At 41.3% G+C, this 222,341-nt stretch overlaps 3 protein-coding genes across 7 annotated transcripts; 1 reads left to right on the forward strand and 2 right to left on the reverse strand.

Moving 5' to 3' along the window:
* The first annotated feature begins 5,854 nt into the window (after positions 1-5,854).
* ZBTB2 (zinc finger and BTB domain containing 2) lies at positions 5,855-16,187 on the forward strand. Of its 4 annotated transcripts, none has more exons than XM_036379552.2 (3): positions 5,855-5,989; positions 9,743-9,926; positions 11,917-16,187. In XM_036379552.2, exons 2-3 carry the CDS (start codon positions 9,754-9,756, stop codon positions 13,277-13,279), a joined length of 1,536 nt encoding a protein of 511 aa, XP_036235445.1. In that variant the 5' UTR covers positions 5,855-5,989; positions 9,743-9,753; the 3' UTR covers positions 13,280-16,187. The 4 variants fall into 4 exon arrangements, with proteins under 4 accessions (XP_036235445.1, XP_036235447.1, XP_036235446.1 ...); XM_036379554.1 differs by lacking the exon at positions 5,855-5,989 and adding an exon at positions 6,913-7,082; XM_036379553.1 differs by lacking the exon at positions 5,855-5,989 and adding an exon at positions 7,282-7,461.
* Positions 16,188-29,872: 13,685 nt separating this feature from the next.
* AKAP12 (A-kinase anchoring protein 12) lies at positions 29,873-60,220 on the reverse strand. 2 transcript variants are annotated; one of them, XM_036379555.1, is made up of 5 exons: positions 60,083-60,220; positions 50,612-50,798; positions 35,663-39,369; positions 33,022-34,898; positions 29,873-32,494 (listed from the first exon to the last, which is right to left on the reverse strand). In XM_036379555.1, exons 1-4 carry the CDS (start codon positions 60,218-60,220, stop codon positions 33,024-33,026), a joined length of 5,907 nt encoding a protein of 1,968 aa, XP_036235448.1. In that variant the 3' UTR covers positions 29,873-32,494; positions 33,022-33,023. The 2 variants fall into 2 exon arrangements, with proteins under 2 accessions (XP_036235448.1, XP_036235449.1); XM_036379556.1 differs by lacking the exons at positions 50,612-50,798; positions 60,083-60,220 and adding an exon at positions 47,599-47,683.
* A 35,912-nt stretch (positions 60,221-96,132) lies between these two features.
* On the reverse strand, positions 96,133-221,909 carry MTHFD1L (methylenetetrahydrofolate dehydrogenase (NADP+ dependent) 1 like). The gene is made up of 20 exons (XM_036380096.1): positions 221,833-221,909; positions 221,031-221,128; positions 217,020-217,193; positions 209,146-209,282; positions 207,862-207,908; positions 206,894-207,001; positions 205,908-205,982; positions 204,463-204,565; positions 201,189-201,265; positions 196,850-196,990; positions 190,179-190,247; positions 182,788-182,899; positions 162,512-162,651; positions 160,780-160,821; positions 159,632-159,732; positions 159,059-159,236; positions 146,102-146,209; positions 144,529-144,681; positions 102,756-102,864; positions 96,133-98,400 (listed from the first exon to the last, which is right to left on the reverse strand). Exons 1-19 carry the CDS (start codon positions 221,842-221,844, stop codon positions 102,775-102,777), a joined length of 1,965 nt encoding a protein of 654 aa, XP_036235989.1. The 5' UTR covers positions 221,845-221,909; the 3' UTR covers positions 96,133-98,400; positions 102,756-102,774.
* Positions 221,910-222,341: the final 432 nt, after the last annotated feature.

Consider the following 222,341-nt stretch of genomic DNA (forward strand, 5'->3'; position numbering starts at 1 on the left):
ACTTAAAGTGGTTTTAACAAAGTCATTGGAGGACTCCTGAATGCTCTTTAACAGCATAAAGTGTCTAGGCTTGATTATCTGAAGTATTGTCTCAGAACTGTAAGAATTACCAACAACTCAAAACAAAAGAAGCGCAGTTACTTTTGAAACTGTAAATCAGTTTATCTTGGCACATAAAATCACAGGCATAAAGTCATACTGTGCTTCTTGCCAAGCCCTCAACCCTGCTTACTCCATTGAGTGGCTAGTCACAGTTTTTAAAAAAATGCAAAAGCTTCAGTTAAGCCTGAACAGACCTTTAAAAGTTTGTATCTGTTTTTTCATGGGGTACACACAGGCAGCTGCATCCAAGCATGAGGGGCTTTTGTATTAGCAGTTAACTCTTACAGAGAATCCTCTTGCTATATTACACATAGAGAACCAAGCTGGGAATTGAATTCACCAAGAATGTAACTTGAGCTTTCACTGCACGGTATACCAGGGAGTAGAGCCCTGTGCGACCACACAACACGTGGGAAACTCTCCCTGCCTACACTCCCTGCTTCTGCTTCAAGCCAGAGATCCCCTGGGGAGCCTGTGCACATGTACACATGGCCTGACCAGGGGGAAGTTTTATGGCACAGGCAGGATGAGACTCAAGCTCCAGAAGCAACACAAAACTGCCTTATTTGTGAGAACACACCCATTTTTGCCTGCCTCACCCACCCCATGCTCTCCTGGTGTAACTGAAAACAACCAACATGACTACAGTTTGCACAGTTTGAGTCTTCATCAAAATGGGTCTACTCTATAACCAATAAGGGTCACTTGAGGGGAAAAAAAAAAGATGCAATAGCAATAAATACAGAATATGCAAGGAAAACCAGAGAGGAATCCTAAAATACCCAGGACTCTGAAATTTTAACCTTTTTAAAAAAATTAAGACTGAGCAGTAAAAATCTGTTCATATGGAGCCTTGTTAGGCCATTCTTTGTAAGGATCCCAACTGTGCAAACTGCTTCTATATGTGCTTTTTCTGTCACATAAGGTAAAGGATAACTTACACATGATTTTCTTTGGCACATCTGCTGGGAAGTTGTCACAAAAGTAGCTATTTGTAAAACAGCAAGGAATGCTGAGAGCTATGACTCAGTTCCAGACCTGTTTTTCTGGGGTGACAGCACTCATGGTTACAGAGTCAATCTCTGCTCTCTGCTGTGCTGTTCACATGAGCTCTGCTTGCTGGATGCATACACACACCTCCCTGGAGCTCTGTCATTGAGAGCTGCTTCCTCTGGAACACTTTACCTGCATGGGCATTAAAAATGCACTTGGAAACCACTGCAGTTTGAATCTTTTTTTTTCTAAGGAAAACATCATATGCAAGTGCATATATTGCTGTAACTTTATAGGCAAGCTCCACTAAAAATGTTGCTCCAGCCAAGAGGACATGGTTAAGTTTGATTTTACCTGTTAAAAGTGGGCAGGGCCCATGTAAAAGGCTCATTTCAGACTAAGCCAAAGGCAGAAATAGATGGCTAATCTGCACTGCAAGAACTGTGTTAGTTGGGTTACACTAAAAATTTCTGACAGAAAGGAGTCTCTTAACAAGAAAAACTATACACACAGTTAAACTATTTCCTTAAATGACATATATTGTACTGACAAAAGGATGGTTATAATTATTTACCCTGGTCTAAATTGCAGCTACTCACACTAGGTGTAGAAACAATTCCTAATATCCCAATACCAGAAAACCATCTTAGCCTACAGAACAACAAAGATCCATTTCTTCATCTTTTCACCTCATACCGCCTACACAAAAGGTGGCTCCCACACCGTGAATCTCCTTCACCTGTCAGACCACCAAACCTACTGGCAACAAAAATGTGAAAGCTCAGATTTCCTTGGGGATGACCACTCACCTATTAGAAATGTATCCCAAGAGCAAGGCAAGGAAGAGTACAGAAGCCAAGGCAAAAAAAGCAGAGCCATTCCACTACTACTGCTGGGCCTGTACATCAGTTTTCCCAGGGATCACTTTAACATTCCTACAATGGTGTCCGAAAGATATGTGAGACTTGGACAAACTATGTGCACAATTCTAACAGGGGAAGGACAGAGTCCTGGATGAAAAGACTGGAGACTCTCAGAGGTACAATGTTCTAGGAAGAAGCTATTGCAGCTGTCACACTTGCCACCAAGCCTTCTCACCAGCATAAATCCAAAGTGGAAGTGTTAGAAATGGCAGCTGTGCTGATAAAACAGATTTGCAGCATTGACATAAACTCTTGGTTTACTACAGTTGTACCCACGTGAAATAGGGTCCCACACCTTCAGGGAACAATTCCCACGCATTGCCTAGGACATGCAGCTCCCAGATCCCTGCGGCTTCTATTCCTCTGGGAGTGTGTCAGCAGTGCTGCAGGGAGCAGTGAGCAAAGAGCTCTTCAGAACACTGACTCTGCTCTGTTATTTTTCAGAAATGCTGAGAAATTTGAAAACTCACAAAAAATCTTAGCACTTTGAGCCTAATTAACATCACTGGATCTGATGAGGTTTTGACTATAGCAACAAAAAAAATCTGCTATTCCACTCCAGATTTCAACTGAACTCATCCAAGAAGACACACTTGCAGGACTTGAGACTGGATCAAGTTCCTCCCACTGCTCAAGTGACTTTACTCAGATTAGCAGACACTTCCGTCATCCTATTAACACTTATATCATCAACAGCATGCTCATTTACAATGTAAAATATGATCTTATCAGACAAAATGCTGCCTCTAATCCAAGTACGTGCAGACTGAAGTAAAACCCAAAACCTAGGGACCGATCCTGTCATCAACAGCATCACACCTAACTTAAGAATGTGCTCAGATGTGTGTAGCACTATCTCAAACATTCTGAACAGTCCTTTCAAAAAGTCATAAAAGTGGGAAAGAAATCCTAATCGAGTACCTCTAGAAACTCAGGAGGAAAAGCCAGCACATAAAACTAAAAGCAAGTAATGCCACTTAATGAGACATGGACACATTTTTATTAGAATATCAGGTGCATGGATTGTAACCTAAGAAACAAACCCAAAAATCTGAAGAAGAGATAGAGTAATATTTTAGATTCACATGATAAGTTAAGTGTCCCAAATTCATCAGGTGAATGCTTATCACTCCTTGCGACACAGGTGACACATCTCAGGTGACAGTCAGTACTGAGGGTCTGAAGTTTGGCAACATTACACTCAACACAGCCATCTTTCTACAGATTCCAACAGGCCTTGAATCCAACAGGCTTAGAAATTGCATTATTGCTAGATTCAAGTACTTCAGTCCAAATAAAGGTGATTTACAGCTGAATTATGAGCTGTTAATAATACAAATTAACCATAGCTAATTTTTCTCCAGTTTCAGAGACAGCACAGAGGAGAATCCCACACAAATGCCAACACACAAGTAAGCAAGTGCAGCATAAAAGAGAAAAAGAGGCCAAAAAGCCTGCCAGATATCTGCCAGAAACACACTGGTTTTCCTAAGTAGCTCACTCAGTTATATTAAAAATTATATCACTTTTTCAATAGCTTCTAGGAGAATGAGACAGATCATCAAACCACTAAGTGACTTGAATTCAAATGCCCATCTACTCTCTTTACTTTGTATTTAGCTTGCAAAACTGAACTGCAAGGGAAACCATTCAGGGGAAAAAATTGCCAAGTAGACTGGTTAAATACACTCTATAAACTTTCTGACACATGCTCACATAGCAGAACTCAGAGAGTTGTGCTGAACTACAATGGACATGTTTTTAAGATCTCTGCTATTTCAGATGGGTCTTAAAGACTAGGTTCTGTTCAGATGCTTATTCTAAGTACTGGAGCAGCAGCAGACAGCTTTCAGCTCCATTAAAATTTAAAGTTGTTGGGTTTTGGGGTTGGTTTGTTGGGCTTTTTTAAGACTTTGCTAGTCTTAAAAACCTGCACTTTTCATATGCAGTTTAAGCTGGGTAAATAAATTAATATTCATGAGCTATTTGATGCAAAGACTCAAGATGTGCCTATCAAGACATCCATTAATTTCAGTGAGAGATGGCTTAGTCAGATGGACTCACATAAAACTGGTCTAGTCCTTTATCAATTTAGATCCCATAGAAGTTACAACAGTCTGGGATGGCTGCAATCATCTGTGGATACACAAACCAGACAAGATACAAGAGTCCTCCACCCCATCAGCACACCTGCTGTCAAGATGCAAAGTTCAAAGTTTGGGCCTTTTTTTCCATAGTATATCTTATTTAATTACCACAGAAACAACATCCCAGGCACAGCTAGGCCCCTAAATGCTGGCTTAAATAAGTACCCTGAAAAAGGTAATAATCATCTGGACCTACTACAGACAGTTGGCATTGCAGCGTATGCTGTTCCCCCTGAACAACGAAAAGCACACTGGAGGACAGCAGGAGCAGGGCTCCAGGGCAGGGGGTGCAAAGGAACCCCTTTTACCTATTGCTGGCCAAACATCTTCCCACAAGGTAAGATGAACAACAAATTGAACAACAAAGTTTCTCTGAAAATGGTTCTGTCCATGCCACTGCTCTGCTTAGCAGATGTATCCAGGCTGTCCCTGGACTGATTCCCTGCCTGGAGAAATCACATCCAAGGGCCTCCCAGCCTCTTGTAGAAGACAGCATCCCTGCTCCATACTAACAGCTCTGACTTAGTAACTTCTGCAAGACCAACAATTTTTTTCCAGGTACGCCTGCTGGTGTATTTCTTTATGCAGTTTTATAAGCATTCATGTATTATTCTACAGCATGCCTTGGATTTGGGTAAAATGAGGCCTTGCTACAGCTACCGTCCCTCTGCACTCCACCACAACCAGATCTGCCACTGTGGGAAGTTGCAGATGTGATTTTTACATACGGCAGCTGTATCATCCCTTAAAAAGGCAAGTTAAGAATACTCGCTTCAAAAAACCTGTGTCCAGCTGAACAGACCGCCAGCAGACCCAACCTTTCCACGTTCGTACTCTCAATCACTCTTTTTGACAACTGAACTTGCAACCTCCCATCTGACAGCTAAGCCACGGCGTGCCCAGGGCAGTTTCACAGAGACCGGTCCCACGCCGCCCCTTCCCGACGCACCGGAGCGAGACTTGCTATAAATGACACCTGGACAGCAGCCAGGGTGACGCGGAGGAGGGCACCGGCTCTCAGAGTTCGTGCCCGATAGGCCCGGGACACCGCGTCCCGCCGCTGCCGGCCGTCCCCGTCTCCCACAGCCCCGGCGACTCCGCGGGAAGCGCCGGGACGCACCTGCGCCCGTCACTCCTTCCCGCCGGCATCCATCCCTCCGTCCCACACCCGCCACCAAGCACCGCCCGGCCGGAGCCGCTCGGGGCCCCCCGGCGGCGGCACCGAGCAGCCTCTGCCGCCACGGCGAGGCCGGTCGGGCGCCGGGAAGGCGGCGGCGGGCGCGGCACAGCACAGCACAGCACCGCACCGCCCCATCCCATCCCATCCCATCCCATCCCATCCCATCCCATCCCATCCCATCCCATCCCATCCCATCCCATCCCCGCACGCCGCCACGATCCCCGTTATCCCGCAGCGCTGGAGGCGGAGGGGGTGCAGGGGGGCTACACCGGCCTCCGCCGCCCGGGAGTTTTAAAGGGGCAGCGCGCCTCGCTAGGACGGGAGCAGCGGCTCTGGCCCGGGGGTGCCCGGAAGGCGGGAGGGCCGCTCCCGTTCCCGGTGCCGGCGGTGGGGCGGGCGCAGAGGGAGGGGCGGGGGCTGGGTGTCTCCCGCTGCCGCTACAGCGCTCGCCGCCTCCCCTCCCCCACGGCGGGGGCTCCTCGCCGCAGCCTCTGTGCTCCGCTCCCGGTCATGTGACCCGAACGTAACCGGACAGGAAAAGCCGCCGCCGCCGCCGCCGCGCTGACTCCGTTGTTGCTGCTGCCGGGCGCGGAGACGGCGGCGGCCCCCGCGCGGCGCCACCCGGCGGCCCCCACGCCCCCCAGGTGAGCGAGCACCGGCCGCGCCGCGCCCGCCCCGCGGGGCAGCCCGGCCCCGCCGCCCGCACGTGCGCCCGGCCCCGTCGCGCCGGCCGCGGCCCGGGCTGAGGCGGCGCCGGCGGGGGCGCGGCGGGGCCTGCTCGGCCCTACCTCCGCATTGTGTGTGAGGGGCTCCCCGGGCACCGCCGGGTCCCGCCGGGTCCGAGCGGGCCGAGGGGCTTGCGGGGCGGGAGGTGGAACTGCCCGGTGAATCCCCGCCGGACCGGGCCGGACCGGGCCGGGCCAGGCGGCTCCATCCGGGACACGGTATGGGGTGGGGGGGATGGGTGCGCACCGAGGGTAGGGCCGGGCCGAGCCGGAGGGGAGTGGGTGGGTCGCGGAGAGAGGAAGAGAGGGAGGAGGCCGGGGGGGTCGGTGCCGCCCGGCGCGGGGCTCGGCTCGGCCGGTTGAGGCCCGCGCTGCCTCCCTCCCGCCCCCTCCGGCGGCGGCGGTGGCGGCGGCAGCAGCAGCAGCAGCAGCGGGATCCGGCGCGCGCGGGGCGGGGCGGCCCCGCCTGTCCCCCGCCCCCCCCCTGGCGGGTTGGGATGGGCCGGCCCTGGCGGCGGCGGCGGCGGCGGCGGCTCTTCCCGTCTCGCGCGCCCTGGCGGCTCCGCTCGCGCTGCGTCTCGCGCGCCGTCTCGGTCCCGTCCGTGCGCGCGTGGCGTGCGCGGGGGGGTGGGCGGGGCCAGCAGGAGGAGGGAGGGGCGGGGCGCAGCCAGTGAGAGCGGTGCGCGGCCGCCCGGCCTTCCGCCCCGGCGACCAATGGGAGCGCGCCGTCCGCTCCCGCACTGGGGCCGAGCGTGCTCCGGGCATGGAGCGGGCGCGCGGCCGGACACGCCCCCGGCTCGGACAAGGCGGGAGCGCCCCGGTACGGGGGGGGGGGCTGGGAGGCACGGAAGGCCCATCCCGGCTCCCCGCCCGCCGCCCGGGCTGAGGGCGAAGGCCGAGCGGGCGCCTGCTGCCGCTGCGGGAGGTGCGGCGCTTCCGTGAGCGGCCGGGGCCGCGCCGGTGCCCTCTGCCGTCGGAGCGGGAGCAGCGCCGCGGGCTCGTTGCTGTCCAGGTTCGCTGCCCGGGGTGCGAGGGCAGAGCGGGAAGCGCCGTGCCCGAGCTGCTCCCTGGCAGCCCGGCTGGCTGCCCGTGCCCGGCCCAGTCCCTCGGTGCGGTACCGGCGCTCCCCCGGTGTTAATCTGGGCTGGTGCCGCCCCCGTGTCCCGGCGGGGCCTCCCGAGCGAGCGCCCGGCCCGAACGGGCTCGGCCCCGCGTGGCGGCTCCGGCATCGCCGAACGGATCCGGTAACTTGCACAGGCAGAGCGGGGCCGGCCAGGGAGGCACTGTCCCCACGGGTCTCAGGGCACAAGAAGTGTTTCACACACTTGTTGAATCGGTCAGAACTGAAATACGGCCTTGCCAATGTTAATCACCGCTTCATTTAGCTACGGGTAAAATTCCTGAGCACACGCATGCCTGTAATGTGCAAAGTGCTTTTCCTCGCTCTTTTCATCTGCCCTGTCATTTCCTTAGAGTGTAATTACTGCAATGCTTTTAGCTAGAGCGCTTAGATATCATCCAGATACATGCAAAACACAATGTTGTGCACGTGTATCTTTTTTTTAAAAGTTCAACTCAGGTCTTTAAGGAAGGGCTTGCTGTTCGGGGTAAGAGTGAAGCTCCAAACTAAACACACTTAGGACGATAATAACTAGAAAGAATGCTTGTCTGGCTCTGAGTGCCTTCACATCGGTAGTTTGCTCTGCTTGGCAAGTTTTGTTCTCCAAGCGCAAACCAGACTGATTTTTAAAAATGTAGAACACATTAATAATCAAAATTAAAGGTTAAAAAAAACCAAATCAGTGTGTTTTCTGTAACATCACCCACATTGGGCATCTTGCAGGATTAAATAACACCAAACATGACTTTTGTTCCTGCTGACAGCAAGTATTCCCTCTTGTGGAGAGAGAGAGAATCTTAGCATATTGTATCTACAAACTTCGTTATCCAAACATTCATTGAGGGAGGAGAATATGTACCTAAAGAGAGCTGAAACCTAACTTCTTTTTCTCTTATTAACTGTAAGAAGATAATCAGCTGTATCTTACACTGTATTTCTTTCTTTGTCTTTACACCCCTGTCTCCAATGAGTTCTGATCTCATGTGAATGCAAGGGAATGCACTTGGTCAGCCTGGTTATTCCTTTAAATACAAGGGAGTTCTTCCCTGTCTGGCAAGCAGAAATACTTGCTTCTCCAGTGACTAAACATACTGGCGTATGTGAAATACATTTCTGTTCTCTTTCCCAAAAAGCCATGCTCTCGCTGTATAAAAGAAACTAGCTGCTTAAACCTGACTTAAATTCCGATAACTTGCTGTTCAGTTTAGAGGGGAAAACACCGAAGACTTTTTATAATTTTTTTGATCCACTTCTAGTTTCACCTTCTCTTTCTGTTCTGGGCATTACATGGCCAGGAATTTTGTTGGCTTTTCTTGCTGTTTTATACAGATGTTGGCTTTTCTTGCTGTTTATGTACAGATTTACATTGCTTCATACTTTCACTTTTGCCCAAAGCTCTATTTGCTTTGATTAAGTTTGTTTCCACTTGCTGATGTTAATAGCCCCATATTCATCCATCCATCCATCCATCCAACCATGGGTAACTGTCCTGATGTGTTTTCCTGTCTATTTTTTCCCCCCAAAGTTACCAATTTTTGCTTCCAAGACTGCCCTTGAATCCTTGAGAAAAAGATAAAGCTCTTAGGTAGTTCTTTGTGGGCAGCCTCCAGCATCTGGTACCAGGAGGTGCCCAGGAGAGCGAGGGGCAGTGGAAGCCCTGGCCTAGAGGGGCTTGGGTCAGTGCCACATTGCACCCATGGTTATCCTACCTGGTGTGTGGCCAGTGGCCAGCCATGGACAGAACTGCGCCTCCCACCCTTTGAGTTTCTTGATTTTCTAGGCAGGCATGAAGACTTTTTAAAAATGCTGTTGTGGCTGGTCTCAATAAATAGATCAATAGTTATTAGGTGAAAAGGTTGACCCCTCCTGTATTGATAGTCCAGAGGGCTTGCCAATACCTAGAATGAATTCACTGTTTGAGCCTGGGAAAATTCAGGTATGTATCTGGTAGTTCCCAGGAGAGGGCATAACCATAACAAATGTTCAGTTATTTAATGCTGGGCTTGGATTCAGCTGGATGGACTCATAACTTATAGGTAAAAGATACACAGAGACACTGAAATTCCAGGTTAAAAGTATCTAACTTGTCTTTTATTGGGTTGTGTCACTCCCACTTTGTGTGGGTGAGTGACTGACATCAGAAAGGAAAATCAGTTTTCCTATTTGAGCAGACAAGTGGCAACCAAAACACTTCCTTTTTCCTACTCTGTATAGGTGTTTTTACTACTTGTTAATATATCTTACTCTTTCTTAGCTATTTATATTTCTATATCCAAGTACCCACACCCTGCCTTTCCAGAACACTTTGGTCCTGGTTCTCCTTTGCTCTTTAAGCCTTGGCAGATCACTCACACCTTTGTGAATCACATTTCCCATCATGAAAGAGAAATCCTTGCCTATGTGTAAGGTATCTTTTATACAGTAACTTAGGATTAAGATGTGTAACTAAAGTATGACATCTGGATATTGGAGAAAATACCTGTTATGACACAGCTACTGTTGCATCTGTGCATCTACTGTAAAGTTTTACATGCAAGTCATTTGCTTTTCAGAGTGTAAAAAAATGGATTTGGCCAACCATGGACTTATTCTGCTGCAGCAGCTAAATGCTCAGAGAGAGTTCGGTTTCCTGTGTGACTGCACAGTTGCCATTGGGGATGTCTACTTCAAGGCACACAAATCTGTCCTCGCTTCTTTCTCCAACTACTTCAAGATGTTGTTTGTTCATCAAACCAGGTAACTCTAAAAAGGTTCACCATTTAAATGTTGTTCAGTTAACTAATCTAAGGGAGTCTAGCAACAAAATGTTCTTTTTGCTTCTTGTTATGACATAAAGAGCGTCTTAACTGCAAACAGTCGTAACTGCAAAACTAGAACGTCACTTTCAAACATATTAAAGTTGAACTGTGATTCATTAACACTAATTTTATAATTTAGCACAAGTTCTTTATCCTTAAAAAAGCGTAGAAAATTGAATTTCTACTATTGAATACTTCAAGAATCCTGTCTTCTCTCCTGCACTTTCCTTCCCCCACTCACTGTCTTCTACTCTGTCTTGACACTGCTCTTGACATTTGTGCAATGTTACATACAATCCAATAAGTACTTGCTAGGAAATTTTGAGAAATAAACTTAGAAAAGAGGTAATGTGTTTCATTTCTTTGCAGTTTATTGTCAATTAAATAATAGAATACTATGTAATGGTGGAAAATAAGGGGGTTTGTGCTACTTTTCTTTCAGTGTTGTTTTTTTTTTTTTTAATTATTTCTGTACCACAGGCTTACATTGAGGAGATGATTGAAAAGATCACAAGAGTGTGAGACCACCTTAAAAATTTTTTGGTCTTTTTCCAAAATACTTGACCTAACTCAAAAAGTTAAAGTGATTCACACTTAACTCTTTGGCTAAGAGTTCTTAGCCAGAAGTGAACTGCTAGGAGAGAAGTGCATTTGCACTTCTGAAACAGGACTGCAGGCAGATGTTATCAGCCTTGGTGCACCCTCAAGAGCACACAGTCATCTTTGAAAGACAGCATTGCAAGTTTACTTTTGAGTCATATATCTGAATTCAGAAGCAGTCACAGAGAGAGCTCAAGAAGGGTGCACCTCAAGAAACAGAAGAATTGGCTGTAATTCTCTCCTCAGCTTGGTAGCCTACTGTAGTTAGAGCATTCAGACCACAGCACGTAATCATGTCCATTTCTGAATTTCTGTGGTTTATTTATGTTTGTTTTTAATAGAGGAGCTACAAATACTTATGAAAAATAATTAGAATGCCAGTTCCTCTCCTGTTAACTAACTGATCTCACAAAGATGTTCCCTGTTTCCTTTCTTCTTCTGTGAACCTTGCCTTACTTCTTGCACAGAGATACAGCCTCAGCTAGAGCAGTGGTAGCTGTCTCAGTCCAGAGCATCGTAAAGGTTGATGCATAGGGCACTCTCTGAGCTGGAGGGTGATGTTGGTTTCAGTCCTCTTGGGCTGAAGAGGGGATCATAGCCAAAGCATCTCCCTTGGAGTGCTCTAATCAAGGGACTGCTAGGCTGATCAGGCAGTCCACTGGTGCTGCTGTTTTTCCCTCCGTATTCAAGGAAAAAATCTGCTGTTCTGCTGTGTAAGAAACCAGGATTCCAGGGGTTACACCTGTTGCATGAGATCCCTGGGTGAATTCGCACTCTGTACTGCATGGTTGCTGGATCATAATGCACTTGGGACAAAGCAATACCTCACATTTGCAGAACTGTAGCTGTAAACCCTAGTAGGACATAGAATCCCAGCAGGCAAGTGCCAGATGAATTAGGTGTTTTCAGGACTAAATACTGAGAAAAGTTTATTGGACTGTGAATTTAGAGTCCCGTGCTAGCAGGTTGTAATTTAGCTACAGATGTGTTTGAATCCAGCCAACAAAAGAGGGAAAATGTCTTTGCAGTTTACAAAATATATTGATATGTGACAACACATTTACAACATAACAGCAATTTAAAATGGTATAGGTCACAATGGGACAGCTTTCTTTCAAGCCAGTTACTTCACTGAGGAAAGAAGTAATCTTTCAAGTAGCTCCTAAGATTAGCTCTTTCACAGTAAAGCATTTCCCTTAATATTTATTGCAGATTCTGTCTTTTGAATTTAAGTAGAAACCTCCTATTTTTATCAAGGCTTGAAAAACCTAGAACTGGGAAAAAATCTTTTCCTTATGTCTTATTTATAATTTTGTTTCACCTTTCAGTGAATGTGTCCGTTTGAAAGCGACCGACATACAGCCAGATATCTTCAGTTATCTCTTGCATTTGATGTACACTGGGAAGATGGCACCACAACTCATTGACCCAGTTCGACTAGAACAGGGAATAAAGTTTCTGCATGCATATCCACTAATTCAAGAGGCCAGCCTTGCAAGCCAGGGAACTTTTTCTCACCCGGATCAAGTCTTTCCATTAGCATCTTCATTATATGGCATTCAGATTGCAGATCACCAGATAAGGCATCCCACTAAGGTTACATCAGCGACTGACAAACTTGGGCGAGAACCACGGCCTCAGACATCCCGAATGAGCCAAGAGCAGGCTTCTGATGGCTCACAGCTCTCGCAGTTGGGTGCAAATCTGCCACAAGTGACCCGGACAAATATGTCTGCTTCTGACCCATTGCCATCTTCTCTCTCTCCGGAATTGGTATCTGCTGCTGGTAATAATTCACCTTCGGGAGAGGAGGCCAATATGGAAGCATCTTCTTCAGATGAACAGCCTGCCTCTCTCACAATAGCACATGTCAAGCCAAGCATTATGAAAAGGAATGGAAGCTTCCCAAAATACTATGCCTGTCACCTCTGTGGTCGCCGGTTCAACCTGCGCAGCAGCTTGCGGGAGCACCTGCAGATCCACACAGGAGTTCCCTTCACATCTAGCCAGCAGGGAGAAAGTAATATTTCTTTGTCTCTCTGTAACAACACAGCTGATAAAGATGCCATGGAAGTGCCTGAAGCGGGGATGATTAGTGACAGCGAGCTGCAGCAGATCTCAGACTCCCCAATAATTGATGGGCAGCAGCAGTCAGAGACGCCTCCCCCCTCCGATATCGCAGATATCGACAACCTGGAGCAGGCAGATCAAGAGAGGGAGGTAAAGAGACGGAAATATGAATGTTCCATCTGTGGTCGCAAATTTATTCAGAAAAGCCACTGGAGGGAGCACATGTACATACACACGGGCAAGCCCTTCAAGTGCAGCACTTGTGACAAAAGCTTTTGTAGGGCTAACCAGGCTGCCAGACACGTGTGCCTAAACCAGAGCATGGACACATACACGATGGTGGATAAACAGACTCTGGAGCTCTGTACTTTTGAGGAAGGCAGTCAAATGGACAACATGCTAGTACAGACCAACAAGCCCTACAAATGTAACTTGTGTGACAAAACTTTTTCAACTCCCAATGAAGTAGTCAAACATTCGTGCCAAAATCAAAACTCTGTCTTTACGCTAGAAGAAGATCGCTCCATTCTGTTAGGTGGTGGGGACACAGAAGCCACAGAGACTGATAACGCAGTGTTAGCCTCCATCAAAAAGGAGCAGGAAGCAGTGTTGTTAGACTGAATGTGAAACCTATATCAATTTTTTAAAGTTTCTTTACTCATTTTTTATTAAATCAATTTTTTCCTCCCCCTACCTCTTACCTCACTTACCCCTACCATCTTTTCCAGCAACCTCCTTCCCACCCTTTGTCTTCAGCAACCAGAACTGTACTGGCACATTAAGGAAATTGGACTTTGCCTCTCCCACCAAAACAAACAAAAAGCTCTTGCATCAAACCACAACAAAATTGATTTTAATACAAAGGAACATGTGGAAAAACAATCCAGCTAACTATGTTGATAGTATTAGTTATTCCAAATTTAATAGATTTTAAACAAAATTTAGATTGCTTAAAAGTGTATTTAGATACAATGATGAGTGTAATGAGAAACAGAGTATCAGTTTGGTAAGCAAAGGATATATGTATTTTAGTTTCCCTGGTAGAAGGCATTTTGAGATCTGGCAGATTAAACACCGTGCTCTTTACAAGTCCGCATGCAAGTTGATTAAGGTTATAACCTAAGCCCTCAGAGCTTTTCCTCAAAGAATGCAGGAATCTCTGTTCATTGAGTTAAAAGGAGCTGAGGGTGTTGGTTTTCTTTTAGCCATATGTTTTCCTTCAAGTATGCCTTTGGGTATCTGTTTCAGAGTCAAGCCAAGTCGTTACTTAGTCAAATTCTGACTTAAGTAGCTGTAATAGTAATGTGATGGCAATCTTTATATATATATATATATAAATACTGTATATGTATAAAGATTTATATATATATAAAGTGTCTGTATGTATATTTGGTACAGGTAAATAAATGCACACATCCTTTTTAAGTAACTGGCCGTCTGCTCTCAGATTCAGCCTGGAATGTCTTTTAGTTGTTTGACAAAGCTAGTCATTGCACAGGTTGCTTTTAGCCAAATTTGAAATGTCCTGAGCTGTGTGCATTTTTATTGACCTGTTGAAGCCAGTAGGTAAGTGTTGTCACCCAAGCTACCAAGGAAACTAGAGAAGTGGCATACTGGTGAGCTCTGCACCATCGTTAGTGCAGCACATGTGTTGTTAGCTATACAGAGCTTTGAGTCATTCTGCATGAAAGGAGAGAGAAAAAGCTTTATTCCCTTACTCAGGCAAGGAATGTCCATGATTTCATTTGGTCTAATGGCATGAGTTAAGAGGAAGGAAGAGCGGTGTTATAGCAACAGGTGATCATGGTTGTTTTAAAATGAATCTGTAGTGCTGGCTGGGAAATTCTGCTCTATGAGAGTCCTGTTATTTTGAAAGCCAAGACAAAGCCTGCAAAAACTGAAAGGGTGAATTCTGTAGTTTTAGTTACTGCTGATGGTAGTACTGCATCTTTGTGTTAAAAATCAAGTTGTTGATTTTTATTATTTTATATAGATGCCCAGATTTTTTGCTGGTAGCCTAAAAACCTAAACTGACAGCAGCAGTGAAGCCCACTGAGCAATTACTGGGCCAACAGAAGGTCTAAGTGGACAGAAAAAGTGCCCCATCATAAATGGAGACAGTGTGTGTTTGGGGGGAGGGGTGGGAGAGGGCAAGTCACAAACCACAGCTCTTCTCTGTGTATACGTTTAAACTGAATATCATCTTTTTGTGTATAGTTAAGTTCTCAGATTTGTAAGTTTTTATACATCATTTCATTGAATAAAAACTGAATTAAATGGGATATGATTTATTGAGTTGAAGGTGAAAGGTTGTTGGTGTTCGGTCTTCCTGGATGAGCTCTTGCTGAATCAGTTTAAAAGCCAAGCAGTGTATTCTGTTTATCAGACTAAAACCTCCATCACACAGGTGAACAATGAGCTTACTAAAACTTGAGGTGGATTTAGCACAAAAGGTCTCTACATACTAGATTTTTTCCCAGCTTATTATAATGTGACCATTATTGTAAAGTTTATTGTAAGTGCTATTGATTTTATTATCTCTCTTTTATTAGAGTAATAGGTTTAAAATCAATTGACTTCAAAGTATAGAAGTCTTTTGAGGTAAAAAAAATAACATCTTAGAGAATTATTTTAGTGCTGCCCATTTTAAAACTTTAGGATCTTCATCTACCAGTATAATTTCCTTAAATGTGGGTTTTATTTCATCTTTCTTTGTCCAAAATGCTCTGAGAATAGAAAAACAAAAGAATAAACCTTTCCTAGTTCAGGGTAATGTCAGCTTTTGAGGTGTCTGTGGTTTAGGGGATAGTCACAAGTTCATTTCCAAAATGACTGAAGCTGCTAAAGGTGCTACCACGTCAGCTGTTAGTTACTGCTTAGATGCTTTTATTTTTTTTTTTTTTAATCCAGTGCTCCAGTTCTGCTGTGGGGCAAAGTACAGCAGTTCAGCTCAACTCCCCAGATGGCTGGTTGTGTAAGGGTGCACGTGGCCACAGCATTTATTGTGAGACATTATTCCTGCTCTCACTTCTCCTTCTCCACTGTTTGGACATCGTGATATTTTCTAGGTTACATGTTGAACGGAGCTCAAGCAAAAAACAACCAGTCTTAAAAGAAGCTATTTTTCTGTCGAACCTGTTCCTTATTTTAGCTCTGCAGAAGGTTTTGAGCAACTCACAGATTGTGCAGAGACAGAGATGAGCTGGGAAGAGCCTTACTGAAGCCAGCGTTGCTGCTGGCAACATCTGGGATGTAGAAGATTGGAAGTGGTGACTCCCACTGAGGCAGGTAGCTCCTCTGGAGGGCAGAGTGGCCTTGCAGGCTGGTGTGCTGCCCAGCAAGAGTGAGCAGGGTGGGGCAGGGAAACAAGCAGCCATGGAAGGAGTTGGTTATGATGGTCCTGTTGCTACAAGGAATGTGAAATTGCAGGCTCAGCAGAGATACTTTCACCTGTTAATATTTATTCTTATGAAATAACACTGTCAGGTAAAGAGAAAAAAAAAGCCACAATAAAGAGACTGTTTTAATATGTGTTGAGCTATGATAATGCTTTCTTTAAAATACCCTTTTATTGTCTGATGCTCCATTGGGATATTTAAGTCATTGCCTTTCAACTTCGTGAGCAGTTTTGTTCCTTTGCAACATATTAGAAACAGTATAATTCTGGTTAACAGCTGCACAAGAATGTGGGAAATTGCAGCACAAATGCAGTTTTGCTCAAGCTTCTTTTTCTAAACCCTCTGCATTATTATTACAGTTAGAGATAACTCTGGGGTCTAATTTTCAGTTTGACTTGGAGATTTGTGACTGAGTTGCTCATTGCTCATTCAGTCTGCTCACCTGCTGAAGTTGTGAATTTTCTACCAAATAAAAGCAGACACCTTAGCAAGAACTGCTGAGAAGTTGGTGAAAATCTGCCATCATTCAAGGCCATGGGCTGGAACTTCAGCTCCATGTTTTTCCAAAGGAGTATCTTCAAAGGTAATTTCCTAGGCATGTCACTTGGCATCTCTGCCTTGACTTCAAAAGTACCAAACACCTACAAATCTCTCTGCTCCAACAGAGGATTATCACTTCTGAAAGTGAAGTTTGCAGTCCATTGCAGTCAATATTTTTCCATCAAGTATCTTCTCCATCACTGTTCTGATAATCATTCTGCTTCAGCAGAGGGAGAATTTATCAGAAGACACTTGTGTTACAAACATTGGATACTTAAAATTGCTCCTGTTTGCACTGCAGAGCCTACAGTTGCTGTCTTGATGTTTAAAAAATCTGGCTGGCTCTTCAGCTCCAAATCCCATAAAATAACAGCCTCAGTCACAAAAACTTGTCAGTTGCAAGAGGAAAAAAAAAAAGAAACCTATTTCATTCTGTTTACTTTAAATAATTCCTTTGGCATTGCAACATCTTTTGCATCTTTTTTTAAAGGAGACCTGGTTAGACTCGAGCAGGTGCTATGGTACCTGGTACCTGCTGGCATCACAGTCTCTCAATGATTTTTTCCCAATCTGCTTAACTGGAGGATTACCTTGATTGGATATTTTGCCTTTTGGAGAGTAATTCAATTCTTTAGATATTCTTGTACCAAACGCTTAAAGATCAATCAGATTCATTCTTGACCAAATTCAAGAAATTGTCCTTGATTGTATTTCCACACCTTTTAATCTTGAAAAGTAAACACATATAAGGGAAGTTAATTTTGGAGTTCTGTCATTGATTCTCCTCTTTATTGCTTCCCAAATGTCAACAAGTGTTTTAAGATACTTCATAGTTATGAATGACTAGGAGTAATCTGGTTACTTTAAAAAAAAAATTAAAACCAATTAGATTCCTACTTCAACACTGTAAATGTTACACTGTTAATTATAGCAGCATACTTTGGTTAATGAAATCTAGGTGACAGACTACCAGTGATGATGGAGGCTGGCTGTTCAGGTAGTCCAGCTGTTACTCTGAGACAGAATGTTTCCACTTCTACAGCTCTTGTTTTTTTCACTTGTTTTTATTTGTAAAAATGCCCATTCTCACTGGATAATGAAATCCCACTCATACAAAAAGTAGAACAAAATAGAAAAGCAAGAAATCTTTTGCAACACCATTAATGGGCATTTGCCAAATTATCTGTGATCATCTCTAGAAATAAGAGGAATTCACTGTCCTTAAATATGGGCTCCTCTCAAGTCTGCCATTAAGAAGGACCTATTTAGATGGAATTTGGCCAAAACCACATAACACATTTCCTGTGCAGTACAGCCCTGGTGCTGTGATGTTGGTGCATCCATGCTTTTGAACAGATCATGTGTGCCAAGATGCAAGAGCTCAGCATGGCCTTGAAGCAGCTGTCAGTGTCTGTTGTCATTCCTTGAGGAATGAGTGCCAGTGTTTCAGTGCCAAAGGAGCTACCAGCAGGACTTCCTCATATTCAGCCCATGCCTATTGCCTTGGCCAATGCTGAAGCCTTCCTGAAACCTTAGGAAATCTGCTCAGGGAAGAGAGAAGCAGAGCCACAAAATGAAAGTTAACACAAATGTTCACTTACTGTACTGCTCTGTGGAGTGTGGAGGAGGCACCCACCACTCCACCATGCCTCAGCACAGATCCACAGCCTGTATCCAATCTGCTCACTGTGTCAGGACTCATTTTGAAGCAGCTCATACACTTTGTAAGGGAGCTTCCTGATCAATCCATTGTCTCCTTCTATCCTTAATCTCTCAACCATATGGTTAAAGCACTTTCTATTTTGTTACTACCATATTGTGCAATTCCAGTTTCAGCAGTGAATTATTTCATATATTGCCATTGTTTATTTGGGTCTCTCAAATTCACAAAGCAATGTACTCTGTCAATCAAGATTTATTTCATGAGCTTATTAGGTAAAAGTCAAACCAGGCTTCAATCCACTTTTGAGAAATTAGTCGGATCTTTCATTGTGTTGCTTCAGCAATTCACACATCCATTAACTCAGGAACTGACTGAAGCACATGCTTATGAGCAAGAGAGTTGCCAGAGTGAGGGTCAGGGTGCTCATCCTTCCTTTGCCTCATGCTGCAGGTGTCCCCTCCATCACCCTGGGAAGCAGGAGAGCCTCAGAAGCCTGGCTTCTGCTGGATCTGCTGCCAAAGCTGGTGTATTTTGGGGTAAGCTGGTGTATTCCTGTATTCCCAGCTTCAAAGCCCGGTCTGTACCTTTCCTGTGGCTTGTTGCAGCTCACTCCAAAGACTTCCAGGCTCATCAGACCTGCCAAGCAGTCACTTGTGCCCCTGTTCCTGCAGCCACAGGCACTTCTGCCAGCAGGGCTGGGCCTCGTCAGGGGCTGTACATGGGGGAGCACCGAGCAGGAGCCAAGCCAGAGCCGCTGTGCATCCGGGCCCCTTCTCTGCTGCTGCCCTCTCATCTCCTGACTTGAGCCAGTCTGGCACCAAATACAGCAGCGATCTGGAACTCTGCTGCAAGCACAGCTCTAGCTAATGAAAAGTTAACACAATTAACAAAAGTTAACACAATTTACAAAAGCACAGGCTTTAGGGCAGCCCTGAATATGGACACTGGCCACAGCCTCTCTGTTGGTCTCTGCCAGCATGAAGGTCCCAACCCAGCAGGAGCAGGCCTTTCCTGAGTGTCCTATAAAAGGGTAAAGTCTGGAAAATGTGGAAGGTCAGGTCCTTCCACCCCAACAGTAGTGCTCGAAGGATGGGAAGTGAAATAGTCTCTCAAAGCATGTGATTGGCAGCTGCTGAGGAAAGGAAGGGATGTCCCATCACCAAACCAGCACTGCTCCGGCTGCTGGCACACAGACAGACATATAGACAGAATATGGAGTAATAATTGTTCAATAATAATAATAATAATAATAATAATCTCGTTATTTGATATAATTGCATTCTGACACCAAATTAAATTTTTTTAATCTCATTTTGAGGCACCTTTGCAATACTGATAACAGAATGGGGACCCAGAACAAGTCCTGATTTGTAGAAACTTTATCCTTGTTCGCTGAGTTTATTAATGTTCAAAATTTTCACGCCCTTTTTAATAAAACTGTAGTATGATATTAATTTTTTTAAAACCCTACTACATGCATGACTTGAAGGATGTAAGTGTTGCTGTGCATCACTCTCCTGTCATATAGGAAATGTCTCAGAGCAAAGGGCCACAATATCACCAGTTTTTTCTGAGTTTATCTGCTGCAAGTGAAGCAAAAGCAAAAATCAGCAGAAGGAATCAGCTGAAATATGGATCAGCCGTCATCTGTGTGCAGAGCTGTGCCACATAGAGTGGAAAGCCAACGTGGTGAAACAGCAGCTCAAACTAAATGGGGAGAGTCTGAAAGAGCTGAGCAGTTATTCAGGAAGCAGCCACCTAAGCTGTGAAACTGTGATCATGCCTGAAAAGACACCACCTTTCCTGTTTTGGGGTGGGGTTTGGGCTTTTTGTTTTGCTTTGGGATTTTTTTGTTTTGCTTTGGGATTTTTTACATTATATTAACTATTTCCTCTAAGAAGAGTGGTACACTTGTCCCAGGGAATGGGAGCACTACCTTCAGTTCTTGTTAGCTCAAGAGTCAGAAATCTCTTAGCTTGGGATTTGCATTTGTGTCTTAAAAGAGCATATTAGGAATTTGGAAATGATGGCTGTATTAATGTTTTTTCCACCCTCCCCCCCACCATAGATAGCTCCCCTTTCTCCTAAAGGAGATGTTTTGTGCTTCTAAAAAGAAGTTGACCTACAGAAATTAAAAGTCATCAATTTCTGTATCAATGGTGGACCCACGAGAAAGTCATCTAGTGTTGCAATGCCAAAGAAAACATCTCCCTGCTTCTGATACTACTGCAAGGGAGCGTGAGCTGATGGTTTACTCTGCATCTGGCCATGCTGGTGGGCTCCCTCAGAGTGCTTACAGGAGCTGAGGTTTTGCATGGTGAGAGGAAAAAAGTGCAGCTGCTGCTGCCAAGAGGATTTATTTGCTCTGTCATGCAGCTGCCAGTAGCGGTACTCCCTTGCAGAGCCACACCTCCGTGGTGACTCTCACATGAGGAAATGAGCACATCTAGTTCCTATTGCTGTCAAGGAATGTGATTAAACATGGCTCTGAGAGCTGGGAAATAGAGATCCAATGACAGTGGCACTTAGCACTGATGTCTCTGCCACTGAGCACAACCAGGGTTTCCAAAGCAGTGACACTCCAGGCTTCCAGAGGTCTCCTGGACACAGCTGAACTGCTCTGCCTGAAGTGAAACAGGAGGTTTTGCAGAAGGGCCAGCTTGCAAAGTGCTACAGACAAGGGCAGTTCCTCAATCTGTGTTTGAAACCTACCAGCTGGGTGGCAAAATTCTTTTTCAGTGTCTAATGGGACCAAGAAGACGCATTCATTTCTTGGTACCATCCTGCAGTGGGAAATGTGTTAAGATTTCACGGATGAGTTGCTCCAGCTCTCAAGAACCCAAAGGAGATCCCAGGGAATTCAGGCACCTGCAGAAGCGATGGTTAGGGTCCAGGAATGGCACTGCCTCTGACAGGGACTGTGGTGGAAAGTCGCTCTGCAGCAGCCATGCTGGGCCTGTCAAGAGGGCCAGCACCCCAGGACTCTCAGGCAGTTCCTGTCCTGGCCATGCTCCCCCTCAGCTCCTCGTGCTCCTCCTCACTGCAGAGCGAGGGGAGCTGGAATGTCCTTGACTTGGGGCAAGCACTACTCAGCAGCAACTTCATCACCCCTGTGTCATCAACATTATTCTCACACTGAGTGCAACAAACACATGGCACTGCACCAGCTGCTAGGCAGGCAATTAACTCTATCCTAGCCAGAACCAGGACAAGGATGAGGGTTAGGGTTGGGAGAGAAACAGAGTGGTAACCTCCCACCAGAATGGGGTTACAAAAGAGCTGCTGAAGGAAGAGAGAGGCTATAGAAAGTCAGTGTAACCACAGGTGGAGAGTGCAGGCTCAGGACACTGCCTGTTCAGGTGGAATGACACCAAACAAGTATTTTAACCACTGCAGCCACTAAACAGAATGTGATTTTCTGCCCTTCTCACTCAGTCTTCTCTAATTTCAGCTTCAGTTTTCCCTTTCACTTGAGAGCATGTGTAGGACATGCCCTTGTTTCTCTCCCTGTCTCATGACAGGAAAAGGGAGAAGGAGGCAGAGGAATCCTTGATGTCCTCCATGAGGGGAGTGGGTTGAAATATCTTCCATGATCTTGGCTCTGTTGTGCAGACCATGGCATGGAGCACACATCTAGCTACACTAAGCATTAAAGGCACTGCTTTTTATGACCATGACAAAAAGGTAAGGTCTTCAAAGAGTAACTGTCAGCACTCCTGAATGAAGCCTCTGTGGATAAAGCTCCTGACTCTGCCACAACCTTGGCAGTTGTTCTCCAAGACTGGCATCTCTCCAAATGGCACATGAATGCCCAGTGTATCTGACAGAAAGAAGAGAATTATTAAAGTTTTATTAATGACAACTTACTCTCTCAAGATTATCTTATTTTCCCAAGCAGTTCTTAGAGATGAAGATAAAAAGGTCTCAGTTAAGCAAATGCAGAAAATGGTCTAGGGAGCAGCTACACCTACCACCTTTTCTGATGCAGATTTCACTGAAGTGTAAAAAGCTTTGTGAGTGAGGCAACCCATGCTTACCACAGAAATAAACACTCATGCTCTTTGCTTTTCAAAAGGCTTTATTAGAGGGTAAGTGCACTTGCCTTCATGATGACCCCACTGCCCAGCTTCATGACCTTCCTCTAAAACCATAATCTCTGGCTTCCTATTCAAAATAATTTTTCTTTTCATAGTTATTTTATAACAATCTCATTGTTACATATGATTGCATTCTTACATTCTATTTGGAACCCAAAGTGGCTTGATGTTGCATGTGTCCAGGCAGTCACTCTTGCTCCAGTCCCCAGCCATATCCCTGGATGTACAGTGAGGGGGGGCCACATAGGGCAGATAAGTCCCAGTGGCTGAAACACACTGATGGTTTTCTTCAACAGCACTAGGGCCTTCTTATGTTGTGGGCTCCATTCCCAGATTGTGTTTTTCCTTAGTAAATTATGGAGTAGTCAGATTATTATACTGCATCCTGGAATATGCCTCCTCCTAATAGTCTCTGGCACAGCACATAACTAATTTCTTATTCTGGGACAGGGATAACCTTTGGATTTATTGTAGCACCTGTTTGTCTCCCACCTGTCCATCTGACTCCCCAAAAAAAGAATTTGTGACTGGGCCCTTTGTTCCTGTGCTGCTGGTATCTCTACCCCAGCTGACTGTAGCTGTCTTGTCAGAAGCATCCATAGTCTTTACAGGTTTTGTGAAGCAGCCTCGTCCTCCATCACTGATGCACTGCCTCACAGTGACCTCTTGTGGAAATTTTAACATTTCCAGCTCTTTGGGCAATGTAGCATGAGCTACACATATGCTAGGACTACAGTTTAAGCTTTGGAATAGACAAGTAAATGTACAGTGAATTCTCTGGCAGATGAAAGCAAACCTCATCTGATCTGCCCCCAGTGCTGGGGTCATGAAAAACATTTCTTTCACGTTGATAGTTGCCATCCATCATTAAGAGGAGTGACTGTATCAGCTATACTGGGAACAGATGCAGTGAGTGCTTTGGCAGGAACTGCTGGGCCTCCATGATCTGCTGTTAGTTGCTACTTGCCATGCAGGTGCCCAAGAGACCACATCCCTAAACCCCTCTGCCTTGGCCATTACTTTTTTTGAAGTTGTACTTTGAAGTTGTACTTTGTCACCACAATCCCTGGGTAGGGATACCAGGGGACTATTATGAAGAAGGAAATTTAGCTAATTGATATAAAACTGGTGTTGTCTGTACATTTAACTGACTTAGAGTTTACTCTTCATCTAGGTACATTTTCCACAACCACTTGTATTCAGTAGTGCTTCTCTATTTCCCCAGTTTGCTTTCTCTTTTTCACATAGAGATAGGCTGGCTCTTTTCCTTTTCCATTACCTTTCTTTTCATTGAGGTTCTCCTCTGGTTTTTACCATTTATGGTACATACTGGGTGTATCTGCAAACAGGCTGAATGTCTTGAAAGATGTTGCCACTTATCCTTGGCTAATGACTCCAGTGCTCACTCACCTTCCCTTGCATCACACTGCAGGTGTCCCCTCCATCACCCAGGAAGCAGGAGAGCCTCAGCAGCCCAGTTTCTGCTGGATCTGCTGTCAAAGGCTCTTGGAGTAAGCTGGTATATCCCTGCCTCCCAGCTCAGAAGCCCAGTCTGTAGCTTTCCTGTGGCTTGCAGCTCACTCTGAAGACTTTCAGGCTCCAAAACCAGCAGCCATCTAGAAATGAGCTTGCATTTTCCCTTCAGAGCCCACTAAAGCAGCTCATCATTTCTCACGTGTGTTTTGTGCACATACATCACTAATACAAACTAATACTCTGCCCTGCTTTTTACTCTTCAACAGCTGCCAGAGCAGGGTGGAATTTCAGCTAGCTGGGAAGAAAACAGCTAGAAGTTTCTTCCTTTGCCACATCCATTTCTCCCCCTTTTGGGATTTTATGAAGCAGGAGATAATGCTTCTATGCACACGGAAGGTGCAGCCTGGGTCGGTTTTTCCTTTTGGTTTGTTTTTGAGAGAAGCCCCAGCTGAGCCTCCTCCCAGCCGAGCATGCAGCGGTGGTGTGCAGAGACAGCACTAGATGGTGCCGTCACACCAGTGCAGCCACCCGGCCCTCCGCGGGGCAGCATCCCGGGCACCATCCCCGTACAGCATCCCCCGGGCAGCATCCCCCTGGCAGCATCCCGGGCAGCATCCCGGGCAGCATCCCCTGGCAGCATCTCCACACAGCATCCCCGTACAGCATCCCCGTACAGCATCCCCCTGGCAGCATCCCCGGGCAGCATCCCCGCACAGCATCCCCGCACAGCATCCCCTGTCAGCATCTCCACACAGCATCCCCGTACAGCATCCCCCTGGCAGCATCCCCACACAGCATCCCCGCACAGCATCCCCGCACAGCATCCCCGTACAGCATCCCCCTGGCAGCATCCCCACACAGCATCCCCGCACAGCATCCCCGCACAGCATCCCCGTACAGCATCCCCACACAGCATCCCCGGGCAGCATCCCCTGGCAGCATCCCCGGGCAGCATCCTCCTGGCAGCATCCCCGCACAGCATCCCCGCACAGCATCCCCCTGGCAGCATCTGCCTGGCAGCATCCCCGGGCAGCATCCCCGGGCAGCATCCCTGGGCAGCATCCCCCGGCAGAATCCTCCTGGCAGCATCCTCCTGGCAGCATCCCCGGGCAGCATCCCCGGGCAGCATCCCCGCACCCAGCGGCTGCACTGGAAAGCCAAGGAGAGGGGCAGGAGGGACTCCGGCAGCCCTGTCCCGCAGCGGGCTCGTCCCGGAGAGCAGAGCCTTTTCCACGGCGGGCTCCAGAGGCGGTTCCGCGGCTCCACTGAGAGGCGCCAAGTCCCGAGGCTGGCAGGGGCAGGTACACCAGGGAAAACACGCCTCGAGAGGATATTTTGTGTCCCCCACAGAGTGGCAGCGCTGCCAGGAGAGACCCGAGAGCTGATAAGCAGGTGGCAGAGAAATTTCAGTTCAGTGGAAACACCGGCATGTCCCTGCACACCACGTTCCAGCTGCGCCAGGGAAGTGCAAGGCCAAGGGGAAGCAATTGTTTGAGCTTCAGTGCAGCTGCTGAAGTTCCCTGTCCCCAGGTCCAGAGAGGGGACAGAGCCTGAGCACGTCCTCGCCAGAGGGAGGGTGCATGTATGCACACGTGTGTGTGTGCACACGAAGTACACAAATGTCCATCTGCTCCTCCAGCCCAGAGCGCTGGCTTAGGAAGGGATGAAAAATATTAACTCCCCAAGCATCACCAGTAATACTCCCTCTGTTTAGTCTGCCTCCTCTCTGCTTAAAAGCCAGAGTATCTTCTCACTTTATGGACACTCTGTGCTCATCGTTTGGTTACATTTTGAGATCACAACAGAATCAGAAAGAGCCACAGATTCTTCCCTGGAATATTAAAACAGTCTAACCTCAGCACTGCTCACTTGATAGTCTATTTAAGGCTCTTCTAAGCTGAGGAATCATTAATATTTCAGTCTTAGCCCATTTAAAATTCAAACATAACCTTCTAAACTTTGGTTTGTGTGCTATATTTAGAGTAGGAGCCAGGTAGAGGGTTTTGGTTTCTCCCTTAAGAAAATCGGTAACAAGCAGGAAAATTGAGCTTTACACTTCAAAGATCATTATTAGTTAACCATGGACTTTCATGTTTATTTCTAGCAAATTTTTAAAAGCCCTCTTACCAGTCTTTCCTCTTGCAGAAAGGAAAGCACTACCTTCACACTCTTTGGTTCATTGGTGTTATGTTAAAGCTATCAGCTTATCTTTAAAGTGAAGATACTCTTACTTCAAATGTTCATATGTAGGTATGAACATGTTCTTTAAAGAACACTTCATCCTTGAGAAGCCACAGTGGCCCTATTATCTGCATTCCTGCAAACAGGTCACAAATTCATGTTCAATAAAAGCACTCTTTTTTTTCTACTCAATTAAATCTTTTCCTGGATTTGCAGATTGTGGAACCTCTCTGATTTTTTTCCTAATTCCAAGTTTGTCACAATAAACATTCTGTTTCCAGTAGCAGCAATCTTACATCACTTGATGCATGTTGGTCTCTGCTCCTGCAGTCCTCCCCTCCAGGGAAGCTCTTCTGCTTCCCTGCTTGTTGTCAGTGCCACCCACTACCACTTTCCTGCTAATTTTACTTTGTCTCAATGGGAAAAAATAATCATTACCCTGCCTAGTTTACAATTCAAAATTCAAGTATTATTTTTTCAGTGATATGTCAAGTTTCCTGATTTCTGTGGTATAATATAGAAGTATAGCAGGTTGCTTTGTTATAGCACATCATCCCTGTGTTCCCTGTACATTAGTTAAAACTAAAATAGGATTTTGAGAAGTTTTAAGCAAAACCATCTCACCCACTTAGATTGCAAGGTTTAATGCTACCCAAGCGATCCAAGCTCTTAACTGGAAAGAGAAAACAAAATGTGATGCCTCTTCTATTGGAAAAATAAATAACTAGTAACAGGAATGTCCAGAGCCTTGAGACGCTTCAAGGGATATTTACAGAAAGAAGTATTGTCTGTTCTCTTCATGAGCAACTAAAGTCTATGAGTGAAAGAAAACTAAACAGTAATTTCAACATAGTCAATATACTGCCACGATTAATATGAGCCCAGAATGAATATGAGCCTGCTTCTACCAACTGGTGCCAATAATGGCTCAAGGGATTTGTCTGTTTGTGTGGAATTTTTAAATTAAACATGCTTTTGTATGACAAACTGTAAGCAATATGCCCAGTCTTTGCCACATCATTCGTACCAATGCAGGTTCCCCCCTTGCATCTGCAAGGCATTAACTGGCTTTGCTGTGGGGAGGAGAGAGGATGTATGAGCTGGAATCCAATTGCAGGATCAAGACAGATTATGCAAAAATCCAATAAAAGCATTTTCCCAGCAGGGAGATGTATGCCAAAGAAAATAATGTTATTTTCAAGATTATTCAGCAAATACTCTAGTTTAGAAGAGTTCATGTCAGTTCCAGAATAATGGACAGCTCATATTTGTCCTTCAAATTCTTAATCATGCTCACTGAAATGATAATGAAAACATTATCTGGGAGATTAAAAAATAAATGTAATTGGGCTAAGAAAACTTCCTCTGAATAAATAATGTTTCCCCCTTGCCCCATCTTCACCTAGCGGACTTTCCTTGGAGCTGTAACCTCCCAGCCTCCTCTACTATAAGTGAACCAGTCTTGAAAACTTTACTCCTTTTTGGCCCTGGGCATACACTACCCTCAAACACTGGCTGAGCATCACCTCTGTCTGTCTTTTTGTTACCCTCATGGCTACCCTGGAATAGTGAAAGGAAGACATGCTAGTCCAGGTGGTTGTGTGTCAGGATTTCTATTTCATACAGCTGCTTTTATGGGAAATTACAGGTACCGCTGACTGTAACGCTGCCTCTGGGACTGTCCCATGAAAATCTCCCAGAAATTCATTTAAAGGTTCACCAGGAACCTGCTTACAGAGCAGAGACAGCTAGCTCGGGTAGGGGAGAGAAGGCCATAGTACTGCAGCCTGAGGGGACACAGAAGAGCCTCCCAGAGGAACACTTTTGGTGGGGAGAAGGCAGGGATTGCTCCCAGGCTGCTTCCTGAAGGCTTCCTAGGATGTCTGCCTTCCAGGGCAGCAACTGGCTTGCAAATGCCTTGCAGTTTTCCACAATCCCCTCTTGTCTAGCTGCTCAGAGAAAAGGCATCACGTTGGTTATCCTTCCTGTCCTTGTAGGAGGGACAGATGTAGAACAGATGAAGAGGACAGGGTGAAGCTGGCACAGAGACCATCCCTAAGGCACAGCTCCTGTGGCATATCAGACCTATGCTCCCCTCATTTCATCAAATCATCACTCCTTGCCCAGCCCATTGCAGAGGGGGTTGGAACCAGATGGTCTTCAAGGTCCCACCTGTCCCAAATCATTCTATGATTATTCAAAGCCGTTTCAAGCTCTGGAAGTGGATGTCATTTTCAAGGGGGAATAGGACATGCTTCCTAAAACCTTTCTTCCTGTTCTAACGAGTTGATAGTATTTTTTCAGGATGTTGAAGCAAAACAGACACATGCTAACTTTACAGACGGCAGAACAGACACCAGACCCCTGACTTTATTCTTACTTTTATAAAGACTACATGTCCTGCCCAACTAGAGATGACAGCAGCCCTGTACCAGGTGTTGGCATTGTGGTGGCTGTTCCCTCCTTGTTAGGAGTATCTCAAAATGTTCACAGAGCAAAGTCACCCCTCCTTTTTCACATCATTCTTCCCCCTGCCAAATTAGAACTCCAAACCCCATGTTGCCAATTCCACTGGCCTTCTGCTCCACATTGCTCCTCATTCCAAGCCACATCCTTCCTTGTGAGCCTCCTCAGGCCTGCTCCCTTCCCATGTGGCAGCTGCGAATGACAAACATCCAGTGTTCAGCATCCAGACATGAACATCTCAGGAATCCTCTCTGCTTTTGGCAAACCTCCTGCCCATCCCCAAGCACTTGCTGTATCCAAGCTGTGCAGGTTCCTCAGTGAGCACAGCTGCCTCCCATATGCTCTGGATTGCATGGGAAAGCCAGATCCACTTCCATAGCCTGAGCTAACAGGCAGGATACTTGAGCTGTTGCCAATAAAACAACCCTGAGGAAACAGCATACAAACTTCCTCGGGGTGCAAGAGGCTTGAACTCCAATCCCTGGTTAGATGCCTGTTCTGAGATTTCACTAACCAGTATAAACGCACAAATCTTGCAAACGGGGCAGCAGAGGCTGTGTACACCTTGAGCACAATGTCTGGCAGGAGATGCTGGTTCAATTTGTACCTCCAGATGCCAAAAGGGGACAGTGAGATCAGTCCCCTGCAGTGTGAGCCCTCGACATCATGCCAAAGCAAGAAGAGAGACAGGCTGCATGCAGCACTCCAATATCCCTGCAATTGCTGCAATCAGTACAACTAGGTATTTGCAGATACAGGATTCAGCATTTTAGCTGAGGACAGGAAGGCACCAATTATTAAAAAACTAGTTCAGGTGTGAATCTGTCTTGAGATACAAACACTGCTAATCAGCTTCAGCCACAGAACATGAACAGCTGGAAAAACTTTATGTCTGAAGTCCAAGGTTTGCTAAGATAAATAACAGGCACACCCAGATTTCTGGTGCCATGAGTATACCCTTGCTAAGCAGAGGTGAGGGAGCCTAAAAGATACCAGTTATGAGCCTAAGACCCTCAATCTGCTAATCTATAACAAAGGTTTTGTGGACATTTATGTTGTTGCTTTGTTGGAGTTTTCTATACTTAAGTCCCACCAGCAAGGCATACGATTTACTAATTTTTCATTCTGGCTCACAGAATGCTGTTTTCTATCTTGAAATTAATTGAAGTATTTCAGTCTTCAGGAGTACCCTATTCTTGTTCCTTCTGAAATATGCACATTTTATTGAAACTTAGAGCCAAATCATAGTTTAATTCTGTAATTAGCTTCTGTAATTCAAGTCAAAACCTGAATGTGAATCCTCAGGAGCAAATCTAACTCCCTGAAGATGAAGCAACCAGCAGAAAATAATTTACACTAAGCAAGGTGAAAAAAAACTCACCACATACACAAGTTAGAACAAATTTGTAGTTGCATTTTATTTAATCAATGAAATCTACCTTAAAAACACAAAATCAAATTTAGTAACCCAATACATTGGATTAGAGGAAGCTTCAAGCTTTTAAGCACAAGCCAGAAGTCACAGTCTCAAGGAGAGTTTCAGAGGCCAAAGCAATACACTGGAACAAAGTAGTGTCTTTTTGTGGAGACATGCTCCCTGCACCATTAGCGTGGTTTTGGGTGCAGCAGGTATTTTTAGCTGTCAGTTATAAAAAGATTTTTTATTTGTTTTATAGTTAGGTTTGTTGCATTGCTTACCTAGGCCCTGGATTAATGAAGAGAACAGGCAAGTTAAAAGCCCTTGCCTGCTCAATTACTACCAACAGACAATTTACATTGTGGTAAAGCTAGCTTTATTTAAATGAGGATCAGACAAGAAGTAACTTTACATATTATTAACAGCTTTGGAGCTACAAACGTAAGAATCAGGATTACACAGGTCATGCTTTTGTTATTTTGTTTTACCTGCTGCAGTTATTGCAATATGGCTTAAGGTACATAGGTATACAATTTGTACAAATTCAGCCAAGTTTGCACTTGTGAGGTGTTATTAAGAGCATCATTACCTTGCAAGCCAATCTAAACGCGTGGAAACCAACTGAGGTTTTTAGAATCGCCCAAAGCTAAGGGGGAAAGCTGCCACTAACAATGGACAGAGATAGACTGGATTGTTTGAAACCACATTGTTTGGCTTTAAATATTTATATAATTCGCTCTGAGGTAAGGAAAAATCTTTTGATGCTTCCACGCAGGGCAGCACCAGATGGTGCAATCACACCAGTGCAATCAGTCACATCGCTTGCTGGATGTGCAGCCTCGAGGAGAGGCCAGCACCTGCCGTAACAAGAGCATTTGTACACTAAAATTGATTTTAAAATAAATTACTATACAGGTATGAGAGTGAGTTATTGTTCAACTTGATGGGCATTGGTTTCACAATGTGTGATCTGTAACCTTCACTTTGGAAATCAGAGCTGAAAGTACTGACTTGTACCCCTTGTTCGATTTTAACGTAAACAACAAAGGAGAGGACCAATTCCTGTTGGGGACAGACATCCCAGGACTCTCAGTCCTGGGGCTTCTAAGCATCTTTATATCACCCTACCCATTCTGGTCTCACCTGCTGTCAATCCAATCCACCTTTCATGAAGCTTTTTAAGACCTCAGGACCCCAAAAATCTCATCAGCTTTTTGAAATTCAAGGCAGAACTCATTACCAAGTCCCTTTTTTCCTCTTTTCTACTCCTGCCTCAGAAGAGACAGAGAATTATCAGGAGTGCGGAGAATTTCAAAAAATGGTGAGGTGGGAAAACAGTTCAGGCAGGGATTGGGAAAGAAGGAAGTGTGTGTGCAGGGAAGATGTTAAGACATTATAGGGCAGGGAAAAGCTTTGCTTTGGATGGGGCAGTCACCAGAAATTAGCAGAGCTTGGAATCAGAGGGATGAGATACAAAGTGGCACAAGAACAAGTGGTGGTGTCTGGAGGGTTCTCAGAAACCAGGGAGGGCTGCAAGTAGAAGTGAGCAGTGGGTCAGGTCAGGGCTCTCCTTTTGTCATTAGAAATATCATAGTTCTACATTAAAATCAGAACTGGGTTTAGGGTATACATATAAATATTCAAAGCAAGACAGCCAAATTTTTTGAGAGATTTTACAGGGGGAAAAACCTGGAACAATAAATAGGAAACTACATGTTATCAATTTCTGCTCCAATAAGTATCAATTTCCTCTCCAGGCTACTCTACAATATTCATTTAAGGGAATGCCTAAACAGTACAGAAGTATCACTGCTCTACATTAAAATCAGAACTGGGTTTAAGACATACATATAAATATTCAATACATTACAGTCCAGTCCTGAGACCTGAAGTCTGGAACAACAGAGGAAGGGTATTTTCCATCTCCTTTCAAAGCTACACTGTAGATATAATTTCTGACTGAATCAGGCCTGCACAAATACAACTGAAAGATGGACAGAGATACCTGAATGGGACTGAAAGGCAGCAAACTTGAGCACCTTGCTCAAACAATTTGTGCGTGATCCAGTTCCTGCTGTTTGACAGACGTATCCAGAAGTCTCATGTGTTCTCATCAGTCAGCCCTCCTCTTCCCCCTCACATACAAGCTGAGTAGCACCTACAGCCATTCACAGGTCAGATCAAGGCAGCTAGAAAAGATGTGATGGGAAAGGGAGACTGCTAAAGAAGGGAGGGAGACTCAGGGACAAGTGAAGGGATTCAAGGAGATTGGACAGTCAGGACACACATTAAATGAGGGGACAGTAATAACCATGGCAAAAATTCTAGTGATCTGCCCAGTCACTGAGTGGTGCAGCTCCAGTCCTAATGGATTATTTTGGGCAGAGACAAATAACCTTCATGGAACACAGGTATGGATACAGCCAATATTAAAGGCATTGTTTTTTAACAAAAATGGCAAGGCGAGGTCTTCAAAAGAACAGACGTTAACATCCAAGAATAAAGGGTAGTGAATAAAGCTCCTGGTTCTGTGGCAGGATTGTCAGTTGTTCTCTAGGACTGGCATCTCTCCACATGCCACATGGATGCTTAGCACATCTGAAAGAAAGATGACAGTAAAAAAGCTTTAGTAATGACTGCTTACTTTCTCAAGAATACATTATTTTCCCAAGCAGTTCTCAGAGATAAAGGTCTTATGACTTAGTGAAGCAAGTGCAGTATATATCCTAGGGAGAGACTGTACTTGTAATTTTTGACTCAAATTCCTCTGAAGTGCAAAGAGCTTTGCACGTGAGGCACTCCAAGTTTACCATGGAAGGCAATACTCACATCCTTTAGGATTTTAAAAAGAGCTTTGTTAGAGAGTGGGTTTGCACATTAAATTGAATACATTAAATGTGTCATGTGAGTTCCTACCTAGGAAAACTGAAAAATACATTTACTACCTCCCAGAAATACCACACCAAAATGTAGGCCAAGTCCAAGGCCACTGAAGTGAGGGCAGCCCTTCAGCAAAATAATTAAAAACAAAACAAACAACCACAACACATTAGAGAGGACAGTTTAGGGATCCTCACAACTATCTTAGAAAAAGAAATAAATTACTGGCTAAAAATGCTACTTACATTCAAGGCGTCAGAGCCACTGAGTTCTGACTTTGTCTATCACAAGATGTTCCTTCTTGACAACTGTCATCCTCCCACATTTGTGTTTTCCCATCTTCCATTGGAGGATGATATAGCTGTTCCTCACTTTCTCTGCATGTTTGCTGTCCTGTATGTTGGTCTGAGATTTCCATAATGTACCCAACCTCTTTTTCCCTTAATTTTGGTGTGTCTATGTCTAGGGTGTCTTTGGTTGAATCTTCTGAAGTACTTTGTTCTAGGGTTGATTCCTGAAGTCTCACACTTCCCCTTGAAATTTCTTCAGGGCTTGTCACAACTGTTAAAGAATTCTGACTTTGCCCATCTTTCAGCATCTCAGAAATTAAAGGCATGTCCTTTTTTTCCACAGTTGCATGGATTTCTGCAGACTCAGTTAAGGTAGCAGTTTTCACTATTCCTGTTTGCTTGAGCTCTTGTTCCTTACTTTGTATCTCTTCCTCTTTTACTGGAAGCTGTTGATCTACCTGTGTACTTCCCAGAAGTTCAGGTACAATTTTATCTGATGGGCTTTTCCCTATGGACTTAATGCTCTCCTCTGACTCAAGGGCAGCTGACTCTTCTGTTTCTGCAAGTTTGTGAACAGCTGACTGGATGGCATTCAATACAATTTTTGTGCTCTGGGACTCTATGATCACAGACTGAGTAACATGCTTCTGAAATTCAGGGTGGCTGGGAGACAGACTGTGACTGGAAGGAATGCCATTGTGTTCAGCTTGCCCTGTGCTCTGGGGCCACTCTTGCTCCTCTGATACTCCATTCATGGAAGCACAAGTTACTCCAGGCTTGGGTGTCTCCACACTACCAAGCTCTGCAGTCCCACAGCCTGAACAGTCAGTATTAATAACTGGGACCTCTTCAGAAGCCATTTGCTCTGGTGTAGTAGCCAAGTGTACAGTTTTGGCTGTCACGTCTGTGCATGTTGCAGTTTCTGCCATGACATGCTCTCCACCTGCTGCAGCTGCTAGAGCCACAGGTGTTTTCAGAGCCCCCAAGCCTTCAGCCTGTGGAAAGGCTGAGTCAGAGCCTTCCTCTTGCTGGACAGCAGTTGAACATTCATCATGTCTCACAGCTTCCTGTTTTCCATATTCAAATACTTCTTTGGCTCCATCCAGCAATTGCTCATTTTTCTTATCTTCTTTCTGGAAACCTTGACAGTTCAAGGTTTCTACAAGTTCTTGTCCTTTTCCCACAGTCTCTTCTCCAGCCAAGCTGCTGGGTGTTTCACATTTCTTAGGACTTTTATCAGTGATAACAGCACTTCCATTTTCAACAATCTCTGGGCATGCTGATGATAAATTAGATGCCCCATCTGCTTTAATCTGCACGGGAGCCTCAGCAACGATGGAAGTGCTCTCCAACAGTGTTTCAGATTTGAGCACAGCACCTTCCACTTCATCACTCTTGGAGGGGGTTTCAGTTGTTTTGTCTCTACATTGTGGCTCTGTGACAGGCACAGAATCTTTTGCTGCAATGTCCCTGTCACACCCATTGCTCATGCTCTGCTCAGCATCTGCAGCTGCTTCTGAGCCAACTGTTTTTGAAGGAAGGGCAGAGGCTTTTCCCTGGCTCTGCAGGAGAACCTCAGGAACAGTGACTTCTGTGCTTTTTACTCCACTGTGCACAGCATCATCTTCCTCTCTCTGGGCAGGTGTCCTGCTAGGAACTCCTTTAGTACAAACTTGCTCTTCTGAGTCAGGAGCTCCAACTTGTTTCTCAGTTTCAACAGTGACAACTGCTTCTGTGCACTCTGATCCCACAGTGAGCGTTCTGCCCTCTCCTTCAAGTTTTTCAGCTGTAAGCCCCAAGGATGAAGTTTCGTCCTCTGTCTTGTCCTGAACCTGTGAAGAATTGCAACAGATCTGTGAAAAAAGGTACAAGCAGGGAGTGACCAGCAATGTTCTAGGTGAAAAACCACAACACCCAAAAGGACAAGTGTTATGGGAAGAGCACACGGTGAAGACACAGGGATTAGTACCTCATCAAGATCCCATCTTGTGTCATTTCTGAGAACATGTAGCTCATTAAACAAAGGGCAACCTAAAATTAACTAAAGGAAAGGACAGCTGGCAGCACTTGAAACAAAGACTAAGCCAGAAGATAAGGAGATAGGGAAGAAGGTGGGAATGTGCCAGCCACAGCAACTACAGCATTTAAAGCTGGAGATAGTGGTGTTGTTTCCATGTCCTCCCTTTGCAGAGGTACCTCAGCCTCACCTGTATTTCTGCCCACAACTGAAGATACCATCCAATGTGTATGGTGTCATATGGATCACATCTGTATCTCAGGTGTTCATATAGTAACTTCAGTCACTTTGTGCAGTGCAGGAGCCCTAATGACAATCATTTCAGTACCTCTGCATCTATGCACACTATCTCCCACTCCATTACTGCATCCACCTCACTCTGCACACAAGCTGCAGTGCCTGCTGCTTCTAGACATCTGTGTATCTCTCACTGGAAATGAACTTCAGTTGCCTCAGGCTACACAAGGAAGGTCCTTGACAGTAATATACCCATAACCTGGTTCTAAACAAGGTACAGTGCCTAACACTTGCTGACTTTTACTTTGACAAATGAACCTTTGTGTTATATGCAATACTTACTGCAGGCTTTCCTTCTGGAGCACATTCATCTCTTGTCTCATCCTGTGTCAACTCTGTAATGGGCAGTTTCTCTTGCTCTGAAGGCTCCTGGTTTGCAAGCAGCTCTTCCTCGGGAGTGGAGGCTTTGATGCTGTGAAACTCTTTGTCATGTGATAAAGTTTCCTCTGTTGTCATCTGCACTTCATTTACTTCTTTATGGTCTTCTACATATCCTTGACATCCATCTGTGCTTTCTTCCATCACAGAAGGTATTTCACTTTTCTCTGAACCTTCAGGTAATACACTCTCTTCAACTCTGTTTTGGCCCTGAATGCTCCCTGCACTTTGCAGGGGCTGGGGGCCATCCTCTTTGTGTTCTTTTTCCAAGGACTGTTCAAGCAGAACGGTTTCCTGGCCGACAGCATTCCCATCTTTAGTAGCACCTTTCGCTTCTGACTCAGGTCCCTGTACTGTTGTAATTATAGTTTCTGTCACAGCTCCTTCAGTAACAGGCTGTGCTACATCTGATTTTACTCTTTCAGCAACTTCATGAAGAACTTTTTGTGTCTGTTTGTCCAATTCTTTCAAATTTTGTTCAGTGGCCTCTACTTCTTGAACCGGTGTAGCTTCCTCTGTAGTATCTGGGGTTTCTAACAACTGTGAAACAGCAGAAACCATCTCAGTTGTCTCCTCAGCAAGGGACACTTCCATAGTTTCTTCAGCACAGGAAGCTTCTGCTGTCTCCAGAGCAGTCACAGCTTCAGAGGTTAGCTCCAGCTCACTTGCTGTGGTGTCATCACTTACATCCTTTCTAGTCTCTGGCACTGTCTCAGCAGCTACCACTGCATCCTCCACAGTAACACCTGGTTCAGCTGTTTTCTGAGTTTCTTTCTCTTCCTCTTCTCTCACCTGCTCAATGCACTCTGTTAGAGCAGCAGATATCCATGATGGTGACCTCTCCTCAATGCTGCTCACTGCCCTTTCTTCTTCCACAGTGGTAACAGCAACTGCATGTATCAGCCCTTCAGATCCTTGCCCCGTCTTCAGGGTCTCCTTTTCTGCTCTCTCTTCCTCTGAGGTTTGTTCTCTTGTCGCTTCAGCATCTTTCGCTCGTTGAGCTTCCATTTTCTCCTGTTCTGCTGCTTCATATTCAGATAAAGGAACAACAGCTGGAACATCAGAATCTTCCTCAGCTGTTTCTGCCATGTCTTCTCTTGCTTGTTTAAGATGAGCTGGTTCTGGCTTTCCATCTGACTTTTTCTTCCTGCGCCCAGGCATCAGTTTTCTAAATGGAACCCATGATTCATCTTTTCCAGGCTCACCATCCGATGTTGAATGCTCCAGGCTAGAACCCACAACAGAGTCTTCACTTCTCTCCTCCATTCTGGTTTTGGATCTCCTTCTTGGAGTAACTAACCTTTTAAACGATTCCCATGTTGAAATGCCTTCACTTTCAGATGGACTTCCAGCCTGCTCTGGGGAAGAATTCCCTTGTCCTTGGTCACTCTCCTGAGAGCTAGTAAGAACTGCATCTGTTGCTGTTTCTTTGCTCTGTCCGGACTCTTCTACTTTTTGGCTTTCTTCATCAGATGATGATGACTTCCTGGCTCTTTTCTTTGAAGAACCTACACATATAAAAGTTTCCCAGGAGACAGAGGTATCAACTTTTCTTCTGGGCTCTTCTGTAATTTTCTCTGGTTTCTGGTCAATCCCATTTTCTTGTATTTCTCCCTGATTTTCATCAGCAACATTTTCAGTTGCAGATACTGCAACATTCTTTGTCTTATCAATTTCTTCTTCTTTATCACTTTCAGAGGGCCTTCTGACACGTTTCTTGGGAGTCACCATCTTTTTAAATGATGCCCAAGGTGTAACAATTTCTCTTTTTCGCTCCACATCTGTAATTGTGGCATCTTCACTTTCAGTGACCTGCATTCCATCTGCGGATTTTTCTAAAGAGGGAATTTCATTCATCTCCTCAGGAGAAGAAGCAGAACTCTCCCCCTTTTGTTCCTCTGGGCTATCTGGGGAATCTGATAAGTGCTGAATTGGCTCACCCTGTTCCCCTAACTTAGATTCTTCTCTTTTACCTTTTTGCTTCTTTCCAGACAGTTTTTTCAATCCAGTACCTGTAAAGAGTTTCTTTAAAGGGCTACCTTGTAATTTAGTCTTTTCTTGTGAAGACAGGAGTTCTGCTTCATTTGTGATACCTTCTGGAGGTCTCTTTCCAGCTGCCTCTTCAGAAGTTACTTCCATGGTTGTTTCATCTTGTTTGACAGTATCAGTTGTATCTGTGCCAGGTTTTCCCTGTAGTCCTTCATCAGCAGGTTTGACTGACTGTTGATTATCCTCTGTGTCAACGGGTTCTTCAGAAGTAGAAGAGAGTAGAGTTGACTTTGTTTCATGTTCTTTGCTTTCTTTCTTCTCTGTGGTTCTATCCAGAGCTTCTCCCTGTGCAACATCTTCTGCTGTGGGTGACATTTTTAATTCTGCTTCCTCTGTTTTTTCATCTAATGTCTCTTTCCCAAGTAGAGCATGTTTACTTCCTTCTTTTCCTTCAGATTTTCTACGCTGATCACTAGAAATTTCCATTGCCACAGATCCAGTTTCACATGTCTCTTCAGAGGCTATTTCAGTTCTGTCATCTCTTTCACACTTTTCCATTGAGTCCAGTTTTTCTCCCACAGGTAGGCCTTCTGAGGACGTTATCAAGTCTCCGTTCACACTGTCAGTGACAAGAGGTACCACTGACTTTGTTTTTAGTGGTTTCTCTGTCACCTCACCTTCTTTCTCTCCTTCTTCAGTTTTTTCTTCCTCTTTACCAAGATTTTCTGGGACTTCCACCAGTTTCCTTTCTTGATCATCTTTTTTTACCTCTGCACTTTCTTTTACAGCTGCTGGGTCCTCTTTTTGTCCCTCCTCATCATGCTTGACTACCTCTTTCTTTTCACTTCCTTCTACTCCTGTGGCTGCCAGAGTCTTTTCTGACTCCTGCATTTCACCTTCAGTTTGCTCCTTTTCATGCGCTTCAACAGTTACTGCTGTCACATTTCTCTCTTCATCTTGCTTCTCAGACTCTGATTTCTCCTCCTTTTCACTGATTTCAGTTGTTAATGTTGTCTCCTCTTTTTCTATCTCCTCTTCTTTCACAGGAGACTGTTGTTCATCTTCTTTAGGCTTCCTAAAACTTTTCTTTTTTCTAAATCCAGTCCACCCTTGAGTAAAAAGTTTTCTTAATGGTGATGCAGTTTCAGTGGCTAAGGCAACTGGCTGAGAACAAATCTCAGTTGCTTCTGATATTTTAGGAGATTCATCTTCTGTTTTTTCGTTTTTCAGTGTATCTTTGGTATTGTCTTCTGCAGAGAGTACATCCTCAGGCACTGCTGTTTCTTCTGAGGCAACTTCTTTTTCATCATCAGCTCCTTCAGGGACCTTTGTTTCCTTTTTCACAGTAAGCAGCTGAACTGGTTCTGATTTTCCTGTCTTTTCCTTCTTCACTGTGAATCTGAACCCAACAAATTTAAAAACCTTTTTAAAACCCAGATCATAAGACTGTGGCTCTGCCACCTGGTCTTCTGCAACTTCTTCCAAAGCTGGCAACTGCTTAATTGAATGAGCATCCTCCTTCTCAGCATCTACACTGTCTGTGGTGCCCGAGTCAGATGGATTTGTCTCCATAGTTTCAGTGTCTTCCTTCACAGTTACACTGGAATGTTCTGTTTGTCCAACTGTTTAAACAACAACAAAACCCCAGTTAATTTCCTTCTAAATTTAATGGTATAATATACCTTTATATATTTTTTCATTATTACTAATTTGCATAAGCATACACCTTCTATTATTATCGGCGTATCTTTTCTATATGCTACTAGTACATTTTTAAGAATTTGTTTCTGTTCTATCCCTATTACAATTATTTTCCTTCTTCATATCATTCTACTCTTTCCACAGTTTATTTGCAAATACACCTTTCAAGCTTATATTCTCTTATTCTATACCCTGATTTTGCAGTTCTTGTTGTGTGGCTTGTGGTGTTTTTTACTTTAAGGCAAACTTAAGTAAAAAAAAAAATTATCACAGACTATACCGAATAATATATACAATTATTCCTGAAGCAAAGCTCAATAAATACTTCCATGCAGACAGACACATCTGAGGAAACCCAACGAACAAAAAAAAACCTGCAAACAAACAAAGCAAAACAAAACTCAAAAAAGCCTGTTGACCTAAAACGATGACAAAAAAAAAGAAAGCTTATTTTACAGCTCTGTCCCAAAAGAATAGTAAGATGTGAAAACGCCCATGGGAAATCACCTGTTTTTCTGAAAACTCATAATCCCTACAAAACAGGTAACAATATATTGCTTTGAAGATCATGAATCTTTGGAATTCTTCTATACAATATATGTATGTATTCAAAACATACGTAGCGTCACCATCTACAGCAATTCCATGTTGTTTGGAATGAATAAGGTTGTCACTATGCAAGAAGGTAAAATCCCCCACTGCTCACATGTCTGTTTGCATTATCTTTTCTTTGAGGACAGTTTGCATTTTTCGTTCAGGTCACTGGCAACCCCCTCTCTCTCAGTCTTGCCAGGATAATTTAAGTATTATTTCTCCTCTGGCCAACTCAAGTTCAGAGACTGGCATTGTAAATTACATCTACGGCATATTCAAGACACCAAAAGATTCTTGGGCTTGGATGCTGCCAGGATTTCAGTTTAATATTCTCCTTGACCCTAGATTTTGTGCAACAGGCAAAAGTGCAAGCATGAAGGAACATACTCTTCTCTCTGACCAAACCTGTTAATAGTGCCAATACAAAAAATAAAATTATTTAAAATGTTAAATGTTGAACAGCAACACCCTAAAAGAAGACATGGTCCCTTTCTTTTAAGCTGTACATGTGCTACTTCAATGTTCAGAAGCAGGAGGAGACAGCTTTACAAAGCACGGAATCATCAACTTCCCCGAAGTGATTTGGTTTTTATTTGAACCACCTTGAAGCTGTCTCTGACTCTGCAGCTGGCCTTACTTTGCTGGTACACCGGATCTCCAGAAGTCCCTCAACGCCTCTTGCTTGTCCGGTTCTCCCTTTTTCAAGGGCTGCTTCTTCAGAAGCACACAGACAATGCAGTCCAGGTAAGGGTGCAACTAACTACACAATAAGCAAAACAAAATATACAAGGATAATGGCTTCTAACTGCTATGTAGAGGGCAAATTATGTTTCGCTATCAGCAGCCTACTGGTTGTTGTTTCCAAGTCAACATAAGCAAAGCTTTTTGTTTTTCCTTTATCTAACAGTGCAATATTATTTACCTCAATTGTTAACTCCTAATTCAATTAAAAGCCTGACCTCTGCTAACATGCTAACTCCCCAAACGTTTCAGACCAGAGAAGTTTGAACTGAGCCATTTGTGAGGGCAAAGGGCAAGACAAAACAGACATTTTGAAGAAGCTGCCAGAATTTTTAGTCTATTGGTAATATACCTCTTGCAAACACCAGTACAATCCACAAGCAAAATAACTCTTATCAATCAAACACTTTTGTTTATTTCAAACACATTTTGTTTATTTAGTTTTGAGACTATAAAATGATAAAGTCAAGGAACCACTCTTGTATTTGTGTTCATTTATTCTTAGGTCTGGAAATAAAGTCCTTGTCATTTCCATAAAATAATGTAATTTAGCAGAAAACCGTCAAAGGCTTAATGGGAATTCATGAAGTTAGAGGCACTTCTTCAGAGACTATCTTCAAAACATCACATATTTTATAATTATTTGGTAACAGGTACTTTAATATATTCTTAAGCTTGTTTACACTAAAAATTATACTTTTGGCTTAGCCAGCTATGAAGCTGAATGCTGATCATTAAACATTGAATAAAACTTTGCTCAGGAGCAAGGCCTCTTAGCATCTCTGCTGGAAACAAGGTCCATAGAATCTTTCTGTTTGTCCCAGCCCTGCATTAATGCAACATGTTTATTCTTAGACACATGAAAATCTCCATCTGACACGAGTTAGATAAAGGATAGACTGAAATACAGGGCTGAGAGCAAGGGGAATTCTGGGTCTAAGTGGGAAGGCCAGAAGTGCAGGAAGGCAGAAGGGAATGGAGAAGTCAGAAGGGCACCTGGGACTGCTGAGCAGCCAGAGACATGGACTTCTATGGGCTCACCTTTCCTCTTGCAAACACTCCCTGGGAATGCATGCCCTTCAAACATTGAAAACCCTGAGGTTTCAAAAATTGTAAAAAGGTGACATTTCTTTTTTTATTTATTCATAATTTTTTCCTAATTCCCTTAAGAAAACATCCCTTTGGAAGTTTCCTTCCAAATTTCCTTCCAAAAGGAAGGTTTCTGTCCAAAACCAGAATAGGTGTTTACTGTAAATTCAGTGTTTAAAATGAGTTTCAGGTATTACAGATAAATGGAATTACTCTAAGAGTGGAATGATAAAGAATATGAATAAATGAGGCATTCCATTTCAAAGAAAGATAAGATGTAAAACCAGCATAATAAAGGCATCTCTTCATATTTAAGATAAGTATTCAAAGGGTTTTTGCTTATTTTGTTTATAAAATGAGGAGTTCATAACACCCAAAGATAAAGACCATGTCTCTGTAAAATGTTTTGCAGGTGAAAAGAGCAGTGACTGTTACAAAATCTGCAGGTATGGGTATGCATTACAATAACAAATGCAATCATAAAAATAGAGAACACCTAGTTTAGAAGCAGTGATAAGCTTTCAGAACTGTTAAGTCAAGCTGACAATAATTAGGTCTTCCTTGTGAGCCCATCCACCAGACATGCTACCTTGCAATACTTCACTAAACACAGTGCAAAAGGAAAAACTAACAGAAATATTGACTGACTGAACACACTAATACCAGTCTGAAAATCACAGCTATGCTACAACACACCACACCTGAAGTTAAAAAACCCTCCATCATGGTGCACAGATGATATACTTAAGAGCCCTTGCCCGAGCACTACTCCTTCAATTCCACCAAACGATTTAACCTGTCCAGAAGGTGTTTCATCCCCCAGATAACATTCCAGTGTCAGCTGTTAAGTGACATGCTGCTGCTGCACCCAGCCTCTACTTTGTCTCCTTCTCTAACATTTTAAAACCCTGGAAGATTCTTTAAAACTGAATTTCTGATGCCCTTCCTCAGCGTTTGAGGAAAGAGGTGCCATTCAGGAAATTTGCCTGCATGTTGCCAGGAGGCTGCCACTGTTGTGTGACAAAGCTCCAGTGCCACAAATATCCAAGCTGTACTGTCACAACGTAAACACCTGGAACTTTGTATTTAGCAGTTGAATTCTACAGTCAAGTTTTTATTAATGATACTTCAGTGCCCAAACACTGTGAGGGCAATTCTGAATGCAGAAAGGTTTGGAAGTTACTTACACAAGGCATTGCTGGTCAGAGTTCTGTAGCATGTCACTACCACAGGTATTCTGGCAAGACAACCAGCACTTTCTGAATTAATTCAGTGGTTTTGAAAGCACCTTTAAGAAACACCAGACAGGTTCATCCAAACAGCTACCAGAAAACAAAACAAAACAAATAAAGTAAAATACTGATATGAATAACATTTCCTTAGGTTTCTCCTGAGCAGGGCTATACGTTCCTACCTATGTGCTAGCCAAGGAATAGAATACAACAAAAATATACCTAGAGAAGGTGATAAAGATCAGGGGTGATATCATAAAATTAATACACTTGGCTGTTTAAAATCCACTGTGGCTAAGGACCAACACTGAAATTCTATTTTAACTGCTTATATACCAGTTAACTTTTCAAATATTTTTAATTGAATCAAGGTGCTGCTCGTGTTTTAGTAACTGCAACTTTTATTCTGAAAGAAACTTTCAAAACTGACAGTCCTGAGGACTCAAAGGTGCTTCATTTCACAATTTCATAGGTACTTAGTCCACTGTAAGAATTTATTTCTATTTTATTAGGAGCATGCTGATCAGTTGTTGGAAAATTAGTATTTTCAGAATGACTGAACTCCTGTCTCATCCCATTAAAAATGAAATGAATAATTAAACTCTTCTTTTTGTAGACTGACAGACACAGTTGGCAGTGCAACTTAACTGCTCCCAGCTCTCATCTCTCTCCAGAAGTGAAAATGTGTTTCTCCCCCGGTAGCTGCCAAAGAGTTAAAAAAAAGCACGGTGACTGCAAGAGTTAAATCTACAGCACTTCATGGGCTCGAAGTCAACCATGTCAACATCTGGAGTTGGTTGACTTTTCCCCCTAAGGATTTGCAGCACGGCGCTGGATTTTTTCCATGAATTCCCTACATTCTCAATCTCTCAGATGGATGTGACACACACCCAGCGCCCACCTCGCAAACTCCTCTGGCCACTGCAAGGCTTCAGAGGACTTTGTACTGTTTTCATTTATTCAGTGTTTAGGGCCAAATTGTGCTGCTGGTCACATACACAACTCTCTCACTAGGTTTGCATGAGCAAAAGCAAATGCTGCAGCCCTGAGGTGTATTTTACAACAATTTGCCTTCATTGTGTCTAGTTTTGCTACAAATACAACTTGTAAAAAAGCCACCGACAAACCACCAGCTACTGCTCTAAAACTCATATGATACAAACAGAAGGCTGTTAAAAAAATCTGAACCAAGCCTGTATTTGTCAAATGCAGTTTTCTCTTAACTGCACAATTCTTCTAATTCTCATTAGAAACATTAATGACATATAAAGAAAGGACAAAAATTGATACAAGTAATTAAAAAACAAGACACAGCCTGAAATTACAATATCTGTGAAAAACCTACCCTGAACAGATTTATTTAGAATAAAGTAGTTATTTGGAATTATTTGTGAAATTGAGCACTTTAACATAAAAAAAAAGGGAGAGGAAAAAACAAAGAAAACTAATCTGTACTTTAAAGTTTCCACTGCAGAGTGTACAAACTGGGCATTATACCACAAATTCTGATTATTTTCATCACAAATTTCAGAAGGTTGAGTTTAATAAATCAAACACACTACTCATTTCACAGTAACAAAATAACACAGAAATATGATTATGTTTTATTCTTCTAATGATTCAATTTTTTTAAACTACAATTGTGACATTGCTGCTTCTTAACAATGTATTTTTCACAAATTCTTCCTTCCTTTGCCTGCCACACACCATATTTAATTCCACTTCAATGTACAAACAATTCTTCCATAGAAAGCACATACCATATCCTTCTCCCTTCTATTCACTCAATTTTCCAAGGACTGACTTGTCATGTTCATTGCAGGGAACAAGTTCTCTCAGATTAATTAAATAATGAGGGAGGATTTACAGAGATTTCTGCATGCTAAATCTCAATTGCATATCCACGCAATTCATGAGGTTTTCAACCATGTTGTTATTTCAAAGCTTTTGAAACAAGTACTATTTCGTCTTCTGTTCTCAGGTACTTTGGTGGCAACTGAAGAGTTAGGTTTTTAAATCTCACGTACTTTTGTGATTGTTTTTAAAATCAGAAAAAAGGAACAAGCTGCAAAATACCTATTATTTTTTCATGGCTTAGAGCTCCTTTAGAAAGCAAAAGCAGCATCCCCAGAAAACGACGTCATAGAAAAGTAACTGAACAAACAAACAAAAACCTCAAACACACAATCATTTTGACTATGATACTGTAGCATTCTAACATTCCCCAAAAAATCTTTATTTTTAGAAAATTTTGATTTAGCTGTACTTGTCTGCTCCAACCCAGAGCTTCTCAAATTCCAATTCTGAGCCCAGCTTCTCAAATTCCAGCAGGAAAAGTTATGTATTTCATTTTTTCAAGATTAAGGTATTTCTTTTTTCATTTCAGTGTTTCAAGAAACAGCACTAAAAACCAGAAAACACTGTAGTTCTTTAACAACAAACAGAAGCCTTTTAAAGCCAGAAGTGTCACTAGCTATGGCTTGGATATAGTTGCTGTAGTTAAAAATTCTTCATTAAATACACTCACAATAATAAACTGCTCTCAGACCAGCACAGCTGTTCTGTTTGGGAACCAAACCAGCATGCTACAAATATTTATGAAATGTCATGGTTAGACATGCTGTCCACATCACACGTTCAGTGACTTGGTTCTGCTTCTTAAAATAAAATTTACTAACTAAGTGTAAGATAGAAGCAACTCTAGCACTTGGGTCTTTGAGGGGAAAAAAATTCATGGCTCCATTAGCAACAAGGATGGGATAAGCAATACAGGCCAGTAAACCCTGGGACATTTTTGAGAACCCCTAATGATTAATGAACAATGAAAAGCAGATTGAAATTTTTTTCTTTATCAAAACGACCACATAAAGCCTAATGTAAACATCACAAACTCACCACAAAGGAGATGAAGCTGCATCTGCACTAATTAGACACATGACAGCTTAATACACTCCTGCATACCAATAAGCAGAAGTTCCCCGTCCCTTCCAAGAAATGGTAACACATACCACAAGCTAAATGCAGTTCTTGGGAAATGTACTATAGAAGCAGCTGTGCTGCAGTGAAAATCTAAGGTTCTTCCACAGGAATTATTAAATAAGGAAAACCTCAAACAATCAAAACTCTGCAAACCTATAAAGACATTGCTTTTGAAAAACAGTTTAACCTTTAATTGCTAACAATAAAAGGAAATAAAAAAAATAGAGAGCCCTTGAGGAAAAAGACTCAGCATGTGATAAGCTCATTAAGCATCGAGTTTAATGAAAACCCTATTGTAAACAGCAGTAGGATATCTCCTCCACTACTCACTGATTCAAATCACGTACAGTCCTCCCCAGGGCCCGCTCCAAATGGAGCCGCACTTCTACGGGCTTTGTTGTCCATATGTATTGTAAAGTTAGAGTATTTTGCATGAATAAACTCCCCCTATTTGTTGAATTCATTCACTGGCTCTAGCAAACAATATACAAGAGAGTAATTATTAATACAATGAAATAAAGATTTCCTAGATAGCTAGAGCCATATATCATCAATCTGAGAGAAATTGTGGTGCAATTTAGCTATCTTTAGGGAAAAAAAAACAACATAAAAAATCCGGGGTTTGTTTATTTAAATTTAATAATAGTACTTTGTCTCCCACAGAAAGACACGTTTGTCTTTCTTTGACATAAGTTTTTTGAAAAAACGTAATGTTTTATCTTTTAATTCTTTGCTCCTCAAAAAGTCATCTTTTCAGAAAGTCCAATTAGTTTACAGTATTAGCTCTCAGTTTCAGTGGCTTGTGTGCTAATTCCTTTAGTAAGATGTGTGGAGTTCAGCACACACAAGCATTGAGTGTTTGGTACTGCAGGCTGGGATCCCACTGCCCCCCATACACACGCTCCCCTTTGCCACTGTGCTAATCCCCTCTGAATTTTGCTTTGTTAAGATAAAACAGCAATAGAGCAACAGCTTCATTTCTCTCATGCAAATATTTTTACAACATATAAACGATGCTAACTTCCATATTCCCTCCAATTTCACCAAGTTTAGCTCTTAAGGTATTTTACTGCCTTATTGCCTGACTGATGTAAAATAGCACCATCAGTGCAGTCACTACCTTTTCTATCCATTCCCCAATTTCAGATAACAGGTCATAGCCCCGTCCCGCAGAAAAACACTCAGTCAAGACCTCCACATTCACAAAGCCACCATCACAGGTACCACCACATCGTACGTCCGACTGAGGCGATATGACACTTCCTAAAGTTTCAGCAGCCTTCGCTTGGAAGCCGTTCTCACCGAGATACAAGTACTTACGGCAGACCTTTTAACTCCTGAGGCCCTGCCAGAATTCCAGAGTCGGTAACGCCGGGGGCTCGGCGCTCCGAGGCTCTCGGGCAGCGGCGCACGGCCGCAGCCCCGGGATGGGGATGCTGCTGCCGCCCGCACAGCCCAGGCGCTGCCGAGCGCAGGGAGCAAACCGCGCGTGCCGGCAGTGCCACACCGCCTTACCCGCCATCGTCACTGTCCCCAGCATGGCCGAAGCCACACCGACACCACCAACTCCCGCTCCCGCTCCGAGGTTCCTCCCAGCGGCGCGGGGCAGCCCCAGCCGGCGGCAGCGGCGCTTCCAGCCCCCGGCACCTGGCTGGCTGGACGGACGGACGGACGGCCGGCTGACGGAGAGCCTGCCTGATGCAAGTCTGCCAGTCGGAGGGCCGGGCTCTCCCCCGAGCCCCACGGCCGCTCCCCCTCGTCCCGGACAGCCCCGGGCCCCGCCCGGGACCGCCCCCCGCCCGCCCGGCTCTTCCCACCGCTGGCCGGCACGAACGTGGTATCTCTCGGGGTCCGTCTCGGAAATGCCGCTCCGAGCCCTCATCGCCCTCTGCCCCGAAGGGAACAGGCGCCGGCCGCCGCTTTCGAACCAGCCGCCCGCTTCAGTTCCCGCTGCTGTAAAGCCTTCCCGATGCAGCTTCCCACAAGACATCCACACCCAACCTCAACAGATGCTGCTAAAAAGCCCCATGGATTTTGTCCCTTATAAACAAAACCATACAAAAATCACTTCTGTTCTTCCACACTGAAATACTTGCTCCTTTGCCTGTTACTGTGGGGTTGGTTTAGGTTTGTTTTGTTTTCATTTGTCTGAAGGGTTTTTTTAATTGGAATTCTCTACAACCTAATTACTTATAAATTGCCTCAAATTCTGCTGTCAAGAGTTTCATAGACTCCAGACACTTGTATAATAATTTAATGCTCCTACTGATAGTAAAAAAGGGATGCAATATAATAAAATAAAATCTAAAGGCTCAGTATCTAATACAGGTGCCCTCCTATAATAGCCACAGTATTTCCCTTTTGATTACAACTGATTATGTTGAATATTTCCAAAGTTCTGATGATACTTTGAGCCTTCATCTCTCTGACTGTCAGAGCCAACTTCCCAGCAAATTTACCAGAATATCTGGTTAATTTAGTTTTATAGTGGCAACTTTAATGAGTCTAAGTCATCTCTCAAGTGGTCTTCTGAATGCAAGATTCAAATAATGATGACAAGAATCAATCAAAGCAAAAAACTTTTAATCATAAACACCTATTTACTGTAGGCAAACACTTGTGTTGTTTCAGTGCTTGGTGCCACAATACTTCTGAGTTTAGACTTGCAAGCAAGGTGAAATAAACAATGAGTGTAGAACATGAAGTGTAGCATTAAAATGGGAGATTTTTCTATGTGGAAAGATATGTCTGCATGAAGCAACTAAGAGATACCTCTTCTCCACCTTTATTCATCTGCCTAAGGACAGGTGAGGTGGACCAGACTAAGGTTCAGAGGAGTGGACAAAGAGAAACATCTGAACATGACCTTTATTTGAAAAACTCTTTTCAGTGCCCAACTGGGCAAGTTTTATTTGTCTCTATAGATGATGTCACTTTCATCTATCATTACCAGCAAATACATGCTGCATCATCTTCATAAAAGGATTTTTTCACTTCAAGAGCAAACACATAGTACTGTTTTCCCTTTCACATAAATAACGCTACCATGTGGACTTGGCTCCACTGTATAGGAATATCACACAACCACAGAGAGATGATTCTCAAAACAAAGCCAAAATTTTTCAGGCAGCCTACTCAAATCCAGATTCCTAATGTTGTGTACGTTCACATCATGCCATGCAACTGGTTACACATTAATTACCTGCACTTAGAGGAAGCTTCTCACCTCTTTTTTACATATCCTAGGAATGTAATTTCCGAACAACTGAAACTACCCAGGATTCTTCAAAAATAATTATAATCTTTGACTATTGACTTGAAACTCATGCCCTTTTGATGGCCTTTTCTTTTACTTGATCGAGAAGCTGAGTATCAACACGAAATCTTCTGAAAGCTGAGTATCAACACGAAATCTTCTGACACTACTTCCAAACATCAAGTATTTTCTTTTCCTTTGTGACACTGTTTGGCAAGTATCCTCCCCCCAATCCCTGTCCATTTAAGAGTAAAATTTTAGAGAAGTGGAGTTTCATGAAAGATAAAACAAGTTGCATTCTGTTTCTATAGTGTCAAAAGTCCCTCCTGATGCGACTTTTTTAAAAAAGGCACAAAAGCTCAGGATAAAATATGGTAGCCTTCTACAGGGATAATAGTATTATGGCAATTAATCTGAAGATGTGACAAAGAATTGCTTTTACCAGATTTCAAACCCTAGATTACACCACACGTTACACAGGTGTCTTAAGGCACTCTACAGGCTGATGCTGAAGATAGTGCTCCCCCTGTCACCATCCCTTCCCAGCTCACCACCAGCAGCATTGGATGCCTGCTCTGACTGAAAAGCCCTCCCTCTTGCCATCCTGCCAAAAAGTCAGCAGGCAGCAGGACTGCTGAAGCAGATCTCTCAACACATGCCTGTGAACGAAGCAAGAAGAGGCTGATGAGAGCAGGAAAGGTGCGTTGCCAGATCACACAGGAGAAAGAACAGCACATTCCTGACTGTGCAGCAAGGCAAGGGAGACATTACCAAGACAGAACACACTGGGATGCCTATGATGAGAAAGGTTTTGTGGTCCCAATGCAAATCCAATTAAAAGCTGTAGGAAAGGGAACTTTAATCAAGGTAAAACCAAAGGATTAGCAGCCTGTCCTTTCTATGAGTACTGAATCATTTATCATTAATACCACTGATGAATTAACATAAAAAGAATTTCTGCCTTATGAAGGAAGGGACAAGCCTATGCAGCAGGAACTAACACAAGAAGTGGAAACTGAGTTGTTCCTAACAGGTGGATGTCCACTACTGACACCAACACCTCCAGTCCACAAGCCACTTGTCATGTGAACTCTGTCCTACAGCGAAAACATCTCCCACAAAACAGTGCCCAAGAAGCACCTGAGCAACAACAGATCACTTGAGTAATACCTGCTCAGCAGCAGACAGCTAGTCAAGCCCCATTTCTATTTCTCATCCCATTCAGCATGCAGGCCTCTATGGTAGGTCCACTGAACACACGTTTGTACTCACCATTTGCTCCAGCAGACTCTGTTTGCTCTCCGGGTGGTTCTTGGAGCAGTGAAGCCACCTCTGACTGCTGCCCACCCGCTTCCTTAGATGCTGTAACAGCTCCCAGCTGCAGTGGCTCCTGTGGTGAGGCATCATCCTTCAAATTGTCTTCACTAACATCAGGTACTGGTACACTTGCATTTAAAGCCTGTGTGGTCAAATATTGATTGAAGGATGGTAGTACAGAAAGATAGAGAAGGAAAGAAAAAGAAAATGTCAGTGTTAGGCTAGATTCCTCCTCAACCCCCATAGAATATTGTTCTTTCACTCTCATTTTGTATATATACACACAAGCAATTTTAACTTTATTAAATAAAAGAACTTCTGTGAGGGAAAAAAAACAAAACACATAATCTGGGACTATTTATCTTTCTGCTCTCCTGCATGAAATACACAGAAGAAGCAGGTCTTACAGACAATGGCTTATAACCTTGTGTAGAAATTGGTTTCTTCCATGAAGGAAAACTCCAGGATAAGGTGAATCTAGCTGATGGAAAGAAATTCTTCATTCAAAGTGTCTGGTACAACTGCTCTGATATATGAATGAATCCTCTCTACAATATAGCTTTTGGTATTGCTCCTCAACTGATGTGCTTATCTTATCACTATCAACTACACAAAGAAACTGAACTATTCAGGACACAAAGCAGAAGACATATGGATTTCCCATGAGGAAATGCAGTGGAACTGAGATTAAAACTAGAAATTTCGGACCTCTGTTATTAGGCAGAAACTATTCTTACAGGAGGAAAGAGCTCTGCGATTCTTTGGGACTCAGCCCTATAGCATTTGAAATATTTTTTCTAGATTTGCTAATATATGCAAAAAGAAGAATCTGTTTTTCAGCTTCCACACTTAACACATTCTAATTATTTTCAGAATCTGTATTGGTTTTCCCTATAAGAAGAAATATACTTTCACAAGCATTTTTTTTAAAGCATGGAATGTGTTGTGGCCATTATAAGATACGTAATTACCCTTTAATTTATTGATTACCCTTTAATGAACTAGTTCTCCAACTGATTCTATTACCTTCCAACAGAAACCATTTCAACTAATTAACCATTATTCCTGAAGCGAAGGTTTGAAGTTCCTCTGGTGGAACAGCAAACTTTAATTACGTACCATTGTCTTACGATTTGTCTGTACTCCCAAAATACTGCCACTGAAGCCCTGTTAATTAATCAAAGGTACCACAGATACATTACACCCAAAGATGGGATCTAACAACCACATAACCACATGCCTGAAGCACCAAACTGGGATCAGGAAGATGCCACATTCCTGACAATTGTCTTCCAGCCCCCTCCCCCCACCCCCATAAACCTTCTGAATGGGGAAATCTATTTATTTATTTTTACTAGTAATTAGCCTGCTGCAACAGAATTTCAAATCAACAGAGTGACACGAAAAGGGCTTTCCTCTTAATCATCAGATTCTTTTCAAATGCTGGGTAAGATCTGGGAGAAGCGCCGTACCCCACTTCCACAGGCAATGAAGTGTGTGCATTCAGGTTCCCAATTTTCAGTTCAGAAGCCCTTAATTAAGCCAAATTGTTTCCACCCAGCGTTGTTGTGCTACTCAAAGCTGCCTTTCACAGCCACATAATCCACCTCACGAAAAAGGATCCCATTCTGCTCCACTGCCAATACCACAGATGGAATAATTTGGCTTTAGAGTTTTCACATGCTGAGACCAGATATTAAATAGAAGAAATACGGAATGGCTCAACACTCAGATTACATTCCCGCTTCTCACATCATCCTTCCCATAAATCTAAAACACAGGAACTCAGGAGGGATAAAGATACCACACTACTGAACAAAGGCACGTAAACCCTGGGAAGCTCCTCTGCAGTTGCACACAGCATTAGCTGAATGGGAGTAACCAATTAAAGACAATCAAGAAAATCAAGACATAGAAAACAGCAACCTAATTCTGAAAGGGCTTTAAGATTCTTCAGTACAAGTTCAGTAGAGGACCATTACTATTTTTGAATAAATAGTAAGTTTTAATGATTCATTCTTGAAAGACACCTGCTAGTCCTGCAAACACAAGAACAACCTTGATTTGACTGGCTCTCAGGAAACTTGTCTATCTGAAGAAAAAGCCATGGATGACTATTTCAAGATGACACTCTCAGAATTAGCACCAAAAATTCTTTCAAGTCACAAGAAAGGCAACAGCACTGAATATCTTAGCATTCCTCACCTTATTCAAAGATTTCTTTGCCTTTCTTTCCAAACCTCCCGTGGGCAGCACACCATTTTAAAGCCAGATCCATGTATAGACACACATGTACAGACAGAGTCAACCATTTGCCTGATAAGCACCAGTGGACTCTGCAAAGAGCCAGAGTACAAAGGTACTAGGTACCTCAATGTAGTACAGCTTGTCTCCTTTTTAAATCGAGCACATACTGTTATGATAAAATATTAACAATGGTAGTATTTGCTATTACCCCAGCTCTGAATTTATTCTATAGTTTTGGTGCATTCAGGAAAACAGTGACTTTATATAATCCTAAAGATTGGTGATTTCAGACCAAAATTCAGAAGTCACTGGGTCTAGCAGATAACCCTTTGGATCTGTTAAATCTGCAATACCTTCCAGTATGAAAAACAGAATTAAATATAAAACATCACTAAATATAAGACTATAGGCAGTTTTTACAACCAGCCAGTATAATTATAATCCCTGTTCACCGTGTACATAAATTCAATTTTGGAAACAGGATCCATCTGTCACAATTGAGTAAAAAATGTAAATACATGGAAAAACCTCAATATTTTCAAATCTGACCAGACCTGCAATATAACCCTACCTTTTTACCCCAGTCTCTTGGGAAAGAGTTTGATGTGATTCTTGGCCTTGGGAAGGCAAACTTAGATTTTCAAATCAAGTGCTCTGCTTTAAATAATTGAATAATCAAAACTAATAAAACAATAGTATTTTTTCCAAATTAAAACATGCAAAGGAGAAGAAACCTTTGGGGAGTTTGTAAAGTGAAAGGAGACATAACAGCATCATTAGTTTAAATAAAGAAAAAAAAATTGTTCTAAAAAAAGTTGCTCAGGCTCTTTATGAGGGTCAGTGCAGTCTGTCCCACTGCATTAGTCCTCAAAAGAAACTAATTTCAGTTTTCCTTCACATTAACTGCTTCATTTCTCTGAAGGGATCTAAACTGTAGTTTAGTCCAATTATATCTAATTTGGTGAGCAGTGCTCTTAATTCCATTGAGAATAGTTGTAAAGCCTAGACAAATACAACAGAGTTTAGAGAGAGATGGGTGAAAACAAAATTTAAAAAGACAAAAATTAACGCTATTAGGAATCTTTCTGTTCATCTTTACGCATTTATCTACAAGTAATGAGACATTACATTTGGCAGGTTTACCAACATTTATCAGTTTTTTGTGGCACACATTCATGACACTCCTTTGATTATTAATTTATGAATGTGCTGTCTCATGAACATGGGAGAAACCAAGGGGAAATGGTTATCCAGTTCACTGATCTTTCAGCTTCTTCATTCCCAAAACAAAGGGCCGTTAGCAAAGCAACACTCCAGTTTCTGTCACGCCACTACTGTACATCCTGCATACATTTTTTTTTAATATTTGCCTCACATTCACCACAAAGATGGAAGCAAAGGGCAGACACCCAGCTAATGAGACTAAAATGCACAGGGCTTGTTGCCCACATCACTCTAACCAGGAGCAGCTTCTGCTCCATCGTGCATCCAGCAGCAAGCCCAACTGTTAGATCCCATTAAACGCACACAAAATTGAAAATGGATAAATTAACAGGACAAATTGAATGAGATGTGGATGAACTGCAGGTCCCTGATCTCACTGTACATTAGTGGATGCTTCCTTCAGGCACCATTCCTGAGGGGTTCACAGCACCCAGCCTCTTCCCCCACCAGCTATCACCATCATTCCCAACATTCCTTGTACCAGACCCAAATCATTCCAGGGATTCCTCACACCAGGCCCAAACGTACCAGAGTTAATTTTGCTTCATTCTGTTAATCCTGCTACACTGATTCTACATTAGATTACTAAAATAGCCAGATCCAGCTGTCTGAACAACTGAGCAAACTAACATAATGGTGTCTAATATTTTTCCTGAAGTTTGATTTTGAAACTCTGGGAAAGACTGTTGCTGTGCACAGGGGGTCTGCTTTTAGCACATGCTGCTTCATTAAAAAGAACTTCAAACACCAACACTTGGGAAAAGAAAAAAATTGGATCAGTCCAACCCTTTGTTCACAGCAGTTTGTCTTGTTTTGCATTAGCTAAACATTAGAGGCTTGTGGGATACTGCAAGTTCCAGGTGAAGAAAACACAAGGCCCTTCCTCTATAGGGCACATAACAGCACACTTAACTTCATTACCTTATTTCTGCCTCCTGCAGACAAAGCCAAGAACTTGCTCCACACCTTTCAGCTCCTCATTTACCCTATTCTCCCCCAATTCTCAGCTTGATTTCACTGTGACACCTCCTTACGGATGACTACCTTCGAAATCCAAATGGATAAAACAAAAGTCAAAACACCAAAAAGTTTCTACACCCAATTCATCCCTGTGATCTCTTTTTGCAACCTGTGAAAGAAACACTACCCCCAGTCTGTTATTCTGAAGCCTGATCCAAACGGAGCTCCTTCACAGGTCTCCTACCTTTCAGCTCTTTCAGACAGCACCTTATGGAAGCATTTCACAGGTACAGCTCAGCCAGGCTCTAAGGACCAGTCAGAACAAGGGCTGAGCACGCAGCACGATCCTCTTCTCTCAGCAACCACACCCAGGCTTGCATTTCCAACCTGGAGGACTTTCAAAGTCCCGACGCTCCTCTTTGCATCTCTTCAGCCTCCACCACATCAAACACAAGCTAATTGCCTCGGCTTTCAAAGTGCCCGGCCACTCCCTCCACCACCTCCCTCTTATCTCCTATACTACTAGGGGGCTATTTCACGCTTTTGGTGCCGCTACGACACCAATTTCCATTGTGCATTTTTTCAATTACACATTTTTATTCTTTCACCCCAGCCACTCCACAGGCATGGTCAGCCCTCCAAACCTTACCACTGAATTGTACCAGTCTCTTCCTCCCCAGATGGAAAAGAAGTATCTAATGGGAATCAGATCCTGCTGAACCAGGGGAACCCTGCAGCCTGAGACCAAATGTCTCAAACTGGGCTCCCAGAGACACACTCTAGGGACTTTCCTTGTATAAGCTTCGTTTCACCACTGCTAACGTAGTATTTTCAGGCTGACTCAGCTTCACTCACCAGAACGCAGTTGTTTAAACAGCAGATGTAAGTCTGCCCCAGCTGTTATTTGTCAGGCACTCGGACAATAAGACACTCTGACATCTCAGCTGGTAACCCCTTTAGAAGAGACAGTTCCAAATATTTACTGTCTAGCACACACTTGCTCTCATTACAACACAGGTAGCATAATCAAGTTACTACTCAGAAATGGGAACCATCACGAAAACACTGTTTGAATGACTTGCTGCTCAAGTGGGGGCCCTTGCATGCCAGCAATCCACCACACTACATCTTCAAGCCATCAATCCCCATGAAAATATTATCTCTGACAAACCTAGATTTTGATGTGAGAATAGCTTATTAGCATGCCCGTATTTTTCCAAATTCTCTCTCTGAAAGTTTCCCTGCACTGTTTCAGGTAGCTGTTCCAACAGAGCTTGGCTCCTTCCACAAGGCCATGGAAAAAAAAAACCTGTATTAAAGCTGGCACCTCAAACTTCTAAATAAAATGGACGTGGCACGTGTGTGATTGTCACTGTTAGCTGCAATGCTGGTAGGATGACACTGCTATCCTGGCATTGTCCACATGGCTTGAAGTCACCTTCCATCCCATGGGAGGGCACCATACTGGCATTCTTTCCCGTCTCTCCAATGCTTAGCATCAAAATTGGAAGTTGGGTGAGAGCCACATCACTGCTGTGAACAGAGAAGGTGCTCACAAAATGGAGATGCCCAAACCAATCCAGTCACACGCTGCCACCAACAGAAGTGTGACCCAGCTTCTTGTCCAACTCTGGACACAAGATCCTGCCTGCTCCCCTGTACCTGCAGCTTCTGCTGAGTCCCAGAAGCTAACACATCTCGCTCAATCAGTAGAGAATGACTTGCCAAAGAACTGGAACAGTTTTCCAGGGGCTTAGCTCCTTGAATGAGCTCACATAGTGCCAGATGCAATAAAGGAGAAGAAGATGCAGGTGCTCTGGAGAGGAGGCAGGAGCACATGAACCACCTCACCAGACATCTCCATGGCTTTTGTCAGTTCAGGACATCAAAGTTTCGTTTGACCTTCTTCAAGACCAGAAAGATCTTGTTCCTACTTCTAGCACTAGTAAATCTAGTAAATCCTTCTCAGGCCAAGCTTCAGGCCTCCATGCTGTTCAGGACAGTCTGCCCCTGAGGTCTCAATGAGTTTTCACCAGCTCACTGCTACCAACAGGAGAAGTTTTTTTCATTTCCCCTCCTGCCCTGCTGCAAATGCTTGCCTTGTCCTGGCTCTTGGTCTCACCTCTACAATGTAGGAGTCAAATGAACTCACAAGCAGATCAGGAAAATGGTCCAGCAAGAATAAATTTCAGTTTCCTGAAGGGTTAGTGAGTTTAATCTGCTTATAGAAAGGCAAGGTTAGGACACAACACAGCCAAGTGAGACTGTGTCATCTGAGGCAAAACAAAGAAGAAATGGGATGGAAGAAAAGGAGGGGGGAAAAAAGCATCGCTGCCACAACAGCAAGGAGGTAACTCCATCACAAAAATCAGCCTTCTGTAGAACCATACCCTGCCTCTTGGTTTCAACAGGACCTCAGGTGTCAATTCACAGATCTGATTAATTCAGTTCAGGCAGCTGAATGGATTAGTACCACCAGGATCTCCCACACCTTCCTACAGAGGTGGCTTCCCACAGTGGTGGCTATGCAAGATACGGAGCAGCTCCTCCACTGCCAGAGTTTAAGTCTTGTCTGCTACAGTAAAGAAATCTGCCCGTTTCAAGTCCTACTACCGTGGCAGGCTGGAAACTTTGGAGCTGCTTTATGTGTAACTCACCAGGAACTTTTGAGAAGATGGGTCAACAGCTGAGGTACTCACCACAGGAGCCCACATTTAACCCACCGTGTTCACAAGCCAGGGCCCAAAGTGCTTTCCAAGGTCCCTAGGCTGTAGAAGTGAGCACACTGAAACATACACCCTCCCTTTTTTTAACCAGGACACTCAAAAACTGGTACCTGGCTAAAGAGTCACACGCGAGTAACAAAACGGCTTAATGACTATAAATTTTTCCTTTCTAGAAGAAAAGGCGAAAAGGTTTTCATCTTGTAAAAAATGCAACTACATCATGGAAGAAATTTAATTAAATATTTCAAGGATTTCGCATCACAAAAGAAAGCACAACTTCTCTGGGATTTTATATCCTGTATAAGACTAGTTGCTTAGATAGTTTATTTGTAATTGCCTTGCCAAGGCTCACTCAAGATGGATTCCACTGAAGTAATTTTCCAAAGTTTTTTCTTCTAAAAAGGTTGTAATAAGCATTTTAATTTGGAAAATGCAAGATAGAAGACCACCCTCCAAAAGATTCCCTATTTTCCACAAACATATTAGCTATCTGACAGATTTCTCCAGGGACATTGCAAGACCTGGTAATTTTCAAAGAGCTGGAAGGAATAATGATGAAAAACTGTGTCACAAATCTGCACAGAGTTACTTACTTTAGTAAGACAGACTAAATGAGACACAAAAAATGTATGACTAAACTTCATTAAAAATGATTTTTCTTTTTATGCAATGTAATGGAAGGCAAAGCCAGCTGTTTTATGAGAACAGCAATAATAAAACTTCTTATAGCAGTGAAATGGTAATAGAACCTCCCCAATTTTAAACAGTTCTACTTGAATAATCAGGCAAAAATCTACTACAAGACATTTTTCCTAAAGCTCAGAAGACATAAAACAGAGTATTAATAATAATCTGTACTTGAGAACAGCATTACTGTGATTCCCTTTATTTAGAAGGCCTTAGTTCCCATAACTAGATAAACATGGCTATGAATATTATGGCCCTTCTTCAAAGTCGCATTATCTTAAATTTTAAACAACCGCAATAGCCAAATGCTTGCCTGATATAAATTCCCACTTTTCTAAACGTCAGCATCTGAATTCTAAAATTGCCCGACAAAACTGCTAAATACTTTGTGAACCAACATCAACCCCCAATGCTTATTTAGTTAAAAAAACATGAAATACATCTTAGTTAATTTAAAGTTCATTCGCAATGTGGTTTTCAAATCTGTCAAAACACGCACAAGGAGGTCTAGTGGCAGCCAGGAACTATGGGAAATTCAACTTGAAAGTTAAATCTGAACCACAAGGTCAAAGAAACAAAGTCATAACCGGTTCTCAAGCTCTAATACACCCACGCACCAGTCACAGAAACTTCGGAGTCTCCCTGCTCTGAGCACCCAAACTCTGAAGAGCCCAAAGAAGGGGATCTCGGTAGAACGTGGCATTATTTCTCCCCTCACTAACTCCCGAAAGCCACGTTATGTAAACACACAGATGCACATAACCTCCCTTTCAGTCCCAAAATCCCCTAAACGCGCCTATTCCAGAGGGATAAATGGGTTCATTCATAATCTATTTTTAAACACCAGACATGTTTTAAAAGAATTTCTTTCAATTCTTCAACGTCTTTATTTTAAATCACACATACCTAGAGCTCCTTCGCTCCCCACGGGCTGGGAGTTCGGGAGTCCCTCCCCCTTTGCCCCCTATGCGGTACGACAGCGGGCCGCACCAAAGGCATAGCTCCAGCCCTCGCCGCCGACACCGCCGCCCCTTCCCCGCGGCGGCGGCGGCCGGGGGGCGGCGGCTGAGGTGAGCCGAGCCCCGGGGTGCGGGACGGGGCGAGAGAGGGGGCACAGCGCGGCTGGCGCCCAGCCGAAGGCACTGCCGAGCCGCGCCCCGACGCACCTCCCACCTGCTCCCTCGGGAGGGGAGAGGATGGAGTGGGGGGGCTGCGGAGAGCCGCGGGAGCCGCGGCGATCCGGCCGCAGGACCGCAGTCAGGAGGCTCCTTGGCGCAGACCTCGCCGCGGGTGGGTGCGGCTCCTCTCGCCCCGGCCGCACACAAAAGCGGCGGCGCCCCCGCAGCCGCCCTCGCCCCCCGCCCCGCCGCTGCTGCCGCCGGCGGGAGTTTTATGACTGCGGCGCCGGCCGTGGCGCAGTCCCGGCCCCGCCGCGCCCCGGCTCCGCGCCCGGCCCCCGGGGGGTGCCCAGCGCTGCGGCAGGTGGCCGCAGCCGCGGCGGGAAAGTTTCCCCGGCTCGGGGGTGCGGCGGGAGCCGCCGCCTCGCGTCCCTCCCGCCACCTCCCCGCCGCCCCTGCCTTACCTTGGCGGGCTCCGCCGGTGGCTGGGGCTCCGCCGCGTCTTCTGCCGGCAGCGGCTCTGGGGGAGTGCTGGGGGGCTCGGCGGCGGCCTCGGCCCCGTCCTGCGGGGCGGCCGGCTCGGCGGAGCTGCCGGCGCCCATGGCGCTGCCCCGCGGCCGTGCGGAGCCGCGGGCGGGGGCTGGCGGTGGGCGGCGGCGGCGGCACAGCCGGGAATGAAGGACCCCGGCTCTCCGCAAACTCCTTTAGGGCGCGAGAGGGGGGAAATTTAAAAAAAAAAAAAAAAAGAGGGAAGGGAAGAAAACAAAAAAAAAAAAAAAAAGCGCGAGCGAGAGCAGCGAGGAAAATCACCTCCTCCCCTGGTCCCCCCGCCCGCCTGCCTCTTGCTCCATCACATGAGCAGATCCCCGGACACGCCTTGCAGCATCAAACCGGGCTGATAAGGAGCGGCCAAGGGGGGCAGCGCCCTGCCCGCCGCCGCTGCCGCCTCTCCCCGCCCCTCCCGGGCACCGCCAGGGCGGGGGCGCCGCCCGGCCCCCGGCCCTCCGCGGCGGCACCGCGGCGCTGACTCAGCTCCTCGGCCCCCTCGCCGCTCTCCCGGGGCCGGGACGAGCGCCCACCCGCCGGCACCCTCACGGGCTCCGGGCCGGGGACCGCGCCCCCCGCCCGGCCACGCTGCCCCTCGCCCCCCGCGGGGCTCCTGCCGCCTCTTGCCCCGGGCGCTCGGCTCCGCGGCCAGCAGCCCTCAGCGCCGGCTCCGGACCTCAGCCATGCTGGGCCTGCCGGAGGGAAGGACGTCCCGGTTTCAGCTGATGCAGAAATGTAAGGTCCCATGTCTTAGGCAACTTTGAAGAAACAAAAAAATCAAACCGCCTTTTTGTTTTTAGGACTTCTTTCTGTTTGTGGGTGGGTTTTGTTTTTGTGTTTTTTTTTTTTGTTGTTGTTGTTTTTTAATTGTCATGCAGGATAGATTCCCAGTTATTAATTCATGCCAGATCCTGGCACAAGCAAGGAAAGCCAAGAAGAGGGTAGTTTCTCTCCTGCCCAGAATACACAAAGCATCTTTCCCGTGCCACAAATGCAGGACCAGCATGTATGTCGGCACGCTCTTACCTGGTACTTTCAAAGGTATCAGCAGCGAAATAGTGCACAAATTAAATTAAACTAATTACAATGTGCCCAATGGGTAGCAAACAGATCCATTAACTGTTCTTCACCACAACTATAATTTTTTTTTTCTAAACATGTGAATGTACCTACCCTATACAGAGTTCATGGTTAAAATCAGGAATGGTCTGAAGAATTCATAGTACAGACCTGATTTCTTTTAGAACATTTAAACCTCACCCACCAAAGCACTGTTTCATTCAAAAAAAAAAATTCTGAAAAAATTCTATTCTACAAAGAGCATAATCTTCACGTGCTAGTCAGTTTTTTTCCCTAAAAAAATCAACACACATCAAGTCAATGACTGAAAAAGCATTTTCATCATCTCCCTTAGCTAATGCAAGAACCTACTGGAATTGTTTGTGTTCAGCTGACCGAAACTGGTGTTGTGGGTCACAGAGTCGGGATAAATATCTCCCTCTTTCTGCTTAGTCTTCATCATTTTCAGAAGAGAGAGGAGATATAGGTCTGAGCTTTAAGTAGTGCCTGAGTCCCTGTAGTGGAACTTACCCATAGCCACCCAGTACTTCTGGATCATCCACCATCCAGCACTCACAACAGGGAGCAAGGAGCCTGTTCCCAGCCTTTCCTGGCTGTCATCCTTTCTCCACTTGGTCTCTGGTGGAGAAAGAACCAGCACCACCTCAATTCCCCACCAAATCTGCCTATCTCCCTGCCTTCAGCTGCTCCTTTGCAGGTGCAGCTGAGAATGGAGGCCAGCCCAACTGCTGCAGGGCTGTCTTGAGTTCCCCTTCAGCCATGGACCCTGGGCACAGACACAGAGGACTCCTGGGCTTTGGAGAGGGGAGGGCTGGCTGTGGGGCTCAGTGGCACACAGAGAGGTTGGGAACAGCCTGTGCCATGGGGAGGTCAGGGTTTTGCCAGAGAGTTTCTTAAGAAGGGAGATGTGACATAATTCAAGGTCTGTGCCGCATCATTTCTCTTTTCACTGGTCATCGACCACAAAATGCTTTCTCTGCAAGCAACCAGAGCACTGCCTCCTTCCTCCCATGTAAACTTGCTCTTCAGTCCTTTTGCTCTTGCCTGGCAGCACCAGCTCTGTGCCCAACAGTCTCAGAGCAAAGATGCTGCAAGCACTGCAGCTGAGAGAGACACCCCTCAATGCCCATTCACTGGCCATTTTCTGAACACAAATTACTTTCTTTTGGCTGAAAGTCTTTGGTTACATCTCTTCAGTGAAATAAAATGTGCTGGGGATGGCGTTCTGGTCATAAGGTTGAGCAGCAGAGGATGGCTTGTGTGTACACTCCACTTGAACTACCACAGTTCTGCAAACTTGTGCTGCAGACAGCCATGAGCTGTTGTCTATCCCCATATAATCCCTGAGATGGGCACAGCTTCTGTCCCCTTTCTTCTTGCATTTGCTTTTGTTTTCTTTCCTGGAGTACATCTAGCATAGGAACTTTTAAGAGAGATATCCAGAGGGTGGTCAGTTCCCAATTTGCCATTCTTGATGGTCTGCACCCTGCCCATACAGAAAGAACCATGATGAATGACAGGTGTGACTCTGGCATTTGCCAGCCTGTTTCCCTGCCTTCTGCCTGTGTGCTGAGGTGGTTATTGCCCAGACCTTTACCCTGAACCCTGCAACTGCCTCCTGCTCTATCAAAGTGTTGTTCAGGCACTATGTCTGTTTCTAATGACAGACTTCCCAGAGAAGTGCAGTCACATAACCTTCCTCTGGTCCTCTTGCAAAGTCATGAAGCGTTGGTGTTGAGGTAAGAATATTCAAGCTATTGACAAAAGTATGCATGCACACTTTTTAGGATGAATCCAAGGAATCAAGAAAGATAATAATTAAAGCTCTACTGGCATGTTATCTAGAACTACTCCAGTGAAACATCTTTGAGGAAACTCCTACTACGAGGTGCAAGCACAGACCTTCCAAATGGCAGGACAATCTTTCAGCATTGCAGCTAGCACATGACTGTTTTAGAACTCCCCTGAAACCTGGATAACTTTCATAATGATATTTATAATGCAGAGTCTGTAGACAGGGTTTCATTTATTTACTTTTAAAATTGCTTCTTTTCTAAAAGCATTTATGATTGATGTAACCACTGATGCTTTTGTACAGAAGAGATGAACCAAATGTCTCAGGCTGTGAGCCTATGTTGATGAAATATTTTCCTGCTGTCTTCTGCCCCATCCATGATTTTCCCCATGCACTCCTTCCAGCCATGACTCTGTTAGTCCCTGCAAGTGGCCACAAGCTTTGCTGCTGTTGGCTGCTCTGGCTGATCCTGAGGAGCAGCAAGGTGGGCATGGGAGGACTAGTCCCCAGCATCCACGATGGGGAACAGGGCTGCCTGCCCAGCTGGCATGCCAGGGGCTCCTCCATATCCCATCCAGGCTGGCTGTTCACAGGTTTGTGTGAGACAGTGGCTGGGAGCACCAGCAGCTGCCTGGAACCCTGTTTACATGAAGGCTCTTGCTTCCTTTATCAGTGGTGGAGCTGCATTGGGATATTTTTGGCATAAAAGCTAAGTGGAAACATATTGTGTAAGTGTTCTCAAAATGGGAAGCTCTCAAGAACATACCTTAGGATCTGGATAGAGAATATAGTGCTCTGACTCCACCTCAGCTGTATTTACTGCAATCTTCAGCTTTTTCTCCCCTCTCTTTTATCCAATTATGATAGGAAATTATAGGATGTTGTTAGAAATACATGGATATGCCTAAGGAGCTAATATGTATCAGATAAACAAAATAGCAATGAGTGTAAAAAGAAGAAAATTACAAAAATCTGTGTAAAAATACTTGTTTTGCAAGCAGAATTGATAATGCCATAGTAAGAAATAAGGAAAAAGGAATAAATTTTGCTGGTAGAAGACTGTTTCTTTACTTCCCAGGAGTTCACATATCCCAGAAAAATCACAGTAACAGATAAAATGAGCAGAATCTTTACATCTAATAGGTTGACATCACAGAGGCGATCTGTATCAGAAAAAAATCTATTCATGGATAAGGACACACATCTATGTGTCGCACAGAACAAAACTAAATTGGCTCCTCACACTGCGCAATTTAAAAATAATGTTAGTAGCAGAAATTGACTTCAGTCTTGAATTTGATGGCTATTTCAGTAAAGGCCATATATTTGTGTAGCAAGTGTGTCATTCAGCGAGTAGTTGCACATTTCTGTAGCACCCAGAGACCCTTGTTGGACAACTCAGAGCTGTTTCAGGAGAGAGAGACCCAGCCTGTAGTTTTCTCTAGTACCAATCTGTCTCTACTACCACCCAGCCTGTAATTTCTGATTTCTCTGTAGTTTCCCTGTGGTTTCTCTCCTTACCAGTTCTTCACTTATCCTGCTCTTCCCAGGAGGTGTTGGACAGATATGTTAAGCTTCAGGAGCCTAGCTGTTGTCATCTGCCCACAGACAGTTCTTCACTGGGGCATAGGACAGGGCAAGAGACTGCAAAGGTCCATCCCATTGGGAGTTTGGCTGAAGAGATTCACAGCATGTCCTGGGCACAGCCCAAATGGTCCCCTCTCAAACCTGTAAGAGCTCTGGTTACTGGACAGGCTCTGATCTGTCTGTATAATTATATTGGTGTTTCCAGGAGGCAATGTTTGGATCTGGAAGCTTGAAGGCAACAGTGGATGAAATTTTTTTCTTAAATGAGGAAGAAACGTAAAATTTGGCTTTATAAAGAAGGAAAAAAATATATTCTCCATGAGTACTCTTTTCATAAGAAAAGAAGGAATAAGCTCAAAGGACTGTGTTTCATCATACCCCTATAATGCCAAGTGTCCACTTTCCAGCTAAGGAGGGGAAAGATACAGTGAGGCTGTAATTTAGTTTCATGTTATCAGTATAATAGTCATGCAGTGCCATAGGAGAATAAATGATGTGGTGTGCTGGTGCAAGGGGACACCAGCTTACAGGCAAGCTTAGTCACAGTGTCAAAGATGGAAGAATGTGACCTCCACTGCAGTGTTTTATCTGCTGCACAGATAAATGCATCTCACCCAAGAAGCCTTTCAGGCAGAGCTCTGAGGAAATTCCTCATCAAGGGAGGAATGCCCGGAGGAGAGAGATAAAGAGGCATAGAAGGTCCCCCTAATGCCATTATCCCATTGTCCCAGCAGCAGGTGAGTGAGGCTCTTTTGTCTTCAGGAGGAGACCCCTGTGGCTTGGGACTGAGCCCAGTGACTGTTTAGAAATGCCTTGGCACTACTGATGTTATCAAGAATGGCAGAGTTCAGAGCCAGCAGGTGCTAAAACACCACCCTTAAAATTAAATTGGACTCTGGAGTGGACTTAGAGAGTAAATTAGACTGGAGGGATGCTCCAGAGGTCATCTAGTCCAATCTCTCGCTCAAAACAAGGTGAGCTTCAGGCTCAGGTGTGGTTGTTTAGGGCTTTGTTCAAGTGAATCCTTATTCCTGCTTCCCTACCACCCAGTGCCTGCCCCACGTGTGCACATCAGTAGGTAAAGGAAACACCTTCTCTCTCTCACCAGCAGCAATATGCATCCAGTCACTGCTGCTGAGGGGTCCCCATCCCTCACAAGCTTGGCTGTCACCCTGAGATGCCCACCCTTTGCCTGCAGTCTCTGCCAAGCCTCTGTATCCCCATCTGCTATCCCAAAGGCTTGGTGACACAAGCAGGCTGTATCTCCCCAAGGGAAGACACCCATGGCCACCCCAAAAGGCACCCAGTTCTGCCCACCTGGACAGACACATCCCTCTCAGGAGCCCTGTCCCATAACTGAGAACCAGGCTGTGAAGCTGCTCTGTGTGCTCTCCAGACTGCCTGCCCCTCTGGTGGTTCCTCATTGTGTTTTGTGCAAAACTGCATAAGCCATGAAGTCCTTCCTCCCTCCTTCTACCCTGAGCAGGGTCTCTGCACCTGGGAGACCTTTATAGCTGCAGGTAGGAAATGGCAAAATGTTTGAGAACAAACACAGACCACTGAGATTGTGTCTCAGTACTGTCACATTCTTTCTCCAGCCTGAGCAAGCACTGTCCTGCTCTGCTAGTACCCACCCAGAATAATTTCCCTAGACTGTCACCTCTTGATTTGTCTATTTGCAGCTTACCTCTGGATCTCCACCAAGTGTGATTTACTTATCTTTGGCTTTCCCATCTAAACCGATCATATTTATAAGTTATCTTTCAGTTCTGGCAATGGTCATGACTATCCACCTCCTTCATTTGCTTTTGAGATTTTCAAACGGGAGCATCTGTGCTATGTCTTATGCTGCTCCTAATGCCTGGAGGCAATGTCCTTCAGAATCTTCATTAAATCATACCTTTGACATGTCATCTACAGAAAATGGGACAGCAGATAGGTAGCAGTGTGGCTGACCTATGACTACTGATTACTCAGCAATGTTATTTTTTTATTTCCTTGTATTCCTTCATGGGCCCATCCCTATCTATTGCAGACACATCAGGTTTCACCTCTGAGAGTTGGCCCTTTTCCCTTAAGCCCTCACCTGCATGGTGTCTGTCAGCCCAGGCTGGCAGGGGGTGTCCAGGCACAGAGCAGCCCAGTGTCCTTGTTGGCAGAAGGGTTTCACCGGTGAGCCCCTCATATCCAGGGGTGCAGAGCCATTGGGTGGGCAATACCTCCTCCCTTTCCTGGACTGATGCACACAGCCACTGAATTGAGGGAAGCCACAAGATGTGCTGTTTACACTACTTTGTAGCGGGATTGTAAATTTTCAGATGCAAGGAAAGTGCTTTTGTTCTGGCCAATAAAATGCCAAATGTAAGGGGGGGTTCTGGTGTGACTCAAAAAGCCTATTTCTGAATCAATACAAACAAATACCCCTTGATCATTCATAATTTATAATTTCTGTTGTGAGCAATCCATGGAAATTCTAGTCTGACCACTTGACTGATAAAGTACAAAGCAGTGCCTCAACTTTTAACCAGAGGTTTTTAACTTTCTGCCAACGTGATCAAAAATAAGCTCACTCCCAGAAAAACAGCCAGAAGAAAGATAGCCAGAAAGATAACCATCATCATTCAGACTTCTAAATAATGCCCAAATCAGGACCTGAGCTCAAAGCATTTTTAGCCCCTTTGTTGTCAAGGCACATAGAAAAATCTTACAGATGCAGAAAGGATGCAAGAAGTAGAGCAAACATAGGTCATTTCTATAGTCCCGGTTTTGTCTTAGTTTGTAGAAGAAAGCACTAGCACACCTGACAGGCAAAAACCTTCAGCAGCAGTGAGAACCATCTTCAAACTTTGTGTGGGTCTGTGTCTTGGAAAACAAAAAGTAGAGAGCCTCTGGTATGAAGACAGGAGTCTTTCAGTAAGGTACCACATACAGATGTAAAATTTAGATCAACTTTCCCAATTTTTACACATAAAAAGGTAACAACCTTTTCTCTCTGGGTCTCCACCTTTATGACTTTATAGCAATAGTAGCACGGATTTAGCCCAGTCAGTAAATGGTCTCTGCACCTCGGCTGTAAGAGGAGGGACAATGACCCAGCTGGTGTCATTTCTAGGGCTGGTCAGGCTGCCACTGCACTTGAAGTGATCCTTGATAAGATTTCAAGTGAAAGGAGGGAAAGACAGAAAGAAAGAAGGCAAGGAAGCCTCCCCCACTTCAAATTCTTCAGGCTGACCTGTCAGCTTCTATGTTACTACATTTGGACTTGAATTTCTTGCCAAGGTCAGAGCAGATTAGAAGCTGCTTTCATATCTGACAGAAATACTACTCCCTGGTGAACAAGGGGGTGTAGCTCCAGCATCTTTAAGTGGAAAGGAAAGTTCAGTCTTCTCCACTCATCAGCGTGGAGTGCACAGGGGCCTCCCCATATTAACTCTGGTCAGCACCAGCGGGTCATCTTCTCTCTGTAATCCCACATTCTCCCCCTCTCTGCTTGGATCTGAGCTGCAGACTTGAAAAGCATGACTGAAAATACCAGAAAAACAGTGAGATTTGAAGGATCATATGATCATCTCATGATCACCAGTATTTGTTTCTTTTTATGCTCTTTGTGGGAAATATATACTACTTTTGTCTAAATCACCCTTAAAACACAACAGCAGAATTATGTGCAGCCAGGCAAGAGTTTGATTTCAGGAGTGACCTCAGGACTCACATTTCCTCTTGCCTGAAGCTCAATTCACATTTGTAGGGAACTTGCTCAGTGGGAGACATGTTTTTCTTAAATGTTCAACAGCTGCATGGAAGCTAGGCAGCAGGAAAAACACAGGGGCAGGCAAAGGATAAAAATAATAATAGTGTATTACCCCCTTGTCTTTTAAAACTTTGTTTCCCTCAAATAAAATGTAAGGAAATCTGGAAGTCCTGATGTGATGAGACCAAGGCACACTGGATGACTGGCTTGCCAGAGGTCATAAAGGAGCTGAACAGAGAACAACATGCATCGTTCAGCCATGTTTACAAAAATGTCTAGCTCCACCAGAATTAGTAATTGCATGCCAGAATGCCAATTTTTTTTTCAGTACAGAACTAAAGAACACAGGGCTGAGAAAACACAATGTGAAAACAAAAGGGATTATAAAGTCTTTAGAGCAGACTGGCAAAAGTAAGAGGGTTTGCTGAGGAAAATGTCTGGAGAAGATTTCAGTACCAGAAAAGGGAGGAGGCTGTAGTAGTCAGCAGGTGACCACAAATCACTGAAGATCAGTGTTAACCAGAGTTCTCCATTTGGCCACTTGACTTCCCATATGTCATTTTACATGTCACAGACTGAGCTTGCACCCCTTTTTTTCTCTGCCTCAATGATAGTTTGCAGCAGTGAGAGGGGCTGCTCAGAATAATTCAGAGGAAATATTTCCCTGGTTTACTTTCCCTGTGTGGGATGCCTCACTTGGCTGGAAATCAATCTTTGTGCACCTCACAAGCAGGAAGGAAGGGGAAATTGAGAAAGAGAAGAGATAGAGAAAGCGAAGCAAAGAAGTCAGGAGCGGCAGAAATCAAGAGACACAGGGATAATGGTTATGGACTCCAAAGACAGCAAAGGGCAGGTAGGAAGAAGCAATGAAAATCAGTGAGACCCAGAGACAGGAAGGAATGAGGGCAAAGGAAACAATTTCTTTCCAAAATATAATGTTTGGTTGAAAACTGAATGCAAAATAATCACAAAAGTTTTACCCTAAACTGATATCATATCAATAAGCACTTTTTGCACAAAACCAGGAGCTATTATTGCCGCATCAGTGTGTGCATAGCCCTTTGCTGGGTCTGTGGGCTGACCCCTCTCTCTTGTGCCTGCCCATGTGAGCTGGTGGGGAGGCATGGAGATAATGGTGACGGAAATTAGTCCCTCTTTATCTGGCCTGGCTCTGGCTGCAAGACTAAACAAGCTGAAAATACTCCTTAAAGGTGATAGGTCTTCACAAAACACAATTAACAACTTCAAGATGCCCTTCCAGGGACCAGCAAGACAATTTGGAGCATGCAGGGTTGGTTTATCCTAAAAGGAGTCAGTCTCTCAAAACACATAGAACTCAAAAGCAGGCATGTCTGTCAGGCCATGGGGAGGAGCATCAGCGATGTTCCTCTGGCCCCATGGGGGAATAGGTGCTGGCAAAAGCCAAGACTGGGGGGCAGAAGGGGGCTTTATCCTTCAAGTGGTTCATAAATAATTTCCATCTGATACTGCAGAGGCAATGACTTGGGGACTAGAGATCTTTCAGAGAAATACTTCTTCTGCATAGAAGTGCTGCATGTTCCAGCTATGGCAGCAGCCCTCTGAGGAAAGCCAGAGCAGGCACCAGCATGGGTGCTAGCCTATAGCTTGTTTCTTATTGAATTAGAAGTTGTAAAATCACGGCTGTAATTGTCAGTTGCTGTCATTATAGCACAAGAATTCTATTGTCATTACATTGCAAGGGTTCCATATTGCTAGAGTTTCAAACCTCCTTGATGGTTTCTGTAGGCAGCTCCTCTAGGCACTGACTCTTCCTTCTCCTCACAGCAGCCAACTGATGCTGGTTCCCCTCAACCAACCAACCCACTCTTTTATAGCACTCTTCTGATTGGCTACAGGTGTGGCCTGTTAACATCAGGCCTGCTCCTAATCTTTAGAAATTGGTTCAGCTGCAACTCTTTAGGGGATAAGATTACATTCTCTGCTACCTTTATTTACTTATGTTCTATCCCCCTACAGTCAGTAGTGGTTTGAGTCTCATTCTGTGATGGTAGCATAAAAAAAATCTTGCCAGCGAAATATGAACCCTCTTGAAAAACTTAAAAGCAGTCCTTTTGTATGATTCTCCTCCTTATTTTCAGACCTGTCCTCAGATTTGAGTGGCATCGTGCAGAAGCTTGGTAAATCCCTTTGGCCACTCTACCCAGCAACCTGCAAACTGCTAATTAAGAGTACGAGCAGTTAACATGGACACTACACGATAACAAAACTCTGGTGGACTTTACTGAAGTTCACTCTCAAAAGCAATCAGTTCTGAACTGAATTCCTTCCCAGAAAAGCTGAGTGTGGTACTGGAGCATTCTCAGAGGACTCTCAGCTGCATTAGAGACATGGTCTGTGTCTGGCAGGTGTTTCTTAGCATGAGCTCTTCACAAATGGGTGCACACATGACATGGAAGCCCATCAGTGAGGCAGTGGGTCTCCTGAAGTCTATTCCCCATGTGGGCAGAGCTGTCCCTGTCACCTGGGCTGTCCCCTCTCCACTGGCACCAGCACAGGTCCAAGTTTTCCTTCCAGCTGGAGGCTGGGAATTTAATGCCTCCTTTATTCATTAGCAGTCTCTTCTCAGTGCTAAAGTTACCCAATCTATATTGAAATAAGTTATTATAAAACTTGCAATTACTCTTTTTAGGTCTGAAGTGCTGGGCACACCAGAAAATCAGAGATGGTAAGTCTTGCTTTGTGTGGAATTTTTATTTTTATACATCTTTTCAGTACCAACCTGGGCTCCCACACCATGCTTCAGGGGCTAAGCCCTGCATTTAAATGGTCCCTGTGAGCCTCAGTGTGGCTACGTGCTGCCCATGGAGCTGTAGACAAGGATCAACCAGTGTGACAAAAATTACAGGTTAAAGCCAGCCCCTCTGTCAGCTTGTGACTGTGAAGTCAGGAGCGATGAGAGCAGAGGCAGTGTCTGATTGGATCACACTAAAGTCTCTTCAAGTCCACAGTGTGACATCGATGCTGCTCAATACCAGATTACTACAGGGGAAAAGATCTCTTAAAGAATAGCTATGAAATCGCTTTCTTTTTCATAGGGTATGGTTTTGCTAAGCTCTGTTGTGTAGTGGCTGACAGAATCACTAGGTTGCTTTTATTTTTTAGCTTACTGTGGATTTTAAATCTGATTTCCAGAAACAATAAATATATTTGGAAGCTACCCCAGATTGAGTTTTTGTGGTATCTGGAAATAACCTGGCATTGGAAAAAGTGATAATATTTTCTAAGGTTTTAACTATCCTCCATCTAACACTATGTTAGGTGTGGTGTTTTTTTTATTTTAATCTCTATTTCAGTGACTGCTACATCTGATTAAACTGCTTTGAACATGACTTTAATTTCAAGTCCATTGAGCATTACCCCAAAGCACTACCTGCCATACCCCAAAAGTAATGTGAAACGGGGGGTATAAGCCATGTTTTTTCTGTCTGAATATCCACACTGCAGTATCAAACAGATATTCAGATAACTCCTCTGTCCCAAGGGGTTTTTCCCATGATTATCTGATCCCTTTCAATCAAGCAGGGTGTGTGCATCAGTCCCAAAGGCAATGTAAAGCTGACCAGAGCCATATTTCTGCAGATTCCCCAAAAGGCACATTCTTTTCCCCTCTGAGGATCAGAAATGCTGCAGGAGTTAATTGACTTTATATGGATGCTGCAGGCTTCCCATCCATCAGCAATAAGAATATTTTTTCCAGGGACGGATGGTGGTGCAGAGGCAGAAATTCCCTGCAAGCAGGGTAGTGCTGGCAAAAGGATTCCCTTCTCTCATGTTCCCATTCTCCATGACAGAAGTACATGCAGCATCAGTGGCACCTTCAGTATAAAAGTATTTTCATATAAATGTCTTAATTCTCTTGCATTGTCCTTGTAAGCATAATTTTTTAGTTCTGTGAATTTTTATGCGAGGGAGGCAGTACCCCTAGCTTTTGTAAGAACTGCTTTTTGACTATGAAAGAGAAGTTTGGTTATTTGATAACTTTGTAGATGTAGGGTAATACTGCATGAAAGAGCAAATGCAAAGGGCTAACTCAGAGATGCATATGATGGTTAACTGTATGTAGTGTTGGTTATGAGATGTTAGTTAACTGTAGTGCCCTGTTGAACCATGGTCCTACTCCAACCATGGAATCACAGGAGTGGAAAAAATCATATAAAATCACCAACTTTGCCTCTCCGACCCAAGGGAGGATCAACTATAACTGAGCTATTCTTGACTGCTGCTCATCTGTCCGGTTCTCAAAGACCTCCAGAGATGGAAACATTTCAGTTTCCTAAAATAATCCCTCCACACTCCGCAGTGGAGCCTGGAACTTGCACAGCACCCCATCCACTTCTGTGGGAGGCCAGAGATCCACCCCAGACTCTGCAGAGAGCTTTAGAGAAAGGGAGTAAAAAGGTTTTCTGCTCCTGGACTGTGCTACAAGACAGCACCACCACTCTTGTTCATAGCTTTCACTCTCCTCCTTCCCCTATCTCCTCTGCCAGAGCCCCCCACAAGATGATATATTGCTCCCCCTCAGCTTCCTGTCATGACTGTGATATGAACTGGATCCCTGAGACCACCTGCATAAGGAAAACACCTGCAATTCTCCTGGCCAGTGGCAAATAGGGGTCATGGACAGGAGTAGGGGGAGGGAATGGTGTCCAGAGAAGGATGGTTGAAGTGGTTTCACTGCATTTGCTGCCAGGGTAAATGGTCATGGAAGGGACTCTAACATTTCTCACTAGGTAGCCAAGAGCAACTGGTCTTAATTGGAATGATTCAGAGATATTGTTACTCTTCATCGGTCCTCCAAAAAGCCCCTACACTTGTGCTTCAGGGTCTCCTTCCCCATGCATGTGTACAATGATCAGTCTGAGCCTCAGCCTTGATTAAGCCACTTCAAATCCCTTTTACAAAGGATGCTAGTCTGTGTCATGAAGCAACCCATTATTAAAAATACCTTAAATTAACTTTGATCATAGAAACTCAAAATCATTGAGGTATTTCTGAGTACCCAGATTTGCTATTTTTTCTTTTTCTATTGAACTTTGCATAACCTTACAAGAAACAGAACTAACTTAGTTTTTGGAAAGTGAGAAATAGTACTGCCCTCAAACCCCTCCTGTGGTGCTTTCTGGTGATGTTTTGTTCTGTAGGAGTGTTTCACAGCAGAGATCTGATCCTCAGCATTGGTGTTTACAGTGGAAGAGCTGCCAGAGCCATAAATACAGAGACTAACGAGCACAACTGTGCTCAAAATGTTTCTTTGTGAATCACACATAATTTTCTTATCCAAACTGAGGGAACATCGTGTTGCTAATGCAGTACACAAGGTCACCTCAAATTGTGAAGTAAAACTTATTTTCCCTTTGCTGGTTTTGGTTTCAATGCCATCATGTTCCAGGTCTGAACATTGTTCTACAATGTGTCTCTTGCTAGTTTTCCAGGTATCCTTGATGGGAGACATTTGGGAGACTATCCCTGACCAGAAACAAATAGGTTTAGTCAGAGATTATCAAAACAATAAAGATTTTTTATTTTTTAATACCACAAAATTTTCTGCTTGAAAGGAAATATTCCAAGATGCTTTACATGCATTAGGCATGTCCCTGCTCTTCTCAGTAACAGCTGCAGCATAGCTAGAGGAGTTGCACAGGTGAGTGAAGCTAATGGATGAGTTAACATGTTTATTTTTATATCCCTTCAACTCTTCAGCTGCTGGGTTGTATGAGATGGAAATGAGGGTGGATTCAGCAAATGTTTTCTCAGTTTGAACCATTTTTCCAGTATGTCTGGACTCAATAGGAGTATCCATGGCTCTGTGCTTGAGCACATGAAGTGGATGAATAATTTAGTTGTTGGTTATTGAAACCTGATGCAAGATGCAAGTAAAATGGTGAAAAACCAAACAGCTGAGTACCCTGTTTTTCACAGGACATCCTCAGTTACACTGTCCCAGTGGTATCTATCCAGGAAGGAAATACTTCAGAGCATTTCATTAGATAAAAATATGCACCAAGAAGAATTCCAGCAAATGGTAATGCTCTGCTACAGATATGTAATATGAATAAAAGGCATTGTTCAGGAGGGTCTCTGCAAGAGCAATCTAAATCCTCTTAAATTTTTGGGCTCTTGATACCTATTCTTTCTGGTCATTATAAACTTAATAATTTTTTTTTTAAGTATTTCCAGTGTTGTGGGGTAGGATCTCTGGAGACAGTGGAGACATGAGATAATATGGGGCTACTACAGATGCTGTTAGTCTTCAGTGCAAGGATTTGATTAGTGCCTCTAAGAGCTCTGATTTTATAATGCTGTCCATTTTTCAGAGAAAAACCCTTTCATAAGCTCTGACCCAATTGTTACAGAAGCCAAAGTGGAAAATTAAACTCTGAATGCACAGAATAAATATGGTTCTGTGTATTTTTTCTTGAGTGACCATTAGTTTCTGGAGATTTTCCTACCGGTTTTTCTGTCTTGTGTGAACAAACATGGTAAGGGAGTGCCACATAAAATTTAACGTCAGTATGATTTAAAAAAAACACAAAAGTTTAATTTTTTTATCTCTCTTTTTCTTTGGTTTTGTTTTGTTTTGTTTAATTTAGTTCTATTTGTTTAGGTTTCAACAAGCTTTGTTGTGCTTGCAAATGCTCACACTGAAATACTGTTGGGGCAAGAGAGCCAGAATTGGCAGGGACTGCAAAAAGTTCAGTTACAAATAAAAATTAACCTGATGTCTGTTTACAGAATCTAGGCATAATAAAAAAAAGGAAACGCGGAATATTATGAAATAGTAATTAAACTGTCAGATTAATTCACTTTTAATAGTCCAACAATATAAAGTTTTTTAACAGAGTCTTTAATCTGGCACCTTCTCTACTCAGGAATGTACTGCTGCAATCCAGAAACGCAGAAAAGCATTACATGTGTTAATAGTTTAACCAAATCAGGGAAGATGTTTGAAGATATCTGAAATATTAATTACATGAGATCAATCTGGCATTCCAGGCAAAGCACGATGATCTTGTGTTGCTGGAAATATTAGGTCTTACATCTTGGTCTGAGAGAGCTACCTTTTGCACAAACTTGAATATAATCACCTGTGGTTCACAAAAAATAAACTAGAAAAGAATATCTTCTGAAAAGGTGAACAGAGGGACAACTATAGGGGCAGAAGGGGGCATGAGTGTTTCTACAGCTAGTTTCAGGCAACACTTTGAGATGTATGAGGAGGATTATCGTATGATTTTGCAGATATCCTTCAGCAATGTCTTTCCATCTCATAAGAATTTGTCTGTGGGTCAGTTTACTTTTATTAGATTGCCCAGATAAATATTACTCTAATACTATTATTCTACGTACATTTGGATACTCTTGTTATACTCTTGTGTACTGTGTAGTGGTTTTTATGTTATAGCCATGATAGTTTTAAGAGTTTAAGCAAACTGTGGGTTGAAGGGCACAAGTACAATTTCATTAGACTAAGCAGCTCTTTCATCATATAAGCTCCTCTTCAGAGCTACATGATTTTTTAAATTAAAATGCCATTTGCAGTTAAATGTTTCTCTTCAGCTCTGGTAATTATTATATGACCCATGTTGACAAGATAAAATATTTACTTCTGTTCCTTGCATGTTTATGGTTATAATATTCTCATGCCTGTCTTACATCTTGCACTGATTCTATTGTCAGTTTGACCTGAAACTACATAATTAAGCCTGTGCGAAATTATTGTGATCTCTCCTTTGAATTGGACTTACTTGATTTGGACAGGTTTAGGTAGATGTTGGTTAAAGCTGAAGTGAAATAAATCACTCTCATCTGATTTCATAACGGCTTCCTAACAATGTAACTGCTTTGGTTAGTGAGTCTTGGAGTCTGTTTTCCCTTTTGCTAAGATACCGTTTCCATACAAGCTTTCTGGCAGGTGTAAGCATGCCCACTGTGATGTGCTTGTGATGGTGGCTGTGCTAACCCAACACTCCTCTACACCTGCAAACTTTGTCCCTAGCACTGACCTACTCAGACAGTGCAGATACAGTGGCCAGGTCGGGTTTTACTGACGCAAGAGAAGGTGAAGGGAGGTGCCACTGCCCTCAGCCTTCTCACCATGTGCTTTGCCCCTGCAGCTGATAAAGGAGCAGCCTCAGCCCCAGCATTCACTTTCAGTCATATCTGGCCCTGTGGGAGCTACATCTGCCCTACAGACGTGGGGGATGATGGCTGTGGCAGCCAAGGGGTGTGAGGAGCTGTGAACCCACATCAACATCCCTGTGTCAGCAGAAGCATCTCACGCAGACCAGCCACGCTGCCAGATCATCATATTTACTGGGGTACTTTCTTCATCTTAGGGAAGGACTGCTTGTTTTACCCACAATGTCATGCATGATTTAAGAAAATGTTCAAAGCTAAAGCAGCTTTGGTAGTGAAGCTGCCAAGGATTTAAAACATTCCTGTGCTGGCGAAGCACTCCAATTGGAAACATATCAGTATATGGAGGAGTCCTGTGCATGTGCTCACACAAGTTAACATTGATCTACTTAAATTGATATAGCATGTGATTTTAGCTCACTCATAGCTGTGTCACGGCTGAGACATCAGAACCATAATCACTCTCCTCTTAAGAGCATCACTGGCAGCATGAACTCTTGGTGAGGAGAAGTCTGGTCTGTCCCTGGAGAGACCTGGATGCAGTTCATTCCCAAAGTGAGACATACACATTTGTTAGCTTGTGCTGTGATGCATTGCTGCTGCTGCTCTTTCCATGCAGCTTTTGCAGCCATCAGAGTGTTCCCTGCAGCAATGCCCAGCACGAAGGTGGCCCAGCTCAGAGGAGCAGTGTCCCTCCCAGCAGCTGCAAGTACTGCCTACCACATTAAACAAATGAAATCTCACCCTTTATCATGCAAATGAGCAAGGTTAATTCCCTACCACGGGAAAAACGTGAAATTCCCGTGTGACATCCCTTTCCCTCCTCCCTTCTCACTGCAACCAAGTGGTGGAAAGGGACAGCCCATTTGGTGCAGCATCTAAGAGAAGGGGGGAAAGCAAGCACACCCTTGTTCTCCCACGGGAGCTTTCCCAAGGGCCTGCCCTGTTCCTGGCAGCATCCCAAAGACCCAGGCGCTGCAGACCAGAGTGCCTGCCTTTGATCTCTCCATCTTGACCTCAGAGCAACCCTGCTGCCACATCAGCCAATACTCCCCACTGGAAATGAGATAAAGAAGAAGCTTTATAAAATATTTTTCCAGCTGAATTTTTGTTCATCTAGAGTAGGGGCCATTTGGTGTGTCTGCCTCCTGATATCTTCAGTCTCTTTTTGGCAGCAGAGCAGGTTCCTGGGCCACAGCACAGTGAGAGAGTGTCAGGAGAGTGCTGCAGAATCAGCAATCTGCCTTGTCGATGACACGGGGATCCCCCAGACTGGGAAATGAAAGTCCTACCTAATGACACAACCCTATTTTCACAATTGAAAGAACAATGGCATTTGATTTAAACATAAATCTGCAGTTCAATTACAAAGAGTTTCAACATGTCTGAATTCAGAAGGTGATACTTTCATAATGGAGCTGCAAGGATCACAGCTGTATGAGAATATGGCCCCAGGGAATGCCATCATCTTCATTATTCATGTTGCCTGGCCCATTTTCTCCCCTCTTCTGGAAAGAACATGGGAGTGTATATGCACATGTGTGCGTGTGCAGGCGTGTGAGAGACAAGATGTAGGTAAGTTAATGCTTTTCAAATAAAGTAGCTGGAAATTGTTGCTGATAATTAACTGTGTATTTGGCTTGTCCCACCCACCATAGAGTGCAATATCCCCAAGCAGAGTTGTGGCTGCATGACCTCATGCCACAGAGGCATGAATTCCTGGCAGCTCCATGGCATCCACATATGCTGCCGTGGAGCTGTTGCTGATGGGAAGATTACAGACTCCTCTGCTCACAGAACAGGAGGGCCACATCCACAGGTATCGTGGCCACTGGGGACTTCCAGTTACAGAGCCCTGAATCCAGACACGGGGAGGAGCACACTCTGGGGCTTGTCTGGGCAGACTCAAGGTCTGCTAGTGGGGGAAGGGTCCACACAGGTACCGTGAAGATGTGCCTCCCTTTTTCCTGGGGGCTTGTTGAGCCCTTGGCAGGGCAACAGTGCTGTCACGGAAGGGATTGGCCTCTCAGCAGTGCCATATCTGGGTGATAAAACCTGTAAGCAGATAAGTTATTGCATCCTGAGGGGATAGTGTTATTAAATCTATTTAGCATCTTGTTCACAGCTTTGAAAGGTTTCACAGATATGAGTTATGCTGAAACAGTTTCTACCCTTTATGCTCTGGAAGCCAAGGTGTTGTCCTGATTCAAAGATGTCTTTTTTTTTTCCTTATTCTGCATTCATCATGGGGACTAAATTAGCAGAGATAAACGGGTGGCAAACACTCCTCTCCTCCCCCCACCACACCACAGCTGTGGTTGTGTTTCTGCTGGGTGCCAGCAGCTCATCCCTACTGACAGCTCCAATTTCTTGCTCTTGACTAAACCATCCGCATATGAAATGGTGGCACTTAATGGTTCTCTGCACAACCTGCTTGGCTTTGACATGAAACTGCTTTTTAATGCATGTAGTGGAGATGTCTAACATTTCTACATGAAAGTATTGCACTTTTATAGCATTTCAAAGTGACACATTTATATTAAAAAAAAAAAATCCACAAGCTGTAGTTCTGAGAGGAAAACAATTCAAAGCCATTATCATGCTTGTCAGTGGCAGCTTTTTATCTGTAGGGGCAGTGGGCACACACAGGTTCTGGTGGGGTGTCAGTGGCTGCAATGCCTCTGGGGTGCACCCATCCCTGGGCAGGTCCAGGGGCTCACGCTGTGCTAGCAGTGCTGGCGGCTGGGGAACTGTGAGTGTGTGTGTGTGTGTGTGAGAGAGAGAGAGAGAGAGACACTCGGACCAGTAACTCAATCTGATGTGAGGAGTCACCTTTCTGTTTCTGAATCACACCTAAACCCTTTGGAGAAAGTAATCATTAGGCTACTTGCAAGGGCAGGGGCCACTTAACACAACGGTTAAACACAAAGCTGGAGAGATAAGAGGTAAAGATAGCGTTTACTCATCATTCAACCCATCTGGATTTGGTTTATGGTACACATTCCTCAGCATCTGTACTAGAGACCAGATGATTTCCTTGTTTCCCTCAGCCTGTATCTCAGCCACCCACCACTGCAGATGCAGTATGCTGTGTAAAACCTTTCTTTAAACTCTGTGTCCAGGGGAGTCACTTCCAAACACTGCTGGATAAGGATTCATGTAAGGACTGAGCACCATCCTGCCTTCTTCCCTGCTGTTGCTGTGCCTTTTCTGACTTTATCCACACGCACACACATGCACATTGAGCAGGGAATACAATCTAAAGTAGGGAGGATGCATGCCCAGTGCTGTCCCTGGTCGGAGGTTTGCCAAGGCTGGCCAGCTCCGGGCACCCTGTGCCTGCTTCTCTCCCAAGGTGGTGTAGCAGAGGCTTCCTGCTGCAGCTTCATCAGTGGCTCGTTTGGTGTTAGAGCAGCTGGTGCTGGGCCAAACACCCTCAGTGTCCTGGTGCAGGGCCCTGAGCTGGTGCCTGTCAGTGCTGCCAGCTGAGCCTTCTTCAAAAGCTTTCTCCAAGGGGCGGCGGGCAGGCTGTTTGCTGGATGGTGCATTGCCTCCAGGAGCTGACAGAGAGCCAAACCCAGAAAAAACACAATGTGCTCTGACTAATGTGACACAAATACGATGCCAATAAAGTCTGTACATCCAGGTGACCCGGCAGTGCAGGGAGGTAATGACTGAACCACGGTGGACCCATGTTCTGACCCGCTTCACAAACACACACCACAGACAGTGCTGGCCAGGGACCCCATCGAAATCCAGGAGCAGGGGAGTGGTGGTTAATGCCTTCCTTCCCTCAGCTGTTGGCAAAGCAGGATTGCATCCACGGGCAACATTTACCCTGAGTCTGCAATATGCAGATTAAAGGGATGATAGCCATCGTAGGAGTCCTTCACTCCTTGGGAATACTCTGAAGCAGTGACTGACACACCCACTCCCACTTACTGCCTGGGGTACTGTGGGTCTGCAGCACTTTTATCAGCCTGCTCGTGTTGTTTACAATTATTTGAGGTTTGAAAATGCCCTGCTAAATGAAGCACAGAGCTAAGCTGAGAAAATGCTAAACAGATTCCTATTCTGTAATTGGCTTTATCTATGGAAATCTAGATCATTACCCTAACCAAAACTTTTTCAATAATAAGATTAAAGAACATGTTTATATTTTGAATTTTTACATTTAAAAGCAAGCAGAAATTAATGTTAAAGGATACATGAAAGAACATATCTGTATCTCTGGCCAGAGATGGAGAGAAGGCATCATGAAAGTGACGTTACCACTCCTGCAGACCTAAGGACACTGTTACTGTGTTATTGAAACCCAAGGTGTCTGAGACCAGAGAGGCTCTGTAGGAGCTGTAGTCACCAAGTGTGGGGGTGGTTCGTCCCAGTGGCGTAGCACAAGCTGGTCAAAATATGGCTTAGGATCAGCAGGTTAAGTGATAATCACATCTACACTTATTTAAAAATAGCAAAGTCTGAGGTCACTCTGCAGAAACTGGTGTTACAAATGCCACAAAGAATAATAAAGACCTGTGAGTCTGGTTATAAAAAGAACAGTGGAAGGAAAGAAGGCAGCAGAAAGGTGGAGATTTATGAAGACTTCTTATAAGGCATTATGATGAGAGCAGGGAGAAAAAACAGAATATAGGCAGAGACACAGAGGGTATTTTTTAATCTCATATCTAAAGATGCATGTGCCTTACAGACAAGTGATTACTCCAGCATATTGGTAAGGTCACATGCAGACAGGTACATACATCTGCAGGCATCTCTTCCCATTCAGTGCTATGAAGTACACGTGTACCTTTCCCTGTAAATGCAGCATCAAAAAAGCAAGGCTTTTATTGGTACAAATCAAGATTGCTCCATTTTGCAGATATGGTCCTTTGTGTCTACTTGCAGCAACGCCTGTGTTTTATTAGGCTGTTGTGTGTGTTTTATAGAGGCTGTGGTGCAGAGATCTGTGCCACTAGCAGCAGGAGATGGGGGTGCTGTCCATCTGTATGGCCAGCATAGCAACCTTAGGTAACTGAGCACTAAACTAATCATCTTTTTCCTGTCCTCGGGTGATGTAGAGCAGGCTCATCACACGATGCAGCAAGCAAGCAAGCACTGCTGGCTTGAAAAGAAGGAGAAGCGATGACATGGTGGCGAGTTTTTCTCACTGAGGTGAGATGGTCGCCTATCTTTGCTGTGTTGAGGCAGGAGATTTGGTTATAAACCTAAGTGAGAGGTGGTGATTGATTCTCAGCTGGTGAGGACTTGCTGTTCAGCCTTAAGCAAAGCATTTACCCTTTTGTTCTTGCTTGTTGACACAGCAAAAAGGGAATATGGCATTTTTTTTCTGGTCTTAGATGCACTGTTAAACAAAACTGTCTGTGAGATGCTCTGACAGGATAAGATGTAAAATGCTTCAGGATTGCCATTGTTGTTAAAGCATTGCTGAAGGACAAGGTCCTCCTGGCTGGGAGGATTTAAAACTCCATTGTGAAGGCTTCAATGGAAATTAAATACCATCCCAGCATTTGGGGTTTGCCTCCCCTGCTTGAATGGTGAGCTCGATCCTGCAGATGTGTCAAACATTAAAGCATGGTGGGGCTGATGCCGAAAGCCCAGACAGAGGTGCTGCCTACTGACAGACCTCTCCTGCCATTCCTCCTAATGGGAACACGTGGAACAGCCTGGTACCAAACTCCAGTTGGGCTGGAGAGAAATGGGGGGCGGGTGTGGGGGGGAGTGGGAAACTCTTCCCCTTTCTGTCTGTTAAGGCAGGATGTGAGAGTGCTGCCTACGCTTTGTTCTTGCTCCCTGCCCGAGCATCTTTGCATAAAGTCCCTGTGATCAATACTGATTAACTGTCTTCAGAAAAAAAGGTCCTTCCTTCCTTTGTTTCTCCTGAGATAAAAAGCATCCCGATCCTGCCAGCCTGCCCTGTGGGAATTGTTAGATACTTTGCAGACTGTAAAACCAAGCGATAGCTTTTGCACTGGACAGTGCACAGCTCCTTAGACAGGAGCAAGGTTTGTTCTTCCAACTGATACAGATGAGAAAGAGGATGAATTATTGAGCTGAGAATCTTTTTGTTTCCAGTTGTTGTAGCAGATCAGGTAAAAAAATATCTTTGCTGCGGGTCTGGCTTTTCTTAGTCTTAAGGCTTTGTTTAAAACTGGTAGCACCCCTGGGATTAGTTAATATTTAATTTAAATGGGAAAAGAAACTAAAGGCAGGCCACAACAAATGGTTCTAGTGCACAAATCTCATCCAGTGACACAGCAGCTGCGAAACAAAGCCAGTCACCCAAGAGCAGCAGTTAAATGGTGAGGGATGGAGCTGGAGTGCACTGCCTCAGTGAGATTTATTTCACCCTCCCAAGGAAAGCTAACCTTGGGAAAAAATAAAACAGTAAATACTTATTTCTCCTGGCTGACAGTTTACGGCTTCTGAGAAGCAGTGGTTTATGGACAGCAAGAGCAGTGGACAGACTGCAGCAAGAGGTGCAGCAGAGAGAAAATGGGAGCTGCTGTCAGGAGAAGGGAAGGAGAAGGAGTGGGCAGGGCCACCCTTTCCAGCAGGAGTGATCCTGCAGCGAGGGGAGAACATGATTTAGGTTAAATTTAACATGGCAGACAACTACTTCAGTTTGGAGGGCTGTGCTAATGTGGACCTAGAATGGGTGATATCATTCTCCCTAATGCATCCCCCCACTCTTGCATGCACACAGCTATGAGCACCAGCAGGGTTTTCGTCTTGATTTTTGAATGCAATTTTTTCCTTATGAACTGTAATAATTTTTCATATGGGTGTGTACTTTGTTTTGTTTTTAAATGCTGTGTTTATTTGATTTTCCATCTGGGCTCCTCAAGTTAGACCATTATTTTATGTATTGGTTGGGGTTTTTTAACATTATAGCTATAATGAGACCCTCGTGAACCTCACACATGCTAATACAGAGGCTTTTTTCCCCAGTTTAAATGATACTGTAGCATCCTGGCACATTTGGAGGTCAGGCAGTGTGGCAACATGATGAAAACTCCTGTTAAATGAATCATTTGTCCTTTTGTAATTGGGCTTCTTGGCACATCTTGCTGAGAAAGTGAGTTGCTTCAGCCCTGAAAAACTCAAGTTCACAATGTTCACTCAAGTATCAAATCAGTATCTGTGCAAAAGTGGAACAAGCATTTGTGATATTAATTCCCTTCTGTCTAGGGACAACTGATACATCTTCTTTTTTATTTGCCTTTTTCTTTCCCTGCAGTAATGTGTTCCCTGTTACCTGAGTAGGGCAGAATGAATGGGCAAGAAATTTTAAATCATTACCCAAACTTGCAAAAAGGCTCAAAACCGCAGTGTTTAACTGCCACTGTTTATTTGTGAGTCTTTGCACTTCAGAAATTTGGCCCAAATTTAAGGGAACTCAGTGTGAGAGGTCACTCGTGGGATACTTTTGACGTAAGAAAAGACTGGAATTTACTTAGAGCCCTCTGCTATTGGAAGAAGTTTGTATAGGTATTTAAAATTTCATGTCCTCAGTCAACCTTCTGGGCCTTTAGAAGTTTGCCAGAACTGGAATATGGGCTGTCACTCTGTCAGAGAACATTAAGCCAAAGTGCAAGCTATTTTCAAGATAGAAATAATAATTCACCCCCAGGATATAGCAGCTTGAGGAGTGGTTCCATTAGCAGCCTGCCAGGCTCTTTGGGTCTTGTGGAGGCTGTGTACCACCCTGGGTCCTAGGCCAGCTCTGGAGGATGCTGCAGCCACAGGTCCTGTGGATCTGCCTCCTCCCTTACAGTGCTCTGAACAATTTTTAGTGATTGTAAAGAAATGGGTGGGGGAAAATACCAGAGAGAGAATAATGCTGAGTGACTCTTCGCTTAGGGTATTCATTGTGAGTAAGAATAATAATCCATTCGTCTTCTTTTCCTCCCTCAGTGACTGGAAAAACAAGTGGTATTTCAAATGTGATACCAGATGTTTGGAGTCCCTTGTTCAGAAAGATTTCAAGGTTTTTATTTAGTATTTTTCAGAATCTCCTAAGGAAATATCTCTATATTATGAGGTTGGAATTAAGAGGTACCGCTCACAATGAGCTAAAGTTTGGCTTGCTTATTTATATTTCCATTAGTTACATTTTTCATACTCCCATTAGTTACATTTTTTGTACTCCCTTTTTTTAGTTGCATATTAAACTTGGGACCTTTAAATCCACTTTTCCATCACATATAGTACCTTTTTGTTACTTATGTTTTTAGGAAGCCCCAGACTGACTTAAACTTTGGATGTGGTGCTGCAGATACAGCTCATACAGTGTTGGTGCAGCTCATTGGGTAAATTATGATGTGGCCTTAGTTTCATATTACGTTAGACTAAAGCCATAATTGCTGGTAATTCAATATGACAAAGGAAAGGAAACATCATATTCAGCAAATTAAGCTTCATATGACGGCATTACTTACGAAATGAACAGTTGGTCAAGGACTTTCAGGGACTATAAATAGCAGGAACCTGTACATTCAGAGTGGAGTTTTTAGTGATGGAAAGCAGAAGCATTGCAGCTATTGCCATAACAAGGCAGAAATAGCCCTTCAGGAAGTATCCCTCAGGGCTGAAGGGTGAAGTAGGTGGATCACATTCATTGAACATATCAAGGGATGGGTTTTGTTTTAAAAATTTCCGTACTTTGATCAGTGAACAGCAGTGCTTCAGGAGTCACTGGGATTTGCTCCCAAATTAAAGTTCAATAATATTTCTGGGTGAAAATCTGCCTCTGCTGAGAGCGGAAGAGGAGCTTTGCTATTGATTTGGCATGGGATAAGGTCTCAGCAAGCATGGCAGGGGAGGGAGGATCTTCTTGACCTTTCTTTTGACAAACTGAGAATGTAAAGAGGGCAGAACAGGTCTGCACCAAGACCCTTCCTAGGACTGCTGAGCTCAGTGAAAATTGCTTTCCCTTTGTTCACTTTTCTGTGTTGAGGGCTCACTGGGTGTGTGGAGGTGGCAATGCAGCAGGATTTAGCATCACCAGGGGTCTCTGGCCTGAGCTGTGTCCTTCCAGAGAGCTGCTCTCACCCCCACGTCCTGCTGCCCACTGCTGTTGATGGGAACTCTCGTCATGCCTTTTCTGAGGAAAAGGATTGGGTTTTGCCACACTGTGGATATTTTAATCCTTCCTGATTTTGATGTAAAAATGAAAATCGAAGTGCTTGAGTTCTGACAGAAAAAAGCCAATTCTGGCTTTATTGTGAATTTTAGGGTTTTTTTTGGTCTCATTCAATTATTTGTCCATTAATGTCAGGCAGGAAAATGTTTTTGAGACTATTCAAAAAATGATAGAAATCCAACCATTTCCTATCATTTCCCTGTGGAAAACATAAAAAGCTGAGAAAATAAATCCTCTCCCATTTCAAAATGAACATTTGGAGATCTATTTATTTCCATTTTTCATCTTGAAAAATAAATTTCTGAAATGTTTTGTCCTGTCTGCCAGATGCTTTTGCTTGAGTCACACATTTTCTCTAAATAAAACCCCCTCAAACATTTGACACATCCTGTATAAGCAGCAGCGCTTCTTACGTGCCTTTGATAATGAAGACCTCTTACCTACCAGCAGTGACTGAGAAATCTCTTGGAAAGGAATCATTCCCATCTTTCAAGAACAATATTTTTTTTATCTTATCTTAGAGTCTTGGATCAATAGGATAAAATCGACATAAGTCTTTTATCAAGCCTATACATTTTATCAAAGGGCTGATCAAGAACTGAAAAGGGGTTTGGGTCAAAATCTAAGCAGAAGGATGAAAGACCATGAGTTGTGACATGTCTATCCCTGCCAACAACGGTCTATGTTCAAACAAAAGACCTCATTCCTGGTAACCTTGCCATTGATTTTATCTTTAAGCACCTTGTCTGTAGTCCCACCTTCCTTTCTTCCCTGATCCCAGCAGGGCTGGGTGGGTATCAAGGCAAGGGCTCCAAACGGATCAATAGACTTTGGATCAGGCTATTGGTGATTACAGGGCTGTAGTAAAAGATTTTAGGTAACATCTAGGGTGTGTTCAAGCCAGCTTTCTTACAAGACTAGGCAAATAGGACAAAGATACACATAATTTACCCTCTTGTATTTTTATTTCAGTATGAAAATGTCATCCAAAACTCCAATTTACCTTTGCCTTTCAGTATTTGAGATGTAACTGTTTTATCTTACAGTGTATAGTTTTGAAATGTACTTTTAAAATTTAAAATACTTTAAAAAATTCTCATTTCAAAATTTCAAAGTTTACACACATATTTTTTAATTCACCAGAGTATTTTATATAGTTTAAACTATTTTAAACAGCATTGAACCAGTCAGAAGTACTGCTGTATTATTTATTTTGAACTGAAAAATCAGATGTGTAAACTTCTGTAATCTGAATGCATCTATTTCCAATGATGATGGTGCACAGCCCATTTAGCCTGGTGTCTCTTTTCCCACTGTTCTCTTGCTTCACCTCTGCTTACGAATTTTGCAAATTTTGTGGCATTATTTGAATTCTTTTCTCATCTCTCAAACTGTGCTCCAGCAAAGACACAGAAGTAGAAGAAGGTGAGTTGCAAATTTCTCTTACTCTCAGCAATTTCAACAGGCACCTGAAATGAGCCATTCTTCTGCCTGGCATTGCTTGGTACACACAGAAACGCCAATCTACCCTGCTGTGCCTCTCATCTTCCCACCACATAGAAACAGCTGCAGCATTTTGTCTCCTCCAGCAATTCCCCTCGGCCTAATTTTTTGCTCTTCTGTCTCCTCAGTCCCTCAATCCTGTGAACAGTAAGTGTTTGTCAAGCTGGCTTTTACAGTCACTAAATGCTTTTGCAATAAACATCAGGATTGTAATTAAGATGAAAATATTTTCCCTTCTCTGTGTCCTCAGTAAAGTAATAGCAATGCTGTAGGTCAGTGTAGAGCTACACAGCACACCTGAACCAACTGTGCAAACAGAATTTTCCAGGCCTGAAGTTGTGTGATGGATCTGCCTTTTCCCACCTTGCTTTGTGTGCAGCTCATATACAGCAACATTTTTCTGTAGTAGCAGCAGCAGTAGCAGTAATGAAGACCTCGGGGGGTTTAAGTGAAAGGCACAAGTGCGCCCTGAAGAGCTGCCAACGTTTGCTCACCCACAGGTGCAGAGGCAGTCTGTCCTCTCTAAAAAACAGCTCCTGAGCCTTTCACCAGAGGCAGCCAAGACATTTCTCACCACTGCAGCTCTTGAACTGCTGGGCAGCATTTACCCAGAGCTCTGAGAAGCTGTTCCATTGTGCCCTGCCCATAGTGTCCAGGTATTGATCCCAGGTAATTGCTAATTACACACATTCCCATGATTAAAACGTTCAGGCTTTGAAATGTTGTTTCTAAATTATTCTCTTACACAACAGAAGCACTTCCCTGTTGCATCAGACCAAGGTGCTCCCTCCCCAGAAAGAGAGTCCTGCAGGGGTATGTGTCCCTGGAGCTGCCCAGTTCCTCCAGGGGCATGGGGAATGCACAGGGCATGGCTGGGGCATTGCAGAGGCCAGTAAGCAATAACACCAGCTCTGCTTTCCCAGGCACCACGGAGCAGATAAACAAGGATGGACCTTCTCTTACGTGCCAAGAAAAGTAATGTAATTATTAATCTCATTTCCTCACAGAGAACAAGGGGTGATTTATTTGGTATTTTACTTCTATAACACATTCAGTGTGTGAATTATCCCTTTGATTTTACACCTTTCCCTCTGCAGCTGCCTTGCACCACAGAAATACTGTAGAAGTCTCATCCTGGCCACAAAGAGAAATGACTAGGAGTGAAAGTCTGGGTCTGATGATCATGGAGTAAAGCATGACCCAGCAGCCCGTGCTCCTGGGGGAAGAAGAAACCATGGGGACACAGGGAAGTCCCCTTGCTGGGGCATGTGAGAGGGACCAGCCCTGGGGATAGCACAAGGCCACAGGTCTGGGAAGGTGAGAGTCAAATCTCGGTGGCTGAGCCTTGGCAGGCTCCCAGCAGTGGTGGGGAAAATAGTAATTTGAAAAATGATGCCAAGATTAATTTTTCTTATTGTTCCAGGAAAGTATAGTTTCTTAGTGTCTGTCCAAGGACTTGCAAGAGAAGTCCTGCATTTGTCCTTCCAGTATGGGCAATTAATAGTTGGAAACTGAGACTTTTGCCATGTGTTGTTGAAACTTTGATGGAGAACTTTCCTTGCTAAAATAAAGTTGATGTGATTTGAGTATCAGAGTAGCATTGAGGTCCTGAGCTTATTTTGTCCTCTAAACTAATTTTTTGCTGACTCTCAGTCTGTACAGTTTAAAAAGTAAGTGAAGTCAGTTTGCCCTATTTTGAGTATTTTCTATTCATAAGATGCAATAAAGAGCACTGGCTCTATCCCCTGTTCAAAGACCCATTTTCAGGGCTGAGTAGGGCCCTAACATGTGAGATTGTAGCAATTTAGGATTTTATGAATATTATATGGCTTTGCAACAGATTTACAAACTTAAAGCAAAATGACTCCTGATTCTAAAATACAGCAACAGAACTGCAACCAGAATTATGAGTTAGTTAAAATATTACATCTGACAAAAGCATAGCCTGGCAAGAAGTGAAATTGGAAAGTTTGTTCCTCATAAATTTCTATATCACCACGGAAAAGATCTTATCTCTCTCCTGTGTCCATTCCACTTCATCTCTCACTGTCTCTCTGCTTTCATGAAATCTACAGTCATTTACTTATCTGTCAATTTACTGCTTAGGGACTGATTCAGTATTAGGGGATGGACAAACATGCAAAATATCATGGTCACATAAAATCAATTTCCTTGAGAAAGAATAAAAATAAGGCTAGGAAGCCCCTTCACTACTTAGTAAGCCTTGGGATAATTTAATATATGCAAATGTATACAAAGTGCCATGGAGGATATAAATTTTATTGAACATTAATTGGAAGTGATCTATGGTATCACACAGAGGTATGAGTGGGCAGGCCATTTCCAGTTTGCATTTATGTGGGTGAAATGTGTGTGTGCACACAGCCCTGGCAGTGATTACCAGTGCTGAAAGCAATCACACGCTGCAGCTGACAAGTCAAAGATCAAGTAGAAGTTTTTTTGTAAAATGGGGGAAATCCTGCTTTGAATAACCAATGACTTGACCTTTGTCAGCTGTTAGTCTAGTTGGTAGCAATTATCCAAAGGAGATTAAATTATCAGTCTCAAGGCAAGGTACTTTGCATTTTGAACAAGACCGGGGATTAAACACAGATACTTTCTGAATGCCAAGGGAGTTTCCAGCAGGATAACAATTTCAGAGGAAAAGCACACTACTGGGAGTAAATTGCAGTTTTCTTCCCCCTTCCTTGCTCCTTTTCCTTAGCTTGAGAGCCCTGAGGAAATCTTAGCATGGGTTGGCAACGGCACTGCTGGCTTATCCAGCAGGCTGCAAGGGGGACAGAGATGGCAGCACTTGCTGTGCTTGCAAACCAGGCAGGTGGTGTGTGAGTCCTGCTGTGGGTTCACAAACACCTGTGTGCCAGGTCATGGTATTTTGTGGTTGGATGCTAAGGTTGGATTTCTAAGGCCTGACACCCATTCCTGAATACCATCTAGAATCCCAGGTACCATCCACCTCCTCAGGAGCACCAGGCATTTCCCCAGGGACACAGAGGACAGCCTGCCCAGGCCGGGCTGAGGGACAATTTGCCTCAGGGCTACCCGTGGTTCTGTGACTCATGGCACTGCCAGGACAACTGGCACAGTGGGCAGAGCTGGCTGCATAGCAGGATTCAGCCATACCAGCTATTCCCACCAACTTTCCTCAGCAGTGGAGTGGTTCCTGCAGCATGGTCCCACCCACCCTGGGGCAAGGCTGCCTGCATGGGCTGAGGCACCCAAAGCTGGTGGTTTAAACTCATCCATCTGCTTTCATAGGAGGGGGCTGTGGAGGGGCTGCAGCTTTGATACCTCCTCTGGGCAAGGGTCACTCTGGCCATTGATCCAAACACCTAAGTCCATCAAACACTGCAAGACCAAAACTCCCAGGTAAGGACCTGGTGTGACTAGGTGTTGCAGCAGATACTGCAATTGAGATGGCCACAATGCACAGAGCATCATCATACAATTTCAGAAGGCTTCAGCCCATAGAGAGCAACACCATACTACTTCAGAAGGGTTCCAGAATCTGCCCATACAAAATAACACCACCTCAGAAAGCTTCATGTACCTGCTCCTCTTGTCCTTCAGCCCAACCTTTCATACCCCTGATCTTATATGCATTGCACCTGTGTGTCCCTTTTGAGATTGGTCAGTGCACCTGGGCACTCCAGGTCTCATTGCTGTCAATACTGTTCACCTGTCCTGCACAGCTGCAGCCCATTGTGGATGAGGCTCAGTGCACCTGGGCACTCCAGGTCTCATTGCTTTCAACACTGTTCACCTGATTTTCACAGCTGCAGCCCATTGGGGATGAGGCTCGGCTGCAGCCCCACTCCCAATTACTCCAAACTCTGCACCTACAGGTAGGCAGCACCTGGCAGACCTCGTTGTTGCAGAGAGGCTTATAGCACCTGAGGGCTGGAGTGAGAATTGTTTCCTTTGGGGGTTCAGGCTTTTTCTTCTTGCTTTATTCAAGTGCCTTGAAATAAGCAATTAGGCCAGTGCTCTGAAAGTCTGCAGGATGTGACTTGTACTGTGACAATTCATCCAAGAGAATGAGCAGGTTAGTGGTCTTAATGTGTCTCTTTGGGGGTTTTAGGGGAATAGCTGTGCCAGGCTTCCACAGTCCAGGGCACTGGCTGGTTCTGGCTGTCCTACCTTTGCAGCAAGCCTTTGGTTGTCCAGCACCATGCATGAATGAGCAAGTCCTTCAATTTACAGCTGCTAAGCAGCCCTATGGCATGTGAGCTAGTTCCTAAATCTGTACATGAAAACACAAAATTACTTAAAGAAATTTTGTTTAGTAATAAATACAATGTTGAGCATGTGGTGGGACCTGGTGAGCTCCAGAGATCCTTTCCATCATGAGTGGTTCTGTGTAAGCAGTGTGGATAGGGCCAGCATCTGTACCAGATCTGAGTGAATATTTAGATTCTAAAATATTTTTATTAGAAAAAATATAAAGTTATAACCTGCTGGCTCTATACTGAATTCCTCACCTCTACTGAAAATATGTATATAAAAAAAATCTATTTGCCTGCTGGGAGCTGACATTTAAATAAATCATGTAGAATTTAAAGCATGTGCTTGAATTTTTGAGTCCAGCATTTAAGTTTATAAATCTTGGGAGAGGTTTTTTGGTTTTGTTTTTTTTTGGTTTTTTTTTTTTTTTTTAAATCTGTCATGCACATCTTTCCACATAGTAAACACCTACATCTTCACCTGGTGGTGGGCTGCAGGGAGCAGGATTTGCCCTGTTTGTAGGGTGGGGTGCTCTGGCCAGGCCTTGGGCTTGGTGGCATGATAGCAAATGTCTGCAGTGAGTCCAATAATCCAGTGCTGATTGTGTCTGCAGCATCCCCAGACATTGGTTTCAAGATCCAGGCAAGGTTTCCTTCTATCCTGCTGCAGTAGATGGCTGTAAACATTTCTGTAGCTGTTCAGGCTCAAGTCAAGCTGGTTGAGGCAATGTAGAATTCCAGGTCAAAAGGTGAAATGCTGCTAAATTTAAGGTTCAAGTTTATGTAGATGAGTAAATGGTTACTTGGACTGTTTCCATTTCAGTTGCACTAAGTAAAGTATGGCTCTCCCAGCATGTCTCCCTGCCACAGCTGGGTTTCACAGCCACTTCAGGAGTTATGAAAAATGTCCTCCCCAAACATGTTTTCCCAAGTATGCAAGCCTAATTGCTGCTGTGCATCCAGGCTTGTCTCTCTAAATGTTTGGATTTGGCTTTGTAGGTTCACTTTATCATCCCTTATACAGGATTAAACAGTGTATTCTTCTGTCAGTTTGTTCCTACCACTTGTCTTCAAACAGTGGAAAAACCTGAGCATTAGAGAGGCTTGGGGCAAGAATCCACTTGCAGATACACAAATATATTTGATGGGATCCTCTCACTGGGAGAGAGTCAGGTTTTGGGACTTTTTTCTTTTGTCAGACCTTAAAGGGACAAAACTGGAATGCCAGCAGAAAAGCAGTGTTTTAAGGAATGGTTTTTGCACTCAAGTACTCCTTCCCTAAGCACAGTGTTGGATGAGGATGCTGTTGGTCCTTTCTGAAGGGTTAGAAAAAGAAACCATCTCTCTTTTAAACAGCTCATAAAACTCTTGGTTTGATAATTGCAGGTTGTCTGCACAGCTCCCAGACGTGTTTAAATCATACTGGGTATAACTCTTCCATTTCTGCCTCCAGGCTGGTGTGTGGTTTGTTTGTTGCTGAGTTACTGCAGTTATGGGATAGAGATGTCCAAATTTAGGCAAGGTGAGGTTATCTGTTGCAGTGACCTGCCACGGAGAGGAGGCACGTATGAGGAGGACTCAGTAAATACAGGAATCTGTGCCTGGAACCTCCCTGTCCCTGGGCTCCATGGCAATTGCTGCCACCCCTCTGATCCCATGCAGTTGCTGCGGGTAATGCCAGGCACAAGCTCAATGCAAGATCATCTTCCTGTCTCTGGGGACCTGGTAATCCATACTGTGAAGAAGAATTGATGGGAAACAGCCTACAACACCTTGCTATGAATTGGCTCTTGGTCATCTCCAGCAGCATTAACTTTCCAAGTGCATTATTATCACAGAAGCTATTTTAGACTTTTTTGTTTTTAACTGTCAACATTTTTCACTCGCTGGTCATCTCTTTATCTACTATTTCCTAGTTACACTTCAATACATTGTGCTGATTTAGTGTATTTCTTTAATATCAAATTAGTATTAAAAGTTCCTTTTTCAGCAGCAATTTGCAGTTAAATGCACTTTTGCTTTATATATAGCCTTCTTCAGAATTGTTGGTGCTGAGTTATATACTGCTCCACTAAAAGGAATTTTTTATGTGAGATTAAGTGAAATTACTTCTTAGACTCACCTTGATTTACAACTGCTTTCATACAAATCTGTCCCAAAAGAGTGAACTTGATTCCTATGCTTTGTTCCTTCATTTACCATCTTCATCATTTTTCTTCTTTTATTATTTTTCATTTCCCCCATACTATTGAGAATTAAATAACTTGGATACTTGGTTATTACTGACAGGACTGAGGTTTAAGGTCTGCCTGACTTTCAGTAGTTCAAGAAGCAGATTTAGATACAGGTTTCATCCTGGATGACCAAGCTTTTGCCAGGTGTTAATGTCTGACACTGAATGATAGCAGTTGAACATTCTAAACATAGGGGAAAAATCAACCTCTGTATGGCACTGATGTGCAGGGCCTTGTTCATTAAACTGCCACCTCAAGCTAATGTCATAAAGAGCAGATGGGAGTTAAGATGTTGGTTTTGTTGCTCTCCCCAGAAACCTCCCTCAGGGAGAGTTCACTTACCTCAAACACTTGGGAAAAAAACCAACAGGTTAGTAAACAGAACTTTTTCTGACTGCAATGGAGACAGCAAGGTGATCGAGATGAGCTGGAGCTGAGTGGGAATAGGTGTTGCACCCAAGCAGAAAGCCAGTCAAAAAAGGGATTTTGTGTCCTTGCAGAGATTGTCTGACTGAAAGCTGTGTAGGGGCTAGTCTGCTGTTCCAATTCAGACATTCTCCTCCCCTTCAGGCTTTCCTCAAAAAAGAAAATGGAAGGAAATATCTTGGAGTTCATATTGTGGTGCAGCTACATGTCATGTACATAATACACGTTTTGTATAAATACAGCCATAATTGTATTTTTCTGGAGAATAAATATAAGCTGTGTGTGTGATAAGAACATGCAGGGCCTGCATTATACAGGCAACTAAGAGGCTGTATCCTGAAAAGCTGAAACTCTCCTTTGGCATTAAGAATGTAACTTTGACCAGATGTTGATGGTAATTGAGTTGAAAGAGCATGATGGAAATTGCCCAGTGGGAAACAATTTAGCTTTTAAAATGTCATAACTTAAACCTTGATTTAGTGTATTGCATAGAAGTGGGCATGACTTGCATTTGATACATGCTATTTTTTATTAGTAGTCTGCAAAGTGAAGTTCATAAGGTGCCTGTGTTGTGTGTGTGGTGTATTCCAGCCCTGGGCTTCCTCAGTACTAACTTCTTCTGCTAATATCTCAGCTCATAGGAGCATAGAACAGTTTACCTTGGAAGGAACCTGGAGATCACCCAGTGCAGAGTTGATTTAATAAGGTTTGTCAAGGTCTTGCCCAGTTGAGCCTATGCTGGTATGTAGCAGTTGTCTCCTCCCAATCATTACTCAAAAGGTTTAAGTTAAAAATTTTACTGGGGAAGCAAATATTGAAGATTTTACATAAAAGCTGCATGCACAAATTGATTCTTGCTCATGCTTATGTGTATGTAATACATGACACTCAGCTACATGGAGTAGGGGAACTATTATTATGACACACTTGTGAAAATATTTGAAATTAGCTTACTTTCTGTAAACACTCTGGCCTTAACTCCATGGTGAATGGTAACATGTATAGAATAGCAGTCCTGTTCTCAGGACAAATGCCTGAAGGAGCTTTCAGTGTTTCAGTGTTTCCAACCCTCTCAAGCAGGGGGTCATATCTCAGCATAAAAATTTTTCTCTAAAATATTTTCTCCAAAGAAAATTCTATGAAAACCTGCATGTTTAAAGGGAGAACACCCTCCCTCACCACCCTAGCAATTCAGTGAAGGGGAGAGTTTGCACATGCCTCCCACACTCACCCCTGGCTGACTGGGTGGCTGTCAGCAGGGCAGACCCATGGGCCACCAAGAACAAACCCAGTGCTCGAGACCTCTTCCATATGGGTAAGGTCCTGGCTGAAACACTGCAGAGAAGCTGCTTGGAAATCTAGCTAGGAGAAGCATGTTAAAAACCCAGTACTAATGCAAACCACATGGCTGGGACTTCATTTAGCTATTTAGAAAACAGGAGCACTGTCCATTATGTGCCTGCAATGCTCGATTTATTCCTCCACCTTCCCCATTTTATTAATTTGTTCTCCCAGGATGTTTTCTGCTCTGCTATGGCCTAATGATTTAGCACCCAGAATTCCTGAAGCTTTTGCATCCCTTGTGTTTGAATCCTACCTTGAGAAGCCCACAGATAATATTCCTGTACCTGACACCACTTCACACAAGTCCAGCTGACAACAGAGAAGTGAAAAGTGTCCAACTGACCCTTGCATCTGACCCAGCCCTTCACGTCAAGGACCAAAGGCAGCAGCAAGATTATTTTGGGACCAGGACAGGATGTTAGCCTAGTGTGTCCTTCCCCAGGCACAAACCAACTTCAAAAGGACTGTACTGATGGAGAAGAACCCATGGACAACCCTCTAGTAAGAGTCCCATGCTTTGCCCACATCTGCCTGAGCTCCTCTCCTTGGCATAGCTGTGTTTAGCTGGAGACATGGGCATGACAAGACTAAATGGCTTATGAGGAATTACAAAAAAAAAAAAAGGAAAGTCACTATTTAAGTAGACAAGATCATAGAGAGAGAACAATATTAAATAATGGATGTATTTATTAATGAATTCAGACAGGCACCACTTGTGCAAACTAAACGTTAGCACACAGACTTTATTTTCGTGTTCATAGCAACTGAAATTCTGGAAGCTTGAATTTCACACTACAAATGAAGAAACTTGTTGAAAGTATTCTGAAGTATTTCAATGTCATTGCAGAATTAGTTCAGCAGTAGCAATAGCAAAGTACTCAGTCACTACAGAAAGCAGATCTTCTGACAATAAACAACCACATGGTGCTAAACACACTTCAGCAAACACAGGGATAAGCTTGGCAAGCTGCCTTATAAAGCTCTGGTTCTGCCATGTGACAATGTTGCTCAGAGTAGATGCAAAAAGCAAAGGAGTCCCACAGTCACATCCATGTAACAAGTACATACCAGTACTTATAACTACCATAACACATACCAGTAACACTGATCTTAAAGAGTTTTCACGTTAAACTCTCCTGGAGGAAGCAGCTCAGCTGGTGGCCAATAGCTCAATCCCTTTGGATCAAAGGACCAAAAATGCAATAGCATGAGAGATTTTGGAGCTAGTTAACTAGATGGGGTGGGGAAAAAGCTATGACAAAAGTGGCCATTTCAGCTTTCTTTGAATTACTGAAGCTATCTAAACAATATAACAAATCCTGTGCACATGACAGTAGAAAAATTACAGAATGTTTGCAAACTCTCAACTAAATGAGCTGGAATGGTGTTTTAGGGAGAAACTGCTGGGTCAGATAAATGGTCCCAGCATGGGCGGCCTGAAGGGATGAGATGGAGACAACACTATAGAAAGTATCAAACAGCAGCTTGAGATAACTTATAAAACTCGTTGCTCAAACATCCACATCCTACAGAAGCTTCACAGGCAATCAGACAGTGCCACATTTAGTATCCCACACTGCATGGGGACAATTCCAGTGCAGCTGCAGGGGAACCACAGTGACTCCAAGAAAGGCAAAATTATGTATTTTTTAATTTCTCTGGACAAAATAGAGGGAAAGCCTTGTTTATTTTTCTTGTAAGAAAGCTATTAGAAAACTAAGTCTTGAAACCACACTTATTTTCTTCCAAAACTCTTTGGCTATTTCTTGGCTAGAAAGATGAGTGTGTGCAAGACCACTTTACAACACTGTTGTGAGTATGAATAGCATTGAGTCGTATTTTGTGGCACAATTTAATAGAAAATATAAGAAATCTCTCTTCCCAGCAGCTCTGAGAGCTTGAATCTGACTTTCTACTTATCATGTTTGTCATGCCCCACTGTAATTAAAGCATCCACAGTCTAGGCTGCTATGAGCTCTATCGTCTAGTAAGGATAAAATATTAAATTGCTCTAGTTTTTACACTTCACAGCAATCCCTGTGGTGCTGGAGGACCATGCTATGAATAGCACTGAAATGCAGTCAGCAGACATTTCCGTGCTACTCCAGGGAAGGCACAGACAATTAATTGTCCCCAGTTTGCTCTACTGTCCATAATTATAGTTTTGAGTTTATAAATAATGAAGCATGATTTTAAGAACCAAAACAAACCCCTCAATTACTACAGAGTTCCTGAGATAATTAAGTCTCCAAATGTGGCTCTGTAGAAGGGAACCAAGGCTACACTGCAAAAGCCCATAACATGCAGATGTGCGTAAGCAGAGCAAAGCGACAGGATGGAAAACGTCATCAGGAAAATAAACTCTCTCATCATTATTTCACCGCTTTTTACCTAAAAAAACAATGGCCTATTGTCTCGATTCACCCTATTGTTCTGTCGCATTTTTTGTTATTGAAGGAACCAACAGTCAGTCAGCGAGAGTTTCCTGAGGAGTAGCACTTTGGAAAGTTCAATGCAGTATCCTGTGCCTAAGGCTTGTTTTGCTACAGGTTTTAGGAAAAACCAGGAAAGTAAAGTTACTGAGACAAATGAAAGCACAGGGTTTGTAATTCAACTTGTTTGAATGCCCCTTCAAATGGAAATACTCTCCACTTGTACAAGTGTGGCCGTTAAAACCTGCAAAATGAAGCAGAAAAAAGCTGTGCCCTGTCTGCATCCCCGCTTGATGGACGTTCCTCTGTTGTTACTGGGCCGTTGTGTACTGCCAGGGAAGAGCTCTAGGTCGGGAGCCAGCACAGCAGGAGGCTTCATTAGCCATGAACAGGAGCAAAACAGCGCTTCAGAAGGAGCAGTGCCCTGTCTGAACAACCAGCTTCACCACAACAAGCACATAATCAGCTGGACAGCCTGTAACACACGCTTCGGATAAAGACAGACCTATGGATACAAGACAGGCACGGCTTAAGTGTTTCAAAAGATCTTTGCCCAACAAGGAAACAAATTATACATTAAAAACTTTTTACAAAATACATGCTCTGTTCTTTCTCTGTTTGATATCTTCCTTGCTTGAAGCTTGGCTGTTGCCCAAATGCATCCAGAGCAACGCTTGATGATAACTCAAAAATGTGCAGTTAATCTGTGTGTAGTTTCAGCTCTTGAATGCCAGGAGCAAAAGTGTACTTTTCAGAGAGAAATAGGCTTGGTCACACAGCATAATCATGTTTATGCAAGGTTTTAGTAGATAGCCAAGATAAAGGAAATAGTTCTGTACACTCCTCTGAGAAAAGACAAAAACTCTGAGTTGAAAAACTGCTCTTTTTCAGTGTCATTTTATCCACAAACAAGCGTAAGCCCTAGTAGAGAGCTTCCTGCATTACAGAGAGTAAAACTTTAACTTGCCATGTTTTTTTTTTTTGTTTGGTTTTTTTGGTTTTTTTTTTGTTTTTTTTTAACCGTACAGCTATATTTCATCATAAAAACTAGTTTGAAGAAAGACTAAACTTTTGCTCTTTGGTCTATCTTGACATTGCTCCAGAGACACATAACAGGAATATTTCAGATTCATTTTTTGTCTCCTACTTGCAGGAAACGGGAAAGTTGGAGTTCTTAATTTTCAGGCTTCTGAAATGACAAAGATAAGAAATTTATATATTGAAACAAGATATCTTTGCTTCCTTTAAAGAAAAAAAAAAAGGCGTCACATTCTAAAATGAGTGCTTCAGTGAAATGGGATATTTTTGCCTTAACCATAATAAACAAAAATGTATAGTTATGCCATATGCACCTCCTATTTATTATCTGTGCAGCCCTACTAGGTGAGAAACAAAAATCTGTACTAGTACTCCTGCATGATACAGACTTCAGAGTGCACATTACTGTAGTAATTGTTGCTGACTGAAAGCTAATACTGTGGAATGAAGCTAAAGGAAGTATTTTTTTGGTCCATAGGCTCAGTTTAATGGATGTAAGGGAAAGGTCTTAAAACACTTTCTATTTGTGTTTGAATAAATTAAGATGAAAACATCTAACAAATATTTTGCAATTTTAGAACACCAGTTTTGGTCTCCTCTCTCTTTATGGACTTCTTTATGGCCATGAAGATGCTCAGAGGCAGAGCCCTGTGACTCCTCTCAAGTTCAGAAAAACTCAAAGTATCCTGAGCTTTTTTTAAGGCTGTGTATTAAAATAATTCTGATGCTGTGCCAGTGTTGAAGAGTGTGAGAATACATCAGCCACTGTGGGCAGTGGCAGCCTTATGAAGTCACAACCAGCTGAGGAGAACAATTTCCCCCTGCTGCCATCAACCCAGATACTCAGAGCCTGCACAGTAAGAGCAGGCACCGACTGCCACAGATTAAATTAGAGGCATCCTTAGAGCTCACAAGGGTCCTTAAGAGACTTTACTTGTGGAGGTTCACTTTGGGACTTCCCCCCACTGAGCAAATATTAGGTTTTTTTCCTATTGGGAGTCTTGTCTCCACGTAAGTCTTACTCTGACTGGTGCTCTCTCCAGACAGCTCCTAAGGAAACAATAACAATTTCAACTTTCTTAGTGTATGAATTAGGCAGTATAATTTAAATAGGACAGTGGCCAGTGACAAAGGACTGGCCAGATTCCTTTGGGTTCATTTCTGTATATTAATGTTTCATTTTTTTGATCGATCACGTTGCTCCTACACAGAGAGACTGCAATATTGTCTACCCATGTATTGGCTATTTGTCAACAGAGGAAAAACAGAGTTGACTTTTATGATAAGGTTTTTGCTTCTATGACTTTTTAGAGCATGTTCAAATGGCTGGTGTGAAGTGGTAGAGAAAAATCAGTGGCAAATGACACCCAGTGTTTTAGCTCAGCCAGAGCCTCACACAGCATCCTGAGAAGCAGGAACTTCTGCCTGTATCTCTTTCACAGGTCAGAAGATAAGCATTGCAGAGGAGGATATTAACTGCACACTAAAACAGCTGTTCTCAGCTCTACAGGCATGTTTATAATGAAATATCTGCAGCTCTTCCACAAATTTCTAAATATTTTTCAATTAAAATGTCTTAAAGATCTGAATCAGCCCTAATGACTGGGCAAAACACTATATTATTGGTAATATTACATCATACACTAAAATGATGAAGAATTAAAATTAAATGGAAAAAAATCCCTTGATTTGCCATCACAGAAACAAACCCACAAAGACCTCAAAAGCATAATATCACCTACAGTGTGGGTTCACTTCAGTGTGTATGTGAAAACAAAGGATACTACTAAACTTCTCCACAGAAAGTTGGGAGTAAAGACTACATGGGAATATTATTTCTCTCTTCTTCCAAAATTAGCAATGTACAAATCTAGCACATGAACCAGATGAATTCTAGAGCTAATGAGCACTTGACTACCTTGTGTGGTGCTCACTGGGTATTACCATACTCACAAGGCATTTATTTAGATTCTTAAAGGTAGGAAGACAGGTGAGCATGTGCCTATATTGGTGAAATATATATATATATATATAGTCAAGCTGGTTTTTTATTTAAAAGGCTTAAACTTAATGAATCATTCATCTGTCAGATGCCAACAATACCTCTGCAATGAAATTAAAATAATTTATTAACAGTTGGCTATATATGTTATTTCCTACCTATTATGTTTTTGTGACTTCATTAGCATTTCTTTTTATATCTGACAAAACACCATCACTGACTAAAAGCTAAGTTTAACATTTTTATTTCATGCACAGCTTCCAATGAAAGGTCTTCACAGTTGGAATGGAGTATTTTGTCTGCTTAATTACTGTTGTTCTTCCAAACTCATCAGTCCCTGGTTTGGATGGATTTGTGTAAGACTAGGCAGTAAACACCCAATTAAGCAGGCTATGTGAATCTGCATATAGATTTTACATTAGGATTCTACAGTCATTCCAAATGATTCAGAAGCAATTACATGGCTGACACATGATGAATCAATATGTATGCATGAAGCTGCCAGACATATCATGTGTATCAGTAACAAAAATGGGATATGTGCCAAGGAGTGGTATGTGCAATGCCACCCAGCCACAGAATAGTCAGGGATGGTTTGCATACAGCTAATTACCTGTGCATGCAGGTTAACTTTCAAGGTAAGTGCTTTTTACTTGTCCTGACTGGCGCACACACACAAACTAGTGGAATCTGCTCTTAGAATCTCTTATTCTCATGAATATTGTGGCATTCACGTGAATGTGTGAGCAAGTGAACAGTTCACTTGGTCTGGTTGGGTTGTGCAAACCTCTCCTCTCCTCCAAACAATCCATCAAAACTCAGAAATAGAAAAGGAAAGCCCTTTCCCTCAGTCCACAGTAAGAAAGGACTGCTAAAGCAGGGCTGAAGCACCTGGGCACATTCACCTCAAAGCTGTGGCTGATCTGGGGTCCCATCACAGTCCTATTAGCTCATAGTAATAGTGTTGTTCTGTCTTAAAAAAGAAAAACCCTTTTGCTCTCCAGACCAATCTATTGGGGGAGAGAGCTAAGTGATGAAAGGAGAGAATCCCATGACAGGCACACATGGTTTGTTTCAGTCAGGGTTACATTCTCTCTTACTCCACTTATTATGTTAAAAGGTTAAAGTGGAGGAGCATGAAATATTTTCATAACATCTTGTATTTTTAAGTGAGGAACATGTGCTGCACAAAATTAAAGCAGGACACCAAGAAGATTAAGTACTTAGAGAAAGGGAGAGGAGGTGGGGGGGGAACTGCAACCTTCGAGGAAAAGGGAGAGAATCCAGCATGAAAAACAGGCTAAGAGGAGAGCTTTGTGTTCCTGAAATGCTTATTACCATTTGAGAGAGATGATAACAGCTATGAAAACAAAACACGAACAAACAAAGCAGAGCTCATGAACAAACAGAAATATCTTCCTTGATACCTAGGTGGTGACAGATACACACTGCCACGTGAGTGCAGTATCAAGGAGTATTTCTTTTGAGGTGAGTAAGTTGACATGGTTTCTTCAGACTGCCTTTTTCCATAGCCAAGAGCCATACAGTTGCAGAGCTGGCTCCTCCTGATGCCAAACTGACAGTGCCAGGAAATCCAAAAGGCACCATTAGTGGACAACAGCAAAGTGCCAGTCACCATTCAGCAAATGAGAAACCCACGTGATAAATTACACATTATGAAATACACCTCCAAACCCTCTGAAATCCTTACTGAAACTAGAGCCTAGATAAACTCTTGACAACCTTTCTTACACACATGCTAGCTTGGCACAAACATCCTCCCCCAAGCTGGAACAGGAAAATAAAGGCTGTTGACTGACCTGAATTTGGATGTCACTCTCAAAACAATCCTTTCACTTGCTCTGTGATGGGGTCAAGGTCAATGTCATAGAAGCACGGCCTTGTGGGCAGTCCTGGCATGGTGCTCATCTGTGGAAACAATGACATTCAGTTATACTCCTGCACCTGTAAGCAGATAATCAGTCTGCCCTTGCATGTAAACCTTAGATTAAGAGAAAGGTTGGATTGTTCAACACAGGCTTGACCCCAGATGTGATCTGTACCACATTTTTTGTTTCTGTTAAAAATGTCAAACTTGGTACTTTTTTTGATGAATTTTTAAGTATGAGCTTCTAAAAGACAAGAAAGAGAAAAAATCACAGCAAAGGGCAAAGATGTAATTGTTTGACTTTACCTGGTATATGAAGGTGTTAAACTCAGACCTCTCCCACAGAAAACCAGAATACAGAAGCAGAATTAATTACAACACTTACCTAATGTCAGGAGCAAATTGAAATAGTTCTACTAAACATACAGGAATTACAGCTGAATCCTAATTTAGTAGTTAGAATTAACAGGTTGAGATAGTGAGCTAAAGCAACCCAATTATCTCAAACTATGCATAATTAAGATCCTGATCTAGCATAAGACGCTAGCATCTGCATACTTTTAAACATGTCAATAGTTTCATGGAATTAAATTACACAGTTAGCTACAGCTCTGCTCAGGCTATTTATACTATTATTTGAAATTGGCATTTTTAGCAGCAATTAAAGGCACATGACTGACATTGAAATCTCGAAGTGCCCCACAACAGTTAAAGTCCCTTTAAATCAGAGGTTCCCCCATTTCCCAACTCCCTGCCTCAGGATTCCTCGCTTCTCCCTTGCAAAGGAGATGTCTGGAGAGCAAGTTTGGCAGAATAATGCTGGTTTTTGATCTGCTTCATTTTCTCCTGTTTCAGCCCCTTAAGCCAGGAAGGGCTTCCCTACTCCTAGTGCCCTCACTGGCACAGTGTAAAGGCTGTGCCTGTGGGGCAGTTTTAAAACAGGACCAGTTTGGATCAACTTGGGTCACTTTGGATTCACACCCTGAATATCTCACTATATTTCCACTAATTCAAGGAACTCTAAAAACAGCATTTGGGCTTAATGACTCCTTAAACCCTTTTGATATCTTAACCTCATAAGTGGACAAAATGGAGAATGCCCCTGCTATAATAGGCCCTATATTAATACCTAAATTGATGAAAGACCTTACAATCTCTCAAAACAAACCTGGAATTCAACTTTGCTTGATTGTTGGCTGAGAGTCTTTAAGCATTAAAACTTATTTACTAGATTTTGAGGAACAAACTTTTCACCAGAGCAAGTCAGCAGAGTTCATGAAAACTGGTGGTTATCCTGACCACAGGAGGTAACCTTAAAACATGGCTGTGTAGGAAAACAATTATACAGACTTGAGTACCAGAAACACTCCAAACACAATAATCTACACAAAGGGTCAGATTAGGGTATGTCTTCATGAGTGAGCTGAAACAACTTGCTGGAAGAGGGAAGTTTCACCCTGGGAACCCTTTGAATGATTCTGCCTTGGAGCTGGCTCTGGCACTCGTCTTACTGCAACCAACCTTGTTCAACACACTGAACTAATGTCAGTACATGTTTTTCTGGCCAGGGCTGGTTGGCTGATGAACTAAATCTGCTTACCACATGACCAGGTCACCTCCAGGCCCCAGGCTGTACCGGGGAGAGCAGCCAGAGTACGCTGTGGCCAGCCATCACCTCCCGCTCTCCAGCAGAGAGCTCAAAGCCAGGCAACCTCCTCCCTCTATCCTCCCTAATTCCCCAACAAGCACAGCTCAGCTACAGTGTTTGCTCTGGCCAAAGGCAAGCCCTAACAGGATAATTGGCCTCCAAAGAGGAAAAACTTATGACCACCATCCTAGCTGCTCCAGAGTGCCAGACTTCCAGGCCCCCCACACTCTGGGTCAGACTGTGTTTCATTCTGTCAACCCCAAGTGCTGCATTCTCAGTGAGGGGTCAGCATCTCCCTTATGCTTCAGCCTTGCTCCCAACACTCACGTAGTGACTCCATCATGGGAATACAAGTAACGTGTTAAACCTCCCCAGCACAGTCCCATTTGCTCCAGAGAGGAAATGCTGCTGCCATTTCAGAGGTTAATCCTGTGCTGAGGAGGGGGAAAGGCTCAGTACTGGCGCAGCCATCATCTCACTTGAGATCTAGCTCAGAGGGAAAACAATGCAACAAGCTCTTCTAGTGGCTCAGTACATTTCCTCTGTTTTTAAATATAGTTCTTCCTGATGTTTTGTTATCGTACGTAGTAGGATTAAAAGACAAAACTGTCAGTCTTTAACCCTGCCTCTGACTGCATGACATCATTTATTGGCTGACATTACCCTGGCATCTTAGTTAAGTACTAAAACACCTCGCTACTATTCTTTATCCATTGGCCACGGTAGTTGGACTACTACATCATTAGGGTCACTTAATTATTTTCTGTCTCAGATTCCTTCCAGTTTCTGAGTTAATGTTTTATAAGGAACTGCCTTAATGAAATTCATCTCACTGGGAGGGGAATGATCAAATTGCCAAAGACAACTTTCTGGTTATTTTGTATGTAGCAGTTCAACATCTGAAAGCAAACTCCCAAATTCCAAGGTGGTTTTTTTTAATTTTTTTTTTTTTATTTTTACTTTTATTTTTTGTTGGATTTTTTTTTAAACAATAGCTAATTTAGAAGAGTTTTCTTTTTTTTTTTTGGGGGGGAGGGAGTTTGTGGGTGGGGTGGGGTTTTTTTTGTTTGTTTTATTTATTTTTGTTTTCTAAAAGAAATGTTAAATACAAGTCCTACATATCTATTTTGTATTTTGGACTTGTTTTTTTTTTTTTTTCTTCCATAGGCACAGTTCTACACCAGTATAACTCTACTGTATTAACTAATGAAAAGTTACTACACTTAAAAAAATGAAATTATCAAACCAGTTTATTGCTGGTTTGGGAAATACAGCTATTCTCATATTGAAAATTGAAGTCAACGAAATGGAATAGGTTCATTTGAATTAAAACCACTGCTGCATAAAATGAAGTACAAGGCAAAAAAAAAACACCTCTAGAAGAAACACTTTGGAACAAATACTTATGTGAATTACAGACTGAAAATAAACTATGTACTGTCATTTTTCCCATGGCCCAGACTTTCAAACAGGCAAAGCCATGCAGATTTATGATCATTACTCTCTGCTCTCATTATCTGTACACACAGAGGTAACCTGCAGAAGAATCTATCCCTTTTTCATTGCTTCAAGGTCAATAGGAGGAGATGGCTGCCTGGCTGAGGAGAGTACTGCTGATTATTCCCTCTGCAGCCCTCCATTTCTCTCCTTCAACCACAAAGGCAGGAAAGAAAAGAGGGCTCAGTCTGCTGCAAGGCTGCAGAGAGGCTTCACCTGACCGGCTTTCCACATGGCTGCAGGCTCTCACCACTTTCTGTCATGCTAAATGAAGGCATTAATAAGTGAGTTGGTCTTTACTCCAGCAGGCATGATCCAGAGGGATCTCTCTCCCTGACCTCAGTAACCAGAGCCCAGATTTTTGTGCATGGAGAGGGAAAGCCAACCACCCTTGGCTGTAGCACTTTCTGTACCTGCACGGTGCCCAGCAGACTATCTCCACCTCTCTTCCTGAAATAACTAATTACTAAAATTACTTCAGTTTTCAAACTTGAAAAAAGCAGAATGAACAACGAAAGCGAAAATATGCTTAAAATGTAAATAACTTTATTAGCAGCTATGTACAGCATGAGAAAAACCCACAGAAATTTATAGTCATGCAGAGCTTGCTTAGCATCTCATAAAATATACATCCTCTATATATTGCCCAGAGAGCAACAAAACTCTCTCCACTCTATTGCAACAACATTTGGGTTATAGATTGGTAGCTATGCAACATTGCACAGCGTGGCTGTGAGAAAAGAACAGGGTAAGAAGTGGAGAATGACAGCACCTTATCCACTGAAAATCACAAACTGGATTTAGATGGCTGAAATAATCAGTACTTAATTTGAACAAAACTGCTCCTATCACACCTTTCCTGGGAGAAGGATAATATAAGGCATAAGCTTAGTACCTTAAGGCTTAATGCCATTCATATGAATGTTTCATGCATGGAAAAAAAAAAAGTTATACAAATAATTTAGGAATTAATAGGAACTAGCTTTCTAGGAACAAACCATTTTCTCTACAAACTGTGCAACTGTCCATACATCCATGAGAGCGAATCAACTGCAGAAAGATGATGTGAAAAATACAATGCTATTTGTTACTATGGCTCTCTGTGTTTAGAGCAGCAAGTCTTATAGCCAGCTTATCCTAAGAATCATTTAGACTCCTGGAAATGCACAGCTGGTGGAAGATAAAATACAATTTTAGTTAAGAATGCCTGAAGGCAACTGTTATAATTAGGCATTTATGATCCTCCAGAAGTTTACTTACACGACTGAACAAAAAAAGCATAATGAGCTTCCTTACGAATGGAGAATGCCAGTAATTTTCAAGAAAGCCAAATGAAAGTGTTGCTCCACACCCTCTCCACAAATGCTTCCAAAGTTACTGGAAGAGTAACTAAGTTTCATTTAAATTACAATTGTGTGTGGACTAGTAATTTGAGTTGGCCATAGATAACAGTTATACACAGTCAAGCACCAAGACTCTGCTCACCAGGTTTGTTGTGGTCCCACGAGGAACTATGCTGCTTAGCTTCCTTTTTTAATCATACCTATATGCCTATCAGTGCTTCACATCCTGCCTTTGAGGTGTATTCATCCATATATGTATCTGTATTTTTTCATTTATCTATATGAAAAGATCCTAATAGAACTTGAGGTTGCCTTAACAGGGTTAGCACAATGGCACAATTTGCAAAACAGATGGTCCCAAGGACCACATCCAACTCATGCTTAGCGTCTTTTTCACCTATAAGACAAGAAGTGTCTGTTTTACAGGCATAACATGGTTTCTGTTGAAGAGAGAAAGAAAATCAGAGGAATCTGTGCTTACATAAAGTATGCCAAACAACTTATTAGAAAATACAGAAAAATCAAAAAATAGCTTATAGAGGAAACCTCCCTTTTCTGTGGCTTTTGGAGTTAACATTGTGTTTGACAAAAAACACAAGTAATTCACATTTTTTAATTGTATCCTTTTGTTAATTAAATGAGCTGTAACAACTCAAAACCGTTTCAAACTTGAAATACTGCAGAAAACAGATGTTGTTTCTCAAGAGAATCCAGCATGCACATGACTGCGGATAACTCCTCAATAAAATCTGATGGGATGAATTGCATATCCCACACTCCCTCAGCAAGAAACAATACAAGAGGAAACTCAAGAGATTTATAAATAGTGCTATAAACCTGTATGCATTATGGTCAGTGTGCCAGAACTTGCTGGAATCCTGAGGCACAGCACGAAGGAGCTACACTTCAGGGTTTCCTAGCGTGAGTTAGAGCCCTGGAAGACAGATCCACCACCAGAAATTTGCTCAACTTCAGTGCATCTGTCAGTCACAGGGCATGCAAAGGTGAATGGAATAACTTTCTGAAGAAATCCTTCCAGGTCTCCAGTCCTGCCTGCCCTTAGGTGTGCTTTGAGTGCCAATTACTCCCACTGACATGCTGGCCACGCACTGGGAGCTGGTACCAGGGGAGCTGCAGTCCATGGAGCAGGAGAGAGAGATTAACAGTCACCTCACTGCACTGCATGGCTGCAGAGGTGACTGCAGATCTCTTTACTGGATCCCTTCTGGTCCCTGCACTCTCCAGTTCAAACCTGTACTTGGAAATACTTCATGAGACTATTCAAGCAATGAGGGTTGTGGGTAGGGCTCCAGCACTCTGAAGCAGGCAACAGTGCAAACACCTCCAGTGAGCACTCACTTATTTCATCTTCAAACTGGACTGTCCTACAGCACACAGAGGCACTTGGTGTGAAAAGGTCACAGAAAAATTAGGGATTGTACACTAAGCATTTTCAGAATCATCTTGAAGTCCATTCCACAGAACTGGAAAATTCCTCCAGTCTACAGAGCTCTATCACTTCAAAGGTAGCTCAGGTTTTGAATGATGGAAAAAAATTGCATGAAAATAACAAAAGACAATAGTTAAGAAAACAGCATTTCCACACCCCTCCTGCCCCCCAATAACTACAAGAACATCAGAAGAAAATGGCCAAAACAAAAAAATGCACAATATAGTCTTCATCTCATCCACCCACCACATTTTACAGAGGGGGATGATACCATACCAAAGCCTGAAGTGATATTCAAGTTACCTTTCACCACCTCTTAAAAGCAAACAAACCTCCAAATCTCATATTAGGAAAGCGAATGCATAGTGGAGGCAAGTTCGTGCTTCCTTCAAAAAATATCAACCTTTACAAACTAATAAATTCAGTTTTGGAAATGGCAAAGTTTTTTAAAAAAATTACTTTAATAGCTACATAATGTTTAAGAAAATATTATCTCATTGTTTTTCATTGCCTGAAGATAACAAGGATTTCTGAAAGCAGCTAACCAATGTTCTTTAGTTACTGTTTAAATAGTGGTTTACTTTTAAGTTTTAATGAAAATTTGCCAAACCTGATGATGGCAACAGGAGTTAGGGAGGGCGAAGATCCTATTTCCTTCTCAGGAAATCTTTAACAGGAAAGGATCTTGCTGCAATGTCTAAGAACAACCACAGCAAGAAACTCAACACTTTAGCAGCCTTCAAAGTGGTTAAAATAATGTTTGAAAAGATGCTGATGCCACCCTGACATATGCTGTAGTGTTTCTTGCAGTAAACGTCTCTTTTTCACTGGCATGCTGACTGATCTCAGGTGCAGAAGTCCATCTGGCATCAATTACTGTATTGTAATTGCCTCTTACTTTGATGTTTTACACATTCTTGGCAATTGTTCGATTTTTGTGAAAGGATTTACAACAACAAAATGTATGGACATTGCTCCTCTGCTCTCAGCATCTGGATGAAGTTATAAAAGTTCTGAATATCGATTATACAATCCAAATTGGCCTTGCTGCCAGGTGCTCAAGTTAGGCAAAAGCAACTTGTGCCCTGCTACATCCTCTGAAGGATGTAGGACCCAGGACCCAACAAATTACTCATCGTGAATGGAGATTATCTGAACCCAAAAGTGACCTCCTGGCCACCCCAGGGAATAAACAAAACCCACACAATAGTCCACATCTATCCAGTACAACTTTTGGAGAATCTTTGGGTGCATATCCCAAAGGAAGCAAGGAATTTCTTGGTGAGTCAGTCTGGAACTCAAATGCTGCTGTTAGTGATGTGCTGAAGGACTAAAGACCCAGAAAGGACATTTTTCTAGCTATTAAATAAAATATTTAGGAATAGATGTAATCTGTAACAAAATGAGCAATTTCCCCAATTAAGTAAAATATTTATGACTCTCATATATGACTGCAGTTCCTCTTGGCACAGTTCTCTCAATTTATTTTCATCTTAGAATTTATAAAACCACACTTGAAGCAGAAGAAAATGGTCCCCGTTATAACAGCACAATGGAAACAATATATTAAATTTAAATTGAAAAGTACACCTCACTGAGGTAGCACATCAGATGGTGTTAGTTGAGTGAACTGTATTCTATACAATCTACACCATGTTTCACAGAGCATTCTGCCCTACACAGGATAATTGATAAAAAAAATACTACAAAAATGAAAGCTACAAATACTACAAAAATGAAAGCTACAAAACCCAACTTAACCAAACAAACCCTCAGAAAAAAACCCAAAAAAACATTCATGAAGGAAATGAAGGGGGTGAGAAAAAAATGAGACTACAAATTCCAGGTGACTTGTTCCAAAACACTTCCTTCATCCCAGCCCACTCAAATCCATTTCCAGAAGTAATTGCTCCCTTGACTAAGGCCTGCATCCTGATTTTCCTTTCCCCCTTGGGCTTTAGACAAAATCCCTGGCAGAGGACTATTGCTCACTGCCTTCTGTACAAAATCACCTCCTCATCCAGGAGAAATCCTTCCCTGCAGCTCAATCCTGATGTCAGATGCTCCCAGGGCTGTTCCCATTCTTGAAAAGTGTCCAATATATCAGACAGTGCTGGAAGTGGGCCTCTGAAGGAATAAATCCAGAGGATAAAGGCATTTTTCTCAAGTGCTTTAAATAATATTTATTATTAAATTTAAAGCACCTGATGTTCATGGGTAAATAATTCTCCTGCTTTGTTCAGAATTCGAGTCTCTTGGTAAAGAGGAGGTCTCCAAACTTTGCCAGCAGCTCCATTTCTGCTGAAAACAGAGCAAGTTTTGTGGTATTTGGAGGGGAGAGATCTTGGGTGACCCATCTCAGCTGCCCTGTATTTGCTCAGGGACTGGGCACCCTTCCTTTCCTCTGAAACCTGTTTATTTTGTACCAAGTGTTTCTTTAGAAGTGCTGCTCTGCAAACTCTGGGAGCAAGTTACACTTTGTGCTGCTGATCATCACTATGACATTTTGGTTAAAATCTTCTGAGAAAACCTCAATTACAGCCCAGAAACTGGAGATGGTGGCAGCAGTAGATTATGTGAAGCAAATGGGTGTGCTCAACACACAACAAACTTTAGCCTTCTCAGCACACCATACTAGAAGAGCACGAGGAGCATCATGCAGTCATTTCATGGCAAATTACAATGTGGAAAAACCAAAAAAGATTCTATAACTGTGGTGAATAAAAGCACACTAAACTGCTGCCATACTAGCCCTTTTGGTTACAATTAACTGCACCCACTGATTCCTGAGAAAGTAAAGTTTCCTAGGAAATACCATCTCAGGCAAAGATAATGTGCATGCGTGTGTGCATATGTGTGCGTATATACATGGGAAAAACTGCTTCCAAAGATCATAGAGGTATAGTGAAAAACTCCTTAAAATCAATTATTTTTAACTGTTAAATTGCCAAACTGGCTTGGTCTCATTACTTGATTTAAACTAAGTGCCAGCGATGACCTTTGTGGTACCAAAGGGTATTAGATTTTTGGAAATCACCTCAAAACAACAGAAGTGGAAAAAAGTGGTAGAGGAGGTGACTATACTTTGCTGGTCCCAGCTAGGTAGACACAATCTAGTTTTCAGGACTGGGAAACAATAAAAGCTAGCATGTGCACTTCACAGATGCAGTTCTGCTTTCTGGTCTGTAGGTATCACGGGAAGTGTCAGAAAGGAGAGCCTGGGAAGCTTGTCTCCAAAGAATAACCAAGCATGATGGGCACCAACAGCATCAGTCACTATCACTGGACTGTCATCATGAAGCAACCTTGACTTGTGAACATCTCTAACCTCATTAGTTCAAGTTTCTATATCTACTTTCTCAAGTCACTTGTTTGGATAAACAATCTAAATTATTTGCTCTTTACAAATTAAACTTACCACACGCTATTTCATGACAGACTGAAGCAAACAAGAAATAGACAATGACAAAAAAGCACTGGATGTGGCTTTCTCACCCTACACAGTTTTGCTCTCCAGACAAATTATTGTTTTGATATGCTTGGTCCATGCATTCCATCTTAGGAATGATTCCACTGAGGAATTAAAAAGCTTTCCCTTTCTATTTGTTCCTAACCCAGAAGATCAGAATGAATCCAGCTTGGATGGATACAAGGATGCCAAATTGTTAAACTGTCTACGTAAATCAGATAGTCTGAGTCACAATTCCATTGCAGACCTCTGGCATTACACACTATTTAATATAATGTGTCCTCTAGAATCATGCCAGAATGTACTATAGTCTCCTTTGACAAGGAACAAAATAGAAAAAATAAGGATGTCACTTAGATCAGCAATTTTCCTCCTCTAGTCTATCAAACCCCTATTTTAAGAAGTCTTCACAAGGCTGCTGAGAAAAGCAAGCCTTGAATAACCTATGCTAGAGCTCACACTTCTTCTGGAAAATAAAGGAACATAGAAATACTTTGAAAAAGGCTGAAAGTTACTGACTTGTGATGAACTCGAGTGTTCAGCAGAGCCAGCTCTTTTGTAAGCCATCTTAACAGCAATAATAGTTGTAAGGAGAAAGGAAAAAATTCTACCCATGAATGTGGGACATAACTTTCTTACAGCAGTACTGATTTTCAGAGTTTCTCTAAGATACTAAACCCCTAACTGCTGCTCACTTTCTGTTAACCATGAGTTAACAAGCTGTCAAGACAGATTTAATTGTCAAAGGAAATACAATAAAGTTTTGTTAACTGATGGAGAGCACAATCTTTATCCCACAAACATGTATCCTTACATAATATAATAAAGATTTATGTATTTTTTATTTATAAATATAATTCTCCTCAGAGTACTTACACATATGAATGAAATACTTCAAGTACATCTGGGAAATAAATAAAATAAATCACGAATTTAAATTGTTAGCTAGGAAGCAGAGAAGGTTAAATGATTTGCCAAAAGGAGCTGAGGTGCTGCCAGGATAATGGAACTTGAAATTGGTAACTGATTCTTATCTTAGTCTCATATAACTGAAATTCAAAAATAACACTGCATGCAACATCTTCTTCTATTACATAATGAATGCTGTATCAGCGTTTTTATACAACTTTCTCAATTTCTTACAATATGTTCTCTATGAACTTGCAGTAAGTCACTTCCCTAACCACAGTTTCAGCAATAAAACAAGGGATAACAATATATTCACAAAAGCAACAAAAATGTTGCTAATCCATCTAATTAAAATCAACTCTATTTGGAAACACATTTTTTTCAGTCTGAAAAACAAACCAACCCCCAAACAGATGTTTTGTGGGTAGTATTTTTCCCAAATGAAGTATATGAAAGGACAAAGAAGAAAAGGGAAGGTAATGAATTTCTGCATCCCTACACAAGTTAGCACAATAGTTTTTTTATTCTGACAAACATCTCGTACAGTCTATGGGAACTTCCTTCCAAGCACTAGAAAAACGGTAAAAGTGTCACCATCATGGAAAGGTTTTTGTGCACGTACAGAGTAAATTCTAAAAAGACTAAAAGCAAAAAAATTTTAACACAGAAATCAAAAAACAGTTAAAATATAATCCCTTCAATGCCAAAGTGAACAAACTAGCAGGTAAAGCCATAAGCTTTATTTACTCTTATGGTATATCCTCTCAACTTTTCCTAACCAAAACAAGCCCAGTCTGTAATGAACTTTCATTTTTGGCAATGAAATAATTTACAACTCCACTACTCAGCCAAGGCATAAAAAACACAACCCGTAACACAGCCACTAATGTCCAGCCTTCCTCCTTCCCTCCTGGCAACCCCATGAGCACAGATCCCCCCAGGATGGCACACCAAACTCACCTGAAGAGCTGCAGTGCCCCAGCAGTGTGCTGCTACCCACCCGCCTGGGCACTTGCCTTGAGCAGAGGCTGCTGGTAAGCAAGAGTGCTCTCCCTTGAATGCAGCCTGCTGCAATCTCATCAGCAGCATCCCCTCCAGCAACTGGAATTCATGTAGTCATTCTCATTTGAAAATTGCTTGTTGTTTATTTGTAGGAAAACGCTGCTTTATCTTTGCTTCCACATTGCATTTCTCAGACTGTGAGAATAAATACTGACAGTAAAGCTACTTTAAAGTTGATTTTATTTCTGTGAGTTATCAAGAAAATTAGCTTTTTTCTTTTTTCCATAGAAAATTAAAGAGACAAAGAGCTTCACAAACTCAGAGGGAGCTTATTTGTGCTGTCACAAGCATTCCTTGATCCCATTCTGGACAGATTACCTGCAGAGCGCTTATTTTCCGTGTCTACTCTCTGCATCACATCTTTTCTACAGGTGCCAAATACAATGGCATTGATGTTCTTTCCTACAGTCTGGAGCAGAGCTCTGCAGTCAGCACAGCTCATTCAGGGTGTCAGACACAAAGCAAATCTGACATACGCAGTGCCAGCAGTGTGATGTTTCTCTCTGGTGCATACAGAAAAGGCTTTGCTCTGCTCCCTGTGCACCACTGCATGTTCCCTCTCCATTTTCCTGCTGCTGTGCCTCAACTGTGCCTGACCCTGCAGGATAGTGCAGAGCACGTGCCTGGCCACAGCTGAAACACAGGAATGAGAAAGAGCTGTCGAAGCTAGAAGAAGGAGGGGAGTCTATATCCACTTTGCTTTATTTGTTTGTCAGCATCAGCTTTCCATTTGATTCAGCATAGTAACAAAAGCTCCCGGTGCCTTGCTGCCTACAGGCACAGAGCAGCAGGGCGCTGTGCAGGCTCAGAAAGCTGTGCAGTGATCAATGGCTGCAGGAGCTGCACACCTCAGAGCAGCCAGAAGGCTGGCAGGGAGCGTGTCCCTCCCATGGCACGGCAAACGCGCCTGTCCCGGGGGGGCCTCGTGCAAGGGCTGGTGCCAGATGCTGCACGGAGAAAAGCTGAAACTATGGAGGTTGACAAAGCAATCTCTGTCCACCTGGGAGCTGATAGATGAAGACCAACTGAATCCTTGAACACCGTACTTAGCATTTTTTCCAAATTACTTACTTGTTCTAATTACAACCCTGTATATTGTTGATGGCTATAACCTCTCAGAAGTCCTGTTAAATTCTTGGACTCAATGGCTTTCCTGTGTTAATGACTTCCACATTTAAGTCACATGTGAGAAAGTATTTCCTTCTTTTATAGAAGTATTAATATAAATGCCTGGCAGCATCTCTTCACCGACTGAAAATATTTTTAAAGAAAAACTAGTTTCCAGGTGCTATGGAGACATCTTCAGATAACTTTTAAATTATGTATAACACCACAGGGACACAATACAGGTATAAACACAAGTCTATGAAATTCACAAGACTTTGGATTTACAGATACAAATTCTATATGAACACGACAACTTAAAAATTCTTGGCTTTCTCAGTACTTCAAATATTAGAAACATGGTAACATGTCAAGTGTCTTAAAACTGTTTATGTGAAGAATGAACCAAGAAGTTTTCGTTAAATGGAGAGAAAGAAAGCAGTCAAGTTGCTAAAGAATATGAACCTTTTGCCAAATTGATTCAGGGATAACAGCAGAGCTCTAATAACATCAATCAGCTCTAAACACACATTTTAAGTCAGCAAGCCTATGCAAAATACTACATGTCATACTGTGTGCAAGCTGATATTTAAAACCCAGTTCAGTATTTTGTTTTCAGAAGGGAATGGCCACATATTAATGTGCAGCTGCATGACAGTCTCTGTAACATTCTGCCTTTCAAGATTACTGTCTAGATACTCACCCACCAATTCAAATTTTAGCTGAAAAAGGTACTTTACATGAATTTTAATTTTTGTGGGATCCAGATTATAATGTAGAAGTAACCAGGGTTATGTATGCCTAACATATGCGATGACCTTCACAACTGAAAAGTTTCTCTTTCTTGTGAATAGGGTTGCATTGCTCCTCCAGTTATAACTTTTGAGTTTTAACAAGCCAGCTGAAGTGGCTGCAATGTCACACAAATAAGGATCTTTACTTTTTTGTGGACCTGCTGGGATTACTGGGGAAGGTGATGAAAAGCCTGGCAGACACTGAAAAAACTAGCACAGGCCAGAAAGTAATTTCTGGGAGCAGATGTTTGTTCTAAGTGTATTTACAGATGGATGCCATACAAGGGGAAGCTGGCATTTAACAGGTCCTGCACTCATCCATTTCACTGTCATTGAGGCTACTATTAAAAATATATATAAATAAAGAAGATTCAGTGAGAGAGAAGGGAAAATGATGACATATCCAGGGCACAACTCCAAATAACGCAGGAGATGGTCTGTGACGTCCTTATTACTCATTTCCTCTCATAAGATTTTGACCCTTGCCTACCTTATCCTGATGTTTAAGGCTGATGGTCTCTTTGCTAGTGAAAACCCCTTAAAAAGAAAACAAAAGGCAGCCCTTCCCAGTGCTGTTCCTTCAGCAAGGGCTGAGGCAGGCAGGGCTGGGAGCCTGGGCTCCTCCCCAAGGCAGCAGTGATTTACAGCTTCCAGAGCACAGGCTCCGACACCCAAATTGCTGCCAAGAGGGACACATCTGCAGCCTGTTTGACCACTCCCCCGATCACCAAAGGACTGCACCAGCTTTAGGACTGATTAGGGGACAAGGACAGTGGCACCTGGAGCTGAGACAGACACTCCTGCTATCCCTCCCTTAGCTCTTGTTACTGAAATACCTCGGCTACATCTCATCCCGGTTTCTGGACAACCACTTTTTTTTTTAGAGTGATATAAAGCAAAGTGAAAATACCAGAGGCTTACCTACAAAACACTAAATACAGCAAACTGTAACCACTGTGAACTGATTCACAAATAAATCAGATGTTCATACACTCAGGGCATTGCCACCCCTCAGAGAGACAGGGGCTGACACAGCTCCAGCAATATGATTTTCATTTGTAGACACATGTCTGTCAGAACCCTAAACCTCATACCATATTAGCTTTGTGACTGATATTATGTGGGTCTGGAAATAATCAAAGGGCAGTCAGTTGTCTTGAATTTGATAATATGTAAGAATTTTTCTTACTCAAGTGTCAAAAAATATTAACACAACTTGTACTTTATAGAGGGGAAAGATTCCAAAACCAGGCAGTGTTCCATGTACCTGCAGTGATAAGTAGAAGAATGGTTAGCTATAATACAGACCTACAAAAAATAAAACTCCCTTGTAAGTTTCTTTTCCATCTGGGAGAATACTGCAATTCTCCATGAAAAATGCCAGCAGCAAACTGTCATGATGAATTTTCCTCTACAGTATGTATTTGATTCTGAATCAATCCCACAGAGGACAGCAGACAACATCAAAACAGAAGTCTTTAACTGCCCCATAAAATGAAGATTACTTTAGACCCCTAAAAATGAACTTTTATGAGTATATCCCTGGAAGATGAAACCACTAGACATTACACTGCAGTTATCTGGGATTCATCTCATATACTACTATTTTTTTTAAGCTTTACTGGAAATCATACTGAAAGGCCTACAAGAAGGCACATTTTTGGATTTATCATGGCTTTTGTGTCTGGGAAACACACTTTAGAACATATCTTTAATGAAATGGCCCATTTGGTCTAAACAATCCAAGGAAAGAAAAAAGTTGCTTTCTCTTTAGAAAATGTGATTTTAAATGTTTTCCAGTTGCAAAAGTAAATGTAGGCTGAGCTAACATTTCAGAGCAGATTCAGTTTACCTAGAAAAAAGCACTTCTATCCTGGAATAAAAATGCTTGCAGCCATTCTGTTTAAATTTTGAAGGTACCCCATTCCAGCATGACCCGTGCATGTGTGTGGTAGGTGTCTGTGTCTATATTCACCAGATCGCCATCACGGTCCTCCTGACTGGGGAGTAAAGCAAGTCTCCCAGTTGTGCCTATTTCGTAAAGTGCATGTAAACAATTAGGAAATGGCATTTAAATAATTTGAAGTGATTGCTGACATTTCCTTCAGAAAAAGGTGAAAGAATCTGTTGTTAGTGCAGACTCTGCAGCAGCATATTTATCAGTAATATCAGGAAGTGTGGTCACTGACTGACACAGCTTGCTCACCTACCAAGTTTCTCATGGCAGATGGTTTTTCTACATTCAAATTAGGATAACCTGCTGAATAAGCCAAGGGATGGGAGCTCTGGAAGACAGGCCACATTCACTAAAAGGTATTTTTTAATGGAATTATATCAGTGTATCCTACCAGCAAGTTATCCTAAAACAAATTCAAAAGGGATCCGAAGGGGCAACCTCAGGAATACCAAGAACTCTCCAGCTCAGTGGAAACACAGCTGTGGGACTTGATGATCCTTATGTTACATGGGCATTTTGTGTTACTGAACATCTGGAGCTAGTAGAAAACTTTATTTGCTTGTGGTCCCCACTTTTTTATGCCCACCTTTTAGGGATTTGTGGGTCATAATGCCACCTTGGCTCTTTCTCCTGAAGGAGCCTTCTCTCTCTCTCTCTTCCAGAGCACAGGCATTAGGATAATTTTTATTTTATTTTTGATCAAGTGTCTGGGAGAGGGAAGTGGAGCCACTGCACTTTGGAGGCACTCATGATTTCATGTGTTTGACTTTATTTTCTTGCTTTTCTACTGGCTTTGACCACTTGAATAAGTTTCAGTATTGCTCTGAGTATCTTTCTCCCTCTTACACATAATCCTTTACCGATTACATGTCTTGTTCAAGAGCACAGGGAATATTTGAAACAATACATCTATTTGTATAGCTCTGCCAGACATTCTTCCTATGCTCTTCCTGTGCTGTGTTTGTAATTTTATCTGTCTTTCAAAAATTCAATTAAGGCACTATTAATAAAAATTAATTAAATTAGTCCTCTGACAATACAGAGCAGCACCACATAGATGACATATTACCAGTTCATGATGGTGCAATGAGAAGGAAGCAGCAAAGTACCAGTAAGTCTCCTGCATTCCTCAAAATACTGAAGAAGGATGCTCTGAAGTGGCTTGTTAGAAAGGATGCCATGTGATACAGAATGCAAAACAGCTGCTGCTTTCTATAAGGCAGGAGGGAAGCTAAAAATAAAGCAAGCAGAAAGATAAAATGGATGAATCCTGGATGCATTCTCCTTATTCCTAATGAAAATAATTCACATCATTTTTTTGAGAAACAAGGGTGTAAAATATACAGAGGAGGGTTAAGAAAGACTATGGATGAAAACAGCTAAAGGAGGATCCAAATAAGTAATAAACAAGCAAGCAAATAAATAAATACATCTGCAACATCACAGAAATAATTCCCCAACTGTCCAAAGTGTTTTATTTTCCAGCAAAGATGCAAAAATCCTAAAATGCATTACACTGTGGATCGATACAACTTTTGTATTTGATTCTATTCCAGCACGCATCCCATATACTGGGGCGGGGAAAAGAGATGAAAGGAGGAGGAAGGATGAAAGATACTCTTGTCTGTGCAGGGTATCTGGAAGGGAGCCACTCTGAAGGATAACTAACTTATTTGCCAATCAAAATGAACGTGAGCATACACAGAGGAATTTTATCCCATGAATGCTTATCAGTTGCTTCTGACTGTAGTCAAAGCATACAGATTCTTGACAATGTAACCTACTTGTGAACATTTCTGAAATTTGGTCTTGATTTCTCCTGAATATGCAAATCCAGAAGTGGAAGCATCCTTAATTGCATACTACAACTAAAAGTGTGTAGTGTGCAGGTAGGTGAGTATGCCCATATGTGTGTTCCCACTATTCTGAATTCCTGTGAAGGAAAAGTTTTCTTGTCAAAAGGAAGCTATTTAAAAATAATGGTATTGCTGGTTTTATTCAATATTTTCTGCTGTTTTCCCATCTTGTTCACATAAGTCTTCAGTTTATGATTTGAATTTATATGAGACTTCTACTTTGTTTCTTTCTTCTGGAAACCAGCTATCCCAAAGCAAAATGATGAGTGACAGGCTGAATTGACAGGTTGACTAGGTTGAAATGCTCCCACCATTCCTGGCCTGCAGCACCTGCAGTTCACAGCACATTAGTCACAATCTGTGCTGCAGAGCCCATGCATGCCCCGCCTCTAGGTTCTAGCACTATTAATTGAATTTGGGGATGCAGCCAAACAGCTTAAAACTTTCCCTTTCATATACAATGCAGTACTTTGTCTTGTTAGGACAGGAACCTTGGGTGAGCTTGCTCAGGCGCTCTGCAGAGAAGTAGCACTGGGAACAGCACGTGGGCTGAGTTTGCCCCAGCCTGCCTTCCTGACACTTACAGCAGGTCTGCTTCAGCAGCCACATTTCCCTTTATGGTAGGGCCTTCCAGAGCATCCAACTGCAGAAATGTAACCTGTCTGTGAGGCAGGGCTGTGTCCAACACAGCCTTGCAGGGAAGCTGATCCACTCCTCTGGCACTTGTCCTCCCAAGTGATGAAAACAACTTTATTTTAGACTCCAATGAAAAACAATAAATTTTGACACTTCCATTCCACTCTCTGTATGGTCTATACAGAAAAGAGGAAATTAATATGGAATATAAATGTGCCAAACCAATTAGAGTTGACCATGCACATCAGACAAGCACTTTTCAGCATTACCTGCTCCTGGATTGCCAGCCAGATGTGCTTCTGCTTAGCTCAAGAAGAGGACTGTGCCCAGCACAGCAGCCATTCACAGCTACCCCAAGGGATGTAAACAAGGAAGAAACATTGTGCTTTGAGCTACTGCTCTTAAAATGCTTCAGAGCAAAAGAACTACTAATTTGGGGTTGAAGAGTGAAGGGAGACCGAAAATCTCAGAACTGGGTATTTCAAGAAAATGATAGTCAAATAATGCATTTAAATACAGTCCAGTACAGTTATGTTGTAAGAAATCAATTAATCTTCTTCCAAGTATCATAGGATCTAAGGATTCATGAAATCAGTTAATAATACAATACTTCATGTTAGTTCATCAGGTGCTATTAGTAGCACACTGTGTTCTACCATAGTTCCATTTCCACTTTACCACAGACCAGAACTGAGTATCAATATTTTTGTCATTTGGGTTAAAAACACGATTATATAAAATTGTAACTTAATGTTACTAATACTGACTAAAAGTTATGGACAGTAATAACTACAAAAAATTATGGAACCACTATAAGCAAAGCAATTGTTACTAAAAAAATTAAAGCACTTATTTTACAGCTGCTTTTTCTCTGATCCACTTTGGGTGTAAATGGATAATTTCATCTGAGCTCTAGTCACACAATTGCAGCTTGTTGGTTTACTGTGGGTAACCAGCAATAAATTTATATGATCAAACCCACTGAGACACAACTGAGATAATTTTGATCATGATGAAGGAAAACAGCTAACACAAATTTTATAGCTTTCAATAATCCTGTGTGCTTCACAGACCAGTCATATGAAACTAATAACTGATGATGAAACTTTTTATTACGGAAAATCCTTGCCAAAGTGAAGGAAGATCTACTAATTCAGGAAACAATCACAGGGGGAAAACCCTCCACTAAAAGCATATTACACCTGAGACTGAAAATAAATGGACTTCATAGCATGATGTGAAAGTCAAAAAACCCATTCAGCAGACAGAAGGTGTGAGTTGCCTTCTCAGCAGCACAGGAAGCATTCCCCAAAACCAGAGGGAAGGCTTGTCCCTGGCTGTATGCTGGTCCAGAACTGCCCTCCTCCCTGCTTGTTCATTGTACCCACGCTGACAACACCCAGCTCAACATAACATAAACGTGGCAAAGCACACCCACAGTATCTTTGGAAGCAAAAGCTAGTCATATATATATGTGTGTGTGTGTGTGTGTGTGTGTGTGTGTACATATATGTATATATATGTCCTGCTCATGGCCATCCTACCAACTTTGGAACCACAGGCAATCCTTCCCATGCCTGGTGTGCCATCCATTGTACCATCACAGATCTCCATGCTGCACTGCACAGCATGCCATGGGCTCCTCCCACTCCACAGCCTAGTAAAGTACCATCTTCAACACTTCTCAAAAGTATCAAAAAGTTAATCAAAGGAAAGATTAAAAAAGCCTAAACACAGAGCTTTGGGGAAGTTTGTGCTCTAGTGATAAGATTTTGGCCACCTCCTTTAAAACCATTGATGTCTCTCACACTGAGTTACCGTTATGTTAATTTAACATAATTTTTCTTCAGTTCTGCAAGCCAAAATCAATATCATAGCAGTGGCTATAATTCTCTTTCTCACATCAATATACTTGCAGTCCCACTCATGAGCTGGGAAACCAAATAAGAAACCACAGAAAGAACTGTTTCATTGCCAAATTGGAAGGACACTAGTAAACAAATTCTTGAAACTATCACCTTAAAAACGGACTTTCAAAAGCCTTAGAAGCTTTGGTTCAGTGACTAGACTACAGATGCTAATCCAAAATTTGAGTCAGCTTCTGAAGCAACCAAAAAATGTCCGTGCCTATCAGACTTGCAGGACCACACTCCTTCTTCCCGTTCTCCCCATAAAGGCACATATGCCTGCCCACTTTCGTGTCTAATACCTTGGCCCCATTCCCAGAGCAGTGTGTGATATCCTCCTTCCACTCTTTAAAGATGTGACACAGAATCCAGCTGCAGCTACCCCGAGATTTGGATACAAATACCATGTGCAGCATATCAGTTGCTGGAACTTTCAGTCTGACATACAAAGCAATGAGTTATGATAGCTAAATAAATAAAATTGTAAAACCAACCTACTTCCTTACAGGATTGTGCAAGCTTCAAATGAATGCTGCAAAGTACTTTGTAAAGAAGAATCATTGTAGGAGTCATAAAGAAAGAAAATGGATGGGGATTGTGATGACAGAACCAAGTCCTTTGTCGCACTGGCCATAGTTTTAAGAACTAAGAAATAGAAAGGTGCATTCCAGGAATAAAATTCCAATGTTCAGCAAGAAGATTTTCCAAGCTTTGTGACATTCAGATACTGAGCTGCCCCTAGAAACAACATGAATTTTATAGTCATTAATTCTTACCTAGCTTTGTAACACATGACTCTATTTATGCTGCTCATTACAAGAATAATTTCACCTGTATGCTACCAAATCAAATTTCAATAATACCTACTTTAATTTCATTAGACTTTGAGGGGCTGTGAAAAATATTTTAGCTGGGAAGAAGCCAGAGGAAATCTTGCTAACTCTCAATGTTAGCAATATCCCCAAACAAGACACCAAAAGATTTGCTTCTTAATTGTGCTATGCAGTTCCTTTGACTGGCAGCCATCTCCTTCCCCACCATTTCAGCCCATCCCAAGAGAAAAATTTATACTTTTCCTGAACCAGTTGTCCCATGACGCTCACTGGAGGTTCAGCAGCAGCAGTATGTGCACAGCTGTAAAACATCTGGCACACAGGTGTATGAAATGGCATTTGCTTGCTGTCTGGCTAGTCACATTTTTTGGAAAGATAACAAACAGTTATTGTGCAAAAAGACAGATAGTACTGCTGTGCTCACTATTGTAAGTTGCATTTATCTTCAGTGGTGTAATCTCCAGGGAAAGGAATAAACGTTAAGAAAGAGAAATTTTATGGAAGTTAAGCATGGTTCTTTCACGTTGGTACTGATAATCCAGCTTGGATCCAGGTTTATGTCCAAGCAGCAAGTGAGTGGGCCTGGAAGGCACACTCTAAATAAACCCTCTGACACTGTCTGAAATGGAATGGGAGCAAATGCTTTCCTTTGGCAGCTTGAACTTACAAGTTAATGCCAGCAACATTACAAACATTAATCTTAAATACAGCACCAATGACAGACTAAACACAAACCTCTACATAAGAAGTAAGCCTGTATAAAAGCAAATTTGATACACAAAAGGCAGCTTACACAGAGCAAAGAAGAAAATGCATTGCTTTCAGCATCAGACATTAGATATTTGGAAAAAATACATTAAAAAATGCAATCAATGTCACATTTGCCAAAGGTGTTGATGGGACAAAATTGCTAACTCCAGTGTTCTACTTAAAATAGTACAAGACAGACCTACATGGCAAAACTGAGGAGGTAACTCATGCCCAATGCCCACCATGAGCACACAGGCACACCTGTGAGATTTAACACAACAGGTGCAACACGAGCAATGAAGATTTTAGCATGGGCTGATTAAACCACAGTGAGAATCCCTCAACAGCTTGCACTACAAGTGGGAGCTGCATCTTCATCACTGGCACCACTTGGGTATGCCTTTGCTTACTCACAGTACAAACATCTTTGATTACTCCTCATGTATAGGCGATGGACATACAGTGGCTCGTGTTGTGGATAAATGGAAGCAGCACCTGCTACATGCTTCTTCATTCCCCACTAACTCATAAAGAAGCTTGATGAGACTCTACTGGCACTAGGGCTCTTCCTACCTTCCTACCTGAACCAAGTTTTCAAACAGCAGTCCAAGGAACAGATTCTCTGATTTACACACTATTAAATATAAATTACCAGGTCTACATGACATGGCAACATCATGATTCAGCTTGCAAACTCAACGTCCTTACCATTGCAGAACTCACAATTTTCCTCTGCTCTTACCCTTTTTGCATTAAAAATAGAATATTCTTAATATTCTACATATTCCACAGCAATACAGCACCAAACTCTCAATGTGGGCAATGCACACAGAAAAAACAACTGTGTAATCCAATCAAATTATCCAAGCAATGTTGAAACCACAAAACACTGACTGGTCTTTTCCACGCACTGTCACACCCAAGAAAATGTTTGCTTTTTCTTTCTATGTTAACTTTCTTCAGAAGGTTTTCTCCCTAACAGAAAAGGCTCATCACATCTCTCAAAAGCCTACAGTTACTGAAATGAAATGGAACAAGAATGATTAGATAGATAGTTATGAAGACAGGAAACATGAGACAGGGATTTTAGAAGGAAGGGCAAATCTTTGCTATAAATCAAAGCTTTCCAAATGTTTCCAGCACCAAAATGGATTGGCAGCATGAGGTGATAGGTGCTTTGGCAGAGATAAAACTGACAATGTGAAATGAAATATGTGTAGGTTATTAAAACAGTGAGCTTTGCTGGCAGCTGGGGTTTGTTGAAATTCTAATCAAGTTTCCAAAAAGAATTCATATTTGAAATTAGAAAGGAATGTCTCATCTATTGGCAGAAGCTTTAAGGCCCATTTAATTAGTCCTGAAAACGAATGAGTGCAATATTTTTCTTCAACTGATGTTATGCAAATGCAGGTATGTTTCAGTTTACCTGTGCTTCTCAAGACTTCACACTTCTCTATCCTTGCTGTTGAGGCAGCTGGAGTCAGTGAGAAAATATCTCCCATTTTGATACTCAGACAGCAACTCAACTGTACCCACAACTCTTTATTTACACTGCCTCCATTCTCCACTGAGTTATCAGTACAGGACCAAACCCTCTGAGCACATTATTGGCAACTTTTTGATTCAAAATAAATGCTAAAGATTTACTAGGAGAAGTGAATCTATTTTTCCTCTTGCAAATACTCTGTTCCTAAGGTGGGAAAGGTCCCTCTTCAAATACTTCCAAAACAGATGAAAAACAACAAAACTCTTTCTTTTTGTTTAAGAGATATGAGTAATATTCTGAGATATAACCTACTGTGCTGAATCAGCAGTTACCTTTACCTTTTGACCATCTATAAAGGACAGCCTTCAAAAGATGAAATGAAGACCTGAAAAAGACCTAGCTTTTCCTAAATAAGTGGTAAGGAGTCAGAGGCAATATTCCATGATAATCATTGTGCCCTAATGCATCATCCACACGGTAGCAACATTTCATAAACCATTTCAAAACCAGGCTTTGCAGCTGCTTGGCCTGGAGGGGAGTATCATGGGATCAGTAAACAAAACGAAAGCAAAACAAATACCTCAGTTGCTGCTAAAAATTTCTGCTGGAAAAGACCAAGATTTTGTTTTCTGTTTTGTTAAGAGATTGACAGATCCCTCCAAAAGATTGCAGATAAGCAGCTGAATTTTAAATTACTACATTTAAGGTGGATGTTTTTAGCTTATGGTCTATGTTTTTAGTTTATGGTCTTCTTTTTTCTAGTTACCATAACTTTTTATTATTTTATTAAAAATAAGTGAAAACTCAAACCAACAACCTACACATTCCTGTGTTCAAGACCATCTGAACATCAGGGAGTGGGAAGGGTTAACCTGTGTGCATTAAGATAAACAGGCTGGAAAACAGTACTAAAGAATAGATACTCGGTACAAAAATTAACACAACCCTGCCTTCCTCACTTTGGTCTCTTTCCTACCCTGTACTTAAGTCTCCATTCTGCCCAGGGGCTCCATCTCCTCTCTGGAAGGAGAGGACTGCAGCTGGAAGGGGATGAGGCTGCCCCTAGGCACAGGTCCATGTACTCATGTGCAGACTGCAGCCTTGTCCTTGCTCATCCACGGCCAAGGGGATGGTCCTGTGGGACTGCAGGAGCTTTGTCTTAGCTCTGTGTAGGCTAACTTGGGATTGGCCATCCTTCTCTGATGTGATAAGCTTGAATTTGTATACACACTCAGGCCAGCAGCTTTCTAATATCTGCACATTTGTGGCATCTGCCAGTTAACATGTGGGTCACTAAATGTGCCCTGAGTCTTAAGTGGTTAATCTGTGCCTATGGAAATGTTTTGGTATGAATATAACCAGCTTCAACATCTCAAAGGATTTTAAGACTTGGGTTGCATCGTGTTTGCGGGGACCCTTGTGGCGGGAAGAATGATGAATCTGACTCCATGTTCTCAGAAGGCTAATTTATTATTTTATGATAAATTAAAGAATACTAAACTATACTAAAAAATACAGAAAGGATACTTACAGAATGCTAAAAAGATCATAATGAAAACTCGTGACTCTCTCCAGAGTGAGACAAGCTCCTTGACGCAGCTTGGCACTGATTGGCCAATGAGTGAAAACAGCTCACACCAGAAACCAATGAAACAATCACCTGTGGATAAACAATCTCCAAACACATTCCACGTGAGCAAAACAGAGGAGAAGCAAATGAGATAATTATTGTTTTCATTTTTTTCTCTGAGGCTTCTCAGCTTCCCAGGAGAAAAATCCTGGGCAAAGGGATTTTTCAGAAAATGTGAATGTGACAGGGTTGCACTGTCATTCAAACAAGGCCTTAAGTGGCACATGCTACTGCTAGCAGTTCTTGCTTGATTTCCACAGAAGTCAGGTAATTTCCCAGTTGTGTTGCTTTTGATGGACAATTTCCTTCTCATCCGAGTACAAGGATTGTACCTAACTTGTGCCTCCTCTGCGACGCGTCAGAAAATTAGTGGTAAAAAGCACTATAAAAGAGTGTATTACTGCAAATATACCACATGATAGCCTATCAAATGGGAAAAATGGCACTGCAGATTGATTTTGAACAGCACATTTGGGAGTTGCTAAGGATGTCCATTGCACAGTAAACATCTACTGCCTGACATCTCACTTGTCTGTCACTGACGACAGATTTTGTTCCCATTAATGAACAACTTCCAAAATACACTTTTTGCAGCCTTTATCTAAGAGTATGTGAAGTAACTTGTGATGTAAGTTAAATAAACCCTTCAAAATATGCAGCCCCCCCCAAATCAGTCTCCTTAATGTAAGGTCATTTCTGACATAGCTTATTTATCTTTCATGAATGCCTCATGGCATTAAGTAGGTACACTAAGAAATCAACAACCACTTTTACAACTGGGTAATTGAGTCTGCAAATTGCAGTTAATATCCTCAATTCCTGGCTATCAGCTGAAGGCATTATTCAGAGGAGATGCTTGATCTGAAGGGAACAGATGAGAGACACTGAAAAATGGCTAAGTGTGCATGTGGCATTCAAATGAACACAAAAATTTCTTTCAGAAGAGAAGTAAAACATTGCTTGGAAAATTATTACATATTTTGATCAATGGAGATGTAAAACAGAATTATTAAATAAAAAAAATCAAAACTTTTGAAATCTATCAGCTGGAAGGAAAAACAAAGATTGAGAACATGGCTTTGGAGACAAGATAGAAAATAATATGGCACCTATGAAATGATATGTAAAATGGGCAAGTAAGAAAGGGGCCCTTCACAGCAAGAGAAACAACCAGATGCTGTGAATCACAGCGACTCTGAGATGCCAGCAGGGTGGAGGGCCAAAAGACTATTTGTTACCTGCTGCCAAAGGGTATAAAATAAACCAGCACAGCTAGAACCAACACTTGGTGCCTACTCTGAGCACACCTGTCTTGATGCTGGAGGCGATGTGCACAGGTGTGTCTTGGTGCTTGGCAGTATGTGGCAATGACAGCCAGAGTAGCTGAAAATTAGTTTATTTTCCCATCCTAATTTTGCCTCAACATTTGCTGTACTGTTGCAACATTATTTTTTATATCTAGGAAAGCTATTTATTCTTTGAAGGGACATGTGGGAAAACAGTACAGGGAGAAGAAACAAGTGCTGTGAGGTGAATGAGATGGCCTGGAAAAAAATAGGGGAAATATGTCCTGTGCAAACAGGGATGGTACCAAAGCCACTTGGGAAAACATAGCAGGAAGCAGAGAAAAACACTAGCTGAACTAACAGACAGATCTCATCAGCAAAATGCAAAGAACAGAGGCACATGACTTCAGAAGATAGTTGCTAAAAGATAGAAACAATGAAGCAGCAGTAATGACATTATAGAGTCCTTATACCTCTCTGAGACCTGAGAACAAATACCATTTATAATGCAGTACAAGCAACATCCATCTCTGTAGCCTGAACTTCAGGAACAATTCTGTCCTGGTGCCTGTGAACTAGGAGAAATTCCAATTTTGAAGACCTCAAAGTCTAAATAGCCAAAGTAAACAAGGAAAGGAATTTAAAGATACTCAGGGTTTCTGAGAACTGCATTTTTAAAGCTGCAGTAAAGAACTACTTATTAAGAATTTATCATATGCATCTTAAAACCCATTCTCAGTGGAATTAGGAATCAATATGCCATTGCATCCAAAGCCAGATAATTTTAAATGTAATTAATCTTTTCTGCCATGGAAATTATATAGAGCTGTTAGAATTAGGTAGAGCTGAAAATAACATTATTTAGAGGTTGTGAAAAGGCAGAAACACCTGATTGCCTTTCCCCCCTCTTTTTTGGAAATGGTTTTCTTTCATTATTTCTACAGATTAAAAAAAATAAATTTCAGCAGCTAATTTCCTCTGAAAATCTATTCCTCCTACAGTTTCTTTCACAGTTGGACTGAAGTACATCACAGGATACACAAAACAGAAAAAGAATAGGCCCCAGATGCATTTACCTTAGGCATGTTCTTTCCCATTTTATCTTTGAACACAAAAAAGTCAATTAATTCTTAACTTAGTTATTTTTCCATAAAAGTACCAAAATCCAGAGAGTTTTTTTAGTTTTCTGTTGGTTTAAAACAGCTCCTGCAGCTTCATTCATCATTTGTAAGAAACTGCTGTCCTGTAGCAGCTGCTTTTAACACTTCCTCAGTAGAGTAGATTTATCTTGGGAATTTCTCACTGCAGTAAGTTGCATCAGACTTATTACACAGATGGAATAGAACTAATACAAACTATTTGGCAATGTCTCCCCATGACCTGCACTAGAGATGAACACACTAATCCATCTATTTAGAAAAGCAGACCTACTGACGGCATCACAGAGGGAACAGATTCAGATTGTCTTCCTCTGAATCGCTGGGGGTTTCTCCTCAATTTACAAACAAGTGTAGCAATTTCAATTTAATGTGGTTCTGTAGGTAATTTTACCTCATGCAAAATGACACTAATGCAACACAACTAACAGCACTGGCCCAAATAAGAGCACTTCAGTTAAAATTGATTTAGCTGAAGGTATGAATTCATTTTACAATTAAAGCAAATGTATTTTATGCACTTGGCAACCTTTCCTCCAAATTTTCCTTAAATTTGTCAACTTTTTCTATGAATTTACCTACAAGAAATTCTTTGAGGCTTCACACAAATTGCCCTTCTACTTTCTTTTTGTTGGTTTTCACTAAACTGCAGAATAAACTTTACTGGAGGTCAAAGTACAATTTACCAAAATAATTCTAAAAAGTGGGAGCCTATTCTGTGGCAAAGGCTAAATTATGTCTTCCAAGAATCACATTTGGCGGGAGCCTTAATACAGCAGACTGCCTTGGTTTCCAGAGGTTACGTCTGAGTTAAGAGAGAGCCAGCAACACCAGCCCATAAACAGCAACGCAACATGTGAAGGAGAGCTGGAGCAGAGAGCTGAAGATCACGAAAAGTTCAGGACTTCAGAGATTGAATTTAGGATGTAAAAGCTGCTTACTGCTCAAGCAAGTACTATTAAGAACACACCTTTCATTCAGTACATTCCCTGGCTCACTCATGCCTGGAAGAAGCCAGAAGTCTCCTAACTGACCTCCCTCCCCACCCTCTGTCCTTTCTGAGGAGCCTGGAAGAACAAGACATAGTGACACTAATGGAAAGGGATGTAACACTTCATACTCAAGGAGTAAAATGGGGATTTGAGTGACACAGAGATGGGGCCAGCAAGCCTCCCCTTTACAACTACACAGGCAGAAGGAAGGAGGCAACAACACACATTTTGAGGGTATTCACGCTCCTGCTCTTCTGCGCAGATGTTGCTGGCACATGGAAACACCGCCATTCCTTAAATGAACTCAGGAATATTGGCATGCACATTTTGAAATTCTGACCACACAGAAAAATCCCACATTTGGATACACATGCTTTTCAGTGCAGGACTGATCCCAAGAAGTGCATGTATGTGGTTATTGGGTGGTTTTGTTGTTTTCGGGTTTTTTTTGGTTTTTTAATATACAGCTTCCTCTTGGCTGGATCCCTAAAGTTGTAAATTACACATTCTATGTTTAATGTATGCCATAATCTTGTTTGCCATTTTGTTTCCACAAAATGTTAAGTTTTATGGTTCCAACAACATAGCTAAATTCTCTCCACTTAAATAAAGCCCTTTAATTGAAATTTATTCTCATGCATATCCTGAACTGAAACCGAAAACTATTTATATTTGAACGACCAGAAAGAATATTCTTAATTTCTGCAATGCAATGATTCAATTTTTCTTCCTCCACTAGCTTTTCTGCTTCCCAAACTGGACACATCCCATCCTTTATGTCAAACACATCAAAATAAAAACTGCCTCTAGGTGCCAAAACAGCTCCCATGGGAAAAAAAGAGAAAAAAAAAAAAAAAGAGATGGAAAAGGTGGAATAAAAGAAGCAAAAAAGATTAGGTTTTTGACCACTATAATGAAGATATGATAGTCATCTATAAAATCATATAAATTTAGACATGTACTAAAACTGAACACAACAAAGGCATGGTTTAATGGGTAAAAAAATGCATACATTCAATGCAGTCCACAATCCAAACAAAATATGGGTAAACAACAGAATGACGACTCCTATACTCTCATCTGTCAGCAGAAATCTCTCCAGTTAGAGAGAAATTTTCCACAAATACCTGATGATCAAATTAAAGCACCCTTTTATCAACAAATTCATTCCCACAATTTACATTTTTCTGTACTTATAAGGAAATTCTTCTTACATCACATGTGACTGCTTCATTCATTGCACTCCACCTCCAGTAATAACATTATGAATTAAGTCAAACATGTATAAACCAATGGGTGGAAAACTGCCTTTTCAACATAAATACACAGAAATCCTTAAAACACTTCCAAAAAGAAAGAGATACCACTCAAAAAATGCTGGTCAGTGGCAAAGACGAATAGGAACTGATCTGTATAGCAAATACATTTCCTCTGAATAGTGATACAGTGCATTCAAGAGCAGGAATGCTCCCTGTTGAGGCTGGGTGCAAATGGGCATTTACAGAAGTTCAACAAGGTTCAAGTGCCGTGTCCTACACTTGGGTCACAACAAGCCCAGGCAGTGCCACAGGCTGGGGGAACAGCAGCTGGAAAGCTGCAAAAGCGAAAGACCTGGGGGTGCTCATCAACAGCAGCTGAACATGAGGTGGCCAAGAAGGGTCAGTGGCACCCTGAACCAGCAAAAGTGTGGCCAGCTGGAGCAGGGAAGTGATTATTCCCCTGCAGTGAGGCCACACCTGGAGTGCTCTGTCCAGTTCCAGGCCCCTCACTACAAGAAGGACATCAAGGTGCTGGAGTGAGTCCAGAGAAAGGCAACAGAGCTGGTGAAGAGTCTGGAGCACAAGTCTGATGAGCAACTGAGGGAGCCTGGGGGTGTTTAATCTGGAGAAGAGGAGGCTCAGGGATGACCACCTGTAGCCAGGCAGGGGTTGGCCTCTTCTCCCAGGCAACCAGCAACAGGATGACAGGAGGTAGCCTCAAGCTGGAGAGGTTCAGTTTGGGTATTACGAGAAATTTCTTCACAGAAATGCTGATTAGAAATTGGATTGGACTTCCCAGGGAGGTGGTGGAGTCACCATCCCTGAAGGTCTTTAAGAAAAGACTGTAAGAGGCACTCAGTGCCATAGCATAGTTGACAAGGTGGTGTTAGGTGGCAGGTTGAAATTCATGATCTCAGAGGTCTTTTCCAAACTAATTGATTCTGTGAGTCTATTAAAACTAAAATTATAGGAGAGCAGAAGCACTATTTATATATCAACATCCTTTCAAACAGGCACATATCCTGCATAGTAGTAACACTTTTGGAAACCTTGACATTGGATCTGAGCCAAAACCATGAGCTGGATGGTGAGAAAAATCTGCAGAACAGCCTTCTGAACAACCACTGGCTGAATGAAGCCTGGAGATGCTCACAAGGGAACTCTACTGTGAGCAGGGAAATCAGGCATTTATAATATAATATGAACAGCACTGCATATAAGATACCAAACTAGCTTTTGTTTTCCAGGAAAATAACCACAGACCCCTGTATTTTGGGCTATTTAATGAATCAAAGAAAATTAAAAGTCACAGCTTTTGTCATACAGCTTTCTTGCACAAACTCTCAGATTAGCAGTGAGCCCCAGCAGTTTTTGAGAGCTGTGCAAATGCAGTAACTTCTGCGCAGCACGAGGCAAATGTTGCAAATGGAACTGGGAAAAAACAACTCAGTGGTATCACCTATGTGATGTTAACCACTTCTTTTTCAGGGGTTGCATTTGTCATATTATGTTATAAATACCATTGCCTAAAAGAAAAAGAAGTGTAATATAAATTAACACCACTGAGATTCCACCTGTCTCAGGTGTCCCCAAGTACACTTCTCCAGAAGTACTTCTGCCTCTCACAGCTGACTGAAAATAAGGAGTCAAGCAGGAACTCTTAAGTGGTGTTGAACTTCATGCTGTTTTGTCAAAAAATATAAGTGAAAAGTAAAATCAAGCCAGGAGACTTATTTTCACTTATCTAAGTCAATCTTAAAAAAGACTAGGAATAGTACAACAGGTTTCTACAGGTGACAAATTGTCACAGTTCTTCCAGCCTCAGTCTACTGGTTGTTTTTACGGAGTGAGCAAGTAACAAACCCAGATCATCTCAGTGTAAGAGCTTACTGATGATTTACTAAAAGGCAAACACATTTTCTATGTTTCTCTGCTGCTTTTGCTTTTGGTATGTTCATTTGATTGTGACAGTGAAACCAGAAAGTCACCTCAAGACACACTCAATATTCAGTGTTTGTAGGGTGTCAGCCTGGTAGATGCTTTACAAGATCCAAAAGATTTCCACTTCAGTGAGAGTTATGAAGCAATCCTTTCCCATGCAACAATGCAGCTTTCTCATCCACACACACACAGTGCTCCTTTATACACTGCTTTTGAGTATAAAACCAGAATTTAAGGAGATTCAGAGCAAGATTTTCTGAAGATTGAAGGGGATATAAATGATATTTCTGCAAGTATCACAAGCCTCCACATATTTAATCATTGATGTCTTGGTTGCTAAATGATCATTGAAAATTAGTATCTTTACGTAATTTTGCATATTTGTAAAAAAAGAGAAACAGTTGATTTGGACTCAACCACACTTTTAAAATTGCTGTAGACATGTAGTCTCCAACTAAAAAAAAGTGAAATAAAAACCTGTAAAAAAGTGACATCAAAAAATAGTCCCTGAGCAGCTGTGCAGAAAAGGAACCATGACCTGATTACCTAATTCTCACTAGTTTTCCTGAAAGCATGTACTCTCACTGAGGTTAACTTTAGACTCAAAGTCTTCAGAGCATTGCTGGTCTTGAAATAGGACAGCTCGTGCAGAACTTCAACATTTCTAAAATACTTTCTTTTCAATTGCAACATTCTTATTTATGACTGAATAGCTCATTCTGAATTTCTTCATGTCACTACCTTTCCTATTAAGCCAAAGCCCAGCTCTTATGTTGTCTAAAGAAACATGGTTATTAAACAAAGATGCTGTGGTCAGGCACTCCAGCCTAAAATATCATGCAATTATAGAATTTTACCTTCTGAAAATATGGAGTCCCTAGAGAGAAACCGTTTAGCCTACTAGCTCCAAATTTTGACATGTTATTTAAAAACATTATTAAAAATGTGAAACCAGTTAAAAAGACTGTTCCATTTGTATCAGGCATTTCTATATGACTTCAAGAAAAGCTGAATGTCCAGCTGCCAGGCATTAACCTGTAAAGTGTCAAGCACTGGTATAGCTAGCATGGGATTATCATCCACTGGATGGTTATGGAGGTAAGAGTCAAAATTATCTCAAAGAAGCCAAACTTTGCTGTCAAAGTGAACACCCACCCATCTGGTGCCACATCTCGGATCTTTTGCAGTTGTCCCAGATGGCAGCACTATCAGGCACGTTTCATTGGGAACACTCTCCTGACACTCCTTCCTGCCATTCCCTCGGGCCCTGGCACTGGCCACCAGAGAGAGGAAGTTGTAGACTGCAATGAGGTCTTCCCCTCAGTCTCCTCTGCTGTTCATTTCAGAAACCAAGTGATTTCAGCTGCTCCTCAAAAGGCTTCTGCTCCACACCCATCACCATCTTCATAGCTCTCCTCTGGATGCTCTCTAATAGCTTTATAACCTTTTTTTTTAATGTGGCACCCAAAACTGCACACAGGACTTGATGTGAGGCCAAGCTGGTCATAAGGTAATGCTCTATTCATGGCCTTTCATAATTTCATAAGTAAAGAAAGATAGCTCTTTTCAAAGCAAACCCATTACCACTTATCAAAAGGAAAATTCAGCATGCCAGCATTTGTACATTTTGTATTTTTTAAAATAAGGACACATGAGAAATATCTCAGGAAATACTTTAGGATTTTTATGTGGGTGGGTGGGTGGGTGGAGTAGGGGAGGAGTAGCAGCATAACTTTATCTTTTAGCATTGTGCACAGAATGTAGGTCAGCCTACTCCAATGGAAACACCCCATGCTGATTCTTCACATTCTTAGACATAAACATCTCATGATTTTGTAGGCCAGGAAATTGTGAATTTTATTCATGGTCCTGTCCCAGAATTGTCAGGGGGACCTTACTGTTTGTACCTCTGGACTCCTTATTTTAAAATAAAAGTAAAAATTTTGCTTGTCTAGCAAATTACTAATACAAAGAGATAGTATGTAAATGTTGAGTATTGCAGCTTCTATAGTCCATGTCACAACATAATAAATCAGAGAAGCTCAGTTTCTAATTTCTCAGTAAATACTATTTTGTGCATAACAAATGCAGGATGCATTTATTTCAATGTAAAACAATCTGGAAAATGTCCTTCCTTCCCTGTAAAAGCTATTTGTTAACTAATAATAGATATATATTTTACTGTCTAAAATTATAACCTATTTTTAACCTCACATTGTCATACAAAGTTTATGGAGAAAATACTTAAAAAAGGGAAATCAGAGTCCATTTCCTGTTTTAACAAGGATAATCCCTTGACCAGAAGGCACAAATACTCATTCCTCTTTTATGTTAATTAGCACACTGTTTATTTTATATGTCACAATTTAACGAAAGAAAGCAAGTTGCTGGGAACATTATTAAGTTCAAAACATCTTTCACCTTATTTATCCAGAACTCAATAAAACTGTTCAGTCACAGACTTGCAGCCTCCAGCTTGGTTCCTGCTATTAGCCCTAAATCATTTTTAGAGTTTCAGTAACAGTAAGTTGCCAAGCTCAAATATACAGCTATCTACATCTGCTAGATAGTTTGTCTTACTGGACAGGCTGGAAAAATTTCACTCACTTGATCCAAACTGTAAAGTTTCTTGCTGCTATCGAGGAATCAATCTTTTTAAAATTTGCAAATCAGCATTTGAAAAGTGCATCTGTACGAACGTTGAAAGGACGATGTTTTTTTTTCCTTTAGGTGAGCATAAGATAGCTTCTCAAAAAAATTGCACATAGTTTAAAAAAGTAACTACTTATTCCTTAATGAATGGCTGAATCTCTAAATTTCCCATTTGAGCCAGAGAGAGCCTTTTCAGAAATTTCAGTTTCTTCAACTGAGGAAGCTAATCAGGATGAACAAGCAAAAATAGGGAGCATGAAACACAATTTCATTTTTTCCCTATACAGAGGAAACAGCAGAAAGCTGGAAGTGACAGGATGGCTGCTGCTACCACACTGAACCATGACAGGCAGCAGCAATACCCAACCTGCCCCAAGGCAGTCAGATTCAGTGACTCCGCTGTCTGGCAGCGTCAGCCTCTTCCCACAGCAAGTCACCCAAAATATCATGAATGGGGGAAGAAATACCTGGCTGCCCTCTCTAATGCTTAAGTCTGTGCATCTTCCACATGGATAGCATTATCTAACCCTTAACACCGCTGTTTCAAGGCATTCCATAAACTGATTTTTGAGCTCTTCACATCTGATCAAAGACCACACGTGCCAGGCTGATTGGATGAGCTCTAAATCAAACCCATTTATCTGCTCTGGACACACATCAGGTGTGCCAACCAGCAGGGTCAGAGCTGCAGGCTGGCACCAGGGTGGGCAGGCAGCGCTGCTGCACCACAGAGAGGCTGCCACGATTCACCCACCTGCTTCTCTCTTTGCCCTGCAGAACACCCAGCAAGAGGCATTCACTAACTGCTCAGACTTGCACGTGCCTGCACTCCCACTGCAACATCCCTATTTCTTCTCTGAAGTCATGCATAAAATCCAAGGGCAGTTGTCCAAAATTGGTGCTGGCTTCTGTCCAAACTGCACTTCCCACTTTTAACTGATACATCTTTGTTAAAAGCAAGCCCTGAGCAAATAAGCTAATGTACATCATTTAAAGAGCCCTACTCTCCATATGGAATATCAGCATCTTGTTTTTTCCTTAACTGATGCAGCCATATCCATTGTTATCGAGGATCATGGACTGTAAATCAGAGACAAGGGAATGAAACAGAGAGAAGACATACCCAAACTGGTTATGATCACAGGTAGGATCTTAATGACTCCCAGGCTCCCTGAAGGCCCTGAGCAAAGGATGCCTTCCCAGAGGTGTGCCTTTGGCTCCATGTGCACTCCAGGTGATTCCCATTTGCCTGCACCGATGGCATCTGCAAGCCTAAGCTGCACTGAGTTCATTACATACAACTTCCCAGCTCTGATGAGAGCAAGACGTTCACAACCACCATGAACAAAACTGTTCCAGAGCACAACGAGCTCTCTTGGTTCCTGCATTGTTTAAACTTGTCTGCACTGGCCAGGCACTGCTCGTGATCAGTGAATCCGTGCTGCCTGGGCTGCTGTGCCGAGTCAGCTCCTCTTAACTGAAAACATCTGCTCCAGCACTCCTGAGCCTGGCACACCAGCTTGGGAAATTCCTCTGCAGCTGCTCTGAGCTCTGATCCACCATGCCTTCCATGCCCTTTCACATGTAAAGCAAAGGAGGTTAGGTAAAATTCCCTCAAGAGATGAGAGACCATCAAAATGCATTTTCAGGGGATCAGTCTGAAACTTTTTCTGGCTAAAGTGAAACATGAAAGTCACCTCTTGTACTTGTAAATAAGTTTTAAGTTTACCTATTCAGATAAACTACTTTAGGTTAACACTGACATGTCTAAGAGCTTAAACATAATGTTACATTTCTATGGATGTATTTAATATAAATATACTTGGAAAAGATGACCAAGGAAACCTGATTGATACAAGAAATACACTTGGTTCATTTTTGTCACTAAAAAGTAATTTTATTTAAAATCACATTTAACATTTACATAAAAATCTCTCTGACAAGGCTTAAAATATGGTAAGATGGGAAAATTATTTTGGAAAATAGTGGACACTGGATACAAAGAAATAATTTCACAGGAGTCATACAAGAATTGCTTAAAATGGAGGTTATAGTAAGAAAAAAATCTCATCAAAACTAAACATTAAATAGCTTACCAAACCACAGGGTCTATTTTCTTATTTGATACGTTATTTAGTGATTTCATCCTGTCCCAAAAAACCAGGTTTTCCTTCAGCAATTCAGTTCACTGAATAACACACACACACCCCTAAAAAATTTTTTCTTCTTGGTAGAAAACAAATGAAAACCATTCATTCATTTCTCTAACTAAAGTGCTGGCCCTCAAGGAATGTAAGATTAGGTGGAATAAAGCAATAATAAGCTACAAATTTAATCTGGCCAGCAATGGGACATTTCATTCAGAAGAGGCAATATATGGTACACTATTATGATGTAGGTTAAATAATGCTTACTAGCAAACGAACAGCAGTCAAGAGTGACAGCATGAACTATATAGGATCTAAGTGTCTTGTCTTTATTATCTGTCAAGGCACCGCAGAGGAGGAAGAGAGGCTGGTTTGTGGGGTTTTTTGGGTGTTGTTTCAGGTTGTAAGAGAGTATTTTACCATATGCCTGTGTCACAGCCATGGCATGGAGGTACAGTGATCCAAAGCAAAGTATATTTACTCTGTATTTCCAACAAGCACTGGCTTATCCACATCACTTTAAAACAGGTGAATTAAACAGTAAATGCACAGACTATATGGAATTTTTTACCATTTAAATACATTCTTTTCTATTCCCTTTCAAAAGTTACAGAAATGATAACGATGTTTTCAAGCCAGATAAACTCTACTCTTTTGCTCTTAAATTTAAAAAATCCTTAGTCATCAGCAAGGCATGTTCTGCTCTCCTGTAACTACATTCATTACTCACATGACTTCTTCCTGCCCAGATCTTAGATCATCTCATTGTTTTAAATAATGCTTTTGGAACATCTTCCAAGCTCTTTAACCCTTGTGGCTTTTATGTCAGTGTCCTCTTCCAGTTCTCCATGTACATCTTGGATGTGTCTCCAAATAATTTCACAGGTATCTCTTCCCATTAGTACAACTCTCAGTTTCTTCCTTTCCAGCCAATCCCATCTCTCCAATCCTGCCCTCAATCTTCTATTCCCATCTTCTGATCACAAATGGACACTGCCATCCTTGAATTTTAACTGCCTCATAGTACACACAGGTGGGATGTTTGCAAAAGCAAACCATTCCATTATAATCTACAATTTTTTTCCTCAGCCCTTCAGCTAAATCATTCACTTAGGACTATTCCTGCCTCATCTACAGAGACCCTCCCCTCTCTGGCCAGCCCAATACCATCACAACCACATCATGCAATCCACCAAGGGCCAGAAGTGGATTTCCTGCCATTACACTAACCTCAGCCTACTAACTAACCTCTCAGCCTTTGGCTTTTAGACTCAACAGTCTGAAGGTGATTGTCCCCACCCTCACTTCCAGCCATCAATCATGTCTATCTGGTCACCCCCAGCCCATCAGCCCTATCCTGAATAATTCCTCAGCCTTCCCCCAAGTAGAACATCATTCAGCATTTCCATCTGTGCATAGCTGGTCACTGGACAGGAATGATGCAGCCTTTGTAATTCAGAAAACCCCTCTCCTTCATCTATCACCTACTGTGATAGATACAAAGGCACAGCATCTAACAGAGGGCAGCTTTTCTTTCCCTGTTACCAATTTCCAATTTAGGACTAAACAATTGTTAACCTACTTTCCTACATGAGTTGAATTTCATGGCTTTCCTTTACTCTCACTGCTTACACACTTCTTGCAGTTGTCTCAAAAGCTGCCCACAGAGTCTGTGAGCCCCTAGCTTTCACAGCTAGCTGTTCTGAGCACTGCTACAGCACAGCAACTATACAACACCAAAGGCACTTGCCAAATGCCACATCTCCAAGAACATTTTTTGGACCAAGAGTGGTCAGAATACCTAGGAGAGCTTAAATCCTTTGTAAACAATACAAAATTGAACTGTAAGCTAAATGTTTTACAAAGCAAATATAAACCTCACCATCATTTATGTTTTTGAAATGCTACCCTGTGTTACAAGATCACCAGGATGAGTTGAGCAATCAGACAATTATTATTCATCTGTCCCATAAAAGCACCTGAGAAAAGTGACAAAATGACAGTTTGGAGGCAATCTGAGCATCATGCACTACTGAAAACCTGCAATTTCACTTCAGGTGGCCTGGAGTCCAGCTTATGTTCAATAGACACTCTCAAAACTTAATAAGCTCCTAACCACTAAGAAAGAAGAAATTAATTCAACGGGGAACAATATTTTCCTTCTGCAAGTAATAATAAAAATATTTTCTTATGAGGTCTTTTCCCCCTTACAATATCCAGGTAATATTTTGGCAGGGCAGTCCTGGCTCTCACCAACAAGTGAGCTAGAGCTTTGTTCTTTCCATGCACTGATTTCAAACTACACTGGGTCACCCCAAGAGTTCCTTCCAAGGGGATATAGTTTCAGCACTAGCTCCAGAGACTTGAACTTCTTTCTCTACGAGGAGAAAAATATTTCTGTAATAGGTTGACCTTTCTTCAGATATGTTGATATCTGAAGGATGTCAGTTCATTGTGAGAATTTGGAAGCTGGCCATGACTCCAAAGGCTCCACATATTTTCAGAGTGACCATGCCTGTAATTTTAACCCATTGAAATGAAAGTGCATGGCTGGAGTAGTACATGCTTAAAAATCTCACTGTGACTCAACCACTGATTTATTTCCTGCAGCAGTGATTTGGTAGCATCACTTCCCAAAGGCAAAAGGCAACAGGTTTTATTTCTATGACCTTCCTGCATTCTTGCAACTCACATGAAAAGGAACAATGGAAATGTAGCTGAATGTGAGAAAGCACCAAACTGCTATGGCTTTTTGGGTGGGTGTGGAGAGAAACACAAAAACTACAAAAAATCTAACAACTCCCCACCCAAGCATTGCTAGTGAATGACCTCACTGGTTTCCTACATATACTCCAGCAGCTTTCCTGCCATCACTCTGTTAAGCCAAGCAATGATGTCAACAGTCCACCTGCGAGAGTGATGTAGCCCTCTGGGTCATGGTCTCAGAGAACTTGGATAAAAGCTGTGCCAGTGTTAATTAAATGCACCTCTTGTTTCACTGCTGATTTCCTCTGATAAGACTCAGCTCATTTTTCCTGGAAAGACTTCCATGCTGTATGGGAACTGGAGCCAACCATAACACAAACCAAATATTGCTTAGAGAATATGAAGACAACATGCTAAATATTTAGTTTAAAAAAAAATCACTGTGTATCAGAGCTGGGATAAATACAAATCTCATTACTTTGCATGTGCTAGTGACAAGGCTAAACTACAAATGCTAGTCACTGTAGATAGTTTATTATCTTTCAGCAGTACCTATCTCTCTCATTTGTAATGCTCTTCCCCATTACATTGGAGCAGAACTCTTAACAACCTGCTTTACTGATCAATTCTCACAGGTCGGAATATGAGAAGTTCGTCTGGTAAAAAATATGCTTTGAGAATGGCGTTTGACATTTAATTAGCATCAGAATTATCACTACAACTTTAATGAAAAATAGTATTTTTTTCCTGCCATCAGAAAAGCCTTAGCTGTAAGAAGGTTCTGAGCAGCTTAGGTATTAAGGAGCCTCTCCATTAATACAATTAGCCAGCAAGCAGTGGAAGGGAAAAAAATTTTGTACTGCTCCTTCTTCTTTTCCTATATAAAGAAATCTAGTCCACTGTCATGACTGGATCTTTTCACCATAGGCTGTCACTGGGATTTCTGTAATCCCTCTACTCACAACATTGACTTCCAACCATTCTAAGCCTTCAGGACATGCCCTTTTATACTTGCTTTGTCCTTGCAGACACTTTCAGATAGCTTTATTAGTAAGAGAAATGCCAAGGGAAGGTTTTCAGTTTTGAAGCTAGACATGAAAAATATTTCTTCTTGCACCACTTAAAAAGTAACACTAACCCTAAGACATAGTTGCTGACAACAACGCACACAAAAAATCTGAAGGCAACAAATTAGAAAAGTGGTTTCAAAAGTCATGGTGCAACTACATTATGAAAGTTTGTTTCATGATGCTCACAACTCTCCACTCTGAAAGGCAGCAAGTTGGACCTCTTGCTATAAATTTAATTCTAAAGAAAGAACTGTGTGTTAACAATGTTAGGAATACATTCAAATTCATTCATTCATTCTGATTTGTAGCAATTGTGATGGTTCCAAGAACTGTTCTGTCCCACATTCCTGAGCATTACATTCCTGAGCATTAGCAATATTTTTCCAAACAACCAATGATCGATGTCCATGTATTTACATTTTTACCTCTTGGGGATCTTATGTTTATACAATACCTCGCCTACAAACTCTCTTGGAATACATAACACAGGCTATACTGCCTTCCCAGCTCAGGATATGGGAGAGGTTCCATGGCTAATACTGCTTCTCACCAAAGTCAGGCTAACTAACTTAGACATACTTTTTACACTCTCCTCCAAAAAGAAATCTCATATACAAAATATCTTTCAAAAGAACTTAATTTTTTGGTTTCCAAATGGTAACAGAAAGAGGTAATCCTTGAACTGGTTTAGTTTATTCTGCTCCTATGGACAGTTTCTATGGATTTATGACACCGAACTGCAGCTAGTATATAGCAAAGCATGCAGGGTGTGACTCATTCAGAAAGCTCAACCCAAGAATATTTCATTCTGACATCCAACAGAAAAGCTCCCTCATGGATTTGAATTAGTTGTTGCCCATTACTCACATGCACTCCTTCTCATAACTTCATGACACACAACTTGCAGTGCAAACTTGAATCCAGGCCATGAAGGAGATACTAGAAGTTCTGACAAATTTTAACCCTGTCACCAGTAACTGAAATTTGGTCTTACACAATTTAAATACACAGCTGTGCTCTGCTTCTGGAGGATGTGCATAATGTGGTCATGCAGAAGGAAAGCGTATCCCCAAGTCCAGTGACTTAAAGTGACACAGTTTCCTGAACTCCAGGAACCCTCCTGGTCAGAAAGTGCTTCCTTCCTCATTTCAAACACTTGATTGTTTTGGAGGGAATTCAGGACAATAGATTAGAAACTTTCAACCTTTCCTAAGTGTACTGCTGCACAAGGAAATCAGGCCGTGCTCTGGGAAGATGAGATAACATTGGGAGAGTACTCTTTCCGGAAATGCAATGGCTTTTACATCCCTTCTCCAGCACCATCCCATGAATCAGCTATGTGTAAGTAATAACTCTAGCTAGGAGATGTCAGATGCAGTTCAACTGCTGCTTGGATTAAGATGTACGTGGTTGGCAGAAGGCATGAGCCAACTCACTTCTCAGCTATTTCGATAAGGCCTGCAAGGGAAGAAATATCAGGAGCTTCCTAATCTGAGTCTGTACTTGTAAGGAAGGATAGGAAGAAAGGATGATGATTGCCTCTTTTTATCACCTCATTGCTTAAATCTCTAATAAAGGAGAAGGAATGTGCTATTACTTCTGCAGTTAAAAATCTACCCCTTTCCACCATAACTTACTTTTACAGCACCACTAGTGATGTTCATAAAGATTGGGAGCAGATCAGGCTCATCAGCTGAAGAGCAGTTATTTTAAGCATACCCTATTCCCCAACACAATTCCTTCAATCTAAATGCATTGAAATGGTTTGTAATGATGGATAAAAGATTTAAAATTTAGAATAATATCTAACTAGTTGTTTACAGGCTACAATTTGAATAAGAAAAGGCAACGACAAGTAAATTAATTTTTCTGTGGCATTAGGGTGCCTAAATACCCTAGACTAACCTACGAACAACAGCAACAGAAACAACAGCAAGAGCCATTCTCTCGGAACTGACAGTCAAAGCTCTTATATGACATTGCATTTTCTTGATTATCTTTTCCTATCAAATGCAGATCTACATAAAGTTTGAGGATAAGATTATCACACAAAAGCAAGAACTCACATGGTTCTACACATTTATTTTTAGAGGCAAACAGGAAATGCACTTCCCTGTCAAGCTGGGTGAAAGGGGAGTTAATGAGTGGAATGCTTTGCACTCACCGTTCCTACCAGAGGGTAGATGAATCCAGCTCCAATGCTGGCTCGCACATCGCTAATTGGCAAAATGAAACCAGTGGGAACACCCTTCCTCTCAGGCTGATGGGAGAGGGATAGGTGAGTTTTTGCCATGCAAATGGGAAGATTTCCAAATCCCTAACAAAAAAAAAAAAAAGGGAAAAAAAAAAGAAAAATGTTTTTAAAATCACAGTAAAGGCACATTATGTTTTTGTTTTGTTATCAGTATCTTCTAGAAACCTCTCATACAGCAGTTCCCTTGGGGCTCTAATGACCCAGTTAGACAGCAACTTGACACCAGGATTCAGAGTCCAAAATTTTCTAAGGGTATTAATGTCTTCGTGGGGGTAAACACAGATGATGCTCATGATGCTTTCCTTTCCTTTGTTTTTAAACAAGAAAAAACCTGCATGAGGTGATGGCACCCCCTTCACTAATGTCAGTGCGCTAATTACTGAAAATGTGGGAGAAAATCAGGAAAAGTGCCTCAGCAGCTCCCCCTGCCCATAATTTATCTCCAAGTTATGGATTAATCTTGAGTCAGGCACCTTCCACTCTTCTGTTCAATTCTTTTACAAACAGGGCAGGAGGAGAGGCAGCACTTCAGGGAATTCTCTGCAGCCCAGTGCTGACAATTCTTTAGGTGACATTGTGAGAATATTTCCTAAAATACTAACACTTAGACTGAAAAACAGATTAGAGAATCACAGCTGAAAAAAAAAAAAGGCATGGATTATTTAGCTTCAAGTACACTAAGTAACCTTCTCTTCCATTTAGAAAAATCGAATTAATTCTCAGGAAGTTTGCATTTTAGGGAAGATGGCTGTCCACCTGTCTGACCAAGGACTTCTGCTTGTCTGACCAAGCTGCTGAAGTTTACTCTGGAATTTTTCCTGGACATAACATATTGTTTCTATTTTCTGACAGAAAGGCTCCAGCCACATTTATGTTCAGAAGCCATTCCACTACAAAAAACACATTCACCTCTCCACATGGTCTCAAAACTTTTCAAACTGTAACATGCTCTCACATGCTTTAGGATAGGTGATGTATTTAATGTTCTAGTATTCATAACTCCTTGAAAGTAATAGGAACAGAAAGAGATCAGAAGATTTTACAAATATTGGGACCTTTATTATCAATGTGTATAGCTGTGCACAGGTCTTACTGTGTTTGCAAACTCTTTTTTGAAGGTAGAAATGAACACTCTCATGCTAAAATTGGTTACATTTGCTAGCAGCAACTTTTGCAGATACACAGTTGTCAGGTTTAGGAGAGTAACCCAAACTGCACAGAAAGTACAGTTTCATGGACAATCTCAGAAGTATTCTGAACTCCATTCATATCTCACAGGAGATGGCCTTCAAGGTTAAAACCATTCTGTTCTACCAAATCCAAATCAACCCATACTGACCTCCACAGTTCACCACCATGGGTAAGCTCATGCCTTTCAGCAAAGCTTGACTTAACACTCCAGTCTGAGAACATTTACACCCTGAGGTTTCCCAAGACTCACGTCCAACAAGTACCTGCCTGCACAATTCCCTGGTGCTCTTACCTGCTGGGTGTAACGATCAACTTGAGACTGGGCAGCAGGAGACAACTCGATATCCTGAGCTCCATACACCTTCTGAGCAATGATCCTTATTTTTTCAACAATAGGAAGCTGCAGAGACAAGGAAACAATGCAAGGATGAACATCGGCCAAGAGAAATTAGGATCTTGTTTGCTGAGTGAGGTCTCTGAATCTCTCATTTAGATTCATCCCTGTTAAACAGGCTTGCTAAAGCACAAGAACAAGTAAGGAGCAATGGTGATGCATATGATACACAGCTACAGGTACATGAACTAACAGCTGTGATTTCAGCTACTCCATCATTTGGAAGCTGCACAATTTTTGCCTTACAGAGTAGACAACGTGAACCTATGCTCACCTGAAGTGGAGGGAGAAAATTACTGCCATCTAGTTATGAGAGTGAAGAGATAACCTGCACCTCAATCTCCACTGGGTTAACAGGAATCACTAAACAGAAGAGTTTCATTTCAGAATAAAGATAACCTACATGAGTAGACAAGGCAAGGTAGGAGGCAGCCAGGGAAGGTTCCCCTGAGAAGTGAGGAATTGTAGCAGAAAATTCCTGATCATTGCTCCTTTGATTGTGATTTTCTTTCATTATTATTATTCTTACCTCCCGTCCTTTCTAACAGGCATATTTTTAGTTGTAGCTTTGATATTGTAAAGCACTTTGGACACTTAAAAAAATAATATGAAGGAATTCTAGAATTCATTTTGAAACCCCAAGTCACTAAGTTTAATCCCAGTCTCCAAGAGTAGTCACATCATGTTATTCAGCTCAAACACTGAACAAGTTCGGTCTTCACAGTTCTATTTGAAGGCAGAGGCAGACTCTCACATTCAATCTGTTACAAAACCCTTAACATATTTTCAAGAAACAGGTTTTTGTGGTCAGATCAGGCATTTACTTTTTGTGCCATCATTTCTGTGTATTTAGAGTAAACAACTCTTTCCTATTTCCTTGTTCTCTTTCCTTTTGTTTTTAATGACCCAGAAGACAGCAATTGTGACTCCTCTGGCCTATTTTAAACAAGCCATTCTCTGACTTCTTTCAATAGGAACAGGATGATAGAGGAGGGATCTTACCATGAGTTCAGATAATTCCGTGCTCACTATAGATGGCCAGAGATGTGTGCAATATTAAAGGGAATATTTCATCAGTAACTTGTAGAATATTTAATTAACAACACCCACAGAATAAGTGCTAAACAAAGTCTAGAGAGATAATCACTTGGGGAAGAAGACTTGGTAATACAAATACAATCCAAAAAGCAATACAAAAAGCACCAGGACACAAAATAGAAGTGTATCATTTTATTCTAACAAAGGCAAGAAATTAATTAATTTGTGAATAATGAACCCTATCTGATGCATTTATAGGAAGTTCCATAGTTAACCACATTTTTGCAATACCTGTCTGAAAGTAGTTCTTTTTCTGCAAAGATACACCAGTTGAAAGGTTTGTGTCAGGCCAATCTTTTTTGTATTTATGATTAATTTTAGAAAAATTAAAGCTTACATTAATAAAGAACTTTAGTAACAGAGGTATCGCAAGAAAAGAATCTCTCCAGACTTCCAAGTACCTTAAATGTAAGGCAGTTAAAAGCTACTAAGGCTCAGATAAAATTCCCCCTCAGATCTGAAATTACAAAGACAGGTTTAAAGAAGCTTCACAAGGCACTTTCTGAACATGCTCACGATACAATTACTGCACCTTAATTGGGTGGAATAATGTCACATTCCCAACATCAGGCTTTTTACAGGAGTCTAAGCAGTGAAGGAAAATCTAATCAGGACTGGAGACAGCACATTGCAAATATCCTGGGTATAATTCCTAGCAGCAGCAAGCTGAATGGAATATTTAGTGTCATGGACAGCCATCACAAGATGAAATTTGTCTCAGGGTGATTATTAAGTACGTTCATATCCATGGCAGTTTTCAACACAGTGGGAGAAATGTAAAACATGTCTGCTAATTTGCCTTCTGGGTGCTGTTTGCTTGCAGTAAAGGACTAACAGCAATGGCAAATGGAAAGGCAAAAGGAATTCCATTCCTTGTTGTCAGCAGGCCAACATGGAAACTAACAGCTTTCTGCTTAAACCTCAGTAAATTCACTGAGATGGAGATGGACATTTAGATTCAACTTGCATTTGTGTCAAAACATTTTAAACTAATTTGACAGCAGTATAACTACTGCGCCTTCAGCCCCCTTCCAATGACCACAGCTGTATTTTCCAAAGAAACCCCGCAGGGCTCTGGATAATATCAGAGGAGAATGCTTTAATGACAGTGGTGGCACTTTGCTTCTCCTGGGATATGTGCAGTGCGTTGCATGGCTGAGTCTGAGCTGGACAGTCAAACCATATCCCTGTGGAATTATGGTTTGTGTTTTTTTCCTGGTTTGTTTTTTCTTTAACCAGAATTTCAGATACTTTTTGGGTCAGTACCCACACCTCGAATTTTGCAAATGTAACCTCAGAAGAATCACCAATGAGGAAGGGGTTGTGGGAGTGTGAATAGCAAAAAAAAAGTTGTTTCCTGAGCCTGTCATGTTCTTGCCAGGCATGCTCACACAAACAGGTGAGGCAATGTGTGCATGGTGTCAGAGGAGAGTTTGAGCCTATTTAATCTCAGCAGAGGCAAGATGAGTCTTGGCTGAGCCAAACTGAGACAGGAACCAGCAGGAAGGCACAGATGTGCTATGGACATCAACATAGCCCATGCACATGCACACTCTCAGATATGCTTCCTTCCTGAAGTTTCAGGAGTAGGGAAAGGAGTACACTACACCATGGTAAGGATCCACCTGTTTCCTAGTATTTATTGTGATTTATTGTGATTTTTTTTCCTAATTTATTGTGATTTTTAAAGCATTATCTATTTAGAATCACAGTGTATCAGGGCATTTCAAGCTAAAAAGTTTCCTGTGTTTCCATTATCAAATAATACTGCTAGGAAACTTCATTTTAATTTAAAGAAATGTTTTCCAAACTAAAAAAACACCAATGCTTTACACAGAAAATAAAAATTAATTTTGCTCGAAAGTGCCATAATGTTATTTTAACAGAAAAGAAGTTCTACTTGTTCAAGAGGCATTTTACATAGCAGAAGCCTGGATTTACAAGACACTTGTTTAGCTTTAGGTTTTCAACAAAACTGTTGATTATTCAGCACTTCACTATCAAAATACTCTCACTGATGGGCAAAGACATCCACCATATGTAGCAACAATACTAATTCACATGGAGAAGGGGGCTGAAAAGTTAAACCCCTACTGCACAAGTAAATAAATCATTAGGGGATTTTATGCTGGATTTTTGCTTCAGCTGATACCAGACTTACCTATTAAAAAAAATCATGTGAACTACCTGTTTGTGCCTTATATACTTTGGTCAAATGTCTGCCAGCAGAAACCACATATCTCAGATACTTAAAAAAAAAGAGTAATTTCACATCTGCTGTGGTTTGGGAATGGTACTCTCCAATTCTTGGTGTCCCCACCAAGACTCTCCAGGAATTCCTTCTCCCAGGAAGCAACTCCTTTTCCCCTGCCCCCATGATGTGACATTGTACAGAATAACCTCCTGGTCTGCCCCCTTTGTACTGCTGCAAAAAATTAACCCTGTCCAGCCAGAAGTAGGACACCATCTCTCACTTTTTCTTTTGTCTGAGAATTTTTTTACAATGGCCTTAGGAATTTCCTGAACTGGTTGTTCATTCCCACTAGCAAACTCCAGTGCTGCACCCTTAGCTGTGCTGATGCAACCACTTGCAGGCCATCACCAGAAGAGTCTTAAGGAAAGGAGGATTAAAATTCTTAATGGGGAGTGTTGATGCACCCATATCAACAACAACTTGATTCCACAGCACCTCTGCCACCTGGAGAGCTAGGGTGAGAAGGAAAGCTGTAAAATGTCTAGGGTGTCAAAAGCATGAAAGATTTATGTTCAGCAATAAAAGCTGTCCCTCTTCTCAGTTCCCTTATGTAAAGTTGCGACTGTTGCACAACTAAGTAGATTTAGGTGAAGATTAGGTGACAGATAGACAATAGACACTAGATTTGGATAGAACCTGACTTTTATAGATATGCAACTACCTATCAGTACCACTGCTGAAGGAATTATGGCAGCTTCAGAGAATTCGTTCCAAATTCAATTTCAGCTTCCTGAGAAAATGATGTCATAAAATACTTATGTAAATTTACATTGAATATAAGAGGATGCTTCAGGGCCACACAATACAAATATCTGCAGACAATTCATTAGGATTCTCTCAGAAACAACCAATCTTGCCACTCCTGCCAGAGAGAATGTTCACTTCTGAAATCTCACACATTTAGAGCTACCAAAGCCATATGCTGCTTTTCAGGCAAGCACAAACACACATGCTTGCTGAGGCTGCCAAGCACCCACACTATAAATGAGATTATCTCCTAGGCTAAAGTATAACAAGCACTAAAGCACAAACTGCTTTCACAAAAACAGTATATATGTACCTGTACATTTCATTACTTGATAGCGAATAATTAAACCATGAAATCAGCATTGATAAAGGTGAGAGCCTGTCATTCCCAGGATTGTTTTGAGTATCTAAACTGAATCACACCGATAACACTGATAACACACAGTGTTATCATCCAGCCATACTGCCACTTCCAGTCCATCTCACTTGCAACACATGATATTAGTGCCAAGTGGTGGTGCTTATTACAAAATCTTCTTTCTTCCCTTACTATTTACAGCAATGTTTTCACTAAAACATAATTTATTAGTCCTTAATTTCTGCTAACCTTTTCTCACATTTCCTTCATCTCTTCCTTCACTTCTAACAGCTGACTTCAGATTTTCTGTTTTTCATGTAGGGCTTGATAAGGATTTCCATGGACAGCAGACCAGCTACAATAGATCTTCCTTTCACCCTTGTATCCTCTGCTGCTCACACTCACCCAAGTGCCAGTGCAACCGAGGCAGCAGCGCTGTTTGTGCAGCTGCACATACCAGAGACAGTTAGCCTGGCTAAAACACAGCCCAGGGAAAAAACCCTACTGCAACCCCATATCAGTTCACACATCCACCTTATCATAAGGCAAAGCTCGTGTGCAGCAGGAAGAATTGCTCAAACTGTTCAAATCTGAGCACTGAAAGGTACCAGCAGAAAAAGCGAGCTGGGGCAGGGATGCACACCTTGGCTGGGATTCCTGAAATCAGTCTCACTGCCAGAAGTCAGTATTAAGTGAAACAAAGCATGCATATTACCAGGCATCTGGTCTGAGACTATGCTCAAGATTTCCATTTTTGCATCCTAATTTGGACACCTGACTCTTTAAGCTCTTCACCTCCCGGAGAAAGGAGTTAATCTTTTTAACTCCCCACAGCCACTCCCTGAGACTGCTGAAAACAACCCCTATTTCCTTCCTCCTTAATTTCTTCTGCTTTTAAACATCCTACTGACTTCCTCACCAACAGAACACATCTCTGTAAAGCCAGAGACAACAGCAGTGAGTCCCTAGTCATACTACATTCCACTAGGTTGCAGGTAAGTCCCACTTCCAAGAGAAGCCCTGGTCTAGTTTAAATTGAGTACCATAAGTGAATATCCATCAGTGCAGCACTGTCTGACAGGATCCCTTCCCATTTATACAACATAAACACTTAAAACTACTTTATTCTCCAACAAAACTATGATTCTGTTGAAAAAATATGAATTTAACTGAAAATATACAAAAGCACTATTTATTTGTAACTTACACATCTAATACTTCAAGTATCTCAAACATTCACTTTAGTCTCAATGCTTATTTTTAACTATGACATCACCAGTTTAATTATAAGGTGAGAACCTCTGGGCTCACTGTTACTAAGCTGTTTGTGTTTTAGCAGAAATTCTTAATATAATTTGAAATGCAAGGCAGTGGCACATTTTTTTTAAACTTACACATTCACTGAAAGCAATAAAGAAGAATCGCTGGCTGGCTAAGTGAAACAGTATGCAGACATCACTCATTCCTCTTCTTGGGAAGGCTGCCAAATGAAAACATGATGGGAGTATGGCTGAAGGTGCTGTGTGGGGTGACAGAGTGCAGTGCTAAAACAATAGCTGACTCTGCACATTTGAACTCCTACTTCTAGCTTTTCCCTTGGATAAAATAAAAACACATTTATTAAAGTATCTGTATATTCTGGTTCCAGAAGATCTGTGGCTGACAAAAGGATTTCCAAGTCTTTAGCACTCCTCTTCCTTTGCTGGCACAGGACAAGAGTTGGTTTTTTTAATTAGTGGAAAAGCATTTTCAGTCAAGCTAAACAGTTTGTGAATCAACACCTAAGCCTGTGGCCTTGGAGATTTATTTTCCATTTCCCCAACTTTGAAATTCCAGCTGTGTGTAAGAAAATTGTTCTAAGCAAAGAATAGGGAAATAATGAAAACAAACATGAAAGTACAGGGCTGTCAAGAGCCTACATCCACAAATAAAGACATGGAGTGGCAGAAAGACAGCTTCCAACCCTAGAATACCCAATTCAGTGAAACAAGTGTCCAGACTCCAGAGAAATCTCTTTGATGGGAGTGGGAGGAGTGGGTGGTACAGACCTATGGAATTCCTCTTTAATGTGGCTTCATTGCTAGATGTCTTACTGGCAGTAGAGGGGAGGGGGGAAATAGTTTAAAGCTCAGCATAGGGTGCAGGGCAGCACAGCCTGCATTTCAGGATGAGAAATGATTGCCATCAGTTATTAGGAAAAGTTTCAGTAAGGACCATTTCATTTATTCCCACCCCAGTAGTACTTAAGGACTTTCCATTAGGTCCATACATGACTGAACTCTGTGCTGTATAGAGAACAACACAGAAGCTATTTGCTTCCTAGACAAATGAGCAGAGGTCTGCTGGGCTGCTCTGACAGCAGATGCACAATGGATGGCTTTCCTGGCTTAGCAGCTCCGTGGTATTAGTAGAGGAAGCAGAAAATACTCCTGTTTACAAACAATAAGAAACCCTCTGCAGGTTGGTAGCCTCAAACCACAGGCTCCAATGAGCCCTTCTTGACTGTGCCTTCCTCTTTGAGCTGCTCCTCCTCTTGCAGTACATGCACCAAGGAGCCTTGTCCTCCACTGATGGGGCTCTTCCTCCTCCATCACTCACAGCTCATTCTTGCTTTGGGAGACCATGGATGGAAGAGAAAATAAGGCACAGAGAACAGCTGCTGGCAGTTTTCTCTGTTTCGATGCTACCCTTAGACCCCACTGAGTGATCCATTGTCTGTGACAGCTGAAGCAAAGACTGGAGGGAATGAGATAAGTGACAGCCCACACCATACTGCCACAGCAGAACAGAGGCAGGGGCAGACAAAACTCTGGACTCAGATGCTCCAGATTTGCCCAAACTATTATTATGCTCCCAGCAGGGGAAGAAAAACACCAGGGCTGAGGCTGCTAACTGCTTGAATGCCTCTCTGAGAAGTGCTGCTACTCAACCTTGCTCCCAGTGGATGGTCCCAAGCTGAGAAAGCTCTCCTTTGTCCTGCAGGCTGGCCAGGCAATGCACTGCACCCTGCCAAAATATTTGTGCAATCAACTTTCACTGTATAACCTGGAAATATTCTCATTTGTCACGATATTACCTAAAGGCATAGCACTGTCAAAAAAAGTTGTCATCTGACAAATTTGGAAGGCTGGAACAACCCCTTCCTTCCCATTTGTGACCTTTAGAGTCTCCAATTTAGTTTTCCAGTGCAGCACCAGCATAAATCTGGTGATTTGAGGCTCTTCAATAATATTTGTCAGGTTACCATGTCATTCTTTTAAGAGGACAGTGCTAACTCACTGACCAGCCAGATGTGCTGATCCTGCCTCATGCCAAATGTCTGTCCTTCTCCTTTCTTCCATCTCCCCAGTGCCCACTCCACTCCAGCTGCTTGCAGGACGGGGCAATGTATCTCTTAAAAACCCAACGCCTGCCTTCCTCAGAGCTATTCTTCCCATCCCAGGCTGAGGAGGGCTGCTCTAAGGCAAGGGAGAGCTCACCACAGCAGAAGAGAGGAGACCAGGAGAGTGAAGGCAGGTCACTCAGCAGGCATGCATTAGTGAGGAACACAGCTTCCCCCTTCTCCTGATCAAGAACAGGCACTGGAGCCAGAGAAATTTGGGAACGGGATGCATTTCCATCCTCTCCTTTCCTCCCCCTACTTATCTAAACTTACTTTTAATGGTTCAGTCAACTTTATTTTGAGTAATAGCTTTCTGCTGCAACTTAAAGACCCATACTTCAAGAAAACTGAACCCAGAAGGGAAGTCAACAGCGATAAGAGGATTGATATTTTGATATTTTCCATATGTAGCAAGAACATATATTAAAATAAACCTCCACAGATGATTTCACAAAGAGTTCAGGAGGCCTTTTAAACAAACCCATCCTTCAAACACTGAAGAGAAACACTCTGCAAGAAACCAACTCAACAGTAACTTAATAGAGATTATTGTGCAGAGGGGGCAAAAATCCATACTAAAACCACACCATGACATAGAATTTACTTCAATTACTGCCAATAATATTTTAAGCTATGTTATAAACTCTGAAGTCTATGATATGAAAACTCATTGTTGCTCCTGAACCAATCCCCCTGACCTGTGCAATTCCTAATACTGTAAGTATTTCAGGCTACTCTGTTTCTGTCCTTTTCTTACACTTTTACAGTGGAGATGGTGCAGGATTTACTTGTCATAGGTCATGTCTTGTATTTGATCCATGAAATGACTGCCACACATATGCACTCCCAAAACCATATATGAGGTATTCTGTTCTCATTGGAAGCCCCCAAAAATATTTGTTCATCTCATACCAAACGTACAACAAATCCTTGCTATAATCAAAACTAAAAAAATGTCAAACTACAAGCAGCTGCCACTAGGATAGAAAAAAAAATTGCCTGCTTAGAGAAACAAATAAAGAGAACCTAAAAAGCCATCTAAAAGTGGGAGTATAGAAGAGTATGTCATGGAATGACACTCAAGGAAGTTTAAAGAGACCAAATCAGATGCTTCAAGGAATAAAATGATCACAGTCTTCTAATTAGACTGGCTTGCTATGATACTGAACAGGAGCAGAGCCTGAGTCCTGAACTCACACAACTGTGTTGTGTCCAGTGTCCAAAATTGCTCATTTGGCACATGCTCAGGTTTCACTGGACAAGATGGTAAAAATGTATAAAGATACTTCAAAAAAAACATCTGATCCTCAACTTTTAACCAGCATTTGACAGATCTAGAAAATACTTTCTTCTAGTGTTCTTTTCACACTATACACATTTGTAAACACCCTTCAAGGAAGCTTTTGTTTTCAAAGATATATTTGGATATTTCATAAGGCACTACAGAGATTAAAGCATTTGGAAAAAAAATGAAACAAAGAGAGTCCACTTGACATGGGCTATCCTCTAAGTACATGTCTGACTGCACACTAATAAGATAGTTTACTGCAAAGTTTGTTTGAACTAGAAATAAAGGATATAAACCAGTTTTACACATAAGGGTTTGAAGCTTTTTTTTTTTTAAAATACCCTGGGTGTTGTTTTCTTACAAAAGATCAAAATATTGAATGAATCTGTTACAGCTACAGTGGTCTGTGCTGTTGGAAATTTTTCTAATTATAGCCAGTTCTGGAAGCAAATTCTGATGAAGTTTTCCAACAGGAAAACAAGGTGCATAGACATCACAGGATTAAATGGAGACGTGGAGTAAAGGGAACTGTAGAGCAATCTCATGAAGACAGACAGGTATATGAATGAAGTGGTAGTGGTTTTAAGCAGAGTATTTCCCCTCTTTGACCTTCCAAAAGGGAAAGAAAACATAAAAAAACCCCAACCACAGTAAATCCTGTGAAACTTGAGGCAACCAGAACTTAATATTATTCAAGTAAATGGACAAGTCTGACAATCAGATAAGGGATGGAACTATGTCCTTTCACTTACACCTCCTTTAGGCACAATGAGGGGGGAAATAATCTGTCTGAATCCCATTTTACTGCTTCCTATCATCCTTTAATTTCTTAATTTTACCCCTTTGAACAGCAGAAAGCACACCTCAAAATTGCTACAACAACCCAAAAAAAAAAAACAAAAACATCAGGGCAGGCTTATTTGGGAGAGGTGGCTTTCCTTCACTTCTCTGTGAGCCTAGTAACCAATTGACCTACATACTGTAAAAGTGGCAGCATTGCTGTTTCACTCTCCTACTTCCAGCTGCTTCAATTCCCATCCTTTGCACACTAAGGATGAAACAGAAGCCTGAACTTTATACTTCACTGTTTTTGTTGGCCTGAATGTACTTTTTTACAGTATTTAAAAATCTTTATATGTTTTTATAAAATCCCTTCAACGTATTTTTGAGGCTTGGAGTACTTGTGTGAAGTTACAGGATACTGAGTTGATGTAAAGAAGTGATTCATTCCCTTTGTGCTCATGCTGCTTATGCAACACAGCACAAAACGATGTGTCTGGGAAAGACATTAAAGTGGAAATCAATCTGATTTTCTTTATAGGCAGAATCCACCCCTACCAATCCTTTTTACTCACTTGTACCACCAGATTGTAAGCTACACAGTGGATAGTAACACCAGAGCTTTGGTATGAGCCTTGTCAAAGGTTAATGCACGATCCCTCTAATACAATTGTCCAGTGAGGAAAACTGTAACAAGTATTTCTCAAAGAATTTTTTTCCCCATTTTATTACACAAGCCCCATAAGATGACAGCCTCAGTTTTCAGAGCATCTCAGTAGAGACAAACTTAGAAAGGCTTATACATTGTCCATTTGTCAGCTGTAAAATTGCTGCATGGGCAAAATGCCTTGAATACATGCTGCAGCACCAATATTCCCAACTCATTTCCATCTATTCTGTCAGGGCAGGGGTTAGTACTGATATGGGTTGGTTGGATTACTGACATTTTGTGAAACAGCAGGGGAGGTGGAAAGAACAAATAAAATGGGTGCAACAGATACAGGGTGCATATCAAAGAGAAGAGAGAACTAAAGATGACCATAGGGCATATCTACCTCAGGCTGAACTTTTTTCTGGAGAGAAGAATCAAAACAGGAACTTCCAGCCATTTAAAAGAATGAAGCTAAGGTTCTGTTGTAAAAAAATAGCACTTGAACATTTTCTAAAGAAACTTAAGGAGCATGGGCACAGGATCTGAAACTTGACAAGGGCTTCCTTGGAGCCAGAGAAGTCTGTTTGGCAGTTCAGATTCAAACCCACCCACATTTGGATAGCCAGGAAGGCCCTGAGAAATCATTTGTATAACCTCCTTGGCAATATGTCCCTCCAAATGTTCTGCCAGCACAGTGGTACCCCAGCAACTCCAGTGCTGCCAGGGGTCCAAGCTCCCCTTGACAGCTCACATCCAGCTCACAATGCTGGGATGTTACCTTGCAGACAACTGCAATAACAGTCTCCAAGGCATGGAAAAAGAGTCTCTAACTCTGGCAGACAGAGCATTGAAACTTGGACCACACTATCCTTTGTTAGGTTATCTAAGGGCTAAGCAAATTAGCCCTAAAGCCCCAGCAAGGATCAGAGGAACAATGATAGGTGGAGGAACCTTCTGTAATGTAATCACTGGAAAAACCTAATCAGAGAAAATTAGAGCACCCTGAGCCTGCTTCCTATGACAATCCAAGAGGAAGATGAGACCATTGTCCTTGGTGTGAAATGCACCAAGATGGGTCAACAGGGAAACTCTTTGATCAAAAACCTTTGCAAATGAAAGGAAGTGATTGTGTACAGCAGCATAGGACTCTATGGGATGCATGAAAAAGCAGATTTTGAGGCTGTGTGAACCTTATGATGGGATTTTCAAAGAGGATAGCGGGAATTGTCTAAAGATTGTTTAGTGGAAGGAACAAAGATGGGAAAAGGGAGCAATCAAGGTGGATTGAAAAGATGTAAGCGAGGAAGGAACACGAGAGAATAGAGGAAGAAGGGTCAGTTGTGTGTAAAGTGTCTGGCCAGTAGTCTGACTAACTGAGCTATGTGCTTGAGGACCTCTCCATTCTTATTAAATCTGGTTTCTGACTGCTTTTTGTGTGGGTGTGCTCTCTGCTCTGCACTATGAGGACAGAAAGTGTGAGGAAAGGGCTGTGCCCAGCAGCTGTAGTGAGCTGCAGTCCTCAGGGGCTTGTGGACTCTGGTGCCATCAGCTGGAGCAGGACAGAAGCCCTGGGGACTGCTCCTGCATAGACTGAGGGCCTGGGGGCAGCAGCAGCAGCAGTGACCCGTGTACTGTGTGTACCATATTGTACTGGCAGACTCCAATCTGATCATTGGAGAGAAGGAACAGGACTGGGTCACCTGTGCTCTTTGTGTTCACCTGAGAGCTGGCTGTGCAGGGAAGGGCAGGTAAGGACAGCGCCTCCTCTCTGTATTGACCTGGCTGGGCTGGGCAGATGTGTGGGATGTGCTACCTGTCACATCCTTCTCAGACAGACAGTGAATGCTTCAGGAAGCCACAACCTGGTGCAATACCTGTGACTGTGGGACAGCAACTCCATCTCCTGTTATCTGACCAACAGGACAAATACTGTCACTGTGACATCTTTGGAGAAGTCTCCCAAATTAATCAGTGAGTGTTCCATCTGCATATATACCTTTATGTTAAACCTTTATGTTTAACGTACATATCTTTATGTTAAAATATGATACATGAAAGTATCAGATCAGTGTCATTCAATGCACTAAGTAACAATCATTACCAGGGAGTATCCTGCTCCCTGATTAGACAAGCCACAGATTGCTTGCTCTCTCCAGCTTTAAACCAAGGCATGCTCCTTTCCAAGTATTTTGGATAACTTTGTTTCAACGTTCTCAATGTTCTTCTTGTTTAAATCCAACTCTGATGCAGAATACACTCATTAAAATTAAAAAAAAAGAAAGAAAAGAAATCTTACCTCCAAGCCGTAGAGATATTTGAAACTGGTTTTTTGATTGGCTGCCTTTTCCACAGCTTGAGCTAATTTTACTGCTCCTTTACCACCAGCCGACCAGTGATTGCAGGGTACAGCATCAAATGCTCCAGACTCCTTTGCAATCTTACACACCAGATCAATCTCAGCTGGAGAGTCAGTTCTGCCAACCAAACAGTCCCGTCTCATTATTTTGTTTAATTCGTTCTCTGTTACAACCTTACAAACTTACCCGTATTTTACCATTAGCAGTGGTAAAGTAGATGTATATATAGAAATTGTGCCATATACATAATGTTTTTATGTCCAGCATATGTATTTACATGCTTCAAGAAAATTTTGTAATTGTTATAGTTAATTAACATGGAAGATTATCAGCTCTGTACTTCTTTTTGTTGGTTTTAGAACATTACGAACAAGCTAAAAACTTAAATATCTTTATATTCATGATGAAAAAATGAAATTCTTTAATAGCTTCTTTGTTCATGCCAAATTGAATAATTTAAAAACCAAGAAAAGTGAGGAATTTGAACAAGAGTAATGAAAGAACAGACTTACTTGAAGACGTTCAGAGCAACCACAACAGGAACTCCAAAGAGCTGAGTAATTTGAATCTGTTTCTGTAGATTACAGCAGCCATCAGCTACCAGCTGGAGGTTCTGTGCAATTAAATAAAAATTAATGGAAATGGTAAGATACATGAAGTCTTCTCCAGCCAAAGAAATGTCCATAAATTTAAGTGAACATAAACAATGTTGATCATGACAGTTGCAGGCAAGTGAAATTCTTCCAGACAAAAGTGTTGTGGCACTTATTAATTCTCATTCCAATTAATAAGCATCAGATATATTTAAGTAACTAAGCAGTGTCCAAAGTTTGTACATGAACCCATTGCTCTCTTCTGAGACACAGGAAGATGGTGCAGCTGATGAGTTGTTGCTTGTCATGATTGTGAAAGGGATGTTGGTCTGCTGTTTGCAAAGTTTATAAACAGACTGCAGTAGTGGGGTGGGGTTAGACATACAGATGTGTCAGGTGCAGAGTTCATATATACACATACATAGACTACCCCAAGCACATTACTGGATTTCCTTGTTTACTCTTTTACCTCACACTTTGTAGGCCTTGGCTTAATTGTAACAAAACACATATCCTTAGCTTCACACAAGCAGAAGATCAGAATTTGTCTGGAGTGAAGTGACAAAGAAAACAAACCAGCAGAATTCACTCTTTGTTTGAAGAGTCACATCCCACCCCATATGTGAAGCATAAACATATTAAACTTTCTTTTAATGAACAGGTTATGCTATCATTAATTTCAGGGAGTGTCTTTGGCCCCTACACCATGCTGCTCTTGTGCTTCTATAAATGCCTGTACATTGATCAGTCTGAAAACTTAGTGGCCCTGGAAAAACTATTGAAAAAAGGTTATTTTTCAGTTATTTCAGTTTGTTATTACAATCCATCACAGAGTCACACACACCATACATCTAAGAGGGGTAACACAAAGGGGCTGAGGGAGGATGAGGTGGTTTTAGTTGTTGGCATGCCCATGTTCACTGAATGTCAGCTTTAGAGCATGCTATTGTCAAACTTGAGGCTGCACACTCAGCCAGAGCTAGGAGAAGTTCTGATTCTCTGCACACCATGTTATTTTGTTCCTTTAAACAAAACCCTCTTTAAAGTTTTATAACAGTTCCTCTTACCTCTTCTGTGTATTCTTTCTTCAAGGGGGCACCAGCAGTTACCTGGGATCAGGTAATAATAAACAAGCAAAGTCATCACAGGTTGATACTTGTCATAACCCTAAAGGGTCTGAAGTGCAATTTTGCTGGCTTTCTGTACTGCCAGTTAACCCAAATCAGTGCACACAGCATCACAGCCTGACTGCAGCTTGTGTTTTATTCCCAGTTGCACCAGCACACAAACAATAGCAACACCTCCTATTGTATTTGGGTAGCAGGACACAGGTAGTGCCTCAGCAATTAGCTGCAAAAGACTACTAGGAGAGGCAGCTGGATCTCATTCTACATGCTGTTAGAGCACACCAGCAGTGCAAAGACAATAGGCAGCAATTTGCAACAGCTGAAGAAATAACATCAACACAGAAGAACATCATCTTTGATGTTCTTTAATTACTGCCCATGGCAAGGAACTGTATGCAAGTAATTGGTTGGAAAGCACAAAGGTAGACATGCAAAGTGCATCACAGGGGTACTGGGATACTGTGCTGAGTCTCCAAGGAGCACATAACGTCAGTCCCAGGCACCAGACTTACTTTTGTCTCTAGCATTAGTCCTTTTTATAGTTAACCTCCCAGTAAAATTATCTGGCACTCTACATGCCTCACTGATGAATGCACCACATTTGTAAACAAATGAAACCTTTAAACTTCTAAGGACACAAGTGAGACAGAAATAGAGACAGTTATTAAGACATATTTAAGTCCTATTTTTGCTAGATTGAGTGATAACACATGTGAAAATATACCTCCTTTGATAGGGATGGAGAAATATAATTCAAAATAAAGAAGACATCCATGAGAAGTGTACTAAAATGATAGAAAATTGTATCATTACATCAGCCTGAAAGACTGAAAAAGGGTAGCTCAGCTTTAACTCTTAGAGAAGATTAACTGTAAGGGAAACCATGCCTTCTAAAATTTTGTGGCTGTGGAAACAGCTCTGGTATTTTCCCCCAGTGTGACTGTTTCCCTGGCAGCATCACTCTCCAGCATGCTGCTGGGCAGATGAAAGTGCTCCTAGGAGTTAAGTGTCTCTCTGCTTGGCTAGCACAGTCTGATCTGACTGCACATTCGGGGAGCATTTCTACAATCAGTAATCTGTAAAATCTCTTTGTGGCTTAAGACAGCAAAAAATGATACAGTGGTGACTCTTGGTACACCCAGAAAACACTTGCAAAATTTCATCAGTTACCTCAGCATCCCCGAGGGAATTAATCTGAGCAAAATAAAAGGACATAAGGAGTACCCATTACTGGAGTGAAAGAAATGTCAAAACCTTGACTAACAATGTTCTCTACTTCCACTCACAAACTACAACTCGAACTTGTCTCATTCCTCCTTGGCTGTCAAATTTCCCAGCCTGTGATGACTTCAGTGCACTTACAAATGCTGTTTCAAAAGGCAGGGAAAAGAATATCTATCTCTTATAGCTTTTTTTAAAATGCAACAACCTTCTCTTCCTCTGCAAGATATAGTACTTCTTCAGAGCTCTTTTGTCCCTCATCTTTCATTTGTGGCTTAATTTTAGAGACAGCATTAACTTTAGTGATAACATCTATACTATGAGGTATCTCAGAAGGGTTATCTAAATACTGCCCCATAGACTACCCCAAGTATTTCTTAAATCAAGGTATTTTACTTATTTCAAATATTAGCAACAATTTGATTTTTCCAAGAAAGGTGCAAAAACTTACATTTGGCCCACCTCCATGCATCTTCAAAGCCCTCACTGTAGCAACAAGCACAACCACACTGGGAACCAAGCCAGATGCTCTGCATTTGATGTTGAAGAATTTCTCCATCCCAATGTCAGCACCAAAGCCAGCTTCAGTTACTGTTAAACATTAAAAAAACAAAACAAAACCACACATTAAACATGCTTTTGGTTAAACACTGGAGGATATTTCTACTTCAGCATACGGTGCACTTAAAAATACACACCAGTACTCAGTTTTGAATGAACTTTTAAATAGAGGTCTATTTACATTACTGAGTCTGATTAAAAACCAATTCTCAACTCAGAAATAAGTTCTCTTATTCTTATATGGACAATATGCCATCCAAGGCAGTTCCATGGGTGGGGGGGAAACCAAGCAATCTAAATTAGTTTGAATCAAAGTACTTAAAAAATACACGGTCCTCTAAAATCACTGTTTTGGTGCAATTATGTGTAAAATGATTGCAAATTCTCAGATATAAGACTTTCCTATATTATTCCTCCTCCTTTGATTTCACTAAAGATGTGCTTTCATCACCATTAATGGACCTAAATTCTCCTAGGTTTGCAGAACTTCTGGTGATCTCTTGCTTTTGTGGAGAGGATGTTTAGTTATAAACACAAACCAGCAGTTACTGCCACATCTCAGTGTTAAATATGCTGTTAAATAACTAATTTAATAATGGGATTTTGCACCAAAGAAGTCAGACATGAATGTAACATGACTCAAGAGAAAAATCTGTGCAGAATTAGGATACACCTGGCAAAGCATGTTTAGTGGACGTACAAATAAAGAGAAGATAATCTGTATTAAAGGATACCAGTCTCTTCAGAGTGAATTTGTTCTGATTTGTCAAACAGAAATTATTTTGATCACTTCTTTTAAAATCTAAGTAATTTCTTTATATTAGACAAAGACAAGCACAGAGCAAATAAAAAAAAAATAATGGATCAGATCTCCTGTTGGCTGAAAATTTACTGATGCAACGATTTCCCACCAGAACACAATTAAGAGCTGGGCTCAGTGCACACCTCTCAAAGATGTGAAGGGACTTTCAGGCAGACAAGTCAGGGCAGGAAAACAACTTGCTCCAGAGGCTTCTGGACCTGACTCCATGCAGGGCTGGTAATATGTTCTCATAGCCCAAATCAACTTGCAAGAACTTGTAAATTCCCTTCTCTTTCCCTCTTGCCAGAAGTTTTGTTTCTCATACTCAGGAGGGGAAGGGACCACAAATGGTGAACATTTCAAAATTGGCAACCTTCAGCAGGGTCAAGGAGGAGGACATACAGATCTGCTCTGTTGCTGTGGCAGAAAGCATCTCACTGTTGGCAGCTGATGTACTTTAGGATGTCCCAGCATTTGTCCTAACCCCACTGGTCTCGTTCCACCTCTTCTTCATTTTGCACAGGCTGAAACAATTGCCTCAATTGCCTGGATCTGCTCTAGGGAGGAAATGGCTGCTGGGGCTGGGAGAGGAAGCAAGTAGTAGCAAACAAGGGGGAGGGCCTGCTGGGGGGAGCAGGGATCTCTTGAAATAGTAACATGGCAAATGTCATGATTAACGTTCTCCTCCATCACTGTAATAACTATATCATCTTTTTCTAAATAGCCCTGAGAAAAACAGACACACCAAACAAAAAAAAAAGATGTTTACACAAATGCAGTAATTCATAGGAGCAAAGCTAATGCCAGGATAAGTCACATTAAAAGCAGAGCCAGGGATCACATTTCTGCTTTCCAGTAACCCTCATTCTTCTTCTCCAGTCTCTTATGTGGCATAGGGTGATTAATGGGAACCCTGAATTAGGAATATATAACCATGATCAATCTTTAATATAAACAACAGATAAACTACCAAGTGCTTGAGAGGGTGGGAAAATAATTTGTCTCTTACAGAGATTGCCAGCACATATACATAGCAGTCTCCTAACATTTCCAAACAAAGTTTCCAGGGAGTTAATCCATTTCATGCCAAGCCTTTTCAAGGGTCAGCTTCCCTCTGAGAAAGGGGGGATTGCAAGTCTGCCTTTCAGTGGGAGAAAAGCAGAGATGTCAGCCTTCCACAGCAACTGCTCGCACAGCAAGCCACCCTTGGGCAGTCCAGGCAGCCAGGGCTGTGCATATTCCATATGCTTTGCAATCTTCCCTTTGATACGGAGGATAAAATTCACTTTTGCCTAAAGAACCCAAATACTATGTCAGAGTTCACCAGAGTGGGTGCTACAACACGGAGACTGGGATTTTCTCATTGGAAGTGGAGGAAAGGGAGACAGACGTCAGTGCTTTCTCCAGAGTGCGGAAGGAAACAGGATGTAGTAGAAAAGCTGCCTGGATGAAAGTTGCAACTTCATTTTATTTCCTCCAAGGAATATTAAGAAGATAGAATAACATGCCAAGCTATTATATTTTAAAATCTTTGTGCTGAAACACTTAATAGAATTACTTTCAGATTGTTTCCTGCTTTCAAATGAAAGCGTCAATGAAAAACACAGACTACGAATGGGAAGTTTCAAACTACTCTACACTTAATGATCATGAGATAAACCAGCTAATCACTTTAAATGTAGCAACAGAAATTGAAAGTAGTACGTGGTGAGCTAATCACTTTACATGTAACAACAGAAAATTAAAGTACAACGCAGGTCCATTTATTTTGACAATAATTTCTCATACATAGTTTGTCAATAGAAGACAATTACAGGTGAACTCACATAAATTTTGGGCAACAAACATCTACTTTAGTAGCTGTGGCCTGCTGTACTTCAGCTGAAGAAAAGTTTGTGACACAAGCACCTCTACCTGCCTCTATATTTTTGCCCAGTTTCAGCTCCCCCCCCACCCCCAGATGCCTCTTTATCCCATGCCCTGCCAAGCAACCATTTCCCAGCTCCATGAAGCACAGCTACCAGGGCTGCTGCCCTGAACGCAGGTAGGGGGTTTGTAATAGGTACCAGCATGGTGTTAATTGCTTGCTTTGATTTCCAGGCCACAAACACAGTTCCAATGCAGTTTTAATGAAAGTAAAGAGGTAAATGATTTGCCTTCAGCAAGCTCACAGAAAACACACACAATAATTTGCGCTTCCAGGCTGAGAACACAACTCCATGGCAAACATATACTAGATCAGTGTTATTATAGTCCCAGGCCTTGTTTTGCCTTTTGAATCCCCTCTTGGCACTGACAAAACTCAATGATGAGCTGGACAAGTGCTATAATATTATCTTCTGAGTACAATCTTCAGTCAGTACAGTTCTCTGGACTCTCACTGTGTGGTCATATAAAGTGCAAAACCTAAAGTGCAAACCTGTTGTTTGATTTTGTACTTCAGTTTTAGAGCCTAAGCATCATAAAGAATATTGGAATGAGGATTAAAAATTAAAATTTCATGTATCAGCAGTGCTGTTAGGAACATAGGAACTGAGTTTGTGGCCTGGAAATCAAAGCAAATCAAAGTATCAGCACTACCATTGCATTACTGTTAAGAGTGGGCTATAGGTCAAACCTAGCAATTAATTTACATATATATCAGAAATAAACTGCATCAAAATGGTCAAATAAGATCAAATAATTTGTTCTCATAAAATATCCACATGAGTGTGACCAAAAGCAGCTCATTCTAACACATCTGGGTAACTGTGGGATCTTAGGTCAAAAGCCAGTAGGCAAAACAGAACACACAATTGCTACAGGTCTTTCTAGAGATAATTTATGTGACATCTACTTCACCCACTCCTGCTATCAAAATCATCAATAAACCATAGTTTTCTCTCAGAGCAAGAACCCAAAATATCAAAATAAGGTAAGGGGAAAATGGGGAAGAAGAAGCCCATAGAGGTGAAATTGGGCAATAGAGAGAAGTCTGTTGGGTGGTGCAAAGTCAAAACAAACTCTTTTCACTGGAGTCTTTAATTCTACTTCAGGGTTCAGGCAAATGAACAAATCACTCTCATGGTTTTGTTTCTTGTTTATAATTATCATAACCTCCTTTATGTAATTACTGTCTTATCAAGGACATCTGGGAATCACCTACATGTGACATTAGCTTAAATAGACAGTGTCGTGTGTTAAGCAGCTAATCAGATTTCACCATCATTCTTAATACAAAATCTAATTTTTCTCCATCTAAAAATACATATATCTTGCTAAAGCTGCACAAAGTGGTTCCACATTACTCTTACATTGATATAGTGCTTAAAAACCTTACAGAAAGTGATGTTTAGAATATTTTTCAAAAAGCTATTTCACCCACAATTGAACTTGATGCGAATTGAGGGTAATTTCTAATGAAAGTATCTTTTCCCTAGTCAGCCCTTTGTATCAACAAATCAATGTCAAAATAAAGCATTTGTACTATAAAGGGCCAAGTCAGATGCACACACATGAGGCGAAGCTTGAGGACGAGTTGTGAGCCTGGATTCCTGAACAATGTAAAAGGAAATGGAAACTCTGAGCTGCAAGTTGCCATTTACTCCCCGCATGTAAACATATCTGTTCTAGTGCAGCTGTCTGCTGGTAACCTCAGGAAAGGAAGAGCTCAAAGTCACAGAAGCACATGAACTGTGAACCTGGAGCAGGAGATATGCTAGCTATAAAGTACTGATATGTTCTTTTTAAAGTGAAAAATACCAAGGTGCGCTATCGCCAAAATAAACCGGGATGATCAGTGATTTCTCTAACAGGATATCATATTTTTGTTAGTATAGCTAGGGATGAATAACCAGATGTTTGCCCATTCTGACTCTAGCAATTATTTGATGTGAACTTCCATTATTATGACTGATTTTGGAATGTAACAAATACTTTCTTCTCCCCCTCCCCACCGCCCTCAACAGAGGGAGTTTTCCTGTTCATTTTTCTTTCCATGCATTCTCAGATGTCATGGAACACAGGAACTCACTGCTACCACTACTGAACACCAAGTCCAGCAGAAAACTACACATGAATATGTTAAGCCTGAACATTTTTCCATGCCATGAAGAAAATATTTTGCACCGGTTGTTAAAATTTTATGTTGTTGTTGTTGTGAAGTCTAGAAGAAAAGGTAATAGGAAAAATATTTGCCCCTGAGTTTAACAGACCATAAGCTAATTGGATGTAATCTGTACTTTCCATCTTTTGCTAAAGAAAGATGCCAGGGCAGTATTTGCCCTGCTGACATCAGGGCACTGGAGGTTTCTGTTGACACCCAATCCATGCTTTTGACTGAACTAGCAGATATGGCAATTCATTCTGCCTTCCTTCAAGGGAGACTTATTATCTCCTTTGGCTGAGCCTCAGGCCTCGGCTAACAGTCACTGCCTGCTGGCAGCAAGGGCTGCATAGGAAACTTGGCTCCCAGGAACACACTTAATTTAAGTGCTGGTTCCCTTGGGACTCCATAACAACCTATTTCAATCTTTTCCTCAGAAACATTTATTTTCCATAAGAAAGTAATTTTACCATTGAAATGCAGGGCAGCTTTAAATGAGAAACTAAAGGTTACCTCATAACCTCTCACAGTTACTTACTTTTAATATCAATTGCTGTTAACTTTCCAAGAGCATCCCATACATTAAACAAAAGAATATTCACAATGATTCATACAGATCATTCCCAGACTAAAGATAAAAAAAGAAGTACAGAAAATTCATTTATTTACTCCAAGCCAGACAGGTGAGGAAAACTTTTAAATCTCAATCCTCTGACATTTAAGGATACAATTCCTTTTTGTGGGTGTTAAAGGCCTGTTTATGTATGTATGCTGCAGATGTTGGACTCTAAATTCAGGGTGGGAATCAAACTGAAAACTCCAGGAGCTGGCAGGAGTAGCACTGTGTGACAGAAAGCATGCTCTGAACATCTCCACAGCTCTGCTTGCTTCCCTGTCTTGAAAATATGCAGAAGTGCAACTGCAGTGATTCCTGCCTCCAAACCACCAATTTAGGGCATGGTTTTACACCGTGGCTGAACCAAATGAGCACCCTGACTTGCTGAAAGGGTAATTCTTGTCCATTCTTAAGTCTTCTACCTTTCCCTCCTGCTCTGTCCCCGGTGCCCAGATTTTTTTGGCATCCATTTAATTGGAAGGTAAACTGTTGCAATTTGCTGAACAGAAAGCAAAAACATACAAAAACACACAGACAAAAAAAGTTGCCAGTTTTTCCACTGGGCTATATTTGAATTAGTTGAAGTAAGACCAGACAAATATCTGAACATGTTCAAACAAGCAATAGAAGCAAGGGAAGGAAGGAAGATACATTTCAGCAGCGGAAAACTTAATTCTTCCCTAGCCACCTTGTCAAACCATATTCTGATACTTCAAATGTAAAATTTGACATTTTCTTGCAACTCACTATAGTAATGAGCTCATTATTTAAATTTATTACTAGAGATTAAAAACAGAAGATGTCTTACAAGTCACAAATTATTCATTCTAATAGAAACTAAGTGAGCTGAATGTGGCTTCATGGCTACACATTTCTTTGAATGGCTCTGCTAAGCCTGCTGGGTTTTACAGTCACTTTCTCTTAACTTCTGTGTCCTATACTCATGTAAAGATCTCTTAGGCTAAGTGTCATGAACTGCAATGCATAGCTGAATACACTAACCAAATATACACAGTTCTCCCCCCCCCCCCTTTTGTAACTTCCTTCTCTTACAACATTAACCAGAAAAATTCAAACAAAAGAACTGTGAATTTTAGGTTGCATCCTTTCATCATTCATAGCACGTTTTCTTTGAGGTAATGGAGTAACATTTGCTCATAAGACAGATGACCACGTTTGGAGCACAATTAATGGCACAGGAATAAGGCAATTACATTACATACTTTAAAGATCACCATGGTCTTTGGCAAAAGAATTATTAGTCTTCTGGTAATTACAAAATTAAAACCTCACCACCTCTCTATTTAGAGTTGTGTGGAAGGAATAATTAACAGCAGCACTGATGGCTCTTCATTTAAGACCATTCTTTTACAATTCTGCAAGGAGTACATTAACTTACGGTAGACACAGTGTTTCCCTAAGGGCTTAAAATAATTTCATCACACTTAAACCATGTTACTCAATGCATATCTCACTACCAGACTTTTATTTACTTCCACTTTTAAAAGATCCAGTTGGCTGAAGCACCTTTCATCAGAGTGAAACTGCTTTCTGTTGAGCTCTCAGGTTTTGGGTCCTTCTACACTCCCCTTAAAAAAGCTACTGAAAATAGACTTCCAACATGCTTTGAGAATTCGTGTTACAAGCATCTGGAAAACACTAACTTCAAGGGGCAGGCAGAGAGCCTGAAAATTTCCTCCCTGGAAAAGTTCTAAGCATTTCATCAAACGGTCATGAAGCAAAATATGCTTTAGCACCAATACTGTATTGTTTTGTGAGAAAGAAAAGAAGGGATGCAAAGAACCCTCTTCTTGAGACAAACCACCATTTCAGCACATGCTCTGGAAGAAGACATTCTGAAGGGCAGCAGAAACACAACCGGGCAATGAGTGATGATACAGGTCGTGATGAGGAACACAGAATTTTTCCAGCCAGACAAGCTACCATCAGAACCTATCACAACTCCGAGACAAAATCCATTTAGGCAGCATCTCCCACCGCATGCTGGGCTGCGGGTGCCCAGGAAATCCCTCTGCCGACCGCCCGTGCCGCTCCTGGCCCCCGTCACAGAACAAAAGCATCTCTGCGCGGACAGCACAGGAGCGGCGGCAGCCGAGGCTGCGGCCAATGCCACACAACAAAGGGCCGCCGAGTCACGATGATCAATGCTGCTGTCACTGGCGCAGTCACCCGAGGCACGGCAGGCACGGGGTCATCCATCACCGCCCTGTGAGCCCACCCCGCAGCGCACGCAGCCATCCGCCCCGGGCAGAACCCCCGGCTCTGCACCGAGGCACACACTCGGAGAAGCATTCTCCAGTCTGCCCTTCTACAATCCGGGGAGCACTTGCTTACTGTGATAATGATTTTGCCCATGACTTAGGCACTGTCTTTTCTGTGTACCCGTGTAGTGCATCCCTCTCCCGGAAGGACAAACAGGTTCTGGTTTTATTTCATCCCACTTAAGTCTTTGCTAGGAGACAGAATGCCTTCCTCGCATGATTGGCCTGGGAGAGGACACCAACAACACTCTTGACAGCACAACTACATCTTTTAGAAATTCATGGGAAAGGGCATCTCCTGTTATGTATCCCCAGGAAGAAGAGTATTATTCCCCTGCATGAGCAGTTTGTCTTGATGTAAAAATGGCCTAGTGAAACATCTGATGCAGAGGCTGTAAATTACTCTACAAGACCACCCCAAGAGCTTTGCTGGAGAGTTCTTTGAAAGTGGAAATTATTCTACAAAGAGTGCAATATGTGTGTATTAAGCACATACAAGCTTTAAGATATCAATAAACAGAAAGATGTTCAATGGAGACAGAGAACACCAGGTACTGTTCGTAATATTTTAGGAGACAAGAAATGCCTAGTGGTGAGAACATCCAGCATAAGCCACAGGAGAGCAGAGGAAGGTAAAAGAAGAAAAAGAAGCAGGCAGGTAAAGCCCATGGTGCTGCACAGACTTCATGCAATAGCCACATACATGAAGAAATGCAACAGAAGCAACTTCAGAAATCATGGAAGCTTTTCATGGAAGCTCTCCAGTACTTTTTGCAGGTAGGTGTTAGTTTGGTTGTAATCACCTGCATTTTTAAAATATAATATTCAAAACTGGTATTTGAACCTCTATTCAAAGTGTAAGATTGATGATCTGTGTCAAACTTATTAATATATATTTGCTGTTTTCCCTATAATTTTTGGATAAGGAAAAAAACCTCAACTGGGTCAAACTGCAGTGGAAAATAATTGTGTCTGTTAAATAATATGATGTCATGTGTAATTTATCTTACAGAAAGAATTACAAGCTGAGGAGAGAGACAGTACTAAGGTCACACACCAACAAATCCCATCTTCCTACATGGAATTCCCAATTTAAAAAAATGCAGTCAAAATCAAAATCAAACCAAACCATAATTCTGCTGGTTTACATGACAAATCCTTGCAACTGCTCATGGCTAAATCAATTCTTTAATGCCTATGGTGAATTTATCCACTTAACCACAATCCATGTAATCAGGGTAACAGAATTGCCATTGCAAACTACCTATTACCATTTCTGAAATATTTCTACATTATTAGTTGTGCCTCCTTACTACAGATTACAAATTTTTTTTTTTTCAATTCCTCTTCATAATTGCCCATCATCTTGTCATCTTAGCTACTCTATCTTCCTTTAGCCCTCCCCCACATTTTTGTGCTTTCTTGCTCCTGGTGCAGTGAAGAACCCCAAAACGTACACTGAATTCCTAATGGGCTTCTGGGCAGGCTGAACCTGCAAGCCTTGATTTATGAAGCTGTTACTCAGTCCCTTGGGAGCTCTGTTTGAGATGCTGTAGATGGAGGCAGCACAAAGATACCATGTCCTCATGCATGCAAAATATCTGTTTGTCCCTGAAGCTTCACTCCCACTCAGGGCTTGCAGCCAGTGCCAAGCTGAAAATATTTTAAAAGCATGTGCCTTACTCCTGCAGGTAGCAAAGTTGAAGAGCTTGAGACTGACAGCTTCAATAAAGCTGTCAGCATAGAAAGCCAACAATAAAGGGACCAAAAAATAGGACCACCATGTAAAAGACAGGTAGGCCACCCAAAATTTAAAAAAGGCTGTAACCTACATTTTCTCTTACTGTAGTAATCTGATCTGTTTCCTCAATCAAATCAAATTAATTAAACAGCAGCTTTATAAAACTGCAAAAATTAAATTACAAGGTCAGAGCATTAAACTGACCCAGAGATACCATTTTGGATATTAATCTTTTCTTTTAATGTATTATTTTATAGAACCAGACAGCAGCATTCGAACACTTTCAAATATTGTCAGCAGCCGACCTTCAAAAGCACCTTGCCTCTTTGCCAAAACACCACTCTTCCCATTAACAAATTATACTGGCCATACATAACCTAGCATTATTTGCAATCTCATTACCATGTTTAAAAACGGTTTAGAAACAAATTTACATCCCTAGACCTGAATTCTTGAACTTTTCTTTAAAGTTAATCCAATTAGATGATAAAATCAGATATGTAAACAAACATACTTTCTGTTCTCAAAGAGAAATAACTATTTTTCAGTAATTATTTTCTGTTAAAATACCCAGCATACAATAAAACATATAGTTTGTTGCCTGAAAACTAGAAAATCCCAACAAAACAACAATTTAAAGTTAGTATATTTTCAGAGAAATCACAGTATTTTTCTTTTACATTGTATTACCATAGGGTACTTCATTTCTGAGGAAAAAACAAAACATCTGTAAATAAAAATATTTGGAGCCCTTAGCATCTGCACTTTTCTTCCAGGAACATCTAAAGACATAATCTTAAAATAATGTGGTTTGGGGAAAAGGTTAATTGGGCTCATAGAGAGGGCAGCACAGGATGAAAAGAAAACATATCAGAGTTCTGATCCTGAATAAGAAAACGTAGCTTTAAATAATGGTTTTTGAAACCCCTGTTAACAGAGCTCTCAGTGTGCCTGAGCTTATTGAATACTAGAGGAAAAGAGAAAATCAACTCTGTAAAATGCAAATTTGTACTAGATGCTATGAAAACTTTGCCTGCTATATTTCCTGTAATTAGAAATGGAAATACATATATTTATGTCCTTTTCACATTCCATGTTTGTATTGACTTCTCTGGAGCCTTGATGAATTAAGTCACCCGTTCCAAAAGTAAATATATGAAATAAATAAACAAACATTGCAAACATTTCAATATGTGTACATTATTAACAACTTTAATTACAAAAGCTTTCAGAAAACAAAACACTTCTGCCTGCAGATTCAGAATGAGTCAGAAAATAAAAAGCAAACACTGGTTTCTCCAACATGATGTAGATGTCTGAAGAAAACTAATTCTTACACAAGTTGTGCATAAAAAGAACATTAGGTTTCAGGATCAAAAGGTCAGTAAACCAAACAAACAAAAGTCTAATAAAGAGCTAGCATTTTCAACTGATATTAAAAATAAACCATCCACTAAAATTAAAATTCAGCCTTTGAAATGGGACTTGAACTCTTTATGCATACTCTGCCCTGCTGACCCCTGCTAAAGGGTGTAAGTCAATATGAAATACTCACAAATGGAGAGAGGATGATGGATTTTCTGCCAAATAACCCTAAGCAAAAGTAACGCTGTTAGCTGGGGAGCCTGCTTTTATTTCCTTTGCCAAGTGATGAATTAAAAGAACTTCCTAGCATACATGATGTTTTACTGCTTGCAATTCTTTTAAACCCTGGTTCTTTTCTTCTTATAAATAAAAACAATACAACCAGTTGGCAACAAGAGAACAAAAGGAACTGCTTCTTATGTGTTGGGAGTTTTAAAACTAGGTAAGATTGCTAACTTGGGGAGGGAAGGAAAATGAACAGAAGTTGCAATGTCATCAGTTTCTACTCACTAGAATGGTATTTTATTTATCAGGAACTGGGCAGTGCCCCTACTTTCTGAATGAATGACAGATCCTTCCTATCTATTTTTACCTCTGGGTAACTATCCTTAGACTGAAAATAATGGATAGCCCTTAACAGTTGTACACTCCATTTAGTTTATGAATATCACTGCCAGAGGAAAGAGTTGTGTTAATCTCTAACATGTTGCAGAAGAGGTCAGCATACAGGACATTAAAATACCATGTCAGCTTGTAAGAAAATTCCTGATGCATGTTTAAGTACTGGCAGCTGCTATGGCTCTACAAAAGCCCTGTTACCTTAAAGTTTGTGTTACAGCAATGCTTGTCATCTCCCCTTTTGCTATGGCAAGACAGTTTTTGCCCCCAAGAAAGTTCATAAACTGAAAGAACACATCGAGAAGAATGGGATTACATGTGCAGCCACAGAGGCTGAAATTACTTGCTTAAGGCCAGAAAGCCAGTGAAGGATGGAGGTGGGAATAAGATGTATGGCTCCTGTCAGGCACTGCAGTGCCACAGCCTCGTGACAGACCAGGAGGTCTCCAGCAGAGACCGTGTGCTGCTGGTGGCAGGCGATGGATTCAGCAGCTTTGTCTCCTTGCCTTCCACTGGGCCAGAAAGAGGAGACAGGACAGGTTTCCTCATGGCATCAGCTGCTCAGGAGCCAGCCAGAAGGAACACTGACATGGCCCTTCCTGCCTCCCCACCATCATTGCAGCACCTTGCCCAGGTGTACAATCCCATCCCCATCTCACCGCATCTCCGTTCTGCTCCGAAAACCCATGTGAAGGGAAGAAAACATGGAATTCTCAAATAAGCTACACATGTCTGGTTCTCTGCTTGTCTGCAACTCAGCCAGCTCAGTGGTGGTGTGACACTTCATTCAGCATACAGCCAACACACATGTGCCCCTGCACAGCTCCAGTCTGTGAGAAAACCATTTAATTCCTTTTCCAGTGAGGCACAGAGCAGCATCCATCCACCCAGAAACAATAAAAGCTCCATTGAAAATAACTGTGAGAAGGCCACGCTATCTCTTAATTATTTTCTGTCATGTAGCCATTAAAATTTCTTTCTTCATACTGAAATCACCCATTAATTCAAAATTCTCTAAATGTACAAATTAAAATGCCTGGTCTCTCACATGACATCTGGCATGAGAACAGTGGTAACTCCTGGTCACTAGGAGGAAAAGCAGTCAAATAAACAGCTTTGCTATCCTGCAGGGTTAACTTCTTGAGTAGAAGATAATGTCATTATTAATTACATAAGCTCTAAAAGAGAGGAAAAGACAGAGTGAGCTGCTATGCTAGGGAACAAGTGTCAGAACCTGCAAAGGAAATGCAAACAAATTAAAATAAATCTTCAGCCCCACAAATTAAAACAGAGAAGCTAATGATGGGAGGATACTGTAATATATTAAAAATGGAATTAAAAAACCAAAATACACAAGAGCTGAATGCACTTCTCTTAATAAAGTGTGAATCAGAATTTTCAAAATCCTGGAAGAAGAAGAAAATACAAACCACAACGCTTGTATCAACATCTGAAATAAGTTCCTTTTCTTTTGGTGCCTTGTGCCTAAAAAGTATCAAAACCTATATTCAAGTAATGGGGGAAAGTCTGAGTGAGTACAGACTTGATGGTTTTCTAACAGATTTTTAAGAAGAGAATAACTTTAAAAAAATGAAATAAGTAAGAAATATAACCTTTGTCTACCAAAGGGAGGCCATGCCAGATTAAAAGCTTTCTCCTGTGATGAAAATACAAAATCTCATCAACGATGAGGAACAAAAGAACCTGCTAGGTTTCAATGGAGGTTCTTTTGTTCCTCAATGATGAGGAACAAAAGAACCTGCTAGCAATACCTAGGAGTCTGTTAACCAGGCTAGAGGAACATTACTACATGATTAAGGGGAGAATAGGCAGCCACCACACAAGAACTGTGGGACAGGAGAGAGGACCAGCCCCAGGACTCCCATTTAATATTTGTTAAACCATGTCCACAGAAAGACTGAGGAACACGGATGGAGTTTATTGGCAACAGCAAAGCTTGAAAAGGTATCACGGGGAAAAGGTTTCTGTGGATTTACAAAGAAGAGAAACAGAATAAAAACTACTTGCAGTAAAGAGTTACTGCCATTGGAGAAAAGTGACAAAAATCTGACCAATGAGCCATTGGAGAAAAGTAACAAAAATCTGACCTATGATTTGGGAACTTCATACTTGCAAACATCAGGGAGGGGTCGGGGAACCTAGCAGTATTAAGTCAATCACGGTCATGTGTGGAAAATGCGTGCTTGATTAGTTAGAGTCAGTATTACTAAAAATTATCACTTGAGAAAGAGGGGACTAAGCTGTAACACAGTATTACAAAAAACAGATCAAATGAGTCCCAACTGGCCATGGCAAGAGTTAAAAATCCTAGCTGGTTCCAAACTGGAGCTAAGTCAGTTTATGAAGGAGACCACTTGATATGCTTGTCAGATAAAGCAGAGAACTCAGCTAAAAGGCTGATGATTTATAATCACATGTTATTTTATTCCTGTAAATTGCCCCTTGCAATTCTGGATATAAACAGCAGATTTGGGAACAAACATTTACAAATATGCTTTGTAGCAAGGAAAGACTAAGTGAATTTCCAACATGTTTTTTAGATTTTTTTTTTTTTTTTAATGAAGAAGGTAAAATCTCACTACAAGACAGTCCATAATTTAGGAGGCTTTGTCTTCAAAATAGCACCACCTCCCTGCCTGGGAAAAACATAACTTTTTTATGCCAAGTGTGATATTTGTCAGACATAATTCAATAGTTCATGATCAATACCAACTTTCAGTTTTGAGTCCAGCTTTGCATAATTTATAGGATTTCAAATTAATTCAGCTCTGAAATACAGTGATATATGATAATGAAGTCAATGCTAGGATGCTTCCTTATACACAAAAACATTCAGGACAGCTCTCTTCTACTCAATCTTTCTTCTGAAAAGAATTATATTGCAATGTATGCTAAGGAGCTGAAGAAAAAATTTATAGAAAACTGCAGTGACAAGGTAGAGTCAGAACTTTCTTAAGGACTCTGAATGCACAAAAAGATAAGAAAATATCTGTTTCTCATTTCACATGATAATTAATAAATTATTTCAAGACTGTTTTAAGCACTAAAGCACAAATAGGTAAAATTTAAATCATTGTCACCTGATGTCCAGTTGCAGCAAGCCACAAGCAAGCATGATTTGCATCTAGATTATTTGTGACAAGGCAGTAAGTAAACTCAGCACCCAGAACTCTGACTTCATGCCAGTGAAGAAACACCCATTGCACTACATCTCATCTCTGAAGACTTTCCTGCTTACTGGCAAGAAAATTTGCTAAGATTTTAAAAGCATGATTTTTTTTCCCCACTTTACAACAAGTGAAAGCAATTGAGTTTACTTTTACCTCAGCAGCTGTGAGGAAAGTAATAAAAAGGGCAGCCTGGATGTGAATGGCACCACCACTCACAAGTGAAGGGCACAGATTCACAGATCTTCTGGCAGTAATGGCACCTTATTTTGCAGTTTGTGGTACCACTGAGACTTGTATTATTAGACCATGACTTTAAGAGCCTCACAGCAATACCAGCTAACACAGTATCACCTTCCCTCCCCACAGCCCACTGTCACAGCTGTGCCCAGCACAGCTGCTCGAGCAGCTGCACTATGAATGGGGTCAGAGAAAGTACTGTAAAGTTCTGAACATCCTTCTTCTAGTTTGCAGTACACAAACTAGATCAGAGTACACAAACTAGGTCAGAGTAGGCAAGCAACAGCTACACTGATAATGCTCTCAACCACCCTGTACTATGAAACCTTAGCTTTGCTTTAACACTTTAACAAGAACAGCCACATTGTTCAGAGAGCAACATCCTGGAATGCAATCACACTAAATTTTGGGGTTTTTTGTGAAAGTAAGAGTGAAGAAGTCAGAGATTAAATAATGCAAGCTAGAAAGATGTTGGGCAGATTCTTAAAAATTAAAGCTTTCTGGAGGGTCACTGCACGGAATCCTCTTCTAATGATATCAAGCAAAAAAAATATTAAAAATAAATCCTTGAACTTGACATTAAAATGTAATAATATCACATTACTAGTGGCGCCAAGAGAAGTTTAGCCAAAGTATTTGGGCTTTATTTCCTTTTTTGGAAAAAGAGTACACAAAAAAATGGATTGAAGTATCTTATGACATTAAAAAAGAAATCTACTGAAGATTATTCACTTAGTGTACTAAACATATACAGTTTTTATAAGGTGCTTTATAAACTTGTTGAACAATGTCTGCTCTGAGAGTATGTAAAATGGATAGCCTTTGAAATAAAACTTTGTATGTACTGAGATACTTACAACAGCTAGCATCATTAGCTTACTCTAACCAACAGAGTACCAACACAATAAAAAGAGTCAATTACTTGGCCTATAAAAATTTACTGTGTCTACAAATTCTTTCCAATTAAATCAAGTGTACCAACTAAAGAAAGGAATAGAAAGTGGACTTTTCTTAAGTCAGCAACAGTTTGCAATAATTCCCCTCTTTTCACCTGATAAAAAACACCAGGACAAAGTTGCCCAGAGCATGCTCTCAGCATCAAATGTGATATGCTTCTCAAGAGTAGCAAAGAAAACAATCGACAACCATAAAGACCAAACCTGAAAAACAAACTTGAGAAGAACTTTGCTTTAGGATTCCAAGGATCTTTGCTTGTCTTCTGATTTACAATAAACCCTCTCTTCAGCTGAACACGAAGGGATGAAAGAGATGGATAGGGCAATCTGTGGAGTTGTATAGCGCAATAATTTCTGACAGCTCAGGAAAAGCCCCGAGTTCAGAGAGCCACAAACCCTACAGTTTGTAGGGTGTGATGATAGGTACATTCACTGTGCCTCAGTGTGGGTGCTCCCCATGCAGGAATTGCCTGCAGCCCTCCTCAGTGGGCCACTCCTGCTCTCAGCAGGGCCAGGGGGAGTGGTGTTTCCCAGGAGGGAATCACCAAGAGGCTGAGAGGACAAACAAGTGCAAACCAGGCAGTGGCAGCTACAGCATGGCACTTAAAGTTCAGGAGCAAAACACATACCAAGAACTCACAATTTAAGCAAAAAGGTTGAATTATTGGTACATAGCAACAAGGCTCAGGAAAGAGAGAAAGGAAAAGATGAGCTAAAAGGCATAAGCTATTTAAACCTAATGAAGACCTGTGATTCACTTGGATAGCTGAAACTGAAGCAGGGAATGCCTTCAGTTAGGGAGAGTTCACAACAGGACTCAATGGTTAAACGTCATTTATATTTTCTTTAAAGCAGACTGCCTACATCACTGTTACCTGACACTACTCAAAAGGCACAGCACGATGCCATTCCAGCTGAAAGGCAAGCAGAGAAACAGGCAATGCAGGGTAGAGAGAAAAAGTAAGGTTTAAAAATAAATTTTAAAAGAACGCTTTGAGAGTGTTTCTTTTTTTCTTTTTTTTTTTCCCCTTGGCCGTGGCACATGGTCACACAAGTAATTGGATCTACACAACAGATTGGTTTCTCACTGCTGGCTGTCCCAGCTCACCCTTTCCTGCACCAGCTCTGGTGTTTTTGTGACTCTGGGCTGAACTGCTTCTGTGTTAAGTCAGCAGAAACCTAAGCCAACAAAAAAGGCAATAGGTTTCTGCTGGGATGTCATGCAAAAGCAGTTGAGCGCAGGCTGAGAAAGGAGACAGGCTTAGCTGCCCTGGCAATGCAGGCTCAGTCTGGTCAGCTAGTGCATCCACAGTAGCTTTACTGGCACTTGAAAGCTCCAAATGAAGCTTTAATACTATAAATATTTATTTCAGGAAAAACACCATCTTATGCGGCATTATCTCATCTTCCCCCTGTCACACAAAGCTGTTTGTCCAGACACTGTCTGTTGAGGGGGAAGGAAAGGCTTTTTTTTGTTGTAGCTGTTTTCAATCGAGACCAAGTCTCCAGCTCAGCTTGTCACATGGCTCTGGGAACAGGTGTGCTGGTGAAACAGAGGGGCTGCAAAGGACTGGAAACAGGCAGCTGCAGGAAGGAGGGTGCTCAAACCAGGACAGAGAGTTAGAAAAGTCTGTGTTTGTAAAACTGTGCTGCAAATTCAAGCCATGCTATTCTCCTTAGTACTGTCCACACACTTAACAGGAAATTCTGCTCTAAAATAAATATGGTGTAAGTGGAAAAAAAAAGAATTAATAAGAAATAGCTATAAACACTAAATATATAAAACAAATATATGAATTATATATTTTCTATATCATCATCCCATCTCACAGTGAGTGAGCTAATGTATGTACATTAAGATATTGATTCTACTATTCAGGAAATTAATTTAATTGCAGAATATGTCACATATTTCTAATGTTCCTGCTTTGGATGCAGCTGAGAGTAATCTCATAGCCTGTGGTCCCTCAAATGTCTCTCCCAGCCACGTGGTTCTGCAAGATACCTTACTCTACTCCTAGCACCTTTTGAATTCTTTCCTGAGCTAATACAACTAAGTGACATGGCAGGGCTGTAATCACTCATACAAGATTTAATGAGTGCCAGAGCTAATGCATGAGAACACTCCCAAAACAGAAATGTGGAACAGTGAAAACTTCTACTTTTAGCAGGAGTGAATAAACTTACTCAGCTACTTCCCTAACTGTAGCATAGCTGTTCTGCACCCTGGCTGTCTGAATTAACTAGAGGATCAACTTTCCCCTTGGAATTTCAATGGCCACAGAAGGCTCAGGCAAACTCCTGTGAGCAGGAATGCAGTGGAGTTTCTTGCTACCTGCTTTGCTGTGCAGATTCACAAGGCACTGTGCCCTCCATCTGTATGGATGCCACCTCAGTGTGGACTGGTGAGCACTTTGGAGCTGTCATTTTAGATTTCAGTTGTGTAGGGTAGGACAGGACAGTATTTAATAACCCAGTGTTGTCTCTGCCCAAGTGCTCTGACTAGTTACCAGAAAAAAATGTATTTTTTTAAACCATAAAGCTTATGGTAATTACAACCATTAGAACCAATATTTACACTTGTGACTACCTGAAAAGTTTATTTAAGTTGGCCACTCTAAAAACTATTGCTTTTAATATTCTAACAAAGGACCACAAATCATGCTCAAGTTCCTGGCTCTGCAGAGCAAAGGCTGATGGCAGTCTTATTCTGAAGCCAGTTTCATGGGGATTTGTGTTCTGTGGAATAGAATCTGAACAAGAGCCTTTAGCTGGCAACACACAAAGGTTTTCCTATATTGAAGCTACGCTGCTTTGTCTCCCAGCAGAGAAATTGGAGCCAAAGACAAACAAAACAGAAAAGAGCGTTAAAGACAAACAGGTGGATAAGACTGAAAAAAGCACAAGAAATACAAGGACATGCTCTCTGTGCCTGAGGGACACACTCCATGGAAGGGAATCCAAATCTAAGGCAACACATTTTGGACTCTGAAACCCGGATCAAGACTCAAGACTGTTGCCAGCATCCCTTCATTCAATTGATACACAACCAACTCCTCACTTGAAAAGATTGCACACTACAGAAACAGTCACTTCACATGGCTTATGAAAAATGTTAGCTACCCTAAATTCTTTTGCTCTTCATTCCACAAAGCCATATAACAATGAACATGGCCCAATGAAACAGGAATTCAACTGTCATTGAATAAATGTATTCGGAATGCAAAATGTTCCTCTTTGAATGGATGTTTGATTAATAGAGGGAAATAAACAGACCTTTAAGCTGTACAACACTGTAAAAAACAATCCTTTCCTGTACGTAGGTATGACATAAGCATATACATGCATGTTTCTCTACTAGTTTAAGGGGACTAGCATAATAAACCTCATTTTTCACATTGCTGCATCTTTTCAAGTGCATTTTTCCACAGGTACTCAAACCTGTTCCACAGGTACTAAAACTTCAGCTTTAGGATTAATGTAACCCAACCTGGGTGTTCAGGACTCAGAAAAGAATGGCTGCAGCAGTGCAAAGGCATCACCAGTGAAGGGGCTGCAATGCCCCCTTTTATTTAATTAATTCTAAGGTTTAAACACTCACAACAATTTTTATAAAAGCTAGTTCATTGTTCAGCTACAAGTTTATTTTGCCTGCAACTGTAAGCTCTTTGTGTCTATTGTTGCTTGTGAAGGCTGAGTTCCCAATATAAAAAGAGTCAGCCCACTCAAATGCTTTCATGGGAACATAAGGGCCTCACAGTGAGGTTTGACAATGCAGCTGGACCAACCGAATGGCTCACAGCCACCAAAATGAGGCAGAATCAATCTTTTCTCTACCTTGCCTCTGCACTGGCTCAGGGACACCTGACCTCTGATTTGGCTGAGTTTACTGAACTGGTAGAGAAATAATTCATCAGGAAAAAAAGAATGGTTTCTGTTGGTTTATCAAGTGAGGCCAGATGAATGCTAATAGAATGAACAACAGGACACCTCTTTCAATGCAATCCAGTCATTTGACTGGTTCAGCCACCTTGTGCAGTGAACAGGTCACTTGTGAGTCAAACATGGTGACAGGACCACAGTGACGGGACTTGAGACAAAAGGCAGGGTAAGAGAAGTGGTTTTGTCTTATTACACATTAACTTTAAGATTATTTTATACTGATATTAATAATGAAATAGCATTCTTACCTTTAATTGCTAATTTTTCCATTCATCTGCATCATTGCCAATTTACTAACAGATCATAATACAATAAACTGAATATTTACTTACCCACAAATCCTTTCTCTCCAACTAATTTAAGAGCAATTTTATCTGCCAAAACAGAAGAATTTCCATGTGCAATGTTAGCAAAAGGTCCAGCGTGGACAAACACTGGTGTTCCCTGGATGATAAAAAAAATATATGTAAGTATAGAATTATGGTTTAACCCCAGCCAGTAACTAAGCCCCACACAGCTGATTACTTACTCCTTTATCAGTGGGATGGGGGAGCAAATCAGAAGAGTTAAAGTCAGAATACTCATGGCTTGAGATAAAGCCAATTTAATAGGTAAAGACTGCACATACACAACCAAAGCAAAACAAGGAATTCATTCCTGCTTCCCATGGGCAGGTAGGTGTTCAGCCCAGGAAAGCATGTGTAATCATGTGTAATTGTTACTTGGGAAGACAAATGCCATCACTCCAAATGTCCCCCCTTCCTCCTTCTTCCCACAGCTTTGTATGCTCAGCATGATGCCACATGGTTGGGAATACCCAGTTGGGGTCAGCTGTGTCTGACTGTGTCCCCTCCCAATGTCTTGCCTACCCCACAGCCTGCTTGATGGTGGGGTGAGAGACAGAAAAGGCCTTGACTCTGTGCAAGCCCTGCTCAGCAATTACCAAAACATTCCTGTGTTACCAACACTGTCTCCAGCACAAATCCAAAACACAGCCCTGGACTAGCTGATGTGAAGATAACTAACCCTATCCCAGGCCAAACCAGCACATTATGTAAGAAACTCAATAATTTTTCAGACTTATCAAAGTCACAAATAAATCAAAGCACATATAGCAAGGAAATGCTATTAGACAATTTAGAGGAACGTCTCAGGTGCTTGAGACCTCATTTACCTGCTTCATTCCTAGAAAGGTAATAAACAGTAGTGCAAACCTACACAACTTCCTCACCCCACCTTGTACTAGTTCACGTTTCATATTTCCACAGCTCTAGTACTGTGGTGTGCTATTCTGGCACACATCCTGTTACAAGCACTAAATGCAGCACTGCAGATACCCAAGGAAGAGCCCAGCTCCAGCCCTGTGTGCTCCTGTTTTCCTCACTGGCTGCAGCAGCCATTCCTGCACTGGCAGAGGAGCCAGCAGAAGCTATGAGGGACCAGAGTCAAGGGTTAAGGAGCTGGAGAGGGAGATGGCAAGGGACATGCTGGGGTGCAGTGGGGATACTGACACAATGGAAAACACATTCACTGCTGCTGGAAGCCCAGGTCTGCACTAGACACCATACAGGGAAAATGGACAGAGTTGATTTTCCCTGTGTAAATACAAATACATGGTGTCTATGTCTAATGGCATACTCCTTGTCTTTCCTTTCTCTGGTTTAGATTGGTTTTCCAATCTAAACCAGAGAAAGGAGAGGCAAGGAGTAAGCAAATTAGCTACTTCATAGAATATGAAATTTGTGAGGTAGAAAGCAGTTCTCAGCCTCCCTCTTATATTTTTGGCAGGGATCCAAAGGAAAGTAGAAATTAGAAAATAAGCATTCTCAGAAAGGGATTAGGATTAGGTGAGATTACATTAACTGCTGTTTTTTCTCTAAAACAGAATACACAATCAGAAAGAAGAATGTCACTTCAGCTGTTCTACTACAAAATAATAAGGCAAACAAATACCCATTGTTGTGTTTATGCATCTTAAAGCACCCAGCTGGTTAAAGAAAAGGTATCAGACAATTTCACATTATTTCCATTGATGTCCTTCTCACATTCTGTACTAGGAGATACTGCCAGCCCTGAAAATTTCAGGCAGCCTACCAGGCAACCTCCTTCAAGTTTTGACCAGAAACACCAGTTAAGGAGGACAGAGTTCTATGGATCAGCTGCAGGGCACATCTGATAGTCCCCTGAACCACATCTTGGAAATTATTAATCATAAAATACAAGTTGATTCTTCCTCCTCCCTTCCCCCAGCCACCAGTGTCTTAAGGAAACAACCTACATAGGAAAATCTCTATTTCATTACTGTAATCTAAGTGGTGTTTTACAGAAAACATGGACATTTTAGTAATGATGACTAGAAATCATATACAAAAATGATATATCAACAAACAGCATCTCTTCTTATAGCTTCCTTTGAAGTAATAGCATATAATTAATTGTTTTGCTCAGAGGAAAGACAAGCAACTTTTTAGCCACTGCCACATGCACACACATGGGTGGGGGCTATTCTCCAGGAACAACATAATTAAGCTACAGCTCAGATAACTCTGCCTCATACATGTCAGAGTAGAAAGGGGAGCCAAAAAAGTAAATGAAGGAGAAATCGTGCCCTGTAACAAGAGAATTTATGTAGATCACTATAATCATAACATAGTGCTTACTATGGGTTAGCTTTTTTTCTCATTTTCTATCTGCTAATGGACACATACTGCAAAATCAACTGAGATTTTACACAGGTATACAAAAACTTAACATGAACTACAAGTGCCTTCAAAGCTTCTAATTTGGGCATCGGACTAATAGGTGCCATGCAAAATATGTTATCCCTATCCCAAAGAGCTTAAACATAAAAAATCAAATGCAAACAAGTCTCACCAAACTAAGTTGAAGGTTTACTTCTACTTTAATCCACTATTTGGCATTCATATAAGTCATAAGTAGGACTTATGAGTCAAATAAGTAGGACCACAAATTTCCAGCTACCAGACTCAGATCCATAAGGTTTATTCCAATTTGTCTTTTATTACTCAGTAAGACTAATTTTACTCTTCCAACCCCTAATTTCTTGTGGCAAGCAATCACAGGACTGATCTTATGAGAGCCCAGAGCACACACTGGGCAGATGTGATGCACGACCCACAGCCACTGCCAGTGACTGGGCAGCCCAGCACACACTGCAGCACCCATGCAAAGAGAGGTGCCAGAAGGGTCTCCTCCCACATTCCCTGTGCTACTGTGCTTCCAAGAGTTCGTCCACACAACATGGATAGAAAGGGAATGTGGACTGCAGGATCCAAAATCCAGAATATTGAAAGTCAAGAGGCTCCCATGACTAACTTGAAATCCAAACATACTACTAAATCACTGGCATAGACAGATGCTCCCCTGAAGCTCTGAAATCCACCAGAAGGAAAGGAAGAGCAGTTGGAATGTTTTCTTACAAGAGCAATCCTGGAAGAAAAGTACAGTCTAGGTACTGAAGAGAGTGAACTCCAGCAGGACCTTGGGAGCCTCAGGCACACCATGGAACAGGGACAACAATGTCTTCTCAGGCCAGCTTTAGTGACTGTGCCAGTCCATCTGTTCCACTTATTTCTGCTACACTCTTAACAAACTATATGGAGAACCCAACAGTGGCACAGGGATGCATTCTGCTGACTGGTTTCAGTACAGAAAATATTATTGTCCAAGTTTCAGTAAAAGAAAATAAACCCTGAATGTCAATAAATATCTGAAGTTATCTGGCCGCTAGCAGGATGTTTATAATACTTATTACCATTCTTCTCTCATCTTTACTATGAGTGGCACTTCAAAAGTAACACAACAAACCACCCCAGAGCAGCCAGCCTGCAACTACAAAGGGCTGTCCCATAGAGCAGCTGCTCTGTTACGCGTGGTATAAATAAAGGCTGAACATTAAGGGATCAGTCGACAAGAGAACAAATCTGTCATGAGGAACATAGATAAACACTATGAAATCATTATGTACATTCCAAACAAAGTAATCTCAATTCTACAGCACTGGATATAAGTAAGCTCCACCAAAGTCTGTGGTTATTGTAGATGGAGTGCTCCATGTCTCCCATTTTCAGATTTTTACTGTCATTCCTGCATATAAAACACTGTCAATCACTAACACTTCCAGGCAGAATTTCTGGTGTCAGAGTAGCAGGACTGTGACAGAAAGCAACCCACCACGAAACCTCTTTAAAAACCAGCAAATTAAACCACACATCAATTCACATATGAAAAAAAGCACTGACATAAGTTGCCAGTTCAGTTCCACGCAGGACTGACTTTTGGTAATTTTTGATTTATGACCTTCTAAGCCCCTTCTCCAGTGCATGCAGACATCCATATGAAGTTGGTGCAAATCTACTGAGCATGTTGTTCTTCTCCCTTTTCACAGGCCCTTAGAAGCAACTCCCCAGACTTCCAAGGCTTAACACAATTCCCATCCACAGGCTTGTGGCCAGACCACAGAGGGGTGCAGCTGCACTGGCTACTTCTATCTGGCTACTCTCTCTGCAATGGCTCCTTCCAGTCACTGCTACCCACAGCCACTATGACTTACAAATTACGTCAAATCAACTGTCAGTTGATTGTCAGTTGTCATCCAGAACTCCTGCTCTCCCTCATCCAGCAGTCTTTTTGCCATCCCCCAAAGTGAGCTGGAAGATCTGCTTTGGTGAACAGTTTTGTGCCTAATTGCCAGACACGTCCATGGCACATTCTGAGCTGTATTTGTGTTCTCTGTAATCTTATTATTCTGTTTTTTACCACCTATGTGCTGTAGGATTATTTCTAATTTTGGTGTCGTCAAATCATGGTGCTGTTGCTAAAGGTCCTTACACTTTTATTAAGAACTCATTCTCCCTAAAGGGATTAGGATTATGTTGCCCAATTACTACTGGTAACCCCTTTGGAAACTTAAGATGCTAACTTTTGGATGCTACTTATTAGGTTTATTTCAAGTGTAATGTAGGCTTCCATTATCCTCATTTCTGATTTGCAATTCACATATTCATCAGAAAGATGGCATTATCTATAGCAGAAGAAATACTACTACATCTACCACCCCAGGGTATACTAGGATAAGTTTGGCTTAAAATCTGTCATGCTAGAGGGCTCTAAACTCACAAGTGGAGCACTGGAGTACATTCAAGTGTGTGGGGCACAACATCCTCCTTGTTCCCCTCCTTTTTCTTTTTTAAACTGAAGCTATTAAAAGTAGAACCTCTTACAGTTATTCAGATGAAGAATTAAAAATAATGAAGAGAGCTCAAGAGCAGCAACATCACAGGCAGTAGTAGAGTGGGTCCCTGCATCTCTAGGAAGGTCAAGGGTGTCCTGAGGGGCATCGGGCACAGCATGGCCAGCCAGGCAAGGGAGGGGATTGTCCTGCTCTGCTCTGAGCTGTAGCAGCCTCACCTCCAGTGCTGGAGGCAGTTTTGGGTGCCAAAATGTAAAAAAAGACATTGAGCTGTTAGAGAGTGTCCAAAGGAGGGCCATGAAGATGATGAAGGGCCTTGAGGGGAAGTAATTTGAGGAGTGGCTGAGGTCACTTGGTCTGTTCAGCCTGGAGGAGACTGAGGGGAGACCTCACTGCAGTTACAACTTGCTTGTGAGGGGAAGAGGAAGGGCAGACACTGATCTCTTTTCTGTGGTGACCAGTGATAGGGCCTGAAGCTGAGTCAGGGGAGGTTTATGTTGAATACTAGGAAAAGGTTCCTCACCCAGAGGGTGGCTGGGCACTGGAACAGGCTTCCCAGGGAAGTGGTCACAGCACCAGCCTGATAGAGCTCTAGAAGTGTTTGTCTCAGGCTCATGGCATGGTTCTTGGGGTTGGTGCTGTGCAGGGCAAGGAGCTGGGCTTGGTGATCCTTGGGGGTCACTTCTAACTCAGCAGGCTCTGTGATTCTACATGAGAGCAACGACACAGCCCAAAAGGACGTCAGCCAAAGCACAGCACTATCTTGGAAAATATTTAGATAAACTGGGGATCTCCGTTACTTGGATAGGTGACTCATATTAGCCTGGAAGCCAGCAAGTATCCAAAGGGTGACAAAAATTCATCTTTAAGACTCAAAGTGGAGGAGTGGAGCATGAAGCAGTCTTCTGAGCTGCTTTGGTCTGCTGTTTTAAAAATAACTTTGTGAGAAGAATATAAGGGCAAAATGAATCTTTGGGTAATGTGGTCAGGGCCCTGCTAACAAGCAACAGTGTTTGATGAATGGTGGCAGATGTTTCAGCCATAGCATAGATTAGACTAGAAAAGAATACCACATAAAAGGCAGGAATTTTATTGCATAGAAATGTGAATATAAAGAAACGCAGGGAAAAAATAAATGCATGCATGTCCCAGAACCAAATGCCTATCGATCAAAAGAATCTCTCCTGACATTTATAATTGTCTTTCAGAACACTGCAACAAAACCAACAGATATGCAAAGTGCAAATAGAGTGACTAAACAGTCAGAATCAAAGCTACCTTGTCACTGGTGCTTAACACACACAATGTTATCTGAGTGGTGATTATAATACTGAGCTTTGGCCATGACATTCTCAATGCTATCTGACCTCCAGTTTCTGCTATTGGATGTTATATTAAAATTATCACACATATACATACATTCTTCAGACAGCCACATGAAAGAACAGGTTTCCTTTGCAGGAGAAAATAATTAAGATGGCTATAATAAAATAACATAGACTTAAATTCTGTTTTCCTAATATTCCCCGAGACTAGGAAGTTGTTCCCGTCCAAACTCACAAGCAAAAATTTATCACTTCAACATGCTGTAGAAAATGAGACATTTTTGTCAACTAGTGATTGCACTGGTATCTTTCTGCATTCTTCAACTTTTCATCATATCAAGAATCATAGTGAAATACTCCAGCTATGTAATTTTGACGGTCAAATGAAAAAAAGATAGACACTGCTTTTTCTCCAAGTGCATTTTTTTCAAAGATGCTTCATTATTTTCTCATTTTTCTTTCTCCTTCTCCCCTTGAATGTTGCTCATCAGTTTCCCACCAAAACATCAATACCAGACTGCCCAGGCACGAAGTTAGCTTCCACTAATTCTACATTCTTTAAACTCATGGAAGAAAGCTCACTAGGGTAGGTGTAAAACATTCCTCTCAGAGCCCATGAAAGCTTCATTTAGTCCATGAAGGCACTGTGGCAAGATAGGGTGGCTGGGAGCCATCTTTTGAAAATGCATAAACAGCTGAAAGGACCCTCCTGTGACTTTGAATGGCACAAACTGTAATACAGATTAGAACGGCCACAGCAAAGCACCTTTTCTCCACACAAAATGCTGGGCTGTGGGAATTGTCATGAGAACATACAAAGAAATACACAAAAAGGACTCTTCCCCAGGAGAACAAGGTGGGAAATAGTAAATCTGTGACTTAGAAGATGAACCTCCCTCCCATTGTGCTCAGAAGCAGCTCAACAATGCACTGCAGCTTGTTTGCAACACTAGGTAAAATTATGACTATAGCCAGATCTCAAAAAAGGAAAAGCACAACAAAAATATATAAATACAGGTAGAGTTGAACAGTTAACATAAAGAAATGAATGTTTGCTAGAATGCCTTTATGGATCAGACCCTGGTTTGAATGTTGAAAGTCAAGCACAGCTGCTGAAGAGAAGCATGATCAGCACAGTATGGAATTTGAAAGTTGGAGAAGGGCAGGCATCATGAGCCATACTTACCTCTAATGTCTGCATTAGTGTGGGTTTAATTGCATCTTTCATCAAAACTGCCAAAGCACCAGTTACTCCCTAAAAGACAAGAGTCCACATTTTAAGGAAGTCAATTCTAAGGTGCAACATTTCCAAGTTATATTTATAGTTTAAAAATCCTTACAGTTCAAAGCAGTGTTGCAGTGATGCATAAAGAATTTATTTAAATATTACCTCAAGACTTCTAAAATTCTGTATTTACAGTGTGTCTAAAACAAAAAATATTTTATTCTGAATACACTTAAAAGGCAACAGGCAACTTCTTTGTCCTATTTTGTGGAAAGATCAGAAATAGAATTAAGTGATCAGCATGAGGATGTTCAAGGTAACAAAAGATGAAGTGCCAAAGGCCACTGAGACCTGAGAAAGCAAGAAGGCAAGAGCTTGCTAAAACTACCTAAAGAAATGACAGATGTATTTCTTTCATGACATAATCTACAGAATAAATCAATAGCTAGCAACAACCAGAAAGAGTATTTTTCAAGACTTGTACAAATATATACATAACAGATACAGGATGAAAGCAGCCACAGAGTTTACTAGGGGCAGATAAGAAATACATCACAAGGTTAAAAGTTAGAGGTGCCTTACTGTGATGATGAGATTACAAAAGGAGTTGAGCAAACTCCTGAATTTTGGTTGCAAAAAACTTTACTCCTCCCTAAAATTTCTGTTGAAGTATAAATTTCACACTGAGTGACCTTACAAACCTTAAAATAAATAAAAGTCATAACAACCTCTACACCAAATTTCAATGCTTATTCTAGGGAAAAAAAGAAAAGGCTACAGAGTGTGCACATCACTATCAGATTTTATGAAGAGTGATATCTAGAAACCAACAGCATATGTTCAAATTTATTCTTGTATTACTTTGATTTTGAGATGATGGTTTTCGTTTTGAAAGAACTAGATCATGCTTCAAAAAAACCACAGAAATGTTATAAAAGGTGGCTCATACACTTGCCAGAGAAGAAGAAAAAATATATTCTTCTTTTTTACACTTGCAAAAAAGAAGAATATATTTTTGCATTGAAAAGAAACATGAAAACCAAACAAAAATCCTAGCTGCTGTAAATTGTTTAAACTGAAGATTAAAAAACATGGGTACAATATCCAAGTTGCCTATAAAGAGATGAGCAACAATATTCAAATAAAGAAAAGCAATAGAAACAGTGCCTTTATAATTCCCAACACAGCTTTTGTGAACTAACCCCAAATTTGAGAAATCTGCATGAGAATTTTGACGGCAACAGATAAGACATAAAAGTATGTGATGATTAAGTGCAATATTTTATAAAATACAATTTTCCCCTTTCTGAGCATCACTTCTGAGCACAGACTTTAGAGGAAAAAGACACAGAATATTTGGCCTCAGATAAAACTGAATTGAAACCAAAACAGTAAAACTGGCTTCTACTGGTGCATAGATCAGTAGTAGTGCAAGTGTTTCCTTGGAGGGCTGTGAAGCAGAGAGTGGGAAGGAAAAGATTTTTCTTTGCACTCTGCATCTCCTACTTTTTACAAAACCCAATGGATCCACAAAGATATGAGAAGCTGATAGGAAAACAGCATGGTTTTTCATCTTCTGAATTAGATTGCTGCTTCTTAAGATGTAGATTTTAGAAGCTAGGATTAAAATGCAAGGAAACATAAGCACTCCAGCTCTTTCAAAATGGTGAGACACCACCACCTCCATAAAAACAGCCTGGGGCTATGTTGTTTATAGACCCAAATACTCTCATTTCTAGAGGGAAAAAAAAAGCCAGATCCAAAACTTTACATCTGGTCTTTCAAGTGGTCAACAGCAGGAATAACTACCTGAGCAGCCACGGATCAGCCCTACTGGAAAGAAGACTTGGGGGAAGAAGTAGTGAAAAATAAAATCAGGACACTTCTCCCCCAGCCTCCTCCCCTGCTCAAATCCTGTCTCCTTTGTTTTCTGATGTCTTCACCAATCTGATAAAAACAGTGAAGTAAAAAACCACTTCCTCTGCATTTGAACTTTTTGGGAGATATTACTTATGCATTATTTCAGAAATACTAGACACACCTTCTGGACACAACAATTCATTTTATCTGAAGCTGAAAGCAAAGAAAAAAGATGCAAATAGTCCAATAGGCATATCTTGTGCCTCCCATGGTTCTTAACCAGGTTTGGTGTCAATAGCATTCCTTAAAAGCTAAACAAACTTTTTTTAGGTTTTCATACCTGACACAACTGAGAATGAAGTTTTCATTTCTCTGTATACTCAATCCTCCAAGTATCTAATATACAGTTCCTACAGCTCACTCCAAATCCTGGATCTGATTCACAAAGCTGTTTAAGGAATCAAGTTCCTATTTCCAATTCAGAACAGGTAAACTTCTTATAAAAGAATTAGGGGCTTTGACACTTGCACACCAATTAAGCTTGTGAGAGCCCAAAGATCATTAGATTTCCACTAACTCACTGTCAGAGGAAAGAAGTAGGGCTCTGAATCAATTGTATACAGATGTTCAACTTTTCTGGGTTCCTTCCTGGAATTGATCACAGGTATTCCTGAAAATAATGCTCCTTCCATCTATCCAGCAGCCATCAGGGCAGGTATGCTCCCCAGGACAGCACAGATCACAGAGCATAAAATAAATTATACACGACACAGGAAAGGCAAACTTAGATGAAAATCCAAAATACTTTCAAAGCAACTTCCAGTGGAGCAGTCTCTGAAGTCTATCAAGACTGGAAATGAAAGCCAACACCAGATGACAAGGAAAGTGATTGAAAGTAACTACTATGAAATGAATAAAAGCTACACAGACTGAAGGGCAGAGAAAAACCCTTTTCTTTAAAAGGAAAATAATGAAGTACTTGCAACTTCCCTTCAATTGAAACTATAGTCTCTAACAAAATAATAATACTTTCTGTAATTTCAGTCCTATAACCAAACTAAACCTTAAACCATAATGTGCGAAGAGCTGCAACTCCTTTTGTTTGAAGTGAACACTGTACACAATGTTTCTGACGAGCCAGAGAACAAAATCTCACTAGCTGACAGATCATTTACATAAGCAAATATGAAGCTATTTATTTTTTTCTTTTGGTTCCAGAACTACTGAAAGCGAACAGTATGGCACAGCAAGTAAGCTGAGACGAAGTCTTGTTTAAAAAAAAACAGTGACATATTTATTTAATATTTTTCATATCTGCTGAAATACTGATCTTGAGCATATATTCTGATTTAGCTTCACATAAAAATATGGTATGTGTCCATCAGAATTCTACCTCGCTGTAAAAGCCAAAAAGCAATTAAGTCTTCAAAATACTGTACAATGAGCACCACATTTTGGCAAAGAGTTCAACATATTCCATTACAGAGGATAGACATTTAATCCATTACTCTTGTGGAAAGAGTCTTCTCAATTCATGAAATATTCAATTTATCTTTTTTCTATTATTCCTAGCCTGTCTCCGCATATGGTTTATATCTGCCAGTGTGTATGTTAGGTTTTACTATTGTATTATGATAAATATATTGCATATAAAGTCAAAATTAAGAGCAATTGTATTTTTGTGAAGTATTTTGTGTGTACATCTGGAAACAAATCACAGAGAAAGCTTTAGAGGTTTTGGTTCACATGGATTTCAAAAAACTAAAGACTACTGTCAAATATTTAAACTTGCATAAATTCAATCTGTGTAGGACATAAACATGAACCCCAGATTTTTTTTTTTAAGATAGGTAGAAGTGACCCGTTATTCAGGCTGTGTGGTATTTCTCATTATAAAAGCGCCTTTTAAGTTTCTTAGAACTATATGCAATTGCAGTTCTTTGGGCTAAAATGTTCCATGTCAATGGACGATGATAGATTCAAGCTTTTGAACTTGATTTTGTTTTACAAAAATAGAAGTCAAAATTATTGAACCTGGATTGAGAGCATTCTAGCATCTTGTACAGTGCTCTCCCTTTGTTCAGCTGTCTTGAAATCTTCCCTTACTGAACTGTAGAGCTTTATCTCTTCACTGACCCTGACCTGAAAGGAGGACGGAAATTCAGGAGCAAAATTGCTTCACATCAAACCTCTTGATGTGTGTGAAAATTTTCCCAAGAAATAATCCTTGGATTATATCAACAGAGGCAGCACAAGCTGCAGGGGAAGAGTAGAGACTGCATTTAAAGTCTAGAAATGGTAGGTTTAGTTGCAAGCTACTCAAACAAGACTGACCACCTGTGGGAAGAAACCAGCAAAGGTTTCTTTCCACAGAAGAAGAAGAAACAATTTCATTGTTTCTTGCTACATGAAAATGCTAGCAAGAAAGAACAGAAATTTATCTTCTTCATGCATATGAATTATGACTTGTTATGGTTTTTGATTATACTTCTCCTGCTGTTGTTTCCAGAGGATTCAACTTTATACAGTAGACTTTCACCAGTGTAGTATGGTTTTTCATAAGATCTCTCCCCCTGTACAAAGTAAGCATTATTTAATTTGGTACAGAAATCATAGAGACCCCACTGCTAATTTCTTTTGACATTTTTTAATCCCAATACCACAGCATCTGACTTCTTCAGCAACATTAGTAAGTCTTCAGAAATAAACAATTGTTCCTGTTTTTCAAAAGAGAAACCTGCACACACAAGAATCAAGCTCAAAAATATTCACCAATTTTGGATGCTCAACCTGAGACAACAGAAAATAATTTCTCCTGGTTCAAAGTTCTTGATGGAGTTTCACTCTTTCCATAAATTTCAGTTGTTAAGCTCCCTAGTATTAAACCAGACTGAGGAACGCCTAACTCCTTATGTACTGCAATAATCAGTTTGTGTGGACAGAGCACCTCATGAATGTTTTGCTAAGAACAGAGGAATAGAGCTCTCCAAAGAGATGCTTTACATCCTTAACCATGAAATCATATTCCTCTTATTCCCATAGTTCTCATACTCTTTTTAACACACTGCACAACAAAAGAGGTAGGAGTTCCTGCACTTCTCAATCATGACATGCACCCAAGTCTTCCCTGTGCATGGTATGGAAAACCTCCAGAAGGAAAAGAATGCAGCAGCATAGCTGCAGATGCTCATAACACATGTCCTTCAGACTCTGATGACTTTTTCTTTCTGGGCAGGTTTTTTTGGTTTTTTTTTTATAATACAAAACACTGCTTTAAAGAACAACTAGAAACATATGTTCAGTACAAGAAAAACTATCAAATGATTGAGACACTAAGCATAGGAAGTTTGTTTTAAAAAAAGCCAAAGAAAACTGAATTAGTAATAGACATTTTGCTGAGAACTACTTTCATTTTAGGGACACGGTGGAAAAGTTCTAAAATTCTTTTGCCCCAGTGGAAAAGCCATTTCTTTCATTCATCAAGCTGATTAGCATTAAGTGTTAGTAGGTCAAATATTTTGCAGTGCTAATAAATAAAAGTACCTTCATACAAAAGAAGTGTCAAAATTAAAATCGCATACTACAAATGCAGTTTTAATTCTAACACTAAATAATTTTAAAGTATTTGCATATGCTTTATAATGTAACTTATTCCCCATTCCTTCCCCACTTGGCCCAGACAAAGTTATACAATTGAAAAGCAAAAGCAAAACTTCAACAGCTAGAATATTAAATCCAGTTCTTCATGTCTCCTGCATAATTGGGAATAGATTATTTACTTTGAATTTTAATGACGACTGAAGTTGAAATTTTTAACCTTATCTTAATTTCATTCTTAAATCCAGGCACTCTAGATATCACGTTTTCATTTCTTTATTAAACTGGAATCCACTAAGGCTGTGAAGGTGCTCCTGACTTGCAGATTTGCTATCTTTGCTGACAGGGCAGGATACTCATTGCTTTACTCATTCATTACTCAGTAAATTTGAGCAGATGTTCACAAAACAGGGAGAAACAGGAGAAAACATACAGAGCCTGCATGATACAGGCAGCCATCAGAGATGGGCTGGCATCAGACTGTTCCTGGCATGCAGCTGATGACAAACATCAGCTGGTAGCTTCTGGCTGCACTAGAACCTGCCACACACAACCTCACGTGACCTTCCAACCACTGTTCAATGACTCACGGCCCAGATACAAGGGATAGAATGTGATTTAAAGAAAAAACATGCTGCTTTTTTTCAGAAGCTGAAATAGGGAATGAGGAAACAGCAACTAGTGAAGGTAAAGAAGAAAAAAAAAATCTAATGACAGATAAACCTGTCCCAAGCACTACCAGCAACCTTTGAATTAAGAACAGCTTGTTTCCATTCTGATTCAGTGGTACAGGCATTCATGTGGTAACTATCACTGCAACATCTGAGCAGACTCTAAAAGCACAGTAGCAAACATTACCAGCTCTCTCAAATAAGAGCCCACACTTTGACTCCCTCCAGCACTGAATTGTTTGCCTTAAGAATTGCAGAAAATGATCCAAGTAGGTTATGGAGACCAGAGGCTTTCTGAGCCAGATGTTACCAGAGTTGAAGAAATGAGTTCTACATCTTGTTCTCATTCTCAAGCAGGTTTTGGCCCAGAAGATGATCTTACTTTGATATCTGACTGTGCTGTTCAAAGCAAAATCTTTGGCATGTACCTGCCTTTTTAATGCTTCAAGAGGCAAAACAAACATGTCTGAGGTTATTCACAGGTCTCTACAGCACTGAACATACCAAATCCTCTGCTGTTACTGGTTGTCCTTTCTTGTCATTAGCCACCACCATTCTCCCCAGTCTTTCTTTCATATCTTGAAGGCTGGTGGTAAGTGCCAGGATGGCCATAATCTCACTTGCAACAGCAATATCAAACTGAGCCTGTAAAGTAGAAATGAGAATCATGAACCAAATCAAAGTCAGCTGAAATACTCACAGGGGATCATCAGGAATAAACTCGGGAAAGATAAATTTCACACTGACATTCAAACAAGTTCTAAATGGTAACTTACAGCTTTTGAGATTACTTAACGTAGAGTAACTTTACATACAGACTGGGCAATGAGCTGTGGGAAGGAAGAGCTGCAAAAGGCACCTGGGGGTCCTGGTCAGTGGCAAGTTGAACATGAGCCAGCAGTGCCCTGGCTGCCAGGAGGGCCAGCCCTGTCCTGGGGGCATCAGGGCACAGCATGGCCAGCCAGGCAAGGGAGGGGATTGTCCTGCTCTGCTCTGAGCTGGGGCAGCCTCACCTCCAGTGCTGGGGGCAGTTCTGGTGCCCTGATACAAGAAAGACATAAAAACATGGGAAAGCATCCAAAGGAGGGCTAGAAAAATGGTGAGAGACCCTGAGGGGATACCATATGAGGAGCAGCTGAGGTCACTTAGCCTGTTCAGCCTGGAGAAGAGGAGACCAAGGGGAGACCTCATCGCAGTCACAGTTTCCTCATGAGAGGAAGAGGAGGGGCAGGCACTGATCTCTTCTCTCCTGACAGGACCCAAGAAAATGGCCTGAAGTTGTGCCAGGGGAAGTTTAGACTGGATATTAGAAAAAGGTTCTTCACCCAGAGGGTGGTTGTGCAGAGAGTCCCAGGGAAGTGATCACAGACTCAAGCCTGACAGACTTCAAGAAGAATTTGGACAATGCTCTCAGGCATAAGGTGTGACTCTTGGGGATGGTCCTGCACAGGGCCAAGTCTGACTTTGATGTATCCCTTTTAACTCAAGATGTTGCATGATTCTGTGAACTTCAAACACTTTATATTCCCTGGTTAATATTCTCATACACTACATTTATTTGAGGACCAGTGTTGCAGACTGTTTAGCCCCTTGGCTCACATTATCCTTAGAGAAGCTCCCTGAAGGATCAAGAATTTTCTTTTTGTGGCAGAAACAGGAAATCATCAGATGTCTTTTGAGCTTTACTGGCCTGAGCAAAGGAACACTGCATTGTGGAGGATTTTTTAATTATTTTTTTCTGTAATGATCTCCAACAGGTTTTTATTCTGCTTTCAAAAACATTCTTGTTACATTTGATCATTCTTTTTCTACTTAAGCTCAAAATTTAGAGTCTATGCTGTTAAGTCTTGTGCTTGACCTATGAAAACATAAAATATATCTCTGCTTTTTTTTTAATTAAATGAACAAATATGTAAGCCAAAAAGCACAAAGAATTATATGTGGCATCAGTTCTATTGCTCTTGTAGAAACACACCCATACTGTGCAGCATTTCAGCACAACATAAGCAATAGTTTTTACTTTTCTTGAAGAGTATAGATTAGTAGTACTTGTACTTATGCACTATTAGTAAAGCTCAGGCCACATGCTGTCAGAACATAAACAGAGAAGAACAGAAAAGCCACTAATGCATTATGTGATAGGAATGTAGTGTTGGCAGTGATCAAGATCTGCAATTTCTTTGGTAATCTCTCCATCTCCAGCAATTAAGGACTACATAAAGTTTAGTAACTGACATCCTACTGCTATCTATGTAAGAAAAAAGCCCTGGACTGCTTCTATCAGACCTCTGGCAGATGTATCCCATACTAATACCAAAGGAATCTGTTCAAATTGAGAGCTTTGTCTGTTTTTAAGTAGCATCTACATAGAACATACCCCCTACCACTCTTGTGCATTTGCCTAGTACTTTAAGAGCTTCTGCCCTTTTTAAATCCATGTTCCTGCTTTTAGTTTTTGACAGCTACAGCCCAGAGCAGCCCTATTCAGACTGACCTCTATGTACCCACTTGTTTAGTCAAAACATCTGAAGACACCTGAGCACTCTCCTGCTGTGGACATAGGGAGAGAGTCCTACATACCACGGAAAAGAAAAATAGTTCTGTAACTGAGATTTTGAGCATAGTGATTCAAGTGAAATGGTGAAATCACAAAACAGATTTTCTGCATTCTTTGGAAGCAGTTCTAAATGCAATGAACTTTGTTAGAACTGTGATGACATGGATTCCACTATCTTTTCTGAATTTGAGAATGTCCTCAGTAAGTCATTGCAGCATATGTAAGACAAGAAATAAGCCTGAGAAATCTATGTCCAACCCATATGGTGAAATACTTCTGATCTACCAGAAAGTTTATTGGAGGACCCCAAAAAAGTATTTATTATTGTTTCTTTATAAAACCAAAAGGACAGGAAAAACATTCCAGGTAGATGCTCAAAGAGTGACATAAAATTTAATTGAAGAAACAGGCACAAAAGACTGTAGTAGCAGGTGCTATTTTAACTCTGAATAACCTTTATACACCTATGAAGTGCTGACAGAAGTCTTAGCTGCAAAGTCAGTTTTTTATTGATGAAAGGATCCACCCACATGGATTCAATTGCAGGATCAAGGGCATCAGTCATGTAATACTCTTCAGAAACCACAGCATCCCTGTTCATTAAAATGCAGACTTTTGTGCCTGCTGTGCTCTGCCATTTTACACAGGTGTCATTGATTTTAAGAGTGCTAGAACATCACTCCAAATATTTATAAAATGCATCTGTTAACCATGAAGCCCTGTTTTCTCTGGATCTCTAGGTAGGCTCTGAAATGAGTTTTCCTAACTGCTAACTCTATTTCTTGAGTCACTAAGTCCATATTAAAATGAGAGTGGATATGCATCAGTCCAACATCTCAAAACTGAAAGCATTAATTTTACCTGAAAAAGTACAGAAGCAATGTTTGACAGCAATATTGTCGAGTACTACTCTATAATAAAATAAGTCACATTTAACTCAGTAGTACAATTACAGTGGTAAAACACAATAAGGCTGGCAGAACCCAGCTTAAGACTAATAATCATATTGAGTCACTGAAACAAATCTAAAAGTATGAAAAGGTCTCAAGTGTTAAAGGAACTCACACCAAACATAATGTTTTGTAGTCCCAGCCCTTTATCAGAAATGACTATTAGCTAATATTGAATTTCCTGTGAGCTGCAGACAGAAAAAAAATCTATTTGTGCATTCAAACCCAAAGTAAGTGAGAGTTTCTAGTGGAAGGCGTCCCTGTTTAGGGCAGAATTGCTGGAACTGGATGATCTTTCAGATCCCTTCCAACCCAAACTGCTCAAGGATTTTATGATTTCTCTTTGAAGTTCTTCTCTCCAATTTGGCTTTGCTTTACCTGCTGCAAAAAACACAGCACTATGTTTTGGTCTCTTTATTTAGGCATACGTAAAAGAAAATGTTGAAGAAATTGTAAAGAAAAATTAAGGCTAGAACTTCCAAAAATGTGAAAGCCTTATCTCTACCACAAGAGCTGTTCACATCAAAATAGTCAGAACCTCATGAATTTCATGATCCAGAATGTTAAATTACAGGATCTTCATCAAATTAAGAGCCACACCACATCAGCACAATGAATTTACTCCTCCTGAGGCTGCTGTTCCATGCTGGGCTGTTCCAGAAATTCATTTACCTACATTACACCAGGAACACTTGTTCAGGTGGTGTTGGAAAAGTCTGATTTCAATTTATCAGTAAGTTCTTTAACAAACTTCCATAATCCCCATTACTCAACCTAGTAATGCAGGTTAGCTTTTTACACCACTGAAAAGTATGCACATACTCATTTGCTGAACTATCCCTTCAAGCCCACACAGCAAAAGCAAGCACATGCTCAAAGTTCTTACAGCTCAGCTTCCAAAGCCAAGATGCATGACAGACAAATGAGAACTCTGAATAAAAAGCTTATTTTAAAATAATTTTTAAAATGAAATATAAATGTAATTTGAATTATGTATGTCCTACATAAATTGTTACAGAGATTTAAAAAAGAAATTAAAAGTCATACAAATTAACTTTATGAGGGCATAAAGGCATCTTGTCATAGGACAATGTTAAACCCCCGACACATGCAGTTTTTAAAGTGCTTTCGACACATTGTAGAATATGCATTGATTTCTGCTTCTGAAAATTCAGATTCACTTACTCATTAACACGATCAGTTTCACTGCAAGATGACTATACAACAGCAACAGACATCATTATTGCAACTCAAAGTATGCTGAAAGAACTACAGAAACCCTCAGCCTCTAATGCAAAGTCTGTCCAGAATGTGATTTATTAATGCCTTTACATACCTGACGGACAAATCCCTTCTCCGTGTTTGCCTGCCCAACTGTTATTCTGCGCAGGAATCTGTCATTTGTATCCACCACTGAAATAAGGGAATGGCAAAAGCAAAACATGTTAACAAGGCCTCAGGAACAAGGGTTTTTCCAGACATACCTGTATTCTTTGAGATTCAACACATATGAGATTCAACTGCTCCAACAGCGTAACCAGATGGCCACACTTCTGCACATCAGCACTGGCACTGACTTGGTTGCTCCCTTCTAGTTGATACCATTTCATGACAGGTTGAAACAACTCAAATACAGTTTATTTGAACAGCATTTGAAGCTAACAGATTCTTAGTATTCTAACATACTATTTAGCATTTTACCTACATGAGAAAAATCAGTCTTAGTAGATACAAAGCACCAGATCTACTTCAAATCGCCTGCTTCATTGCTGATTTGTTAAGAACTGACTTTAGGACTGCATGATGTTGGTCAGATTTGGTCAGTTCCTATTTTGAAGGATGATTATGCTGTCAGATTGGTTCTTCCAGACAAGTATCTTCCACACACATCACAGTAACTAACTAACTCCATACTCAGCTGCACAGCATGAGGATGATCAGAGGGCTGGAGCACCTGTTATGAAGACAGGCTGAGAGAGTTGGGGCTGTTCAGCCTAGGGAAAAGAAGGCTCTTGGGAGACATTATAGCATCTCCCAGTACCTAAAGGGTCCAAAGAGGGACTTTTTACAAGGGCATGTAGTGATATGACAAGAGGACATGTCATTTCCTACAGAATGAAAAATATACTGTCTTTTTCTTAGGCTCTGTAGTCCTAGACATGCTTATGTTTGCACCAAACCTAAAACAAGGGGTGCAAGGTACTAGCTGGCAATGAACTCAATCTTCTGGTAGATTTGAGTCCTGTTCATTTATAAGTGGAGACTCCAGAGAAGCTGTCAGCACTCAAGGTGAGCTCCTTCCACTTTTCCCGCTGCTTTTGGAAATTAAAAAAAGTTCTCTCTTCACAGAAAAAGATGACATAATTACCCAAGAACAAGAGGGACTTTGAACGTTAATTAAACCCCAGTTCAGGGCTGTGAGTGAGCTGGGAGAAAACCAAGATTTATGTCACTTTCCCCCTTCCTGGGCATTTCCCTTGGGGCTGTTGTAAATACCACACATATCTTTTTCCCTCTGCTCAGTCTTTAGGCCCCTAATTTCTTCAGGAATCCCATTTAAGGGATGATGCAACACAGATTTGGCCAACTCATTTTGCTTTCTATATATTCACAGCCATACTCTAAAACACTACACTGCTGGCAGGAATTGCAGAACAGAGCCTGGTAGATGGAAGCTGTAGCCTTGCACCAAGCTGTGGTACCATATGGCACAATGAAGCCATATGGCAAGCTGATTTCTCCTGCACAGACTTCTCCCTTCTCTTCCTTGGAAGCTCAGTGTCACACCTAAGCAGACCTAAATGTCTTCCCTGTCTACACAGGCACTCCTAAGGGCAGGAACTTACCTTCCCACCAGCCTGGACAGCCAGTGAGCTGATTTTTTATCTGCACCTTCCTCATGAAATCATGTAACCTAAACACCCTTACCATGAAATTGTAACTGCTCCTGCAACTCCTGGTCACTGAGATAAACTTACTGTGGTCACTGTGACCAATTCTCACTGTGGTCACTCACTCTCCAACAAGTTTCCAATAGCTGCACTAAGTAGTAATAAAATAAGAAATAACTGGTTTTGCCATAAAAACGAATTTTCCTTCTCCAAATCTTCCCTCCTCTGTACCCAAAGTAAAGCTTTCACTAAGGTTTAGGTTCAAATAAGTGTTAGGTTTAATGTATCCACTTCCTTATCCTCTAGAGATGTAAACAGAATCTGACTATCAGGGAAAGACAAAGAAGGGGGAAGCTTTCCCACTTTTCAGTATATTGTATGTTTTCAAGTTAGTGTAAGCTGACCATGAACTGAAAGTTTGTGATACTTCTATGGAAACAGGTCCTGACTAAAATTAATTTTCAGAAGATGTGATAGCTTAGCTCTTTTTCCTTACAAATTTCCTGGTATGTAACAAGCTTCATAGACATATGGACTGCAGAAACAGTCCTAAATAAAACATTCTCCAAGTTATCTAAACCATTCCTAAATCCAGGGGTTTTTTTCTAAAATGTTTAAGGTATGTACATCATATAGAGCTGTGTGGAATAGAAATTTCACTAACATCGTTTGAGATTAATTAAATAACTCCCTTGAGGTTAACAGCTGTTGAGCAATGTTGCCTTCTCCCAAACCCATGCTGATAAAAAAGAGGAGTCATATTACACTAAACATTTATATTACTTCTTTATCCTAATACAGGTCTCTTCCAGACACACTGTGTGACTAATAAAAAACATCTTACGCCACATCCCCAGAACCTGTCTTGAGAAAAATATCCCAAGCCTGGGATGACATGCACACAAAGGGCACACCAAAGCATGGCCAAGACCTCTCCCTTCTCAATAGATTCACCCTTTTTTCTAAGCACCACAATACATTCTATTTAACAGTGATAACTTCATTGTTTGAGAACTAAGAAAGAAAATAAAATCCAGTGGTATTTATCTCAAAACTTTATGCAGAGTTTATTTCCCTAAAGAAGAAAAAGATAGGTATAAAAATTGAGGTAAACACTGAAATTTGACCCAGCACTACAACTGGAAAAAGCAGAGGGGAGTTGTCTAAAGGTATCAGAGTGGATATCAGTTTGCTTAGCAACAGCACCACATCTTTCATCTCTTTTTCCAAATGAAGCAAACAACTCAAGAGACTTCAAAAATCAGAAAAACACATAATCCCTTAAGCCTATTAAGTCTCTTGAGCTACCCAGGCGTCTGAGCTTGGGAGGATGAGGGACCAAAATCAAGAAGGATAAATTCAAATAATCTAGAACCATAACAGACACAGTTAAGAAAAGAATGGCTAAGATTTGAAAAATGCACAGAAAAGATACTTTCACATGTCTGGAGAGGTATTACCTAATGTGAGAGTGACTGGGAATGTCTTTAAACTGTCAAAGAAACCTATATTTCAGAATTCTAGCAAAGTCTCTTGAGTTATTGCAGATACTTGACCAAGTTTAAAGCAACATGCTGCACCTGCATTTTTTATGAACCCACACTTCCCACTTGCAAATTGGTTACTCTTGCTGTCAGCTCTGATTCAGGTGAAATTAAGCAAATTAGGAGATAAGTTATGATGAAATCCAAGATAAAGTGAGGCTTTCTGACTACATACCTCTTTGCCATGTTATGGTGGATGGGTCAATACCAAGGCGCACAAATTTGCTGATCTCCTCTTCTGTTAAAGTCTCAGGATCAGTCTTGTTTATTCCCAGCCTCTACACACAAAAAGTTCAAGAAATGCAATGAAATGGCTTATTTGTTTCAAATGGTGTAGCTCTGGCTTATCAACCCCACATATGTAAGTGAGGTGTTTCAATCTTAGTAATCCTGTTTTAAGAAAAATGCAACCTGATCCCACAGTGATTTCTTTACAACTGACATCTTGTTAGATATAAGGAATCATTACACTGAGAATAATTCACAGCAAAATAATTCAATTATATTGGAAATTATGATTCATATATTTCAGTGTTATAAAGCCAAATGTTTATTTACTCAGTTGCAGCTCATGTGAAGAGAAAAATCCATTTCAAATGTAGAGATAGTTGGTATTTCATGAATAAAGCAAACACTCCTCCTCTTTCCCTGACCTGTTTTCTGTAACAGCGTAAACAAGAACAAACTTAAAATATCCCAAAATTCCGATGGAACAATCTCTGAGCCTGACTCTGCCCTAGAGTCAAGCAGGTATCAGCCTCATTTTAGTTGACTGACGTTCAACTGAGCAGTACAAAAGCTGAAAATGTTATGAGGACTCTTTTACCCCCCACCAAAACAGAAGCTGTCACTACCTCTATCCTTCTTTCCACCCCCAAATTCCAAGTGTGCACGTGGCAGCTGCCCATTGCCATCCCATGACTGAAACATGGTCAGTCAGAGCTCAGAAGCCAACAACAGACATGGAACTGGCCACAGAAGAACTGGAGCTGTCCTTAGGGGTCATATCTGAGAGGTTCATATTCTCTTTCTCCTACACTGGTGGGCTGTGTTCCTCTCTAGGTTTTTATCAGAATGGCACTCTCAAATCCAGACATGTTGAACACACATGAATTGCACAGGAAGCTCTTCTGGAAGCATTCAGGAAGCAAGATGGGATGCAAAAATACACTGAGCATACAAATGTATCCTTGAAGGAAAAACGCTGTCAAACTGACATCAATAAAACCCCAGAAGTATATGCTATATTAGACTTTCAAAATCAGAAAATATTGCAAAACCAAAGAATGTGAGCTTTCAAATGTGCCTATACCATAATTGGAAAAGTATTTAAAAAACTCTGACTTTAATATTTCATCAGAAAAGACACAGCATTTAAAAACATTACTGGTTTATTTCAGGAGAAAAGAATAGCAAAAATGTTAGTTATAAAAATAATATCAGACCCAGATCCTATTACTCCAAGGATGATGCTTTCAGAAAAGAGTCTAGACTTGATATATTTATGAGAGTTTATACAAACTCAGTCCCATACATCAAGTAATTTTAAACAAGTTGTGTAAGAGAATACATTTCATGAAGAGGCACCATAATAGAGGGGAGACGGAATGCACAACTTACTCTCAGGCGGGCAAGCTGAATAGCAGAAAATCCTCTCATGCCATTAACCACTGGAACCAGCCTGTTATACAAAGACTAGAAAAACCACACAAGAAGTTGAAGGGAAAAGTTATAAAAAGCTAATGCTTTTTTAATTTATTCCACCTAATTTCAGTAAGAACTTCCTAACCACATAAGTTGTGGACTTCTGATTAGAGACTTGAAAAACAATTCTGAGAAGGCAGCAGGCTTCTGAGCCATGTCTATGATTTAAGTCTAAAATCCAATACCAGAAATCATTGGTTTTCTCTGTTTCAGCAAAAAAATTATATATTAATTTTGAAACTGGGAACCTTTTAAAACTTTAACCAAGATTCAAGAAAGTATTTAAACTACAATTATAATTTCCAAACTGGCCTAAAAGTACATTGACCTAAATGTACATTGTGTACAGATGTACTAAGCAAAGGGTACAACCTTGCTCAGTTTTAATGCTGCAGACAACAAAAAGAGGCTCCTTCTTTGACCTTCTCCCTTCCCTTTAAAGCCCCAAGTTAAGATTTGTTTAAGGTAACAATATATTTAGCAGAGGGACAAGGATCTAGTTTATTTTCCCCATAACTCCTTCTTCTTAAGGTATATCATACTCAACCACACATCAGCAATAACAATTTGTAACTTTAAAATGAGTCTTCAAATTACTGAAAAGAATAGGACTAGAGGTAGGGAAAATATGCTTTATTACAGTATTTAGTACAGTCAGAAATAGTTGTCAAAGTTCTGGGCACGGGATCCTTATCTTAAAGACTACCTTATGATAGCTATTTGCCAGAAAAATATATTGTATATGGAAAATTTCCCAGCAGAAGATAAAATGGCTTCAGCAACACTTACTGTTCACATAGTGAAAATATAAAGTGATAAACAACATGTTTTTCTCTGAAATGCAGTTTATTGAAAAACAAAAAATAAAAAATGTCATCTGGATAGGAGAAAATAATTCTCACCTTATCAGATTGAGTATTCTCATGCAAGATCCTAGCATCAATAGCAGCAGCCAGCAAATTATTTGCAGCAGTTATAGCATGAATATCTCCAGTCAAATGAAGATTGAACTAGAAGGGGGAAACAACAGGATCTTTTTATAAGAAAATATATAATTCAATTCACTAGACAATTAGCAGCACAAATCATGGCTATCTCCTTGAGACTGCAGCTCTGATTAGTCAGCTGTCAGGGCAGGCTAAAGAATTACAGGTGAAAGTACACTGGGCCATATGAAGGACTTGTTTTTATCTGAGTACATGGTAAACTACTCTAAGTGTAGCCAAACAAAGCCAAGAACACCTTCATTCTTTGCTAATGACTCAAGAATAAGAAGCCAAGAGTTACAGTTCCACATCATGAATATGGAATCAGTTTAGCATTACTAACCACTAACTGGCCTGGAGCAGAGGTGTGCATTACTGCTAAATGTGCCCCAGAGCACAGCCTGCATCCTGGCTTTGGGGCCATAGCCCAGCTTTCTGTTAGCTGCAGGAGAACAGCCCCATATCTCACAGGCATGAACTTTGCTGATACAAAATTTGACAAACAATGTTTTGTGAAAACTCTGAAATGAGCGTCCCAAATTAAGACTTGTGTTACACAGGTACTGTATTTTTATGTGTCTGACAGAAGGAGTTGGAAGGTCAGTTTTAATGGCACTTCAGGGCTCACATTAGGACTCTGCTTGGACCAGCTGTGCCCCATCAAGGTGGTTTCTCACCAGTTCTAGCCATAGAGAGGTTTCACTGAGCTCTAAATTAGACTCTCTCAGGGGTGAAACAGCCACACATTTCCAAACCAGCACTATGAATGTCACAGAATCATTAGGGTGGGAAAAAACCTCCAAGATCATCAAATCAATCTTCAGCCATGAATACCACCATGCCCATTAAGCCATCTCACAGACTGCAAGCTGAGGCTGTCTCACCTCCTCCATGGGGATCACTTGAGCATATCCACCTCCAGCTGCTCCACCTGCACAGGGAAGCACACAGTCACATCAATTTTGGAAAAAACCAACCATCTTTAAACACACTAAGTGAAACACACAGCAATGATGACACATTTTTGGCTTTTTGATTTCTATTAGAAGATCAGTGATGTACCCAAATAAACATGATTTCCTTAATCTTGCTGGCTTTTTTTTTTTTTTTCCCCCAGCAGATAGCAAAAAGGGAATTCTTGCTCTGAAATTAAAATCTACACATGATGATTGGTGCAGGCTCTGGCTACGTAAATCTGCTCCTGCCCAGATTTAGGACACAGTCATGCACATGCAGCTGCTGGGTGGAAAGACAAAGCAGTCACAAGCAAGCACTGCTTCCGAATGAAACCTTCACACCCTTGCCTGAGCACTCCTTCCTATGTACGTGGTACAGACAAAGAAATTTGCTGTTGCCTACACACAAGTTGAGTGGAGGGATTAAAGCACTCACATGCACCAGTCTTAGCTGAGAAGCACCAAGCACCAGGAGCCTTCCAGCTGAAACCAAACTTGTTAACTTAAACTTCAGCAAAGCAAAGCAGAGCAGCTGGGGGTGCTTGCCCAGTTAGGCACCAATTCAGCTGAGAAATGGCAAAAAAGAGATTGCATTACTTCCTATCATCAGCATTGAAGATGGGCTTGAAATCTGGCTGGGTCTTACCTGGCCCTCAGGCTCTTACAGGGTTTCTAGGCAAAAAGGCAGCAGCCCACGATTAGAGGCGACAGCTCAGGAGAACAGAGAGAAGAGGTTCAGACCTAGCCAAATGTGTGCTGCTGACACAACTGAACCACAACTGCTAAATTCCTTGTATTGCTTATGAATATCCAATATGGACTCTTTCTCAAGGAGTAATTAGACAGTAATATTTAGAAATGTATTTAAAGAGTCTCCAAGTAGAGGGGTGGCTGGAAAGGTGTGTACTCACATAAAATTCCTCATGGCTAATTACATCCCTCTGCCTTTCCTTATGTTTAGGGTTTATCTGCATTATCAGTACATGTTAAGTGCAGGAACATGGGTATGAACCTTGCACAGGAAGTCATGTGCAAGAAACCTTAACCTATTAGTTACATATGTATTAAAAAATCTAATATGCCACTACTGGGACAATCCACTGAGTGAAGCAATTAAGAAAGTAAAAAAAGAAGAAATAAATTTAAAAATGCAGAAAAGCAGTATTTCCTTTTAATCTGAAAGAGGTCATAGGTTCTGCAAATATCATGTACCTTTCACTCCAAAAGTAGGTCCTTGAGAAGGTTGTCTCAGACAAGCAAAGGAATTAATGTTAAGGTGTGCAGTAAGCGCCTGAACGAGACCAACTGTGACTGTGCTTTTCCCCTCTCCTAGGGGGGTAGGGGTTATTCTAGCAAAACAAGAAAAAAGATTAATCAAATTCTTTGCTGATGTCAGCCTGGCTAAGGATATCAGAACTTAGAGCTTTTGATTTCAATGAAGAATATTTGTACAGCAAATTTCAATAAGATTACTTTATCTTCACAAAAATACTGCCACAATGCTAGTCCCTAGCTCAAGCTGGAATGCTAATATACATGTGTCTTCTATTTAAGCAATTTACTATGATAGCAGAAAAAGAGAAGATTATTTTGGCAAAAGTTCTAAAAAGAATATATTGAATTTAGACATTTTTATTACAGCACAAAAGTCTCACCAGTTTCATTAACAAACCATCCATCATGATACTCTAAGCATGTATTAATATTTTTCTGCAGTAATGCATGAGATCTTTTATTCCCACTGTTCAAACTTTGAATGAAATAATAGAATATTTTAAGTTAAATAACCAACGCTTTTCTTTGTAGAACTCAGCTATGCCTGTCCAGCTTCCATGTCACCATAACCCTCAACAATGACAGAGCAACTGCTTTTAAAATATAACAGGACACAAAATCCACTATATTCAATTGAACATGACTCATTGTACACTTCTGTTTCAGAGATTTAAGGGCAATAGGGGACAATGACTATCATAGTCCATACAAAAGCTCAAAAGCCTCATGCTACAGCTCCCATATTTAGACCATGACTGAAACAGGACAGAATTTTAAAAATACCTGCAAACTCAAATCAGAGACTCTAACCTCCACTCTATTCTTGTCCCTAGAGAAGGCCCTATTCTTGCCCCTTTAATAAAGGGACAACAACAGCTTATTTTGCAAGCAGAAAACTTCATCAGCCTTCAGTGAACAAGAGACACCTCAGTTTAAATGATCCTCTCTCTACTTTCAACATCAGCACATTTGTTTATGATCCATCTTAAAAGTGTACATGGTGCTAGGGTTTTTCTTCTCTTTCTGTTTTTCTTTCTTGATGTATGAACACATCTCATGGCTCCAAAATGCACTTCAATTATTCTTTTGAGGCAGCATTTATTTTTCTGATTGGCAAAAGAAGAAAGCCCCAGTCCTTTTTCCATTCACATCACTCTCACACAAATCTTCCTTTTTGGCAAAGAGTAACCATTCATATCTTTGGTGCCTTTTCTACCTGCAGAGAAGTACTTTAGTGAAGCTGATGTAAAAACTAGTGTTCATTCCCAAAGAACTACAAGCATGCACATGGATCTAGTCAAAGGGGAACCCTTATCTTGTGACCTTTTCAAAACTTGAGCTGAAACATCTAGCTCTAATTAGAAACACTTCCTTCCCCAACTAGTAATTTCTCCAAGATATTCCTATCCTCAGATCACAATTCAAATGGCACAAAAACATTAGAGTAATTGTAAGAATCAGCTTAATTCAGTCAGTTCACAGACTGGCAAAAGCACTTCTTCGTCCCACAAAAGAAAATAGATGAAAACTGTTAACTTTTCATAAATCTATCTTTTACAGCATCATCAGATCCTTGGCTTTTACTTTAAAAAAGATGCCCTGGATAGATATGTCTGGAAAAATGTGAGCAGTTTGGAAGCAAGTCAAATCAACATCTTTATATTGTTCTAGGAAAAAAAAAAAAAATTCAGAAAAGTAGTCTTTTAACTAACGTTTCAGTGAAATCAATGGGGTTAAGCACATCTATAAGAGATTCCCTGAACTCTTCACTTTGAACTACTCTTGTGTGACCATGGGCCACTTATTTGGGCACTTGGTTTTAGCAGTTTTCTCCCACGTTTTATAACATTGTGTTCACCAACCATCAGATTCTAAAACATCATCAGTAACTTACTATTCATTATCCTAGACTATTTAATTATCCTAGAATGGCACTTCTTTGACTTAAAAAAGAATTCACAGAACTCTAGCAATGTATCTATGTAGAGCCAAAAAAAAAGGTGAGAGATTTAGAGCATATCCTTTATCTCAAAAGCAGTTTTGGTCCCTGTCATTTTTTTATCCATACTAGGCCTTCTTATTTCCTTCTGATCTACTGCAGAAGCACAGAATGCTACCTAATTTCTTTTACTTTTAAGTTTGCAGCTCCTAGAAGAAAGGATACTTTTAATCTCTGCATTGTCAGGACAAGGAGCCCTCAGGGTTTTACTTGCCACACAGATAGCTTCCTTTTTTCCCACCACTCTCTTTCTCACCTCCTTTTTGTCCCAGGATCCTTACTTTTGTACAAATGTGTTTCTTTCAGAGGATCACAGCCAGGTTAACTCACTTTTACTACCAGTTTCACCTTCTAACTACTGTTCTAACACTGGTTTCCCCAAACCCATTCAAGTAACTCTTTGCATGGTTTCTCCTTACCCCTTGTTCTCCTCTACTATCTCATTCACTTTTGTCTACTGTCCTAATCTCTTTTACTTGATCTTCTTATTCCTGTGCATTAAAATCAGATTAAATATGAGTAATCCTGAGGCACTCCTGTGTTAAAAGCCTTAAGGTAACAACTCATGAAGCAATCAATTATTTAAAAATAATAACAACAAAACAAAAAGAAAAACAATAAAGAAATTCCTCCAAAAGAAAAGTATTCTACTATGAAAGAGACACTTATAATTGCTTACTGGAAGTTAGCATTAAAGAACTTTCCAAAAACTCAGTGCACACAGTGGCTGCACTACTAACAGATAAAATTGCATTTGAAGGGCATCCTGTTGGTGGCTACCTCTAATTTTGAGCATCAGGCATATGAAGTTCACACTCAAGAGAATTCAGAGACACCATCCCTAGTTATTTACTTGGTTTCAGCTCAAGATGTGGCAGGTGGCTGACCTGGCAGGCACAGCAACACAGGGACTCTTCACTCTTATGAAACGAGTAAAATCAAAGATGCAGCCTTCATCCAGCAAAGGAAATGAAATTGCAATTGACAAATGCACAACCAGAATGCATGTTGGTAGCATATAAAAGAATATCTCCTGTCACAGAAGAAAACAACACACAGTCAAGTGTCACATTACTAAAATGCTCTGGTAACTTGAGTGGCCTATTCTAACATGACACTGTAATATGAACCAGAAAGCACTGAGAGTTTTCTATGAGACAGATCTTTTTCCAGAAAGCAAAAAGAAACACACCGCTGCTCTTTGATTAAACTGGGAGGAAACCTCAAGAGCCAAACAGTTATTTATTAGTTTCAACAGTTACCAAAATCTCAGCTTTAAACATTAGTTAAAAGTAAAAGAAAAAAAACCACCTGTAATTTAAAGAAAATCCTATTCCAATAATTTTCCTTTGAAAGCTTATTTTAAATATCTTCCCTTTTGTACCTGCTCTACTTTGATTGGGGTTTATAAATAAAATAATCCACCTAATCTGTTTTGTGGACATTGAGCTGTTATTGCTGGCTACACTACTGAGCCTACACTCTTGCAGCTTAGGTCACTTGCTCACATGGGTATAAAATTACAACTGCCAATGGCTAACTTTAGCTCAATTGTGCAATTCTGTGCTTTAAACTTATGCAAATTAAAGAAAAATCTCCTTTAAACTGCAATAAATTTTAATGAACTTCAAGAGACTTTAACAGCCATTTGCATTATTCTTCAAATTTCTTTAGTATATTTTCAATCAAAACACAGAAATCCCAAAATAATTTTCACCTTAAACTTTGCCACCTACCAAGCAGTCATCAGCTCCTTGGCAAAGTAAGTTTTCCATAACATTGGAAAGCCTTCTCTCTTTATGTATATCAAAACAAAGATAAGAATATGCAGAGTTTTTGTTTGTTTGTTATACATCACATTAGCTTACAGCAGAGCTGTTTCTGTGGGAAAGCTACACGAGGTCTCCCAAAGAGAAAATAAACAAACAGGGAGACATACACTGCACCAGCTGTGACCTCCTCACAGCTACACCAGCCACTGTGACTCCAGCAAGAACTTTACTGCATATGTGACAATTCTCTTTCAGACTTCCTACATTCAACTCACAGGTATCAGCAGATTCAAAGATTTTAATGAGTTCATAATTCAGTGATCCACATTGAAACCTGCAAAGCCAGGCTATGGAGGCCATGGGCAACTGAGCTCCCACCTATAGACATCTCCCATCCTAGATTACAATTGTCAGAGATGTATTTCTGAGCACAGAAGTGCTGCAACTGCTGTCACCTCATCGAGATGAGGTTATGACAATGTTGCAGCGGCATCCTTGGGTTGGGACTGGAGCTTCCAAATACAAAAGCACAGAGGTCACTATGAAGCTACAATGACTGAACAAAGACAGGAACAGACTGAGGAATCCTCCACTACAAACTCTCATAATCCACTACAGACTCAGACACGACAATCCGAATCAGGAGCTGTGTAATGACATGACCAATACATGACAACTGTCTCAACTATGACTTTACCTTGGACTGTCAGACAATTCAGGGCATCAACACAGGGGTATTTTCCCTCTTATCCTTCCCTGCATCTTTCCTCTAATTTTTATTTTCCTTTTTTCTTAGCTTTTAAGCACCTTGCAGCCCAAGGGACACAGTAAAAAGAAATACATTTTTTTTCCCTCCATTTTTACCTTACTGAAAAGGTAGTTCATCAACAGTCAACACTATTACTGTTAGGAGAAAAGTACTGATTTTAAATTTTCCAGCATTCAAAATCCAACACACATCTTGTTAAAAGTAGAATTGTACTTCATAATTTTCCCACTTTTTATTCTTCCTCATCTTGCATTTTTGAAGTGAACAAGTTTCCAGAATTTTCCGCTAAAAGCCACAACACTGGAGCATTTAGAAATAAGATACTGAAACATACACACACGCACATAGACATAGATTCTAACAAACTGCAGCTGTAATTTCATATTGTGTCTGTAAATATGCCATGTACATGTTTGAATACATGATTAGGTTACCCTGAACACTAAACTTAGCTCCTAGGTCAAGCACAAGCTGCATTCATTTGCATGCTCTCAGCTGGCAATGAGTGGAGGCAGTTTGAGTTAACAGATCCTGTGACATACTATTTAGCACACTAAAATCCTGTTTACAGGCAGTTGATGCCCAAGAACCAATTACTCCATGATAACTCGTGGCTCTGCCCCCACAGTGTCTTAACATGAGCCCTAGAGCAAGCCAAACACAGACAAAGAAAATAAAAAAGCAAGAATGAAAAAAACAAAAATAAAAGAATGGTCTCCATATAGAGGTAAGTGGAATTTATGAAGAAATAAAGTCTTAACCTTATTTTCAGGTCTCATGATCTGTTCATCAAACTGCATACAAAGTTTATAATACTTCAGCATACAAAGTTTATAATGGATGAGACACTTAGCCCTATTTGCCTGCATTTAGAAGGAACAAAAAAGACTTTGCAGTTAGCAACTTTTTAAAGAGACATAAACTGTACGTAGAGATAAAAAGGTACATTTCAGTTGCATTTTCCTGCTCAAAACAAGAAGTTTGGTCTTTAGCATATCAGGAATAAACTAGACATGCATTTGCAGCAAATATTTATAAATTCCTAGACATTGTGAAATATTTAAATCTGAATGTGCAATTAAAGGCACAAATGTTACTGGCATCATGGATGGAAGTTGGAGGTTTTGCAGTTTCTTGAATACACACACACTTTACACTCTTTTCACACACAAGAAGTTCCCATCATACATTACAAATATTTCCACCAGAACTGTAAGCATAAACATCTTAAATATTTCCTCTGAAGCACTGAAAATTTATTCTGAAGGCGTACACCGCATCATTCTAAAAGAATTTTTAAATATCTTTGGTTATTGTGAACAAACATAATCCAAACAGCAGGTTTTGGTTGACCTTGCCTTGGCAAAGGAGAGAATGAAGGCAAAGGAGGATACTATTTCACTCCCCAGTTTCCACACTTCGGTGATACTTGATTTTCATTGCATTGAACACTTCCCCATCAGACAGAGTTCCCTGCTTTTCTTAAAAACATTGTCATCTGCTACAGCCATTTCAGCAAGGGAGAGCAGCTGAGAGCATATAAACACACACTATATGTATATTTTATATGTACTATATTTCAAAGTCAAGCTTTGAACTCTCCCAGAAGAGAATGTTCCCACTATTGTAGTGACCCTGCCCAGGCACTCCTCCTGCAGCAGATGTGGCTTTGCACTAACTCCACAAGATGCAATGACTTCAGAGATGTTGCAAATAGCAACATATTGCATCACCAGCTTGGCTAGCTACCAAACCCAGCCCTTTGTTTCTGAAACACCATTCTGTATTGGTACATTTTAATGTAAACTTAGAAGAGGATACAATTTTCTACTTTTTGCCCGTTTTTTATAGTGATGGTCATAGCTTCTGCATTTCTTCTACATGCAGAAACCAGCACTTCTTTCTGTGACAACTGCTTGAGATACCTTCTTTGAAGGAGAATGGGAGACAAAGCAGTGCGAAGAAATGCACTGGTGCATGCAATCTGACACAGCTAAACTCCACCCAAATGGGGCTCTGCAACTTGTGCTATCTTTGCACCTCCAGACATCTTCAAATAACCTCTTCTGAGAGAGGTTTGCTGCTAGGCAAGCCTGGATTGGTCTGCAGCATGATGACCAGCTAATGCTGTTGACATCATGAGCAAGAAAATACATGGCAGCAATTTTCTTCAAACTCAGTCAAAGGCTAAACCTGTTTTTGTTTCTCGCATGCCACAAACATCCAAACCAAAATAAAACTATACCAAAGGAAACCAAACTCAACAAGCTATTATTTCCTTCTCTTAACTGCTTCAGCATCCTCCAAAAATATCTTTAACACTAGACTTCCATCACATAGCTTTGAGCAAAGTGTCATATCTTGCCTGCCTCAGCTTTGTGACATCAAGTCAGACTACAACAGCTCCATCTCAGTGCCAGAAATCCAGGTTGTTCCCACAGGAAGACAGTAAAGCAAACAGTTTGAGAAACACCAGCCAAGGTGAGGAATCATTAGGTCAAGGTGGTTAACAAAAGCCTTCTCCTTCTGGATCAGCCAAAACTGCATTTTAAACCTGACTCAGTTTAGCTAAAAGGAAGCAACCAAAGATTAACTCAGAATATAAAGACACAGCTGCAATTTAAATATTAATGAAAACCTTCACATGTTTGTTCACAAGTAGAAGTTTCCACTTAGTAAACCAGGTGAATGAAAAATTGTGTCACTGAATGCAAGAAAAACCTGAAGCTCTTCAGAAGAGAAGTGCATAATTCCTGCTGAGCATTGCATTTGCAATAATCGTGGGAAAAGCAAACAGGATAAGCCTGCCTGGAGACATGTCTACATTTCAAAGAAATAACATGGCTTTTTAAACTTTGTAATCTGTTCTTCAATAAGAAAAGTATTTATTGTTAATATGAACAGATTAGCATCTAGCTTCTGTTAATGTTTGTTTATAAACAGCCACAATGCAAGCAGCCTTAAATATCCAAGTTAAACATTTAAAATTCTGATAAAACAGTAAGAAAAACTCCACTCACCAACATTTCACAGAGTCATAGAACAAATTACCTTTTATAATATATACTTTAATTCAGTAATAAGAGTTTGGAAGAAAAGCTGTGTTACTTCAAAGGAGTTCAAAACCTGCTCACTGTCAGAAAAGAGCAACATACAGATGAAAACATTCAAGATTCTTATTTGTACAGAGTATAAAAAAGATGTAAGTTGCATGTTTATGTTAATAAGAGTGGAAACAGCAGACATTAATGACATTGCATAGCATTCTTACCCAGCAACTAGAACATATTTTCCATCTGGTTGATCCTTTAACCTTTCCAGCAGGGACAAACCTACTTTGGCTTTGGTTTGACCATAGATCTCAATTTCATCTGTAAGCAATCCTATCTCCTTGGCAAGTACATCAACAGCTTTTGGACTCTGTGCTCGGGAAATCTCAATATCACTGGAAAAGAAAACAAATAGGAGCCAGGAGATTTCTCTCAGCTTAGGTGGTCGACAACAGAGCACAAAACAACAGCAAATAATCCAACAATGGAGTTATTGTAATGAGTTTTTTAATTCCCTCTTACATTTTATTAACCAAACCTAAATATTAACTAACACCTAATATAACATTGAAAATTGAAAATCACATACAGAGTTTGTTAATTGTTACAATTTCACAGAGAGCTCTCCTTTAATCAGATTCCAAATATTACGTAATGCTTTCATATCAAGCTAGGAACGTGTCTGCTGGATGCTCAAGCATGTCCCACTGGAATGGATGTTTCTGGATTTGTTTTTCCCTTTTGTTCTCCTCCCTCACAGCATATTTCAGCACATACAATTTACTAAAAAGTGCATGCATTCCTTGGCCAACAAACACATTTGCTAAACCCGAAGCTTGTGCATGCAGTGCCTTTCATCCGAGGGCAATGCCAACACCGTTGCTCCCCATGAGGGCCCCAAAGGAAACAAGGCATTTGAAGACCAACTCATGCACTTCTAAAACACAGCTAAACTAAGAATGGCCACAGAGCAGAGTCTACAGCACAGGGTTCAACTGAGACATCCACTGAGCTTACAAACTACCCCCAGCAAGGGTGAGCAGTAGCTGAGGCAAGCCACAGATTCCCGGAGGGAATGTGGCTGTAGGGGACACTATTGTACCTGCAATTCCTGACCTGGACAACCTGAGGTCTTTGGATTTAATATTGCATCATGGATTTTGCATTTGCGAGCTTGACCTAGTTGCCCATTATGTCCACATAATTGTGTGGAAGCTGTAAGCTCCTGCAGCATGGAAGCCCAGGGGCTGGGACACAGGATGTGAAGAGTTGTCTCCTTGGGCTTCGAATTGCTCACATTACCACAAAAACAACTTAAAAAATTACTTTCAGCCTAACCAGGCTAAATTTCTTCCTGTAGTTTCAGTTGATCACAGTATTTTTAAGACAGAATCTGGCAGTGGCATGAAAGCTCATGTCCTGAACTTTCAAACATTCTGCAAGACCTTAAATATCGACCAGTGAACATAAAACTACAACCAGATCTCAACTCTGTGTGTGGACTTCAGCCATTCTGCTGAATGAAGACCAGGCAAATGATCAGTCTGTGCCAACTTAATGGCTTGGAATTCTTTGAGAAAATCCTAAACTGGCTCCATTATTCATTTCTAGCTCTCAGGTATCCCCCTTTTGCACCCTGCAGCAGGTAAGTGAAACCCAGAAACCACTCACCCAAGCAATGACATAATCCAGTACTACAAGACAAGGAGTTAATCACATTACTAAGCTGGAACTTGCTTTCTTTCAAAGACATACTAAGTGCATCCTCTTTCACAGAAGGATATACCTTTGGCTTCTTATGTGTGACTTCAAACACAGCTAGCCATAAAAATTAAATGAGAGCACAAGACAGAGTGGCTTACAAACATCACATTGCAAAGACCATCTGAAGGTTTCACTTAGAACTTCCAATATATAAACAACTTAAGTCCCAGAAAATTCTTGCTAAGTTGGTGGTAGTGTGGTCCTTTAAAGATCTAAGAAATTAAAATTTTTAGGGTGACTATTCTCCTTAAAATAATTGATACATTTAGCAAGAGGAGAAAGATACAGACTAATACAACAACATTACTTTACATTTTTTTCCTCCTCCTAAATACATTTTCCCAAGACACAGAAAATTAAAGACTTGGTTATGGACTTTAGAAGTCTATATTTGTTGCTGACTCTTTTAGTCTGACAAAATATTCTCTGTATTGGAAATACCAGAATTATTCAATATGTTATGCTATGCAGTATTGCTGGAGATGTGCAAAAGTGGTTCTTCTGCATTAATGAAAACTGTAAAGCAAGAAGTCCACCACTGACAATGCTAAGTGATAATTTACAAAATACAGAAAAATTTAAAAGATGGAGGAAGGCTCTACATCTACTCACCTGACATTTCTTTTTTACTGCATATTGTAAAAAAATTTTCCATTCCATTTCCAATATATTTGGAAATACTTCAACCCAGATCTCACAGAAATCAAAAAGCAGATGTTCTTAGTTTTAGTGCTTAAGCAGCTTTGCCTCACTTTCAATGAATACTCCATCTGTTTCCACACAACGTGGTGTATTACTGAAAGCTTACATTTTATTACAGGATACTTTCCATCTGAAGGGATTTTTTACATTTAAAAGAAAAAAGACAAAGCTATAGAGTTAGCAGATAAATGCAAGTCCTATTACTAATTATATAATATTTATTATACTATATATATTATTTTATGGTGTGTGTGTATACATATATACACACACCATTATTTATTAATGATGTAATTATTGATGTACTAAACACACAATGTCATAGAGAGGATTGGGAATACCTTTTTGTGAGGTTTTTTTTTACCATCACCCTCATGACATCACATACTTAAACATTTAATTGTATTATTTAAGGATAGTTTTTTAGGCTTCAATTCTAAAAACTGAATTCTAGAATTCCAGAAAAAGCTCAAGCATTTCTGCCTCCTTGTGTCCCTGGTCACAAGAGAAAACTCATTCTTTTGGCATCTCTGGTTTAAATTACATTTGTGTTCATTCCCATTGAACTGTTGTAAGAGACAGTGAAAAATAAAATACAACATTTTGTCACAGCTTTCCAAAACGACACCAGCAGGATTCAGAATTACAGAATCACAGACTGGCTGGGGTTGGAAGGGACCTCTGGAAGTCATCTGGTCCAACCCCCCTGCTCATGCAGGGTCATCTAGAGCTGGTTAGTTGCCTATGTCCAGGTGGCTTCTGAATGTCTCCTAGGATGGACACTCCACAAATACCCTGCACTTCTGTGTCAATATTTGGTCACCCTCACAGTGAAGAAGTATTTTCTGATGTTCAAATGGAGCTTCCTGGGTTTCAGTTTGTGCTCACTGCTGATGGTTCTGTCCCTGGGCTCCACTGGAAAGAGCCTGCCTCATTCCTGTTTGCATTACTGCACATTGTATTTAGACACGTTGGTAAGATCCTCCTATCCTCCAGACTATGGAGTTCCAACTCTCTCAGACTTTCTTCTGGTGTGAGGTTCCTTCAGCATCTGCAGAAGCAGGCATATCAATAAGCACAAAAAAATGTTGACACTTTCCTCACTTTCAAGCCATTGGTTCCTCTCTCTGTCACCCAACACAACCAACACACAGCAAAGCACTTTAGCGCAGTGAAGAGCTCAGACTGCTTTAAATATCAGAGATGTCAGCAATCATGCCAAGGCAGACCTGAAATCCCTGAGACCCAGACATGGGCCTTGGGAAGTGACTGACAGGAGCTGATTGAAAAGATTCTGGGTATGAGAATAAATATGCTTCCTGCTTTTCACACCCACACAGGAATTTAAAAGTCTAATGCAGAAGAAAGTACTTCTGCTGAGGGAAGAAAATAAATACAAACTCAAATGCCACTGAAATCACTGAGCCTTAACTAAACACCTTCCTACATCAGGGTTCAGCCATTAGGAACCTCTTGTCTTTTGTATTTCTGTTGGTGTTGCACAAGACTTCTCATCCCTTCATCAATGAAACCTTCCAGCTTTAGGTCTTCATTAAATAAAGCTTGGCTCCAATGTAAAAATCAAAGTAAAAATTAATATCAAACAGAAGCACATGGTCACAATGAAGCATACAAGAGAATGGCACAACATACAGTCCACATAAGATTAAAAATTAATTAGGCACAGCACATTTTTAGGGTGTCACACTTGCTTGCTCTTTTTAAAAACATTTTTCACTTTTTTTTTCCTTAAAAGCACTTATTACCTTGGCACTGGGGAGAGGGGCTGCAGTTTCAAGCTGTGGAGGTCCCACTTCCTGTACTGCTGGGACTGGATCCATCGCTCCATGTTTTTTACCATGTTCTGGTTTTAAACAAGAAAACAGCACACAACAGCTGCATCATAAATGCTGAACAGCAATTTCAAACAATCTCTAGAGTATGTTGAAATAACTTCCACGGCAAAGGCTAACAAAAAGCCCCAAACTTAAAAATTTTTCCATTTCATGGTTTTAGGACAAAGTAAGAACCACTTTTCTATTGTATGACCACATTTCAAAAAGAAACCCCACTAACACATAAGTGGCAGAGAAGATTCTCTAATTAGGCAGTTGAACATTTTATTCTGGTCAAGACAGAGAATTACTATTCTTCTCTCACACCTTAAAAATAATGGAAGATACTGATTGTCCACTGACTGACTCATGCTGCTTCCAAAATTAAACAACATACTTTTGGACCCTCTATCCATTGTAATGCAAAAATGCAGATACAATTAATCTTCTCAGTCTTACCAGAGTGAGTGACATTAGCCTATTGACACAAGTGCTTCTGGCAACCTTTATGTATTAACCACAATTATGAGATGTCTGATTTTTAATTTACCTTTCTCTAATTAAATGCAATAGGTATCACTCTATCTGATTAAGGGCTGCTATTAAAATGGAAGTCATGTAAGATGGTGAAATGAGTAAAACAAATACAAACTGTAGAAGCAATTTCTGCAACTTACAGAAAGAACAACAAAGCTACAACATTGGTACAATCTACAAACAAAGGTACACTAACCTGCATTCTCATTGCTACTGCAAGAGAACCAACAGTCTTTTCAGCAGCAGGGTTGTTCTGCTGACCATAGCTGTGTTTCTCTGAAAAATATAAGTATTGCAGTTATAAATCACAAATCTTCTGTGAGTGGGAGCATGTGTATTTGAAAGTTACATCCAAATAAAAATTTTCAGAAGGTTGACTTGAAATTTAACAATATTACTGACAAAATTATAAGTGGCTTCTCTAATACTTCAAATGAAACCACCCAGAAGAATGAATAGACTATAAAAATCAGAGAGTAACTGTATGCTCTGAAACATATTACACAAACCCACACAAATAAAATCCACACAGCTGTATTTGAAAAGCTACATACGTTCTTAAACAGAACACCTAAATGAGCATGGTAAAGACTGTCTTCTCTTCGACACGCACATTACAGTGAGCGAGAGCAATGAAATGATCACAAATACCATACAGGATCATTATAACTTGGAAACAGTAGATGAAAATTTGTCCTGAATAGC

The sequence above is a fragment of the Molothrus ater genome, chromosome 3 (assembly GCF_012460135.2).
Source record: "Molothrus ater isolate BHLD 08-10-18 breed brown headed cowbird chromosome 3, BPBGC_Mater_1.1, whole genome shotgun sequence".
In the NCBI taxonomy this organism is placed as follows: domain Eukaryota; kingdom Metazoa; phylum Chordata; class Aves; order Passeriformes; family Icteridae; genus Molothrus; species Molothrus ater.

Bases quoted from the DNA above. Each gene is read 5' to 3' on its own strand.
- ZBTB2 (XM_036379550.1), top strand. From the start codon at position 9,721: ATGCAAGTCATTTGCTTTTCAGAGTGTAAAAAAATGGATTTGGCCAAC. The intron at 9,927-11,916 runs GTAACTCTAAAA...TTCACCTTTCAG, and splicing joins TTGTTTGTTCATCAAACCAG to TGAATGTGTCCGTTTGAAAG.
- AKAP12 (XM_036379555.1), bottom strand. From the start codon at position 60,220: ATGGGCGCCGGCAGCTCCGCCGAGCCGGCCGCCCCGCAGGACGGGGCC. The intron at 50,799-60,082 runs GTAAGGCAGGGG...TTGACCACACAG, and splicing joins CACCGGCGGAGCCCGCCAAG to GCTTTAAATGCAAGTGTACC. The intron at 34,899-35,662 runs GTAAGTATTGCA...AATTCTTCACAG, and splicing joins CTCCAGAAGGAAAGCCTGCA to GTTCAGGACAAGACAGAGGA.
- MTHFD1L (XM_036380096.1), bottom strand. The intron at 205,983-206,893 runs GTGAGAATTATT...TGGTTTTTCTAG, and splicing joins AGAATACTCAATCTGATAAG to TCTTTGTATAACAGGCTGGT. The intron at 182,900-190,178 runs GTAAGTATGGCT...TTTATCATCCAG, and splicing joins CACTAATGCAGACATTAGAG to GGAACACCAGTGTTTGTCCA.